Source organism: Panthera tigris, chromosome D1 (genome assembly GCF_018350195.1).
Source record: "Panthera tigris isolate Pti1 chromosome D1, P.tigris_Pti1_mat1.1, whole genome shotgun sequence".
NCBI classification, from domain to species: Eukaryota; Metazoa; Chordata; class Mammalia; order Carnivora; family Felidae; genus Panthera; species Panthera tigris.
Window position 1 is genome coordinate 3,322,518 of NC_056669.1, and position 288,358 is coordinate 3,610,875.

Consider the following 288,358-nt stretch of genomic DNA (forward strand, 5'->3'; position numbering starts at 1 on the left):
CGTCTATTGTTGCCTGAGTTGTTAAGATTAGCCATTCTGACAGGTGTGAGGTGGTATCTCCTTGTGGTTTTGATTTGTATTTCCCTGATGAGTGATGTTGAGCATTTTTTCATATGTCAGTTGGCCATCTGGATGTCTTCTTTGGAGAAGTGTCTATTCATGTCTTTTGCCCATTTCTTCACGGGATTATTTGTTTCTTGGGTGTTGAGTTTGGTAAGTTTTTTATAGATTTTGGATACTAACCCTTTATCTGATACGTCGTTTGCAAATATCTTCTCCCATTCTGTCGGTTGCCTTTCAGTTTTGGTGATTGTTTCCTTCACTGTGCAGAAGCTTTTTATTTTGATAAGGTCCCAGTAGTTCATTTTTGCTTTTGTTTCCCTTGTCTCCAGAGATGTGTTGAGTAAGAAGTTGCTGCAGCCAAGACCAGAGAGGTTTTTGCCTGCTTTCTCCTCGAGAATTTTGATGGTCTCCTGTCTTACATTGAGGTCTTTCATCCATTTTGAGTTTATTTTTGTGTATAGTGTAAGAAAATGGTCCAGGTTCATTCTTCTGCATGTCACTGTCCAGTTTTCCCAGCACCACTTGCTGAAGAGACTGTCTTTGTTCCATTGGATATTCTTTCCTGCTTTGTCAAAGATTAGTTGGCCATACATTAGTGCGTCCATTTCTGGGTTCTCTATTCTGTTCTATTGATCTGAGTGTCTGTTTTTGTGCCAGTACCATATTGTCTTGATGATTACAGCTTTGTAATACAGCTTGAAGTCCGTAAAGCTACGTATGATTCTAATGAAAATTTGTAATGTGAATGAGTCTTGTTTGGAAGCACTTTATATCATCACAGCTTCCATAAATGCTGAAAATCATCTTTCTCTAACAGCTATGGCAAGACAAAGTGTATATATTAATCAAAGCATTCTTTGTTTTTCCATACCGCAGAATGAGAACACAATATTATATTCTAATATTAAGTTCTGTGTATTGGTCCCTAACCATATTAATGCTGTTATCCAATCTTTATTTAAAGCACACTGTGGGCAAGACCTGTTCTAAAGAGAGAGTAGGCACACCTCTGACATTCAAGTTTCAAACATCCAGAGCCATTCAAGAATACAGTACTTCCATTTAGTACAATATGGCTTTTGCAAACCTGTTTAGAATTTTACATTTGCCTCGTTTTTTTTCAACTTTATTTTGGCTTTTCCACCACGCACCATATTCTCTCTGTATGTAACCAGGGAGCTGGGAATTTGCACACCCGAGTTATCACATCCTTATCTGGTGCACAACACAATGGCTTCTCTGTGTTTGTGACAGATTAAAGTATGCTAAAGAGTAGCTAGTATACAGTAGGCGCTCGATAAAGTTTTGTAGAACTTGGTAAAGATCTGTATGTCAACTTCACACTAAGGATTAAAATGCATTAATTTATGACCTTCTCAGTTCCTTATGGGATTCTTCAGACCACGTGGAAGAGAATCGCAGGATGATTCCGCCCGAGCATATTTCCTTTGTATGTCATTTCTCTTCATTCGACAGTTTGAAGAGAAGCAGAAACCAATTCCATATTTTCTTAATTAAGATTTTCCTGAGAAATCAGGACACGCTCCTAGGCCTCTCTCACATAAGGACACTCATAGGGAACTGGTTGCCAGATCCAAAGAATTGGGTAATATTCCCTGTTAGCTATATACTTGCTGACCCAGCCTAATTAGTAGTGGACTGGAAGGTAGTCCTACACAAAAAACGTATGTCCACATCCTAATCCCTGGAAACTGTGAATGGGACCCTACTTGTAACAAAGGGTCTTTGTAAATAAGTTCAATGATTTTGAGGTGAAATTATCCTAGATTATCCTCATGGGTCCTAAATCCACTAGCAAATGCCCTTACAAGAGACAGGAGAGAAGGTATGGGACAGAGGAGAAGGTCATGAGAAGATGGAAACATAGACTGGAATTTTTCAGTCACAAGCTCAGGGACACCAGGAGACCCTGGAAGCCGGGAGACGCAAGAGATCCTTCCCTAGAGTCTTGAGAGGGAGCGTGGCCCTGCCAACACCTTGATTTTCTACTTGTGGTTTTCGGAGCTGTGATAGAATACATTTATCTTCAGTCATCAAGTTAGTGGTCGTTAAAGCAGCTGTAGGAAACTGATATGTTGTTCTGCCTCAGTAGTGATGACTTAACAACAAGCAAGGTTCTATGGAAGCTGTCATATGCTCGTGCTAATACTTCTCTTTTACTTCCTGCCCACATTCCCATCAAAGGGATTCCCTGTTTCTGGAGATTTTACACCCAACACACACACACATGCACACACACACGCACACGCACACACACACACACACACACACACACACACAAAAGCACCACGCATGCATGCATGCTCACACCAGAAGTAAAGTCCCACAGCAATAGAAGAGGTTGAGAAGGCATCTGTAGTCTAAAATGTGGATGTGACTGCATCATGTCTGATCCATTTGATATGGACCGCTTATGGCAACTTATGGAAGACACCTTGTGCTCTGTTAAATCTGAACGCTCACCTATGAATGAAACACGGATTCTTGGTACCCTAAAGTAAGCCGCTTCATGCATTTCTACTTGGAAAGGAAGTACAGCATCATTACTGCCATACAAAACCACATGATGATAAATAACACTCGAAACTATAAAAGGTGGGAAGGAGAATGTGTTCCCGTATTTTCTCTGGTTCATCAGCTACTTTCAAGATGGTTGAGAGGGTTGCTGTGAGGTTTTGTGTGAGCCTGATAAAATATATTTTGGCACCCAGATTATATTCTTAAATTGGATACAATTGGATCTCTTATTTTTCCTTTTAATGCTGTGTGAAGGTTCATCCAGAATCAGCTTGGCTACAGCTGGAAGCAATTAGAATATGCAGGAAGAATTAAAACCCTAGGAAATTGTTTTTATCTCTAATAGATTGCAGCAGAGCCAAATTATGAATTGGTCACAAGAGAAAACGTGTCATGGTGGCTCATAAATTACTGACTGAAACTGCTTTAGTTTGGGAAATAGACCTCATTAGTTTTAGATTTTACCTTGTGATTTTCCCAAGGAGCCAAATATATTATTTCTACTAAAGCGAAGCTCTTGATATGGTTTCGTTCAGTAAAAATATGATATTATTCTTATATTATTTTATATGATTTCGGTCATAACTCAAAACGGAAGATAAAAGGAAAGCAAAGTGTCCCACAGTATGCCTTCTTATCATGGAGTCATGGTTACAGTCACGTTCATAGAAAATGGGAAATCAGGGGCGCCTGGGTGGCTTGGTCGGTTAAGCGTCCAACTTTGGCTCAGGTCATGATCTCACCATCTGTGGGTTCGAGCCCCGCGTCGGGCTCTGTGCTGACAGCTCAGAGCCTGGAGCCTGTTTCAGATTCTGTGTCTCCCTCTCTCTCTGACCCTCCCCCGTTCATGCTCTGTCTCTCTCTGTCTCAAAAATAAATAAACGTTAAAAAAAAAAAAAAAAGAAAATGGGAAATCAGTCAGTTGCTCAGCCTGGCTCTCCACTTCTGTCTCCCAGGACCGGATGCCTGTATTTTAGCTCTTTAGGAAAAAGAGCTACTGATATCCAGTCAGCCTATTAGCTTATAAGTTTCTAGAAGACTTTTTTTTCCCAAATAGCAGCTAACAAACCCTTAGAACTTCTCAGAACTTTGATGCTTGTCTAGTACAATTTCTTCATCCAAAAAAAAAAATGAAGAAACGAGAGAGCTGGAGGGCTGAATTAATATCTTCAAATTCAAGTTCCAACATAGAATCTACCTTATTGAAATCAGTGTTAAGCTCTAACTTTGTCATGAGTTGGAGTATAGTAGCCTTTCCCACAGCTGTGAATACAGGTAAATTTTCAAAAGGAAATTCTCTTTGTGAAACATATGTGAGAGCAAAATATTTGAAAGAAGAGCAGAAGTCAACAAGCAAAATAATGCTAAGTTGTAGAAAAATGTCTTGGTAAATCAACAGACCTTTATTTATTTTTTTATTTATTTTGCCATCTATTTTCCTGGTACCACATGACTTTCTGAGGCTCTCCAAATAATAAGACTGTTCCTGTCTTTCAAAAACATAAAACATCAAACCAAACAATATATACTGATGAACAAACTGTTTTATAAACAGGCAGATAGAAGATGTTATGACTGAAAAATGAAATATCGGTCATTCCATCCCAGGGAGAATCAGGAAGGGGGTTTAGAGTTTGGAAGCTATATCTAGTCCAGAAGAATAGGAGTTAGTTAGCTAAAGAAAAATAGAAGAACATTCTTGGCAAATATATAAAAAACAAATCCACTGAAGTATGAAACAGTATCAGGTTTGCAGAAAACCACAAATAAGTTTGTATCCACTGGAGTGAAATCAGGGAAGAATGATAGAAGATGCCTCTACAGAGATAGTTGCCGTAAGCATGGTTCTTGCATGCTATTCTAGGAAGTGTGGTCTTTGGACTATAGGTGATGGATGGCACTGAATGTCTACAGTAAGGTAGCAACGCTGTCAGTTTTAAATTTTAAATAGTTCATTCTAACAGTAGTAATCAAGATGAACTCAAAGGAAGAGAAGGAGTGTCACATAAACCTAAACCCTGGGTCCAAAGAAAGGGGCTTAAATCAAGGAGACAAAAAATCAGAAATAAGTCACGTATTAAGTTGCAAACGATTTAGTGGGCATGATAGCAAGAGAGAAAGGGGGAAATCTTGATTAACTGCCTTTTTCTGATGCAAATCCAAGTATTTTTATTCGGAAAAAAAGTTATTCCATAGCATGCTTTTTGTTTTGTTTATTGAAGCATATAGTTGACACAGTGTTACATTAGTTGCTCGTGTACAACTTACTGATTCAACACATCTATATGGCATGCTGTGCTCACCACAGGGGTAGCGACCACCGTCCCTCCCCATGCAGCACTGTTGCCGTGTCACTGACTGTGTTCCTCATGCTGTGCCTTTTATTCTCGTGGCTTATGCGTTCCCTAAGTGGAAGCGCATGTCTCCCAGTGCTCTTCATCCATTTTGTCCATTCTCCTACCCTCCTCCGCCCTGGCAGCTATCAGTATGTTCTCTGCATTTACAGGTCTGTTTCTGCTTTTTGTTTGATTATTTATTTATAAGTGAAATTATGTGATATTTGGCTTTCTTTGCCTGGCTTATTTCATGTAGCATAATTCCCTCTAGCTCCGTCCATGTTGTCGCAAATGGCAAGATGTCATTCGTTTTTATGGCTGAGTAATATTTCATTTTGTATGTGTACATAGGTGTGTGTGTGTGTGTGTGTGTGTGTGTGTGTGTGTGTGTGTGTTACATCTTCTTTATCTATTGATGGATACTTAAGATGCTTGTATCTTGGCTATTGTAAGTAACATTGCAATACACATAGGGGTGCATGTATCTTTTGGAATTAGTGTTTTCATTTTCTTTTGAGAAAATACCTAGTAGTAGAATTATTGGATCATGTGGTATTTCTTTTTTTATTTTAACTTTTTGAGGACTCTCTACACTGTTTCCCACAGTGGCTGCACCAGTTTACATTCCCACCACCAGTGCACACGCTTTCCTTTTTCTGCACATCCTCACCAACACTTGCAACTTCTTGTCCTCTTAGCTATTCTGACAGGTGCAAGGTGATATCTCTTTGTGGTTTGGGTTTGTATTTCCCTACTGATGAGTGACGTGGAGCATTGTTTCTTGTGTCTCTTGGCCATCTGGATGTCTTCCTTGGAAACATGTCTATTCAGTTTCTCTGTCCATTTTAATCAGATTATTTGGGGGTTTTGGTGTTCTGTGGTATGAGTTCTTTATGTATTTTGGATGTTTAGCTCTTTACCTGATACATCATTTGCGAATATTTTCTCCCATGCAGTGGGCTGTCTTTTCATCTTGTTGATGGCATCATTCACTCTATAAATCTTTTTATTTTGATGAAGTCCCAATAGTTCATTTTTGCTGTTGTTTCTCTTGCCTGAGGAGGCATTTCAAGAAGCATGTTGCTAAGGGAGACCTTCAAGAGATAGTGCCTGTTTTTCTTCTGGGAGTTTTATGATTTCAGGTCTCAGAGTTAGTTCTTCAATCCATTTACAGTTTATTTTTATGTGTGGTGTAAGAAAGTGGCCCAGTTTCATCCTTCTGTATGTCACTGTCCAGTTTTTCCAACACCATTTGTTGAAGAGACTGTCTTTTCCTCCACTGAATATCCTTGCCTCCTTTGTTATACGTTAATTGGCCCTATAAGTGTGGGTTTATTTCTGGGCTCTTTATTTTCTTCCACTGGCCTATGTGTCTGTTTCTCTGCCAGTACCTTACTGTTCCGAGTACTGCAGCTTTGTAGTATATCTTGAAATCTGGGATTGTGATACCTCCAGCCTTGTTCTTTCTCAAGACAAGATTGCTTTGGCTATTTCGGTTTTTTTGTGGTTCCACAGAGATTTTAGTATTACTGGTTCTACTTTTGTGAGAATGCTATTGCCGTCTTTTTTTTTTTTTTCTACCTTAAATGCTCAGTGCTGCCTTCAGCCGAACTCTAGTACTCATGAGAGGGTATGTGCACGACATAGGAGATGGTGAGCTCATTATTAGACATATTGGATTTGAGCCGTTCATGTGATATCCATACTGAGATGGTTGGCAGGACTGAAGTGTCTATCACATGGTGGAGGGACGTACATCCAAAGGTTAGGAATTCAGTCAGGGATGGAGATTCAGACTTGGTGGTCACCAGCATGCAAGTAGCAGTAAAAATAATTAGAGAAATGGGATGACTTAAGAGGTAGAACGAGATGAGGACTGAATACAGTCAGAATTTCGGTGAATGCCAAAGACTGGTGGGAAGACAGAGAAACCAGGATACAGGCAGGAGGCAGAGAAAAACACTGAGAATAAGAAAGCGTTGGAGAATGAGAGGTGTTTAAAGAGAGAGAAGGGTCACAAAAATCAATGGAGGCACATTTCTGGAAAGGGGCGTGTGTCACCAAGGCAACGTCACCATGTAGAACCCACTGGATCTGACAAAAGAAGGTTATTGTTGACTTCTGAAGAGAACGTTCATTGCAATAAAACCTACAGAAAACATATTGTTGGAAAATAAGTGAGGACTTTTCATTTACAAATGAAGGACCATGGATTTCTGGGCCTGCTGGAAACCCAAATGAAAAAGGCATTAAGTAATTTTTTTTTTTTAATGTAAGACCAAGAAGGCAAAGGAAAAGCGAGATGATACAGTACACTACACTGTTGACTTCCGAGTATGGAGATCACGTACAGGAATAGTAACTGACTGTATGTGAAAAAGCCAGAACATGACAGCCTAAAGGATGCCAGTAAAAAAAAACATGCTCATTTGTGCTGAAGAACCGTGCAACGTTTCAAGAATTGGAGGTGCCAGTAACCTCTGAGTGTGCAAGTAACGCAGAATATGTGGGGGTGCTGAAAGCGAAACTTTTGTTAAAAGTTTGTCTTCACTAGCAGGTAGCTTCCCAGGTGTTTTCCCTCAGCCCTAGCAAACAGGCAGCTGTCCTACCCTGAGGTCTGCAGTAGAAAATGGGTGATTCTCTGGAGGTGTTATGTCCCGGAGACTCTGATTGGAGACCCTTGGAACAACTGATGTCAAAGATGAGGCACCCGTGGGAGCCCCGGGGTAAGGCGATTGCTGGTGCACTGAGTGCTGACAGTCGTGCCTTAACACTGCCAGCCTCCCACAACCTTGGCCCCTCTGCTCTTACTCTGTGGGCAAGTGTTTGGGGGGTTACTTTCTGGGGAAACTGCCCTGAAGAAGTCTAGAAAACCACTGATGTTATTTAAAAGAATTGGTATACCACCCCAAATAAACAGTTGTGAGGCTCATGATTCAAGAAGCCATTTGGATAGATAGGTGGGTGGGTGGGTAGATGGGTGGATGGATGGATGGATGGATGGATGGACGGATGGATGAATAGTTGGTAGATGAATAGATAGGCTTCACATCACAATTTTAAGGCCTACTTCTTAATTTGAACTTTAATTTGATTGGCTTTCTCTGTACTAATATGGATACAATGGATAGAGCTCACGCAGCCTTCTTAATCTACTTTGGGGAAGCCACATGCCAATACAAGTTAGAGGAATGTAGTCATGGACTTCTTTTATGGGAAAGAAAAGCTTCTGTCTTGGTTAAGCCCATGTCATTTTTTTTTTTGCTACTCATAAAAAAGCCTCATTCTGATATATATTTCCCCCAAATAATCTCACAAAAGTAATATTTTTAATACTTAGTTCAAATAAGATTAAATATAGTCAGATTCGCTAGTGCTGTACCTTCTTTAGTACGTTATTTTCAGTCTCATGGAGATAGTCATTTTCCACTATAAAAGAAAGTGTTAACAAAGCTGCAGCATTCATTGAGAACATAGACCGGTCTTTTATGCAGATGAACTGGTTTTTCCACTTATAAACAATATGTAGCATAAAGATGTAGGCATAAATCAATGATGACTTAAAACTAGGTTTCTCCCCCCCAAAAAAACAACTCATATTCTGTTTGTGTGTGCGTACACACATGTATTTGTGTAAAGTGACCCCTAATCACAGCATAAAATGAAAAGAGTCACAATTTTTTTATATGTGAGACTAATCATCCGTTTTTTGTTTGTTTTTAAGAAATCACCAACATCATACACGGGACAGCTACATTAATGATTGAACCTGGCTCCCAGTTGTGCAAATCACGTAACAAATAAACATCACACGAAAGGACTCATCATGGTGACTGGACTAAGTAAGAGGAGCCCGATCGCACAGCGGTTTAGACACTGGGGTCTTATGTCAAGTAGTCTGGCTTCAAGTCTCAGCAATGCCATTTAGCTCTGACCTACTCCTGTCTTAACCTCTGAAGCCCATTTTCAAATGTGTGAAATGGGGATAATACTAGTAATCACCACGAGCTTGGTTGTCTGGATTACAAGAGGTGATTCACGTAACTAGGTTAGCACAGCGCCTGGAGTAGGACGGACAGCTAATCTCTGTTGTGGTGGTGGTGGTATGCCCGGCAGACGTTTGCGTGGACGCTTCGTAGTCTGGATTAGAAAGATCGGCACTGGGGGCTAATACTTTCAGAAGTACGTAGCTAAAGCCCGTGAACGTTAGTGTCTGAGCTGCTGAGCCTCACACAATCCCAGGAACTTACATGACATGTTCCTAACACAGTCTGTCATCTTCTCAAGGGTGAATTGCAAGAAGAAAAAGCCTCTTAAGGGCCAGTGGATGTAGGCAGGGGAGGGGCAGTAAAAATACAATGTGAAGACTACTGTTTGGAGCTGTTCTCCTCTCAAGGATGAGGGAGGGCGGCCTGGGGCCGTGACTCAGTCTCAGGTGCGTTGCCCAATGGAGGAGCTCAAGGAGGGCCTTCGTAGGAGTTTCTGAGAGAGGCTGAAGAGCTCAGCTTGAATCAGTCTGTCAACGAACACCTTCCTAGCACTGGCCTCTACGAGATGCGGATGCAGTTTGGGGAACAGATCTGCACGGCGGTGGTTCCAGGACATGAATAGCAAGGCACCGGTCAGCTGTGCGTGAGCAGTGCAGGGCACCGCCAGCCACTGTCCACTGCTGTGGATGGCCTTCCTCTTCTTCCCTTTCTGCTTTATAATTTTTTTTTTAATTTTTAATGTCTGTCTTTTAGTGTTTATTTATTTTTGAGAGAGAGAGAGAGATAAGGACAGAACACAAGTGGGGAAGGGGCAGACAGAGCAGGAGACACAGCATCCGAAGCAGGCTCCAGGTTCAGAGCCATCAGCACAGAGCCCGATGCAGGGCTCGAACTCACGAACCATGAAATCATGACCTGATCCGAAGTCGGATGCTCAACCCACTGAGCCACCCAGACGCCTCTCCTGCCTTATAAATGTAAGCACAGCATCATTTACCACTGAAAACACGTGGTAAATGCATTAGGGGAATATCTCAAAATGAACAAAGGATGAGTCTTAACATGAGCGTTGTGAGTGACCCTTATGAATTTGCTAATCATTTTCCCTTCTGTAGATATTAGCAATGTCTTTTATGTACATTTGCATTGACATATGCTTACACGGAACTCATTTGTGTTGTCTGCATTTATAAACAACTACCTCCTGACACACCACCTAAATAATTGAGCAGTCTCACTCCAGAGAATGCAAAGCAACCTATTTACACGTGCTCTCGCATGCCACCGACATACACCTGAGAAAGAAAAACAGACCAGCGCAAAATTGTGACTCAGGAATCTAATTGTCAGTCTATTTCTGCTGCTGTAAATTGAGATTTGTCTGGGCACCTTGCCATATTTTTATTCAGTCTTCTGTCTCTGTATTCAGTTCTAGTTTTCCACTTCTTCCATGCGATGATCTTGATTTGGTTATAACTCTGAACACACTTGCATATGTTTCATTGTTTCAGGAAATAATATGCTGTTTTTCTCTGGGGAGTGCTTATAAGAAGCAATAATTTAAATAGTGGTTTGTTCTAATAATAACTGGGCGCCAGGAATGCTGACCATGCTGACCAAAAACTTACAGAAAACAAAAGCACTTCAATATTTTCTTTTGATAGAATCATGAATAAGGCCTCCCTGATTATTTATGTAATAGATATTTATTAAGAATTCAATAAATTGTTAGGCTCTGGAGATTCTGCTGTGAGCAAGAGAGTGTTTATAATCTTATGCCAGGGTCCAAGGGTTCCTGATGAAGAGTATATTCAACAAAAATGTTTCATTTCCCACTAAAGGACAGCATACAGTTGTGTCTGATCCTGCTGTGGTACAAAGTGACTGAAAGCACATGGGGGAGGCATTAAGCCGAGTAAGACGTCAAAGATGTTTTTGTGGAGGAGGAGACGGCTGAGATGTGTTCCAAAGCTGACTAAGAAATGCAGAAGAGGAGGTGGACGGCCCCAGGGGAGAGCCAGAGCTGAGGTGGGGCACGATCCCCACCACGGCTGGTACAAGAAGGTGAGGGCCATACTGCAGAGAGGATGTGTGGGCGAAAGAAGGTTGGTCAACTCCTTCTTAAGTGGACCCACCTGCGTGGCACCCATGGCCACAGTCAAGCTGAGAATCTCATTCCAACTTCCACGTGGGCCTGTATCCTTGTGTAAGTATCAACAGCAGAATCTTTCCCTGCTGGAAGACCTATCAAGGAAGGTGGTCAGTCAAACTTAGAAGCTTGTTTAGGGAGGGCCACCTGGGTGGCTCAGTCGGTTAAGCATCCGACTTCAGCTCGGGTCATGATCTCACGGTTCATGAGTTCAAGCCCCGCATCATACTCTGTGCTGACAGCTCGGAGCTTGGAGCCTGCTTTGGATTCTGTCTCTTCCTCTCTCTCTGCTCTTCCCCCACTCATGCTCTCTCTCAAAAATAAATAAAGCTTAAAAAAATTAAGAAAAAAAAGAGAAGCTTGTTTGGGGATAAGCGAGAATCAGAGTCAAGAGATGTAGAATGGATTCACATATTGGGGGTATGATCGTAATATGACTTGATCCATTACTCTTACAATGCGTAATCCATTACTCTTACAATGCCAGTGCGGTGGGGGGGCGGCAGTGATCACATTTCATAAGCTAATGCTTTTTTGTTTGTTTGTTTTCCCCTTGTGAGTTTTTGGGAAGGCTTGAGTATTTTACTATCCAATTTTACTCATAAATGGCAGCGCACAAAGTATTTTGTATACCGTCTCCCACCATACAATATTACAGGCAGTATGTGGCTGGGCTAAGATTTGATGTTTTCAAGAGCTGTGTCACTTGTGTGCTTCAGTGATCAACACATTTTCGTCCATCAACAGCACATCCTTTATTTCAATAAAGGTAGAATTTGACTTGAGTTTGAACCTGATTCTGTGTGGGGCCTTCTATAAAGGACTTTAGCTCTTTGAACCCCAAATTCCTGTCCAGCAAAAAGACAGAGAAGTTTATCAATCAATGGATCTGCCTGTGTAGCTATCTATCTATCCACACACACACACACACACACACACACACATGTTACATGTTTTCATTTTTAGTATGTACTAGAGTACACATCTTAATAACAAGTATCTGTTATATTATGCAATAATAAGTTCAATTACAAATAACTCATTGAAGTTCTTTAAACCCATTCTGTCCCCTTTCAAGTTATTTTGCATCTATCCTCTTTGATCCACTAAGTCTTGCTTTCTGACTATCTCTCAAAGGTGATATCATCCGCTGTTTTCTGAGTCTTTGGGGAAGGCTTCATTGAAAACCCTGGTAGGATGGCATGCTGACAATAGGGGAGTAAACTCTATATGGTCCAATACACGCACCTTTCCAGAGTGCCCAAGGGCATGACAATTTTCTCCCCAGGGAAAAAGGCGGGTGGTGTGTTACTGACTTTTCCTAGAGGATAAAGAGGACTTCTAATTTATTTGAGTACATCTTGTTTTAAAGGGTCTTAAAATTCCCCATAAATATGGCCACAGCGATTCTCAAATCTGCAAAATAAGCTAGTCATTGCCCTCTGGAAAATCCGCCATATTTGCAGATGACTCCCATTATAGCCATTAAGGGGAGTTCAGGATGGGGCAGCACTTCCCAGAAATGGGGCTCAGTTCAGCAAACAAAGGAGTAAGAGAAAATCTGGAAGCGGGCCATCCCCCTGTGAGCCTCGGTAGCCATGTGCAAGCCAGTTCTTCATGGTTATATCCCTATAATCAAGCAATATGTAAGATACCATATCTTTGTTAGAGCACGAGGACCAGTGGTCTCTCCCCAAGCTTAAATAGAAAGCATTTTATGTCATCTTTAGATTGTTTAAGTACTTTATTGAAAAGGAAGTGACTTTCATCTTCAGGTTTATTGCTATAGCACCCACTTTATGGTAGTTACCTTCAGGGAAAACAGTGGAGGGCAGAAAAACTGACTTGCATCTTCTGTATCATCCTATATGATTTGAGAGGTATTTTTTTTCCAAAGTGTGTCCGTACGATGTTTTGATATCCTTGTTAGTTTTCTGAAGTTATTACATTTATTCACTTTTTAGTCATCTGAAAATGAGCCCAGAGATTTGGGAGATGAATTTCTAAGAAAAACATTAAGTTGTTTGAAGTCTGCGAATGAACCCAGCAGTGAGGAATTCACCTGTAAAGGAAGGCCTCTCTGTATGCCTCTGCCTTTGGCCATATACCTAATAGGAAAGATCTGTCCTTCCCATTTATGCGCCCATCTTCCACAAAAGTGGACAAGTTAATTCTATTTATGAGTGCTTGCCCCTGAAGAAGAAAATGTTCTCTTGTATTTATTTTGTGACAGAGTAAAAACATTTTAAGAAGAATATAATTTACTGTGATTTGTCTGAGACATGTGCAATGCTAAATACACATCAACTGGAGGGAAGCCTGAGGGGTCGTGTGGATATCAAGCCTCCATTGGACCTCATCATTACTGGCATTAAATACAATTTTATCATCATGATAAATTTATGTTCCCATGGGTGTATATCACTCCTTTCCTCATTTCTTTGCTCTGTACACACTGCTTAAGAAAAGTTTGACTCATTCTTATTTTGCATTTTTCTTGAAAGATTTCACCTGATGCATTCAGGTAGGCAATTTTAAACATGAAGGTTCTTCTCTCACTTTTCCTTTTCATCAATTGCCATGTTATTTCTTTTTTTTTTTTTAATGTTTATTTATTTTGAGAGAGAGAGAGAGAGAGAAAAAAAAAGAGATAGAGATAATGGGCAGGGGAAGGGCAGAGAGAGAGAGAATCCCAAGCAGGCTGTGTGCTGTAGGCTTGGAGCCCAATGGAGGGCTCACTCTGAGGACCGTGAGATCACGACCTGAGCCAAAATCAAGAGTTGGTTGCTTAACTAACTGAGCCACCCAGCCACTCCGCCATGTTATTTTTTGATTAGTGTGTAAAGTCACTTTACAAACCTTGAACTCTTTAAATTAGCAGGACCTTAATGGTTGTCTTGCCAAATGACCACATTGTTTTGCTTTACACCTGATGAGAACCTAAAGTCCCAGGGATTTAAGTTGTCCCAGGTCACATGGCTAGTCCTTAGATTGAATTATTATTAATAACTAGAGTTTAGAAACAAGGATTTCTGTCCCCAGTTCAGTTATTGCACTCTTTAGGTTCTGTTCCTCTCCCTGAGCAAGCCCAGCAGTGCAAGAGTTTTGTGAAGGTCATGTGCTCAATTCACTGCAAGTTTTTTTAATCTATAATTTAATGGCTGTGTGACCATTAAGTCAGTTAAGAGTCCATCCATTCATTAGAACCTAAACAACTAGAAGAAAACTCTTACCCTAGAAAAGGGTGCCACCCACGTTTTTTCCCATCAATGAGTATATTTCAGTCCACGAATGCACTCTCACGTATAAATTCTTCACCGTGACAATGACTGCTGAGCTCTGGATGTGTGAGCTGCTTCAGGGCAGAGACCATGTCTCCCAGCTTCAGGTCAGACCTGTGCTTTCCCTCAGCACATCTTGGGAGTGCATGAATCACCTAACAACAGAAGCTGGTGCTAGGGACTGCTACAGTTGGACTGTAAAGTGGAGTATTTGCTGTAGAAGAGACTGTAAAGGCCAATTCTTCTTTTTAATGCCCCCCAATATCTTGAGTTAGCCAAGATCACCGCAGAGCTAAGACTTAGAAAAAAGGTCAGCTGTGGTTGTTCTGTGACCAATGCATTTGTTTAAACCCTGACCTTGCTTTGGTCTCTTTCAGAGACGCTACTTGCTGACGTGCTATCGGATAATCTCCCTCCCTTAGAGTCAGTCGTGTTCTTCCTACACCTCATCTCAGAAGGACAAACACCTCACTAGCTGCTGTAGGCTTTTCAGGTGCCGTGGCTGCTGCTGTGGTTTTATTTGAACTTTGTCTTCAGTGAACCTTGAAAGCAGTTCTGTGATGTGCCCTCCTTGCCTTCCTGAGGTCGACACAAGGAAAAGTTCTATCCTTTCACTCTAGATCATTCTGAACTTTACCCACTCTTCCAATCTCCTCTATCCCAAGTAAAATCAATGCCATGAGAGTCCCAACTATGACCAAAGGAAGTCTTCTAACCCATGTTCTGTATTAAACTAATCTGTGCTCCTTGTGTGCCCACATTCTGAAACTGTTCATTTCGTGAAAGCAAAATCTCATCTATGAAGAGGAAAAACCAATCTGTATTTGCTCCAACTACATACACAAGTGACAACTCACAACAGGACTATCACTAACTGCAAAAAAAAAAAAAACCTTCAGTTCTTAGTATTGTGAATAACACAAACCACTTTTATACCTTTTGTGAATGATTCCAGGATGCTGAGGGCAATTATAAGTGTCAATATAGAACAAATGTGGAAAAATGAGGCACCTTTCCCTTTGAAAGAACTGTACAGAATAGTCTTCTTCAACTACACAAACTCTGTGTCCAGTTTCTTTCTTTTTTTTTTTAATCTTTTTTTAAGTTTATTTATTTTTCACAGAGAGAGAGAGAGAGCATGAACGGGGGAGGGTCAGAGAGAGGGAGACACAGAATCCGAAGCAGGCTCCAGGCTCTGGCCCTCAGCACAGAGCCCGACATGGGGCTCGAACTCACAGACTGCGAGATCATGACCTGAGCCGAAGTCAGACACTCAACCAACTGAGCCACCCAGGTGCCCCATGTGTCCAGTTTCTAAGTGGGCTTTAGTGTATTTGGGGTCTCCTTTTCCTTACTGAAGAATTTTCTAAGTTCTCAATGTTAAAACAAAAGGCAAAATTTTGCATAAACTGGGGTTTTGAAGCTATGTCGAAGTAGCAAACACAAGAATTTCAATTAAGTTTAGCACAGTAGAAGTTTTTGTTACTCGGGCTACGGTCACCATGGGGGCAAGAGACTGCCTAAGGGTTCTGTCCTCTGTGCAGTGTCTCAACAGGCCATCAGGCTTTGCACCTACTACCTCCAGTGTAACACGCACTTCCATCATTACCACGTCAGAAGAAGAGATGGTTGAAGGGTTGTACACCAGCCCTTGAATGCTTCAGGCCACAATGACCATAATGACCATGCCATTTCCTCTCACAGCCCCCGTGGTCCAATTCATCACGTCTCTGTCTACCGGCAAGGGGACTAGGAATTGTAATGATTTCACAGTGGGAAGAACTGACTGTAGATTAGCATGATAGATCCTGATTACATCATAAAGTAGTGATTGAAAATGGCTAAGTGGAACTCACAAATTCATAGATTAGCATTTTGTTCTAGCCTTACACTGTGTTCTAAAACCTACATAACCAGTGGTATCTGCCCACAGTTTCTGGCAGACCTTCAGGTTGCTTGTAAACTTCTCCTTTAAATGGAAGATTATCATTATAAATTTCTACACAGAGTATGGTGGGGATTGGGTAAGATAATGACCAACGAATAAGGGTATAAATGCAAATGCTGAGAAGTATTAGTTATAATTGGTATTCCTGATTTCAGTGGCAAATAATTTAATCTCTCTACATCATAGTTTTAAAAATATTTGGTATGTTATTTGTCTCACATTCTAAGTCTTAGGAGTTTATAATCAAGTTCACCAGTCTCTTGAATGTTCATTGACAGCACACCTTTATTACATCTGAAAAATATATTTAATAGTTTAGAATTCAGTGTTCAAGTCCATTGTTTAATATTATTTTTCAAGCTGAGAAGCAAAGCTAGTAAAATTTTGCCACCACAGAGAACCGTTTGGTGCAGAATTGGTGAGAGAGCAAAATATATGTTTTTAATATAGCCCTTATCTGAGACTTATCTATTGTATAGCATCGGGTGTGTTGTGCTTTTGATGATTGCATTAGCAATACCTTGGGAAAATGGGACCATGCATCAAAAATGTCCCTGACTTCCTTTCCAGAGTGCCTATTTAGATATGTCTAGATGAGAGATTGAACACAGTATACTAGATATTTAAAGAACTTATATAAACTTATTATAAATTTGGGAATGCCACTAAATTAATGCAATAAGCTAAAATACCAATGGTGTTTTTATAAAATAAAAATGATAAAATGGTAAAACAAAAAATCTTAATAATGCCTGGGTTTCACATCGCTTTATTGGGGTTTCTTGCCTAGTAACTGGGAAAAAAACTCTTCTAGATTTAGTTTGAGTATAATATTTTTGCAGTAAAATGTATAGGATATACCTGCCACACACATTTTTAATAAAATGTGTGGTTTTTTTAAAGAAATTCCTATTCCCTAAACCATATATTTTTTTTTCTGGTATACTGTTTATGTGAGATAAGTTTTTCTAGCAGTAACATAAGCCTGTATTGCAAAAGTCATGAGGGTGAATTTTGCTTTGAGTCTGTTTCTGTTTCCAATTCCACTATAATACTAAAAAATGTACAGGTAAATCATAGTCATTTTTCTAATGTTCACAGGATGTTTTTCTGTTTTTATACATGGAACATGCATGTCCTGACCACTGTTCAAATGTGCTACCTCTTTAGCCCAGGTTCAATAATGAGAAAGAAATACACTTTTTAAAATTATAATCTTTTAAACATAACATTAAAAAAAAGCATTATAAATAATGTTAATAATCAGACTAAGCCTAAAAGGATGGTATTATCTTGGTAGTACTTGGGACATTGTCTTCATATTTGCCAATGCACAAACATGAGTTTATAAACAGCGCCACCAGACCCCAACTTTACAAGAGACTGATGCATAAATCAGAATGTTGTTTGTTCATTTTACAGTTATGTTGGGGTGATCTAGTGGATATTTCTAGTGTTCCTTTGTGACAACATGAGTGATAGGCAAGATTTAGGGTTTTCCCTTGGTATTTCTTATTTAAACGAGAAAGCAAAATGAATCAACCACAAGATATTTTAAATGTAGCTGCTCTGGAAATTCAAAGTCAGACAGTAGTTTATATAGAATGGAATTAGAACAACTATTTGAAGGAGGTATGTCTAATTGATCTGTTTCTTTTTAACAAGTTGAGATAGAGAGAGTATTCATGCCCAAGATGGAAAAAAATAAATACTGATAAGCAAAGAAGTCACTTGTTTTTTCATCTGTAGATAACCACAGATGCTACTTTGATAATAAATTGTGCACACGTACACATAGAACATATGTACATATATATCCGTGTACTTTCTCTCTCTCTTGTTTTATTTTTTAAGTTTATTTATTTTGAGAGAGAGAGAGAGCAGGGGAGGGGCAGAGAGAGAGAGAGAGAGAGCGAAAGAGAGAGAATCCCAAGCAGGCTCCTCACTGTCAGTGCAGAGCCCAACACGGGTTTCGAAATCATGAACTGTGAGATCATGACCGGAGTTGAAATCAGGAGTCGGACCCTTAGTTGACTGAGCCACCCAGGGCCCCCATATCTCTGGTTTTAAAAATCAAAGAATTATATCATACACATTTATATCTAAATTGCTTTTTACTCTATCCTATTGTCCATAGAAATAATGGACATGTGTTGTATGGGTCTCATTCTGCTGGTGGTGATACCACTGGTTCTAAACGCCTGAGGTACTTGCCAGAGCTCACAGTGCTTGTGACAAGCCGCCACAGGTATTTCCCCCACCAGACCCACTGTTGAGGCTGGACCTGCCCTTGCGGTACTTATGACTGTAGGATGCACCTCAATCACAAGCATCAGGTCATGTTGGAAAATACAGACTTATTACTCATGTGTCTTGGAGGGTCCACCATGCCCAAGGGTCACACAACAAGGCTGCTGCAGGTGGTGGCAGAAAGAGAGACTATGCATACCTGGGGCTTTGCCCTTTAGTGGGGTCTGGAGTGGGATGTTTAGGATCCCCAGGGTTTGCTCTTTATTGGCTAATTAAAAACATAAGAATGGGCTTTAGGGTGCAGGAGAGGAAAACCAGGGTTACCCCAGTGGTCAGTTATCTAGGCTCCTTTACAGTTTCTAGAGGGGGAACTTGGGAACTTACCGGGTGGGAGTGGCCTGATTTCTCATCTAGTTTTGCTGGTACCCATGTCATCTAGGAGGCAGTGTGTTTTTTCCAGATGGTTGTCTTTTATTTTAATGTTTTATTTAATTTTTGAGCGAGAATGTGCATAAGCAGGGGAGGGGCAGAGAGAGGGGGACAGAAGATCCAAAGTGGGGGCTCTGTGCTGACAGGCTGACAGCAGCAAGCCCGAGGTGGGACTCAAACTCATGAACCATGAGATCATGCCCTGAACCAAAGTCCAATGCTCAGCTGAGCCCCCCCCCCCCCCCCCGGTGCTCCCACGTGGATGTCTTTGAAATGGATGTCTCAACAATGAAAAGCTGAATGTCAGGTGCTTGCATGGCATCTATAACAAATTTTACTGAGTGCAGTCCCTTATGTGGATGAAGCACAGTATAATTTAAAATGTTCTATGATGGAATGTTAACAATATTTACTGTGTTTTTACAATTATAAACAACTCTTCATTGAATACATTAATACGCAAGTCCTTTCCTTCTTGTATGATTATTTCCTTAGGATACATTTCTGGAAGGAGCTATCTGTCTAAAAGTCCATTCTTATTTAAGATTCTAGAAGTATTGACCAAGAATTCTCTGGTAAAGCTGTAAAGTGACGCTCCCACCAGTATATAAAATTTTGTTTTACCACACTCTCTTATACACTAATTATTAGTACTGTCACTTTTAATTTAAAAAGTGAAAACCATTTGTATAACTTTCATCTATGTGTCACTTATTTCTAGTAAGGTTGGACGCTCTTTTTTTTTTCTTTTTGTTTTGTTTTTTGAAGTATAAGTAACATACAGTGCTATATTTGTTTTAAGTGTGTAATACAGTGATTCAGTAGTACTGTAAATTACTGAGTGCTCATCACAGTAAGTGACACCGTCTGTCACCAAGCAACCTTATTATCGTCATATTCACTATATTTCCTATGATGTACTTTTTATTCCCATGACTTATTTATCTTGTAACTGGAAGTCACAGCTTTCAGTCCTCTTTACCTATTTCACCCATCCCCACCACGTCCATTCTGGCAACCACTGGTTTGTTCCCTGTATCTAAGGGTCTGTTTTTATGTTTGTATCTTTTTTTCTTTGTTTCTTCATTTGTTTTGTTTCTTAAATTCCTCATATGAGTGAGATCATATGGTGTTTGTCCTTCTCCGTCTGGCTTATTTCACTTAGCATAATACATTCTAGTTCCATCCATGTTGTTGCAAATGGTAAGATCTCATTTTTTTTTGTTTGTTTTTCATGGCTGAGTAAGTTTCCATTGTGTGTATCTGTGCATCTTTGTGTGTGTGTGTGTGTGTGTGTGTTTGTGTATATATATATATCACTTCTTCTTTATCCATTCATCTGTCACTGGACACTCAGGCTCCTTGTATATCTTGGCTGTTGTAAATAATGCTACAGTAAACACCAGGGTGCATATGTCTTCTCAAATTATTGCTTTTGTTTTCTTTGGGTAGATGCCCAATAGTGGAATTACTGTATTATATGATGTTTCTATTTTTAGGTTTTTGAGGAACCTCCATACTGTTCTCCTTAGTGACTATACCTATAAACTTGCATTCCCACCAACAGTACACAACGGTTCCTTTTTGTCCGCATCTTTGCCAACCCTTGTTATTTCTTGTCTTTTTGATCCTGGCCATTCTGACAGGTGTAAGGTGGTATCTCACTTGGTTTTTATTTGTTTCCATGATGACAAATGATGTTGAGTATCTTCTCATGTGTCTGTTGGCCATCTGGATGTCTTCTTTAGGAAAGTGTCCATTCGTGTCCTCAGCCCTTTTTTAATTGGATTAGGTTTGTGTGTGTGTGTGTGTGTGTGTGTGTGTGTGTGTGTGTTGAGTTGTATAAATTCTCTCTATATTTTGGATATTAACCCCTTATTGGATATATAATTTGTAAATAACTTATTCCATTCAGTAGGAATGTTTTGTTTTGTTTTGTTTTGTTTTGTTTTGTTGCCTTTGCTTTGCAAAAGCTTATTACTTTCGTGTAGTCCCAATGGTTTATTTTTGCTTTGGTTTCCCTGGCCTGAGGAGATACATCTAGAAAAATGTTCCTGTAGCCACTGTCAGAGAAGTCACTATCTTTGTTCTCTTCTAGGATTTTTATGCTTTCAGGTCTCATGTTTATGTCTTTAATTCATTTTATTTTAGTTTCATTCTTTTGCATGTTGCTGTCCAGTTTTCCCAACACCTTTTATTGAAGAGATATTCTTTTTACCCTTTGTGTTTCTTTGCATCCTTTGTAATAAATTTAATTGACCTTTTTATTTCTGGGCTCTGTGTTCCATTGATTTATGTGTCTATTTTTGTGCCAGTACCATACTGTTGTGACTACTATAGCTTTGTAGTATATCTTAAAATATGAGATTGTGATACCTCCAGACTTGTTCTTTTCTTTCTGAAGATTGCTTTGGCTATTCAGGGTCATTTGTAGTTCTGTACAAATTTTAGTATTATTTCTGGCTCTGTGAAAAATGCTGCTAGTATTTTTTAATAGGGATTGCTCTAAATGTGTACATTGTTTTGGGTAATATAAACATTTTAACTTTGTTAGTTTTTCCAATTCATGAGCATGGAATATCTTCCCATTTTTTGGTGTCATCTTCATTTTGTTATTTTTGGTTCAATTGTAAATAGGATTATTAATTTCTCTCTCTGCTACTTCATTTTTAGCATATAGAGATGCAAAAGATTGCTCTATATTAATTTTGTATCCTGCGACCTTACTGAACTCACTTGTGAGTTCTAATAGTTTTTTGGCGGAGACTTTAGGGTTTTCTCTATATAGTATCATGTCATCTGCAGATAGTGACGGTTTTACTTCTTCCTTACCAATCTGGATGCCTTTTATTTCTTTGTCTTGTCTGATTGCTGCAGCAGGGACTTCCAGTACTATATTGAATAAAAGTGGTGAGAACAGACATCCTTGTCTTGTTTCTGATCTTAGAGAAGAAGCTCTCAATTTTTCACCATTGAGTATAGTGTTCACTGTGGGTTTTTCATATATGACTTTTATTATGTTGAAATACGTTCCTTCTAAACCCACTCTATTAAGAGTTGTTATCATGAAATGATATTGTACTTCATCAAATACTTTTTCTACATCCACTGAGATGATCACATGTTTTTTATTTTACTCTTTAAAATTGATTGATTTCTAAATATTGAGCCATACTTACATCTGTGGAATAAATCTCACTTGATCATAGTGAATGTTAAAAATGTATTGCTGATTTTGGTTTGCTAACATTTTATTGGGGATTTTTGCATCTATGTTCATCAGAGATATTGGTAGTTTTCTTTTTTGTTGTATTTTGGGGGGGGTTGTTATCAGGTTAATATTGGCCTCATAGAATGAATTTGGAAGCTTTTTTCCTCTTCTATTTTTTTGGAATAGTTTGAGAAGAATACATCTTAACTCCTCTTTAAATGTTGGGAATAATTCATATGTGAAGCCATCTGGTCCTAAACTTTTGTATTGGGAGTTTTTAATTACTGATGCAATTTCATTGCAAGTAATTGGTCTGTTCAAATTTTTTATTCCTTCTTGATTCAATTTTAGAACATTATATGTTTGTAGGAATTTATTCATTTCTTCTAGGTTGTCTAATTTGTTGGCATATAATTTTTCAAAAATTCTCTTATAATCCTTTGTATTTCTGTGGTGTCAGTCATTATTTCTCCTCCTTGGATATGATTTTACTTGTTTGAGTTCTGTCTCTTTCCTTCTTGATGAACCTGGGTAAAGGTTTGCCCATTTTGTTTATCTTTTTAAAGAATCAGCCCTTGGTTTCATTCATCTGTTCTATTGTGTCTCTATTTCATTTTTTTTGTGTGTGTGTGCTAATTGGTATTATTTCCTTCCTTGTGCTGGCTTTGGGCTTTGCTTGTTCTCCTCTTTCTATCTCCTTTAGGTGTAAAGTTAGGTTATTTATTTGATATTTTTGTTTCTTTGTGTCTTAAGGTAGGCCTGTATTGGTGTAGACCCCTCTCCTCGAACAGCTTTTCCTGCATCCCAAAGACTTTGGATTGTTGTGTTTTCATTTCCATTTGTCTCCATGTCCATTTGTTAATGTCCTCTTTAATTTCTTGATTGACCTACTTATTGTTTAGTAACATGTTATTTAACCTCCATATGTTTGCATTCTTTTGCAATTTTTTTCTTGTGGTTAATTTCTATTTTCAGACTGTTATGGTCAGAAAAGATGCATATACAGTTTCAGTCTTTTTAAATTTATTGCAACTTGTTTTGAAGCCTAATGTGTATTTATCCTGGAAAATGTTCTGTGTGCACTTGAAAATGTGTATTCTGCTGTTTTGGTATGGAATGTTCTGAATATATGTTAGGTCCATCTAGTCTAATGTGTCATCCTAAGCCACTGTTTTCTTGTAAATTTTTGTCTGGATTATTTATTCATTGATGTATATGGGGTATTGAAGTCTCCTACCATTATTGTATCAGTGTCAATTTCTCCCTTTATTATGCTTAATAGTTGCTTTATGTGTTTAGGTGCTCTCTTGTTGGGTACATAGATATTTATAATTGCTATATTCTCTTGTTGGATTTTGCTCATTATAGTTATGTAGGTCCTTTTTTGTCTCTTGCAACACTCTGTCTTAAATTCTGTTTTGTCCTATATGAGTATTACTACCCCACCTTTCTTTTTGTTTTGTGTGTTTGCTTGATTTTTCTTTTATTTGAATGTTAAATATTTTCCATCCCTTCACTTTCAGTTTGCAGGTGTCTTTAGGTCTGAAGTGAGTCCCTTGTAGGCAGCATATAGTTGGGTCTTGCTTTTTTATCCATTTAGGCACCCTATGTATTTTAATTAGAGCATTTAGTACATTTACATTTAAATCAATTATTGTTAGGCATGTACTTGTTGCAATTTTGTTACTTCTCTATGGTTGTCTTTGTAGTTCTGCTCTATTCCTTTCTTCTCTTGCCCTTTTCCCTTGTGGATTATTATTATGTTTTTTATTTATGAAGTTTGGATTCCTGTACTATTTATTATGTATGTGTATATATTATAGGTTTTTGATTTGTAGTTACCATTGAGTTTATATATAACATCTTATCATATAGAAGTTTATATTAAGTTGTTGGCTGCTGAAGTTTGAACACATCCTAAAAGCTTTAAATTTTTACTCCCTCCATTTTTTTATGGATCTGATGTCATAATTTACAGTTTTTCATTTTTAAATCTCTTGGTTGACTTGTGTAGGTTTAATTGATTTTACTGCTTTTGGGATTTAAACTGTATACAATTTATAAGTGATTAAGCTACTATTTCTATTCTATGTTTGCATTTACCTGTGAAATTTTTTTCTTTTGTAATTTTCTTACTCCTAGTTATGGCTTTTTTTTCCAATCAAAGAATTCTCTTTAGCATTTCTTGTAAGGCTGGATTAGTAGTGATGAAATCCTGTAACTTTTATTTCTCTGGGAAACACTTTACCTCACTTCTATTCTGAATGAAAACCTTGAATATTCTTGGTTGCAGGTTTTTTTCTTTTCAGTACTTTTAACATATGATGCCTCTCCCTTTTGGCCTGCAAAGTTTCTGCTGAAAAATCACCTGACAGCCTTATGGAATTTCCTTTAAATATAATTGCTTGCTTTTCTCTTGCTGCTTTAAAAATTCTTTCCTTCTCACTACCTTTTTGCCATTTTAATCCTATGTGGTGTGGGCTTCTTTGGGTTGATTTTGTTGGGGATCTCTGTGACTCCTGGATCTGGAAGACTATTTCGTTTTCCAGATTAAGGGAAGATTTAGGATATTACTTCTTCAAATAAATTTTCTCCTCCTTCTCTCTCTCTACTTCTGGGACTCCTATACTGTCAGTATTATTACAGTTGATGATGCCACTAAGTTCCCATAACTGATTCGCATTTCTTATTATGTTTTTTGGTTTTTGCCATTTGGCTTGGTTGCTTTCCATTAGCCTGTGTTCCAGGTCCCTGATCTATTCTGTCTCCTCTGCTTTGCTACTGATTCTCTCTAGTGTATTTTTATTTCAGTTATGGAGTTTTTCATCTCTAACTGGTTTGTTTTTATATTTTCTATCTCTGCTGACTATCTCACTGAGATCCTCTCCTCTTGTCTCCAGTCTAGTGAGTATCTTTTTGACCATTACTGTGAATTCTTTATCAGGCATATTCATTTCATTCAGCTGTAATTTTGTCCTGTTTTTCATTTGGAATATATGCCTCTGTCTCCTCATTTTGTCTGACTCTCTATGTTTATTCCTATGTATTAGGGAAGTCAACTATGTCTCCTGCTCGTGAACGCAGTGGCCCCATGAAGAAGAGTTAGTGCCCTGCAGTGGGGTTTCCCCTGTTCACCAGGAACAGGTACTGCAACATTGCCTCCTGTGTGCATTGCATGTGTCCTGCTGTGGCCAAGCTGTGTTGCCTTTGGTCCAGTTGGCTGCATTGGCCCACTTTGCCTCTTGTGGGTGTAACAGGCAGGCCTTTGTCCCTGTGCTGTTAAGGGGCCTAGCTAACGTCACCAGGAGCTTGTTGTTGGACAGCACCAGCAGTCAGACCGATGCCTGCCCTCAGTCGGTCTGCTGGGGCTGTGTTTCACTAGTAGACAAGGCACTCTCCCTGTGCTGCCTCTGAGAGGCTTCCATTGGTTGGTGGAGCTGGCATCATACCAGATGCCTGTCCTCGGTCCATCAGCCAGGGCTACAGCTGCTCTTATTAGCGGTGTGCTGTCACTGTGTAGCCAGCTATAAGGTTCGGCTCTGGGACTGCAGGCGCCGTGACATGTGTGGTTATCTTTCCCTCTCCCCAGGTCAGGAGTCACTTTGGAGTGGTGCCAGTCCTTGATGGGGTTGCTTGTAGGGTGGCTCAGGGAAGAAACTGCTTTGGAGGGATGCCTGCTGCATGGGGTGGGTTGGATGGGGCAGATTCACAGAGGAACACAGGGGCGGGGTACACAGTGCTAGAATATAGTTGGAGGGTGTTCACACTGGTTCTTGCAAGTGTCTGACCATGCTGCAGCAGGGGAATAGAAATGGTGACTACCAGCACTTTGTTCTTGGAGGATTCTCCCAAAGATCCCTGCCCACCACCCCCCTCAGGGATTTGTAAAGAAATCTCTTTCACATATACCCCAGGTGCTTTTCAAACTACTGTGTCTATACTTTGTCTCTACAGGGTTGCTTATTATGCTGTCTCTTTAAGCAGGGCGATTCAGTTTCCTCTTGCCTTTTGACTCTCCCAGAGCTAAGCCCACTGATCTTTAAAGTTCGCAGAAGTAAGCCTTGCTGATTGTAAAACCTTGTAAAGCTATGCCCCATTGATTTTCAAAGCCAGAAATTATGGGGGATCATCGCACCAGTGCAGGTCCCCCATGTGTGGCATTCCTGGTGTGGGGTCTAATGTCCTCATACCTCCGTGTGGTGTCCCTCCTGTTTGTGGATATTCTAGCACGATATTTGGCTTCCAATCACATCTCCACCCCTCTCACTCTTACTGATGTGGCCTCCTCTCTGTGATTAACTGTGGAAAATCTGTCCTGCAGGGTTTAAGTTGTTTTCAGAGTTTGTTGTAGAGATGTAGCTATTAACTCGATGTGTCTGTGGGACAAGGTGAGCTCACGATCCTTCCACGTTGCCATCTTCCTGACCTCCCTGATTTTTGTTTCCATTTTTAATAGCCCATTTTTATTTTGTTCCATAAAATTATTACCCACAACATATAGTAGATACTTTGTAAACACTGGTTTGCTAACTCTTCTTCAGTTTTTGCGAAGAAATAAAGATGAATTCAATACAATAGCTAACAAAATTCCAGGGAGGTTTTCTGAGGGAACTTTAAAAAGTGATTTTGAACTTTGAACACGAGAACAACATTTTGTAAATACTTGGAACAATTTTAATGACAGTATTTGTATCACAACTACTGATCACTGGGAAAGAATATTTATTTATTAAATGATGTCATGGACACTAAGCAGGATCTAATTCATTCTATATACAATAATAAACTCTAGATGGATTAAAGCCCTAATTGTGAAAGATAAAGCTATTAAGTTAATGAAGAAAATCTAGGATGATATTCTCTTGACCTTGGTAGGAAATTACACATTAATTAAGACCCTAATAGTAAAAACAAAAAAACATTCAAATTGATAAATCTTTCTTTATTAAAATTAAGAAATTCTCTTCAGCAAAAGATACCACAGAGTTATTAGAGAGATACATTCAATGAAAGTATTTTCAACATTTAAACTTCCCTAAAATTGTACTATCTAGATTAAAACTGCTCTACTCCAATGACTTAGAGAGGACCCAACAGAGAAAGAAACAAAACCAGTGTTTAAGAAATTCACAAAAAGAGATTTGGAAATGACCAGAGAGTGCATGATGAGGTTTTCAATCTCATTAACCATTAGAAAAACACAAATTACAACAAATATGTAGCACTCACATTCTATAGAATAGAAAATTTACAAAATCAGTATCAAATGTTGACCAGAATATGGAGTCCTAGGAAACTGCATGTACAGCTGGTAGGAATTTAAAGTTCTAACCACTTTATAAATCAATCATGTAGTAGGTAAGTGAAATAAACATGTGTATAATTTATAATTCAGCCATCATACCTCAGGTTATATCCTAAAGATGCTCTGTCTCAGATTCATATGATAGCATGTACAAGGTGATGCTTTCCAGTATTTGTTCTGATGCTAAGCTATTGGAAGCATTGATAGGAGACCGGATAATGGAATATGCTTGAATTTTGAGAAAAGTTGATGGAGACTTACATCAGGCAATATAGGTATACATTTCAAACATTGGGTGGATTAAGAAAAAGAAAGCAGATGGAGATTTATAGCACGAAATACCACTTGTAGAATCACTTAAGTAGGCATCTGGAGCTAGAATAATCTCACACGTATTTCAGAATAAATTATCTTATTTGGGTAAGGACACATGTAATTATATTAAAATGATGCCTACAGTAAGGAGAGTAAGTAAAGATGCAGGAGAAATGAATCAAAGACTAAAATGAAGAAAGGCTTGGAAAGAATGAGGACCGTGTGAGATGAGGTGTAGTGTAGGATACAAGCCTAAGCACGTATATCACAATAGCAATCAAGAGGGTTGAGACAGAAGATAAGGAAAAATAAAAACAAAAACTTTGTCACTTGAACTTCTTGTACTTTTTGGCTCTGTTGATTAAAATAAGTTAAGGCGTAGGCTTCTCCAGTCTCAGTCATTGATCTACGATGTCTCACTTTCTGTATTAACCATGATTCTTTATTTTCTAATTATAACTGCCAGGAACAAAATGAAATGAGTTAGATTATATCTGTTATTATTTTCTGTATAACACTAGTTTCAAGCTACCAAAGCCTACCATGAGGCTCAGTTCTCACTTTCTCTTCCTCCTTCTGCTAGGAACTACACATGACATAATTGGGGAAAATCTGGCTTAGTTTATGTGTTAGCCCTTCCCTGATCAGTCTTTCTATGAACAAGATAAATCACACCCTGTGTACTGAGCTCAGCCTGTGGTTTGAAAGCTCATCCGGGTGTACCAGGATAGACTGTTTTACCAAAAATACAAGGAGGTGAGGAGAAGTGTACTTTCTCATCCAGAAGTACATCATAGCACACAGCATTAGGCAGGTATAGGGAAGTGTTGAAGGGATGTGGGCAGGGCAAGAATAACATTTGCTAGAAATTACCCATTGAAAAACTCACTTGTACTGCAATTATTTCCGCTCTGCCCTGTAACCAATTTTTTTTCAGACACTGGTCGGTTACAATTTCTAAATAAAATAAAATCACAAGCCTTAAAATAACAAAGCATTACCAATGCCCTGAATCAGAACTTATTTTGCATTAACTTGCTTCCTATCAGGTTTAACACTGGCCATGGCAGTAGCAAGATAGGCTGCTATAAATCCTTGAGATCCAGTCACCTTTTGTCATGTGCCTTGTGATAATCAGTGTATGGGTCAAGGTTCTCAAGAAAAAAAAACAAAAAAAAACAAAATAGGAGATCTTCAGTGAGTAAGCTGTAGCCAAGGAGAGCCAGTGCTGTGGTCTTGGTCCATGTTTGAAGCCCTGAGGACCTGGAGAGCTCATGTGTGAGTTCCAGCCCAAAAGCCAGGAGGCTCAAGACCTTTTAAGACCTAGTGCTTCAGTTCAAGTCCAAACGCAGGTCTCAGAGCTGGAATAGAGCAGCTCTAAGAAGCTGAAGAGATTCTCTTTTATTCAAAGAAAGGTCAATCTTTTTGTTATATTCATGTCTTCAACTGATTAGATGAGACCCACCCACATTAGAAAGGGCATTCTCCCTTACTCAGTCTATGGATTCAAATATAAAGCCCGTCCAAAAGTGTCCTGATAGACATACCCAGAATAATGTTTGACAAAATATCTGGGTAACCTGTGTTTCAGTCAAGTTGGCACATGAAATTAACCATCACACAAGATCAGTTAACCGTATCAGTTTATTAAATGGTTTCCTTGCCTATTAGTTTGAAGAATCTAGAATAAACAGGTGGTAGTCATGGCTTTAGACTTAAGAGGAAGTCTGATTTTGTCTGTCCCCTTAGAGTGTTCTGATCCAAGGGAGCCTGAAATTCTGGGGATAAGCACAAATTTCAGAGTGGGTCACTAAGAATTATGACAAGAAATGGTGCATTTAGTTCCTCCCCTTGGTTTCTTCACCCATGAATGCTAACTATGAGGTAGAAAGCACCATTGTTCACCTCCCTTCCGTGGGACATGATCACCAAGATGCCACTTCAACTGAGCCTCTAAGGGCTTTCCAACGTCTTATCATGTTGGAATCTTCTGGGTAGTGTGGTATATGGTATAGCTAGTGGATTTCATCATTATTTAAATACTGTCACACTTCCTTTGCTGAAACATGTTATGGGAGGTCCTATAATGATAATTCTGATAACTCGCCACAGGTAGATGTCTTAGAAAATGGTACAACATCTGGAGCTTAATGTCAGTTTATGTTCCTAACGTTTGGACATTCAGCCATGACACTAGCTACTTCAGACTTGGTTGGAGGGAGCCGTGATACTGGACCGTGCCCTGCCTCCATCCGTGTCCCCACAACTACCGCGTCTATCAGCCCAGCAGTGAAAATAATGGGGCAAAAGGCAGAGACTGGCTGAACTCCACCAGACCAGTCATCTTATCATCTTATCAAGTAGTTGTTCAATACCTTCTCTGCTCTGGATGTTTTTTGGTAGGCATTATGTGAGAAATAAAGATTAACACACTTTTTTCCACTCCTGTAGATCCAATCATAGGCTTCTTTCCCAGGTGACTTTGTCTTCAGTCTTCTAATCTTGCTCCTTCTTAGACCCTGAATAACTAGTGAAGCCAGTGGATATGCATTTGTCTGTAGAGTATCTTGATCCAGGCCATTGGTCTCTTCCACTGAGTTGATGATTGGGTGTATTGCTCAAAGCTCTGCCACTGAGAGACTTGTCACTGTCCCCCACTGGCCAAGAGTTGCCTCTAGATTCCAACTCTCTGGTGCTTTTGGATTGTCCTGCCTACAAAGATGGTGTCTTCACTGGTCAGAATAAAACCCCTCAGGTGTAGAATCACAGATATTTATTTTCAGTAAATATGATGGGCTTATAGGGGTAACTGCCAGGGTGATATCAGCAGGGTACTGGTAGCCTCTGCTTAAGCAGGAAAAATCATCGTACTTATCTCTGATTTCTTTCCTTAATCTTTCTTACTCTCCAGCCATCTATGAATTTGATGTGAAATATCTGTACCCCCTCAGTCGCTGTCTTCATGATCTGTTCAGTGTAATAATGGCCTCCCTGCATTTAATTGCCCTTCTTTAAAAATGCTAAATATTTGTTTTTCTTCTTTAATGCCACTTAACATATTTAATCTGACTCTGGGTATTTTTCAACTATATTATAACAGCCCCCAGATACTTACATGCATTGCAAGTAAACTCCAAGGTTTTTGAACCCGAAGATAATTTCTTACTCACCCCTGCATCTCATGTATCTGAAAGATATCTAAATGGGTACCTGGTGGAAAGTAGGTACCCATTAAGTAAACATTTGCTGAATTATGTTAAATTGAACATTCCTATATTTGTGTTCCTTCAAGCAACAGTGACAATGTTAAGTGCAGAATAGGTATTCTGAATTATCTGTTGGATTGAGTTGCATTAGTTATTCCAAGTTCTACTTTTCCTTCTTGGACTTTGGGTTAACTTTTGATTCTCTTTTAGATTCTCATATCCACATAAAACAAGTCCAAAAAGTTGTTTATCTTGAAGTTTTACCACTGTTCAATAAAAGCCGATGTAAGAAATATTAAAGTGGGTGGAAAGTTGATGTGCTATTGATTGGTTGTGCAATTGGATAAACACAGTGATATGGAATGTTTAGTGACACAGCAAAAAAGATTCAGAGTGGAGGAGGGGATCCAGCCTCATTCTCTTTTGAAGTTATTACTGTCTGTTACCTTCATGACCCCAAGTCCAACACTGATAGTACATTTTTTAATATGTAGGCTTAAAATCCTTTTTTCAGAGAGTATTTGGAAATTGGATCCTGGATTTTTATTATTTAACAGCCTGCTCCTCTTACAGTCAACAGCCATCCCATCCCAAACCAACCTGCTTTCCAGGTAGCAGAGGTATTTCCTTAGGATGTGAAGCGTGCAGAAGGTTTGGTGACTTATTTGGTTGTCTTCTGTGGAAACCGAGCCCCACGTCAGGCATGCCACTGTCATCCAAAGATGAGAATCTACAGTATCAACTCAGTATTAACTGCCAGTTGGATGCGGAAAACACCCTAAGAATACTCAGCTTTGCATGCGAGATTGTCGCTTGTCAAATAATTACAAGATATGAGGCACTGTCATGAAAATGGGATAACTTGCTGTCCCTGAGTCATACTAGCCCGTGATTATTTGCCTCTGACCTGGTGGGTTACACCATGGGACTTCACCACTTGCGTTCAGTTTGATGCTTCATTTTTTCTTCCCCATGTTTTGTTTCAAGGATTGTTCTATTTTTATCCTTATGTGAGCACTTTCACTGCACATCTTGTTTCTTAGCTTTACCTGCCCCCCACCCCATCTGTTCATCTACCCACGTTCGCGGTGATGTCCCTTTTCTCACATGCAGGGAGAAGCCTGGAGCACTTCACCCCAAAGCTACCCCCACAACTGAAACAATACGTGTGTGATCTTCAAGGCAATTCTGCAGATATGGCAGCTCAATTGTGCCTTTTCTTCCTACATATTTGGAAATAAATTTTTTTATGTTTATTTATTTTAGAGAGAGAGAGAGCAAGCAGGTGAGGGGCAGAGAGAGAGGGAGACACAGAATCTGAAGCAGGCTCCAGGCTCTGAACTGTTAGCACAGAGCCTTGTGTGGGGCTTGAACCCCTGAACCATGAGATTGTGACCTGAGCCAAAGTCGACACTTAACCGACTGAGCCACCCAGGCGCCCCCATATTTGGAAATAGAAGCTTAAGATTAAACAATTTAATGTCGCAAAATATTTTAATAGCACGGTCAGGATCAGGATTCAAGTCTTTCCATTTTTAGCTCTACTTATGGTTGATTTCTGAGTCTCCAGTGCTTTGCTCAATGCCTGGAAAAATAGGTGTTCAATAAAGTATATATTTTATTAACAAATAAAGGTACATAAAAATGAAATAAAGCTCAGAACCCTTCATCAATTGTTTATGTTTTATTTTTTTATTTTGCAAATACTATATTCACCACAGAATGTAATTTAATATACTTAGAGTAAAAGGAGAAATAGCAAAGTAGTTTAGACCAGTCATCTCCAGAGTGAATTGCTTATATATGCGGAGGAGTTCTAGCATACAGTTATGGCACAGGGGAAATACATCAGGGTTTTAGATATGATTTTTGTTAAAACAATGCCCTGTATTGTTTTAAAAGTCAAACAGTTCAAAAAGTTTTAATGAAAATGTCAGTAATCTTCACCTCCTGTCCATCATTCATCTCTGTTGCCAAGTAAGCCGTCTATGTTCTTTTTAGTTATTTTTCTTGCCATTTAATTCCATATTTCTATTTGTATTTGCTTTTTAACTTGTCCTCTTAAATTGCATATTTGTACGTTTTAAAATTGTGCATAAAATGATAGTAGGATAGGACATGTGTATGTAATTTATAAATATCTACATATCGAAGGCACCTACAAAACTGTGGTCTACACTAGAAGCGTGAACCTCTATCTACAGTGATCAGGTAGATGATTGTCCAGGGGCCTGAGCAGAGCGGAAAGACCATTTATGTTTTTGAAATATGCTCTAGAAAAAGGCCACATTTCCTCTGCAAGTATAGTATAAAGGGTCTTGGGAAAATGGTATTAGGGTCTATTGGAATCTTTCACAACATGCCTTGTGACCATCTATAATTGAACAGAAACAAGATAAATGTAGAGTAGACACCAGGGTTTGAAATCAAATCTCTAGGAAGTGCACTTGTCTTTAAGCCAAATGCTTATCACTATCACTTCTCACCCAAAGGCTTTCTTTTGTACCGAATGTAGTCTCCTTCACAAACTCGGGCAGTGTGAGTTAATGTCATGAGTGAGACTTGGCACAAGTCATGAAGCCACAGGGGAACAGGCAATTATTAATGGCATAAATACTCATAAATTTATTTCTTAAACATGGAATGCCTGCAGCCTTGTTTTTTCCCCAGGCCGCTGAACTAGAATCAATTTATCATGTGTAGCTTTCTGGTATACAATATTATTTCAAATGGTTTGCACTGAAAAGAACACCTCCCTTTTTGAAGGCATTTTTATCTCTCTCTTATCTAATTGTCAAAGAATATTCATGTATCATTATATCTCACTTCAAAAAAATCATATGATAATTATTCTTAACAGAAATTTATCTTAAAGCCTTATTCCAGCTTGATCTATAGATTCACTGAAATCCCAATCACAATTCAAGTAAGTTACTTGGTGACTCAGTTTGTGGACAAACTGATTCTACTCTACTTAGAGTAAACTCTTGTGCCGTGTAAGGCAGTGTCACCAGACGCTTGCAGACTTCATGGTGTTGTCTTGTTTGAGACAGGACATCACTGTCACAGTGTGGCATCAGCACATGGCACATGGCACTTATTGACAGAGTAAGAACTCCAGTATCTGGTGACAATCTTGAAGCCATTGGTTACCAGCTGCCTTAAAACATTTCATATCCTCCAAAGATTTGTAATTAAGAGCAAGGAGTCAAATAATCACCAAGAAAATAAAACACAGTATTTTGTCTATTTTTATTTTCTTTCCTAACTATCATTTGTATTTTGGCTATTTTCCAGAGGTGATGTTTCCTGGCAATGAGTATAGCAGAAGCTTGAGAGATACGAGTTGGATTTTCTACTGCTACCTGTGAGTAACTCCTGAACATATTTTCTGCGTTTAGGTATCTGGGTTTCTTATTCATTCAGATGTTACAGAGAAATCTTACTAGGGCCTCCTGAGATGTAGATGGAAACGTAAGTCAGACAGTGTTTGCCCTCAAGAGCTGACGGCATAGTGAGGATGATGAGAAAGGTAAGCACCTGTGAACAAGAGTGTGCACGTGCTGTTCCAAGGCAGGTGAAAAGTGAGATTGGCAGACAGAGTATCTAATTCTCTCGGAGTGACCAGGTCTGGGATTCCAACAGGAGTAGACATTGCTGTTGGGCTGTGAAGGATGAAAACAAGGTTTACAGTCAAAAAAGCAGGTGGGTTTCCAGAAAGAAAGAGTAGCTTGGGATATGTAATAGTGCCTGCCTGCCATTTGTTGAACATCCATTATGTGCCAAGCAAGGACTTTCTACAAACGAATTTTGATCTTATTAAGATCATGATTGTGATTTCCATTTCACTGAACAGTTTCATGAGTCACAGAGGGCATGCCACTTGGCCAAAGTCATGCTTCTAAGAGTGGCTGAGATTAGATTTGAACGGAGGTACATCCAACTGGCTCTGAGCTTACCTGTTTCCAAAATACCACAATGCTTCTCTCTCTACACAAGTGTCAATTTCCCTTCCAGCTGAAGACTCTAACCTTTTAAATTTCCAACATGTGGAAACGTCGGGAAGAGTGACAGTGCACAGGAATGGATTGCTGTGATCATTGTTGAATGCTGTACTCTTTCTGTATTGCAACACTTTATTTATGCCACAGCTGCGGGATTTAAAGCACCATTCTGGAAGTCTGGAGGTTTATGCCATTGGCTGCATTTTAAATAGACACAAAAAAGGTTATATGAGGAGCCTTCTCAGTGAATGTTTTTATGGTTATATGCGTACGTGTATCTATCTCTCTAGTTAATGTAGTATTCGTCTAGCATTCAGAATGAGGGGCATTAAAACTCTTGTATCTTCCGTGAAGTTACCAATTCAAATGAGCCCTTTCATGATTCCCAGCTAGGTGATGAAATGTCTGAGATGTTTACAACTGGCTTTGGTTCTTGTTCTACCCGAGCTGATTACGTCCTCGTTGGGCAGTAATGATACTATTTTGGTAAATGGCATGCCTTCTGGATGTGGAACTACCTGGGTATTAATCCCAGTTCTGCCATTAAAATATGTAACCCAAGACAAGTAAATCAGCCCCAAAAGCCTGATATGTAAAGTGGGGATTTATATTTGTTTCACTGGACTGTTCTGAGAATTAAGTATAAATAGATCCAGTGTGTAAACTCTCAAACATTTAGTGTGTTTTACCATAAAAAAATAGGTATTGCTCACGATTATTATGGGAATAATTGCAGTATGTAAATTAGCCTTCTCCATCAATAGCTGGGTTATTTCCTGTTAACACAAGTTCGGTTATTCAACCAAATATTTACCAGAAAGTCGGCACTGTGTTAAAATTCAAAAAATTTTATCATAAAAATAGTATTTTCATTGGTTGAAGGAACTTGAGATCTAGAGTAAAGCTCCTTGTGTCAGACACCACACAAAGCAAGGAGAGAGCAAGGAAAAAATAAATATGAAAGCTCATCACACTGTTTGGAATATATCTTCATGGGGGTTGAGATTTGGCCAGTAATTCTCCTTTTTTAGTGGGGTCTTTGTCTGGTTTTGGAATCAAGGTAATGCTGGATTCATAGAATGAGTTTGGAAGTTTTCCTTCCATTTCTAGTTTTTTGGAAGTTTGAACAGACTAGGTATCAACTCTTCTTTAAATGTTTGGTAGAATTCCCCTGGGAAGCCATCTGGCCCCGGACTCTAATTTGTTGGGAGATTTTTGATTACCGATTAAATTTCTTTGCTGGTTATGGGTCTGTTCAAATTTTCTATTTCTTCCTCTTTCACTTTTGGTGGTTTGTGAGTCTCTAGGAATTTGTCCACTTCTTCCAGATTGCCCGGTTTGTTGGTATATAATTTTTCACAGTATTCTCTTATAATTATTTGTATATCTGTGGTGTTGGTTGTGATCTCTCCTCTTTCATTTGTGATTTTTGTCTTTTTTTGGGTCCTTTCTATTTTCTTTTGGAGAAGTCTTATTAATCAGTTTTATTAATTCTTTCAAAGAACCAACTTTTAGTTTTGCTGGTGTTTTCTCCTGTTTTTTGTTTGCTTCTATATCATTTATTTCTGCTCTAATCTTTATTATTTCCCTTCTTCTGCTGGCTTTCCTCTTTATTTGCTGTTCCTTTTCTAGCTCCTTTAGGTGTAAGATTAGGTTGTTTATTTGGTACTTTTCTTGCTTCTTGAGATTGGCCTGAACTGTAATGTATGTAACGATCAGGACTGTCTTTGCTATATCCCAAAGGGTTTGGGCTGACATGTTTTTATTTTCATTTGCTTCCATGTATTTTTAATTTCTTCTTTAATTTTCTGGTTAACCCATTTATTCTTTAGAAGGATGTTCTTTAACCTTCATGTATTTTAGGCCTTTACAAATTTTTTCTTGTCATTGATTTCAAGTTTCATAGTGTTGTGATCTGAAAGTATGCATGGTATGCTCTCCATCTTTTTGTAGTCGTTGAGGGCTGATTTGTGACCCAGTATGTGATCTGTTCTGGAGAATGTTCCTTGGATACTCAAAAAGAATGTATATTCTGCTGTTTTAGGATGAAATATTCTGAATATATCTGTTAAGTCCACCCTATCCAGAGTGTCATTGAAAGCCATTGTTTCCTTGTTGATTTTCTGCTTAGATGATCTGTCCATTGTTGTAAGTTGGGTGTTAAAGTTCCCTAGTATCATTGTAGTGCTATCAGTGAGCTTCTATATATTTGTTTTTAATTTATTTATATATTTGGGTGTTCCAGGTTGGGGGCATAAATATTTATAGTTGTTAGATCTTGATAGATAGAGCCCTTAATTATGATGTAATGCCCTTCTTCATCTCTTGTTACAGCCCTTGTTGTAAAATCTGGTTTGTCTAGGGGGCACCTGGGTGGCTCAGTCCTTTAAGCATCTGACTTTGGCTCAGGTCATGATCTTGTGGTTCATGAGATTGAGCCCTACTTTGGGTTCTTGCTGTCAGTGCAGAGCCCAGTTCAGATCCTCTGTCTCCTCCTCTCTCTGCCCCTGCCCCGTCCATGCATTTTCTTTCTCTCTCTCAACAATAAACAAACATTAAAAAAATAAGCGACATTAAAATAAATGAATAAATAAAATCTAGTTTGTTCGATATAAGTATGGCTACTCTGGCTTTCTTTGGACGTCCGTTAGCATGATAGATGGTTCTCCATCCCCTCACTTTGAATCTGCAGATGTCTTTAGGTCTAAAATGAATCTCCTGTAGGCAGCATATACATCAATCTTGTTGTTTTTCTTGATCCATTATGACACCCTCTGTCTTTTGACTGGAGCATTTAGTCCATTTATATTCAGAGTGATTATTGAAAGATATGAATTTAATGCCACTGTGTTACCTATAGAGTTGGTGTTTCTGGTGATGTTCTCTTGTCCTTTCTAGTCTTTGTTGCTTTTAGTCTTTTTTTTTTTCCTCCACTCGAAGTCTCTCCCTTAAAATTGCTTGCAGGGCTGGTTAGTGGTCACAAACTCCTTTAGTTTTTGCTTATCTGGGAAATTCTTTATCTCTCCTTCTATTTTGAATGATAGCCTTGCTGGATAGAATATTTTTGGCTGCGTATTTTTCTGATTCACCACATTGAATCTCTCCTGCTACTCCTTTCTGGCCTGCCACATTTCTGTGGATAGGTCTGCTGTGAACCTTATCTGTCTTCCCTTGTAGGTTAATGACTTTTTTTTTTCCCTTGCCACTTTCATGATTCTTTCCTTGTCTGTGTATTTTGTGAACTTGACTATGATATGTCTTGGTGATGGCTGGCTTCTATTGAATTTAATAGGAGTTCTTTGTGCCTCTTGGATTTTATGTCTGTGTCCTTCCCCAGATTAGGGAAGTTTTCAGCTATAATTTGCTCACATAAACCTTCTGCCCCTTTTTCTCTCTGTTCATCTTCTGGGACTCCTATGACATGAATGTTCTTACACTTTAATAAATCACTGAATTCCCTAAATCTGCCTTTGTGAATACTGACCTTTGTTTCCCTCTTCTTTTCAGCTTTGTTTTCCATAATTTTATGTCTTATATTGCTACTTTTCCCCTCCCCCACTCATGCTCTGTCTGTCTCTCAGAAAAATAAGTAAATGTTAAAAAAATTATAACTTCATTAATTCTTTTATTTTTATGGTCTACAGTGTGTTAAATAATTTTTATAATGTCTGCAGTAGCATACAAAAACAAAGCAGTGACAACCTAATTTAGGGGTAATGTAGCAAGCAAGTAAAATACCAGCTAGAATACAAGGAGCTACCTGCTGTTAGTAGTAGTATGCATATGCTAATACGGGAATGAGAAAACATAGTAATTTTTGGGATTCACAGGGCTGTAACATTTGAGCTAAGTCATGAAAGATGAATAAGAGACAAGTTCTGGCTTCATGGGTGAGTAGCCTGTGCAGTCACACAGATCCTTGTATTCAGTATCACAGACAGTGTTTTCCATTGGAAGCAGGGTTTGCTTTTAATGTGGAAAGAAGGTAAGATACTGCATCACATCCTTTCTTAATCATGTTACTTCCATGTATTAGCTAATTGCTTGTGCTGAAAATGAAAATAAAGAAGGATAGGGAAAGATAGGGCAACCGATAGTTTATTTTCCTTTTGTTTGTCCTTACTCATCGGTAAGCAGAAGGTACAGTGTCAGTAGAATGGGTGTAAGGTAAAAACAGATGAGACAGAGCCAAGGAAATAGCCAACAAAACAAAAAGATGACCTACAAAATAGGGAAAAAAATTGCAAACCTTGTGTCTTTCGCTAAGTCGGAAAACAAAACAAAACAAAACAAATAGTCTAATTGAAAAATGAGCAAAGAAACTAAATAGACATTTTTCCAAAGAAGTTACCCAGATGGCCAACAGCTATGAGGAAAGGTGTCCAATGTCAGTAACCATCAGGGCAACGCAAATCAAAACCACAAGATGATTTCACTTCACACATGTCAAGATGGCTAGTACCAAAAAGACAAGGAACAACAAGTGTTGTTGAGGGTGTGGAGAAAGAGGAAGCTTTGTGCACTGCTGGTGGGAATACAAACTGGTGCAGCCACTGTGGAAAATAGTATGGAGGTTCTTCAAAAAGTTAAAAATAGAACTACTGTATGATCCAGCAATTCCGTTCCTGAAGGAAATAAAAACTCTATGTTGAAGAGATATCTGCACCCCCACGTTCACTGCAACATTACTTACAATAGCCAAGACATGGAAATAACCCGTGTCCATCAGTAGATGAAAGGATAAAGAAAGAAGTTGTGGTATATTTACACACACACACACACACACACACACACACTCACACAGGATATTACTCATCCATTAAAAAAAAAAAGGAAATTCTGCCATTTGTGGCAACATGGATGGACTCTCTGAGAGTGTTATACTAAGCGAAATAAGTCAGATGGAGAAAGACAAAGACTATATGACCTCACTTATACGTGGAATTAAAAAAAACACCCGACCAAACAAAACAAAAACAACAAAACAATCAAACTCAAAGAAAATGAGACAAGATTTTTGGTTACCAGGTATGGGGAAGTGGGGCAGAGTAATTAGATCAAGGGGGTCAAAAGTTGCAAACCACCAGTTATAAGATAAATATCTCTGGGCATGTATTTGTAATGTACAGCATAATGACTATAGTCAATACTGCTGTATGGCATATTTGAAAGTTCCTAAGAGAGTGGACCCTAAAGTTCTCATCACAAAGAAAAAAATACTATTTTTTTTTCCTTTTTTGTATCTATATGAGGTGCTGGATATTAACTAAACTTATATTCATTACATGATATATGTGAGTGGTTATGCAGTGGGACTTTAACTCATATGGTGGTATATGTCAATTGTGTCTCAAAAAAATTGGGGGGAAAAGTCTCAGATGACACAGTTGTGTGCATTCTGTCCACTGTTCTTTCAGGAGTGAAATACAGACGTGTGTTCAAGCTATCGAATACAAATGGTGCAATACCAGTGACCCACATATGAGTTGAATGTTTTCAGACTGGCGTTTCAAAACTGGTGTGTTTGTATTTAAGACTGGGATTGAACAACATAAAGAACAAAATGCATGCTAATTTTACTTTTCTTCAGTTAGGACATTAAATAGCAAATAAAAAATACAAAAACAAATAAACAAACAAACAGCCATGTCAAATCCAGACAGACTATTGAAGAAAAGAGAAAGTTTTATATTTTAATGCCTTGTCACCACACTTTTTTCCCCTGGGGCCTCCTGTTTTCATTTTTCAGTGGGCCCACAATTTATGCAACCAGCTGTGATGAGGATGTACACTGACTAATGTCCCACACCATCAGCTTGTGAAGAGAAGTAGGACGTGGGGCACATAAATGCTCTGCTTCCTGGAACAAACCACGCAGATGGATGAGGCGAGGGTGCAGTTGCCCTGAAGCTCACCGCAAGACTCGCTCTTTTTGCTGGGGATCCTCGAAACTATCTGAAAATTAAACCCCACTGTTGGATGTCAGTGACAGTTTATGATACTCAGTTGAGAAAGATGCATCAATGTTGCAGTGATTCCTTTGGGAGAAAGCATAAGGAATGTTGGCCATATTGTCACAGAATTTTATGTCATCTGTGTTAACACACACACACACACACACACACACACAGAAGAGAATTTCCTGGATGTCACGCTGGTTTTTTATGATAAACAGAAGCAAAGAAGTCAGGACAAATGACAGATGTGACAAGTGGGGACCTGGGAGAAGTGGGACTGCATGTGTTGTGGTTCAGCTTCTAACCCGTTTCCCTGAACCAGGCCACACTTGGATTCCTGCAGAAGTGGTCTTCGTGGTCTATCCAGAGGGCCGCGGTGAGACGGGGAGTCACGCATTTAGAAATCAGTCGTCAATCATAGCCAGTTAATGCTTATTCAACCTTGAGGATTATAAATCAGATCATTTTTAATTAGACAAAATTAACGATGTCAAGACACAAAGGCATTAGTGCATTTTTTAAGACAAATTACGAAGGAGTGTCATACACTGAGACTTTAATTGTCAGCTTAGAAATGCTATTGTTTTCAGATCCTTCCAGGAAAAGGCCATCTATTTTAACCAGTCCCAAAACATTGATGATTAACTTAAAGCTCTCCTTGGGAAGCAGAGCAGAAGACCATCATCACCCAAGTGTATAGAGGGTAGAGAATTTGAAAAGTATTTTTCCAATCAGTCCTTCACAGATGAAAGTAATTTACACTAATATATTTTTTGTAGTTGGTTAATTTTGCTTGAAATATGTTGCTAATGAAAACAAACAAACCAATATTTAGCACTTACTGAGAGCCTCTTATATGTTAAACATTGTGCTAAGTATGTGACATGATTATATTATTTAATACTCATAATCCAACTAAGTTTTAAGATGCTCTTTTTTTGCCCATTTATACAAGAAACACTGCAGGTAAGAGAGATCTCTCCACTCTGCCTTTTGTATGATAGGAGATTTGGCAACTACCCCATTGGATCCCCTCACCTCCTCGTCTACTCGCTATAAATTGTTATACTTCCTACTCCAATTTAAAATGTCTGTGAATATATCATTTATAAGCATAAAGGTGGCCTACTGAGTGTGAGAATTACAATGTATAAATGTGTATGTTTTAGAATTCTGTAAGAGCTCATTTGTATATTCTAAGACATGGAGATAAGAGGAATAAACTAACAATTGAAGCCTATGTTGTGAAGGATGAAGGGAGGGCTATGAGTGCATTCTAGAAAAGAAACTTACCTAAAAATATCAAGTTTTTGGGCACCTGGGTGGCTCAGTAGGTTAAGCATCCCACTCTTGATTTTGGCTCAGGCCATGATCTCATGGTTCAGGGAATTGAGCCCCACATCAGGTTCTGTGTTGACAGCTTGGAGCCTGCTCGGGATTCTCTCTCTACCTCCCTCTCTGCCTCCCCCCTGCTTGTGTTCTCTCTCTCCTTCTCTCTTTCAAAAATAAATAAGCTTAAAAAATAGAGTTTATAACAGCAATACAATGACTTGAGGGACTCCTGAGGACAAAGGGTTAATGGGAAACTCTACAAATCCAAACAGAAGTAAGACCGCCCCTATTCCCGGTGAGGAATCCCAGACTACTGGCTCAGCTAATTTGTTAGCCCCCCCACCCCCCGCCTTGATCAGGCCACCCCCAAGAGCAAAATGTCACAGCTGGCTTCACTACACGATGCCAAGAACACACAAGACCCAGTGTGTTCACTTAGGTGCTCAAACTACCTGCACTTGCCATAGGACCCCGTGTGGGAACATCTGCCATTCAAAGTAGGACTCAAGGGAAACAGCTCAGAACACACTGTCTCTCCCTATCTCTTTAATTCTTCTGTTGATTTCTTGTCAAATGGACATTTACTTAAACATTTTAAAAACTAAGCTGTATTTCTAAACTTGATGTCTTCTGAAGTTTGTTTCCTGTTTTAAAGAGGCATTTTGGCCCTTACAAAATTATTTTTAAAAACGTAAATTGCCCTTATTTTTATCTAGTACTTCTTGGCCTCATTTTTTCATTTAAGTATTTTTTCATCTGGAGTTTATTTTGATCTCGGGACCGAGTAGAGATTTAACAGTATTGTTGCTCTGGGATGGCTAATTATCACAAAATAATTTATTCAATACTCTATCTCCCCCCCCCCCCAATTTAAAGTGTCAGTTTTATCACATGCTCAATCCCTATGTGATTCTGGATCTATTTCTGGACTGTCAATTCAGTTCCATTGATGATAATCTATTCCTGGCTGGTAGCATGCTGCTTTCATTATTGTAGCTTTAGAACTTCTTTAGATATCTGGTTGAATTAGTTCCTCATCTTTGGTCAGGAACATTCTGAAGAAGATTTCTTAACAAGATTTACAAGATTGCTTTTTTGCTTTTGAATTTTATAACCAACTTCCTCAGAGCTGGAAAATCCTGATACATTTCATTAAATGGTGATGTTTATGACATTAAAACTTAAGTTCTTTCTTTTAGACTTTTATTAATGTGTATCCTTCTTGTATAGAAATTATATCTTTTACAGTTTTGTTATTCTCTATTTAAATAAATATCATTACAATTCCCTCTCTTCCATGGAAAAGACACATTGTTTTTTCCCTATAGGATTAAATATATGTGGGCTGGCTGAAGATACAAAGTATATAGAGAGACATGAAACATACTCAAGCAAAAAGAGACTCAGTTTAGAGCATCCCATTTTTTGTTTTATGGTCAACCTGTCTCCCCACTCCTACTCCTGGGCTTTTACTTGGTAAGTTGCAAGTAGCGAGGCTAGTTTCTACCATGAGAATGAAGGTCGATATAAATGGAAGCCTTGAAGTCAACGCATGCGTAATATACATGCCTGCATCAGGGGATTCGAAATCTATGGTAGCTGGCTCAAAGAGTCACAGCCTGAATACTCCCCATCTACCTTTAAAGCTGGACTTGCCCATGAATAAAGGAGTCATAGTGACTTTGATTTTGTCAAGACTCATAAAAATCAGGAGTAATCTAGGAGTGATAAATTAAAAACTAATCCAGAGAGATCATATTGCCTAGGTGTTTGTATTTATTTTTTAAAAATGTTATAATGTTTAAATGAACTTGCGAATACCCATTACTTTTTTATAATTTAATAATGTCGTTTCTTTGCCATGTAAAGATCCAGCTGGATCACCTGCCTAGTTTACAGCCTTTCCTATTTTACTTCTCCTGTTATTCAAAAATAGGATGCAATCCGTCGGACCCTGGTGGGTACACTCATAACCTAAGCTGAGCCAGCCAGAGTCTCTTCCTAGGGACTCTGACCTTAGAAGGAAAAGAAAACCAGTCTCTCTGGGTGATTTTTATATGTGATACGTGATCTCACAAGCTCAGGGCTCCATTTACACCTGCCATGTCAAGCAGTGAGGACAAGGATAGCTCCCAAAGCCCACAGTCCGAGTAACGTTTTGCAGCCTAGCCAAACTGATCTTGCAGTCAGTGAGATGTGTCTGAGTTTTTTTCACTACACCCTCCCCGTCTTCTTTTATTTGGCTTAAATTAGCTATGACTTGCAATTTAAAAAAAAAGAACAAAAGACCTACGTAAACCTAGTCAGTGGCTAGATTAATGGCCTCTCAAACCTGCTACAAATCCCAAACCTGTGATTTGGGCAAGTTGTCTGACTTCTTTCATTCCTTGAGTGTCTTCCACAGTAAACTTGGGATTTAAAACCTACCTTAAAAATTATAAAGAGGATTGCAGACTAATCTTGTGTGCTCAGGCAGGCTCCAACTGACTTTCAAGAGCCAAGTGTTAAATATTCAAATATTATGCCCCTTCATTGTTAATCCTGTTAATAGCTTGAAATTGGCAACGGGGAAAGTAGTTAAACCACGAAGATTGGCAGTACTGTTTAAAAAGCTGGAGGGTTTTTTGTTTTTGTCTTTTGTTTTTGTTTTTGTTTTTTTATGGCTGTTTACCAGCACACCCCTGATTATACTAATGGATATAAAGCGCTTCGTATACTGGCTGGCCTATCACATGTAGTCAGTAAAGTGTTGTTATCGTTATTACTAGAAAATTATACTGCATGTTCCACACCAATGAGCCTAAAGAAGCCCAGCTGTTTGTATTATGAAAACATATACCAGATGTCATTAGCAAATAGGGAAGCCATGATCATCAGAGCTTGTGCTCTGGTGCCAGGAACCGTGTTGGTTCAGGTCTCTTGAGAAGCAGACACCAAGGAGAAATTACACGCGCAAGGACTCCTCATAGGGAAAATGCCTGCACAAGGAAAACAGGAAGAGCGTGGGTTGGGGGGCCAACAGACCGGGAGGCAACTGGACCTGAGTGAAGGAGGAGAGCGGAAAGGGTGGACGCAAGCTGCTGGACTGCCTGATTCTCCCCAGAGAAACACCTGAGGGCCCTTGCTCACCGGCGCCCCCTGCCGTTCAGGTCAGCCAGGCACATTTTCAAAACCGCTTCCAGAAGTAACTAGTTTCCTGTATGCTGGCTTCAAAGATGCTGCAGATGTTGCCAACTTTATTTTTTTTTAAGTTTTTATTTAAATCCCATTTAGTTATCATACAGTGTTCTAGTAATCTCAGGTGGACAATTGGTGATTCAACATCTCCATACATCACCTCGTGTTCATCGCCCGTGTCACCTCCGCTTTAGCGTGCCTAAAAACAACAATCCTTGTGACGTAAACGAGAGCTCCCTGGGTCCCTGACCATGAATTTGGATTTTTATATGCACCTCAGGTAGTTTTTAAGGAGTGGAAGGAATACTATAAAACCGCATTTTCGGAAGATTTTTTTTTTCCTTTAAAATTATGAGGTTATTTTAATCACCTTACCTATGGGGTCACTGTTGTGTGCATCTGTAAAATAATGAGGCTGATTGTTGAGATTCATGCAGGGACACAAGAACAGCAATGAAACCTGGGCTCATTATTTGGAGTCCCTCTGTTCTTAAGGCCTCAGTCTTCCCATCCTTGCCTAAGCACCGTTTTTCTGGTTTTCCTCCTGTGCCAGGACAGCACGCACAGGGAGTTGCCTTCATTTCCGTTCCTTTCACTTCTTTTTTTTTTTTAAGTCTCCTTTTCAGTGATCTTGTTTTTACTATATCTCTTATTCTTTTGATACCATTTTTTTTTCCATATCTCTGGTGCTTCTGTCTTGTATTGGCAAAGCTAACCTCCTAATCCAATAGTTTACAAAAAAAAAAAAAAAAGATTCTTACAATTATCTCGTTAGTGGTTTTAGGATTTTCAGGAATTTTTCAGGAATTTTGTTTCCTCCAGTTCATCTCATACAAGAGCTTTCTTAATATCTAAGCCAGATCACTGAAAATCTACTCCATAATTTTGCCCGTTGAACAAAAAAATTTAACTCTACACTGGCATTCTAGATTTCTTATGTTCTGCTCGGTGTACACAGTTCTTCAGTTCTTACCCTGTGTCCTAGAGGTAACTGTTTATGTGATGAAGGTTATGGTTTATATGGTCATTTGGGAGAATGATGGGTCGAACAAAAGTTAATGGTTTCACTTACTTAAGACCTCAGTTCCTTGAAGGTGCCACAGTGCAAGTGAATTTTTAAGACAGATATGCAATATGACTGTTTTCAAGACTGTTTTCAAAACACTTTTGTGAAAAACAGTCTGATTTTATTATGTCATTCCCGACAGCCACCAAGGCTGTCAAATGCACCTCTTTTTCTACATGAGTTCATCATCACGTCTGTATCTTTGTTAGGATCTTTCCTCATCCTGATTTAAACATATATTCAGATTTTGATGTAAGATGGACCTTCATAGAGGATGAGACTTGAAGTGTTTGACACATGATAGACTTGGACAGACTCTCTCGTCTTTAGATTGCTGCGTTCAGTAATTTTGAGATACCTTTGGAAGATTACCAGCCAACAATGACATCAAATTTATTCTTCATTAACCATTTTATTTTATTTTTTGTATTTTTTATTATTATTATTTTTTATTTATTTTTGAGACAGAGAGAGACAGAGCATGAATGGGGGAGGGGCAGAGAGAGAGGGAGACACAGAATCGGAAGCAGGCTCCAGGCTCTGAGCCATCAGCCCAGAGCCCAACGTGGGGATCCAACTCATGGACCGCGAGATCTTCACCTGAGCTGAAGTTGGACGCTTAACCGACTGAGCCACCCAGGCACCCCCATTAACCATTTTATTGATAGTCTATGAATCTTGCCTCTGACTGTGTTATGTTCAGGACTTTTCTAATTGGTTTGTTTGGTTAATTCCTGTGTCCCCTAGAAGACCATTCATATTTCAAGACCAGGTTCCAAATGTATGTTTTCTGTGGTACTAAGCAGAGATAGTGTGCTATGCATGAGGTGACGTTTGCTGGATTACAAAGTAGTAGTGGGGGCAGGATCTGGGAAGACTCAGGAGTCGGGAACACAAGAATGTGAGGGAGGGAAGTTGAGATAGAAAGCATAGCAATGCTTGCAGGAGAACGGTACTGGTGTGATAAATCTACAGTGTGTGCTGGGACACACGAATGCCTTTCTAATGTTCTCACTTGGCCCTGCATCATGAACTCGTTCACTGTTCACATAAGCCACTAATTGCAGCACTTGGAAAATAGGCTTTTGTCTATAATAGCCCCAAATATTTCAAGGCAGTGGAGCCTCCTAAAGTAGCAGAGATCAATTTCTCTTAGACCGATGGCCTCGGTCTCTGCATATATGCTTCACAAACGCACCGTTTGTGTTTTTAATATATCATACAGAGATATGGCCTCCCTGCGTTTATAGCTGTTGTAAGGTATTATGCCCAGGGGTATACAGGGTCTGGAGGAAGATTGCTAAGATAAACTAAGAGTTTTTAAACTCAGAAGTTACATGTGAAAGGGAAAAGGCTAACACATACTTGACTGAGGGTATTTTTTTTAAATGGAAACTAGAAATTATTACAACTTCAATGTGTTATCCCCGTAATAGCCCAGCTAATAGCACCAGTGTCTATGTGATAAGAGCCTCAAAGAAAGGTGAGGCAAAAGTCACTTAGAATGACTTGTCAATGAGGTCTTCTGTCTAAGTGACAGTTCTAAAAACAGTGAAGGGTCAATTTTGTGCACTTCAGCTGATTTGATTCAAGAAGCTAACTCTTTACTAAGGAGACTAATAGATAACCTTCAAAAGCTTTCCTTTAAAAATAGAGACACATTTGACTTCTGAATCTAGAATTAACTTGCATAAACGCTAAGTAAACTGCCATGGATGGAATGAGGTTAAGAATGCAGGGTTTGACAGGAAACTGAGTTCTAGTTTTTATCTTCTACTTATCACCCATTCTTTAAATAGATCCACAGCTGCCCCCTGGGCACAATCAGTGGTGGAAGAGACAGGTGCCAAGCCAGGGAAGAGACTAGCCACAGCCAATGGAAGCTTCGGTCATCGGGTTGACCTATCAGTTCTGCGACAGTCAGGGTCTAATAAGGGCTGGGCCGAACCATGTGGAGGCTCCTTTTACCTAAATTGGAAATGTGAGAGCCTGTCCTAAAAGTGCATTGGGGGCTCCTGGGCGGCTCAGTTGGTTGAGTGTCCCACTCTTGATTTCAGCTCAGGTCATGATCTCACAGTATATGGGATTGAGCCCCTTGTGGGTCTCTGTGCTGATGGCACAGAGCCTGCTTGGGGTTCTCCCTCTCCATCTCCTCTCTCTGCCCCTTCCCCACTCATGCGCACATGCGCTCTCTCAAATAATAAAAATATTTTTTTAAAAAGTGCATTGAAAGGTCATGCTTCCCTCAGGCCTCCCTTGTCGTAGTGAAGCGAGGATTGTCAGGACCCACTGGTGAGTTGAAGAAGGAATTACTAGTGGTACAGCTTTTATTTTTCAACTCAACCCTATGTGTGCTCTCCCTGGTGAGGCTGTGCTTCTAGAAACTGTGACTACATCTATAACTTTGACCTCCATCAGTGGCAGAGAGAACTCTGGACAGTACTGTGAACTTCTCGCTCTGGGCCCCACCCTATAAATGAAATAAGGGGGGGCACAGGGGAAAAGGGGAACAGTGATCACCTTTTCGATAAAGGATAGCATTACATAAAACTGAAATGTGATTTTATTGAAACTTTTCTTCCGGTCATCCACTTATTTTCTCACAGAATTGTAAACAATTGAAGCCTTAACCAAACTCATTAAATTCGTGTTTCGGCACCATATTTCTGTCCCTAAAACATAGTCATGTACGTGTAGCAAGTTCTAAGACACAGTCTATGGTGTTCTAATGTATGTAAATGTTTTTCTTTATGAAGATAGAAACATACAGAATGACCTCCTATACAGAGAGTAGGCACAGTCCCCACGTAGATGAACTGTAATAACTTTAACAGTATCTTAAACATTATGGCATTTAAATTTTTTTTTAACGTTTATTTATTTTTGAGACAGAGAGAGACAGAGCATGAACGGGGGAGGGGCAGAGAGAGGGAGACACAGAATCTGAAATAGGCTCCAGGCTCTGAGCCGTCAGCACAGAGCCCGACGCGGGGCTCGAACCCACGGACAGTGAGATCGTGACCTGAGCCGAAGTCGGACGCTTAGCCGACTGAGCCAACCAGGCGCCCCTTTAAATTTTTTTTTTAACGTTTATTTATTTTTGAGACAGAGAGAGACAGAGCATGAACAGGGGAGGGTCAGAGAAAGAGGAAGACACAGAATCTGAAACAGGCTCAGGCTCTGAGCTGTCAGCACAGAGCCCAACACGGGTCTCGAACTCATGGACCGTGAGATCATGACCTGAGCCGAAGTCGGACGCTTAACCGTCTAAGCCACCCAGGCGCCCCAAACATTATGGCATTTTTGATAAAATGGAATCTTTGAATAAGTGTCTGACCATGTCAAAGCTCTTTGGTGTTTGGCTGTTTCTAATTTACACAAGTAGAGTGCTGAGTGTTCTGTATGTCATCAGATATGAGCCCAAGGGTCTCCATGATATTATGACCTCAGCAGTGCTGTGTTTGGCTTCAGGGAGGAGGGTAGATGGTTATGCCTTATATGCTCTTATGCTTATATGCAGACCCTGTCTCCTGGTTTTGCTTTGGGCCCTTCCATATGTCTCAGGCTCAAGTTTGTTCAAGAGTCAAAAGAGCTTTAAATGGAGGCTGATTCTGGTCCTTAAATGAAATTGTACTATTTTATCTTATGCGGAAATTGTCCCTCAGATGTCTGGTGCATTGAGAAGCAGGAAAGACTTCAGTTGTTTTCATCTATGCAATAACAACAACAATGATGGTAATAATTAATAATAATAATAATAATAATAATAATATTAGACATTTATGGTTCACATACTGTGTCTAGGTATTCACATATAACAAATCATATAAGCCTCACTGCACAATGTAGTAAATACCATGATAACCATCATGTGCTAGTTGAATAAAGCAGTCAAAGTGCTTACAAAATGTGGGGAAATCAGTTGTACTTACATAAATGGTTAGAAAAAAGATGATGGCAGAAAGCCACCACCACAGGGTGAAAATGCCCGAGGTGAGCTAGTGAGATATTATACTGGGATCACAAGAAACTTGTTCTATCACCTTCAGGAAATTACTTTCCATCTGGCTCCAATGTACCTTGGTCACAAACTCCACTTGAGCCCCAGACCTTTTGCTACTTGTGCACACAAGTTAATGATTACTGTCTGATTGTTTTCTCCACATTCACCATGTGTGTAAGATGTTGTTTTCTTCACACTCACCACGTGGGTAATATCTTGTGAGCTCAATAAATATGGAGAGAAATGCCTACGCGGGGCTCTTGTCTCCTACCAGATGTTAGCCTCTTTCGTATTCAATTCTGCATCTGCTCTCTTGCTGGACAAGAGAGAACTCCAGACTCCTAGTCTGCGACAACAAAAGTTAGTCACGTTCCCATTGCTAGGCAGGGAAAGAGGCAGTGTTTGAACCCACTGTATGTTCCTTTGCTCTTAGACTCTGTCACATACTGCCTCCCAGATGATGCAAACGTGGTAAACCCATGGGCCAGCCATTTTTGGACAGTGTTCATGTCAGGGCACAGCTCAGAAGAAGCCTGTGGGTACAACAGGTATGGAGCACATGGACCTTTGCTCCATTCATGATACATGGGGAGAAGGAATACATGAACTGGTTTTTCAGGGTATTTCTCTTGGAAGAGTGGCAGAGGTGAATTTCAAGAAACAGGTGGAGGTCCTAGTTGGGACCTGTTTATTTCTTGCTGAAGTCTCTGAACTTTATGTCATATATCAAGAGGAATACATAAGTAAAGATTCTGTAGAGAGGTAGGTACAATTTGATGAAGCCAGAAGAGGAATCTCTGTTGGGAAGATCTCTAAGGGCAGGACTGAGGGCGAAAGGGACTAGTGTGAAGGTCGTCAATGTAAATCAGAAACTAAATCATGACAACCTGCACCAAGGGTAGGAGAGAAAAGGAACACAAGTAGTGGGTGTGTCAGCTTTCACGAAGGAAGTATTGGATTATTTTCCACAGGACCATGACCCACATAAACTGTGCCAAACCTTCACACCAGTTAAAGGTCCATTGATTAGGGACACACCTTGTAACTCAACTTTTGGAATATGGTGGTGAAAATCCAGAGGAGTTTACGTTCTCCTTTCCCCTCCATCAGTTCCTGGCTTGAAGCCTGCTAAGTCTCCTAGCTTTGCTAATCTCTCCAAGAATCCCTTTCATAGATCTGTCGTTAAAACATTCTGAAAGGGTTGAGCCAAGTATGATAAAAAGAGGTCATACTGTGTAAATCACTCAAAGACCTGGTTTCATCCCTTACCCCCAGGTGTCTTTTTTATTTAAAGAATGGGAAAAACAATGTGATGGGTATCTTCATATTATTTCCTGCAAGAGTATATTAAAGCATATTAATTTAGCCCTTGACCGTACATGATTCCCAGATGATCAGTCAGAGCTAGTTCATGTCTGTGTTCAACAATCCTGAATATATGCTGGCCTCACTCAACAGCCATCCGTTTCTCCCACAGCTTGGGAGCTACCATTCCTATGCAACTGTTGCCTCCTTACCAGCCCCAGGGTAAAGGATGCCTGCCAAGGGTCATCGTCTTCACTTCCTTTCATCTGCTGTCCTGTTTCCTTTGTGTTGCAAGGCATCTGGAAAGGTCAGCAATTCGGTCCGAATGAATGCTGACCACTATAGTCATTGACGTAAAAACCATCTGGTCTCTCCCACTATCACTTACCTAAATTTATTTTCTTTCCTGTTCCTTGGACTTTCATAAAACCAAGCGCTCTTAGAGGACTGCTAGTTCTTTTCCATCACTGGGTATGGTGGTTGGACATTGGTCCTAATATTGCCAACCTAGCATCTGCTAATAAGTCCCTGTTTCTCTTACATCAAACAGCCTCCTATTTGACATGAGCCAGAAGGGCCTGTTAGGATGCCGCTATTGGCTATCGTACCAGGAGCATCCAGTTGTGATGAAGTTCCAGCAATTCTGACAAGTCCCAGTGGCCTTGCTCACCTGTGGGATTTAGCATAAACTGTTTCCCTATGCACAATCTTTCTCCTTCCATTCCCGCTGGTTCCTTAACTGCTGTGGTCATTGTGTCCTAAGGTAGATGTTGGTACCTCTGAAAAGGTGTTCCTGACTACCAAGAGTTGGATTGCTATGCCTTCTGTACTTTAATAGTAGTCTGTATTTGTAGGCAATATAGACCTTTAAAACGTGGCCTCATTTCACAGACCTGAGTTCAAATGTGAATATTGCTACTCACTAATTATTTATCTCTCTCGGATTCATCTTCTGTAAATTTAGAAGAATAATCCCTTCATAATAGATTTATGGCAAGGGTTAATGGGAACACAGATGTAAAAACCATCACAATTCCTGGAGCTGTGATATTTAAATAGCATTCTGTCTGTTTTTAATGAATACAGACAACTCTAGTGCGGTCTGGCAGGAAGCCCCATCTCTTCCTTCCAAAACCTCTCTGCTAAGTTACAGCTCCTGGGTGCTTCTGAGAGACTTTTAACCAGGAGAAGCAAATTGGGTGATCACTACATTTAAACATCTCTCATTGCCCAAATTCTCATCTCTGAGCTAGGAGACTTTGTTGGCACAGCCCAAACACACTCAGAGAACTAAATGCCATCATTTTTCAGGGTGGCATAAAGACAGTTGCTTATGTGCCTGTATCCACTGCTTAATTTCACATTGAACATTCATATAACTGTCTGTGTGTGTGTGTGTGTGTGTGTGATTCAGTACATGTCGTGTGTTTTTATAAATGTATGCAGATTTATATTCTTACAACTTTTTTTCCCCATAGTGTTATCAGTTTTGGGGGTACAATTTAGTGATTTGTCAATTCTGTACATTACTCAGCGCTCATCATGAGAAGTGTGCTCTTAACCCATTCCCCCCCCCCCCCGCTCTGGTAACCATCAGTGTATTCTCTGTATGTGAGAGTCTAGTTGTTGGTCTCTTATTTTTTATTTGTTTTGTTTTTTAAATTCCACATATGAGTGAAATCATAGGAACTTATTTCACTTTGCATAATGCTGTCTAGCTCCATCCATGTTGTTGCAAATGGCAAGATCGCATCCTTTTTTATGGCTGAGTAGTATTCCATAATATCTAGATACCTAGATATAGAGAAATGGGGAGAGAGAGAGAGAGAGAGAAAGAGAGAGGCAGAGAGATAGAGATAATACAGAGATAGTATAGATGCATTTGATATAGATATATACATTTTTCTTATTCATTCATCTATCAGCAGACAATTGGGTTGTTGTCCTGTCTTGGCTATTGTGAATAATGCTCCAATAAACACAGGGGTGCATCTATGTTTTCAAATAAGTGTTTTTGTTTTCTTTGGGTAGATACCCAGTAGTGGAATTTATTGGATGGTAGGGTAGTTCTATTTTTCAGTTTTCAGAGGAGTGTCTGTACCACTTTCCACAATGGCTGAGTCTGTTTGTATTCCCACCAATGGCGCATGAGAGCTCCTTCTCTCCACATCCTGACCAACATTTGTAATATCGTGGTCTTTTTCATTCTGGCCATTCTGACAGCTGTGAGGTAATATATCTCACTGTGGTTAGCATTTCCCTGATGATAAGTGATATTGAGCATCTTTTCATGTATCTGTTAGTCACTTTTATGTCCTCTTTGGAAAACAAAAAACATCTATTCATGTTCTATGCCCATTTTTAATTGGATTATTTGGGAAATTTTGGGAAATTTTGGATACTAACCCCTTATTAGATATATCATTTAAAAATAACTTCTTCTGGGGCGCCTCGATGGCTTAGTGAGTTAAGTGTCTGACTTCGGCTCAGGTCATGATCTAATGGTTTGTGAGTTCGAGCCCCGTGTCTAACTCTGCTGACAGCTCAGAGCCTGCAGCCTGCTTCAGATTCTATGTGTGTTGGGTGTGTGTGTGTGTGTGTGTGTGTGTGTGTAAGTGCATGTGCATGCATGTGCTTGTGTGTGTGTGTGTGTGTCTGCCCCTCTTCTGCTCACAATCCATGTCTCTCAAAAATAAACATGAAAAAAATTTTTAAAGAAAATAACTTCTTCCATTCAGTAAGTTGTCTTTTTTTATTATTATCTCCTTCACTGTGCAAAAACTCTTTATTTTTGTGTAGTTCTAATGGTTTAATTTTGCTTTGTTTTCCTTGCCTTAGGACATAACTAGAAAAATGTTTCTATAGTTAATGTCCAAGAGACTGCAGCCTATGTTTTCTCCTAGGAGTTTTACAGTTTCGGGCTTATATTCAGGTCTTTAATCCATTTTGAGATTATTTTTATGTATGGCATAAGAACGTGGTGCAGTTTCATTCTTTCACATGTGGCTATCCAGTTCTCCCACCACCATTTGTTGAATAGACTGTCTTTTCCCCATTGTATGTACTTCCCTCCTTTGTTGTACATTAATTAAGCATATAAGCATGGGTTTATTTCTGGCCTCTGTATTCTCTTCCACAGATCCATGTGTCTATTTTTGTGCCAGTTCAATGCTTTTCTGATTACTACAGCTTTATAGTATATCATGAAATCTGGAATTGTGATGTCTCCAGCTTTATTTTTTCTCAAGATGGCTTTGGTTATTTGGGGTCTTCTGCGGGTTCCATACACATTTTACCATTATTTGTTCTAGTTCTGTGAAAAATGCTCTTGGTATTTAGATGGAGATTGCATTTTGTTTTGTCACGTGAGGACCCTCTCATCACCCTCCTCTTCTATAACACAGAGGGCACATGAGCCAATTATTTGTATGTATGACTTATACTCCTTTCCTTGACTCTAGCAATTGAGAAACTGAGCACTTGAGTAGTCCCTGTAGCTTGTATGCTATTGCCCACAGAATAGCATACTTTTTGTCCAAAGACTTCCCTTGACTTTTTGTCCAAAGAAAGAACCACTGAGAGACTGAGTGTTTTCCAAAATGTTATTTCCGGTGGAAAGTGAGCTAAAATACTGCATCACCTTTTAGCAGAAGACTGTTTCCTTCACCTGTTCTAACATTATTAGATAGAGGGCTTTTCCCTGCTTCCTGAAGACCAGAAAAATGATTTCCTGTTGACTTTTCCTGGGAATATTGTAAGCAAGTAATTATCTCTTGTAGCTAACCTTTTAAACTCAATGTTGACATAAATTGGTTAATACTGGTTTTTAAAAATCAGCAGTATATTCAAAATCCCACCAATTTTGTGTGTGTGACTAAGTTTTTTAAGAATGCTTTAAATCTAAGCATATTATTCATTCTGAGGAATCTAAGCAGCAAAGAAACATCCATTGCCTCTGCTTTAGAAATAAAATATTTGTCAGATTTACTGATGCAACTAGCCTAGTCTGAATTTACCTCAAAGAAATATTCATTTCCCTATAGCTCATTCCAAGAAATTTTAGTTCAAGAAAATTTATTAGACCTTATTTCTGTTCTGAGAACTAATACCACGTGATAGGACAGACATGGTGTTAAAAAATTACTTGTAGTTAAATGCTTCTAGCGTTTTTCTTTGTGTCACAGCTTTTTCAGGGGTGTGTTCTGAGGTTTTTTAGCATTCAGCCTGTTCAGCCAGGGATGCAGTATTGTTACTTTTATGATCTGATAATGAGAAATGCCACCAAAATATTGAGGGTATCCTGATAGTACTGGGGAGCAGAGGCCATCCTGGTATCTCCCCCTGTGGCCTCACTGTGTTCTCAGACATGGCTTCATTGCCTGGGCCGTATATACTGGCTGCACTGAGCTTTCAGCTTCTTTGACAGTCTGTGTATTTCCTTAAAGCAACAACAGCAGTGGCCAAACCTTAGCTTGCAATGCGACTAACTGTTACACTGTTCCTTCCTATTGCTACCTACTGCCTGCTACCACTAACTGCTGCTAACAGCTACTGCTGCTATAAAAGAACACAAATTACTAACAAGATAATATATTAACCAGTTCTTCCCCTGCTTTCACAAAGAAGCAAAATTCTGAAGGCCTGACAGAGATAAATTGAATGCAAGGAATGACTTTTCTGATCACATGAGTTGGTTGGTCGACACTGGGTCAGGTGTGAAGGCAGTCGGAGACTTCCCGCAGTCACCAGTATCCTCTTTAAATCGAGACACTTGAAACAGATGGCCACTTCATGTCCTTTGAGACTAAATCTAGTAATTTAGACTACTAAGAAGCGATTCACTACTCCCATTAATTGTTATTTTATCACTCATTCACTAATTCATCAAGTCCTTTATTCAATTGACTTTTATCCAGCACATCCTTTTTGTAAGACTCAATAATAGGTACAGCAAAGTATACGAAGATGTATGTAGTGTGTTGCCATTAATTCTTTAGAACACAGTTTAGCTTTAGTAGGCTTCCTGCCCCCAAATTAGACTTTTTAAAAGCTAAGTGGTCTATGTTACCCCCACCACTTGCTAGCCCATCATGGTGGCTAGAATGGGTTTACGGTGAAAACCATAGTTAATTCAAAGTAGAAGCAAGGAACAGCAAATCAATATTTTCTCTACAGAGAGCCTGCCTTAAGCTAAATTGTAAGAGCATCTCTGTCGCATCTCCATATTTTTTTTTGTAAGAGTACTTTTTTCTTTCTGCTGCCCATTACCAACCATTCAAAAGACTCCATGACCAATATACTCTAGGACATTGATTTTAGCTACTGAAAAGCGAGAGATTCCCGATTTCATTTTCCATGAAACAACACCAACAACACCAACAACAGAAAAGCCTTGTCTTTCTGGACCCTAACTTCTGAGGATGTTGCTCTCAACTAATTTATATAATAACACATTTTTAATAATGATGCCTCACAGGAAAGTTTGCTACAGTCTGGTAGATGAACTGATGCTAATGTCTTTGGAGACCCACATCCCTATGAGAGACATAGCCCCATCCCAGAGGACTGGCTTCCAGAGAGGGGATTATGGTTGTATGTCTCAATGTAGACCTAATTACAGTGCCAGTAACTCCAAATTGAACATTTAATTCTTCACCACCAAACTTAACAGAATCTACTATTCATATATTTGCCCATTTTCTTCTAGTGTGTTATTTGCTTATTTGTTTTTATTGATTTGTGATGGTCTTCCATTGGCTGCTACAGGTGTTTCAAATATCTTGTAGTCTGACCCTTGTTTTTGAACTTTATACTATTGTATAAGATATTTTATTTAGATTTAGCCTAATTTATCATTGTTTTATTTTGCAATGTGTGCTTTTAATATCATGTTTAAAAAATACTTCTTTATACTCTCATCACAAAAAATATGTTTTCTACTAGACTTCTGCTTTTTTAATTTGGAGAGATATTGAAACTTAGTGTCCAATGAATCAAAAAGAAAATTTGCCAGTAACATTTCCAAAAATGTTAAAAGGGCTTTAGATATGTACTACCCCAAATCAGTAAAATATTAAAATGTAACCAAGAAGATACATACCAAAACCATAACTGTGGTTGATTCTGAGTCAACACAATGACACCAGGTACAACACAATGTTTATTTATATTTGTATGATGAATAACATGGCCAGAAGATCTTACGTGATAGTAAAAACTGTAGCGATGGCAACAGTAGCAATAACTATCACCATGTATTAGCATGTCCTATTTCACAGATCTCAAAGATTTTGCATTCATTGTATCACTGAATCCAGTAATGTGAAGTAAATATCATTATTATATATGAAACTTCATTGATTAAAAAAAAAAAAGATCAAAGAGTTCAGTGTCATAAAACTAATGATTCTGTAAGAATTTGAAAATTGGACCAAAAAAGAGGTTGTCTTAAGGTCAGTGTGGACGACAGAAGTTTCTGAAGGTGGCTCCTGAAGATGTTACCCCTAAATCCAGAGAACGGGTGCCTATGATTATGTTGTGTTGTATGGTCCACTTTAATATGGGGAGTCTGGATGGGCCTAACCTAATGGCAGGAGTCTGTGAAAGCAGAAAGTTTCCCCAGCTGGCGACAGAAGGGGCAGGCATCTGGAAGAGACAGAAAACCCAGAAGAACTTAGTGCATTGTCACTAAGTGGGAGGGGGACACAGGAGAAGGAATGAGCGGGGTGGCCTCTAGGAGCAGGAAGTGGCCCCCAAATGACAAGGACCTCAGATGTACTCCCACAAGGAAATGGATTATGCCAAGGACTTGAATGCACTTGGAAACAGATAATTCCTCAGATTTCCCAGAGAAGAACCCAGCCGGACTGCCTTATGATTCTGGCCTTGTGAGGACATAAACAGAGAATGCAGCCAAATCCACCTGGCCTTGTGACCTCCAGAACTGGAAGACATTGATAAGCATGGTTTTAAGCTGCTAAGTTTGTGGAAACTTGTTATAGTAACAAAGGACCATAGATTCTCCTTGTGGCTACCTGACAATGCCCCCTGAATATGTAACTCCCCTAAAGTTTGTCCCATAGTGATCAAATTAAGCTTTGAAAGTTCTGCCTTCCATCATCACTGATAGACATATTGCTATTATCATGAAGCTTTCTATGACTGCCACTACTGCTAAAAATGACAATAATAATGCCCTGTACTGGGTGACCATGTGCCGGGAGATAGCCAGATCCCAATTACAAAGATTCTAATATAATAGGTCTCAATAGGGGTGGGAATCTGCATGTTTTTACAGTTACTAAGATAATACTGTTACACAGTCAAGATTAAGAAATCACTGGGTTATAATAGGCTGCATTTTGCTCAGCCAAAACGTGTGTATCGAAGCCATAACCTCTAGTGCCTCAGAATGTGACTGTATTTGGAGATAAGGTAATTAAGGTTCAATTAGGTCATCCGATTTGGGTCCGATATCAGTATGATGGTGTCCTTGTCACAAGAGGAAATCTGGACATAGAGAGACATTAGGGATGTCCATGCACAAAGAAAAGGCCATGTGGGGACACAGCAAGATGGTGAGCCAAGGAAGAGAGGCCACAGCAGAAACCACACCTGTAAATACCTTGAGTTTGGACGTGGAACTTCCAAAACTGTGAGAAGATAAATTTATGTTGTTTAAACCACCAAGCCTGTTGTATTTTGTTATAGAAGCCCTAGCAAATCAATACAGGTGCCATTCATTTATTTTTTATTGTGGTTTTGGTCCTTATTTGTAATAGTAATTTATGCAGATAAATCAAAATGCCATGCATCACCAGCCTCCAAACATACACAGAAAATAAATTTATATAAATCTTCTGAGGAATCGAATATCTTCTAGAACTCAGAAGTTGTTAAATCAATTCTCAGGTTAACTGCCTATATATATATATATATATATATATATATATATAACCTTTTTATATATAAGGTTTATATATATATATATATATAGGTTTATATATAAGGTTTATAACCTTTATATATATATATATATAGGTTATATAACCTATATAACTGCCTATATATGTGTGTGTGTGTGTATGTGTGTGTGTGTGTATGTGTGTGTGTGTGTGTGTGTATATATATATATATATATATATATATATATATATATATAAAACCTTTTTTTTAAATCTAGGACAAAAATTTAATTATTAAAATTTTAAGATTGAAAAACACAAAAAGGCAATATTTTATACATTAACTAGGGAAAACATAGCAAATTCTCTTGGGTCATTTTAGTTTGGAAATATACTCTAGTCTTGCCTTATATGAAGTAATCAGAATAGGGTTCAAATTTTCTGAATAATAAGAAGAATGATTTTTTTCCATGAAATTGTCTATTAATGTAAAAAATGTAGAGTTGAGTTAGATAATTTGGGAACAAAAATTAAAACAGCTCAAGGAAAATCATGTCTATGAGATGAGAATTCATTTTTTTAAGGAATTATTTGAAAAAGTTTGAAAAGCTTCATGTCTATAATTCCATTTTATTGTCATTATATCCTAGATTTCATTAGAAAAGGTTTCTTTGGGCATAGTACTATTTTCAACTAATGTGCTATTTTTAATTACATTATAAATAATACACTTGCATTGTTAACATTAATGACCAACTTTTTTCATATTACAAGTAAAAATACAAGTTCTTTTTTCAATTAGCTTTTAACATAATAGTTATAGATCATATTCCATTGTTGCAAGCTTCTGCTCAAAGGCTATGATGAGAGCCTCTTTGAAACAAGGAATGATAAATACAGGAAAACCTAAGATCAGAGGTAGGTCAACAGAGCACAAAAGTCAAGACAGAACAGGATTTTAGAAGCAAATTGCTAAAAGGAAAACGCTTTCCAAGTTCATTAACAGACAAATTGAAAAGAGTAAAAATGGACCTGATTTCATGTGAAAAATAGCAAATTTTAGTCCTTGCTAATGCAATTAAATGGTTCATTTAGAAAAAGTCTACTCATTGTAAGGAATGGAGTCTTGCTATTACATGCTATAGAAACATGAGGTATTATTATGAGGCCAATTTTTACAGTGCGTTTACGTAAGACCCTCATGTTCGTTGTAATTTTGCCAGTAAATATAGCTATATTTGATTCTATGTTCTTTGTTTTTTACTTACGATTAAATAATACAGTGACTACAGTGAGGTCAGGATGAACTCAGTACTAATACCTGTGATGTGTCTGTTTGCAAACTGAAGTCATTCCAAACATTAAAAGTGGTGACATTTGAAATAGCCTTCAGAGTACGTGTAACATTCACCTGGAAGAGAAGAAAAAGATGCTGCAAAAACGTTTCCTCAGTTGAAGGCTGCCATAAATTTTGATTTTGGGAGGAAAAAAATGCCTATTTTCTTTCTTCCCACCCTGCCTTCTGTATCCCGTTTTCAGCTTTGCAGAATTGCTTTCTCTAAGAGAAGCCTAAGTATATTTTTGCACCGAATCTCTTCAAGGCTTCACCACACAAAGCCCATCATAAATAAAAGAGGAAATAGTAAAATTATGGGGACCGTATCTGTCAGGATTTACTTGGAGAAGCGGAACACTGAGTATTGTGGGAGTTGGTGGTTTATTCAAGGAAAGGAACAACTGAAAGAGCGAGTCGGAGGGTCGGAGAAAACGTCACTAAGTCACTCGCCCGCAGGTGCTCAAATGGATCACACAGGTAAATGTGAGAGACCTACCAAGTGGAGCCATCAAAGTAGGGCCGTGGGAGGGAGGACGTGGCAAAACCTAGGGGAAGTTGTCTCAGTGCCACGTCTCGGGGTCGAGGACACGTCTGGGGGGCCTTGTGTCCTGTTGGTCACTAGGGCCAGTTTGGGGGCAGACCAGCTGGGGGCAGAAAAACAGTGAAGTAAGTGCGGGTTGGATGGGACAGGCTGCCTCTGGCCATCACTGTATCGGCTGCAGTGGCCTGACATTACTGCCTTTATTGTCACTCACAAGCGTGCAGTGAAGGGTGTTTTGGAAAGTGTAGTTCACAAGCCTTAATCCAGTTGCCAGAACGCAATGTTCCATAGAAAAGAAAAGATGGTGGTCAGATTAGATTTCTTAACATACGGTCGAAAGGAACTGAGGAGTGCCCATAAATTAGCTTAAAAGTGTTTGTGAAACCATAAAACCGTAAAAGATGAGATTAGATATATACATATATGTTATTAATATATGTACATTATGCGTATATTATATGCATATATGCATATGTGTATGTTGTATAGTACATGTATATATGTATCATATGTATATACACGTTGTATACATCTTCATATATAGTATATGAATGCACGTATGTGTGTTATATCCACACATCAATGAATGAATGTGCATTTTTCATGGAAGTTGTTTCAGATCTTTCCTCAGCTTATCCCAGACACCTGAGGTACAAAAAGATTTGAAACCACTTCTTCTAAAACGATCTTTTTTTGGCAAGCATGAAATCTGTCATTTGCCACATCGTGCATAACTGGTGACGAAGCGGTAATTCATGTTTTAAATTTGAGCATTTTATTTTTATTGTGTGCATGCAATGAAAGAAGAACTAGGGTTTTTAAGTGAAAAGGAAATTATTTTCTTGCTGTTGAGAAATAACTAAAGTATGTAGACTAGCAGGGATACTTACATGTAAATTTTCATAATAACAGAAATGTATAAATATGTTTATGCACATACGTGTTTATAATAACCATAGATCAAAGAGGGCTAACATTTAGTGTCTTGGAGCTGTGGAGAACTGCAACAACATGGATGGGTCTTGAGGGCATGATGCTAATTGAAATACATTGGAGAGAGACAAATATTTTAAGATTTTCCTCACACGTGACATCTAAAAAATTAAAGAAGAAACTCAGAAAAAGGACCAGATTTGTGGTTACCAGAGGCTGAGATCCGGGGAGAGGGACGTTGCACGAAGGATGTCCAAGGTACAAACTTCCAGTTAAAAGATAAGTAGGTACTGGGGATACAACGTATGGCATGAAGGTCATGGTTAACGCTGCCATATGGTATATTTGAAAGTTGTCAAGTGAATAGGTCCTAACAGTTCTCATCACAAGGAAAAACACATTATTATTATTTTTCTGCTTTTTATCTATATGAGATGATGGTTGTTAACCAACCATTGCGATAATCATTTCACAATATAAGTGACAAGACATTATGCTGTGCAACTTAAACCTAAAAAGTGCTATATGTCAATTATGTCTTAATGAAACAGAGAAAGAATAAAAATAAAACAAGCTAATTTAGGGGGCCTGAGCTCTGCAGGAGTTTTTTTTTTTTTAAAGAAAAAAAAAGAAAGAAGGGAATTTTGCAATATGTAAAATCATGGGAGCCTTGAGGACATCGTGCTAAGTAAAATAAGGAAACAACAGAAGGACATATATTGCATGATCCCACTTACATGAGGCATCTAAAGTAATCTAATAGAATCAGAGTAGAATGCTTGTTGCCAGGGGCTGCAAGGTGAATAATTTCTAGAAATTTGTTGTACAACATTGTTGCTGTCATTAACAGTAGCATACACTTAAAACTTTCTCAGTGAGGTAGATCTCCTGTTAAGTGTTATTACCATGATAAAATATACTTCTAAAAAAACAGAATAAGCACAGATTTCCTCCATTTTGACAATGGCATTTGAGACAATGAGAATAGTGTACAAAGTGTTTATCAGAGAAAAGCATATTTTTTGTGTGTATATATTTATTTATTTACATTATATACTTATATGTAAGTAATATATAATGTATGTATTATAATTACGTTATTTATAGTTATTAACTATATATGTGTGTGTATAAATTTGGTGCTAGCATAAAATCTAAGGGACAAATGATGTTTAAAACAGAAGTTGAGATGTAGAATAAGAATATCTCTCTCTCTCACAACCTACCCCTCCCCATCACTCTGCCCATTATAGCAACACGCAGTTTAGAATGTTGAAGGTTTAAATTGCACAAGTATGAATTGCATGTATCATTTCCTTTGACAGTCATTCTCATGTTGCAAAATAGCGCAGAGGCAAAATGTCTGGACTCTGGAATCAGACACATGAGGTTTGAATGGTGGCTGTGTGATATAGTAGATAAGAGACATTAGGCAATTTACAACAAAAATAGTTAATTCTGCAGTGTTTTCCAGAATGTTGTTATCTATGTGCTTTGGATGAGTACAGTAGCCTCTTTGGGCCTCAGTTTTCCCATATGTAAAGCCAGGACTATAAAACATTGTTTAGACAAAATATGTGAAACTATTATCGAAATGCATAGCACATGGAATATTGTTCATTGGTTTATGTTTTGATGTTCTAGCTGGAGGGAACAGCATGTGTAAAGAGGTGGAGATGGGAATTTGGGGGTATTGAAGAAACAGAAATGAGGCTAAACTCAGGGGACACTAGCAGGAAAGGGAAAGAATTTATATAATAAGGCAGAGATGTAAGCAGAGTGCAGAACATGTAGAACCTAATAGACCATGGAGTAGTGTTTGGGTTTTTATTCTAGAGATTTTGTTGCAGCCATTGAAGGACCCCCTAAGAGCAGAATGCACATCTTCTCAAGTGCACAGGGACATCCTCTGAGGTCGATCATATGTCAGGCTATAAGACAGCTCTCAACAAATGTGAAAACATTGAAATCATGCAAAGTGTGTTCTCCATCCAGAATAAGATGAAATTATAAATCCATAACAGAAGGAAATTTGACTGAGTCCAAAATATGTGGAAATTAACAACACACTCTTAAATAGCCAATGAGTCACAGAAGAAAGAAAAATTAGAAAGGACTGTGATATGAAAGAGAGAGAGTGAGAGAGAGAGGCAAGCCATAAAACACTCTTAATTATAGAGAACAAGCTGAGGGTTGCCGGAGGGGAGGTGGGTGGTGAAATGGACTAGATGAGTGATGGGAACTAAGGAGGGCACTCGTTGGGATGAGCCCGGGTGTTATATGTAAGTGATGAATCACTCAATTCTGCTCCTAAAACTAATATTATGCTATATGTTAACTAACTAGAATTTAAATAAAAACCTATTTAGCCAAGAAAGAGAAAGCACTCTGATATGAGTGAAAACAAAAACACAACATAACAAAATTGATGGACTGCAATGCTTAGGAGGAAATGCATAGCTGTGAATGCCTGTATTAAAACAGAAAAAAAAAAATCTCAAATCAATAACAGAACATTTGGCCTTAAGAGCTAGAAAAAGAACAGCAAATTAAACCCATACCAAGCAGAAGGAAGAAAATAATAAAGATTAGACCAGAAATAAATGAAACAGACACTAGAAGAATAGGGGAAACGAACAAAACCAAAAGTTTGTTCTATCAAAACATTGGCAACATTGGCCAACTTTTAACAAGATAAGTGGGGATAAAATAAAGACAAATTAGTAAAATGAAAGAGGAGGAAAAACTGTAGGTCTTAAATAAAAAGGGATTGTAAGAAAATACTATGACCAGCTGTATGCCAACAAGTTAGATAACCTAAATGAAATAAATTCCTAAAAAGACACACTCTAATGAATCAGAATCCAGAAGAAAGAGAAAATGTGCATGGATTTACAACAAATAAAGAGACTGGATTAGCAATCATAAAATTGAAACTCCCACAAGGAAAATACCCACATCAGGTGGCTTCACTGGTGAATTCAGCCAAATGTTCAAAGAACTAAGGACAACTTTTCACCAACTCTTTCAAAAACAGAGGAAAATGGATCCCTTCACAACTCATTCTAGGAGGCTAGTATTATTTTAATTCCAAAACCAAGCAAAGACATCCCATGAAAAGAAAACTAAAACAGCATCACAGGATTGGTTCAGTATATGAAAATCAATCAACATTCATCATTAATAAAATAAAATACAAAACCCACATGATCATCTTAATAAGCACAGAAAAGTTAATTGACAAAACCCAGCAAAAGACAAAAGAGTTCTTTTTTCTGAGATCAAGAATAAAACAAGACAGTATTTCTCTTCAACACTGCACTGGAGGGTTTTACTAAGGTACGTAGGCAAAAAAAATTGTCTTTTCTATGTTGAAAAGAGGAAATAAAACCATAAATATTTCCAAATGCCCTTGTCTTGAATTTAAAAACCTTAAGGAATTCACACACACACACACACACACACACACACACACACACCTTGATAGACCTAATGCACGAGTTCAGTTTGGCTGCAGAAAGACAGTTGATCTACAAAACCAGTTATTTTTCTACACACTTGCAATGAATAATCTAAAGAAAAAAAAAAGAAAACAATTCAATTTGCAATAGTATAAAAAACAAAAATAAAATAGTGCAGAATGAATTTTTTTTTTAATTTTTTTTTTCAACGTTTTTTATTTATTTTTGGGACAGAGAGAGACAGAGCATGAATGGGGGAGGGGCAGAGAGAGAGGGAGACACAGAATCGGAAACAGGCTCCAGGCTCCGAGCCATCAGTCCAGAGCCTGACGCGGGGCTCGAACTCACGGACCGCGAGATCGTGACCTGGCTGAAGTCGGACGCTCAACCGACTGCGCCACCCAGGCGCCCCTTTTTTATTTTTATTTTTTTAATTTTTTTTTTCAACGTTTTTTATTTATTTTTGGGACAGAGAGAGACAGAGCATGAATGGGGGAGGGGCAGAGAGAGAGGGAGACACAGAATCGGAAACATAGTGCAGAATGAATTTAATAGAAGGAATGAAAAACCTGTACAATGGAAATGACAGCAACCTTTGAAAGAAATGAGAGAAACGAAAAACCTAGATAAATGGAAAGACATCGTGTGTTCATGGATTAGAAGTCTAAATATTTTTTAAAATAGCCATGATATTCAAATTCATCTACAGTTTAAACCTTATCCCCGTGAAAACTCCCTGCCTTTTTTGCAGAATGGTAATCTGCCCCTGACATTCACACGAGAATACAAAGGATCCAGAACAGTGAAAACATTTTTGAAAAACAACAAAGTTATGGGCTTTACACTTCTTGATTTCAAGCCTTCCTGCCAAACTAAGAGAATCTACAAAACGAAGAGAATTGAAAAACATAGTTCCAGCAAACATGTGCAACCAAACGTCAGAGCAGCATTTTACATATTAGCCAAAAAGTTAGAACAACCCAAATATCCAACTGATGAAAGGATTGTTTTAAATGGGCATATTCCTACAATAGAATATGACTCAGTCATAAAAAGAAGTTCTGATACGTGCTAAAATACCAACGAACCTTGAAAATATGAGAGGAGCCAAACACAGAAGGGCATATGCTGTATTATTCCGGTGATAAAAATGGTCCAGCAAAGGCAAATCCATAGAGACAGAGGACCACACCTACCAACTTTGTGTAGACCACCAGTGCCCACGAGAGCCTGTGGTCCCCTGCTACTCACTGCCTTTAGGACTACCCTACCTACTCTACAGGTTTCTCCTGGGTACTTTATAGAGAAAAAAAGTCCCAGGAAGGCTTTAATTCAAATAATAAGCCATGTACACGAGAATGGTTCCAAGACCAACGCCCTGAAGCATGCAATCATAATCCCAGGGTGCCAGATGGCCATTAGGCATGCACATGCTAAGGTGCCATTGTGGCTATCAGGCACTCTGTCTCCTGACCTCCTGTCTCCCGACTTGGCCACTTCGGCCAAGGATGTGTTGGAAAAGAGGGCCTTCTCAGGGAAGCATGATGATTTGGTGGGAGATGCAGCAGACCAGCAGGTGCGAGAGTGGCATAATCAAGTCTGAGTTGTCCCAAAAGATGCCATGGGAACTGCTCAAGAGAAAACCATTCTGAAACACAGCTGGAACAAGCACCAAGCAACCATAACTGTAGCTGGTCAAAGAGCTAGAACAAGGTCAGGTCCTGGGGGGTTAGGGGGCGGGGGGGGGCTCTTGCAGTCATTAACCCTTTAGGTGCTGGGTTGTGGAAAGTTGGGGAGGTAATTATATAGGAGGCCAGAAGACTGGGTCAAATTGTAGAGGGCAAAAAAAGGGGGTCTTGTTTAGAGCAGTGGGTGTTTATCAACCAATCCAGAAGTAGTACAGTGTTTTCACAAGCAGGGTGGTCATCCCTTTGCATATGAGCTGGATGTTAGCACTTGCTGATGGGCTCTGAAGAGTGAGCAAAGGGAAGAAATGAATCAAGAATAATTCCTAGGTATTAGTCTGAGCAAACGGGTGGATGCACTTAGCTAACTATTATGCCGATTAATGAGAAACAGGGTGGGGAGAGGTAATAAAAAGAGGTTTAGAGCAACTCACATTCATAAAAGCATGCATGTTACATATGAGGCTTATCATTTATCCTGAAATCCTTGGCAGGATTTGGGGCTAGAGATACAGATTTTGGATGGTGCTTGAAAGTCTAGGACTCTGAAATCATCAACTCAGCCTGCATACCTAGCAAAAGGGGACCAGGAATGAGGCCCTGAGCCCTCCAGTACTCAACAGAGAGGAGCGAAGGAGCCCATGGAATCCACAAGACCTCCTTCACTTCTAACATCAACTGCATGTCTAAGTGGTTCCCCAAAACAGGCTGAGTTTTGATAATTCTGTAGAATGACTCACAGAACTCATTGGAAGGTGTTATTTTCTGGAATCTGTGAGTAACAGTATTCACGGAGTATTGCCACCCAGGTCAGCTCACCCGAGCTGTGGTGTCCAAAATTGTTATTGGATCCATGGTTGACTGCACATCTGAGTGACCTTTAGTTTCCAGGCGTTCCAGAAGTAGAGCAGACACAGGAGGCCCCAAAGCCCCCATCATTAACCACATGGTTAGACTGCCAAGTGGCCAAGGCCCCCTGCTGAACAAAGACACTTTTATGAGGCAGGACGTTCCAAGAGTCTAGATACCACATCCAGCAGTGCAGGGAAAGGGCTGGACCTCTCTGTGTAAGGCCAATGTTTACCACACAGAGCCAGTAAACACACCGAGGCGATAAACGCAGAAAGGAAATCTTGGAATGTCACGGTTTCACAATAGCCACAACATGAGGATATTTCAAGAAGGAGAAAGTACTCATTTGTCTCAAATTCTGTTACAGGTTTAATGAAGGTCAGAACATGGATGTGAACAGTGGGCAAAGCAATACCAGTGACAACTGGCAACCTTGATAAGAAGTTTCAGTGGAGTGGGGACACCTGGAGCTGTGGAAAGTGAGACCGTGAGTACCCAGTATAAGTCTTGCTTTAAAGAGAGACAGAGAAATTGGACAGTAGCAGAGACAACGTGAGGTTATGAGGAGCTTTTAAAAGATGGATGGTTTTCGCGTGTGTCTATTCATCACCATAAAATATTGAGTAGATGAGGAGTTGTTGAAATGCAGAAAGAAAGGAGCCAAGCCCAGGAAGCAACCAGGTAGTGAGGTCAAGAGCTGGAGAAGAGTGGACCTTGGTGGGGGCAGGGCTCCTTCAATCCTCCTAGACATGCAGGTCATGGTGATGGATGGTGAGGGAGTGTTTTGTCGTGTCGGTGTCTGTGAGACCAGTGAAGGGTGAGATGATCATCATCACCCAAGAGTGAAATGGAAGACCCTGCTGGTGGGTCGACAAAGGAAACGTAGGTGTAAATAGTTGCCTCTCAAAGTGGAGAAGTAAACTCACCAAAGAAATGGTAGGAGGGTCAGGAAGTGTGGAGTGCCCTTTTGAGTGTGCGATCAAGATTGTAGCTGACACTGTGAGCAAAATGGAAGCCTTGTGTGCTTGTAGCCGTTCCCTGTGACTGCGGTGGAGGTAGGAGGGGAGAGTTAGAGGTCGCACTGAGGAGGTAGTTGGGTTGATGGCCGGTGGAGTCTTTACTGTGTGGGTGGGGATGCCAGAGAAGGGAACTGGGGGCGTAGCCATAGGGGATGAGCATTGACTGGAGGCCTCAGTGAGCCAGTCAATGCCATTTGATGTCTCTGTTGAAAATTGACCCCACACTTTCTGTAGATGCTTGTGCATCGATATCGAAATGAGGTGGTTCACCTAGATATTAGCATAACACACCATCTTGGTTTCTCAGTTCGTAGCCTTTCTGGGTCACACTTACGTGCTCAGCCAACATTCCAAAGTCCAACCGTTGTGCCAAAGTAGCTGGGGGTCCGAGTGGCTTCTAGCCCGTTCGACACCTAGACAAAACTAGGTCTCCTGCCAAGCACGCCCTAGCCATGGCGGGGCTCTCTCTGGGACCCTCAGCTTCCTTTCCTGACCGTCGCAAGACTACCCCGATTACTCCAACATTGTCCAGTTATATGACCTCCAAAATGACAGGTTCAGGTGCTAGATGCAGCATCGCTGCTTCACATTCAGCATCTCCCTCCTTCCCGTACTCGGTGAAATGCCTCTCTCTCACTGGTGTTTCCTGGGTACATACTGCTAAAGGAGTTAATGCATTGATACAAGATAGTGTTAGAACAAGTTGGAAAACAACGAGGGCTTTTAAGAATTGAAAGAGATTTAGGGCTGCCTGGGTGGCTCAGTCGTTTGAGCATCTGACTTTTGTGTTCAGCTCAGGTCATGATCTCATGGTTCTTGAGTTCAAGCCCCACATCAAGTTTCTCTCTCTATATATATGTATATATATATACATATATATATGTATATATATATGTATATACACACACACATATATGTGTATATATATATGTATATACATATATGTGTGTGTGTATATATACATATATATGTGTGTGTGTCTTTATATATAGACATATATATGTATATGTGTATATATATATGTATGTATGTATATATATATACATATATATGTGTGTGTGTATATACATATATATGTGTATATATATATATATATATATACACATATCTATATATCTATATCTATATCTATATCTAAACTTAAGACAGAGTGCCAGCCCTTAGGCACTGACCCTAGATGCTTTCAGCTGGGGAACAGTATAAAAACAAAGCAGTAAGGAAGGTCCTCTTCAAGATTGTCAGAATCAGGTTCCAACAAGAATTACAACGCTTTTACTAGGTCAACTAACAAATCAGTATTAGAGTAATGACTAAAATATCCTTTGATGATTCTTAGGGTCTCATGAAGAATGTTCTGTTAAACTCTCTTTGGTAGAAAGACAAATGATTGTAATATGAATACACATCAAACTTTGCAAATTAAAGAGCAGGCTCTATAGTTAAACGCGTTATTTTTATAAGGAAAAGTGGCGATACTCTACTAATCTATTTATCGTTTATCCATTGATTCATTTATTTTGAATCTTGTATATAACAAAAGACCTCTGGTGGCTAGGGAGTCAATATATGGTTTAAAATAACTTGAGCTGAAAAAAATAAAATAAAATAAAATAACTTGAGCTGGGTGGAAACACCAAAAAGTAAGACTTATTTGTAAGTCTGAACGTTATAGGCCAAATTACAGTTGAACTCCTACTAGAAAGGTACTCCCTTTTTCATTTGACACTAATTGGCAGAGCTGCTGAAAATCATAGCAGTTAAAGAAAGTCCCTATTGGGGACCTGTGTATATAACACGCAAGAGTAAAATAACTTTAGCCTTTCTGCTGATGTGCTAATTTTGCACATGGAAAATTACATTTTCTTGGATTATATGTCTTGCTCCGTACATTTGTGTATAGGATCAGATATGAGAAATATATTTTCCAAGTAATATAACACACACATTTATTGTGATGCTGTTTAAAAAACCAAATGCTCTCTTGTTAAGAAATCTCTAAATGACTGGAAATAATTGAGCTGACTTTCCTAAACCAGAATAGCTGGGCTCAAATTGATTACATTCATGCTCTGAATATTCCAATTTGCTTGGATCCATTTACTGTAACCAAATTGAAGAAACCCTGCTTTCTAGGTCATACATTGTTCGTGACAAAATTACACTGGGAGTTTACACATTTGTTCTGTCTAATACTTTCTGGGAACATAATATATCTCTTGGTGAGCAGAAGTGTCAATTATGGTAATTATGATAATAGACTTGTATTTAGGTTGTTGTATATATTCTAACAGTATTAAGACATTTGAAAAATTATAAATTTAGTAGCTTTAGCTATAGCCTAGATACATACATTGCTCTGCTGTGATAGAGACTCATAGAGCGAAGGGGAAAAAAAACCAAAATTAGTTAATATTTCCACTCTCTTCAGAGGCAAAATTGTTAAGATTTTCCTTCATCTATAGGATTTTGAAATACCACATACAAAATGTTAACCGGTTATGTGAAAATATTTATAAATCAGGACAGATAAACACTAGAGATTACTGTGATAATGATCCCTCTGTTCTGCTTAACATTCTCCCTCAGAAATGCATACTGTCCCCATCACCAAAGCTAGCTGACCGTAGGAACCTCACCTAATGACAAACTAAAATTAGCAGCAACATGTCCTTTGCCTAAAGCAAGCCACAGCTGAAGGATAGACAGAAACAAAGGGAGCCCTATTTCTGACTTGACATTGCATCCAGTACATCGCTAGGTGTATATTCATGATAAGCATGAGTTTTTACATGGGTTTTACAACGGAACCAGGAGGTTCAAATAAACCTTGAAGGTTTAAGAAATCTGAATCTCTGCCTCCGGCTGGAAGTTTAGAAATATTACTGAAAGAAAACTGCGAAGCATTGCCTGTCTCCCTTGAATATAATTTCCTTCTTTGTAAAGCCATAGATGAATCCGTAATCACTGTAGCAAACTTCAAAGGCTCGTGGAAAATGTGTGAGTAAAAGCAGTTGTATTCCTGTAAGATCCTGTGTGGCCACCTAAACGGAAAGCAACAAAGAGGATTGTCTGTGACTCAAATAGGGTAAGAGAAACCAGGAAACTCAACTAAAAGCAAAGTCTCAGGTCTGTCTTATTTGATTTGTTTGCGCGTTGAAGCTTTTATTTTATTTTATTTTATTTTATTTTATTTTATTTTACTTTATTTTTTAATTTACCATCTATAAAAGCAATTTTTAATTGTTTATTAACAGTAAAAATATTTTGGACATGGACCAATTAATTTGTTCTTCTTTCTTTGCTGTTGTTGTTGTTGTTTTTGGCTTATTCTTTTCGGTTCTTCTGTTTTGTCTTCAGACTGGTGTCTAATGATAACATTAATCACAATGAAAGTGTTAAGTGTTAGAGATCATGATTATTATCCTCCCATGATGAGACACACTCTGAGCTAAAATCTTGCTATCACTGGTGTCCAAACTTTGTGACGCTTTAGAATCAACTGGGGAGCTCAGACACATCTCAAAGCCCGGGTTGCACCCGTGACAATGAAATCAGAATGTCCAGGGATGGGAGCCAGACATCAGTATTGTTAGAAACCACTGCTGTGCCTCAGTGCATCCTATGTGGCCTTCTGGAACAGTGCGACTGTGGTAGTGGTCCTGGGAAGTAGAGCATGCCTGCTGTGGTGTTCAGCCCTCTGGCATGGACTGTAGGATACATGGTTCATGAACTCGGTGACACCTAATACTCTCTAACCTAGCTGTGCCTCAGTTTCTTCATTCATAAGATGAGAATAACAATTTATAGCTACCTCGCAGTGTTTATTTAAGCCTCTTGACCTCATGAAAAGTTCCCAATACTAATACACAGAGTTGGGGTGCCCGAATGGCTTAGTCCGTTAAGCGTCTGACTCTTGGTTTCTGCTCATGTCATGTTCTTTTGGTGAGTTCGAGCCCCACGTAGGGCTCTGTGGTGACAGCATGGGGCCTGCTTGGGATTCTCTCTCTCCTTCTCTCTCTGCCCCTCCCCTGATCACTCTTTCTCTCTCTCAAAATAAATAAATGAACTTAAAAAAATAATATACAATATTATTATATAGCAATAAACAGGAGTAATGGGTTTTGGAATAAGGTGTACATGGAGTTTAATCCCATTTTCTGAATTCCCTGGGCATGTCGCCTCACATGAGATCCTTCCCTTCTCAGAGACTGTTTCCTTTGGTAGAGATAACCAAATCTACCCCACAGGTTTGTTTGTTTTAGGGATTTAATAATATTGTGTGATGTATTACTTAGCCCAGCACTGGAACATAAGCCCTCAAAAATTACCTGATTTGTATTGTAATTCAGTGATAAGTGTGGAAATGGAGGTATGATGCAACACAGGTGGGGCCCCCAAAACACAGGTGGATGTGGAGGAAGGCCAGTTTCATGAGAGACACATTACTCACAAATTCAGAGTCTGATACAGACTCTTATGATGTATCTCCAAGCAGCTTGCTGAAGTATACCCTCAATGACAAGTAAACTCACAATTATTTCACCTTCTGTTTATTTTCCTGGGTTTGCACAGTCACTGGGTTAAAAATCAAATCATCTATAAAACTCTTGACCCACTGTGACCTCGTGTGCTGCTTATATAAGCATAGCGAATGGACAAACAGAAATAAAATGGAAACTATTAAAAAGCAACATATGGTACTTACAAATCATACTTAAAGTTGCTTAAGAAATGCCTCCTCCACGTGACCCTCGGAGCCATTTGCTGCATCGTACTGGATGACTTTTTTGTAATCAAGTTCCATATATGTGAGGATTCTGCTAATATTGTTTCTCTAAATCAGGGTTGTTTCAAGCTCTACCTAGAACAGAGAACAAAAGGGAACAGACCTTGTTTAAACTCTTTTAGGGCCATCACAGCAACGTGCCCTAGTAACAACTTCAGTGAGGTTTTCACTTCCTACGTAAATACCCGAGCACACTGTTGGTGTGCCTGCCCGTGAGACCTGTCGTATCTTCACTATTCACTTACTCGTTTGTAGATGTTGAAACTGTTAACTAGTGTCATGTACTCACCGTTCCTGAAGTCACTTTCCTTCCAATCCCATGGAATTTTAGAACTGTATAATGATGGGGACAATGTTGTAAGCATTTGAAAAATCAATCCTATAAGAAGCATCTTTATAGAAATGGCTTGGAAGTTATGGAGAAACTATTGTAAGTCTGCATTTGAAAATTATTCTATGCAGTATACCCACATGGCCCTGTCAGGTAAGTGTCCAACTCTTGATTTTGGCTCAGGTCGTGGTATCACGATTCAGGAGTTCGAGCTCTGTATCTGGCTCAGCGCTGACAGTGCACAGCCTGTTTGGGATTCTCTCTCTCCCTCTCTCTCTGCCCCTCCCCCACTCATGTGCATGTTCTCTCTCTCCTAAAACTAAATAAATAAACTTTAAAAATAAATAAATGAATAAATAGATAAATTTATTCTATGCTATTTTCCCCAGAACATTCAGAAGGTAGAAAACACTGGTTTATTTTAAGTTTTAATTATTTATTTTGACAGAGAGAGAGAGAGAGAGAGCAAGCCCACATGAGAGGGAGAAGGAGGGGCAGAGAGAGAAAGAGAGAGAATCCCAAGTGGGCTCTGTGCTGCCAGTGCAGAGTCTGACACAGGGCTCAATCCCATGAACCATGAGATCATGACTTAAGCCAAAATAAGAGTGAGACACTCAACCAGCTGAGCCACCCAGGCACCCCTGGTGGTTTATTTTAAAAGACAGTCTTATCCAAAACATTTCTCAAGACCTTCTACATCATATTAAACATTTATGGTAAATAGTGCCGAGAAATGAATGGATGGCTTCCACCCCACCCCAGAAAGGAAAGAGAATGAGGACAGCCCGCCTTGGGGGAATAGCTGTCATAAGCAATAGCATTTCATATATAAGATCAATTAATAGCTTTATATTACACGATTCTTCTCTGTTGTCCATTAGGAAGGAGCTGTTTATTTACAAGGTCAAAATTTGACTTCATTTTAGAATTGTTTTTTCCCCAGTGAAAGGGAACTTTGTTGACTATTTATTCCTAGAGTTTTTGAAACTTACATAAGACCTTTGTGAGCAAAATTAGAACAGAGCTGTGAGTGGGAAACCTAGAGGCTGTCCTCTTTGGCACTCAAAGCACTGTCAGCAAGGAAAGAGAATTAAAGGCACACTCCAAATGGAGGCTTCTTTCTCTTTAGCCCATTACTCCCTTTCTGGGATAGAACAATGTCTAGCACATAGTCAGTACTCACCGAATGTTTGCTAGAAGAACAACATAAGTAAAGATTTCACCTAATGCAAAATGTGAAATATGCTCTCAGTGTTGTGGACGATTACTACCAGTATCAGCTTCATAGGGGATGGGCACTAAATTTGTAGTCAGGAGTTTGATACTGTTTAATGACACGTTTGGTGATCTGGTCCTTGTCTACCTCTCCCAAAGTGTCTTGAATCATTCTTCCCTCGCTCAACCAACTCTAGATGAGCTCGTTTCCTTTCTGTTCATTAAAAACCTAGCCTTTTCCCCACTTGAAGGTCTTTGCAATGACTGTCTCATTTGCCCGGAAGGCTCTTTCCCCAGCTTTTAACATGGCCCATCGCTTCTAATTCTTTGTTTTCAGCTCCAAGTTTACCTCCTCAGAGACACATATCCTAATTGCACATACCACATCTCCCCATTCCCAACACTCTTATCATATCACCCTGTTTGCCTTATAACCTGGACCACAATCTGACATGATATTGTTATACTATTTGTTTACTTGTTTATTGTCTGTCACCCGCCACTTTAGAGAGCTTACCTCCTTGAAAGCAGGACATATTTTATCTTATTCTTCATGGTCTCTGTAGCATTTAGAACACCAGAAACCCTATGGTGCATGTTTTTGATCATTTAAAAAAATTTTTTTAAACGTTTATCTATTATTGAGAGACAGAGAGAGACAGAGCATTAGCAGGGGAGGGGCAGAGAAAGGGGGAGACACAGAATCTGAAGCAGGCTCCAGGGTCTGAGCTGTCAGCACAGGGCTTGATGTGGGCCTCAAACTCATAAATCATGAGATCATGACCCGAGCCAAAGTCGGACGCTTAACCGACTGAGCCACTCAGGTGCCCCCGTTTTTGATAATTTAATGTTAATATTTTAGTCATATTTATGTCCGTACTTAATATAGAATTTAACTTTTAACTATGCTAAAAGAATGATTTTTCTTCCTCTTTAAGATTTACATGTGAAAAGCTTAACCCACTGAATCTCTAAATACCTAGTAATACAGATACACGTGAGGAAATATTTGCCTTATGTGGAGATGGTTTTGTGAATCCAGGCTTCCAAGTACCATAAAGGTTTTTACACTGCTATAAATACCATCAGAGTGTTATATTAGGCTTCTGACTATTCAGTACAAACATAGGGGTAAACAGTGAAAAAATTAGGCAAACAGTTGAAAAGTTCTGAAATATACTTGTTTAGAATCCTATAGGAAAAGAAATCTGTATTTCTTTTCAGGACTGAAACTGAAATAGAAGTGTAAGTGATCATATGCATCTTACTCCAAAATCTGCTTTTTGGTTACTGTGCAACTAAGACAAATTTAAAATCATATTTTGGAGCTTCTGTTTCAGCTTGAAACAGTGGCCATAGAGCCTTTTACAGGGTCAAAGAGAGTATCTGTTAATTCAGGATAGAATTAATAGGTAGAGTGAAGTCAAGCCTTACTTGTTTGCTGTGATCTGGGAGTGAAGAGTATTTCAGTCAAATAATAGATACTTCATTTATTTGCATTTGCTAATAGCATCTACTTTGGTTTAATGACACCATTTCCTCTTTCTTTTAGATGCAGGGCAATCTCACAACTAGCATGTATTTGTGCAATATGCATGACAATTATTTTACACATCCCACAAAGACTGGTCCACCCATCACTGCTGGACCCATTGAAAGACCTGTCTTCCTTTTATTTAAGATTGGCCCATATTTGGCACACAGATTGCACCCCCAGAGACGACTATACCAAGATGGTGAAAGAATTAGCACCTGATACTAGAATTTCTTCTGGGAAGTTCTTAGGTAGTCTGTCATTTCTTCAAAGCCTTTGAGCAGAGTGTGATGTGCCTATGTGTGTGTTGGTTCTAACCTGCAACCTATGAGTGGTCAGTGCCCTAATTCAGAGCGCACACTTCAGGTATGGCTAACGGCCCCCCTACTCCAGAGGCAGAGACTGAACATGGTTTGGCTTTATGGCTATATTTTTCTCAGATCAGCAGTACATGGTTTTTTAATGCAGCAGTTAATATTAGAAATATTTGGTTTTTGGTTTTTTTTTTTCTTGGTTGGGGACGGGTGAGATACTGGCATTCAGTCTATGAGGAATAACTACAACTAATATTCTGGAGACAACTCCAACTGCCCTTGCAGTAAGAGGACATCAGGAGCCTAGGACCTCAGTACACTTTTCCTCTCAGAATGGCACCTGAACATTGACTCAGAAACAGTTTTGTGTCTGACTGCTAACCCAACCTGTTCTTTCTGTCTGATAGCCACCAGATTGCTCATAAAACTTCCTTTGGGGAATTGTTGATATGCTTCTGGTGCACTTTTCATGAAAGATGTTATTGGAGTAATAGAAGAACAGGTAACTGGGGCCTCGTGAAAATTATAAAACAGGTCGTGTGACTATCTTTGTGCCTATTGGCTCATAATTGTTTATATGTAAATGTAACGTGCAACTATTATGTTTACGGGTTTATGAGTTTTCTAAGAATCCAGTCCCCCTCCTGTGGTGTTTCTCCTTTACTCTTACACAATGACACTAGATTTGTGGGGGTTCATCCCTTCTGAGCAATTCTCTGATAATGGGTATCCTACAATTTAAGTCAATTTTGACTCTGTCTAGCTGGGGTAGCATCAGATCCCGCAGGGTAAGGTCGCATCCCAGGAGACTGCCCCATGCTACATGCAGGTGCCATTGAAAAGCAGTAGGTCCCCAGGTTACCCACAACTTCCATCCGACGTAGCTACAAATTAGAGGTTTAATTTGCCCAGGTTTAAGTTGCAACTTACAGAACTCACAGAAGTCAAGAAAACACTTACATTCACTTACCAGTTTATTAAAGGATGTGATAAAGGATGTAGATGGACAGCCATATGGAGACATTACATAGGATGAGATCTGGGAGGGTTCCTAATACCGGATCTTCTGGCTCTGGAGTTGAGGTGTGCAATACATCGATGTGTTCAGACCTAGAAGCTCTTTGAACTCTGTACTATGGAGATTTTTATGAAAGCTTCAGGTAAGCATGATTGACCGTTAACTCCATGTTTAGACAACTCCCAGGGAATTGAAATGGGACTGAAAACTACAGGCTTCTAATCATGGCTTGGTCTTTGCTCAGACCAGCCCCCATCCAGAAGCCATTCAAGAGCACACCCAGGGTTGCCTTGTTACAACAAGACACTCCTATCACCGAGGAGGTCACAAGGGTTTCAGGAGCCCTGTGTCAGGAACTGGAGTCAGAGAATGATAGACATATTTTCTGCTATCCAACAGTTTATGAACTTGCTTTCTTTGTAATTTGGTTGCAGAGTGGTAGGAAGGAGATCTAGAACGTCAGAGATGTTACCATATTTACTAAAATAAAAAGTGAACGGTCAAGAAGAACTAATAATTATGTGCAGCATAATTGGTTCAAGTTTCTTCACAAAAGAATAGATGTATGCTTATGTGGGAATAAAATGGATATATTTTTTAATTTTTTTTAAATGTTTTTATTTATTTTTGAGAAACAGAGAGTGAGCAAGGGAGGGGCAGAGAGAGAGAGGGAAACACAGAATCTGAAGCAGGCTCCAGGCTCTGCACTATGGGCACAGAGCCCGACACGGGGCTCGAACTCACAAGCCATGAGATCATGACCTGAGCTGAAGTCGGACACTTAACCGACTGAGCCACCCAGGTGCCCTTTAATTTTTAATTATTGCCTCATAGTCCTTCAGTTCTTCAGTAAAATTGGCATGAGTAATAAATATTCAGATTCTATTGTGAATCTTAAAATTGAGGATTCAGTCCAAGGTTATCTAAATCTCTGACCTGAGAGAATTCTCATGACATCTGAATTAGAGGAATAATGTTAATCTTGTATTTCCTATATGTGTATTTTTTCCCACCTGGAATTTAAAACAAACCAAACTATAAACTAAAATCAGCAAAGCATGTAGATTGCATCACAGTAGAAATAAACTTCTTTTGTGTTGATTAACACAATAAGAAAACCATTCTTCCTTTCACTTCAGGGTTAAAATAATTTCTCAACTCCATTAATTCATATTAACAAATACTACATACTACATATAATCAAATTTTTATTGGAAAATATAGGACAGACACTATCCAAAAGTCACCAAATATATATCAGTTCAATAACTATAGATTGAAATGCTGTGAATCTGTATTATACTGGATATCAGTCTCACATTTTATTGAAATCAGAACATATTAAGGAACTTTTTAAAAAATATGGTCTAAGACTCATCTTTACATTTCTATGCCATTCCTAAAAGAAAAAAAAAATTACTATTACCTAAGGGTCTCTGTGATTAAAATAATACCAGTTATCGACTATGCATTATTTGCTTTTACATTTGTTGAGGGTTTTTTTCTTCTTTTTATAAACAATTAAAAACACTAAAGCTATGTACAGAGAAAAGGAAAGACAACTTGGCATTTTCTAACAAAGTGTTAATAAATAGGACTAATTCAGAGGGAAGGTATTCTGATGTAAATTGCTTATAAAAAGTTGATTTATTCAAATTAAGGTCTCTATTGATGCCCCTATAAACAAGCCATTAATTTACTCATTCAGTCAGCAAAAATTTACTGAGTACCTACTTTATGCTAAACACCAAGGAATAGAGATGAATATGACAAGATTTCTGCCCTCCAGATGTTCATACCCCACAGCGATGATAGATTTGTAAATAAAAAGAGGTACACTATTACATGACAAGTGCGGTAATAGAGTTATAATTGGAATTCAGGGAAACTGGGATACAAAGAGAACAAATAATTGTCTGGGGGGGATGGAAAGTGATATGAGAGCCAAGTAGAAGAGAATGTGTTAAGTGCAAAAGGAAAAAGGGTCAGATGAAGTTAAAGAAATGAAATGGCAAAGCTACAGAGTTTAAAAGAGCGATGACATGTGACAACACCACCATTTATCCAATGGGCAGAAGCACAAACAGTGAAAGGTAGCCTTTGTGGTTGCCATGGCTGTGAAATTCACATGCTGTGCAAACAAACCTAATGCAATAAAGCAAGTCACTCATGGAATTGCACTAATACCATCTCAAAAATAATGCTCATTGGATCATGAATAAAAAATCCTGTTGAATACATATGACAGTTTGTTTATGGAAGTAAAAGAATCAGGCATATAACGGATGTTTTAACATTGTTCCTGCCTTAAGGACATTTGCTTCTCAAATTTAGATACAAGCTGCAATATAGCCCGAGGACTAAAAATGAAAGATTATGAACAATGGCAACTTTCACCATATTGTCTCTAGATAGTTGACGTATGGTCCAATCTGCCCAGCATCTTCATTAGTGAGTTAAAAGAGGGTGTAAATAACACCACACTAATGATATTCACAGATGATAGCAGATTGGAAACTGTCTCACTTACACTAATGTTGACTGTGAAGTAACAACAGGGAGACAGAATAGCTCGGAAGTATTGGTAGACAAATCAAATGACGGAGAACATTTAGCTTCAGATAAGAAAAGGAGCAGTCGAACAATCTGGAGAGGAAGAAATAAAATGTACAGAAACACAGACAGTGACAATGCCGAATCTTAGTAATATGTTAAAACAAAACTCATTTAAACATCTCTACAGTTCCTCTCTCTCTCTCTCCCTTTCTCTCTCTCTCTCTCTCTCTCTCTCTCTCACTCTCACTCTCTCTCTCTGCCTTAGTCTGGAGAAGTGCATCAAGGAATTTATAGAATGAGAGGCACTGACAAATGGAAGGTGATCAAAAGAATTAACTGTCTATGACACGGAGGATAAGAAATATAGCATCTACTTCCCTGAAGAGTTAGGAGGTAAAGGACTCTTTTAATGCTAAAATCAATACAGTAAAATGAATGATGAGCTGACATTTGGAAGGAAAATACCTTCAACAAGAGCATGTTTTAAAGGAGACTGAGAGAACAAACTCCACAACTAAAGGGAGAGAAGAGGCCACATCTAGGAAGGTAGGAAGTGTGGAGATGTGCTTGCTTTAGGGGAGAATGGATTGTGGGTGCTGTAAAGGGAAGGGAGCCATTGTCATGGATCAGGGCAAGAGAGAGAGAAAGGAGAGGAGCACACAGGGAAACACACACACACACACACACACACACACACACACACACGACATTTCCACAAAGCCGTTGGCTTGGAAAACAAGAGGGGCTGAATTTCATGATTTCTTGCAACCAGCAGACTTAAAAAGCCTGGAGCTTTAAAGGTCAGTGGGCTTGGCTGGGATGGAGCCCTGAGGACACTGCCCTACTGGGGAGAAGGCAGGCAAACAACCAGGAGGCAAACAGTGTGGAAACAGTGATATGAAAAAATGCCTGGGGCACACAGGAGAGAATTTGCTCTTCTCAGAATTCTTCCCTGAGAGGCAGCATTCACAGAGACACCTCTCCGGAAACAGGGGAGCTGGCTAGCGCAATATCCCTCCCCACCCCACTCCTTAGCATAAACTCAGAGCCACTAGTGGGAGGCAGAAAAGCACCAACATTGGCTGTCTAATGTGCTTACACCAAGCCCCATGACCCTGTGCTCTGGTGGAACTGCCCTTCTCAGTCACACTTTCCTTAGTCTCAACATGGTGGGCCCCTCCCCTAGACCACCAGCACAAACCCCTGCCCACACCATGTCTCCAGACCAGAGAGTTTTTCAGGCTCTCATTTGTGATGGAGGTGGTGTCAGGACTCATTTCTCAAGCAGACCAGAGCACACCTAGTGTGCCAGAGACCAAAAACTGCCTACAGCAAGTGAGGACAGCCTCTGCAGATGACTGGCCTGGAAGATAGAGGAGACAAAACAGCACAGTGCATGCAGGATGCACAGGAGATATTCCCTGAAGCACCAGGTCCTGGACACTATATGATCTCTTCTTCATAAGGCCATTACTTTCAGGAGTAAGAAACATAATGGGTTTTTCTAACACAGACAGAAAGGCAAAGGCTTATACAAAGTGCCAAGACAGGGGAATTCATCCCAAAAGAAAGAACAAGATAAAGTCACAGCCAGAGAGCTAAGCAAAACAGATATAAGTAATATGCCTAATGGAGACTTTAAAGCAATACTCACAAGGATACTTAATCAGAGGCAAAGAAGACAATAAACAAGATTGGAAACGGGCTAGATGCAATAAACAGCAGGCTGGAAGAAGCAGAGGGACAAATTACTGACCTAGAAGACAAAATAATGGAAAACAAAGAAGCTGAACAAAAGAACAAAGAATTAGGTAACACAAGAATAGACTGATGGAACTCAGTAACTCCATCAAATGTAATAACATTCATATTATAGGAGTCCCAGAAGAAAAACTGAGAGAAAAGGGGGCAGAAAATTTATTTGAGGAAATAATAACAGAAAACTTCCTTCATCTGGGGAAGGAAACAGACATCCAGATCGTGGAGGCACAGAGAACTCACATAAAAATTAACAAAAGGAGGCCAACACTGAGAAATACTATAATTAAATTTACAAAATATAGTGATAAGGAAAATATCTCAAAGACACCAAGACAAAAGAAATCCTTAACTTACAAGGGAAGATGCAGAAGGCAGGCTGGAGATTTCTCAAAAGAAATTTGGCAAGCCCGCATGAAGCAGCAGGATATATTCAACATACTGAATGGGAAAAATTTGCAACCAAGAATACTCTATCCAGCAAGGCTATCATTCAAAATAGAAGGAGAGATAGAGTTTCCCAGAGAAAGAAAAAATAAAAGAGTTTGTGACCACTAAACCTGCCCTGCAAGAAATATTAAAGGGGACTCTTTGAGTGGAATGTGGAGACCAAAAATGACAAAGAAAAAATCAGAGAAAATCTCCAGAAATGGCAAAGAAAGTAATAAAATGTCAATAAATACATATCTGTCAATAGTTACTTTGAATGTAAGTGAACTAAATGCTCCAATCAAAAGACATAAGGTGTCAGAATAGATGAGAAAAACAGGTTCCATCTATATGCTATCTACAAGAGATTCTTTTTAAATCTAAAGACATGTCCAGATTGAAAGAGAGGGGATGGAGAAATATTTATCCAGACAAATGGATATAAAAAGAAAGTTGGAGTAGCAATACTTATATTGAACAAACTAGACTTTAAAGATTATAAAAAGAGACAAAGAAGGACACTATATAATAATAGTAAAGGGGACAATCCAACAAGCAGATAAAATAATTGTAAATATTTATGCACCCAATAGTGAGCACCAAAATATATAAAACAATTATTAACAAACATAAAGGAACTCACTGACAATAATATATAGGGACTTTAAAACTCCACTTACAACAATGGACAGATCATCTAAACAGAAAATAAACAAGGAAAAATGGTTTTGAATAACACACTGGACTTAACAGATATATTCAGAACATTACATCATAAAGTGGCAGAATAAACATTCTTTTCAAGTGTACATGGGTTCAGAATAGATCACATATTTGGTCAGAAAACAGGCCTCAACAAATACAAAAACATTGAAGTCATACCATACACCTTTACTGACCACAATGCTATAAAACTAGAAATCAACCATAAGAAAAAAAATTGGAAAGACCACAAATACATGGAGGTTAAACAACATGCTAGTAAACAATGAATGGGTCACCCAGAAAATCAAAGAAGAAATAAAAAAAAAATACATCGAAACAAATGAAAATGAAAACACAATGGTACAAAATCTTTGCAGCAAAAGCAGTCCTAACAGGGAAGAATATTATAATACAGGAGTACCTCAAAAGCAAGAAAAATCTCAAATAAACAACCTAACCTTTCATCTAAAAGAGCTAGAAAAAGAACAAGAAACAAAGCTTAAAGTCAGCAGAAGGAAAGAAATAATAAAAATTAGAGAAAAAATACATGATGAAGAAACTAAAAAAAAAAATAAATAAAATAAATCAGTGAAACCAGGAGCTGGTTCTCTGAAAAAAAATCAATAAAATTGATAAGCCTCTAGCCAGACTTATTTAAAAGAAAAGAGATAGCCCCAAAATAAATAAAACCACAAATGAAAGAGGAAAAATAACAACAACACAGAAATACAATTATAAGATAATATTATGAAAAACTATATGCCTACCAATAGATACTCTGGAAGAAATAAGTTTCTAGAAACATATAAACTACCAAAAATAAAACAGGAAAGAGTATAAAACTTGAAGAAACTGGTAACCAGCAAAGAATTGAATCAGTAATCAAAAAACTCCCAACAAACAAAAAGTCCAGGGCCAGATGGCTTCACAGGAGAAGTCTACCAGACCTTTAAAGAGGAGTTAATACCTATTCCTCTCAAAGTATTCCAAAAAATAGACAAGGAAGGAAAACTTCGAAATTCATTCTTTAAGGTCAACATTACCCTGATACCAAAACCAGAAAAAGACTCCACTAAAAAAGAGGCCTGCACTCCAGTATCTCTGATGAACGTGGATGTAAAGTGTCTCAGTCAAATATTAGCAATCCTAATACAATAATACCTTAAAAGAATCATTCACCACAACCAAGTGGGATTTATTCCTGGGTTTCAAGGTGGCTCAGTATTCATAAATCAATCACTGTGATATACCACATTAATAAAAGAAAAGATAAGAACCATAGGAGCATTTCAGTAGATACAGAAAAATCACTTGATGAAGTACAACATCTTTTCATGATAAAAACTCTCAACAAAGCAGTAAAGGGAGAATACCTCAATATAATAAAAGCCATCTTTGAAAATTCCGTAGCTAACAACATCGTCAATGGGGACAAGCTGAGAACTTTACCTCTATAGTCGGGAACAAGACAAGATATCCATTCTTACCACGATTATTTACCATGTACTGGAAGTCCTAGCCACAGCAATCAGACAACAAAGAAATGATCCAAATTGGCAATAAAGAAGTAAAATTTTAACTATTTGCAGATGACATGATACTGTATGTAGAAAACCCAAAAGACTCCACCAAACATCTGGTAAAATTGATACATGAATCAGTAAAGTCACAGGATACAAAATCAATGTAGAGAAATCTGTTGCATTTCCATACACCAATAATGAAGCAGCAGAAAGACAAATTAAGGAATCAATGCCATTTATACTGCACCAAAAACAATAAGATTCCTAGGAGGGAACCTAACCAAAGAGGTGAAGGACCTGTACTCTGAAAACTATATAATACTGATGAAAGAAATTGAGGAAGACACAAAGAATTGGAGAGACATTCCATGCTCATGGACTGGAAGAACAAATATTGTTACCATGTCTATACAACACATTTAATGCCATCCCTATAAAAATACCAACAGCATTTTTCACAGAGCTAGAATAAACAATCCAAAAATTTGTATGGAACCATAGCCAAAGCAACCTTAGGAAAAAAAAAAGGAAAAAAAAGGTAGAGGCATCACAGTTCCACACTTCAATTTATATTACAAAACTCTAGTGATTAAAACAGTTTGGTACTTGCACAAAAATAGACATATGGATCAATGGAAAGACTAGAAAACCCAGAAATGAGCCCACAACTATATGGTCAATTAATCTTTGACAAAGCAGGAAAGAATATCCAATGGCAAATGTCTCTTCAACAAATGGTGTCGAGAAAAGGGGATAGCAACATACAGAAGAACAAAACTGGACCACTTTCTTTAAATTGTCTTTTTAAAAAATGTTATTTATGTATTTATTTATTTTGAGACAGAAAGAGAGGAAGAGAGAGGGAGGGTAGGGGAGAGGCAGAAAAGGGAGGGAGGGAGGGAGGGAGGGAGGGAGGGAGAGAGAGAGAGAGAGAGAGAGAGAGAGAGAGAGAGAGAGAGAATCCTAAGCTGGCTCGATACTTACAATGTGGAGTGCCTCCGACATGGTGCTTGAAGCCATGAATTATGAGCTCATGACCTTGTGAGCTGAAGTCTGATGCTTAAAACTGAGTCACTGAGGCGCCCTTGAAACTGGGCCACTTTCTTATACCATGAACAAAAATGAATCCAAAATGGGTGAAAGACCTAAATTGAAATAGCAAGTCATCGAAATCCTAGAGGAGAACACAGGCAGTAACTTCTTTCACATTGACCATAGCAATTTCTTTCTAGATATGTCTTCTGAGTCAAGGAAAACAAAGAAAAAAATGAACTTTTGGGACTTCGTCAAAATAAAAAGCTTCTGTACAGCAAAGGAAATAATTGACAAAACTAAAAGGCAGCCTACAGAATGGGAGAAGATATTTGTAAATGATATACCCTGTAAAGGGTTAGTATCCAAAATATATAAAGAAACTTATAAAAAGCAACCCCACCAAAATGAATAATCTCATTAAAAATGGGCAGGCAGCATAGACAGTTTTTCCAAAGAAGACATCTAGATGGCCAACAGACACATGAAAAGATGCTGAACATCCACTCATCATGAGGAAAATACAGATGAAAACTACAGTGAGATATCACCTCACACCTGTCAGAATGGCTAAAATCAACAACATAAGAAACAACAGGTGTCGGTGAGGATGTGGACAAAAAAGAACCCTCATAAACTATTGGTGGGAATGCAAACTGGTGCAGCCATTGTGGAAAACAGTATGGAGGTTCCTCAAAAAGTTAAAAATAGAACTACTCTACAATCTAGCAGCCACACTACTAGGTATTTATCCAAAGGATACAAAAATACTAATTCAAAGGGGCACATGCCCTCCTGTCTGGTGTTTATAGCATCATTATCTACAATAGCCAAATTATGGAAACAGCCCACATGTCCATTGACTAATGAATGGATAAAGAAGTGGTGTGTGTATATATGTGTGTATATATATATATATATATATATATATATATATGTATATATATATATGTATATGTATGTATATGTATATATCTATCTATCTATATATATGTATATATATATATACACATACACACACACACACGTATACACACATGCATACATACATACATACATACATACTGTGGAATATAACTCAGCCGTCAAAAAGAATGATATCTTGCCATTTGCAACGACATGGATAGAGCTAGAAGTATTATGCTAAGGAAAATAAGTGAGCCAGAGAAAGACCCATATGATTTCATTCATATGTGGAATTTAAGAAACAAAACCAATGGGCAAAAGGAAAAAAGAGAGAGAGAGGCAAACAAAGAAACAGACTCTTAGCTACAGAGAACAAGCTGGTGGTTACTAGAGGGGAGGTAGGTGGGCAGAAGGAGGAAGTAGGAGAAGGGGATTAAGGAGTGCACTTCTTGTGATGAACATTGGGTGATGTATGGAATTGTTGAATCATTATATTGTACTCCTGAAGCCAATATAACACTGTATTTTAACTAACTGGAATTTAAATATAAACTTAAAAAAATAAAGGAGAATGTGGTAAATGTGTCCCAGTACACCTGGAAGATCTTTAGAGTATACATTGAAAAAAATCCACGCTATTATTAGCGTTCTGTCTTGGAGGAATTTATATGCTAATTGGGTGGGGGATAATTTAGAAATATTAAAAGTGGGATGAAGAGAGCGAGCAGAAATGGAGAGCAAGGGAGGAAGGAGCATGTGAGTGGGGACTCAGCAAATCCTCTAAGGCCAGGCATTGAGATGAACGTAACAGAAGGGTTTTTTACAGCCAGCTTTGGGAGGGTGGAGGGCATTGTTACTGATTCAATGACTTATTTTTTCAGTATTTGCTATTCTTTTTCTTTTTCTTTTTTAATTCTGGAGTAACCTAAAGGAAGATACATAAACTCTCATGGAAATTAATATATTGTGATCCCCTGAGAATGCAAAATGCCATGTAAGAAACATACAGTGTGATGCCATAAATTTCCACGTGTAGTAAAAAAATATGTATCTGCAGGCAGTCCTTCTCTAGTCAGTAATTCACAACATTCCCCCAATTGTAGTCTGTTTTCTGCATAACACAATGACAATCCATACAGTGGAATCAAAGAAATCTCTTTTGAGCTCACATTTGTGCTCTTAAGAGGTTATCTGTGTCTTCCTCTTGGGTTATTTGCATCTTATGATCCTCTGTCCATAAACATGGATGTGGCCTTTCTCAGAGGTCCTGTCCCCTGAGTGGTACCAGGAAACGTGCAGGGAACACGCCAACCCTGAGAAAAGCAAAGAATTTCAAGGCAAAGTCAGTACAAGGTGCTGGGACAATGCTCTGCAGCATGTGAGTGGGGCTGGATCCCCTGGCAGAGCGGCTGGACCCCAGAGCCCTCCATCCCCCTCAGTGTCACAGTGTCTTTTGTAGGCCACAGTGTCTTTTGTAGAACCAAGCCACAAGGCATTTTGAGAAAAGGAGAGAGGGTGGGAAAAGGCAGGATTTGTGGATGGGTGAACCACACCTGCAGGGAAGCGTGGCCCCACGAGGTAGGCTACATAAAGGAGATCAGCAGAAGGGTGGACAGTGAGGGGTGGGGGATTGTGCCCTTTTGTCAGTGGCATCAGAGGTTAGGTTGAGGACTTAATTTTCTGAGCTAGGGAAAGAACTGAATGTTTCTGAGAAGTGAAGCTATAGAAAAGGAAAAAAGGATTCTAGGAATTTTGATCTGGTAGGAAGGTATAGGGTTTTTCAGGGAAAAGGTGGGGGGGGGAGGGGAGATGGGTTTGATATTTGTGTCAGCTCAGCTTCAACCTCCCAAGACGAAGCCTTGAACTACCGATGACCTGGGAGGCTGGATGTCACCCCGACACTGTGGGCACTGAAGCATGTCCAAATGAGGGGTCTTATTCAAGAAACAATACAAAACCTTAAATGAAAAATTATGCAACTAAAAGACCCTAAAGCTTCTGCTTCTGCTTCTGATAACAGCATTAGAAAATCCAGACTCTGGGCGCCTGGGCGGCTCAGTCAGTTAAGCATCAAATTTTGGCTCAGGTCATTATCTCACAGTTGGTGAGTTCGAGCCCCACGTCAGGCTCTGTGCTGACAGCTCGGAGCCTGGAGCCTACTTCAGATTCTGTCTCTCTCTCTCTCTGTCCCTCCCCTGCTCATGCTGTCTGTCTGTCTGTCTCTCTCTCTCAAAAATAAATAAATCATAAAATATTTTTTAAGAAAAGGAAATCAAAACTTTGGGAAACTACCTTTTTTTTTTTTAAAGAGCAGGAAGATTTTTAATTGTTTTAGATTTTCTGTTTCAAATTCTTATCTTACAGTTTCTTAGACACAGCCCATGAAATAAGCATAGGAGAATGCTTTTCAGTTAACTTGAAAAAAAAATAGGCATATATTTTTCTCTCAAACACTCTGGACAGAAATAAAGAAAGGAAATCTGAATTATTAAATCATGCCTTCTTTCATTCAACATATTTATAGAGGTCTTTTTGATACCCAGACAATGAAAATAGATTAACAAGATCAGGTGTGTCGATGACTATAAGGAAAAAATAAGAAAATTAACAGAAAAGAAATTGAAGATAAATGAATCCAGTGGGAAGAGTTCTACATCAGGTCTGGCAGAACAGAAGCATCACTTCTAAAGAAACAACAGAAAGACAGGATTAGTGATTCAGGATCACAACTGGAGTTTTCAGTGAATGAATAGATGATCACAACTGGAGTTATTACTGAATGAATAGATGATCAACAACATAAGGACAGAAAATGAGAATAAAAAGGCATATATTGAATTAGGTGAATGTGTGATGGAGAGGACAACTCGTTTAACCACTCTTGATACAAAATGCACTGTGTACTGTTTTGAATTTGTTAAACCTGGGAAAAGAATGAGAAAGAAACAAGTTTTATAGCTGTATTTTTTTCTGGTTTTTGTATAGTGAACAAAATCAAATCATCACCAGCTCTCAACACACAAGAAGGCCAAAAAAGGAATTCCTGTCCCAGAAAGTACTTGCAGTATCTCAGACTAATCTTTTATTATAATATTCAAGTGCTTTTCTTTCCTTTTTATTTTTTATTTTATGTTTTCTTATTTTAGAGAGAGAGCATGAGGGGGAGGGACAGAGAGAGAGAGGGAGAGAGAGAATTCCAATCAGGCTCCATGCTCAGCACAGAGGACAATGTGAGGCTTGATCCCATGACCTTGGGATCATGACTTGAGCCAAAATCAAGAGGCAGGCACTCAACCAACTAAGCCACCCTCGAGTACATTTCTCTCTAATCAAGTTGCAGATATAGTCCATGTTACTTATGATAGATTTCTTACAGTGTCAATAAACCAGTGAAATATTAGTAATGACTCAAATATCACAAAGAGTTTAATCAGTGTTTGTCACACTTTTTATTTGTTTCTCTCTCTCCTAAAGAGATTTTTAAAATATTTTCCCAATAATTGCTACCCCCAAATGCTATTTTAATTCCAGACCCACTGGGCATCTCTTTATGGACGGTAGCCCTTTGAGAATGCATGAGTTACTCTAGATCATGTTTTTAGGTCATTTCCAGACTTATGAAAGGAGTCATTTGTGCATTTAGCTACAAATTATCCCTACCATACACTCTCAGAAATAGATTTAGAAACCTCTTTTCTTTACTTTCTTTTTTCTTCATCTGCTTTTTCTTTTTTCTTTTTTCTTTCTTTTTTTTTTTTTTTTTTTTTTTTTTTTTTTTTTTTTTTTTTTTTTTTTTTTTTTTGCTTATGCTTTAAGCTGGCCTGTAAAAGTCCTTTAAATCCGGGATGACGTCTTGTTCACAGTTGTATCTGTAGCACCTATCTCAGTGTCTGTCACATAGACGAACCCTGATAGAGATTTGCCGAATGCATGATTTATAGCGATGGCCCGTCTGTATTTTCCACAGAGCATTTCCAGAAAGGGCTGTGTCACATCTGGGATGTGCTATGGCACATCTGGATCTAGCTTCATGACTAATTTGCCACTTAAAGTGAAAAAGGCATTTCTGGATTTACTTTTCAAAATGATTATTGTAGAAGTAAAATCTATGTCCTGAACTTCCCATTCTTCGAGATGGTGCATCTAAATATGGAACAGTGATGTTAATCAGAAAGACCTGAGTCTTGGATCCATCTGTTTCTACTGTTCTATTTGATCTTAAGCAAATGATTATTTTTTTTATTCTTCTGCATTTGTTTTCTCACCTCTAAAATATGGTAGTGAAATAGCCTCTGTCCATTGCTTGAGTTTTCTTTCAACACATTTGAGTAGTTGATAGGGATGGAGGGAACAGTGAGAAATGTGGGGTCACCTGCCGTGGTTATCTGCAGTAGTAACTACAAGGAGAGAGAGGTATCTGAATGGGGGTGGGGAGGGGAGAGACAGATCCAAAATGTCAGGAACCAGGTAAGTCTAGAAACAAAATAGGAGGTGAGAAGGCAGAGTCAGAGCAAACCAATCCCCTGGAAGAAAGGAGACAAAGCAAAAAAAGCAAGGAAGAAAGGAGGGAAGGAGAGAGGGAAAGAGGAGGAAAATAGCTATTGTCTGTCAACCGGACTCAGGACCCCAAGTTCACTATTACAGACTGCTTGCCCATCACGTCCAGGGGACTGGCCTAGTTAAAGGCACAATGAGAGGCAGATACTTCATCTGTGAAAGATAAGTGTAAATTGTCCCTAGAAAGTTAATCTTAAATATTAATGAAGACCTATGTACTCATTTTTTTTTCCTTTTAATTCTTAAATCTTTATAGGGTAGAAAATAAATGGACGCTCTACTCGGATATTATAGAATTAATTTCCCTCTAGTTAGGGTGAGTCAGAAAGGTACATAAGGATGAATTAATGATTGTAATTCCCAGTGAAACTAGTCTTTTAGGGAAACTGTGGTAAACACCAGGAATAAAGAAAACTAGTAGAGAGCACAGGCAGAATCACAAAAGAGCTTGCATGAAGGAAACCACAAGAATGAGCCAGGCAAGAATATGGTAGAAGGTTAACCAAATAGAGCCAAACATTCATTATCTCCTCCTGCTACTGAGAAGGAACTACCTTATCAGTAATGGGTAGTGGCCTTATAATGGGGCAAGGCATTAGGAAAAAGAAAAACATTTTTCAATTTTAAGGAAACTCTAACTACATGTAAGTGGGGTAAATAGCAGTGAAAAGTCCAGTGAGTGGCCGCATACAAGTCCAGATGGCTTGACCTTGGAGGGTGGTCTTGGCAAGTGTGTGGGAGGAACCATATTTCAGAAAGTATTATTATAAGGGAGATGAATGCCACTTAGAGGCAAAATAGCTTCTCATTTTAACTGACCTGTTTTTTCCAGTCTCTGTCAAGTCAGGGTGATGTTAGATCATGTATCCAAATGCGTATATCCACATTTTCTCTTCCATTCTGCTTATCAGGCAGAGGACCAGAAGGAATCATGCACTGGGAAAATGTGGAAGCCCATTCACCAGATGAGCCTGGGTCATGAAGAAGCTGGGAGGCACATCCACTGCTTAGATGCTCCCTCAGCTCTTAAACTTGCTCTGGCCGAGCTCACCAGGAGCGGACCAGATCAGAGGCTTAGCAGAAGAGACATAAGCATCCCTGAGATTTTCAGTTACAGTCTGTATCAGAGGTCTCTGGAGAAACAGGAACAATACGATGGGCAGATATATATATATATAATCTATATATATATATATATAGATATATTATCTATATATTATATATAGATAGATAGATAGATAGATAGATATATAAGGAGATTTACTTGAGTCCAAAATCTGATGGGATGGGTGAGCATTCCGAAGACACAGGGAAGAATGGCAGTTTGAGTCTAAAGGTTCTCTTCCGGTCGAGGTCTCCCTTGATCAGGCAGGTGCGGAGTGGGGGCGGGGCGGCTTGTTTTTTGCTCGGTCCATTCACTGGGTGAAGTACATCATGTTATAGAGAGCACGCTGGTGTACTCACAGTCCACTAATTGAAATGTTTATCTCATCCGAAAAACACTTTGACAGAAATAAACAGAATAATGTTTGACCAAATACCTGGGTACTGTGCCCCAGGCAAGCTGATACGTAAAAATAGCCATCATGTTGCCTATAGGAACGAAGGGTGTTTTCAGTAGAATGAGGTAGAAAGAGATATAAAACTAGTTTAAGGGTTATCACCTGGACGATTTACTGTATGTATGGAGAAATCAATAAAACTCAACTAGATTTTAGATTGCTAAATAAACTCTATGGATATATGAGTATATATTTGAGTATATACCCTTGTCCGTACCTATGGACTCATTGGGATCCATTCAGATCTTTAAAGTATTTTTTAAAAATGTATTTTATAGAACACTAGCATCACTTCTTAAATGCTTTAGTTATAGAAATCCTAATACACTTAGAGCTACTGGTAAAATACCACAAATAATTTAAGCCTTGTTTTTGTCACCCCTTTCCCGAGGAATTTCAAGCAGGATTTTATTTTGGGTTTAGTAAAATGCTTATCAGTTATTTTGATATTAGTTTTACCAGTGGGAATTTTTAAAGCTCCAGTTATTTTTTTCTCTTTTTCTTCACAAAGAATTCTGAGATTCCCATAGGTAGGGGCACTATTTTTCTTTGCAGAGTTTCCCAGGCATTTAGAAAGTATTCAGTAACTATCCATTTGTTGCACACATATTCTTTGCAGCCATTTTCTTTGGCAGCATATCTATTTTATGCACATCAATATGTGTTATTAGTAGCACAAATGAAAACTGCAACATCCTGTTATAAGCCTAATAAAAGCAAAATGAAATTATCTATCTTGACTTTTACCATGCCTTGAAAACAAGGTAGGTGTTAGGCTTTCAGATTCCGTCAGAAAGGAGAGTTTGTAAATGAAAGCTTTTGTCATAAACACAGTTTGCCCCTTCGTTAAAATTTAGAGCAGGACACATTGGCTCGAGGAGCAGGTGATGCACCGTCAGCTCTGGGTGACCACGACAGCTGGAGAGAAAGGTCTGCTCTGGCTGAGTCCGGTGTGACCCAGTGGTGTGGACGAGCCAGCTGGTGTTATAAGGTCATTGGCACTGTGTGTCTCTGCCTATTTAAAGTATCCCTGTTCTCTTATGTAAGTACCATTTTGACCACGTCCATGAAGCTTTCCATGCCTTAAGGGGAGCCCTTTTTATGATAAAGGAAATCTAGTGTTCTGGTGATTCTGTGGTTTGCTCACAAGCAAGGAGCCAAGGAGGCAGGGCTGACTCCGGTTTTCTGACTGTGAGTCTGCTGTTCTCTCTACTGGTGTCTGTTGTAGACTCCCGAGCTTAGGTAAGAGCTGTTTCAAATCATTGTAGACACTGAGTGCTCCTCGTATGTGAAAAACAAAATACTTAGGAGAAATGATGAAGACTTTAGAAATTCAAAAGCTTTGAGAAAAGCTAAACAAGACCATGGAAAGCGGTATGTGTGTATCCTAAAGGGTTAAATGCATACACAGTGCATCCGTCCAACATCCAGCATTTTCCAGGACACCTGGAGAGGTGACTGAAGCTGTCATGTCTCAACTCCAGTCTCTCATGAGGGGTTTCCACATAAGAGCCTATCCCTAGTGAATATGCGTTATTTATATTAACCAGTCCAGGCCTGGCCTGATCGAACCCAGGACTCCTTCGTAGGTCTGGCCTTCTTTACAATTATAAACTTCACTTTCCTGATTTGCAAAATGGGGAAACTATATTGCAGGGTTTTTGTGACAAAAAGATAGCCTCTATGAAGAGCGTACAGAAAACACACTGCCAGTGTTCACTACTCCTTAACCCTTCTTACGGTCCTTGTACTGAAATGTTCTGCTGTTTCTCTTGGCAATATAAATTGTAGAGCTGGCCTCAGAGTCTTCCCAAATGTCGTTAGTGTTCGAGTCTGTTTCCTAAACTGCAAAGATTTATGCACTTATTTCCCCTTAAGTTTGTTTCTTCCATCGGCTTTTCGCCTCTTACCCATCTTGCAAGTTTATCCCTTGCTCCTGGAGACAAGACTCTTCTGTTCCCTTCTGTCGTCAGCGTGTGTTGTAAACTTGAGCGGTTTCTTTTCATGTGCTTCATCTCACTCCTGTGTTGCAAGAAGCGTTTTATTGGTCTCTCTCTTGTTATGGTCAGCCCCTCGCGCCCCACTCCACAGAAGATGATGGTATTTGTATGCTGCCTCTAAGTCCTGGCACAGAATAACTCCTCCTCGTACGTAGTAACCTCCTGACTCCAGGCAACAGCTTCTCAGGGAGGGTTCTGCAGGATGCGTGTGAGTGGGAACTCTGGCATCTGCTTGTTTCTGCTTTGCACGGGGTCAGAGAGATGCATCCTGCCTCTGTGATTCACAGAAGGAAGAGTTTTATGTCAAAGCTGGCCAGAAATTAGTTTCCAAGTAAGAAACAAAATATGAGTTTCTCTTTGGTGTTTCATGGTTCCCTTTCAGAATGGTTACCTGTCTCCCACACTGGTGGGTCAAGAGATGATATGATTCCACTGAATGAGCAAAAGCCCCTATTTAGATCTCTATTGTCAAAATAGAAACATCCTTTTTAAAATATAAAAAAATGAACCCCGTCTTGTCTGTGCATATATAGCTCCATTTTTTTTAAGGTGGAGATGGAAATGTGTCACAGAACACTTTTTCCCTGGGTGTGGTAGGTAGGCTTTGGGTCTTCTGGTTGGTAGAGATACAATTAATTATATTCATGGAGCTTTGCTCACTACTCACTCTGAATGCCATCTGCAGTGCTGTGCCTAGGAACTTGAAAATCCCTTGGTTCAGGAATTTAGGAACACCTCCACATATTGGCAACATACAAGTGAAAAACCCACAAAGCATAAGCCATCCTTGTCAATAACTAAGACAATACAACTGGTTCCTCCACCCCACTCCCACCCCCTGGGTAACAGGTGCGTGCTTTTCTGGAACTAGCGAGGAAACACATGAAACAGACAGAGAAAGTGAATGCAGTGTCCTTCTCCCCAGACTTCAGATCATTGGGATCCTAGACTCATGTCACAACGGAATCTAGAGAAAGGGGAAAAAAGAAACCACTGTTTCTGCGGTGGCAGAAAGGGTCTGTTTTCACGATAGTGTTTGAAGTAGGCCAGAGTCTACTTTTTCTATTCTCAGAAGAGGTGTACTAGAATTACATGGTTTGCTTCCAAAATGCACCTGCCCGCCCATCAGGCCTGGAAGCTCTGTTCCATTTTTTTTAAATTTTTTTATGTTTATTTATTTTTGAGAGAGACAGAAAGAGACAGAGCATGAGCAGGGGAGGGGTGGAGAGAGAGGGAGACACAGAATCTGAAGCAGGCTTCAGGTTCCAAGCTGTCAGCACAGAGCCTGTCGCGGGGCTCGAACCCACGAACCGTGAGACCATGACCTGAGCCCAAGTTGGACACTCAACCCACAGGGGCCCCTCTGTTCCTTTGATTCAGGTGGTACAGGATGTGCATGTTGATAAGGTCCCTCAGGTCACTCTCAGAACCCCATCCCCCTCTTACTCCTCTCTCCCAGACCTAGCCTTCAAATCGCTGTCCTGGAATAATATCAAACCTCTCTTCCTGCTTCAGCATGGAGCTGAGCAGTTCCCTAAAGGTTGACACTTACTCACAGTCTTTATTAACTAATTTTTTTGATACTATGTAAACACAAATACTTGCTGTTTTCTCGTTCCGCGTCAGGGATTTCATTAGGCAAGTCTTTTCAGACATGAACAAATCCTCAATACTTTCTTTCAGAGAGTTTCAAAACTCGTGGGCTCTTAACAAGTAACATCCCTATATAGCTTCTATTTCTGATAGACTTTTCTAGAAAAGAAGCATCACCTTTATCATTTTTTTTACAAAATTGATAATAAAAATGAAATGTGTTATACAACATTTTCCTGAGTACCTTAAAATGTTATATATCCAACGAAGCCAACTGAGATAGACTTATGTCTACCTAAGGGGTATACTTGTGTTTATCTAAAGGGATACCCGGGTGGTCACATTCTCTTTCCAGCCCTTTTTGTTTCTAGATTCCCCCTTTTCCACACACATCTCCCCACCCCTTCATTGTAAGGAGTTTTTATAAAGTCATGAAATTCCAGCATCTCTTTTCCCCGGAATTGTCCCCACCTTGGACATTTTACTGCACTGAAGAGTTGTGATGTTTTAGTTATATATTTTAGAGGAGTCCTTAGCACTAAAATATTTACATTAAATATTTATGAGTGAAATAGCATAACGTCTAGAACTTGCTTCAAAATAAACCATTGGATAGAGAAGAGAGTCAGTTGGCATTATGCAATCAGATTATCTATGAGTTGGTAACTGTTGAGACCAGCAGACAGGTTTGTATTACATTATTTTATTGTTATGTTTCAAATTTCCCATAACCAAAGGGTGAGAAAGTATCTTGGTTTATGGGCGTTTTTCCCTCATGTTTACTCCTTCGTTTACATTTTGTTAGCTAGTATGATAGTTTGTTTTATGTGTCAACACGGCTAGACCACAGTACCCAGGAGTCAATTTAATGCATACCTAGGTGTTGCTGTGAAGGCATCAATTTTAGCTTGAGAGAGTTTTCAGCTTGCCAGACTGACCTACAAATCTCTGACTTGCCATTCTTCACAAGGTGAGCCAATTCCTTGAGATAAATTGCCATACACATGTACATAAACCTATGTATATACTTGAAGAATGAGTCTCTAATGGTAGGAACCCAAGGACAACGGTAGGTTTTCAGATAAGGCACGTGGTAAGAGATGAGCTCCTCACATTACTTGCCAAAGACCTACGTCTCTGCTACATGGGAAAGCTTATTCTGATATTGCTAAACTATGCATTTAAATTATAGGAAAGCCGATTTCGTATGTTAAACCCTTACACTGCCTTCCACCCCCTCCACCCCCCTGCCTAATTGTTATATAAACTAGCTTTCTTGTGATCTAGATATGATGTAACATGATAGTTGAAACAGCCAATTGTATCTTTCTTGGTATCTTCAAGACTCATCTAATACAAAAATCACAGAATTAAACAAGAATATTCCATTTGCCAGAAAACTTTTCCAGGACACCGCGAGAACTTTAGCATGCTGGACGACTTAAGATTGGAAGTCAAGTAACAGCATTACAAGATATTATCTACAGATGATGGCATTAATATTCAGAGAGGTTAAGTGTTTGCCTGCATTGCACAGCATAAGTGTTGTATTACTGTGATGTTTCTTAAATTGTTGTAAACATTAACATCAACCTGGAGAGCGTCTTCAAAATATGCAATCCTAGCTCGCCCTAGCCAAACGAACTGAATCAAACATCAATCCAGGCTTATATGCAGTGAAAAAATTTTTGGCCATGTTTTGGATATGCTAGTTAAGGACTACTACATTACCTACAGATATTCCAAACCACTGGTCAGTCTTGTTCTCTATAGTCTCTTTCCATTTATAGATGGATGTCCTTGGAGAAGCATTCACAGTCAGCAGGCCAAATGGCTCAGAAGAGGGATTTCTCATTGTTCTTATTGATCATTATGGAACCCCAGTGTCTGCCACTGTGCATTCAATGATCTTGATGCAGGCCAGGCTGTTAAGATATTTGCCCCGGGGGCGAAGTTATGTTCTGCCATATTTGTTCTTTATTATGTGATTGTCCTTTACCTCAAGGAAAACTTTGCATCGTTTTTATATCACACTCATGCACGTATGTAACGTACATACATGTTTTGGGGCTGTCTCAGACGCACCTGCAGGAAGCAGCTACAACAGGGACAGCCACACGCGTGTGTGGACACTGACCCCTCTCCTGCCTGGCCAAACCAAGGTTTCTGTGCTGAACTCAGACAGAGCGTTTAAACGGGCCTTCGTTTCCACTGCTCTTTCTCACCCTTCCATCGTGTGGCTCCTGACTTACACGACAACAGACAACAAGATTAGTAAAGCACAGTCTTTTTAATGAAATCAGGTTTGGTACCAAAGCCCTTAACTTTCTCATCTGTTTTCAGCAGCTCTAAGTGCCATGTAACCACTTCTCGCATCTCCCCACAGAGCCCAGAGAGACATTCCTTCTATAGTTGATCTGTTTCTTGTCACTGGAAATCATCTGCAAAAACGCTCCACCAGAATTTCTTTCTACTAGTGCCATTATGGTTCTGAGAAGTAAAGTCCTTTAGATCCTTTGTTTAACATCAGACTGTACTTTGTATACTCCATCCTCATCATTTAAGCAGCATCTGATGGTACAAAGACCTGGCGAGGTATAAATAAACAAAGGAAATCCCAGGGCTGGTGTCTAAGATGGATGGCACTACCGTGGATAAACAGGGACAAAAGAACTTAGTCTCTGAGGTGGTAATGAGAAAGGTGTCGCCTCACACATAGTTTAGGCTCCTTCGAAGGACAGGTAAACTCAGCAGGTTGAATTGCCCTGTAGAAGAGGAAGCCGCTTTGCATTTATATCCCTGCCAAGTCACCATGATGGAAGCCTAGGATTGCTCTATATACTCCCACCATGTATGTCTCTAGACGTGGGAGGTCTCACTGATTTTATTCATCTCTTCTCTCCCTTCATCCAAAAGCACCTGCATCCTCAAGGACCACCAGTGCAATGGTTTCTTAAGCATGGTCCGGCCTCTCTTATTATTGCGGGCTCACCACTGTGAAACTCAACACGGCTCCCGATAATCTCATTGGAACCATAATCTCATCAGGTGCAAGTTAGAACATAAGTTTACTGTGGGCATGAGGTCGGCACTGTGCACAGTCAAGCTGTATACCACAGCCAGAATGAACTGCTGACTCACTGGGCATTTTCCTGCTGCTCCAACACTATGCTCAAAACTGCTGAGGGTTCGAAGAATATATCAGACACAGTATCTGCCCTCAAGGAGCTTAGAACATAATAAGGATACACCAAAGAACTCAGTAGCAAAGGCCCACTTTGATTTAAAAATCAATGTTCTAGGGGCACCTGGGTGGCTCAGTCGGTTAAGCAACCAACTTTGCCTCAAGTCATGATCTCACAGTTCGTGGTTCAAGCCCCGCGTTGGGTTCTGTACGAACAGCTCAGAGCCTGGAGACTGCTTCAGATTCTGTGTCTCCCCCTCTCTGTGCCCCTCCCCTGCTCATGCTCTGTCTCTCTCTGTCTCAAAAATAAATAAAAACATTAAAAAAATTTGTTTTTTAAAAATAAAATAAAATCAATGTTCTAAGAAGTCATAAGACAGAGAAAACTCTTAACGTGAGCAAAGGACAAGAAGAGAGAAAGAGCACATCCTATGTTGTATTTCAGGGCTGTTTACACATAACAGTACTTTTTAAATCTCTTCTAATAGTAGATACACATTTCCACACTTTACAAGAAAGGCAGCAAGGATCAGAAATGTTGCATCACTTAATCAAGCCATAGTTGGGATTGAAATCCAGGTCTGTTGAATTTTTCTTATTACATTAGATTTTCTGAAGACTTCATGAAGAAATTGGCATTTGAGGAGGCTTAAGAAGACAAGCGCTTGCACCAGCAGAAAATAGTAAGGAAAATTGTAGCCAGTGAAAAGTGTTCAGCAAGAATAAGAGATTAAAATGCATATGCGGTTTTAAAGGAAATAGCAAATAAACCACCCTTTTCAAACAGGGCTCTCTTTCTCATGCCAACAGTACAATAAAAGCATTCACCATTATTTGCATTGAGTTTCAACATTTACAGAGGAGTTGTACATGTAGTATCTTGTCTGAGGTTCATGGTGACCGTGTGAGTTAAGTAGGAGGGCTGTTTTCATTAACATCCTCTATTTCATGGCTGAGAAATCTGAGGCACAGGTTGAGCTGTGGAACTAAGATCTTAAAATTAGTCCTGAGCTGGGACGAAAACTCGACCTACGTGTTTTGGGTGTAAAGTGCATACATTTTTCAGGTTACTTGTGAAATATCCATGTACTTCAGGGTTGAAAATAGATGTGAACCTGAACCAAGGAAGTCACAGAGGTAGTTTTGTTTTAGTGTAAGTGGTCGAATAACATGATCTTGGACCCTTCTAAGATCTTGTTGTTCCTACGTACACTTCGTTGTAAACATACCAGTTTCTCACTGTTTTAGGAAGGCTGGTTATGTTTTCAAACCCACTTAACAACTTAGCTGACACTTTCCTCCTTTTTTGTGTATCTTTCCCCACCAAGTACGTACCCACCTACAGTGCCTACCACCTGAAAGTTGTATGGTAAAGAATAATGACACGGTCAGGGTGCCTGGGTGGCTCAGTCGGTTAAGCGTCTGACTTCGGCTCAGGTCAGGATCTAGCAGTTCGTGAGTTCAAGCCCCACGTCGGGCTCCGTGCTGACAGCTCAGAGCCTAGAGCCTGCTTACGCTTCTGTGTCTCCCTCTCTCTCTGCCCCTCCTCTGCTCACATTTTCTCTCTCTGTCTCTCTCTCTCTCAAAAATAAACATTTAAAAAAATTTAAAAAATACTGACACTATCTAACCACAAAAATCGAATGGAGGTACCATAATCATGGCCACTCAATGTTTGAGACTTACACAACTTGAGTGTTGTGCTCCATCCTGGATCTGGTGAGTGATAGACCGATTTGGATGCAGATTTGAATGAATCTGACTCCAAACCTTAGCCTTTTATTATAATTATTATTAAGTTTTTCTTTTAATTCCAGTATAGTTCATGTGCAACATTCTCTTAGTTTCAGGTGTACAATATAATGATTTAGCATTTCCATATATCACCCGCTGCTCATCAAAAGTGCACTCCTTAATCCCTATTACCTCTTTTCCCCTCCCCCCATCTGCCTCCCCTCTAATAATCATGAATGTTTTCTCTATAGTTAAGAGTCTGTTTCTTGGTTTGCCTCTCTTTCTCTCTCTTTTTTTCTTTTGTTCGTTTGTTTTGTTTCTTAAATTCCACATATGAGTAAGTCATATGATATTTGTATTTCTCTCACTGACTTACTTAGCATAATACAGTCTAGTTCCATCCACATCATTGCAAATGGCAAGATTTCATTCTTTTTGATGGCTGTGTAATATTCCATAGTGTGTGTGTGTGTGTGTGTGTGTGTGTGTGTGTGTGTGTGTATACACCACACCTTTATCTGTTCATCAATCAATGGACACTTATACACCTTCCATAAATTGGCCATTGAAAATAAAGCTGCAATAAACATAAGGGTGCATCTATCGCTTTGCATTAGTGGTTTTGCATTCTTTGGGTAAATACCCAGTAATGCAATTACTGGATAATAGGGTAGTTCTATTTTCAACTTTTTGACAAGCCTCAGCTTTTATTCTTAATGGAATTAATATAACAATAAGTGAGCCAGTGCCGGATAATGGGCTCATACATGAAGACTTGAAGACCGTAGATTTATCCTGTAGCCAATACTGGAAATCACCTAATGTCTCTTCAGTCTACAGTTTCTGTTGGAGTGGTGAATGTCCTTGCTCTTGGGTGGGGCTCTTGAAATCATGCTCTCTGTAGAGAGAGAGAGATGTTCCTTACCTACTCTAAGGGTCTAATGTGGCTGGCCCACTTCCCAGCCCAGGACTTTGCAGACCTTTGAGGCACAATGAATCCATTGCCTGAGAGTTAGGCTGAGCCAAGCTGGCCTTCTGTCTGGAGTAACAGATTAGTAGAAGTCAAATGCTTAGCTCTGTCAGACCCAGTCAGAGGCACCCGCTGTGTCAGCTGCCCCAGGAGCAGTTTTGGCATTGGCCATTTACAGACCTAGAGTCTATGTATGTTTTCTCTTCAGGGATCCACAACACCATGAATTACATACGGGTTTCATTTTTTTTCTGTTTTGTCTCTCAAAGATGAAAAAGTCTTAATTGTACCCATCTTGTCTGTGAATGGTGGTGAGGCAGTGGCCATTCACCTACCCCTTAGCTGTGATGATTTCATCTGCATTTCACCTGCCCTGCCCCGCCCCCTCCCCAGCCTTCCATGGAGAGTTCCCTTTGGTGGCCTTAGGGATGAAGTCTGAGAACTAAATATCAGCTTAGTAAATTGCCCACTGGACTTCAGAGTGGGAACACTAAAATTTGGGGTGGGAACTGAGGGTGTAACTAATGGTTTATCTGGGGCATCCACATCCACTCTCCCCCAAGATGTTTATTACTGTCTTCCTGTTACTTTGTCTGCAGACCATTGGGGAAATGGGCAGTCTTCAAGGCAGATATACCAGAATTTCTGCCAGGACTGGATTCTCCAGATAAATAACTTCTGTATATTGACATGGAATACTGCTGGACATGTGTTGCTTTCCTAGGAATCTTCAAAGGCAGTGCAATCAGGCCAGCATTCTGAGCACATTTCAGACAATTTTTTCATGATAGTAGCTCTTCACAGAGGCTCTGTGAACTCTATGAACACATACCACATGGGCTCACGTTTTAAAAAATGGGTTGAAAGAAATATTGGAAGGTTCTGAAGGGCAGAGGCCAAGCTATATTAATCATTGTATCAACAATGCCTAACCCAGATTCTACTACACAGCTTACCTAAAACAGGTGTTTGCCAAATAAATGTTACTTAACAATACATATATAGCTATTTAGTACAAACCAAGAGAAATAATTATTCTATTCTGAACTGAAGATTGAGTTCTGAAGCATTTTAAAGGACACAATTGATCCACTCCTAAATGTAATCCCATTGTTTGCAGTGTAAATTTGTACCTTCGTGTCCAACAGGACATTATCTGAAATATGACTAGAGTTTTATACAAAGGGGTCTCTATTTTTAAATAAATGCTCAAGTTTAAAATCTCTAAAATATGGAAGTAAAGGACAACTGTAAGGTGTAAAACAACTTAGATTCATGTGAAATTTAATGACACTTCAGTTAAAGAGTCTTTTGGGCTATGAATATTGGTAACTTAAAATGACCTCTTCACAAGCCCAAATAATCGTATTATGTACAGGACTTCAGTCCCTCAGAAATATATAGGCTTTTGAAGCAGAACGGCTATTAAGAAAGCTATTTGGTGTAAAAATAATATTAAAAGTACCATCTGGTTCTTACATATTAAATTACACTTTGAGAGCCCATGTAATATTTCCTGGGTGACCTTGAGGAGGTAACCTGTCTGTGTCTCAGATTTGTAACCTATGAAATGAAGATCAAAGGCAACCATAGGACACATCTAAGAAGTATATCATACTACATGCTTGGTCCACGCCTGACGCATAGTAAACTTCCCATAAATTATAGAGTATTCTGCTTTTACACTTAGGATTTCAAAAACTCCAAGTAACATTAAACTTCTGGAACTTCATTTTGGTTCATTATATCAGTAAATTCCCTATGTACTTTTCTTTTCCCCTACCTCCCCAGTATTCAAGAAGAATTTCATTAACCATTAGTCAAGGTTATTATATTTTTTCCAGGAGGCAAATGCCAATGAGTTCACCTCCAGAGGAAAGGGGAAGAAATTGTAGACGGTAAGAAGCATCACCAGGTACTCCTTGGGAAAACACACACACACACACACACACACACACACACACACATTAGGAATTAATATAACTTTGCGGGCTGACAGAAGTTTCTAGGCCCATTAGGTTTGAGAATTACTTGCAGAAATCATCTGGTTCATTTCCAGCTCTTTAAAAAATATGTAAATTTTAAATCTATGCTTTCATTATCACAGTGCTATCTACTTGCCCTCAAATAGTCTTCCCAAAGTAGTTAATATAGAGGACAGTCGAGGCCCCGTAAAAAGTAAACCATGTTGAACAATTCATCAGCATTTATATTTTTCCACCCACTTCCTAATTCGTGTGTGTGTGGCAGGGGTGTAATGAGAATGGACATATTAGGGAATGATGGGATGATGCTGGCACAGTAGTGACAAATCCAGTGTTTTCCTAGTTTGCCTGGGCAGCTGTATTCTGTAGTCAGCACAGAAATCAGTGGCAGGTTTCAAAGGGAATAATAGGTGGTATTGCTCTGGAAAAAAAGAAAAAAAAACCTGAAAGTTGAGAAATTAAAAAAAAAAATGATAGCAGAGCCGACAAAATCTTAATTTACTGATAATGTGAGTACAGGAAATATCACCTGCTACCATTTTACGGTGTATTAAGCCACCAGATCTTTAATTTTTTTTAACGTTTATTTATTTTTGAGAGAGAGACAGAGAGACAGACAGTAAGCTCACAAGTGGGGGAGGGGCAGAGAGAGGGAGACACCGAATCTGAAGCAGGTTCCAAGCTCTGAGCTGTCAGCACAGAGCCCGATGTGGGGCTTGAACCCACAAACCGTGAGATCACGATCTGAGCTGAAGTCAGTCGCTTAACTGACTGAGCCACCCAGGCACCCCCCCTTTTTTTTATTTTTTAATGTTTATATTTTTTTTTACTACAAAATTTTTATATGAAATTTATTGTCAAATTGGTTTCCATACAACACCCAGTGCTCATCCCAACAGGTGCCCTCCTCGATGCCCATCACCCACTCTCCCCTCTCCCCCACCCCTCATCGATCCTCGGTTTATTCTCAGTTTTTAAGAGTCTCTTACGGTTTGCCTCCTTCCCTCTCTGTAACTTTTTTCCCCCTTCCCCTCCCCCATGGCCTTCTGTTAAGTTTCTCAGGATCCACATAAGAGTGAAAACATACGGTATTTGTCTTTCTCTGTATGACTTACTTCGCTTAGCATAACACTCCCCAGTTCCATCCACATGCTACAAAAGGCCATAGTTCATTCTTTCTCATTGCCAAGTAGTATTCCATTGTCTATATAAACCACATCTTCTTTATCCATTCATCAGTTGATGTACATTTAGGCTCTTTCCATAATTTTGCTATTGTTGAAACTGCTGCTATAAACATTGGGGTACAAGTGCCCCTATGCATCAGCACTCCTGTATCCCTTGGGTAAATTCCTAGCAGTACTATTGCTGGGTGATAGGGTAGATCTGTTTTTAATTTTGCACCAGCATTCTTCTCGAATCACAGGAGGCATCACAGTCCCAGACTTTAGCCTCTACTACAAAGCTGCAATCATCAAGACAGCATGGTATTGGCACAAAAACAGACACATAGACCAATGGAATAGAATAGAGACTCCAGAATTGGACCCACAAAAGTATGGCCAACTAATCTTTGACAAAGCAGGAAAGAATATCCGGTAGAAAAAAGACAGTGTCTTTAACAAATGGTGCTGGGAGAACTGGACAGCAACATGCAGAAGGATGAAACTAGACCACTTTCTCACACCATTCACAAAAATAAACTCAAAATGGATGAAGGAATGTGAGACAGTAAACCATCCGAACCCTAGAGGAGAAAGCAGGAAAAAACCTCTCTGACCTCAGCCACAGCCATTTCTTACTTGACACGTTTCCAAAGGCAAGGGAATTAAAAGCAAAAATGAACTCTTGGGGCCTTATCAAGATTAAAAGTGTCTGCATTGCAGAGAAAACAATCAGCAAAACTAAAAGGCGACCGACGAAATGGGAAAAGATGTTTGCAAATGACATATCGGACAAAGGGCTAGTATCCAAAATCTATAAAGAGCTCACCAAACTCCACACCTGAAAAACAAATAACCCAGTGAAGAAATGGGCAGAAAACATGAATAGACACTTCTCTAAAGAAGACATCCAGATGGCCAACAGGCACGTGAAAAGATGCTCAACATCACTTCTCATCAGGGAAATACAAATCAAAACCACACTCAGATATCACCTCACGCCAGTCAGAGTGGCCAAAACGAACAAATCAGGAGACTATAGATGCTGGAGAGGATGTGGAGAAACGGGAACCCTCTTGCACTGTTGGTGGGAATGCAAACTGGTGCAGCCGCTCTGGAAAACAGTGTGGAGGTTCCTCAAAAAAAATTTTTTTTAATGTTTATATCTTTTTGAGAGAGACAGAGCATGAACAGCAAAGGAGCAGAGAGAGAGAGAAGCCGGCATAGAATCCGAAGCAGACCCCAAACCTTGAGATTGTAAATTTTTTGTTGTTGTTTATTAAATTTCTTTTAATGTTTATTTATTTTTGACTCACTAGCTGAGATTATGACCTGAGCAGAAGTCAAACACTTAAACGACTGAGCCACCCAGGTGCCCCTAAACCACCAGATCTTTTAAAAAGGCTTCCCCCAAAGTGTATGCCATGATAACAAACATAAACATGAACTGTTGAGTCCTCTTAAAATGAGTTTCCATAAATCAAGATAGTCCAAAGGGAGAATTATAAATAACAATCCTTGCTGGAAAAACAAACTATATACTAAATATAGGAATTTACAAATAATTGCCTTCAAATACCTAATCTTATCTCACAACATTCTTACCCTGTGTTAATCTTTTGTTTTTCCTATTTTTTCTTCAAATCAATGAGCCATTTCAAGCCTTTTGACCGATGGTTAACATTCTATGTATGCATATCTTTGTGGTACACACACGTTGTCCGCTATATTGTTGCATTATAATTACACAGGATAGCAACTCTTTAGTCTTTGGTTCCTTAATTTCATTATATGAATTATTTTATATGTATATAGTATAAATGTACTAAAATAGATTGATAGAGAAGTGAATATTGGTCTTTAATATACTGACAGCTTTTCCTCACACATTACACACATTATCTTATGATTTAGTAAACACTTTTCAGGAAAGAATATCCGTAGTAACTACACAATAAATGGAGTTGTTAGAATTTTGAGGTATTGTTTATAGTGAAACAGTCTGAGAGAGAATGGATTAACTACAAGTGATAACAAAGAGAAGCTTGAGATTCACAGACATGCAACCATCACTCAATCCTCAACATCTTTACCCCGGGGAAAATAATTAGATTACTTCTCTTCTTCACATGTTATGGTATGACTTTATAATTCCAATTCTCTCTCAAGGTTTCAACAATGCACATTTTGCTTCACTTCACTTGAAAATAAATGGCATATGGATATAGAGTTGGAAGGGGGTATATCTAAGTGTGTTTTGGTTTCGGGTTTGCTATGGACTAAATATTTGTGTCCTCCTCACATTCTTATGTTGAGACCTAATCCCAAGCGTGATGGTGTTTGTAGGTGAGGCCTTTGGGAGGCCATCAGGTCATGAGAGTGGAGCCATCAGGAATGGGATCAGTGCCCTTATAAGCGAGGCCCCAGAGATCTCCCTCACCCCTTCTACCAGGTGAGCCAGGAAATGGGTCCTCATTGGATACAGAATCTACCAGTGCCACGATCTTGAACTTCTCAACCCTTATAAACCAAGAAATAACTGCTGTTTTTCAGCTACTCAGTTTTTGGTATTTTTACTTTAGCAGCCAAACAGACAAAGACAGGTCTTCGATGATGGTTGGGTAATCCTAAACAGACATCTTTCAATGGTGCCTATTGAAAACACGGCATGGGGACAGTGCTGGCGAGTATAGTTAGTACCTGAATGTTATGGAAACCAAGCCACTCTATCCAAATTCTTTTATTCTCTTAGTTTGGTAAATTCTTTATGTTTCTCATTTTTCCATCTTTTTAGCAAATATTTATGAGGTATGTGTATGTCTATAGAGGTATCCTATCCCTAACATATGTGTGTATGTGATATATACATGCACCCATACACTACATGTATACACACACACATACAAACATTCTCCTATACATTAAAGGCATAAATATAAATTTAATTTTAGATGTACAATTTTATTTTTTTTAATGTTTTATTTTTTTTAATTTTTTTTTAACGTTTTATTTATTTTTGAGACAGAGAGAGACAGAGCATGAACGGGGGAGGGGCAGAGAGAGAGGGAGACACAGAATCAGAAGCAGGCTCCAGGCTCTGAGCCATCAGCCCAGAGCCCGACGCGGGGCTCGAACTCACAGACCGCGAGATCGTGACCTGAGCTGAAGTCGGACGCTTAACCGACTGAGCCACCCAGGCGCCCCTGTTTTATTTATTTTTAAGACGAGAGAGACAGAGCATGAGTGGAGATGGGGCAGAGAGAGAGAGAGAGACACAGAATCTGAAGCAGGCTCCAGGCTCTGAGCTGTCAGCACAGAGCCCGACACGGGGCTCGAACTCACGAGCTGTGAGATCATGACCTGAGCCGAAGTCAGACGCTCAACCGACTAAGCCACCCAGGCGCCCCTAGTTGAAAAATTTTAAGTGCCTCTCAAAAGAACACCACAGGTATTTCAAAATCAGGGTTAGAATTACTTTTATGAAAACAAAAATGTAAGGCAAAGATACCAGTAAAAGTTTCCGTGTTCAATATTCAGCATATGAATTTACTATGTGAACAGTATTGCAATGACTACTCACTGCATTTTAAAGTCTCTATATATTGTGCCCTTAAAAATGTATGATTATTCATGTTTTAAGATGTACGTTTTCAAATATAAGTCATACGCCTCTGATCCATCAAAGCTTTATATGTCAAGAGAAAAGACAATCCAAGAAATCAACCTTTAAGTTTGATCTGCTGATCTCAAAATCCCTTTTTCTCTATTTCCTTATATATTTTCAATTAGAGATTTTGTCAAAACTCTTTCACTTTGAAAATCTTCATGTTTAACATTGTATTTATGAAAGCAAATGATACAATTCTAAGTGCTAATAATGTCATTTTTTAAAAGTGATTGTTTTAAACAAATAAGTCCCGTAAACTTTCATGTGTAGGCTTGTGTAGAAATTTCTGCCTGATTGTGGAGCAAACAAAAGAAAGCCTCCAAGGAATCTCAGGAAGTTCTGATGAAGTAGAAACCCTACATAATTCAGAAAAAGAATATAGCAGAGAGGTGTCTGTTGAACCACATCAACAACTACATAAAATGGGCCATACTTTCTGAAATCTTGTGTTTTCCTTCCCGGAAGAGGTACAATGTTTGTCAGGTACTGAAATAATTAATTAATTTATTAGATGATAGGAAATACCAAATAGTATATTATTTTGAGTATAATTATGTGGTTGGCTTAGTTTGGAACATTTCAGGTTTGGCTGTAGCCTCTGGCATTTATAGATAAGATTTTATTTATTAGTGTCTGTTCTCTTCTTTGATTCCTTTGTTCATTTGCAGATAATGGGCTGATTAACTTTTTCTTTGCTATTGAGATCCATCTGTCTCTGTTGTTACATTACAACTGCGTAAGATATGTTGGAAAACAGACATTGTAAAGATTAAAGGGGACTCTGAAAATAGTGAAACTGGTTTTGTGAATTTTGAAACGTAAAAACTGAGATTTAGACCCTGCTTTATAGACCAGGTTTTCAAATAGAAGCACATTACATTGTTTCTGTGTAAATTCACACTCAACTTTCTGGGGTCTCTCCCATTTGGAGAGACCCATTCTCTTCTATTTAATAAATACATAAAACTTGTGATTATTCCAGGCCATCATAAGTAATTTTTAGTGAGCTGTTTTGTAAATAGATGTTTGATGTTTCCAAGGTGTTCTTGTATTTTTAAACAACCAAAAAGGATTATTTGTGACTATTAGAAAAGACCAGCGATCATTATTAATTCCTTATTTATGATGAAATTAAGACATCCTTTTGTTTACGTTTTTGTTTTACAAAATTATTGATTGCTTAACTGCAGTAACAAGTGGTATCCTTAATTAAAATAATCTCATTCCATTTGCTACTTACTCTATGTGCTGGTCTTTTAAATGAGCTTAGTGTACTATATGGAAACTTCTCATCTGCAGGGCACCATGGAGATTCTGAAAGGGGTCAGCCTGGGTTCAGGAGAAACCAGCAGAGGGTCAAACACTACCTTTACATTTGGTAACACAATCTTCTGATCTGATAAAAAGTGATTGTCACCATCGTCTCTACACATGTAGCATAGGTTCCACAGCCCTTAGAGTGATGCTGAGTTGAAAAGGCAGTTCTACTAGCTGAAATATCTACAGTCTTATTTTAAGATAGATGTACACTATATATATATATATATATATATATATATATATATATATATATATTCCTTCTCATTATGAAGCCTTCTTTCTTGTTGCTTTTGCTCGAAGTTGGCAGGAAGGCCAGACCCCTGGGGTAGGACCAGGGTGCTTCCTTTGATTCCCCTGTATGTAGACGCAGAATCGGTAGGTTCTTGGACCTAACTGGCAGGTTATTGGACCTCTGTGGTGCTTCTTTCCAGCTTACCATGTTTTAGTCAACTTACATAAGCAAAGCAAAAAATAAAGAACAATTTAAAAAAGGCTAAGGTGACAGTGCTAAGTGCTGTTTCATTTGTTGTGATGATTTCCATTTTACACTTTAGGGACATTCTGCTATTATGGGTCCAGGTCAAGAAAAAAATGCCAGCTGACTGAACCTTGCCAGATTATGAAACACTGTTCACAAAAAAATCTCATTTCATTCTCCAGATGGTCTGATGACTTTTTTTTCTATTTCTTTTAAATTCACGCTCTTTGGCAAGACTTTTATTAAAGTTCTTCAAAAATCGAGATAAAATATTGACTAGTTCTTTCAATAATCTGATGGCAGTGACATAATTAGTCATTGTTATAGTGGAGACTGAGAAGCGAGTAAGGAAGAAATTTGTGGTTATTTAACAAATGTGTGCAATTTTCTAGATACCTCATTTTGACAAAGATTGAAATTTGTATTTAGGATATCTGCATTCAGTCCTTGGAGAAGGAAGCACCCCTCTCAATGACAAACCATATGCAATTATAATTGAAAGTTCTATTTCTAAGCGTGTGAATTTCAGTGAAATTCTTTTCTGTTTTTCTCAAGAGCTGACACAGTTTTCTTCAAATACAGGATCTATATCATCATTTAAGAGCGAATGGATATTCTGACTTATGCTCTAGCCAAGATGGAATAACACGGACTGCATTTATTCTCCGTTCTAGAACTACCCCTGAAAAGATCTACAAAACATATGAAACAATGGTATTTGAGACCCTGTGGAAGGTCAGTGATGGGCAGTGACCTTGAGAGATGAGAAACAAATGAGGTAAGCCACGCGGTTGCCTCAGTTTACTGTCCTGAAAGAGTTTCCAATCCACAGTGCAGGGAGAAAGTGCCAGGTGGAGCCAGGCCAGCTGTCCGAGTTGAAGGGTGGAGCTGACCCATTGGCTTACAAAGGACAGAGCCCTGGAGAAGAGATATGCACGGAAACAGAACTCAAGACCTGAGTAAGTTCGTCCTTGAGTATTCAGCTGAGTAGTACTCCACATTTGCATGGAAAGAAACTACAAGGTGCCAGAAGCAAATCACTGGAGAGGATGACAAGGTACGGTTTCCATTTCTCACAAAGGGTGTAAAACTCATCTGTACCCATCAGCCTTCCTGGACAACCTTATCATCTGCGGGACATGGGATCCAGTATGCAGAGAGGTTTTGCTTCAGTAATGTGGAAGGATTAGCCCTACAGGAAATTCTGATCTGATCCCACCTAATAGAACATAAAAGTAAGACCTGAAAAATCAAACTGCTTTTAATTCACTTAACTGGGACCCAGGAAAAAAAACTCAAGAATATTTGTAAGAGAATAAAAATACCCAGCACCCAACAAACTAAATTCACAGTGTTTGGCATCCAATGAAGTATTTCTAGTAATACAAAAAAGCTGGCAGCCATGACCTCTAGAGTAGAAAACTCAATTGATCCAAATTATCCTACAGATATTAGAATTAGCAAAGATATTAAAATGGTGTTATGACTGTATTCCACACAGAGATTAATGGAACTAAATATAGAATTCATAAATAGACTTACACAATGTACTACTTTTGATCAAAGATGCAAAAGCAATTCAGTATAGAAATAATAATTTTTTAAACAAATGGTCATGAGGCAGTTGCATATCCCTTGGCAAATAAATGAACCTTGACCTAAACCTCACACTTGGTACAAAAATTATCTCAATATGGTTCATAGATCTAAAGGTGAAATATTAAGCTATAAAACTTAGAGTAAAAAATAGGAGAAAATATTCATGATCTGGGACTATCCAAATAGTTCTTAGATTTGACATCAATATATGATTTGTAAAAGGAAAAAATGATAAATTTGATTTTATCAAAATTAATTTTTTCCCCTCCTCTGGAAAGGTCACTGCTAGAGAACTAAAAAACAAAGCAAAACAAAAAAATAAACAAAAACCAACAGCAGCACACTGGGTGAATGGCAAAATATATTTGCAAAACACATTCAGGGTAGGACTCCCTTCTAAAGCTATAAAGAATTACCAAAACTCAACAAGAAGAAACAATCCAATGGGAAAGATACTTTACCAGAGAGAACACATGGATGGCAAATAAATACATGACAATATATTCAGCTTCAATAACCAAGAATTTCCAAATTGAAATTCTGATTTGATACCACTGAATATCTATGGACCCTTTTTAGCAAATTGATCCAACAATATATTAAGAGGATAATACATTATGACCTATTGGGATATATCAACTGGAGATGGCTTAAACATTGAAAACCAATCACTGGGATTAACCACATTAACAAAATAAAAAGAAACATTATCTCAAAAAATACAGAAAAAAATACAAAATCCAATATCATTTCTTGTAAAAATTCTTACAAAATAGGAATGGAAGTGAATCACTTCCAACCTGTTGACAGACATTATACTTAATGTCAGTAGACTGAATGTTTACTAGCTAAGACTGGGAAAGGACAAGGATGTCGTTTCTCATCACTCTTATTTATACTTTATTAGATGTTTTAGTCAGGGAAATGTAGCAAGGCAGGTTAGAGGGGAGTGGCTGGGAATCCAGATTGGAAAGTAATAAATAAACCACAGTAGTTTGCCTGTATCATGATTATTTATGTAGAAAATCCAATGGAATCTTCAAGAAAACAACTGGAACTAATAGATACAACTAATAACTGATAAGACCCTACAGGGGTCTCAGCACATAGTAAGATCAATACAAAAACAAAATCAGTTGTATTTCCATACACTAGCAATGAACAATCAGAAAGTAAAATTACTAAAGCAACACCTTTTCCAGTAGCATTGAAATGTATAAAATATTTAGGGATGAACTTGACACAATTGTGAAGGACCTGTACACTGAAATATGTACAAACTTGATGAGAAAAAATAAAGAAGTCTTAAATTAATGGAGATATGTACCATGTTGATAGGTTAAAAGGCTTAAATGTTGTTAGGATGTCAATTCTCTCCAAATTTATCTATATAATCAAGATAATCCCATGTAAAATCACAGCAGGATTTTTTTTTTTTGATAGGAATTGGCACTCTGATTTAAAGTTCATGGAAAAATACAAAGGACTTAAAACAGCCAAAACCCATTTGAAAAAAGAACAGTGTTGGAAGATTAATATTACATTTTATCAAGAATTAGTAGAAGGTGTGGTTTTCAAAACAGTGTGGCAATGTCATCCAGATAGATAAATGTATCAGTGGAACAGGAAAGAGAGCCAAGAAATAGATTCTCACCTGGCAGAAGATAGTATTTTGAACAGATAGTGCTTGAGTCATTCGATATCTATGTCTGTGCCTGTATCTCTTTATCTCTGTGTCTCTTTCTTAACTCTCTCTCTCTCTCTCTCTCTCTCTCTCTCTCTCTCTCTGGAATTTTATACCTCACTTCTCTTAATTACCCAAATTTGACCATACACATAAATCATAAAACCTAAACTATAAAATCATGGAAGACCACATAGGCAAAGATTTCTGACAACACCAAAAGCATGGCCCATAAAAAATTTTTTAAATGATAAATGGAGTTTGCTAAATGTTAAAACTCCTGCTCTTTGAAAGTCACTGGCAAGGGAATGAAAAGATAAGCCATAGACTAGAAGAAAATATTTTTGCAGATAACATAGCTGATAAAGGATAAATCTCTGGCAGAGATGTAGAGAAGCTGAAACTCTCATACACTGTTGGTGGAAATGTAAAATAGCATAATCAATTTGGAAAACAAATTCTTTCAAAGAGGCAGTTTCCTAAAAAGCTAATTATATACCTACCATACGATTTGGCCATTCCACTTTTTTGGATTAGGCAAAGAGAAGAAAAACATGTGCACACAATGACTTGCATACAAATGTTTACAGAAGCTTTATCTGCATCCCCGGCAAGGTGAGACCGCTCCCCTGTGTGAACAGGGAGCGTGTTGTGATGTATCCTCACAATGGAATATGACACAGCAGTAAAAAGTAATGAACTGCCGATATATGCAGCAACACGGGGGGAATCTCACAATACAGAGGCAAAGCGGAAGAAGCAAGGCAAAAAAAGCACAAACTGTGAGATTTTTAACATAAAATTCTGGAAAACGTAACCAGTCTGTAGTGACACAAAGTAAACTAGTATTTGCCCAGTGATAAAAGGAGATGGACGGATAGGGAGGAACTAGGGAGAAGATTACAAAGAGGCATGAGATAACTTTGGGGAAGACCGCCAGGGAGATGGTGATTGTGAGATAATTTCCTGGGAGCACACATAACTCCAAATGACCAAATTATACATCTTAAATACATGCAGTTAATTATATGTTGATTATATATCAATAAGCACATTAAGTTAAACAATAAGTAAAAGTATAATGAGACGTAGTGAAAGCGTATGGAAATTCAAAGCTGATTGATAAACACTTTGTAGAGAATAATAATGTACTTGTCCTCTTACTGTTGTGTTCTAACCCTTGCCACATCATTACTTTTTAAACTTAATTTAATATGGTTCCACTCTATCTTTTTAAATTCAGGAGAGAAATACAAGGTTTGTGTTTGAAAATCCCACACTCCTTGAATGTTCTGCCCCACCACGGTTGGAGGTGTTCAAAAATAATTTGTTGTAAGAATAAATAACATCACTAGGCTGAAAATCAAGAGATCCCATTTTAGACACCAACTCTATCACTGGCTAGTTATGCCAATTCAGGGAAGGTACATAAATCCTTAATGGCTGTCTTCGGTCTTTTAAAAATAAGAGAATTCTACAGAAACAGCATTATTCAAGCTATAGGTTCCAATTTATGAGTAGGTTGTGAAACCGACTTATAGGCCACAAATGGGGGACAAGTATAACAGAGTAGGATAAATAGTGCATTGCTTATAAAAAAAAAAAAGGATATCTATTGTTTCATGAAGCTTTAATCTCAGTTTTGAATATGAATACATTTGTATACTGGGATGCAATGTAAAATATATTTCTTTTTTTCTCTTAATTTTTTAGTCTTCATTTATTTTTGAGAGAGAGACAGAGAATCCTAAGCAGGTGGCCCAGACTTAGCTCAGTGGGGAGGATTCGGGGCCCAGACAGAGGGTTTGCAGCTGACCTCACCTCCCCCCAGCTGCAAGAGCAAGTCCAGGGGAGCTCTTAGTCTGCCTGGTGGTGTGGTGTCCCCGAGGGAAGGTGAGATGGAGCATTCATGCCAGTGGCAGCTGGATTAGCCGCTGGGAGGCCCCCTGAGCTGCCACGTTTCAGGCCGCAGGATTCCCGCCCCGGTGAGGACGGACGAGGCCCGGATGCAGGTGTTCCCCGGGGAGACTCCCAGGATTGCACATCATGCTGAGCCTGCCCCCCTGCCCAGTGGGAGAGGCCTCCGGGGCTTTGATGGAGAGGGTGGCTGGGCCTGGAGACATCACTTCACTCTGAAGTACTTGTCCCCCTGCTCCGGCTTTCACAGAGGAGGCCTGGCCCTGGGGAGATGCTATAATTCGTCCTGTGGGATCTTCAACTGTACCTAGACGCAAGACACGTGCACAGAAAAAGTAAAAGCGCCCGATCTCACAGGCTGTGTGGACAGGATCCTCTCTCCCCTGGAATGCTGCATGGTCACAGATGCACACCAGAAATCCAGGACTCTGGGAGCCGCTGGGGAAATCACCAGTGTTGGTTGGAACAGTCGTCTGTGATACTGTTGGTTAATTTTATGATCATACACTTACATGGAATACACTTATATGAAATATGGAATATACTTATGTGAAATAATGATTAAGCAAACAGGCTTTGGAGCCAGACAGCTCGAGTTTCCCGTTCTGTTTTTTTCACTTAACTCTGTAATCTTTATGATGCTGTTTAATTTTGCATAAAAATGGCAAAATACCTGGCAATGCTGCTTCAAGGATTTAATGGAATAATGCCTGTAACAATAGTTTACATGAAATATTTACGGGCTGGCTGAACTGAAACTTGGACTACATTATGAGTGCCAGAATCTTATCATTGCTAAAACATTAAATAATCTGATTTCATCACTTTTAAAATGACCTTCCAATAATGCCACAGATGTTGCCATTCAGATACAGCCTAAACATGAATTTGGGTTAGCCTTCAAGAGGTTACTGAATGCAATCTCCAAAAGTGTGGAGTCCTTGCTCATTTACCCAGAGATGCATGCTTTATTTTTAATTTTTAAAAATTTTTTCAACGTTTATTTATTTTTGAGAGACAGAGCTCGAGTAGGGGAGGGGCAGAGAGAGAGGGAGACATAGAATCCAAAGCAGGCTCCAGGTTCTGAGCTGTTGGCACAGAGCCCGATGTGGGGCTCGAAACCACGAGCCGTGAGATCATGACCTAAGCTGAAGTCGGATGCTTAACTGACTGAGCCACCCAGGAGCCCCTATTTTTAATTTTTAAAATTTATTTATTTTTAGTGGTTTGAGATCTTGAGTGTAGCAGGAAGAGGACACTGATCATATAAGCACAGGCAATAACAGTCATCAAGTACCTTGAGTTACCATATTTTCCTTGTTCAACTTAAATAAGAATATGATGGGGCCATTTGAAAAAATTATAAACCCCAAGAGAAGTGTCTCATTGAAGGTAGAATAATCACAATTTTGTGGGTTAAAAATACATTGCAATCCATAAGACCATCTTGATAGTGTTGTACATTCTTTTCACTTTTTTACCACTGTGTTAGTCCAGGTTACACAACATGATTTCGATACTTGTATGGATTGTGGAATGATCCCCACAGTAAGTTTAGCTACTAGCCATCACCTCACATAGGTAACAGTTCTTTTCCCTGTGATGAGAACTTCTAATATCTACTCTCGGCAACTTGCAGATACACAATACGGTATCATTAAGTATAGTCACCTCGCCATGCGTTCCGGACTACAAGTCATTCATGTGATAACCGGCATCTGCACCCTTTTCCCACCCCCGCAGCATCGTGCGTTGTGATGTTGCAAAGATATAATACTGCATCTAGAGTCACAGATGTTTCTCAAAACTCAGCAGGGCCTTAAGATGAGCTCCAAGCTGTCCTTCACTTTGGATTCTTATGATTCCCAAAGCGTGAGATCACCCAGGGGAGAGGAACCAAGAGTGAGGCTTCTGAGTACATGGTCAACGGTGGGCCACATTTCTGTTTAGACTCTTAGCATTGAGGTCAAGAGATGCCTAATGAAGGGAAAAGGTGGGCAGAAGTTTAATGTAACTCTACAAAATCAGGTTTAAAGCTGGCTACAGGGCTCACCCTCCTGGGTGGAAAAGCGCAGAATTAGCCTCAGGGATGGCTAATCCCCACTTTGAAGGTGGAGACCCATGGGTGAGTGCAGGCTCTGTCCTCTGCTATCTATCTGTCTATGTGTCTGTCTATCTATTTTTTACGTCTATTTATTTTTGAGAGAGAGAGAGTGCAAGAGCAGGGGAGGGGCAGAGAGAGAGGATCCCAAGCAGACTCCACATTGTCAGCACAGAGGCTGATGTGGAGCTCAATCTCATGAACTGTGAGATCATGACCTGAGCCAAAATCAAGAGTCAGAATCTTAACTGAGTCACCCAGGCACCCCTAACCTCTGCTATTTATGCCATGCTGCTTAATTCCAATGAGTCTTGATTTTTTCCATTAGGAATCTAAGGATACTATATGTTTGATCAACTCAAAAGATTTACATGATTTATACTGATCACATTATGTTAGCACCATCCAACCAGGATGTATAAATTCTTCTGGGATGGAAATAAAATGCTGGCAACACCAGAGGAATTGCTATTAAATTATAGTGTCCTTGAAGAAGAAGCAAGCTGTGAAGCAACCTAATACTGCGTTAATACAGTCACAAAGGAAGTAAACCTACTTTACCTGGAAAGTGAAGACAGCCTCTTAAAAAAAAATGAGGAAAGGCCACCTAAGGAAATAGGTTGAGTTTAGGTTTGCAATGTAATGATTTCAAGACCGTGTAAACACTGAGACCGTGTTTGGCGGGATCATGCAGTCAGATTCTTGAGTGCCTACCATGTTATCAAGGGGGTGGCTCTCTCAGCATAGAACAGTGAATCCAAAGGGTACAGAAGAGGGCCTCCATGTCCTGGCAGAAAGCCCACTGGGAGTACATGGCCAGTCTGCTTTTTACAACAGGCATCTCCCCGCCCCCGCCGCGGCCAGCTGAATCTTGCACCTGTAACTGTATAATAGCTACAACAAATTGACTGTTCATTCGTTGAGGAGGAGAAATTTTTACCTGTCCTTCCAGGTTCTCTGGCTGTTCTAAGAATTAAATTATTATTTTTTTTATTTTTATTAATTTTATTAATATCAAATTTATTGTCAAATTGGTTTCTATACAACACCCAGTGCTCATCCCAACAGGTGCCCTCCTCAATGCCCATCACCCACTTTCCCCTCCCTCCCACCCCCCCCATCAATCCTCAGTTTATTCTCAGCTTTTAAGAGTCTCTTATGGTTTGGCTCCCTCCCCCTCTAACTATTTTTTTCCCCTTCCCCTCCCCGATGGTTTTCTGTTAAGTTTCTCAGGATCCACATAAGAGTGAAAACATATGGTGTCTGTCTTTCTCTGTATGACTTATTTCACTTAGCATAACTGTCCAATTCCATCCACTTTGCTACAAAAGGCCATAGTTCATTCTTTCTCATTGCCAAGTAGTATTCCATTATATATATAAACCACAATTTCTTTATCCATTCATCAGTTGATGGACATTTAGGTTCTTTCCATAATTTGGCTATTGTTGAAAATGCTGCTATAAACATTGGGGTACAAGTGCCCCTATGCATCAGTACTCCTGTATCCCTTGGGTAAATTCCTAGCAGTGCTACTGCTGGGTCATAGGGTAGATCTATTTTTAATTTTTTGAGGAACCTCCACACTGTTTTCCAGAGCCGCTGCACCAGTTTGCATTCCCACCAACAGTGCAAGAGGGTTCCCATTTCACCACATCCTCTCCAGCATCTACAGTCTCCTGATGTGTTCATTTTGGCCACTCTGACTGGTGTGAGGTGAATCTGAGTGTGGTTTTGATTTGTATTTCCCTGATGAGGAGTGATGTTGAGCATCTTTTCATGTGCCTGTTGGCCATCTGGATGTCTTCTTTAGAGAGGTGTCTATTCATGTCTTCTGCCCATTTCTTCATTGGATTATTTGTTTTTTGGGTGTGGAGTTTGGTGAGCTCTTTATAGATTTTGGACACTAGCCCTTTGTCCGATATGTCATTTGCAACTATCTTTTCCCATTCCATTGGTTGCCTTTTAGTTTTATTGATTGTTTCCTTTACTGTGCAGCTTTTTATCTTCATGAGGTCCCAATAGTTCATTTTTGCTTTTAATTCCCTTGCCTTTGGAAACGTGTCAAGTAAGAAATTGCTATGGCTGAGGTCAGAGAGGTCTTTTCCTGCTTTCTCCCCTAGGGTTTTGATGGTCTCCTGTCTCACATTCAGGTCCTTTATCCATTTTGAGTTTATTTTTTGTGAATGGTGTGAGAAAGTGGTCTAGTTTCAATCTTCTGCATGTTGCTGTCCAGTTCTCCCAGCACCCTTTGTTAAAGAGACTGTCTTTTTTCCATTGGATATTCTTTCCTGCTTTGTCAAAGATTAGTTGGCCATATGTTTGTGGGTCTAGTTCTGGGGTTTCTATTCTATTCCTTTGGTCTATGTGTCTATTTTGTGCCAATATCATGCTGTCTTGATGATTATAGCTTTGTAGTAGAGGCTAAAGTCTGGGATTGTGATGCCTCCTGCTTTGGTCTTCTTCTTCAAAATTACTTTGGCTATTCGGGGCCTTTTGTGGTTCCATATGAATTTTAGGATTGCTTGTTCTAGCTTTGAGAAGAATGCTGGTGCAATTTTGATTGAGATTGCATTGAATGTGTAGATTGCTTTGGGTAGTATTGACATTTTGACAATATTTATTCTTCCAACCCATGAGCATGGAATGTTTTTCCATTTCTTTGTATCTCCTTCAATTTCCTTCATAAGCTTTCTATAGTTTTCAGCATACAGGTCTTTTACATCTTTGGTTAGGTTTATTTAGGTATTTTATGCTTCTTGGTGCAATTGTGAATGGGATCAGTTTCTTTATTTGTCTTTCTGTTGCTTCATTATTAGTGTATAAGAATGCAACTGATTTCTGTACATTAATTTTGTATCCTGCAACTTTGCTGAATTCATGTATCAGTTCTAGCAGACTTTTGGTGGAGTCTATCGGGTTTTCCATGTATAATATCATGTCATCTGCAAAAAGTGAAAGCTTGGCTTCATCTTTGCCAATTTTGATGCCTTTGATTTCCTTTTGTTGTCTGATTGCTGATGCTAGCACTTCCAACACTATGTTAAACAACAGCAGTGAGAGTGGGCATCCGTGTCATGTTTCTGATCTCAGGGGGAAAGCTCTCAATTTCTCCCCGTTGAGGATGATATTAGCTGTGGGATTTTCATAAATGGAAAAGAAAGGATCTTTTCAAAAGAAAGGATGCTGAATTTTGTCAAATGCTTTTCTGCATCAATTGACAGGATCATATGGTTCTTATCTTTTCTTTTATTAATGTGATGTATCACGTTGATTGATTTGCGAATGTTGAACCAGCCCTGCATCCCAGGAATGAATCCCACTTGATCATGGTGAATAATTCTTTTTATATGCTGTTGAATTCGATTTGCTAATATCTTGTTGAGAATTTTTACATCCATATTCATCAGGGATATTGGCCTGTAGTTCTCTTTGTTTGCTGGGCCTCTGTCTGGTTTGGGAATCAAAGTAATACTGGCTTCATAGAATGAGTCTGGAAGTTTTCCTTCCCTTTCTATTTTTTGGAACAGCTTGAGAAATATACATATTATCTCTGCTTTAAATGTCTGGTAGAATTCCCTGTGGCAGCCATCTGGTCCTGAACTCTTATTTGTTGGGGGATTATTGATAACTGATTCAATTTCTTCGCTGGTTATGGGTCTGTTCAAGCTTTCTATTTCCTCCAGCTTGAGTTTTGGAAATGTGTGGGTGCTTAGGAATTTGTCCATTTCTTCCAGGTTGTCCAGTTAACTTGTTGGCATATAATTTTTCATAGTATTTCCTGAAAATTGCTTGTATTTCTGAGGGATTGGTTGTAATAATTACATTTTCATTCATGATTTTATCTATTTGGGTCCTCTCCCTTTTCTTTTTGAGAGGCCTGGCTAGAGGTTTATCAATTTTGTTTAGTTTCAAAAAGCAATTCTTGGTTTCATTGATCTGCTCTACAATTTTTTTAGATTCTATATTGTCTATTTCTGCTCTGATCTTTATTATTTCTCTTCTTCTGCTGGTTTTTGGGTGTGTTTGCTGTTCTGCTTTTGTTGCCTTTAGGTGTGCTGTTAGATTTTGTAATTTGGGATTTTTCTTGTTTCTTGAGATAGGCCTGGATTGCAATGTATTTTCCTCTCAGGATTGCCTTCGCTGCATCCCAAAGCATTTGGATTGTTGTATTTTCATTTTCACTTGTTTCCATATATTTTTTACTTTCTTCTCTAATTGCCTGACTGACCCATTCATTCTTTAGTAGGGTGTTCTTTAACCTCCGTGCTTTTGGAGGTTTTCCAGACTTTTTCCTGTGGTTGATTTCAAGCTCCATAGCATTGTGGTCTGAAAATGTGCATAGTATGATCCCAATTCTTTTATACTTATGAAGGCCTGTTTTGTGACCCAGTATGTGATCTATCTTGGAGAATGTTTCATGTGCACTCGAGAAGAAAGTATATTCTGTTGCTTTGGGATGCAGAGTTCTAAATATATCTGTCAAATCCATCTGATCCAATGTATAATTCAGGACCTTGTTTCTTTATTGATCCTGTGTCTAGATGATCTATCCATTGTTGTACATGGAGTATTAAAGTCCGCTCCAATTGTCACATTCTTATCAATAAGGTTGCTTATGTTTGTGATTAATTGTTTTGTATATTTGGGGGCTCCCATATTCAGCACATAGACATTTATAATTGTTAGCTCTTCCAGATGGATAGACCCTGTAATGATTATATAATGCCCTTCTTCATCTCTTGTTACAGCCTTTAATTTAAAGTCTAGTTTGTCTGATATAATATGGCTACTCCAGCTTTCTTTTGAGTTCCAGTAGCATGATAGATAGTTCTCCATCCCCTCACTTTCAACCTGAAGGTGTCCTCCTGTCTAAAGTGAGTCTCTTGTAGACAGCAAATAGATGGGTCTTGTTTCTTTATCCATTCTGATACCCTATGTCCTATGGTTGGAGCATTTAGTCCATTTACATTCAGTGTTATTATTTAAAAGTATGGGTTTAGAGTTATTGTGATGTGTGTAGGTTTCATGCTTGTAGTGATGTCTCTTGTACTTTGTGGTCCTTGCAACATTTCACTCACAGAGTCCCCCTTAGGATCTCTTGTAGGGCTGGTTTAGTGGTGATGAATTCCTTCAGTTGATGTTTTTTGGGAAAACCTTTATCTCTCCTATTCTGAATGACAGACTTTCTGGATAAAGAATTCTTGGCTGCATATTTTTTCTGTTCATCACATTGAAGATTTCTTGCCATTCCTTTCTCGCCTGCCAAGTTTCAGTAGATAGGTCTGCCACTAGTCTTATGGGTCTCCCTTTATAAGTTAGAGCATGTTTATCCCTAGCTGCTTTCAGAATTCTCTCTTTATCCTTGTATTTTGTCAGTTTCACTATGATATGTCATGCAGAAGATCGATTCAAGTTACGTCTGAAGGGAGTTCTCTGTGCCTCTTGGATTTCAGTGCCTGTTTCCTTCCCCAGATCAGGGAAGTTCTCAGATATGATGTGTTCAAATACACCTTCAGCCCTTTTCTCTCTCTCTTCCTCTTCTGGAATTCCTGTTATACGGATATTGTTGCGTTTGATTGCATCACGTAGTTCTCTAACTCTCCCCCACACACTCCTGAATTTTTTTTATCTTTTTCTCAGCTTCCTCTTTTTCCATAATTTTATCTTCTAGTTTACCTCTAATAATTAAATTGACATGGGTCAGAATAACAGGAGAAAATCAAATTTAACTACATATGCATACGGAATTCACATAAACATGAGAGCTTCCAAAAACAGGCAAAAAGAGGTATATGTGTCTTTCTGGACTGAGGAGAAGAACATAGGTATCTGGGGCTTTAAGGGAAGGAAGGCAATTCACAGGAAAAACAAAGAATAAATGGTAAACGTTTGCTGGGGCCACTCAAAAACGATGGGACAAACAGAACGTTGATGCAAAAGGTCTTTCTAGATGCCTCCCTGTCCATCATCCCCAATTGTATCATATTGTAGTTCTCTCTGCTGACAGCTCTCTTCCTGGAACAGGTCCTCTGTATAAACTCTTTTAGGCAGTCGTGGAGGAGGCAAGGAAGAAAAACTTCTTGAGTTTCCCATTTTATAAAAAACAAATAGCCCAAAATAATCCACATACCAGTGGGGCACATTTTAGGATGGCGAATTTTGCTCCCCTACAATGGCATCATGATTCTTGCCACCTCCCTTAGTTTTTAGCTGAAATTTTAATTTATTCTTTTGTGGTAAAATATGCATACTGTACATTGTACCAGTGTAGCTGTTTGAAAATGTGTACTTCAGTGACATTTAGTGCATACTCATTTTTGTACTCCCCTCCCCGCTACCTAATTCCAGAATGCTATTCCCGCCCCAAAAGTAAACCCCTACCCATCAATCCCTGTCCTTTATCTCCCCTCAGCCCCTGGTAACTGCTAATCTGTTTTCTGGCTCTGTGGAACTGTATATTCTGGATAGTTCATGTAAATGAAATTGTACCGTCTGTGGTCTTCTCTGTCTGGCTTCTTTCACTTAGCCTAATGTTCTAATTCTTCACGGATAAGTCACGTGTGTTCATTCACTAATCAATTGAGGGCTATTTGTGTTATTTCTACCTTTTGGCTGTTGTGACTGATGCTGCTGCAAACACTCATCTACAGATTTTTATTTAATAAAAATTAAGACTGTGTCAACTTTAATGTCCCTCCTCACCTTCTACACTAATACCAAGCTCCCCTGTCAGTGTGGTGTCTGGAGTTTCTAGGCCCTGCTTGTCTCTCCACACTTTTCTCTCACCACTCCCTGCTTTATGCAAAGTTTTCCTCCCCACTCTCACGCACACCCCACGACCAAGTCACCCCTGTGACTTTGCTCACACTTTGCCACTGTCCCTAATGCCCCCATCAGCCTATTGAACCCCTATTCACTCTCCGGATTTTTCAGGAAGCTCTTTAGGCACCACCTCCTACCAGAAGCCTTTCCAGATCTCCTTCTTTGCTCACTCCTGCTCATCTAATCCATGCAAACACTCATCAATAGGCTAATGACATTCTCTTATACCCATTTATGTGGGTTTAGGTGTCTGTGCTACCCCATGAACTCCAGGCAGGCATGGGCTATGTCTGATTCATCTGTGGACATGAGCGGAGGGTTTGGCCATGGTAGTAGATGCTCTATAAAAGTTTTTGAAATAAATATACTAAACGTGTACAATCTGAATTCTCTGCACCAAGAGGAGACATGAGTTCTTTACAGCTGTTCAGTCCTGTCTGAAGCGGTATTGGCTGTCATGTCCCCCGTGCCTCCCACTTCGACCAATTAATCTTTCATGCTCACCTTCTAGAAGATCCCTATAGAAAAAGATCAAGACCTAATGAAGAACAGTGGCTGTGGTCAGGAAAGATAAGGACTGCTTATGGCGTTTTCATCCTTATCTCTGTGGATCCATAGCAATTCACTTTGCTTGCTGATCGCCTAATAGAGACCAAAATAGACTCAGATACAGTATGGAAAGACTCTGCTTGGGTGCCACTCCATCTCCGAGACGCTGGGCGGCCGAGTGGTCTACAGCTACATATTTATTTTGACTCAGTAATTTGAAGTAGGCAGTGCAGTGGGTTATAAAGAGGTTTGTTTTTTTCTTTCCCACATGGATTAAAATATATTCAAAATGCATTCAATCCATCATCAGCCCTTAATTGGCTATGCTAATAAGGGACAAAACTGTATATTTTGTTTCAAGTGGAAAACGCTGCCCATGTCCTCATCCAACCAAATGATATGTTTTAGACAGGACAGAGTGCAAGCACCACGTTTTCTCAGAAGTGTTTCCAGCCAACCCAGTCTAATTTTAATGCCTGTTTCTTTGCCCTCAGTGTGCTTTTCGGTTTTCTCTCCCCTAGAACCTGCCACTGTCCCATAAGCACGGATACATTTGTCTCTATCCTCATATGTGTCACAAGTTCTCCAATGGCAGAAGCCAGGTTTTATCTACAGCGATCAGCACACTGTCTTATGCAGAAATGGTGCTCAATAAATGTTTGTTGAATGAATGTCTTACGCATTTCATCAAATTTGATAAAGATCTGATGTTACTAGACAATAGCGAACCAAGTCAAGTAGATAGTAACAAGTACTAAACTTAATGCACTTTGCAGAATAGTAACTCAGGAGGCCAGAAAGACATTTTGCCATTAAAGTATGTCACGGAATAAGGTTTTGATCACCATTAGCATAGCTTATGGGATTTGAGAAGGGCTGACTTGTCAAGATACGATGTAGAATCCCATGGAAAGGAATCTTGACCACTTTCCACGTTTTTGGAAATCATTCTTGTCCTAAAATCATTTCTCATAGTTAAATAACAATTTTAACTTGTAATTAACAGATAGTGTCTTTCTCTCTTTTACCTTTTTGCAGTACTTTGTAATTAAAACAGTACTGTCATCAAAACTGACAGGATCAAAACCAAATATTTTTCAAAACCTTCTCCCTACTCAGAAGACCCCCTAGAATTAGTAAAGAAGAGTAACCATTGCATAATTGGAATGACCTCTACCATGTACCTCTTGTATTACAGAAACCGAAAGTGTGTCTGCATGATGGATGATGATTAACAATGTATTGGATTTCTATAGGATTTTTCTTGTCCATAAAGTTCAGGGTAATTTTGCATGTTGTCATCTATTTCAAGTGTCTCTGAGTAATTGCAACAGCAAAGTGTTATTCTCCCCATCCTAAACTCCCTTTGCAACCTGTGCCATTTTAATCACTGCACTGCACTTTCCATGTTATGATAAAACTATCTGTTTATATATCAGTTCCCTTCACTAGACCAAAATATCCCCCCGGATGGGCATGGTGTATATCCATCTCTCTCTATCCCAGTACCTTGGACATTAACCTGCATATATTTTGACAAAGCATTCAGGCAAAGCAGTGGCAGCGGGGCCGAAGTTAGAATCCACTAAGTTGAATGGTCTTCACAGATATTCAGAACAACTATACATAATCTAGAATGCTCTCCGTAGGGATCCTTTCTGCTGTATTAGAGGGTAGGTTTTGATGGGCTTTCAACTTGTCTCTTTTCCAAGTGGAAAATCATCTTTCAGTGATTACTGCTGAAATGACATAGGAAGATTTGTCAAATTCATTTTCTTTGGAAGACATGATGTAAGAAGGTTGCTCCAAAGACGCTTAACTATTAATCTCTCAGTGGAACCAGTAGTATATATAAATAAAGGGAGTAAATAAATAGTATGTGTAAATAGTTGTATTTGAGTTGCACACCTTCAAAAGACATATTTTACCAAATATCCTCCCACTTTGATATACCACGTTCTTGAAGCTATCATACTATGTCATTTATTGGGTTATTTCCTGCTGTTTATCAGTCATTTATTGGGTTATTTCCTGCTGAAAATGAGACACGGGTACGTTTTGATAGGGGCTTCAGGGATGCAGAGAGAGGGGTGACCACGGATTAATCACTGGTGTGGGGAGCATGAGGAGGGGGAGGCCTCGAATGGCTGGCACACTGAAAATGAGAAGCGTTCAGAAGTTTCCACCAAGAGTTTCAAAAAGTCTGAGGCAACTGGTAATGGATTTCAAAGGGATAAGAGGTTGCATTAATATTGGTTAAGATCCAGCAGTTTCTGTATTGTTAAGTGGCTAAATTAAATGGCAGTATTATTTTGGGAGGGAAAGATCATTATGTCTAATTTGATAGAATCTTCTGATTGGTCATAAATTTTGAATTTGCATCATGACCCTTTTCATAATATACTTATAAATCTACAAAACAAACCAAGAAGATATCATAAACTCAGAAATTACAGGGACTGCACAAGTTGCCAGTAAACATAATGCAAAAATTATTGAATAGAAACTTTATAAACCTGCTGTGGTCATAAGATGCCTGCTTATTTAGAGCTGAAGGAACATTCTTGTTTCAAGATTCTTAGGTACAGGAGCAAAATATGAGAAGTTATTTTCAAATTGTCTCCAGTGACTTGGCTGTCAGTGGAACTAAGAATTATGAAATAGCTGGAATAATGTGTTGGGGGAAAAATGCACTTCTGTAATTATTCGGTAATGATATTTTCATCGTATACTTAAATTTGAGGGCTTTTTTTTCCCTTTGGTCATCTTAACTGTCAAAATATTTGGCATAGAAACAAAAGGATCCAAGAAGTTTAATTTCTATTGTTTCCCCTTCCATGAAAAGTGTCTGTAACCATAATCTGCTGTCAGTATTAAAACTCAGTTTTGTGAACACAACCTTCTAAGTTTGGCCCAGGTTACTCATTTATGTCTTTGCTCTTTTGAGAGTTATTCCTATAGAAAGGAAGATGCAAAATTCTGTTTCTCAGCTTTGCAGTGTGAATTTGGTTTTACCGAAGCACATCGTATTTATTTACACATGAACTTCACATTTATGATGTGAAACTGTTTGCTAATTCTCACGTACCAATAACAATATATCCTTTGCTTTGTTCTTAAATATAATATGTTACATTTACATAGCATTTCAGTGTCATTTATTCCACTTACTTCTGCTTCTGGCATTCAGAACTGTGAACGAAGCCAGCCACTGATTCCACATAAATCATCTTTGGTTTCTAGGAAAAGTATGACCGTTAATTGTATCCAGTCCTCCCATCGCAAGAGGGAGGACACAATTCAAAATTCACATTTAATTTCAGAGAGTATCGACTCATCCTCCCTGTGTGATGGTCTTCAGGAGCTACGGTTTTGCACTTGTGAACATTTTGGGCAGTAGCACGTGGTGATGTGTGCACAGTAGTCAGAGAAAGGAGAGGTTGGCATAGGCGTGAGTGGGCATAAATGTTCCAAGGAGCAGGATAGTCATCATCAAGGCCTGGAAGGACACATAGAGTTTCAGGAAGCAAAATGAGGAGAAATAAAGGTTACGGTTTTTAAAGTCGACAAGGTTCTGTGTAGGAGAACAAGGAGTACCTTGTAGGTACTTTGTAGGAGTTACCAATATATCAAGAAAATGCTACAGGTTTAAAAATATTTACCCACCTTTATAAGTTTTACAGAGAGTTTTCATCCAAATCTACAAATACTTTTGGATCTTAAGTTAGTATTAAGATGAATTGGAAAATAATTCTATAGTTTGAAATAGTTTACATTTATTTAAATAAAATGGTTTATTTAGTTTGTTTAAATTAGTTTATTGCCCAAATCCTAGATCTGGCAGCTCCTTGAGAGAAATATTAATTTTTCCTATTTAGAGTGAAAGTGACTACTCAGAGATATGGTCTATCTCACCTTCTAAACCTTGGATTTATCTCAAATGAGGCTTTTTTGAGAAGCCACAGCAAAACCTAATCAGCCCTCCAATTTCTTCTTCATTTACGCTCTCTCTCATTAAAACCATATCACCTCCGACTCTGGCTTATGATGGCATTACCATTTTTGACTTTGCTTCTTTAATGCAGAGTGTCTTTGTTATTAAGACAATGGCCATTGAAACTTGATTAAGATGAAAACTTTGAAATATAAAACAAATAGGACTTACAAAATGAGCCATAATGTAGTGTGTGTATATATATATATATATATATAAATATATATATATATATATATATATATATAAAATATATATATATATATATTACATAATGTAGTATACTATACTAATGTAGTGTATATATATATATACATATATATATGTATATATATACATACACTACATTTATATATATATATATATATATATATATAATGACAAATCACAAATGATGTAGTTCTGATTTTACATTATTATTTTATATTCTTCATCCAGATTGATATATGGCTAAGGGAAAATTCTTCCACATATGGGGCAGTATTCATATAGTGCTCATTGCCTGCTAGTCTTTTACTTAATTCAGGTAAAGCGCCCAAGTAAAGTGTGGAAATGGAAAGGTTTAGAAATCAACAAGGAGAAAATATGATTTATTAAAAATGTATACAAAACATTACTTTTAAAGTATTGCAATGCCACATATATATCTAAAACTTAACTAGGCTTGAAAATACTTGGAGATCTTAGCAGGCTCCATGAATTAAGTACAGATTATAAAATCTCTTACTGCTTCCTGAGCAGTATATTTTCTTTTTTCTTTTTTATTCTGTATATAGAGAAGAATTTTTGTTTTTCTATTCCAGGTTTGAAATTCAAGGGAGTGCATGTTCAATAAGAATTCAATATCTACTCATGTGACACAGTTTTAATTGCTAGATGCTAAGCTAGGCAAGCTCTCCAGGTCAAATATACTTTAATAGCACCTCTGTTCTTGAAATTACAACCCTGCTAACCACTAGATATATTCCCAAGTTCCAAAGTTTATACATTGATCCTGTTAATGCAAACATTTCTTTAGGCTAACACTCACTAAACTAAAACTGAAGAGATCCAGGAAATGATAAGAAAAGAGAAAGATATATATGTTTTAATTATTAAAAGATCCAATGACAGAATTTGTCAAAGGTCCAACCGCGTACCCTTGTTTATGCAGCATGCTTAAAGCTGCCATTTTCTTTTTTTAAAAAAAAAAATTTTTAACGTTTATTTATTTTTGAGACAGAGAGAGACAGAGCATGAACGGGGGAGGGGCAGAGAGAGAGGGAGACACAGAATGGGAAGCAGGCCCCAGGCTCTGAGCCATCAGCCCAGAGCTCGACACGGGTCTCGAACTCACAGACCGCGAGATCGTGACCTGAGTTGAAGTCAGACGTTTAACCGACTGAGCAACGCAGGTGCCCCTAAAGCTGCCATTTTCAAACCTAACTGAAATTGTGCAAGCTGTAAATTATTGGCCTCCTTCCTAAGGCTGGGGTTGTTTCTTCTATTATTGTGGGCTTCTATATGGGCAAGACATGGAGCTATAGTCCCTGCTTCATTGTTGGGACCTTGGTGTACCTGTGCATTGGTTCCATTCAGACCAGAAAGAAAGTCTCCAATCCACATGTTCCCTCTGAGTCAAGTAAAAGGTGGCCTTTGTTCTCATTTAGCAAGAGTGGGTTGCACCAATCCTAAAAATGTCTGATATAACAAAGAAGGGTAAAGATTGATTTCCAAGATCCAAAAGGACAATCTGACAGGGAGCTGCATTTTCAAGAAATATATTTTAGCTATACAATTCTGTTGATCAGTAAAAATACCTCCGTTTTAAAAGTAGAAGCATCAGAGGACAAAAATGAAAACAATAATTCTAGGCCACATAAAATATATAGAAATTACAATGAAAAATTAAAGATCTCTATAAAAATTTAAATTAATTTAAACCAGGACGGAGGAAAATAAGAGAAAACTTGAATAAAGTCTAGGATAGGAAGACTATTTTTAAATGACAGTTCTCCCCAGTGTAAGTTAGAGGTTAAACACAAGTTTGTAAATTATTTCAGGGTTTCTTTCTTCTTTTTCTTATTTTTAATAGAAAAATCTTAGAATATCCAGAAAGATTGTTTCCAAATAATGAGTAAGAATTTCTTGCCTTTCCAGATACTAAACCATATTGTAAAGTTACAATAATAACAATCATCATATCAAATGGTGAAATTTTCAAAAAAAAATTATAACTTTAAATATATGAATGACTTTCTGACCTCTCAGTTTACAAGAACTGTTTTAAGTACACAACAATCGAAGCTAAAATAGTCACAAGTGGAAAATAAAAAAAAACTCCATGAAATATTGACCAGCTTAGCAACATATGTTTTCTTAAATATCTTTAAAAGTAACCATAAATAAAATGAAAATGCCAGAGAAATATGGTAACGTATGTGTAAGTTAGTATGTGTGTTGGTTAATGTGCAGGATATGTTGCAGACAACGGCAAAGACTCCTTTCGAATCATTAAGAACTTATGAATACTCAAAAGAAGAATTGCCAGTGTGCATCAGTAGTTAATCCATGGAAAAAATGCAAATAGCCAATTAAGTTATAAAACATTCAGCCTCGCCAGGAATCAAAGCAACTTTTTCATAGTCATAATGAGGTTTCATTTTTGTCCATCAAACTGGCAAAGATTACAAATGTAATTCAGCTTTTGCAAGAAATAGAGAAAATGAGCCCTCTGTATATGTCTGATAAGAATATAAATTTGGTGGACAATGTAGAGTAATATATTTCCATTTCGATCCATTTCCATTTGTGAATAGTTATTTGGGGGGTAGGGTCTTAAAAGTGCTCATAGTCTATGACCCAATATTTCTACTTTTTGCAGTTAAGCTGTAGAAAATAACCAGAGATGTAAACAAAGAATTATGGAAAACAGATCTCATCACAATATTATTAATTTACTGAAAATTGAAATCAACATAAGTGTTCAATACTGGCTCAGAACACATTTCTACACAATGAAATACTTTGTAAAACAATTTCAGGGCCGCCTGGTTGGCTTAGTCGGTTAAGCTTCTGAGTCTTGATTTCAGCTTAGGTCATGATCTCACAGTCATGGGATAGAGCCCCATGTTGGCATGGAGCCTGTTTAAGAAACTCTGTGCCTCTCTCTGCTGCTCGCTCACTCACGAACATGTGCACATATGCACTCTCTCTCCCACTAAAAATAAAATAATAATAATAAAAGGTAATAATTCTACACATGATAAATTGTTCATGATGTTATATAACAAAGTTAAGCTACTGTATTTTATATGTATTAGGATAATTTTATAAGCATTATAGAATAAAAATAACAAGAACCTATACCCACTCATTAATAATAATTATTGTTGCAAAGTTTGTGTGATTTTCATTTTCCTGTTTATACTTTAATGCAATTAAAAAGCAGAGATTTTCATATTGGATAAAAGATTTTTTAGAAGAAACTCAAAGATCACATTACCTGGTCTCAACACTTATTTAAAGGTACTGCAATCAAGAGAGTGTGGTATTAACATAAGAATAAACATCTAGGTCAATGGAAGAGAGAAACCACAAAATAGATCGACATATGCATGGTTAATTGATTTTCAGTAATAACTGTACAGTAATTCAATGAGACAGGGATTGTATTTTTCAATAAATAGTGCCACAACAATTTGACATTCATGTGCCAAAAAATAACAACAACGTCACTCATACCTCCCACCAAATACAAAATTGAATTTGAAATGGATCATATCCTTAAATGTGAGAAAGGAAGTCTCTAAAGTTGCAGCACTAAAAAACATGAGAGAAAGTCTTGTCACTTAGTTTAAGGAGAGATGGGTTTGTTTATTTATTTATTTTTGGACAAAAATGTATGATCTATGAAATGAAATTGATAAATTATACTCCCAACAACATTCAAAACTCTCGTTCTTGGAATAATACATTAAGAAAATGAGACAAACTGGAGACTTGGGGAAACGTTTGCAAAGCATCTAAATTTTGAAAGTCTGTATCCAGAAATGTTTTATATAAAAAATTCCTCAAACTCAATACCAGGGAGACAAAGATTGTTGAAAAAGGAGGATGTTTTTTCCTCTTTTAAAAATATTTATTTATTTATCTATTTATTTATTTATTTATTTATTTATTTATTTATTTAATTTTGGCAGAGAGAGAAAGAGAGAGCGAGAGAATAGGGGAGGGGGAGAAAGAGAGGGAGAGCGGGAGAATTCAAGCAGGTTTCACACTGTCAGCACATAGGCTGATGCAGGCCTTGAATTCACGAACTGTGAGATCATGACCTGAGCCGAAATCAAGAGTCGGACGCTCAACCGACTGAGCCACCCAGGTGACCCAGGAATTTTTTTCCACATCCTTCACACACAAGGATAAGACATTAATGCATGAAAGATGTTCTGCATTCTAAGTTGAAAATATATAGAGTCACAATGAGATAACTCTACACATATACTATATTGGCTAAATTAAAAAGACTGACAATATCAAATGCTGATTAAGAGGTACAGCAACTAAGGATGATCAGACCTTGCTGATTGGAATGCGCTTTGGAAAATTTTGCCAGTATCTTATGAAGTTAAACATACACTTGCCATAGGACTTAGGAACTCCCCACTTAAATACACTTAAATGTACCTACACTTAAATATTCATAGCAGCTTTATGCATAAAAGCCAAAATCTGGGGAAAAAAGCCGAAATTTCCATCAGTTGGTGAATGCATAAACAAATGCAGTATATCCATACCATGAAATACTACTCAGCATTAATATATATACATATATATACACATATATATGTGCGTGTGTGTGTATATAATGTATATATATATGATGTGTATATGATGTGTATATATATGATGTATATATGATGTATGATATATGATGTATGATATATGTATATGATGTGTGTGTATGTGTATATATATATATACGTATATGTATATGATGTCAGAAGAACTATTCCTACTTCCAGCTCTGTGAATAACTAGCTAAGTAACTCACTACTTCTGATAGTTTCTCTTCTGTTTTGCTGTTCTCATGAAGTAAGGGATCATCTCTGACGTGTATTCTAATTCCAAAGTGTGGTCATCCCCTCTATACTTGATGGTTATAAAATCTAACATTCTCTAAGACATAGTTTTAATTTATTTGGCTTCTTGTTGTTGTTGTTGTTTGGTTTGTTTTGTTTTTTTTTGTAGCTTACAAAATCTTTCTAGAATTCCCAGTTACCTAACATATAAAACCCAATCATGTACTCTTTGTTGGCTTTCTACATTCTGGTTCCGTCTCTCCCCAGGTCTCTAACACACTATTGCTAAATCGTTTTTTATACCAGTCTCTTGAAGCTGTCATCTGTCTATTTCAGTGAGTCTCCTTTGCCCCCAGATCAAATAGCACCTTCTGAATGTTACCTTCAAAATGCTGGAGCTATACCTGCCTTCCCTCCCTTACCTCGTCTCCTCATAACCTCATTCCTTGCCTGCTTCTCTTGCGAATCCCCACTCCTGTCGAGCGGCCTTGTGCCTGCGTTGCCCAGCTCACCCCTTTTTCGTCTTTCTGTTCCATGAAGTAGGAGTTCAATGCCAACTCCTTCAAACACCTGTCCTCAATTAACCTTGTTTCTCCTCTCATCTCGCTGAGCTCCCAAGGTACCTTTTCAAGCCAGTGCACCGTGTAATGAATAACCTGGCTAATCCTCATAGTATCTCAAGTTCATCACCACAGAATACAGTGGTTTGAAGAAGAAAATTTGGTTAGACTAAAATATGAAATGCATTAGGAAACACCCTGGTCCTGGTCTCAGAATTCCCCCACATGTGTTGGTGCTGTTCCTCGAATCCTCCTTGAGGAGACCCAGTGGCTTATCCTGAGGGACACAGCACCAGGCCCACCCATCCAGTTAGCTCTCCCAAGATGCTAGCAGGTGGAAACTTTCTGGTCCATGAGCTGTCTAATTGAAGTTCGAATTGGACTTGGATGATCTCTATTTCCTAATCAAAATATGTACAAATTCCAGTTCTCTAATACTTTCATAGGAACCTAAAAAAAAAATCAGCAAGGGCGCCTGGGTGGCTCAGTCAGTTAAGTGTCTGACTTTGGCTCAGGTCATGATCTCGCAGTTGGTGAGTTCAAGCCCCGCATGGGGCTCTGTGCTGACAGCTCAGGGCCTGGAGCCTGCTTCGGATTCTGTGTCTCCCTCTCTCTGCTCCTCGCCTACTCGCACTCTGTCTCTCTGTCTCTCTGTCTCTGTCTCTCTCTCTCTTTCTCTCTCTCTCTCTCTCTCTCAAAAAATAAACATTAAAAAAAATTTTTTAAATCAACAAATATAAGCTCTTCCGTAATTTGGTCCCAGTATCATCACAGCATGTTACCAGTTGAAAAGGACTTTATACACTGTGCAGTTTAAACTCAATACTTTAAAGATGAAAAAATTGAGACCCTCTAAACATGAGAACATTTACTGAAGGACCGACTGCTTTTAGGTGTGCAGCCAATGTTAGGGCGTCATTCTCCTAACTCCAAATGCCACCTCCTTCTTTTCTTTCCATCCTTTAATATACTCTTGGACATATGAGTAGTCATATCACACAACTGTTCTGAAGCTACATCTAAATATAGCCCTTCACTATTTTTTTTTTAAAAACTTAATGTTTATTTATTTATTTTGAGAGAGAGAGAGAGAGAGAGAGCGAGCTGGAGAGGGGCAGAGACAGAGGGAGACAGAGGATCCAAAGCAGGCTCGGTGCTGACAGCAGAGAGCCCCATGTGGGGCTCCAACTCATGAGCCCCAAGATCATGATCTGAGCCAAAGTTGGACGCTTAACCAACTGAGCCACCTAGGCGCCCCATAAATATAGTCCTTCACTATTCGATGTTGACTTGTACTTGTTAACTGGAAAAAAGTTTTATACCATAGTATAGTATTGTATAGAATATTTATGGTTACATTATAACTAGGTAATAGTTGTCCCAAAGTACAAGGAACACTTCAACATATTCATATTTGTACAGCAGGATAGGATTTGTATTAACAAATTATTCTCAATATTTTTCAGCTTTGCCTGTTACCAGTTCACTGTTAAGGTTACAAGGTAACAGCTTCCTTGTAAACAGGTAAACTTTGAGCTTTAACTTTTAAGATCCATATTAAATAACTAGACTCTTCTTAGGGAAATTGTTGAGAGGTAGTTAAGGTTCATTAGCAACAGATAAGTTTTGAGTTATAATTATTCCTCATAGCTATTTCTGTAGAGACATAGTCTTATTGAGCATTAATTAAATAATGCAGTGCAGGAGTTTGAGGACATACTCCTAATACAGTTGTTAATTATGTAGATAAAGTGCATACCATAAATAATTGCTTTTCTATTTTACAGCTGCAGGGGCACCTGGGTGGCTCAGACTGTAAAGTGTCCAACTTAGGCTCAGGTCATGATCTCATGGTTCGAGGGTTTGACCCCCACGTCAGGCTCTGTGCTGACAGCTCAGAGCCTGGAGCCTGCTTCCGATGCTGTGTCTGCCTCTCTCTCTGCCCCTCCCCTGCTCATGCTTTGTCTCTCTCTTTCTCTCAAAAATAAATAAATGTTAAAAAAAAATTACATTTTACAGCTGCATATACTAGTGTTAAAATTTACTGTATCTTTTTCTAGTATGTCATCTTTAAAAAGTATATCCACAAGGGGTGCCTGAGTGGCTCAGTCGGTTGAGCGTCCGACTTCAGCTCAGGTCATGATCTCACAGTTCATGGGTTCGCGCCCCATGTCGGGCTCTGTGCTGACAGCTCAGAGCCTGGAGCCTGCTTCAGATTCTGTGTTTCCCTCTCTGTCTGCCCCTCCCAGGCTTGCGCTCGCTCTCTCGCTCTCTCTCTGTCAAAAATAAACAAACATTTTAAAAAAAAATACCCACTTAGTTCTTCCTGATTTTAATCCCTGGTATTTATAAAATGAAAAAAGCAGAAACTTGGGAATTCATTGCATTTTTAACTGAATTTATACTTTTGACTTACAATCGTGGCTACTCTTCATTGACTACCAGGCACTTACCAGTTCATGTTGAGATATTTAACCCTTGAAATAATCTAAATCTTCATTTTGTAGATTAAGAAATTACTCTAATAATTAGTATGCAACAGCTAGTAATATACTGGCTAGTAAATACTCAAACTGTTAGTATTTTTGTTCGATGACCCATTTGTTGTTGGCTCCAAAACCTGCGTTCTGGGAAATAAGAGTCACGTTAACTTACGTGCCTGACACCAGTGCTGGCTGGAAGGAGTGCAGACGTGAACTGCTTGGTTTTGGTCTCCAGAGAGGAGCATTTTTCTGAAGAACCTGTTAAGTTTTAAAACTGTGAAAGTGGGCGTCTGGGTGACTCAGTCGGTTGAGCATGCAACTCTTGATCTTGGCTAAGGTCATGAGCTCGTGGTTCAGGGGATTGAGCCCCACATCAGGCTCCTTGCTGAGTGCGGAGCCTGCTTAACATTCTCTCTCTCTCTCTCTCTCTCTCTCTCTCTCTCTCTCTCCTTCTCTCTCCCTCTGCCCCCTCCCCAGCTTATGCTCTCTCTCCCTCTAAAACTATAAAAATAAAAAAAAAAAAAATGTGAAGAGACATTATAATATATAATGGGACAATATAATTGGGAATTCTTATCATTCTCAAGAAATAATCAGACTTAGCCAATAACATTTATGTACAAAAATGTTTCATTTAGCATTATTCAAAATGGTAAAAGATTTTAAATAAAAATAAGGAAAACAATATGTGTCCATAAGTATAAAACAGCATTCCACCATTAAAGGACATTATAAAATAATTTTTTTATTAAGGGCATAGTTTTTTAATTCTCAAAAATATGTCTTATTGTGCTTGGTACATGTATTGTGCTTGGCACAATTCAGGGTACTGAGTTACAAACCATAAGCAAAATAAACAAGCTCGGGCCCTTGTAAAGTTTACATTTTCATGGTGGGAACATGTAACAAAGATAAGCAAATATAGTGGGAAGTATCGGGTAAGCAACAAACAAGGTAAGGGGACAGAGAACAGCAGGGATGCTGCTATTTCAGGATGTTTGGTGAAGATACAGTCAGACATGTGACTATCATAACATTTCAGACACAGGAAATAGTACCTTGCAGGGATCAGAATTGACACTGACTGAGGTTGGCATTCAAAATGAGTGGATGAATAAATTAACGACACGATTCACTCATGCTCTGATGTTTAGACTTGCTGAATTTTATCCATCATCTGTACAGAGACGTGTATTACAAATTATAGCTGGCCCCAGGCTTAAATTAATTAGCTGAGTGCCTGTCATATGCCATACTTTTCCTGAATTCTTTTAAATTCTTCTCACAAATCTACAAATTAGGTATTACTCAATTCCTTTTATTGGCAAGGGAATTAAGGAGTAGAAAACTTAGATTCTACCAGCAGAGGTACAAATCCTAAATTAAAAGTTAGGTCACATGTGTTTCTGATATAAAACTCACTCTGCCTCAGTCTTTCATGATTAATGCAGCTATGGACATTTGCATGTTTTAATTAAATAAAAAGTAAGATTTATCCCAGGTATGGATTTGTCAAGAGAGCTCAGACATGATCATTTGCTACAGAAACAAAATAATTTATTAGAAATTTGATATATGCAATTTATCACAGAGAACACTCCCAAAGATGCTAGCTGTCAAATATGCCATTTCTAACATAGATATCTAAAAATACATTGTGTTCCCTAAGGGACTTCAACAACTAGGGTTACTGCTTACTTTTGTATTCTTGTATAGCAGATCAGTTTACAAAACAGTCTAAAAGAATATTGAAATTTGAGACTTTATAAAGACAGGTAACAGCTTTTTAAAAAAAATTGGCAAATTCACATTTAATTGTAAATTATATAACGTATTTAATATATGGAGGCTCCTGGGTGGCTCAGCCAGTTAAGCATCCAACTCCTGATTTCGGCTCAGGTCATGATCTTGTGGATTTGTGGGATCGAGTCCCGTGTCAGACTCTGCTCTGGCAGCGTGGAGCCTGCTTGGGATTGTCTCTCCCCTTCTCTCTGCTCCTCCCCTACTCCAGCTGTCTCAGTCTCTCTCAGAATAAATAAATAAATAAATAAATAAATAAATAAATAAATAAATTTTATAGGTATTAATATGTGTGTGTGTAGAGGTATAAAGAAGACCTGAGACTTCTGCTTTCATTGTATCAAATTTTATGTCACCCAAATATTGTGTGACAAGCAAACCAGAAAAGTTGAATAAAACATCAAACCTGCTTGACAGTATTTTTGGTGATGGCATGGAAGTAAGGACATAGAGGGGTGAAATCCTGAGGGAAAGAGGAAGGCAGAGATGAGAGTAACATTCAACTCCACTTTTCCCAACGAGGCAATGGAGAAGTCACATAGCCAAGCAGACCTTGGGCAGTTTTGAGCTGCTCATGGAAAAGCTGGAATCTGGGACCACCTTGAGCACTTCTCGTTCCGTTAAGTAAACACATATTTTCATCCACGATCACTTCTGTTCAGATGACTTTTTAAAAACATTTCTTGGGGCACCTGGATGGCTCAGTCAGTTGAGTGTCCGTCCGGCTCTTGCCTTTGGCCCAGGTCATGATCGTGTGGTTCATGGGTTCAAGCCCTGCGTTAGGCTCCACACTGACAGTGAGGTCCTGCTTGGTACTCTCTCTCTCTCCCTCTGCCTCTACCCCCCCCCATGCTCTCTGTCTCTCAAAATTAATAAATAGGGGCGCCTGGGTGGCTCAGTCGGTTAGGGGTCCGGCTTCGGCTCAGGTCATGATCTTGTGGTCGCGAGTTCGAGCCCCGTGTCAGGCTCTTTGCTGACTGCTCAGAGCCTGGAGCCTGTTTCAGATTCTGTGTCTCCCTCTCTCTGACCCTCCCCCTCTTCATGCTCTGTTTCTCTCTGTCTGAAAAATAAATAAACATAAAAAACACTTTAAAAAATTAATAAATAAACTTTAAAAATGTACAAAATACAAATTTCTTACAGTGTAGCTGTGTTGGTGATGAATTCCATCAAATTTTTTACATCTGAAAACATTTTTATTTCACCTGTGTTTTTGAAAGGTCCCCTCACAGAAGTCTAATAGGACAGTATTTTCCCTGTCACTCTAAGGTGAACTGTCACTATCTTCTCTTCTGCATGACTTCCTGCTGGAGATCGCCTCCTGTCACCATTTTTGTTGTCCTATCCGTAATACGTTCTTTTTTCTTCTGGATGCTTTTAAGAAAGATTTCTTCTTTGTCACTGGTTTTGAACAATTCGATTAGGGTGTACCTTGATGTCATTTTATGTATATTCTTTGTGCTTGAGTGTCATTGAATTTCTTGGATCTGTGGAGCCATATATATATATATATATATAGAGAGAGAGAGAGAGAGAGAGAGCATATATATATATATATATATATTTTTTTTTAATCAAATATGGAATACTTGTGATCTTTATTTGTTCCAGTATTTTTTCTACCCTCTCCTCTCTCTTTTGGGGACTGTAGCTACACATATATCAGGTTGCTCAGAGTTGTCCCAAACTTCTCTGATGCTGTTTATTATTCTTAGTTGTTTTGTTTGATTTTCTTTACGGTTCATGTTAGATAGGCTCCAATGCTGTGCCTTCGAGTTTACTAATCTTTTCTTATGTAGCGTCTCATCTATACCATCATCTCATTCTCTGGATTTTCCAGCTCAGACATTACAGTTCCATCTATAAATACCCACCTTGGCCTTTTTTTTTTTTTTTTTCTGTATCTTCCATGTCTCTATGTAAGTTTTTGAACATACAGAATACAGTCCTGAGAACTGTTTTAATATGTGTTTCTTCTCATGTAACATCTGTGTCAGTTCAGGCTTGGTTTTAACGGAGACATTTTTCTCCTCTTTATGGGTCACATGATCCTACTTCTTTGCAAGTCAGGTAATTTTTTTTATTGTTGCTGGACATTGTGGATTTTACTTAGTTTGGTACTGGGTACTTTTGTATTAAATATTTGGAATTAAAGTATTTTGTATTTCATAGAATATATATACACATATTATATATGTACAATAAGTATATATATATTGTTTGTATATATTCATAAGTATACATATATTCTATGTGCACATATTTGTAAGAATATATATATTCTATATGTAGAATAAGTAGAACATATTCTGTATGTATATATTCTACTGTAGTGTACATGTTCTTGACCTTTGTTAAATAATGCAGTTAAGTTACTTAGAGATAATTTGATCCGATTGGGTCTTTTTTTTTTTTTTTTTTTTTTAGAGAGAGAAAGCTGAGAGAGTTAGTGGGGGAGAGGAGCCGATGGGGGTGGGGAGAGAGAGAGAGAAAGAAAGAGAGAAAGAGAATCCCAAGCAGGCTCCACAGTGTCAGCACAGAGCCTGACACGGTGCTTAAACCCAAGAATCACGAGCTCGTAACCTGAGCTGAAATCACTAGTTTGTGGCTCAACGGACTGAGCCAGCCAGGTGTCCCAGGCGGGTCGTACATTTAAGGTTTAGGAAGTATGAGCAGTGCTCAGTCAAGGCTAGTAATTCCCCAGTGCTTAGTAAAGATCCTGTGTTTACCCTGTGTCATGCCCTGTGAGTCATGAGGTTTCCAGTATGCGGGGGATTAGGCAGCACCCCAGGCCTTCTGTGGGTGCTGGGACTCACCTCTCTGGTCCTTTCAGGCGCTGTATTTATTTTCCCAGCCCCAGGCAGTTTCCCCAAACACCTCTCATATCACTGGGACACCTGATCATTCCATTGCCTGAACAGCAGAGGGGGATCCTCTTTGGGTCCCCGGAGCTCTTTCTGTGTGAAGCGCTCTCCTCTCTGACACCTTCTGACAAATTCTAGCACCTCAGTGGGCCTGGACTTGACATCTTCCATTCAGGAAGGTCACTACGATGTGCCTTGGACCCACCTCCAGGCACCGCTGCCTGGAAGCTTCTTTAGTGCAGTAAGTTGAGGCAAAGAGCTAACCTCTGTTGTTTCCAATATCATTTTCCTCATCACCCGAAGCCCAGTGTTTTGCAAACCATCATGTTATATACTCTACATGTTTTTTATTGTTTTTGGGGCGTGGGTATTCCACGTCGGCCAGAAGTATAAGTCTCGAGGTAGGAATTCAGGGCAAGATTTAATTGCATCAGCCAAGATCCACTGTTCTCCAAATCTGATCCTGATTCCTACAAAATACGTTTCTTCAAGGAGACTCTTCACTGTATATTCAGAAGCACCTTTGTGTGTTTCCTGGTGTCATTCAGATGAAGCTTTAGTGTGGTTCCCTGCACCTTGGAATGTGTTGCGTTCACACCCATCCAGTCTTACTGACTTTTCTTTTTCTCCTGTTAAGTGGTTATAATTTTAACCACCAACCAGGACATGCAGATTGCCTTGCCTCTCTCAACTTGTCACAGGAGAATATCTCCTCCACATGAGAAAAAAAAAAAAAAAAGTTTCTTTTTTGCTCCTGAAACTGGCAATTCTTTCACGGGCACTCTGAGTTTCTAGGCTTTTTTCAGTGGTCTGATGTCCTCTTCCTTACCTTGCTTGTTTGAGTACACTAACCTCTGCCTGTGCACGCCCATGGGTGCGTGTGTGTGTGTGTGTGTGTGTGTGTGTGTGTGAAGGTTAAAAGTGTTAAGTCACTCATTTTCAAAACTGTTTTTTCTGTGTAATCACTCACTCTCACTAAATCCTTTTTTTTTTTTTTTTTGCTTTTGCCTGACATTGCTAGGCTTTTTATAGTAGGAAGGTGTTTGCAATTAATTTAATTTGGTTCTGAAAATAAGAAGCCCCTTCTTTATATTTTCACATATGGATAGCTTAATTTTCTGCTGACTATGAAGCATCCATACACACCAGTCCTGAATGATAGGAAGTATTCCCACAACAGCAAAATTTTAAGACATTCTGAAATAATAGTGACCCAAAGTCTCTTGCCTAAGTAGTTTATAAGCAGGGAAGTGTGCCTCTTTGGTTTATGTGTATGTTTATGTATGTGTATGTGCAAGTGTGTGGTCTATAAAATGATGCTTTCTTTTGAAATTATAATTAAGAAGAATAGGGAAAATACAAAATTCAGTGAGAAGTCATAGGTGTAAGTTAAGAAAGAAAAAGAATAAACTCATTTTAATGATCTGGCCAAGGTTTAATTTTTAGCCTCAGCTTAGCAAAAGGCCAAAAAATACAATTAACTAATGATGTTTAATATATTAATAAAATGATGTGCATCATTTCTAAATAGAAGCTGGAGAAATAGGAACTAAAGCTAAGAAGTGAAAAGGATTCTAACCTTAGAAAAATATAATCTAGTGAATAGTAGAAGAAATATGATTTGAACTAGATATGAAATATAGTAAGACTGGAGAAAAAGCATCTTTGGTGGTAATAGACCACCAGAAAAAAAATTTGGAGGAAAGATATTTGATAAATTGCATCTAGTGATTTAAAAAGACATAACATGAGACATTTCTAAAAGTCAGTAATAAACCATTCAATATCTTACAGTTGGGCAATACAGTTTTGATAAATAAAAGAATTTCAAACTGATCACATTTTTATTAAGGGTGTAGATACTATTGTAGCATCTGTAACTAGAAAGATAACACTGGAACTTCAGGTTTAAAAACATATTTGAAATTGATACGTTCATTTCTTCTACATGTAATATTCCTTTAAATATTTGTATATAACAGTAATCTATGCAGGGTTCTGAGCTATTTTGTTTCCTCTAAAAAACTCATTGAGAAAAAGTTTTCCATAAAATTGAGATTACTATGTATATATCATCACCTGTGAGTGTTGGCTTTTTTATGGCTCCCCTAGAAGTGGGTACAAAGTCATTCTGACACAAGACTTAATACCTCAGATGACATTTGCTTTACCATTTCCAATGGAATTTGATATAAAACAAGTACCAGTAACATTTCTAGACAATATGAAGCAGATGCACAAATTCATTAAAAGTTAATGAAATGAGTAAAAAAAAAATGATGTAAAAAGGAAAGGGAAATAGTACCTTCCTCAATAACGACATGGAAAATAAAAATGTATATATTGAATGTAAAAATGTAAGGTTAATTTTGAGTTAAAACTTATGGCTGTGACACAAGCCTGCTTTAATATCTGCCTGAGTCTTCCTAGTTCACATTTTGGCCAAGCAAGTTCACTTCCAAGAAGGGGCTTTAAGAAATTAAGCAACAATGGGGGCGCCTGGGTGGCTCAGTCAGTTAAGCGTCCGACTTCAGCTCAGGTCACGATCTCGCGGTCTGTGAGTTCGAGCCCTGCGTCGGGCTCTGGGCTGATGGCTCAGAGCCTGGAGCCTGCTTCTGATTCTGTGTCTCCCTCTCTCTCTGCCCCTCCCCTGTTCATGCTCTGTCTCTCTCTGTCTCAAAAATAAATAAACGTTAAAAAAAATTTTTTAAGAAATTAAGCAACAATGATTGCGAGATCTGTGTAAGATGATACTCCGTTTCATACACTAATATTTATAACAGCAATTTTGAAAATAATCTCAATATTAGAAATTTCAAATGATTAAAGATGATGGAGGCAGAAGGGCAATTCAGAGGCAATGGGAAGGCACACAGGTAAGATGTCATGGCAGGAAGCACAGCCCCTTAGAGGCCAGCCCCGGGCCAGGAGGGCATCTGGGCAGGCAGTGGCTTCGAGCAGCCAGGAGTTAGGCTACACAGAATGTCCTAGACCGGAACATGCATCTCAGGGGCCTTTGGAGTGTTGTCCTTTGCAGTGCCATCTAGACGGGAAGCTCCAAGCCTAGCGTGGCCCCATGCAGGCCCGTCCTTTTTGTCCCCTCAGGGATATTCTCTAGCCTTCTGGTCCTCCACAATCCCGCATGAGATAGACCAGATGCCCCAAGGACCCAGACTCATGCCTGTGGGCTTTTTCCTGGACCGTACAGCTTCTCCATGGTTTCAGGAGAGCAGTAGGCAAGAGGATTGCTTCTATAGGCCCATACTTCTTTCATGGAATGGGGACAATTCATGTGTGCAAGAGATGCTGACCTGCAGAGACCTACGTTTAGAACCAAGCAGGGTTCAGGGCTCTGGGCAACTGGCAGTTCGCTGGCTTCAGCCAAATGTGTGGCCAGTGTACTGGCTCCTGCCGCTTTGCCTTCTGATGTCTGTGCTGCCCCTGTGCTGCATGTGAGGGCTTCAGAGAGTCCATCACCCCTGGTATCACTTTGCAGGGTCTTCATCACATGTCAGGGACTCCTCCGCGAAAGTCTCAGTCTGTGTTCTCCACAAGCATTCATGACCGCCCAGTCTTTCCAATCCGTGTGCTCTCTTACCATTAAATGATGAGATGTCGTGCTTTTCCTGGTGGGTCTTAAGACATACAAGGTGAGAGACAGACATTCCTTGTCCAAATGGGACCATTCTTCTTGCTCTGTCCAGGACCCCTCATCTACCCTCCCTATGGTGATATTGTGTGGAAGGCAGGAAGGCAAGGAATATGGTAACATTGAGAGGGATTTTATTCTAGAAGTGCAGTGACTACAGCCTACAGAGTTCAAAAGAAGGATATGCTGTTCTATATTTTTACTAGAAAATTCTGTATGGCCATATGGCCATAAAATGAATCATCGTTTCTATTTTTTCTGCACCCTCTGAGGAAGACTAGCATTTATGGGTACTTTCAATGAAACACAGTAACAAACTTGGAGAGAGTCATTGGAAACCAATATTCATGAGGGGCAGGATGGATGGTACAGTGTCATGAGAAATTATGGAGTCAGCAATAAATAACTTATTAAGCACTGCAGAGACAAGATCATGTATATTGCTTTAATATAAACAGGTTCAGGGGGCGCCTGGGTGGCTCAGTCGGTTAAGCGTCCGACTTCGGCTCAGGTCATGATCTCGCGGTCCGTGATTTCGAGCCCCGCATCGGGCTCTGTGCTGACTGCTCAGAGCCTGGAGCCTGTTTCAGATTCTGTGTCTCCCTCTCTCTCTGCCCCTCCCCTGTTCATGCTCTGTCTCTCTGTCTCAAAAATAAATAAACGTTAAAAAAAATTTAAAAAAAATATATAAACAGGTTCAGAAGTTCCTGTTATGAGTAATAATAACATTGTTCCTTTCTCCCGAGAGATAGGAAACTAACCAAGAATGGTGCATTTGATAATAAACAACAGGAAAAGCTGGTTCTTGGATGTGAATGGGATGGACAGTTTGAAGAATATCTACATGCATTGATTTGACAATAAACAGATACATATGTGCCTCTACCCATTTTTCTAAGTCTTCATTGATATGTCTGTATACCTTATGTGAACCCATGAATTTTCTACATAATTTAAATCATATTATTTATATATGCAGAGCCCCCACATGAATATTTTTCTGGGACCCCACAAAACCTATTGGTGTCCTTGTGGCTACACACAGGGGGCTAAGCAAATAAGAAACGATATTGAGTGTAATGGAATCCAGGCTTCTTACTCTTGGAAAAGAGTGTTCAAAATATGGAAAGAGGCAAATCTAGAATGACCTCTGTAGTATTGCATTAGAATTGGTGGTTCTGTATAATCTCATGGATTTCAATGTATAAAGAGAACTATGAATTGGGTGGAGAGGTAGATGTTTATAATAGATGTAAATGTGTGTGTATTATAGTTCTGTACAATGTGAAGGCCTCTGAAAAATGACATATTTTAGCAATGAACATGCCTAGAGCATAGGTCTTGGTTGCTAATTATGTTCTGCAGTTAAATAATCTAGAGCTTCCTGAAAAAAAAACAAATGATTGATTCAGACCTGGGGAAGAGAACATTCCAGATGAACATAGAGCATGTGATTGTGCCCAAAGTAAGAAAAAAAGCCCTCAAAAATGATGAGGACATGACAGACACCAGAGTTAGATTAAAGGTGCTCATAATAGCCAAATGGAAAACAATTTGAGCAGGAAATACATAAGAACAATAATGGGTTATAACACATTGAATAAATTAGGTATGTAAATAAGTGAATAGCTAGAAGAGACCGCTGTTTCTTACAGTAAGATGCCAAAACTGTAGAAAGATTGTTGGAATCACACAATCACTATGTGGTGGTCATTATAGTAAAATGTTAGGCAAGATAAAACCGTCAGTGGAGTCTAAAATATTGGAGAGTGTGGGATGAGGAACAGCATTTTATGTAGCCTCAGAATATTTCCTCACAAAATATTTATTGTTTACAGAGGGAAAACATGTAACTTTACACTAGAGATACTGAGAGATTCTTTCTTCCCTGAGTGACTCCAGTAAGGGTATCAGTAATGGGACGAATGACCCCTGTTGCCACAGTGGAGGGAAGCACTAAAAGTATGTTCATCAGTCCTGTGATATTCTAGACAAAAGTGCATGATGTGTGTCCAGTCATGAGGAAACATTGAACAAAACCACTTGGTTGACAGGAACCTAATGGGAGATTGTTCTTGAAGTCAGATTGCAAGTTATGTGAAGTTACACTCTCCATAAAGAAAAACAGAAAAAAGGGATGATAGTCCATGTTGTGACTTTTGCTGTCAACTTTGTTTTTTATGCTTTGACTCTTTTGGACATGGAGAGTCTATTAATCTTAGAGCTAAGCCCTTTTGTTAATATAGTCATCTTTTCTCTTTTTCAAATCTATTGTTACTATGTTGTAGTATCCTGTTACGAGTTGGTAGGTAGTCTCCTATCCAACTGAGCCATGTCTGCAGTGATCATTCGTCAGTTTTGATCTGACTGGGAGGTATCTGATGGAAACATTTGGCAGGTCCAAGTCAGGTCCTACTAAGTCAGGATGGGAGTTCAAGATCCCATCTCCTACTGAAGAGTGGGCAGGACAGTCTGCTGAGTGAACATCACATAGAGGACCAGAGATCTTTCCAGGAAGTAACAAAGACCAAGAAAGTTACCCACGTTAGGAGGAACAAAATAGGATAGACAAGATAATTCTACGGCATTGTTTCTCTAATTTACCATGGCAAAGATTCATCATCAAAGAGTGTGATAACAGTGTGGCTTCACTGGACCCCACCTCCACAAATGTGGATCCTATAAGTCTTGTCTGGTACTCAGAAAAGCGTCATTATTATCAAGCTCTTAGGTGACGTTTGTTCCCACATTAAGTTATAGAACCAATGTCCTAATATCTTGTAAAGCCCATCCAGCCATTGTTAATATTGCCATCTTTCCTTGTCTTTGTGATTTCTGGGAAGAATCTCCGGGAGGAGCCTCTGCATGGTTTCCACTCAACTAAATACTTCCTCACCAGTAAGAGAAAGGGCTGTGTGTGCAGGTAATGGACCACACTTTAAAAAGCTATTCGTTGGGCCCAGTTTAAAGTAGGTGTTATGAGCAATAAATATATGAGATCGAAAGCAAACTTCTCTGTGTGGTTCCCCATATCATCCCAGCAAAACCATTTCTGACAAAGTCCCTGCTTCCCAAGGCTCCATACCCGCCCGCCCTTGGATGTTTCATGACCCTTTTCAGCTAGTTTCTAGCACATCAGATTTTACTCATGTGTTTCACAAAATTGTAAGTCTTCATCTCTCCGACAAGCAGGACCTATGACAGTGCCTGATGCACACCAGATGCCGTCAAATTATGTGTTAAACTCTAAGAAACATTCATGTGCGCTTGTATTTGGTTTATCTCATTGCATAACCAATCACACAAAGTTAGCCTAAAATAAAACACAGTTTTCATGGGAATTTTGCATAATTTAGTGAGTCCTCTGCTCAGGGTCTCATAAGGCTAAAGTCATGATGTTGCCTGAGCGCGTCCTTATCTGGAAACTCAGCTTGGGAAAAATGCACTACCAAGCTCCCTTCAGTAGGTGGGAAATTCATTTTCTTGGAGTTGTAGGACTGAGGTCCTAGTACTGCTTGTCTTGCTATCTGTTGGTCAAGGTCTGCACTCAGTTGTGAGAGGCCAGTCTCTGTCCTTGCCACACAGCCCCTTCCATCAGCCTTTCTCATATGCAGGTATACCCCAGAGATAATGCAGGTTCTGTTCAAGATCACCGCAATAAAGCAAGTAGCTCAATAATGTGAGTCAAACGAAGGTTTTGATTTTCTGGTACATGTAAGAGTTATGTTTACATTACACTGCAGTCGATCAAGTGTTCAATAGCATTATGTTTTATTTTTTTAATTAAAAAATGTTTTTAACATGTATTCATTTTTTGAGAGACAGTGCATGAGTCAGGGTGGGGGGGGCGGGCACAGAGAGAAAGGGAAACACAGGAACTGAAGCAGGGTCTAGGCTCTGAGTTGTCAGCACAGAGCCCGACGCGGGGCTCGAACTCACGGACCGCAAGATCATGACCTGAGCTGAAGTCGGATGCTTAACCGACTGAGCCACCCAGGCACCCACAATAGCATTATTTTTTTTTTAAGTGTACCTTCATTAAAAAATACTTCACTACCAAAAAATGCTAACCATCATCTGAGCTTTCAGCAAGTCAATTACTGATCACAGATCATCGAAAAATATAATAATTAAGAGGGGCACCTGGGTGGCTCAGCCAGTTGGATGTTCAACTTTTGATTTCAGCTCAAGTCATGATCTCATGGTTCATGGGATCCAGCCCCATGTCAGGCTCTGAGCTGATAGTACCGAGCCTGCTTGGGATTCTCTGTCTCCCCTTCTCTTTTCCCCTCCCTTACTCTATCAAAATAAATAAAGAAGCCTAAAAAAATTTTTTTAAAGAAATATAATAATGAAAAAATTTGAAATATTGGGAGAATTGCTAAAACATAACTGACACCCAACGTTTTCCCTTCCCTCTACTTGTATAGATAATAATCATATGACTTAGAGTGAGTGCTTGCTTTGACCAGGCACTGTCCTACTGTATATGTGACCCCATCTTAAATAAATCACATAAACCTTACTGTTACTGTCCCTACCATACCAGTTATGAAATCTAAGCTAAGAGAGGTAGGTATAGGATATGTATTTTGATTCCTTTCCACTACCTATCTATTCTTTAAAAAATATATGTATATATCTGACTCATTTTGAATTTAGTTTCTATCCATATATCTGTTCTTTATTACCTTTCTTGATCTTTCCAGAACTCACATTTGAGGTTGTGTATTAAAGAGATTGAAATAAAGATTATTTTCTTACTGTGTTTGCCCATAAATCCATGTTTTAAAACAGACTATTTTGTCAACTCTGGCAGTATACAATTGAAGGTGAACTTTGTAAAAGAATAAAGACATCATTTTGTTTCTAAGACACAGTAAGGTATTCACTATGACAAAAAGAATTCATATTCACTGACCACCTTTAAATTCTCAGAGAAATGTTTAAAGCCCAGATTAACTGGACAATTAATAATGTTTCCTTAAATTGAAACACTAAATTTTGAGTGTATATAATTAACTATACATAATTAGTTTTCAAGAGTAAGCAATTGAATTCTGCTTTTATAGGTGTGCTTCTTAGGACAAATATAGAAAAATTGTTTTTAATGAATATAAATATGCACACAAAAGTAATTTTCATTAGGTTGTATATTAGGATAAATAGGCATATAAGTGAATGATATTTTATTCTACATGTAATAAATTTTAAAGTACACAATATTACTGGGCAAAATATATATCTATGGGAAATTTAGTGAGAAATACTTTGCACTTAATGTGCATATAAAAAACTTTACATGAGCTAGTTCCCACAGCTAAATAAAAGTAGATCAATATATGAATTGGGACCCCATTACCCTTCCTGTTATAAACTTAAGTTTATAACTTAATCATTTACAAACTTATGTAAGATTTCTATTTCCACATTGCTAATATCAGTAGAAGAGAGAATACAAATGTTTTGGCTAAACCTTTATTCCTTTAATGAGTACAACATAAATGGAAACAGAATCTAAATTCCAGGAACTTCAGTAAAAGTTTACTGAAACAAATTTGTGAACTGAAATAACAAAAGATGAGTTACATGTGTACAAAGCATAAACTCTAGTGTTTAATTTAAAGCTGATTAATTTTGGATACCCAGATCATGACATTTTCTTCCTCCTGAAACAGTAATAAACAAATTCTGATTTGTTTTGTTTTGTTTACCATGGCATATATGTTATTTTTGTTAAGTATGATAAAAAGTAGGCCAGTTTTTGCTGATGTCTGCTCCTTTAGCAGCGCTTGACCACTTCTAATAACTCCAAAACGTAGTTCTCTGATTAAATGAGCAAGTTTCAGTTGCCCTGAGACATATTTTGGGGGCCTATGGATGTGAACTAAATGTGGCATATTGTCTAATCCTCTGTGTAATGCTTAGTCTACATTTTCTATTTGTTTATTCAACAAATGTGGACACGTTTCAACAAAGGTGTCACGTTATGGAAAGTGCTAGAACCATAAAAAACAGCTTGCTTCTTGTCTCCAAGACTTTAGGTTTTGATGGTCTCCAGGTCTCTATTACAAACATCATTACACCAGGTGACACAGTGATTCCCCTGAAGTGAAAGTCGACTGCCACCGGCCACTTTAGGCTTCTCATGACACTGATTAAACAGGCCAGGCAGGGATCTAGGGTAATCAACCTGATCAAACTGAAACTGAGTTGGCTACGTGATTGGGGTGAGAAGGAATCAGGAGCCTGTACTTTATCCATCCCATATCTTGTAGTTCAAGTAGATAGAAAGCTAAATAACACTAACCTAAACACATCTAAGCAATTCAGGCAGGACAGCTGGTGGCCCAGAATCTTCAGGGATGAAGGGTTGGTTCACCTCACCAGGCAAAGAACCACAACCACAACCCTAGCTACTCACTAAGGGCTAAAGGAACATGGAGTGGCTTGTTGAAAAGAGTAGTGATAAAAACAGCTACAATTATGTGACTGGTTACAGAAATGAGAACTATAATAATTATGATGATCTCCTCTTTATTTTGATATGATTATGTTTATATATATGAATTATTTTTGTGTATTGTCACTCTTCTTTTTATCATCTGATGTAATAGTACATGTATATATATGTATATATTTAAGTGAGAGGATATCACAGGGGGAATATGAATCAGTAAGATCACCCAAAGACAAAAGAGAGATTTCTTTATACTTTTATTGTTAGGACGTTTTGCCATTCTACACTGGAATTAATTAGTTTCTATCTTTCCTGTTATCAAATTCCTCATCTTTCTTGAGCTCTATCAGAGCAGTCTTTATAATCTGCCTTAGAATTTCTCACGCACACATCTGTCTTCTCAATATCTCTCGTGCCCTGGGATTACAGGAACTAGGTCTTACTTATCTTTGTTTTCCTCACAGTGGTTGGCATAATTTCATCTAAAGTAAATCTTCAGTTAATGTTTGTTATATGGAAACATTTAGCGTTTAAACTGTCAGCATGTACATACATCATTAATTTAAATTAATCTAATCTGTGACTTTTGTATTCCAGGATTTTTTTTTTTTTTACTGTTTAATTGCATGATGTCATCACCGTTATTAAATGATGATCAGATTCTAGAATGTGAACATTAGGATACATATAAAGCTTCTATATCATAAGAATTAATTTATGAACAAATGCCGAGTTTTGTCATTATTTTAAATTAATTTTTCTGCTTACATGACAGGAATATGGTTGAAGATATTAAACTCAAGTGATTATTTTCATTGACTGATAGCACTTGATGGGGATTTAAAATAAATCCTCAAAAGATAGACTTACTGATCATTGAGGAATTCTTCTGGAATATGATTAGTAAGCTAGCGATTCACTCTACACATAATTGTTTTGAGCAAGAGGGGAGGGATAGGACACTTGGCAGGCACTGTGAGCCACTGGTCTTCACTAAACCCTTATTTGGTCTCATCCCTGTTTGGAGATATCTGATATCCTGGAAGGTTTTATCACCAGGACTCATGGCCAAATAAAACGAATTTCTTGAAAATAAGCATCAGTGGATACATTAATTAAGTGATTTGTATTAATAACTTCAGTCAGTACACCCCTCATTCACAATTTCTTCTCTGCAAATGGGAAAAACCCCTTACCCAACCAAGAGACCCAAGATCCTTGAGCGCCAAAATCATGTTGCCTTATCCACTCAAATGTAATGGGCGTTGCCTTAGATAAGATTTCCTAGATGTGGGGTCTGAGCAGGGTTTTAGGTACATGAGATTTACTGGAGGAGTAGGCTCAGGAAAAAGGGAATGAAAGAAGCATGATAAAGCAAGGGAAACAGGTAAACGAAGACATGGGCTCAGCTGGAGTCTAGAGTGTAAATGGAGCCTTTTAATGTTGGGGGGTCACCATCCATGTGCCCCTCCCATCTGGTGTTCACTGACTGCAGACTGTCCAAGGCCTGGGGGTAGGTGGCTGTTAAATGGGCTAAAAAGCTGGGTTGGCTCATATCCTCTAGGAATCAGACATCAAGATGGGATCGGCCATGCAAGATAAATACTGGGGAAAAAATCCGTGAGGGGAAAATGGGGAGTCCTGACCTTTGTGAAAACAGGACAGGAAGGGAGATTGGGAGACATGACAACTAAACACAGTGTTCACTGAGACAGAGAAAGACCATTAGGTTAAAAACTTAAGTGTAGGGGTGCCTGGGTGGCTCAGTCAGTTAAGCGTCCGACTTTGGCTCAGGTCATGATCTCGTGGTCCATGAGTTCCAGCCCCGTGTCGGGCTCTGTGCTGACCGCTCAGAACCTGGAGCCTGTTTCAGATTCTGTGTCTCCCTCTGTCTCTGACCCTCACCCATTCATGTTCTGTCTCTCTCTGTCTCAAAAATAAATAAACATTAAAAAAAATTTAAAAAACCTTAAGTGTAATTAGCTCTCTATGGATGCTATAACAAATGACTGTAAACTTGGTGGCTTAAAGTAGCACACATTTATTTTTCTTACACTTTTGTAGTTCAGATGTCCAAAGTGAGCCTCACTGAACTCAAATCAAGGTGTTGGCATGAGAATACACTCATTAACCCTTCTGAGGTTTCAGAGATTGCTCCCAAAGCCAGAGAGGGAGGATTGGGTGCTCCCAAAGCAGAGAAGGTGGATTGGGTGCTCCCAAAGCAGAGGGTGGATTGGGTGCTCCCAAAGCCAGAGAGGGTGCTCCCAAAAGCAGAGGGGTAGATTGGGTATTTACAAAGCAGAGAGGGTGGATTGGGTCCTTCCAAAGCCAGAGAAGGTGGGTTGGATGCTCCCAAAGCAGAGAAGATGGATTCGGTGCTCCCAAAGCAGAGAGGGTGTATTGGGTGCTCCCAGAGCCAGAGAGGGCATATTGGGTGCTTCCAAAGCCAAGAGGGTGGATTGGGTCCTCCCAAAGCCAGAGAGGGTTAGGGTTAGGGTTAGGGTTAGGTGGATTGGGTCCTCCCAAAGCCAGAGAGGGTGGGTTGGATGCTCCCAAAGCCAGAGAGGCTGGATTGGGTCCTCACATTGCATCTGATTGCTTCTGCTGCTGTCACCTTCCACATTTAAGGGTCCCGTAACTACCCTGATCTCACCAGGAGAATCCAGAAGAGCTCTATTCTAAGGTCAGCTAGTTAGCAATCTCAATTTCTTCTGCAACCTGAATTCTTCTTTGCCATATAACCCAATATATACACAATTTCTTGGGGTTGGGGTGTGTACTTCCCTGGGGGACATTAGTCTGCCTACAACAGTAATAGATCTAAAACAGTTATAGAATTCAGTTAATAATAATGTGTCAGTATTGATTGATTAGTTGTGACAAACATACCCTACAAATTTAAGACGTTAATAATAGAGGAGGCTAGGTGCTGGATAATAAGAATTCTCTGTACATTTCACAATTTTTCTGTATTATCTAAAATTATTCTAAAATAAAATCTTCATTGTTTAAAAGGAGTAGATTAAAAATATATTTTTAGGGGCGCCTGGGTGGCCCAGTCGGTTGAGCGTCCGACTTCAGGTCAGGTCATGATCTCATAGTTCGTGAGTTTGAGCCCCGCGTTGGGCTCTGTGCTGACAGCTCAGAGCCTGGAGCCTGCTTCGGATTCTGTGTCTCCCTCTCTCTTTGCCCCATCCCCACTCATGCTCTGTCTCCCTCTGTCTTAAAAATAAATAAAACATTAAAAAAAAATTAAAATATATATATTTTTTTATTTTTTAAACTTTTAGTTTTTATTTTACAAAATTAGGTGATATTTTTTGTTTCATTTGTATTGTCAAAGCACAATAAAGTTTAAGAAGAGTGTTTACAAATCAGGATTATTAAAAGAAATACCAAGGTGGTGAAGGTGTAGAAATGGTGCCCTATAAGGACTCATGAAGCAATTGATATAAGTGGATATTTTTAGGCTGGAAAGAAAGGAAAACAAAATATGATAATCATTAGAGTTGACATATAATCTGTATGGACCACTTTTTACAACACTAAATTCCATTTGTAAGAATATTTAGATAGGACATTCCTACATTACATGGACATTTGAACATACTGCCTTCTGTGGTCAAACTTAATATTATTTTTATTTTTTAAAATATGATAGGAAAAGAGAAATTATATGTCACTAATTTTAAGGGGGGGGGGAACAAGTTCTTTAGAAATACATTTGCAAGCCTATATAATACCCAATTACAGAGTGACAGAAAAATGGATTTTGGACCTCACCACAATGTGTCACTCTCAATTACATCCAAGTAAACAGAAACATCTGCCTGTGATGTAAACAGTCTGTTATGAGAGGATTCATCTTGCACCATCAGAGCGTAATAGTTAATATTCATTAGGGACATGCAGATTTTAAGGTTTTGCTTTCTTCCTATTCTCAGAGGTACTAATTATATAGTAAAAGTTGAATGATTCTAGTTTCCAGTTTCTCAAATTAGAAGCTGCCACATGTGTTCTTCTTAAGAATTTGTTTGAAATCTAGTAAACCAATGGTACCATCCCACCTTCTACTTGAATAATAACGGGGATTGCAACACATGTGTACACACACACACACACACACACACACACAACGTATTAGATGATAATAGAGTATAACCCCAGAGCATGTTAATCGAAGGTCTTTTCTTAGATGAAAACAAGCAGAAGGGTTCGATTCCAAAATCTGAGGGTGAAGCTGGGTTGAGCCTGTTAAGAAAGGTGGGAAAGGTACTGGAGAGCCTGAATCCAGTCCATGGAGCAAAGACAGTATATTCTGTTCAACAGAATTCAGAATGCAATCAGAAAGACACCCAATTGTTATGAAGGTCTAGGACAGGGTCAAATTAGATTGGAGGACCATTCTGCTCAGAACCATTGCACATGGAGGCATATGGTGCAGGGATCTAACTAGAAAGAGTCACCAAGGAAACCAAGTGTGCATATCAATGAAGCAATAAATCATAACAAGACCCATACACCATGATCTGCCTTCAGCAGCACAATGATCACGTAGTTGAATTTGAATGTGGATGCATGGGGAAAAGGCAAGAGGGCTTTGGATGAAGACTTTCGGGTATAGACCACCATGCCTAGAAAATATGAAACATCAAAGACATGGGCAGAGAAATGCCTGGATCAAACTGGTTTAGTACTACTCTAAGCCATGTACAAGACTATATTCCTTATATTTATTCTGTTCGTGGGGAAAACAGGCTTCTTCAGAAGTGCCCTCACTCTCATAAAGATCTTCCTGTCCTCCTCTGGAAGAGAACCTGAAACATTTATTTTTACCAAGGTTTGAATGACCAAAAAGCATGGTTAAAAGGACATTTACCATGAAGCAATTTGTGTTTTATTAGGTCAAATCAAAAATATTGATGATTTTTTTTAAATAAGGAAGTATGCAAAAAAACTTCTGTTGAGCAGTCAGCTCTTCCTTGTACCACTACAGTAGTTTACTGTCTTTGTTCAGTTAAATGAGGTCTTGAAATTATACTGTTATTTTCTTTATACCTAAATACATGTAAATGCTCACTAAATTCTTAAATTAGACAACGATTAAAAAATTGCGTTTGTATAAACCAGGATTAATTAATGCTATATGATTCTTGTACCTTCACTTTCGAGAACTCCTCTAGTTGCCCAGTTCACAAGAATATGCATCCCCTGACCCTGCTTACTACCAGCCCACGCCACAGCCTTGGCATGCTTAATAAGGAGTCATATAAGCTCTCTACATCCATGGAGCTATTAGGAACCAAATCCTCAAGGCTGTCCTCCCTAATGTCCTAAACAGGTCTTCCTCTGCTCCCCTCATGACTAACAGACCCACTGAGCCAATGCTCCAGATCTAAGCTGTCAGAGAGTACCGTGTGGCTAATATCCTACAGTAGGCTTTTCACTTAACTGGCTTGAATCCACACTCCCAAGTGCTCATCAATCATATCTGATATCTTCTCTTATGCCCACTAACATCTCAAACTCTTATATTGCTCAAAATTTTCATCATCCTGGGTTTCCTACCTTAGCTGTTGAATAACAACTTTTAACAAATTGGCTAAGTCAGAAACCTCAGTTCCATGACACTGTTCTTTCTCGCTAAATTCCTCCAGTTAGCACAGATTTAAGGAGAAAAATCAATGGCATTTGGTGACAACATTAGAAGCCTGAGAAGCACTCAATAAATGTTTAAGTCCTAGGATCATAAATGGATGCTTGTAAGATATGTACAGTAGTTATCATCAGGGAAAGCAGTCTAAAACGTGAAGAGAACAAGGGTGCTGAGGGAGGTCAAGTGACGTCTCTAAGTGACTGCTTTTAATGGCACTGTTAAACTTCACCTGTCCTTTAGTCCAGATTTTCACTTTAGGAATGCACACCATTGACAGCATCTCTGACAGGTAATCGCTGATGCTTAAAATCTCTCATTGTGGGGGCAGCTGTTGTTTCAAGGCAGCTTATTTTATAATTTTGATATTATCCACTCTCTTTTAATTCATTTTCTGGTTTATGTTTCATTTTGGAATTAAAAGCCAGGTATGGGCTTTGAACTTTCTTTAAGTGATATACGGGAGGGTGGGAATTACATTCTCATCAGAAGAGGAAGAGCCCTGAATATGATTGAGAATACCATTCTGCAAGCTTTTTTAATATTAATGACTAACTCACAGAAACACACAAAAACAGCAAACAAGCTTATATTTCAAATTTCACAGTACGTAGAGAAAGGGTCGTCCCTTCCTACAGACCACGGACGGCATTTGCCGCCTCCTACATCATGCTTCATTATAGCCTCTGGTCATCATGGTGATGGCAGTTTACCACACATAGTGTACTTACTTGTCTCACTTCTTTTTTAGCATCTCATTCACTTTGGATGCAAACCATTGTGATGTTTTACAGACATTCGTGCATGCCATGCTATAAGCTGACCCAATGTTTGTTTGCAGAATCCTATGCCTGTTGGGAAAAAATCCACAGGCAGGAGACGTTCAGCTTACATTCTTATGCATTTCCTCCGTGACTTTTTGTTGATGGGGAATTAGAAAGAGTGCTCATGCTTGGACTTGTTGTTATTGACAAATATTATCAAATGCATGAACAGAAACTATTAGACAGCTGTTGGGTGTCCTGCAGAGAATCGATGAAAATATTTCTTTTACTTGACATAATTCCTTGCATCTTCTCTTGCAAGCAATAGCATTGCATTTAATTATTCTTCACTGTATTCACAGTGCCATGTTCATGTATTCTTTTTGTAATGGAAAGAGCTTTTTTTCCCTTTATAATGAGAAAGGAGATGAGATCTGCCTTCATTTTTTCCCTAAAATATAAAAAGAACAAAACATGTCCATTTCCCTATTTTCTCTCTTGACATTCTCCTTACTTCTAGATATTTTTGCTTGAAAGACCAGCTAAAATACTTGTTTTCGATGCACAAAAATACTGATTCATACTATATTACTGCATGTGTTGGGAGGCATGGAGATTACAGAGGGCAACAGGAATCCTTCATACAAAAACTATGTCTGATGTGCTTATAATGTTTGTCTCTGCTTCACTTTACCCTGAACTCAGGCCAGAAGAGGTGAGCATTGTTTGAAAACACTTCACACCAAACTAACCGACCATAGACTCTTGGGGCTAAAGGTGACGGTTGGAATATACAATAGAACCCCCGAAACATGCAATAAAATGTTGGAGAGAGTTTCTCTGAGTAATTTGGACTTTTAGAAACACCCAGGTATATTGGAGAATTTGAAAGGGCAGTGTGACTACTAAGAAACACACTGAGAAGATTCTTATCTTTCGCCTGGGGCTGACCCCTACATTCAGGGCCTGGGTGAGCATTGAATGAACTTCCTGACAGTGAGCCAGTCTGCATAGACTGGCAGAGGTGTCTGTTTCTTCCTCTGTAACTTACGTTTTTAGTCTTTGAAATTCAAGGGGATGTCTAAAAATACTAGCTGAACACAAGCTATGGGACAGAGACTTCAATAACCACTTAAAAGAAAGCAAAAAAAAAATTAGTTTTTGAAAGTCACTAAACCAATAGAAAATTATAGGTATCGATAATTAGGGGAAAAAAAGTAAACCCTAGGAAATGGGAAGAATCCTATTTCTATAGTTTCTACACTATAGTATTCAATATAAAAAAAAATCCAAAGCCTGCAATAACCAAGAAAGCATGACCCTTCAAAGGAAAAAAAAAAAAAAAAAACCTGACAGAAACCATCCCTGATGAAGTCACATTTACTAGACAAAAACTTTGAAACAACCCTCTTAAATATAATGAAGGAGCTAAAGGAAAACATGAAAAAAAATATCCCAAAGGAAATCAGGGAAACAATGTATGAAAATGTGAATGTCAACAGAGATCGAAATTATTTTAAAGGGCCAAATGAAATTTGTGTAGCTGAAGCAATTTATGTGAAAAAAATTCACTAGAGGGGCTTGGCAGCAGATAGAAGCAGGCAGAAGAAAGAATCAGCAAACTTGAAGAGAGGAAGATTGAAATTATTGAATCTGAAGAGCAGCGGAGTGGGGGAAGACTGAAGAAAAGTGAATATAGCCTAATGGACCTGCAAAACACCAAAAAATGGACTAGCATACAAATTGTGGGAGTCCCAGGAGGAAAAAAGAGGGGAAAAAGAAAGAATATTGGAAGAAATAATAGCTGACAATATATCAATCTTGTTTCAGAACAGAATCTCCGAATCCAAAAAACTCAAAAAACTGCAGTAAAATAAACTCTATTAGCCCTGAATGTAGCAAAAGAGACACAACTTATCAAGTACAAGGGATCTGCAACATGATGAACAGCCAGTTTCTCCTCAGGAACCATGCATGTCAGAAGGCAATGAGATGACATATTTTAAGTGCTACAAGAAAAAAAAAAAACTATCAAGAATTCTGCAGGGGGTAAACATGTTCTTCAAAAAGGAGGGAGAAATTAAGACATCCCCAGGTAAATCAAGGTTGATGGAGTTTATTAGTATTAGACCTGCCCTGTAAGATTTGCTGAAAGAGGTCCTTTAGCTTAAAACAAGAGGACAATTGTGATTCAAAGCTGTATTAGTAAAGATATGTGGCAATAATAAATACCTAACCAAATAGAAAATTCAATGTAATGATATTTTCAGTTTCTAATTTCACTTTTTATTCCCTACAGGACAAATTTGTGAAAAAATATTATACATTTATATCATTGGGCAATACATAAAGATGTAATATGTGATAATATAAGGAAGGGAGAGCCAAAGCTGTAAAGGAGCAGAGATCTTATAGTCAATTGAACTTAAGTCACTATCAATTTGAACCATAATTTTAGGATGCTTAATATCATCCCAATAGGAGCCATAAAGAAAATGTCTATAAAAACACATAAAAGGAATCGAGAAGGGAATAGAAACCTCTCACTGGGAAAAATTAACTAAACACAAAGTACCATAGTAAGGGAGAAAATGATGGGGAAAAATTGTTAGGTATGTAAAAAATAAATACAAACTTGGCAGAAGTCATCACTTTTATGTAACTACTTTAAATGTAAATGGATTAAACTTTCCGATCAGAAGCCAGAGACTAGAAGAATGGATAAAACAAAAACAACACAACAACCTAATCCAACCATACACTGCCTACATGATGCTTACTTTAGATCCAGAGACACAAATAGTTTAAAAGCAAATGGATGAGAAAAGATTGCAGACATTTGGTAACCAAAAGGGAACTGGGGTGACTATACTAATATCAGAGAAAATAGATTTTCAGTCAAAAACTGTTACAAAAGATAAAAAAGAGTATTATTGATAAAAGGGTCAAATTATGACAAAATTATAACAATATATACCGCAAAGAATGGAACACCAAAATATCTGAACCAATCATTGGTAGAATTCAAGGGAGAAACAGCTCTACAGTAATATTTGAGAACAATGCATCATTGTCTGTAACGAACAAAACTTCAGTACAGAAAATCAACCTATGACTTGAATGCTGTAAATCAACTATATATATGTAAACATAAGTAGACATGGAGAACTAATATGTTCACATATATAAATGTATGTAGAACTAATAAACATATAAAATACTTCACTCACAATAGAATGATATGAATTCTTTTCAAAGGCACATAGAACATTCTCCAAGATAGAATGTAGGTTATTCCACAAACAAATCTCAGTACATTTTAAAAGATAGAAAGCATACAAATTTTCCTCTTTGACAACAGTGGAATGTAGCCAGAAGTCAATGAAGAAAACTGGCAAATTTACAAATAAGAGAATCAAAAGACACACTTTGAAGCATCCCATAAGTTAAAGATATCACAAGGGAAATTAGAAAATACTTAGAGATGAATTAAAACAAGAACATAACGTATCAAAAAGTGATGGGATTTAGCAAAGGCAGTGCTCAGAGGGAAATTTATAGCTGCAAATGCCTTTGTTAAAAAAGAAGAAAGATCTAGAATCAGTAACCCAAAGTTACACCTTGAGGAATCAGATAAAAAGCAAACTAAATCCGAAGCTAGCAGAAGGGAGGAAATAATATGATTAGAACAGAGAAAAATAAGGAATAGAAAAGCAATCAGAGAGCAAATAGCATCAATGAAACCAAAAGCTGGCTTCAAGAAAAAAGATAAAACTTTAGCAGACTGATGACAGAAAGAATGAAAGAAAGAAAGAAAGAAAGAAAGAAAGAAAGAAAGAGAAAGAAAGAAGAAAGGAAGGAAGGAAGGAAGAAAGGAAGAAAGACACATAACTAAAACAAATTCAAATAAAAGCATTACTAGTTTTCTTATATATAATAAAAACATAAGAGCATGAACAAATGTATGACAACAAATTATTTAACCTAGACAAAAGGTACAAATTCCTAGAAACACACAAATTACCCAAACTGGCTGTGATGACTATTTTTATGTGTCAACTCTGCTAGATTATTGTGACCATTTGTTTTGTGGAACACTTGTCTAGATTAGTTGGTGTTAAAATATTTTTTGGATGTGATTAACCTCTTAAATCCATTGGTCTTAAGTAAAGCCGATTAACCTCCACAGTGTGTATTGGCCGTATCCAATCAGTCCAAGGATTGAAGATTGAAGAATATGGTCTCCAAAGAAAGAATTTGCCTTCAGACTGCAACACAGAAATTCTTCCAGTTTCCTGCTTTCGAATCAAGCCTACCAAATCTCCTCCTCCCTGAATTGCCAGGTCTCCAGGCTGCAGCTTACCCTACAAATTTCAAATTTTCCAGACCCCCCCTCCGCCACAAATCACCAAATTGCATACCCAATGCCTTGAAAGGACTCTCACTTCCTTGCACATTCTTTCTCCATCTTTATCTAGACACACACACACACACACACACACACACACACTTATATATATATATATATATATATATATAACACACAGACACTATTGGTTCTGTTTCTCTGGAAAACTGATTAATACAGATTTTGGTCCTGAGAGTGGTTCCGTAGGAATAGAATCTTAAGATGAGTTTTATGAATGTGTTCTGAGGTGTCTGGATTTGTTTCTATAATATGATTAGTTTTAACTACAGGAATGACTCTACTTCCGGTCATAAAGAGAGCATTGATAGTCCTTGATATGTTGTGGCAAAGGAGATACATAAAATAATACCACTGGATAATTGTAATTAAGTACTTATAAGAAGCCAGGTTTGGATGACCGTGTATTTGCTACCTTAGAATATCAGAGAACCAGGTATAGTGAGATCGACTACTTCAAATTGCACTGGACCAAGTGGGAAAAGAAAGGGATTAATTCATCGATGCTCCAGCACTGCATGAGTGCTCTGAAAGTTTCTATGTCTTTCTTAAAAGAAACCTTTATCTCCTGTAGCTACAGAGCTGAGATACCTGAAAACCAAACCCAGAGTCTCATTCTGCAAGTGGCTGAATTACACCACAAATTGAATTCCCAACCTTGCCCTCTGTTAAAGTGAGAGTATTGATTGGGAAGGAATGGGGCCCTGAAAACCGTAATACAGACTCGCTGAAGCTGCCTCATTGAACCCTCAAATTTGGCTCCATGTTCCCCCGGGGAGATTAAACCTGCTTTGCCTGGAGGAGAAAAAAACCTCAAAACTGTAATGGAAATCCCTGAGGTAGTTGCTTGATTCTTTTCCGGACCGACCCTCATCTTTTTTCTTCTACACATGAATTTCTGAGATGAACCACAGAACTCACTGAGTTCTGTGGTCACTTTATCGGTAGCCAGAGGGCGGGGGTGGTGGCAGTAACCAGGTGGCAGCATGGCAAGGAGGCCTTGATGACCCTAAGGGACAGCAGTCAAAGCAGTAAGGGACAGTCTGACTTGCAGAAACCTAAGGCATTGGCTAGTTGATCGTGGCATTCCTAAAAGTGACATACGTGGGAATTGTGCTAAATTCTTCCTTATCTGTGCAAGAAGAATCTACATCAAGGAAGCAGAAGCCTGACGTGAATCATGAAAAGAGTCATGACCGTAGAATCAATTTCCAGACTTGAGCCAGTTTACAGACCCAGGACTTCTGAATGAGACTATGCATTGTAGAAAAGGATATAATCAGATTTTTTTTTAACGTTTATTTTTATTTTTGAGACAGAGAGAGACAGAGCATGAATGGGGGAGGGTCAGAGAGAGGGAGACACAGAATCCGAAACAGGCCCCAGGCTCTGAGCTGTCAGCACAGAGCCCGACGCGGGGCTCGAACTCACGGACCGTGAGATCATGACCTGAGCCGAAGTCGGACACTTAACTGACTGAGCCACCCAGGCGCCCCTATAATCAGATTTTTAAAGAATTACTGGACACTGACTCAGAGTTGACACTAATTCCAGAAGACTCACATTATCACTGGGATCCACCAGTTGGAGTACAGCTTACAGAGGTTATAATGGTAATCGATGGAGTCATTTTAGCTCAGGTTTGTCTCAGATGTTGTAATTTTCCCTCTATGTATTTGAAATCCTATGTTTATGCTATGTTTATGAATGTTTATTTGGACATACTTTTATTTTTTTCTGTTGGCACTTTAAAGACACCTTTTATATGACTTTTTTGTTTTATAATTCAGAAAAAAATTCAGTCACTTTTTAAAGACTCTGTTTCTGTCATGATTCCAAATATTTTTGTTTTATTTCTGTAAAATCATATGTTGACATTTGTATCTTCTGTTCAATGTTTTTTTGGCATCTTTTTCAACATATCAACCTCCATGTTTGCAAGTACAGAATTAGGAGTGAATTTCAGGACTATCTTGAAATAATTATTCTTCCTTCATGGAAAGTCTATAATTTATCTCATCTTAATTTTCTCTTGATGATATTGTTTTTCATTTCTATTATTTATAAGTGGTTATTTTGATCTCCAGCTATTTTTTATCATTGTTTTCTTTTTCCATTTGTAATGTTTTATTCATTTCTCTGGATATCATTCTTCCCTTTATCTCTGTAACACTGTTATATATGCTTTCTAAAGCTGTCTTTCCTCAACAGTAAATTTCTACATTATTTGAAGATCTAAAGTGGCAAGTTTCTCTCTTTGTTGAGTGATTTTTCTTAAGTTAATTTTCTTTGTTGCACTTTGACTTTATAATTTTGGGGAGGTTCTTCTTTTTTTTTTTTTTTCCTAAATCTTTCCTTTCTCATTTCTCCCTGATGGGTAGCTTTTGATTGCTTCCCCAAGACCCATGTAACCACCTGGTTCAGAACCAGGTCCTTTATGTAATAGCTATGTTGATTGGTTGACTTTCATTGACCTTGTCCTACTGGGCAAGAACTCAATACCAGCCACAGTCCTATCAGTTTTCATGGGTTATGTTCTGATTGGCCTACATTTTATAAAAATGATTAGGTTCCTTTCTTCCTTTATAGTTTGAATTCCTGGATGTCTCTCCTACTTTCTTCCCTAGAGACTAGCATCTCATTGACTTCAGTGCCACCTTTATCTGAGCTATCTGTTCCATTTATGGTCAGCAAATATGTCTAACTTGTTTTTGGGTGGTTCAAGTCTTTTCAAGCCATTTTTGATAATTTCTATGTTTAGGGGTGAATAAAGGTGACCACATATGTGAACTCATGTTTCCATTGTAGATCTGATGTTTATTGCTGTTTCTAAAAACCAGACAATGGTTTGAATGGTTAAAACTGAGTTCTCTTCAGAAAACTCACTGTCAAATTGTAAGGTCTAATTCAATAATGTTGGAAATTCAATGTTTAATTTATTTTTGTACATGATATTTAAAGTGACAGCAACTTCAGAATATAGGTTATATTTCAGTTTCCTCTCAAGTTGATTCTTAACCTGGGGCCATCGGTGCGATCATTCTGAGTTTGTGTCTAAGAGATAGGACACATTTGTGAATGTCTATTCTAATTATACAATGAGTGAAAACACAAATGGTTTCTAACATGTCAAGCTGAGAAAAAACATCATCTGGATTTTTTTCCAGGAAGGAAGAAAGGAACCAGTCATTCTCCAACTGGCTAGATTCAACAATATTAACTTTAACAGGAATAAATAAAAATAACAGATTTTGTTTCATAAAGTTATACATATATAGGAAAGGGTGATCTGCTTTAACACAAACACAAATTTAAATGCAGAAAGTCATCAGGAATTCCACTTAGGCACTTTAAATGAAAGAAGAACTTTCATTTGTGTTGAATACTAAAAATTCTGGTGACTCCCTCCTTGGCATATAGACCCCTGCCTTCTCTTTGTGTACGTGCTCTCCTGGGGTCTCCTCCTCTTCTACTACAGACATCTGTTGGATTAGGACCACACCATTATGACCTCATTTAATCTTAAGTACCTCTCTAGAGGCCCTATCTTCAGATAAAATCATGAGCATTACGGCTTCAATTTACGAATTTTGGTGGACATCATTTAGTCCATAACAAACATAATGCCACTCTAAAAAAGATGAAGAAGAATTATCTTTTCCATATAGTTCAGTAAAGCAGTTTTAAGACCACTGTTTAAAAGCTGTAGAGAAAGAAAATTTGCTTTTCTAAAAAGAATTTTCTATCAATATCCAACAGTGGTATTTTTTTTTGTATTCCACATTATTTTCCATAGAAAATCTGATACCTTATTACTGGAATCCTTCAAGTAGAGGTTGCTAATCAAGAATCCGTGCTTCTGTGGTGGGAATTCTTGTACACAACATGGGTCTATGAATAACTTCAAATCTTTCTTCTCACATTTTACCTCGCAGTTATATCCCAAAACAAACTTCTTATAGGAGCTATGTTATTAATAATGGCTAGGCTCTGCTTGTTTTACACAGGTTAGAAAACAAAACAAAAACAAAAAGGGCAAAGCAAGCATGGGATTCTGAATCAGAAGAGCTTTAATTCTGTTATCCATAGGTGAATGAGTTCCGGCAGCTCATTTCGAAAGTAAAACGCTAATGAGGTCCATATCAAATAACTTAAGAGCCTGTGTGGATCAATAAGATAGCTCAACTATCTTACAAGGGTTACACACAGAAGAGTATGGAAGAAAATCTTATAGGGTGTATTAGGTAGAGAAGTGTTGGGAGAATATTTTAAATGTTTACAAAACTACCAAAAGTCAACTTCCTGTAATGACAGGAGAATGACACGCTGCTGAAAACCTCTACAGGTATCTACAAAATGCTGGATTAAAAAAATCAAGATGTAAAGAAAATGAGAAAAGCATCCACAAGTAGACAGTAATTGGAAATATTAATTTTGAAAAATCTGGAACAGGTAACACTTGAGAGTTTGGGGCCTCCGGACCCCACCACTCTGCTCAATCCCCGTGGCTCAATCCGTGAAAAGCCCCACTCTATGGCTAGCCGTGCTAGAGATCAGAATTCAGGGGAAATCTTGGCAGCATGACAACCTCAGACAAAGACCAAAATCAGAACATAAATTGCTCAAATCTCTGGCTGACTGCTGAGATACTTAACACATCATGGAAGCACCAGGTGTCCAATTTATAAAGACAGTGAACGTCAAAGAGAAATGTCCTGAAAGAAAGAATCTGAAGGAGGCATGTGACTTTGAAACATCTGTGTGCAGTTCAGATGGTGGAAATCTGAGACTAGACAGGCTTGATGCGTTATCCAGTATAGGTCAGAGCCTGAAGGGTAGCTGGGATGCAAGGAGTTAAATGCCTGGTTTCATTGCTGTGTGGAGAGACCCTTCAGACCTGGGTTCTAACTAGTGTCTCAGAGAGAGGATCCAGTGAGCCTCTGTTACCTGCTAACTAGTTAGCTTCTTTCTTTTGGCCCCTTCTCTTCCCTTCCCTTCCCTTCCCTCCCCTTCTCTTCCCTTCCCTTCCCTTCCCTCCCCTTCTCTTCCCTTCCCTCCCTTCCCCTTCCCTCCCCTTCCCTCCCCTCCCCTCCCCTCCTCTCCTGTTTCCTCTCTCCTCTCCTCTTTTTTTTCTTTTCTTTTCCTTTCTATTTTAAGTTTATTTATTTATTTTGAGAGACACAGAGAGCAAGCGGGGGAGAGGGAGAGAGAGAATCCCAAGCAGGCTCCTCAGTGTCAGCACAGAGCCCAAGGCAGGGCTCAAATTCACAAAACCGTGAGATCATGACTTGAGCCAAGATCAAGAGTCACACACAACCGACTGAGCCACCCAGGTGCCCCTTTTGGCTCCTTTTCTTACCCACTTTCTCATAAGGCTTCCAGGGTTCAGCTTACAAAGCAAATATTTGCATTCTAATGCTTTCTTTTACCTCTGATGTTGGAGGAGAAACCAAACAGGTAAAAATTGCACAAATCACAATTATTAATGAACATAAAGCATATGGTAAATTATACACATTTTCCTAGCCTCCATTTAAGCATAATTATGAAGTGTGTTTGTTACAATAAACATATTCACATAATTTACTTTTAATTGACAGTTATGCTGAATTAGAGGATATTTCTTGAATCATTGTAATTCTTAAATAGTTTTCGATTTTTGATTTGAGAAACTATGCTGGGCAGTAGCAACTGGAATTTTCAGTTTTAAATAAATGTCTAGATTCATCAATTTTAAATTTATGAACTATAATTAAGTTTAAATAATTACCAAACACTATATTCAAATAATATAAAAATCTTAAATATTGTTATGAGGGTGGAGTGATAAATTAGCATTAAAACAACTGCTTTACCAGCACGTAATGGACATTCCCATATTCCATTGTGGGGTTGTTTTAAAATGTTCTGGCAGATATAGAAAATATCATATGTAGCGTTTTGGTTGGTCCAAGAAATATCACTTCTCCCACACTGCTGAGGACATTCCAGAAGCACATTCAGACTATGCCCCATGCTTCTGGATATCTGGCCAAAGCATCGTGTAAATCTTTTCCTGTATCAATCAAGTATGCATCAATAATTCAACTTGACCTTGACTGAATTTTAAAGCATTGCCTAAGTTTGAAAAACATTATTTTTTCAGTTCTTCACTGAAGTCCAAATCTCTACTTCTTATCACAAATCATTGAGATATTCATGAATTTCAACTTGGGCTGTTCCCTTGTTCAGGGACTCGGCTGGACCATTTTAACGAAGTCTGTGTCCCCTTCAGTGTGAGGCCATCGATGTCCCTCTGAGCGTGCAGTGGTAGGCAGTGCACGGTCACCCTGGAATGACAAGTTTCAGCAGGTTGGGACTGAACAATCTCATTCCCTGATCTCTGTCAAGCTGCCTGCCCGTGCTGGTATCACTCCCGGCTTTTAGCCTCCATCAATTGCAGGCTGATCACTGTGTCAGTTTCAAGGATTCCTTGAGTTACAAGTTGCTTCTACAGCCTGATCGGACTCTGCTCCAATTCTGAGCTAGTTTTTGAGGCAAGTCTTAGAGGTGTATTGACCATACGACAGGTCTTTTTAGCCGACTCTCTACATGGTCCTCTGCTAATGTTCCTGGACTAAATTTTAGCATATTTCTACTACTAACTAACTACTAACTACCGAAATCACTACTACTAACTACCTAGTTCCTACTACTAACTACCAAAATCACTTTGGTTTCTGAGCAACTTTCACCTTTGAGATGAAGTCGGTTTCTTTAGTGAGAGCTTTGAAGCTTTCCGTCTTTAGCATTGCCTCTGTCAGGGCAAGACATGCGAGCCTCTGCTCTGGATCTAGGGATGGGGAGAGTGGGCTGATCCTGTCACAGTGACAGTCCTGGTTCATGGACAGGGATGGCAGCCCCTGGTCTACGTGGCTTGCCTCTCCGCAGTGCAGTCACATCCTGGGAGTGGGCTGCAGGAAGGGTGATCGTCTCCTCCATATCTTTGGCCTGGCGTGCCTGAGGTGCCTGGGCTGGAGCCTTCATCCTGTTAGTGGGGCGTTGAGAAGAGGAAAAGACACCTCAACTTCTCAGTTTCAAATGGTAGGAATTTAGCCCCTGTAACTTACAGCTGTTCTCAGTGAGAAATGCCAGCCTCCTGCTCTTCCTGGTGAGGCAGCTTATCCCAGTGCAAGGAGTGGAAACTCTATTTCCTCGGCATCACCCTCCCTGGATGAGAGATTCTGTAAAAACACTGAGGCGAGTAGAGGGGAAGGACTCAAGTGCCAGAGATTCTGGCTGTTGGTATCACAAGTACAAGATGTTTAGAAAGGTTTCCTTGTTTGCTATATGCCCTGGGACAATTTCCAGAGACTTACATATTTTTTACTGTTTTTTAAAAGTTTATTTATTTATTTTGCGGGAGACAGAGACAGTGCAAGTGGGGGAGGGGCAGAGAGAGAGGGAAAGAGAATCCCAAGCAGGCTTCACACTGTCAGCACAGAGCCTGATGCAGGGCTCGAACTCACAAAGCTGTGAGATCATGACCTGAGCCAAAACCAAGAGTCAGATGCTTAACTGACTGAGCCGCCCAGGTGCTCTGAGTCTTTATTTTTTATTTTTTTTAAATAATTTCACCACTTACAGTTGTTTTCCAGGGAGTGGTTTTATAGCACGCATCATGCTATCCTTCCAGAAGTCATGCCTTCCCATGGGGCACTTGGGTGGCTCAGTCGGTTAAACCTCCACCTTTGGCTCAGGTCATGATCTCACAGTTTGTGACTTCAAGCCTCACTTCAGGTTCTGTGCTGACAGCTCAGAGCTTGGAGCCTGCTTCGGATTCTGTGCTTCCCTCTCTCTCTGCCCCTCCCCTGCTCACACACTCTTTCTCTCTGTCTCTCAAAAAATAAACAAACTTAAAAAAACTTTTAAAAAGGAAGTCATGCCTTTCCTAATTATTTTATGTTCAATGTTATTTGTTCTCTAAATCCATAATGTCAGGCTAAATTCTTTAGGGATCATTTCTGTCGCTTAATTATTTTTATCCTTCCTACTGTGCAAAACTGACAGGACTGAAGGCTTTTTACAATAGAGCCAGACCAGCCACTGCAGGGAAATGGTCTTTGTTTGAACTGGAACATGACCTTTGGACTGGACAGAACTGCAATTGTTTTAGGCAATTGCTGGAGAAGTCAGCAGGAAAATGGACAGCCCGATCACAAGACTGACGGCTGTGGACTTTCTGAAGATAGAATCAGTATTCTGAACATACAATCAACGAATGACCAAGCGTAACTCTAGCCTATTTTTTTTTTCCTTCTCTTCTTAACTGATGTTGTTGTCTCCTCTCCTTTTTTTTTTTTAATAAAAATTCCTTGCTTTTACCATATAAGCAGGCCGCTATTTGGACTTCTAGATGAATCTGTATTCCCCAAATTGCAACTCTTTGATTCCCAGAATAAATGCTAACTGTCCCCTCTTTGTGGCTCTTATTTTCAGATTACAATATATATTTGTCCACTCTAACATCACGTTTTATAATCACGTCTAATAAACCCAGATTTCTCATTTTTTACAGTATACATTCTGCTTTTAGGACCTCAGAATGTACACTATTCTGTGTGGCTGCATGTGGGATTCAAGATATGGGGTTTTTTTTGGTTTTTTTTTTAAAGGCTATCATGCTAGTGTTCTGGTTTCTAACACATTTGTCTCTTGAAATCTGTCATTTCTTGTGTTGCTAGCTTTGTTCTTCAGTTCTGTAATTAGATATGTACTCTTTTGTGTCCAAGTGCATTTTGTGATCTTTGGAGAACCTGAGTGTTTTGAATCATAGAGAACTTAATGAGGCAAGCTGATAACGAAGCCAGCTTTTTCCAAAACATGTAACAGTTGAAGCAAAATATGGTGTATTTTAAGTTAGTATTTAAAATCTAGCTACTACATTTTCTGTCTCCATTTTAAAAATGGTGTAAAATAAAATACTGCAGTTCCTGCCAAGTTCCTCCATTGCTTTTTCCTATAATTAATTGGAATCAGAATACGTGTTGATAGAAGCCTTCTCACAGTCCCAGAGGGATGTGATGGATGTCATCCAGGATTATCACATCTTTTGCTAGTTTTCTGAATACAATATTCTTCTTAATGGATGGGTCAGAGTTGCATTTTATTGCTTCTGAGATGTGAATTTGATGGGAATAATTGTCTTTTTTTATTTTGACTATATTGATCATAATTAAATGTTCTTTTAGGAAAGACTATATAAAATTCCTGGAATTTTATCTGACCTATTCAAGTTCTGGACTTAATGAGAATAATTTTATTGCAGTCTATATGTTTTATCGTATATTTTTGGTGTGTCTGTAGCAGGCAGACACTGCAAAGTCCTGAATTTAAGGCAGCGTCCCACCCACCCAGGTCTGAGGACAGTGAAATGTGTTATGTGTGACATTTAAATTCTAAAGGTATTCTTTTTTTTTTTAAACACTTATTTATTTTTGAGACAGAGAGAGACAAAGCACGAATGGGGGAGGGTCAGAGAGAGAGGGAGACACAGAATCTGAAACAAGCTCCAGGCCCTGAGCTGTCAGCACAGAGCCCTATGCAGGGTTCAAACTCAGAGACCGTGAGATCATGACCTGAGCCAACGTCGGACACTTAACTGACTGAGCCACCCAGGCGCCCCAAGGTATTCTTTTATTTTAATTTTTTTTTTAATGTTTATTTGTGTGTGAGAGAGAGAGGGAGACAGAGCATGAGTGAGGGAGGGACAGAGAGAGAGGGAGACACAGAATCCAAAGCAGGCTTCAGGCTCTGAGATGTCAGCACAGAGCCCAATGCGGGGCTCAAACTCACTAACCGAGAGATCATGACCTGAGCTGAAGTCAGACTCTTAACCAACTGAGCCACCCAGGCACCCCTAAAGATATTCTTTATTTATTTATTTCAGTCATTTTGAGGAAAGGAGAGCATCCATAAGGAAGATTGCAAGGGCTGCCTTCCTGAAATACTTAAAACGGTAACTTTGTGGCTCTTGTCTTTTATTTTTACCCCTGCAAGTTTCTCCACGTTTCACTAACACCCCAAAAATAATTGACAACGAGCAGAGAGGCGTCTGCTTCACAGGCGTCAGGGACAGATTTCTAGAAGCTTGCTTCTGGAGTTTCTGCTAAGAGTCAGGTTTAACTAAGAGGATGAATGGCAACATGAAAAAAACCTCACGTTGTCCTCGATTTAAACAACCAGAAAATCCGCGCAAGTTCGTGCAAGGGCTGGAGTGAGCAAGTCCTGGAGCCCCCAGCAGAGGTGTCCTCTGAACTATGTTTCGGTAGCAGCAGCTGGTGTTCAGCACTCGAAGCGAGTCAAGCACCTCATCTAGAAAAGGGAGATCAGGACAAGGATCCAAAGCTAGACCTCATATTTGTGAATAACAGGTCTTTGCACAAATGAACCACATGGAGTTCAGTTTTCACTAAGATGGCTGAAGGATGTCAGTGCTAAGCGCATACCCTCTGTTCCATTCTCCTGGGTCCTTGAGAACATGCACAAATATACCCAACAGGGAACAGACCAGGTGTTCAGTTCAATAGACGGTGGCCAAGATTGAAAAGAAAATCGTGGTGGACTAACCTGGAGCCCACCCAGCTCTGGAATGCCATCTGAAAATCGCCAGGTGTTGGGAGATAGGCCAGCACCGGAAAAGTAGGGACGTGGGTACAGAGAACGCCCGAGGCATTGGGAGAACACCCCAGGGTGGCATCCTCGACTAGGACATGGGGAGAGTATGGAGAATACTGCATGCCCCCCTGGGAGGTGGGACCTCGCAGGCACGGCACATTTCCATTTATATAAATGACGTGACAGAGCACTAAATCTCACTGTGAGTGAATATGCTTGATTTGTTAGAAGGAGCCCTAGTGGAAAGATCACAAGACCTCGTGGGGCTTTCACAGTGTAGGTGGATGTGAGTTTGCAAGAATGTCACTCACTAAATGATGTCTTTACTCAAAAAACGCTCTTGAAAGTTCCCCATAAAGTCTCCCAGTGATCTCTGTGGCGTTTGACGCTTCCTTGAAATACTTTCCAGTCTTCTCTTCGTTTACAAGTCATGTGTTGGTCTTTCTCCCATGTCAAAAGCTTCTTCTGCTCAGATTTACTTGTCTTCTTCCAAGTCACTTACCAGGTATTTGCACTCAGTCTTTTTTATGTCTTTTAATTCTCAAATCTTCAATTTATATTCTTTAGCCTCTGACTTATATTATTATGAGTATTTGTATATGATGTCTATATCTGCCTCTATGTTTTAGGTTTGTTTGTTTGTTTGTTTGTTGATACAACAATAACAAACTCTGCCTGAATTAAGCATGAAAAAATTTATGAAATAAATTTTGGGAGTGCTATACAGCTTGGCTTAGAAAGTAAACAACCAGGAGCAAATAAACCTACTCAGGTGCCCCAGAAATGGTCTCATGAAAACACCACCAGGCACAGACACTATGCCATAAGGTGACGGGAGGCCTCAAACATAGGGTGGTCAAATGCAGAAAAGCAACTGTTTCATTCCTAAATTTTCTTTCCTTTTTTCCTTAAGATTTTATTTTTAAGTAATCTCTACACCCAATGTAGGGCTCGAACCCACAACCCTGAGACCCAAGAGCCTCATGTTGTACTGACTGAGCCAGCCAGGTGCCCCTCCTTCCTAAATTTTCTAAAAAGATCTACTTGAATTCCAAACAGTTGGTTGGCTATCTTAAGGTTTATCCCAGTAAGAACACACCATACTAAACATCTCTAAATAAGGCATTACCCGATGGCCTTCAAACTAAGCAGTCATGATTTTCTCTTTACTCAGCCCCTTCTGCCTCACAATTAGCTTACATACTTTGCATTTGATCCATCAGATATCTGCAAGGCTAACTCTTCACTGTCTTTGTGCGGCTACTTGGATCTTACCAGCCTCTGCGAAACTCTGATTTGTTTACTTTAGCGTGTCCACTGTTTGTTACATGTTACTCTTTGCAATAATATAAACTCCATGAGAACAAGGATCTTCACTGTTTTGTTGAAATCATGTACAGTTGACCCTTGAACAATACAGGTTTGAGCTATCTGGGTCCACTCATAAACAGATTTTTTTTTTTTTTTTTTTTTTGGTAAATGTACAGAACCGTGTGTATTTTCTCTTCCTCATAATTTTTCCTAATAAGTTTCTTTTCCCTAGCTTACTTTCAGAATACAGTACAAGAGTGCCTGGGTGGCTCAGTCATTTAAGTGTCCAACTCTCAGTTTTGGCTCAGGTCGTGATTTCACAGTTCATGAGATCGAGCCCTGCATTGGGCTCTGTGCTGACAGTGTGGAGCCTGCTCGGGATTCTCTCTCTCCCTCTCTTTCTGCTCCTCCCCCACTCACACTCTGTCTCTCTCAAAATAAATTTAAAAATTTAAAAACGAAAAAGAATACGGTACATAATACCTACAACATACCAAGTATGTGTTCGTTGACTGTGTTATTAGTAAGGCTTCCTGGTCAACAGTAGGCTGTTAGTAGTTAAGTTTTGGGGGAGTCAAGAGTGGATTTTTAACTCTGTCGGGGATTGGCACCTCTAACCCCTGCATTGTTCAAGGGTCAATGCACTTGAGGGGACAAGAGCCCCTGCCATAAAGGAGATGCTTAGGATGTATTTGTTGAGTAAATGTGTCATTGAACCATCTCAGAAAAGAAAATGGTAGAAATTAAAGTGGCACATGGGAGTCTTCATTTGGATCTGCCAAAAAACTTTTTTTCTGATGCAGGGCAACACAGGATCAAGTGGGAATAAAGGATGAGTATGTAGAGACAGTTTCAGAGAGATAGATATTAATATATATGCATAGTAATATATGCATATATTAATTTCTCTATATATGCATAGCCTCAGACCAAAAACCGAAAAGTCTAAAGAAAAAAACAGATGGAGGACTTGAGTTCTATGGTAGAAGAGACCAGTGGCATTTGAGATTAAGTTCAAGAGCCTGTTGCCAGGGGCAACAACCAGTAAAACGGATAGAAACTTTCTGTAACACCTACATATATCCGATTACAAATATCCATTTTTAAACATTTTTTTAATTCCAGTGTAATTAACAGATAGTGTTATGTTTCAGGCATACAATATAGTGATGGGACAGTTCTGCTTGTTACTAAGCGCTCATTACGATAAGTGTGTTCTTAATCCCCTTCACCTGTTTCCCCCACCCCCCACCCACCTCCCCTCTGGTGACCATCAGTTTGTTCTCCATAGTTAAGAATCTGTTTTTTGGTTTGTCTCTTTTTTTCTTGTTTGTTTGGCTTCTTAAATTCCACTTATGAGTGAAATCATATGGTATTTGTCTTGCTCTGACTGACCTGTTTTGCTTATCATTATACTCTCTAGCTCCATCCACGTCATTGCCAATGGCTAGATTTCATTATTATGGCTGAGTAATAATATTCCATTGCACATATACACCACATCTTCTTTATCCATTCATCAGTTGATGGACACTTGGGCTACTTCCGTAGTTTGGCTATTGTAAATAATGCTGCAATAAACATAGGGGTGCATGTATCTTTTCTAATTGGTGTTTTCATATTATTTGGGTAAATACCCAGTAGTGGAGTTACTGGAACAAATGGTAAGTCCACTTTTTATTTTTTGAGGGACCTCTATGCTCTACTCTTCTCCACAGTAGCTGCACCAGTTTCCCAATAGCAATGGGGCTCCCTTTTCTCCACGTCCTCACCAACACTTGTTGCTTCTGCGTCTTTGACTTTAGTCATTCTGACAGGTGTGAGATGACATTGCACTGTAGTTTTGATTTGCATTTCCCTGATGATGAGTAATGTTGATCATCTTTTCATGTGTCTCTTCAATATCTGCATGTCTTCTTTGAAAAATGTCTGTTCATGTCTTCTGCCGATTTTTGAACTGGATTATGTGTGGGGTTTGGGCATTGAGTTGTAGAAGTTATTTCTCTATTTGGATACTAATCCTTTATCAGATTTTTCATTTACAAATCCCTTTTTCCATTCAGTGGGTTGTCTTTTAGTTTTGTTGATGGTTTCCTTCACTGTGTAAAGGCTTTTTATTTTGGTGTAGTCCCAATAGTTCATTTTTGCTTTTGTTTCTCTTGCTTCAGGAGACATATCTAGAAAAATGTTGCTATGGCCAATGTCAAGAAATTACTGCCTATGCTCTCTTTTAGAAATTTTATGGTTTCAGTTCTCACAGTTAGGTCCTTAATTCATTTCAGTTCATTTTTGATTATGGTAAAGGAAACTGGTCCAGCATCATTCTTTTGCATTTAGCTATCCAGTCTTCCCGACACCCTGTGTTGAAGACACCATTTGTGCATGTTCTTGCCTCTTGTGTTGAAGATTAATTGACTGATCTATCATGGGTTTATATTGGGACTCTGTATTCACTTTCATTGATCTATGTGTCTGTTCGGGATGGGCGGGGGCCAGTACCATACTGTTTTGATTACTATAGCTTTGTATATACCTTGAAATCGGGGATTGTGATGTCTCCAGTTTTGTTCTTCCTTTTCACATTACTTTGGCTATTTGGGGTCTTTTGTGGTTCCATACATATTTTCCTATTTGTTTAATATTTGTTCTCATTTTGAAAAAAATGCTGTTGGTGTTTTGACAGAGATTGCATTAAATCTGTAGATTGCTTTGAGTAGTATGGACTTTTTTTTGTTTTTAGTGTTATGGATATTTTAATGGTATTTGTGTTCCCAGCCCATGAGCATTGAATATCTTTCCATTTGTTTGTGTCATCTTCAATTTCTTTCATCAGGGTTTTATTGTTTTCAGAGTACAGGTCTTTTACCTCCTTGGTTAAGTCATTCCTAGCTATTTTATTATTTGGGACAAAATTATAAATGGGATTCTTTTCCAAATTTCTCTTTCTGCCACTTCATTATTAGTGCATAGGAATACAACAAATTTATGTATGTTGATTTTGTATCCTGCAACCTTACTGAACTCATGTATTAGTTTTATTTGAGATTTTTCTTTCTTGTTGAAGTAGGGCTCTATTGCTATAAACTTTCCCTTGCTTAGAATTCCTTTTGCTTCATTCCAAAGATTTTGGACTATTGTGTTTTCATTTTCATTTGTCTCCATCTATTTTTTTTATTTCCTCTTTAATTTTTCTATTGGCTCACTCATTGTTTAGTGGATGTTATTTAACCTCTATATATTTGTGTTCTTTCCAGGTTTTTTTTTTCCAGTGGTTGATTTCTTGTTCATAGCATTGTGGTCAGCAAAGGTGTATATGACTTCAGTCTTTTTGAATTTATTAAGACTTGTTTTGTGGCTTAACATGTGGTCTATTCTGGAGAATGTTCCATATGCACTTGAAGAGAATGTGCATTGTGCTATTTCTGGATGAAATGTTCTTTTTTGTTTGTTTGTTTGGATAAAATGTTCTAAATATATTTGTTACATTCATCTGGCCCATCTGTTTTCGTGTTCATTTTCTGCTTGGATGATCTGTCCACTGATGTAAGTGGGGTGTTAAAGTCCCCTACTAGTATTGTATTACTACTGAGTACTTCCTTTCTGTTGTTACTAGCTGCTTTATGTATTTGGGTGCTTTTATGTTGGGTGCATAAATATTAACAATTATTATATCTTCTTTTTGGATTGTTTCCTTGATGATTATATAATACCCTTCTTCGTCTCTTGTTCCAACCTTTCTTTTAAAGTCTATTTTGTGCAATATAACTATTTATATCCTGAATTTCTTTTTACTTCCATTTATATGATAAATGCTTATCCATCCCTTGACTTTCAATGTTCCTTTGTCTTTAGGTCTGAATTGAGTCCCTTGTAGGCAGCAGATAGATGAATCTTGCTTTTTTATCCATGCTTTCACCCTATGTTTCCTGATTGGAGCATTTAGTCCATTTATATTCAAACTAATTATTGATAGGTATGTGCTTATTGCCATTTTGTAACTTGTTTTATGGTTGTTTTTGTAGCTCTTTTGTTTTCTTCCTTTCTTGTTCTCTTCTCTCATAGTTTTCCAGCTTTCTTTATTGATATACTTGGATTTCTTTCTCTTTATTTTTACGTGTCTATGACCAGTTTTTGATTTGTGGTTACCACTATATATATAGTGGTATAGTTTCCATATATGTTTGTATATAACTTCTTATGCCTCAGAAGTCTGTATTAAGTTTGTGGTTGCTTCAGTATGATCCCATTCTAAAAACATTACATTTTTACTCCTCTCCTCCCCATGTTTTAGGTATATGGTGTCATATTTGCATCCAGTTATTTTGTAAGTCCCTTGACTGATTTTCAGAGATATACTCAATTTTACTGCTTTTTGTCTTCTTACTTTTCTTACTCCTGCTTATGGTCTTTCCTTTCCACTCAAAGAGGTCTTGTAGGGCTGACTTAGTGGCAATGAATTCCTTTAACTTTTGTTTGTCTGCAAAACTCTTTATCTCTCCTTCTATTCTGAATGATAGCCTTGCTGGGCAGAGTATTCTTGGCTGCAGATTTTTGTTTTGTTTTGTTTTTTCTTTCTGCACTTTGAATATATCTTGTCATTCCCCTCTGGCCTGCAAGTTACTGCTGAAAAATCAGCTGATAGACTTATGTGGTTTCTATTGTATGTAAATGTTTTCTTTTCTCTTGCTGCTTTTAAAATTCTCTCTTTGGGGTGCCTGGGTGGCTCCGTCAGTTAAGCGTCTGACTTTGGCTCAGGTCATGATCTCACAGTCTGTGAGTTCGAGCCCCGCATCGGGCTCTGTGCTGACAGCTGGGAGCCTGGAGCCTGCTTCCAATTGTTTTTTTTTTTTTTTTTAATTTTTTTTTAACATTTATTTATTTTTGAGACAGAGAGAGACAGAGCATGAATGGGGGTCAGAGAGAGGGAAACACAGAATCTGAAACAGGCTCCAGGCTCTGAGCTGTCAGCACAGAGCCCAACGCGGGGCTCGAACCCACGGACCGCGAGATCATGACCTGAGCCGAAGTCGGCCGCTCAACGAACTGAGCCACCCAGCCGCCCCATCCCTGCTTCCGATTCTGTTCTGTTGTGCACGCGAAATGCATCTGTCTACTGCATAGTGCTTCAAGCAGTGACTAATATATTTTTCTCACTTCAATATAATGTACTTACTCTCCAGACTGGCTTTTCAAGCCCACTTATTTTCTTTTGTATCCTATATTTAAAGCTATAGATTGAGAATTCAAGCCTTAGTGGTTGTCCGGTTTTAATCGGCAATTTCAGGCCAGTCATCACTGATCCACAGCATCACTGTCTATCAATCAGCTGTGAGAAGACACAAGTCCCTGCACCAAGTGGTCTTTTCACAGAGCTCAACAGCTCAGTGGAGAGTAGAGAGTATAAGAATTCAGAGAAAGTATACGGCATCCTGGCCAGGAGTTTTTCTGGTCGCTGTTGTTGTTTTTGTTGTAGATAAGCTACTCTATAGATGGGCCCAAAATGACCAATCTAAGACTGCACGGATGACTTGGCTCTAAAATAAAAATGACTTAACTGAGAAAATTCTTGGAAAACTGGAATTTAGTGAGCATAGCGCAGTAGAAATTTACAGCTGTGCACTGAGGACAGTTATACACAGTGTGTGGCATATTTGTCCCAGAGATTCAATCCAAGTAAAGTCATCAGTGAAAACTTACGAGAAATGAAAGGCACCAGTTCTTGAAGTACTCACTTAAATCAACTTTTATCAACTATAATTCAAGGGAGCATATTAAGTAAGAAAGAAATGGTAGAATAAATCTCATATGCCTCAACCAATAAATAATATGTCTTTTGGTCAGAAAATAAAAAATGTGCTTTGAATATCTTTATGCTTTGGGTCATAAGAAATATAAAAGCAGAGCGAAGAAAAGCCTTGGATATAGTTCCCTTTCTGCCAAGACATATTTAAAATATAGTACACAGCATGATTAAGCAGTTAAGTTTAATAGAGTGTAAGTTTCTGCCCCCATAAAATAATTTTTCTTTGCTTGTATTGATTCACTAACACCTTATTGAGTGGAATGCATGTTTTGTGGGGTGTTTTTTGTAGGCTTATTGATTCACTGAAAGTTGAGAGGAGAGGAAGCATAGAAATGGCTTTGATACCATTTTTTCATTAAAAAGTCAGTTGTGATCCAACTTAAAACTCAAAGGTAATCTCAGTTTATAAACTACGCCCCTTTAAAATGGTTTCCCTATGAGGCCAAAAGAAGCTAATTAGAGATCAAACTTCGTTAATGGAATGGAAGAAAGGTAATAGTCTCTTTCTGTTCTGAACTGGTGAGATCAAAGCTACAGAAGTGTGTTCAAATCTAGGTGATAAACTTCAAGGAAAACTAGAGATAAATCGGTGTGACCAAAATACTGAGGAGACTCAATGTCAGGTAAATGAGTCTATGTATGTGTTTGTTGTTGTTGTTGTTGTTTTGTTTTGTTTTTGTATGATTAGTGTCTTTATGCATTTGGAAGACTGCCATGAACAAGAGGGATTCTACTTCAACAAGTCTGAGCGTAACGTATTCAGGAAACTGATTCTGAACCAACAGAAGAAAGTATATTGCCAGCACTTAGAAAGATAGGCTGAACACACAGAGATGCAGACCATTTTCATGAGATGTGCTAAAGCTGGAAGTGTAGCTAGGAAGACTCTAGCAGAAATGAGCATCAGATCAGAATCTAAATTGTGTGAACTTTTAGTTTCACCTAAGCCAGAGAATCTATAATGTCATTAAAGGTTATATATGTTTATGGTAAGTATGCCTGAAAAGACATGAACAACTCTTATTTTAAAATTAATTACTTTATGTTTTCATAAGAAAGAATTATTCCATTATTGAAAACTTCTAGATAAAATGATAAAAACAGAGAAGAGCAAAAATTATTCTAATCTCTTTACTTGCACAATGTTAGTATGCTCATGCGTTAGTGCATTCCTCCATTTTATGATTTTCTACTTTTTAATACTTCTTTATTTACTTTTTAATTCCAGTAGAGCTGACACACAGTGTAATAGTAGTTTCGGGTGTACAGTGTAGTGATTCCACAGTTCCGTGCATCACCCCCTAGTCAGCACAGCAAGTGCATCCTTAATCCCCATCACCTATTTCCCCCATCCCTCCACCCACCTCCTCTTTGTCAACTACCAGTTCTGTTCTCTATGGCTATGAGGTTTTTTGTTTTGGGCACTTGGGTGACTCAGTTTCTTAAGCATCAGACTCTGGATTTTGGCTCAGGTCATGATCTCACGGTTCCTGAGATCCAGCTCTGTGAGGTTGAGCCCGCGTTGAGTTCCGTGCTGACAGAGCACAGCCTTCTTGGGATTCTCTCTCTCTCTCTCTCTGTCTCTCTGCCCTGGTCCCCTCCTCCTCAAAAATAACTAGATAAACTTTTTTTTTAAAAGAGGGTTTTTTTTGTTTGTATGACTCTTTATTTCTTTTATGTTAGTATAATCATTTTGTAATTATAGCATTTTGAATTTAATATAAAACTTTTTCTATTATACTACATAGTTTAATGATTTAAAATATGTTACAAATGATATATAATAATTTATCACTAATTCCCTTATTCCTGTATATTTAGTGTAAATTGGAAGCTTAATGTCCTAAATAATACTGAGATCAAAAATATCAATGTATACAGATCTCCCTTATATTGGATTACTTTGCAAAAATATTTTTTATAATAAATGAAGATGAAAATATGCCCATTATGATTTTTCTTTAGGGAAATATAAATTAAAGCCATAATGAGACGCCACCACACATTACAAGACAGGCTAAAATTCAAAATATACAACACATGTAAGTGTTGAAAAGGAAGAACTAGGACTTCTATACCCTACTGATGAAAATATAAAATGGGGGCACCAGGGTTGCTCAGTTGGTTAAGCATCCAGCTCTTAATCACATCTCAGGTCTTGATTGAAGGGTCATGAGTTCAAGCCCTGAGTTGGGCTCCATGCTGGGCATGGAGCCTACATTAAACACACACACACACACACACACACACACAGAAAGAAGAAAAGAAAATGTAAAATTGTACAATTTTGCAAGAGTTCAACAGTGTCTGAAATACCCAATATACTACCATATCAGAAATCAGATCATTGAACAGAAATCAACCTCAAGATCACATGGGTGTTGCATTTAGCAGATGACACCTTTAAAGCAACTAACAAAGAACCAAAGGAAAACATTCCAAATAATAGAGTAAAGTATTATCGTGGTCAGTAACCAGGATGTATCAACATTTTAAAAGTGTTTAAAGTGTCCAAATTAAAAGGAAAATTCCCCTAAATTAACTCAATAGTAGTTCGAAGATGTTAGAAAATTAATGTCAGTGAAATAGAAGACAGAAAAATAGAAATTATCCAACCTGAGGAATAGATATTAAAGACTAAGATCTGGGGCACCTGGGTGGCTCAGTCAGTTGAGCGTCCAACTTTGTTTGGCTCATGTCATGATCTCGCAGTTCATGAATTCGAGCCCCATGTCGGGCTCTGTGCTGACAGGTCAGAGCCTGGAGCCTGCTTCGGATTCAGTGTCTTTTTCTTTCTCAGCCCCTCCCCCACTTGCACTCTGTCTCGCTCTCTGTCTCAAAAATAAACATTAAAAAAAATTTAAAGAATGATATCAGAGAACAACGACTCTCAGGAACCTGTGGAAATGATTAAAAGAATTAATGTAATTAAGATACTCAGGAGAAAATAATAAGGACGAAGCCAAAAATAAAATTATGGCTAAATAAAGCATGGTAGTCCCAAAGTTGGTTTAAAAAATTCAACTTAACTCCTTCAACAAACTTATGAAACACAAGTAGGTTGAAGAAAAACAAAACTTCATATAGACACGTAGTTGTGAAACTTCTGAGACATTTAGAGAAAATAATGAAAATGCCAATATATTATTTCTAACATAATATATCCTTTAAATAAGATGTGGATATAGAAACATTTTCAGATTCATGGGAGCTGAAGGAATATGCTGCCAATAAACGTGCACCACAGGAAGTACTGGGAGGTATTCTTCAGGCTGAAGGAAGAAGATACCAAACAAAAGCTTGCGTCTATTAGAAGGAGTAAAGAGCTTCAGATAATTAAAAATTGCGTTTTTCTTTTTGTCATTTCTTTATAAGTAATAACTGTTTCAGAAAAAATAATGGGGGAAGCTTGGTGGCTCAGTTGGTTGAGTGTCCAACTTCGGTTCAGGTCACGATCTCACAGTTTGCGAGTTCAAGCCCCGCGTTGGGCTCTGTGCTGAGAGCTCAGAGCCTGGAGCCTGCTTCAGATTCTGTGCCTCCCTGTCTCTCTCTGCCCCTCCCCTGCTCGCAATCTGCCTCTCTCAAACATAAACATTAAAAAAAAATTAAGGATAAAAAGAGAGGCCCTGAATTATAGGGTGAAAATGCAAAGTAAAAAAAGGCATTGAGTAATTGTTCCTAGGTTAACAGTTAAGGCCTATTAAATGGCTAGTCAAATATTTACTCAATCAATCATGTGCAAATACATAAAGAAGAAAAAATGAAAAGAAGTACATAAAAATGTTTTAAAAGTTATTTTGGAGGAATGGGCTCTCTCTCTCTCTCTCTCTCTCTCTCTCTCAAAAACAGATAAACATTTAAAAAAAAAGAATGTTAAAATAAAGAAAAAGAAAAAATAACTATGCTAGGTGGAGATTACTATGATGGAAGGTATATGAAAAAAAAAGTACAAAGGAGGAGGTTGGGTAAATGGAATCAAGCTGTTGCAATGTTGTATTTCTTTTTTTTAACAATTTTTTAAAACAACTGTTTATTTGTTTATTTTGGAAACAGAGAGCATGAGTGGAGGAGGGGCAATGAGAGAGGTAGAGAGAAAATCCCAAGCAGCTCCATACTGTCACGCAGAGCCTGATGTGGGGCTTGATCTCACCAATCGTGAGATCATGACTTGAGCTGTAATTAAGAGTCAGCTGTTCAACCAACGGAGCCACCCAGGTGCCCCTGTAATGCTATATTTCTGAAAAAGCAAGGAAAAAGTGTAAAAGGTAAAATATGCCTTTAGCAATGTTAAAAATAAACTTTTCAAGAAAAATACCATGAAGGGACGTGAAAAAGGGAAGCCATAAACTGGTAAAAGCGTTCAATACAGATCTCTGCAAGGACTTGAAAGCAGAATGTAAAAGTAGCTTGATTATAAGAAACAATCCAATAGAAGAAACTCAAAGAATGCTGGTGCAATTTTGATTGGGACTGCATTGAATGTGTAGATTGCCTTGGGTAGTATGGACATTTTAACAATATTTGTTTTTCCAATCCATGAGCATGGAATGATTTTTCATTTCTTTGTGTCTTCTTCAATTTCTTTCATAAGCTTTCTATAATTTTCAGCATACAGATTCTTTACCTCTTTGGTTAGGTTTTTACCTACGTACTTTATGGTTCTTGTTGCAATTGTAAATCAGATCGATTTCTTGATTTCTCTTTCTTTTGCTTCATTATTGGTGTATAGAAATGCAACTGATTTCCATACATTGATTTTATATCCTGCAACTTTGCTGAAGTCATGTATCAGTTCTAGCAGTTTTTTGGTGGAGTCTTTCAGATTTTCCATATAAGGTATCATGTTGTGTGTGAAGAGTGAAAGTTTGGCGTCTTCCTTGCCAGTTTTGATGCCTTTTATTTCAGTTTGTTGTTTGCTGATGCTAGGACTTCCGACATTATGATAAACAACAGTGGTGAGAGTGGACACCCCTGTCGTGTTCCTGATCTCAGAGGGAAAGCTCTCAGTTTTTCCCCATTGAGGATGGTATTAGTTGTGGGCTTTTCATATATGGCTTTTATGATGTTTAAGGTATGTTCCTTCTATCCCGACTTTCTTGAGGGTTTTTATTAAGAAAGGATATGGTATTTTTTCAAATGCTTTTTCTGCATCTATTGATAGGATCCTATGGTTCTTATCCTTTCTTCTGTTAATGTAATGTATCACATTGATTGATTTGTGAATATTGAACCAGCCTTGCAGCCCAGGAAGAATCCCTCTTGATCATGGTGGATAATTCTTTTTATGTGTTGTTGAATTCGATTTGCTAGTATCTTGTTGAGAATTTTTGCATCCATGTTCATCAGGGATATTGGTCTGTAATTCTCCTTTTTTGTGGGGTCTTTGTCTGGTTTTGGAATCAAGGTAATTCTGGCTTCGTAGAATGAGTCTGGAGGCTTTCCTTCCACTTCTATTTTTTGGAACAGGTTGAGAAGGATAGGTATTAACTGTGCTTTAAACGTCTGGTAGAATTGCCCTGGGAAGCCATCTGGCCTAGGATTCTTATTTGTTGGGAGATTTTTGATAACTGATTCAATATCGTTTCTGGTTATGAGTCTGTTCAAATTTTCAATTTCTTCCTGTTTGAGTTTTGGTAGTGTGTGGGTGTCTAGGAATTTGTCCATTTCTTCCAGATTTTCCAGTTTGTTGGCATATAATTTTTCATAGTATTCTCTAATAATTGTTTGTATTTCTGTGGTATTTGTTGTGATCTCTCCTCTTTCATTCATGATTTTGTCTGTTTGGGTCCTTTCTCTTTTCTTTTTGAGAAGTCTGGCTAGGAATTTGTCAATTTTGTTTATTCTTTCAAAAAACCAGCTCTTAGATTCATTGATCTGTTCTATGAAAAGGTTTGTTTTCATTCTTTATTGTTTATTTCTGCTCTAATCTTTACTTTTTCACTTTTACTGCTGGATTTGGGCTTTCTTTGTTCCTGAATTTGTGGTTCCTTTAGATGTGAGGTTAGGTTGTATATTTGGGACATTTCTTGCTTCTTGAGATAGGCCTGAATCCCAATCAAAAATAACACCAGCATTCTTCACAGAACTAGAAAAAACAATCCTAAAATTTGTGTGGAACCACAAAAGACCCCAAATAGCCAAAGTAATGTTGAAAAAGAAATCAAAGTTGGAGGCATCACAATCCCAGACTTTAGCCTGTATTACAAAATTGTACTCATCAAGACAGTATGGTATTGGCACAAAAAAAGACACATAGAACAATTGAATAGAATAGAGGACCTAGAAATGGAACCACAAATATATGGCCAACTAATCTTTGACAAAGCAGGAAAGAGTATCCAATGGAAAAAAGACAGTCTCTTTAGCAAATCATACCAGGAGAACTGGACAGCAACATGAAGAAGAATGAAAGTGGACCACTTTCTTACACCATATACAAAAAATAAATTCAAAATGGATGAAAGGCCTAAATTTGAGACAGGAAACCATCAGAATCCTAGAGGAGAAAACAGGCAGCCACCTCTTTGATCTCAGCTGCAGCAACTTTTTACTAGACATATCTCCAAAGACAAGGGAAATAAAAGCAAAAGTGAACCTTTAGGACCCCATCAAGATAAAAAGCTTCTGCACTGCAAAGGAAACAATTAACAAAACTAAAAGGCAATCGACAGAATGGGAAAAGATATTTGCAAATGACATATCCAATAAAGGGTTAGTATCCAAAATCTATAAAGAACTTACCAAACCCGACACCCGAAAAACAAGTAATCCAGTGAAGAAATGGGCAGAAGACATGAATAGACACTTTTCCAAAGAAGACATCCAGATGGCCAACAGACACATGAAAAGATGATCAAATCACTCATCATCAGGGAAATACAAATCAAAACCAAATTGAGGTACCAGTTCACACAGGTCAGGGTGGCTAAAATTAACTCAGGAAACAACAGATGTTGGCGAGGATGTGGAGAAAGGGGAACCCTCTTGCACTGTTGGTGGGAATGTCAACTGGTGCAGCTGCTCTAGAAAACAGTGTGGAGACTCCTCAAAAAATTAAAAGTAGAATTACCCTATGATCAGCAATAGCTCTACTAGGAATTTATGCAAAGGATACAGGAGTGCTGATTCATACGGGCATATGCACCCCAATCTTTATACCAGCACTATCAACAATAGACAAGGTATGGAAAGAGCCCAAGTGTCCATCGATGGATGAATGGATAAAGAAGATGTGGTATATATATATATATGTGTGTGTGTGTGTGTGTGTGTATAATGGAATACTAATTCACAATGAAAAAGAATGAAATCTTGCCATTCGCAACAATGTGGTTGGAACTGGAGGGTATTATGCTAAGTGAAATAAGTCAATCACAGAAAGACAGATATATGATTTCACTCATATGTGGAATTTGAGAAACTTAACAGAAGAGCATAGGGGAAGGGAAGGAAAATAAGATAGCAAACAGAGAGGGAGGCAAACTATAAAAGACTCTTAAATACAGAGAATAAACTGAGGGTTGATAGGGGTGGGGTTGGGGGGGTGGGGAAAATGGGTGATGGACATTAAGGAGGGCACTTGTTGGGATGAGCACTGGGTTTGTATGTAGTTGATGAATCATGGAAATCTACCCCTGAAGCCAAGACTACACCATAGGTTAGCTAACTTGACAATTAATAAATTTAAAAAAATAAGAAGAAACTCAAAGACGCTTCATAAAAGAAGATTCATAAATGATCAACAAGCAGGAAAAGATGCTCAGTATCATTAATTATCAGGAAAATCCAAACTGAAGTCCCAGATTAGATACCACTGCACCCCTAATAGAATTTCTAAATTAAAAAAAAAAAACAATTCCAAGTGCAGGTGAGGATACAGACTAATTGGAATCCTGGTACGAATGCAGGGGTGTGTAGACACTTCAGAGTTAAATATCCACTTCCCATATGACCCGTCATCAATCCTGCATATTCACCCAAGGAAATGAATATATGTCTACAAAAGACTTACACAAAGATGGCCACAGCATCTTTATTCCTAAAAATTAAGATTTGGGGGCCAGGGGGCTGTCCACCAACAGGTGAACTGGCAAATTTACACAAAGGAATATTAATGAGCAAAAAAAAAAAAAAAAGAACCAACCACAGATACAGGCAACAACATGGCTGGATCTGAGAAACATGATGGTGAGCAAAAGAGCCAGATGAAAATTATTATGTAGTGCATAATTATTTTATATAAAGTTCAGAAGTGATACACATATACTAAAATTTGCCAGGATCAACCCTAATTCTTAAGGCCACGTTTCATATGTACTCACAGCTCCCTCATGTTTTTTTATGCAAGTGCAACTTTCAACACTCAGGGGAACTTTTAACTAAGGTGAGTGAATATGTGTGAGCAGAAAAGCTGAGATTTAAGTATCACCCCGATAAGCTGGGAAGGAAATATGGCAATGCTAATATGGTGTAAGAGTTCAGACAGCATGCTGAGTGCCTTTGCTTTCTGAGTGTCTGTCGACAGGCATACAGAACACGGATCATGCACTACAAGTGGATGTTGGGCTCAACAACACAGAAGAGTGAATCAGGAGTGTGCTTTGTATATCCTGTCTGAAAACAAAACTGCCTGTAAGAAGTCATTCTGGAATTATTTACCAAGGTTTGGCTCCTACTTTTCCCCCAGACACCATATACAGAGGGTAAATTTCATTCAAACTTAATGCAATCACAAGGCTGTTATACCTACTAATGGGAAACTAGGTTTACTGTCATTGATGTCGTCCATATGGTCTTTCTGATGACTTTGTTACAGAGTGAGTTTCATCAGATTTGGAGAGAGAAACTACTCTCCTTTTACATCCAACCTTACAGCATGGCAACCGTTCCATCTAATCTGTTGTGTTGTTTTTTTTTTTTCCAACCATTGCTTTTTAGACAAAGTGCATTGGAATTTTATTGTATATTAATGTGGAGAATATAAGAGTTTGTCTTTGGAGGCTGCTATATCGAAAAAAAGAAGCGTATGAATCACATCATGATGTTATTTATTTGGAGATGAGAGGTGGGTGAGGGGAGGACCAGCAAAGCAGGCTGTGCTGAAGTAACCCCTCACTAGTTTCATACAAGGGACAACACTGGACACCGTATCACAGACGGCCGGGAAGATGACCTGATTTTCAAACCCGTGAGACAAGGAGGAAAAATAATTGTGTCCTCAAATTCATGAGGCAAATATCAAGTTGCTGTCCACTAAATACCTAGCATAAAATAATTTCAAAGTCAAACCTATGATGCTACTGTAATAAGGCCAATCACATGATTATAGGCATAGAATTATATTGAATATTAAAAGTCATACTTCTAATCCAGCAACATATTTTCCTCATTTTTTCCTAATCTGGATATAATATCATGTACCATTACGAAAGCCTTTATGTGCTCATAACAGTGTTAGGTTACAGAATAAGTATTTTCAGGTAAAGAAAAACGGAGAAGTAAATGCAATTAAATGTTAGCACTTTAATATCATCTATTGTGTATTCCCCATTCTAGATTCTAGTTTTGAAGAAATAAAAGCCCAGAGAAATTGATAGAGTGGAGATTGCCACAATTTCCCGATGAAATCTCTTCCAAATACATCAGTAGACAAGGAGGGAGGAGTGAGGTCTTAGAAAAGGTGAGCTCCAAGCATTTTCCTCATCTCATACAATTAGTATAACAAGAGACGTCACGAACTGATAAAATCATACATTTTCATGTACTGTGAAATCAGTCATTAATTAAAGCGTGTCCACATTTAAACCATCTCAGAAGGATTCTGGTTGCCGTGCATTAGAGTTGTTGGGTACTTGCTCCAACTCCTGGCTAGAAGTGAACTTCAAACTGATGGGTTCAATCAGATATCCAGATTTTTTACAGAATCAGGTTTTTGTTCTTATATGACTGCATCATCATCGTAAAAGAGGGATCACAGAGTCTGCCACCTTTTATTCATGGAGATGGTATGGTGCTGAGCCCATTTGGATGCTTAGAGATGGCAATGGCTAGCTAGAGAGGAAATCAAGTACATTGGCTACTGAAAAAAAAGAAATGGAACTTTTTTTTTAAAGTGTATTTATTTAGTTTTGAGAGAGAACGAGCAGAGGAGGGACAGAGAGAAAAACAGAGAGAATCCCAAGCAGGCTCCGCACTGTCAGCACAGAACCCAACACGGGGCTCGATCTCATGAACCGTGAGATCATGACCTGAGCCCAAATCAAGAATGTGAAGTTTAATGGACTGAGCCACCCAGGCACCCCCAAAAATAGATGGAACTTTTAAATTACTTTAGAAAATATTGTTTAATATGTTTGAATTCCACTTCAGGAAAAAATATTCTAATGAAATTCTCGGCAGATAATTGGGAAAGCACTGTGTATAATATTCTATAGTTATCTCCCTCTACGTTTTTAGCTCAAGTGTGTTTATTTTGTTTCATTTGCCCCTTGGAGAGTCCTTCAATGTCTATGCAAATTGTGTCCACATTACCCTGTGGGAATTCACCTGCAAATCCCAGGGCTTTCTGGGAAAGAACTCATACGCAAAAATTAGTTCTGCTTCAGTATGTGAAGGGATATTCTTCTGTTATTCATGGTTTCCATTAACTACAACAACTCACAGGGCTGCAGGGCAATGAACATTAGCTTTTCGCTTGTTTTGCACAGAGGAAACATTCTTCGATTGCCTAGATTAAACACTCTGCTTTTCATTTGTATGTCCAAATTCTTCATCTCTGATGTAAACGTGTACATCAAATCCTGAGGCTTTCCTTTACATTAAAATCTCAGTAATACATATTTTCTCCTTCAGTCATTGCCATCAACCCTCAGAACTCTCTAAACTCAAATTTACTGAGGGTTGATGGGGGGTGGGAGGGAGGGGAGGGTGGGTGATGGGTATTGAAGAGGGCATCTTTTGGGATGAGCACTGGGTGTTGTATGGAAACCAATTTGACAATCAATTTCATATATTAAAAAAAATAAACTCAAATTTAAATTACAGCCAACTAAAAATTTCACACTGTTTCCTTTAGAAGTAGGCATTTTATGTGTCAAATGAAAATATGGGCTATCATTCTAAAATAGTTGTTTTAGCAAATCTAGACAACCATCAGAAACTCTCCCACAGAGGAGGAAATGAGACAAATTAAACCTTCATCGAGATGAAATCCTGGAGACTTAGGCTGTCTACAAAGGTCACATAGAAGCATAAGAGATTTATGAGGAAATCTGTTGTATTAATACTAGTGAAATGCATTGGGGTCTCCCTTGTTGATCTGGTTCTTAATCATTCCAGATTTATACCAGTATTTTTTTTCTACCAATGTAACAAAATTATGTCCCTATAAAATCATAATTCAGGAAAAAGTAAGTCTTGATATTCCTGTTTTTCAAGCACTGGGGTGTTGTGAGGAATTAAAATATTAAGCACTTACAAAGGTTCGAAGATCTGTTACACTCTGTGCTCACTGGATGCATTGTTTTTCTTAGCATGGGAAGAAACTAGTCACTATACGTATGCCTTATGTTGTGAACCTTTCTCTACTGTCCTGTACAAGGTGTTATATATTTTTGACAGTGTTTTACTTTTGTCCTTTTAAAAAAATTTGTTTAATATTTATTTATTTTTTTGAGAGAGAGACAGAGTACAAGCAGAGGAGGGGCAGACAGAGAGGGAGACACAGAATCTGAAGCAGGCTCCAGGCTCCCAGCTGTCAGCATAGATCCCGAGGCAGGACTCGAATCCACGAAGAGGTCATGACCTGAGCCAAAGTCGGACATTTAACCGACAGAACCACCCAGGTACCCCTCCTTTTGCCCTTGAATCCATTGTTATGCCCCTGTATAACGATTGATTTGGTCAAGATCGGAGCTAAAGGGAATACTCATAATAGTAATCCTAATTCAGGACTATCTTAGGAGAAAAGAAGAAGCAAGGAAATATCCCTAAGGTCATGTTCGAGAAATTCTAAGAAGCTAGTTTTGCTAGAAGTAGGAATGGATTGAAATGCCATTAAAGTGTTACATAATGGTGGGAGTTTTGTACAGAGAACCAAGAGTATTTAAATTCTGCCCAGATTCCACCAGCTCTTCTACTTGGCCAGGTTTTCAGAAGAAATATTTATGTGTAAGAAATAATGGAAAACAGAATAAAGTAAACCTGTACCTTAAATAGTGATTTGGCCACAAAACCCACTATAGAACTTTTGGACACTGTATTTTTTTCCTTTATAAACCCTCAAATCAGAGTCAGTAAAAATACTGACTCTGAGAGTCAGTAAAAATGCTTTGTGCTTCCTTAATGTGCTGGTGAAAACCTCACAGCTCATCATTCTGGTGAGTGAAGAGTCGATCCAACAAAAGTCAATGTACACAAATAGGCACATGTGTGAGTGCACCCACAGCGCATATGAACACATCCACATGCACATGCACACACACACTCAAAAAAGAAAGAAAGAGAGTACCTTTTCTTAATGTCTATTGTAGGCCTGTCCAAGCCCCAGAGTCCACTTTGTCAGACTGAAACAAACAAAAAGCCTGGGTTTAGACATTGTATGATCTATGGCAGAAGGAAATTCAAAGCAGGAAGGCAGGTGTCTGGCTCCCTAATCTTTTGCGACATCCTTACCCATACTTACCCACCTTTGTTGCAACAAGAGATAGCAGTATTGATTTGAATTGAGCTCTGAAGTCCTTCCTCTGTACAATTTGTATCCTAGTCATTGCCTAGTTCAGCTCAAGCGGGTTTGGCCCTGTGAAAACTAATATCCCAACAGATAAATGTGGAATTTGCTTTAAGGTTTTATCTGGGTGAACAGAGTACACAGAATATCAAATGTTCTCTCAGGGACACTGGGATGGATCTAGTGGCAAGGCCATTGTCAATGAGCTGGCATCTTCGGGCTGACTGAAGGTCTGTCAGAGTAAGTGTTGAGAGATGGAATAAGGGTATTAGGACATGTGGGCCAGTTTGACAAGAGAGAGGACAGTGCTCTTTCTCTGACTTCCACCTCCCCTCCTTTCTCTGTGGGGGCCATCCTACCCTCTCTCACAGAAAGGGAAAGGATGTCTTAAGGACCCCATGCTAAATGCTTCCTTCCTAATCAATAACTTTCAAAGTATTGCAATGTCCATGGTCGTGAAATCATATGAAACTGATGTGAAACGTTTGCAAAGGAATAATTCTACAGTCAGAAATGAACTTAATCAGTTCTCAGAGCTTCTGCAGACAAGTAATAGATGGGCCTTTTTTTTATGTGTGTTCATTCCTCTACTAAATATTTATTGGGCACCTACTTAGGGTCTGACACATTTAATGATGCCTTCCTCTCTAGTATAACTGAAATAATCAATACAATGGAAATTACAAGATTCCAAGAGTCAGGGATGAGTCCATTACAATGCTAGGGCAGGAAATTCCCTTGCTGCCCTTGACGAATAATTTATTTAATCTTCTCTCTCTCACACACACACCACCCATAAACTTGGTTCTATTATTTACTCCACTTTCTAGAGCCAGAAATTGGGGTCCATAAATTACTTGCCCAATGTCACCCAGCTAGTCATGGTGAAGCTGTGAGTTGAACATCCTGCCTCCAGTGTCCGGGCACTTAATCCTCATGTGCACCATTGATATTCATGCATCAATATAAATAAGGATTTTTACTTACATGGAAGAAGTTAATAATGTAATACTGAGTATGAGAAAAATATGCAAGTAACCAAGTTAGACAGGGGGCAGGTGGAGAGACAGGGAGAAGGGGAAAAACAGAGAGAGAACTCCAAATACTTAAGTCACTGTTTAGATGGCTTTCCCTGCTGTGCCTGGCCCACCTGGGTAGGTATCCTATACCTCTGCACTCATGTAGAACCAAAAACCCAGTCAGGTTTAGATTTGGAAGTTTAGTCAGGCCTCACATCTTTTCATTCTCAGTGTTTTAACATTAAATTCCTTTGAAATGGAAACAGTGTCGATATTAGGTCCACAGAAGATAAGAACAATCCTGTGGAGAGAATTTAAGTGAAAAAAAAAATCTTTGGAGATAGCTATTTCTTGACTGTGAAACCATCATATCTCATTCAGCCTAACTTGATAACATCTTTCAATGATGACACAGTAACTGTTTATCCTCGCTCCGAAATCTGCCCTGAATTTTCTGTCTAGGGGCGCCGGTTCGGGAACGTTCATTTCCTCTTGTAAAAAACAAAAACAAAAACCCAAAAAAGCAAACAGAGAACTTTGTTTCTACCTTCTCAATTCTTATCAAGACTTATCTTTTTGACTCAGCCTGTCCTAAGAAGCAGCCCAAGACAATTTCCCAAACCTTATTCTTTATTAAATTGTGAATTTTAGGTTTTATTGGTGTAATTTTCAAATCCCCACATTAAATCTCTTTAGATTTGAAGTTGTGAAAAGCATTTTAAATAAAAATCAACTTACGGAGATTTTCTATTGTAATTTTTAAATGATCTATTACAATTCAGAAGAGAGTATCCTCTGTTATGATTAGAGATGTATTTGGTGATTCTCAAAAGATTTTGCCTTCTGGAGTAGCAGCTAATGAAAATAATTCAATTAAAACAGAATCTGAGGAAGTGAAATTCTTGAGCCATCAATGACACTTAGAATACTACACAAATAGTTGATTTCCCCCCCAAAAAAACTTTATTAAATGATATTTTATTATGTTTTTTTAATTTAGTTAGTGCACGCGCTGCTGAATTTGAGCTGCTATGTATTCAAGCAATATTTTAGAGAGCAACACATTAACTGTACACATTATTAACTTTTAATTTTTATGTACCCCAGACTTCCATTTAAAATCAAATGCTATCCTGCTGACTACTCGTAAGTCCTCTTTTCTAACACATCATAAAATTTTGTATCTCTTTACTTCTGTTCCGCTGTTCCATAACTGAGATTATTGCAATACACACATGTGGTACCCCACCCAGATCTCCATTACCCGCTGGTATAGCCACCTCCCACTTTTGCTAGACCTGAAACTCATGGCTTACATCTGGGCCTTCTCCAGAGAGTCACCTTGGCTATCAAGACATGCCTGGAGCCTTTACACTCCAGAGCTCCCCATGGATGAGCCAAGACGAGTCTTCACTGGAGACCACATTCCTGGTGGGCTCCTTCCCCTTCCCTATTCTCCTCCCCTCACTGTCTTACAGGATTTTCCAGAGAAGGACTCCTTTAACAAGTCACATGTACCTCAATACTTGCCTTACGCTTGGCTTTCAGGGAACTTGACCTGTGAAATTACCATTCCCACTCTTTTCTACCATATAAATTACTCGTATTCCTCAGGATCCAGCTCAAATGCATTTCTTCTGAAATCTTTGAGTATATTCCCTCTACCTTGATATCCTTGCAAAATTAATGTGTTTTTTCTGTATTGTGAAGGAATACAGTGCATTTATATTAATTTTAATTTATTATCTATGTATTCATCCAAAAACCATTTGTTGAATACTTGCTACACGCCCAACACTATTTTGGGCATTAACAATACAGACATGGGTAAAACACACAAGTTCCTGCTCTCATGAAGCTTATATTCTAGTGAAGGGAAATGTGATCAATACAAGAAGACAAATTACTATATAAATTTAGACCGAAATAAATATGATAATGAAAGCCGAGTAGTGAAATGAAAATAAAAATTTCTTTAGACTGGGTGTTCAGGGAAATGTTATCTGAAGAGCTAATCTATGTAGTATTCTTCTATTAAGCTAAGAATTTATCAACAGTGTAGACCATGCATGTTTTGCACAGTGTCATGCATAGCACATAAAAAAAGAAGACTGTCATGAATTAGAATAGTCTACTGGTAATTGAATAGAATTCCTGAAAATAGTGTTCAGACTCGTTTTCTTTGAAACATTATTCTTTAGTTCTATGACCCTCAATGGTAATTTGAGAGTTCCTATTTCAAATGGTGTCTAATTAAAAAGACCTAAATTATCCTTACTTAATTTTCTTTGAAATATCCATTAAGACTGAGCAAGAAAAAAAAACTTGGCAAGTCGGGTCTTCCAGGCACAAAATTAGCAACGTCTCATTTAAATCTCATAAAAATAGTCCATGGAACTGGATAAGAAATATTTGGGGGACACAGGCATATTCTAGCTCACAAAGTAGAGCACTCCTACCCAGTCAATAGGGAGACTTCTGGTTAGTACTCCTGGTTGCCCCTGGCTCAGAGATCTAAGATTTTCACCAATGAGAAGTGGGAGTTGCCGTCCTACCAATAGGCAGGTTTGTTTCTTGAAGAGTCAATTACCTAGCTTTCATCCACTGACATCAAACTTACTCACTTCTCAGACTTACTCATATACCGGAGAAAAGTGTACATATAAAAAATAAAAATTTTAAATGTAACTTTCTTAAAGCCAACAATAACCAGTTAAAAAGACAGTATAAGAAAAAATTGCATTCACAGCAGTAGCATAAACAGAAAAATAGATAAGAAATTTTAGAAGTATATATCTTTAAAAATCTAAAAAGTGTACTATTAGAGTAAATATATATACCCTGAGTTTCTAGGCTGGAAAATGGAATGCTTCAAAGATGTCTCTTTTTCTAAATTTATTTACATTCTAAAGTAATGTCACTCTCTTCCAAAAAGGAAACTAAGATGTTTTCAGATAAGCAAAAGCTCAAAGTATTCATCATCAACAAACTTGCACTTAAAAAAGTATTAAAGTTCCTCAGGAAAAAGAAAAATGATAGTAGAAGGGAATTTAATAGAAGTAGAAGTATAAATAGAAGAAGATATGAGAAGTGCTGGAAACTGGAAATGTGAAAGTGCACATTTAAAAAATTTGTTATTAGAGGCACCTGGGTGGTTCAGTTGGTTAAGCATCCAAAGCTTGATCTCAGCTCAGGTATTGATCTCAGGGTGGTAAGTTCAAGCTCCATGTTGGGCTCCACACTCGGGTGAAGCCTACTAAAAAGAAAATTTTTTTTGTTGCTCTTTTAAATCTTTTTAAATAGTCTTGAGTATTTAGTACAAATATAACAGTAGTTTGTTTTGGAATTTATAACATAAGCAGAAGAAAGAAAATGTATGACCACAGTGGCATGAAGAATGGTGAGGGAAATTGAAATACCCTGTGGTAAAGTTTTTGTATTATATATGAAGTGTTACATTATTTGAAAGTAGATTGTGATAAGCTAAAGATGCATATTGTAAACACCTAAAGCAACCAGAGATACAATTCTTTTTTTTTTTAAAGAGGTATAGTTCTTAAAGCAATGGAGAAGATGAAATGTAATCATAAAAAATGCACAGTCCATAAGATCATAGAAAAAATATTTTAAAAGGGGCAGCTGGCAACAAATGGAAACAAATTTAAAGAAGGTAGGCTTAAATCCATCCTATCAATAATTACATTAAATATAAGTTATCTAAACACTCCAACTAAAAGACACAGATTATCAGATTGGATAAAAAAGCAAGACTCTACTATATGCTGCCTTAAGAAATCCGCTGTAAAGATAAAGACATGGAGAAGTTAAAAGTAAAAGGATTTTTAAAAAAGATATACCGTGAAAATAAAATTCAAAAGAGTTACTATATTAATATCAGAAAAAGTAGATCACAGAACAGGAGATATTCCCAAGGACAAAGAAGGGAATTTCACTAAGAGAAAAGGGTCAGTTCATCAAGAGGACATAATAATTCCAAATATGTATGGACTGAATAACAGAAATTCAAAATACATGAAGCAAAATTTCATGAGAACAAGACAAATCTATAATTATCACTGGAGATTCCCACACTTTTCTCTCAGTTCTTGTTAAAGAATTGGCCAGAAAATCAGAAAGGATACTTAAGACTGAAAAAATACTATCAATCAGCTTGCATGTACATAGAATACTCCACCGCCCCCCCAAAAAAACATACTAAATGTGCTTTCTTTTCAAGTTAAAGAGAACATTCATGAGGCTGGAATACACTCTGAAGAACAAGCCAAATCTCAATAAATTTAAATGGACAGAACTTGTGTGAAATGTGTTTTTGACCAAGTGAAATTATACAAAAAATAAAAAACATGAGATCTGAAAAACCTCCACATATTTGGAAATTAATACAACATGGGTTACATATGATTCATGAATTGAAGAAGAAAGTATAAATAAAACTAAAAAAAATACTCTAAATCAAATGAAAACCAAAACACACGATATCAATATTTATGGGATCCAGCTAGGCAGTTCTTAAAAGGAAAATAAATTATCATCTTAAATGCTTCTATTGGAAAAGATGAAGGGTCTCCTGTCAACAATATCATCTTCTACCTTAAGAAACTAGGGGGTAAAGTCAAACACAAAGTACGCAGTAAGAAAGAAATGATGATTTCAAAACAAAACACAACAAAAGAATGGAATCAAAGCAGAAACAACAAAAAAGAAAGCCAATAAAGCCATAAGGTGGTTTTTTGCAAAGATGATTAAAATTAATAAAGTCTTTTAAGTTTTATTGACCAGGACAGAAAACAGACACAAATTACAAATACTACAAACATCACTACAGATCCTACAAGCATCAAAAGATAAACATAGAACACTATCAACAACCGTACACCAATAAATCAACAATGAAATGTACAAATCACTTATAAGACACAAACTGCCAAAGCTTATATAAGGAGAAAAAAATATAACCTGGATAACCTTTTATCTATTAGATAATTGAATCTATCTTTAAAAATTATCCCCAATGAAAATTCTGGGCTGAGATGAATCCACTCTGGATTATTCTGCCAAACATTTGCAAAAGAAATCATATTGATTTTACATAAATTCTTCAGAAAACAGTCTCCACATCTTATTTTATGAGGTCAGCAATGTCCTGATACAAAAATCAAGAAAAATCTCATTACAAGAAAAGAGAACTAGACATCAAAATCCTTCATTAACTTAGATGCAGATATCTTTAACAAAACTTTGGAAAATCAAATCCTGAAATATATATAAAAAATGAGGATCATTACCAGGTGTGGTTTATCTCAGGATACATGGCTAGCTTAACATTTGAAATATGAACAATGTAATCCACTATATATTTTCCTTTGCGGTTTATTAATATAGTGGAGTACATGAATGGGTATGAATTTTGCCAAATTATCTTTTACATCTATTGATATATATATATATATATATATATATATATATATATCTCAAAATTCATACCCATTTATGGTTAAAAAGATAGAAAAACTAACAGAAAGCTAGAAATAAGGGAAGTCCCTCACCCTAATCAAAAGTATGTATGAAAATCCTACAGCTAACATCATAATTAATCATTAAACCTGAATGCTATCCCCCAAGACTGAAACATTACAGGATGTCTGCTCATATCATTTTTATTCCACTTTGAAATAGAGGGCTTATAGTTAATGCAATAATCAAGTAAAAGAAATAAAAGGCATACAGACTGGAGAGGAGGAGATAAACTGTTTAATCACAGATGACATGTTTGTTTATGAAGGAAATTCTAATAGATATATGAGAAAGCAGCTAGAATTAACAAGTTTAGCAATGTTACAGCATGTGAGTTCAATATACAAAATTCAACACTGTTTCTGTATCTGAACAGTGAAGAATGAAAATTGGAATTGAAAAAGAAATGCTATTTACAATTGCAAATGAAAATAGGAAACATTTAAGAATGAATTTAACAATGTATTAAGATCTATACAATGAAAACCACAAAACACTACAAATAAATAAAGATGAAATATAGAGATTATATATACCATGTTCATTAATCTGGAAACTGAGCATTGTTAAGGTAGAAACTCGTAAACTATAGATTCAGTGTAATCCCTGTCAAAGTCCTGGCAGGCTTATTTTTGTAGAAATTTAAAAGCCCTGTTTTTAAAATTTATATGCAAACAAAAGAAACTAGCATAGCCACAATAATTTTGTAAAAGCAGAGCAAAGTTGAGGCCCTTGCATATCTCATTTCAAGAGATATTATAAATTTAGGGCAACCATGAGTGTGCTATTTGTATAAGGAAAGACATACAAATCAATGGAAAAAGAATACAGAGTTTAGAAATAGAGACAGACATTTGGTCAATTGATTTTCTTTCTTTTTAAAAAAATTTTTTTTAATCTTTATTTTTGAGAGAGAGAGAGACAGAGCGTGAGCAGGGGAGGAACAGAGAGAGAAGGAAACCCAGAATCCAAAGTAGGCTCCAGGCTCTGAGCAGTCAGCACAGAGCCCAATGCAGGGCTCGAACCCATGAACCACAAGATCATGACCTGAGCCAAAGTCAGACACTTAACCAACTAAGCCACCCAGGCACAGATGGTCAACTGATTTTCAACAAAGGAGTCAAAGAAATTCAATGGGAAAGGACAGTTTTTCAACAAATGGTTCTGGTACAATTGGATATCCATATGCAAAAGAAAATAAACATTTATGCATCTTTCATACCATATATAAAAACTAATTTGTAAGAGACAGTAGACCTAGCTATAGTAAAGAGAAGAGTACAACTTCATGTAGAAAACAAACAAAAGTACCTGTGACCATGAGTTTAGCGAGGGGTTTTCTTACATGAAGATCACAGACCATAAAGAAAAGAATGGAAAATTGTATTTCATCAAAATCAAAAATGTTTCTTGCTCAAAAGACACCCTTATGAAAATGAAAAGCCATGCCATGCAGTAGGAGAAGTGCTTGTAGAATATGTATCTGATGAAGGGCACATATCCAGAATAAATAACTCTGATGACTCAACAATAGAAAGAAAGAAGGAAAGGAAGGAAGGAAAGGAAGGAAGGAAAGGAAGGAAGGAAAGGAAGGAAGGAAGGGAGAAAGGAAGAAAGAAGAAAGAAAGGAAAGAGAAAGAAAGGAAGAAAAAGAGAAGGAAAGAAAGGGAGAAGAAAGAAAGAAAGAAAGAAAGAAAGAAAGAAAGAAAGAAAGAAAGAAAGAAAGAAAGAAAGAGAAAGAAAGAAAGAAGGAAAGAAAAAGAAAAAAAGAAAGAGAAAGAAAGAGTGGAAGATTTGAATAGGAACTTCTAGAGTGAAGATCCATGCTGAAACATGGCTGGAGCTCAAAGACACTATGCTAAATGAAAGAAGCTAGTCAAAAAACCCCACATATTCCATGATGTCATTTATATGAGATGTACAGAATAGGTGAATCTGTAGAGACAGAAAAAGAATTAGTGGTTGCACACTTCGGGGGATGATAAAAAATATTCCAAAATTAGATTATAGCAACATTTGCATAACTCTGTAAATACAGTGAAATCCATTGAATTGTATACTCCCAATCGGGTGGCTTTTAAGAAATCTCACTCCTGGTCATTTATCAAATAGAAAAAAACAAAAACACCTATGCACATGCAAAGACTTGTATTTGAAGGTTCAAAGCAGCTTTATTTACAATAGTCAAATACTGGCTATACATACCCAGATGTCTCTCCAATTGTGAGTGGATAGATAAATTAACTGAAGTATGCTTTTATGATGGACTACTACTCAGCAATAAAAAGAAATACCTGACACATATAGCGACAGAGATAAATAGCCACAGCATTATGGTAATGGAAGGAAGTCAGACATAAAGAACTATATACACTGTGTAATTCCATTTATATGAAAGTCTGTATCTAGAGACCTAGCATATTAGTGGTTGCCAGAGGTGAGAAGTTAAGAAAGGTGATATATAAAGGCACCTGAGTTTTTCAGGTAGTAAAACTATTCTATGTATGCTATATGGCTATATGTATTTTTTTTAATTATTTTAATGTTTATTTATTTTTGAGAGAGAGACAGAGTGTGAGCAGGGGAGGGGCAGAGAGAGAGGGAGACACAGAATCCAAAGCAGGCTCCAGGCTCTGAGCTGTCAGCACAGTATCCGATGCAGGGCCTGAACCCATGAACCAGCAAGATCATGATCTGAGCTGAAGTCAGATGCTTATTGGACTGAGCCACCCAGGTGCCGCAGATGTATTTTTAATATGTACTTTTCATTACTCACTGAATCACACATTTTAAATTAGTAAATATAGTATTTATAAATTCTGCCTCAAGAAAGTTTATTTTTTAAATACCATTTAATTTTTTTTAATTTTTTTTTTTGAAAGGGAGAGATGGCATGAGCAGGGGAGGGACAGAGAGAGGGGGACACAGAATCCAAAGCAGGATCCAGGCTCTGAGCTGTCAGCACAGAGAGAGCCATATGCAGGGCTCGAACTCACTACCATGAGATCATGAACTGAGCCAAAGCTGGACACTTAACCAAATGAGCCACCGGGGCTCCCCTAAATATCATTTCAATAATTGCCATCACTTTTGCTTGTAACATAGCCTATTACTAATGTCATTATCAAAGCCAAATGACACTGTAATGCTATTAAAGAATATTTTTAATTTTGTCCTTCTGGCCCTCTGAGTAACATAGCTGTTTTTCCTACTTTGGCATTTTTGAATTAGAAAAAGGATGGATGTCTTTCTCCACCACAGTGATGATAGCTTTTCATATTCCATCATCTTCAAAGAGTCAATTTTGTGATTAAATCTGTTTACACATGTGAATTATTAGGTATTTTTGCGTGGTGCTTTTGTGTCCCAGCTCTGAGTCAGAATGTCTCTGTTAAAATAGTCCGTTTACTGTCTGCCTGGTCTGAACAACACTTCGAGTCTCTCCCTTGGTTAAATGAAGAAAAGAACAATATTTATTTCATTATCATGGAGATGAAATGAGTTAGAACAATGCCTGGTGTATAATAAGTACCTAATAAATGCTAGCTTATTTAAATGTTAACATGGCTAATATTAACTAAATGTAGTTTCTCTTCCCTGAGAACTCCTGTGCTTTGCGCAGACTTGCACTCTGTTCTCGAGACACCTGACATACAGGTTATCTCATATTCAAGCAGCTATATTTCTTGTGGCAATGAATCGGACTCTTCATTTTCAATTGCAGAAAAACACAGGTGTTCTTTGAACATGTTGAGCTAAACAGATAACTGCAATTTCTGGACTGTGGTAATATATAAAGATTCTAAAAGGCAAAGAGAAATTCTTGATTCCATAAGGTAGGCATGCCCTCATTTCTAACGTTTACTGATCTCTCCAAGTAATGAAATATGAAGAGAAGATCCAAGATTATGTCCTTGCTATTTTAACAACAGTGCAAGAGAGCATTTAATTTTAGTAGGAAAAGCTTATCCTTGCTTCTTGTAGGGAATATTCATGTACGTACCTTCCAATTACCTATTACAAATAATTAATCAAATGAGTACTATACTAATATAGTCTCATTTTTCTCATCCTTATAAGTTAATGAAAAATACACAAATGAAAACACCTCTGTTAGCATAACAGATTCACTGAGAAATAAAAGCTTTCAAATCCACACATGCACACAAAAAATCAGGAAAAACATAGTGGGTCACAGGTAGAGTCAATGCTTGTAAAGTAAACACAGGATTTATATTTCAGAGTTTAAGAGGAAAAAAATTAGTCAATATATTCACATGTCAAATCCATTTTTGTTTAAACAGACCAGGAATGAGATGACACTTAGAAGTGAAGTCTACATTTACGAAGAACCAAATGGGGTCCCAGCACACTAAAGGTGATTTAGGCCATTTCCTGCCCAGCTTTGTTGGCTGAGCAGGAAACATGCGAATGAATGCTTATTACACCTTTCTTGTAGAAAGCTCAGTATTTGGGAGGGTTGACCTCCACCTTTGTCACTGTTCCTCCTAGTGAGCTTAGAACACGATATGTTAGTAATAATAATGGCCCAAACTTATAGAGTTATTATTATTGGCACACGTCAGCCAATAACCACCCTCAATTCTGAGGAAACTGAGGCACAGAGATATTAAGAGGCATGCCCAAGACCACATGGTTTTAAGTAGCTAGAAATGAACTAATAATAAGTGAAAAACCAGTCTGACTCTGATAAGTAACTATTTTGCAATTTGACATCCTCAGTCATGAGGAGGACTTTAATTAATGACTCCCTTTTATACTGCCCCAAGTCTCTTCTCACTTCAACCATGGCAGTTGATAAGTGATCCATGACTCATTGGAGTAATTCTACTCATTGTGGTCAGACCATTTTTATTAAACACAGCTTCATAATGCCAAATTTCAGGTTAAAATTTTTCTATGGCTCCCCATCTCACAATCCATGATAAAATTGTATAACTACTAGAATCTAGGCATTTCACAGAAATACCCCCACTTTCTCACATTTCTGACTTAGCTCATATTGTTTCCTCTGCCTGTGATGGAAATCCAAGTAAAGATGACCGTAAGCTAACATTCCACAATTTCCTCCCTCCCAACTTCTTATTAAAATATTTACAGAAATGTAGGAAAAGTCAAAGGGTATATAACAACCATCAAACCTAATAAAAACAAGAGGATATTAATAAAGTTTTGGAAGCAATTTCCAATAATATCAAGACAGATTGAGAAATTAAATCCTAAAGTAAGATCTCCTGTCAGTGATAATGGAAGAATACAGCAGCCAGTCCCCTGAGTCGTTTTCTGTGATTTCAGTTACCTGAGGTCAATTGCATTTGAAAGCAGATGATCTTCCCTCTGACATATCATCTGTAGGTCAATAGTGGTCTAATGTCACATCACAATGTCCACGTTATTCACCTTACTTAATCTCTTCACATAGGCATTTTATCATATCATATCATGTCATACATATATCATATATCAATCATATCATGTCATGTCATACATATATCATATCATATCAATCATATCATCACAAGAAGAAGACGGATGAGTACAGTACAATAAGATATTTTGGGGGGAGAGAAAGAGACCACATTCACACAACTTTTATTGTAGTATATTGTTAATTGTTCGATCTTATTATTAGTTATTGCTGTTAATCTCTTACCATGCCTAATTTATAAATTAAACTTTATCATAGGTATGTGTGTAGAGGGAAACCATAGCATGTATAAGGTTTGGGACTATCCATGGTCTCAGGCATACCCTGGGGATGTTGGAGATAAGGGGAGATTCCTACCACTGACAAAGAGGCATCTAGGGGACTGTCAGCCTCTCCCCAACTCTATATATATCCTTTGGTTGAAGAACAGAAATCTACATCTTTCAGAAACCCTGCAGAATATATCAGACACAACTGTCAGACTTTCTTCCTCAACATACCACGTCAATGTCTTTCTAAATCCATTGAAAGGCTACCATTTCAATGAAAAGTCATGACAGGAAAAAGGTTTACTTCTGCATGTTATATGCAGGACTTGTGATTTTCATGCATAGGACATAATTCATTTAATGGAGAAAGACCACAGATGGCCTTGTACTGTTCTACCGTCCATGACCAGAGAACTTGTGAGAAGCAAAGGACAAGGGACCCAAGAGGCATTCAGCTGTGCAAGAAGCAACTAGATAAATGCCAGCTATGAATTTGAGGCAGGGCTAGGAACTGGACCCATTATCCTACTCTCCAGTTGCATATGTGAAGAAGTGCCTAAATGGAGTGGTTGAAAATCAATTCCAACACAGTCTTTCTTGATAGAGATAGTTGTGATAAAGAAATAACCAGAGCTCAAAAGAAAGGAAATACTGCATAAAGCCTGAGACAAAGAACAGACTTAAAGAAATGAAGAAAAAGAAGAAAATATTAGAAAATGTCTACTTATTTTCAAAGTTGTAAGAAAGTAGCAGTTCTAGGGAACAGTACACTAAATTTTGGGGTTACTCTAGAAATAGGTTATTATGGTATGGCCTCAAATAATTGGAGTGTCTGTGTAAGGAAACATAAAGAAAGATCCAGATATATACTAATCTGTTATATAAAAAAAATTATTCAGTGTCTACTACATACAAAAGCAATGTCTTGAAGCCAAAGAGAAAAAAGCTTGAGCATGTAGTTTGAGTATGTTTATCTTATCAGGCAACATACTAAATGAAGATAATTAATATATTATGGAAGCAAACAAATTAAAGAAGCACAGAAGCACATAAGTACGAAAAAAAGTATGCGAGCCTCAGATGTAGGTATATTTTTATTCACGCAAGAGCTAAGAAATCACACTATTGATATACCATTAATAAAAGATAACTTAGGGACACATTTAAATCAAAATGTAAAATGTAATCTTGAGGTTGTAATGACGTGAAAGTTTAAGGTACAAAGAACATTGAAATATCTCAAATACAGAGCTAAGTTAAAATAATTGCTACAAATTTCTTCTAAAATCAATTGCAAGTGGAAATATTGCTACAAGGATATAAAGTAAAAGGTAAATTAGAAAACTTTATGTAAAGTACAGAGTTCATTTACATAAATAGATGGATAAGTAGATGGATAGAGAGAGATGATATCGATTAAATAGAATGTAGGTGATTTTATTTCATTTCTCTCAATTTTCTCCATTTTATTCAATGTTATTTAATATGTTTGTAGCCAGGAAATCATATTAAACTAATTGTAATATAATATAATAAAATCTATAAAGCAATCCTCCGAACACAGGGCTTTGGACTCAAATCTTTTATAGATAACCTTTTCAAATGCACACATTTCTGACTTTTCTGACATAAAAAAAGAAATAAGTTTCCAAAGTAAAGGAATAGGCAAAAAGCTAAATAATTCATGCTCTGATATGCTATAATGTTGATATCAAAATCTCAAATAATAGCCATAAAATAAATATTTTCACTTATGGCATAGATGAAAAGCTTATAAATGAGAGATTCAGAGAGATGAAATTAACATAATAATTTATAATTACTGAATTTGATTTTTCTTAGAAATGAATAGATATTTTAATATTATGAAATATACTAATATTGAATATCACCACAAAGGAGTCATGAGAAAAAATATGTTAAATATTTTTAATGCAGTGAGTTCAGTTATAACCCATCATCTCATATAGTTTACAAAAATTTTTTTCTTATGATGAGAACTTCTAGGATCTACTTTTGTACAACTTTTAAATACACTATACAGCAGTGTTAACTACAGTCATCACGTAACTCCTAGTAGAAAACATATGTAAAAAGCCTCTATACATGGATCTTGGCAATGATTTTTTTAGATATGACACATAAAACACAAGCAACAAAACAAAAGGTAAACAAGCGGGACTATTAAAAACTATCAAACTAGAGCTTGAGCACAGCAGGGAGATCATCAACTAAATGAAAAAGCAACCTACTCAATGGGACAAAATATTTGCAAGTCTTATATCGGTAAGTGGTTAATATCTGAAATATGTAAAGAACTTATACAACTCAACAGAAAAACAAATAGCCCAATTAGAAAATGAGCAAAGGATCTGAATAGACATTTTTCCAAAGAAGATATTCAAACAGCCAATAGGCACATGAAAACATGTTCAATATCGCTGATCATCAGGTAAAGGCAAACCCAAAGCACAATGAGATATCACATCATGGTTTCTAGACTGTCTCCTATTAAACATACAAGAGATAATGAATGCTGGAGAAGAAGTAGAGAAAAGGGAACCCTGTGCGCTGTTACTGGGAGTGTCAACTGGTGAGGCCACTATGGAAAACAGTATGGAGTTTCCTCAAAAAATTGAAAGTAGAACCACCCTATGATCGCAACTCCACTTCTGGGTGTATATCTAAAGGAAACAAAATTAGTATGTTGAAGACATATTGCACTTCCATGTTTATTGCAGTATTATTTACCCTAGCCAAGACATAAAAACAACATAAGTGCCCATCAACAGATGATGGATAAAGAAAATATATGTGAGTATGTGTATGTACACAATAACGTACTATTCAAAGGGCGCCTGGGTGGCTGAGTCGGTTGAGCATCCAACTTCAGCTCAGGTCATGAGCTCTTGGTTTGTGCGTTCAAGCCCCGCATCAGGCTCTGTGCTGACAGCTCAGAGCCTGGAGCCTGCTTCAGCTTCTGTGTCTCCCTCTCTATCTCTCTGCCCCCCCCTTACTCGTACTCTGTCTCTCTGTCTCTCTCTCTCAAAAATAAATAAACATTAAAAAATATTTTTAAAAATTCTATTCAACTATAAAAAGAAGGAAATCCTAGCATATGTGATCACGTGAATATACCTTGAGGGCTCTGTGCTAAGTGAAATGAGTCAGACAAAGAAAGATAAATATTGTATGATCTCATATGTGGAATTTTCTTAAAAAAGAAAAAAGTTAAACACATAGAAAAAGAGATCAGGTTGGTGGTCCAGATATGGGGGAGGGGAGTGAAGGTGGTCAAAAGGTACCAATTTCAAGCTACAACATAAATACTCATAGTAATGTTCGACTACTTAGTTGAAACCAACAACCAACAGCATTCTTACCAATGAAATCCCAGTGGCTTTCTCATTAAAATCATAAAAAAAGAAGACTTCCTGTTATGATTTTTCAAAGGCTATTCAGGAATTACTGGTCAATGCAATAAAGCAATGACAAAAAGAAGAAGAAGCCATTTTTGGAAGGAAAAAACATTATGCATCTTAAAAACTAAGATAATTAGTTCAACCAATTAGAGTCACTAAGTTTATGAACTAAAGAATAAATCTGCAACATTCAGAAACTTTCCTTCATACCATCAGTAGTTATTTGGAGGAGATATACTGAGTAAATATTTCAATTACAGTACCATCAAAATATGTGAGACACTAATGTATTTGTAATGACCAGGGGAAATGAAAAGAAACCAAAATCCCACTGAGATATTTAAACAAAGACTAAAGCTAATATAGGTGTTTTTATGATGAACTTGGATGGAGAGCCTCAACAAATTATAAAGCCCAAACAATGAAATAAAGTTTGGTTTGGGCATGTAGCTGACAAAAATATAAATGGAACAGAACGGGCAGGCCAGTAGACCTGAGTATATGTGTCCTAAAGGAGAAATCACAAAGTAAAAGGGACAAGGGAGTTATTCAATAAATGGTGCTTAATAATTTATGCATTGTTCTTTAATAAAGCAGAAAGATCAATAGTTTAAGAAATTATCTCAAAAATAAAATGAACTGTGTATTTTGTATTTGATTGTTGGATGTTGAAGGATTTGACAGCTTCAGGGAAATGGATGAAACTAAACACCAAAGGGCTGGTCGAGTTGATTTATTCCATTTTAAATAATCTGATAGCCATAAACAGTACGATCAGAAACATATTTCAAGGAAATGTTACGAAGGATTACTATTTTTATCTATAATGAAATCATAGGATAAGAAATTAGACTCCAGTGTATAGATATCAACCTCAATAGAAGTGTATTAAACAGAAGATCTAAAAGGGGAAATCCAGATAGCTGACAAATTATTAGTAAAGTGCTTAATCTTTCAAATTGACGAAATTCATAGTTTTAAAATACAAAGTAATTTTTTCTCATTCCAAGCATGAAATATTCATCACCAAAGTAAAAATATCAAAGTAAGACTACATCGAAGCAGGCACTCTCACAAGCAAATAGTATTACATAGTGTTCACAATCTATTCAGAAAGCTATTTCACGGTGTTTATCAGAAGCTTTCAAATCGTTTGTCTTTTACACAGTACAATGACTGATAGCAATCTATTGTAAGATACTGATTTGACAAGCCATCAGGGCATTATTTACAATAAAGAAATTTAGAAACATCAAAATGTGATAATAATAAGGGATTATGTTGCAATGTGTAGGTAAAATATAAATTTTCTATATGAAAGAGTATTGTGTGAACAGAAAATATTGCTCTCTCTGACTTGGGGAAATGCTTCAGACTTAATAGTAAGTAGTAAAATTAAGTTAGGTAGCATAAATATGGTAAAATCCATCTTTAAAAAGCAATATGAAAGAAAGGACGGGAAGAGTGGTTGCCACGGTTATTTCACTCTTGTGACATGATGAACTGTTTTCATTCTTCTCTCATTCTCTTTATGATTTGAGCTTTATAAGGCTAGGAAATCAAACAATAAACAATATTTACTTTTGAATAGTGTTAACCGCGGTTCACTGTAGAACTCAAATTCTCCTACTCTTAAAGACTTTCTTGGGTGGAATAAATGATCTCTTTGGCCACAGGCATTTCTCAGTCCTCTAAAACCCTAAGACTGTTTTGCTTATAAATTTTGTATTCTACTACTTGCATTTTTTTTGTATTGCATTATATAGGGGTGAATTTGTTCTTTTCATTAAAAATATTAACAATCCAAAGACACACCTGTTATGGTTTATCAGTTCATTTTCTCCACCAGAGTTAGTAATTGAATATAGACACTTAAATCTTGAGATACACCATATCATATCATATCTGGGGTCACGTACAGTGGATGATCTCCCGTGGCTGGAGCATCTGAGGTCAGAACATGGGGTAAACTGTGCATTTTACCTGTTGCTTGCAGGGAGGAGGAGGCAGAAAAGACATCATGCTTCCGTTCTTGCGATCCCTAAGTAGTGACATAAGCCTGACTGTTTCTGTACTGTAAGTCCACATTTCCAACATGACCTTGGAGGTCCATCAGTAGTTCTCCTCACACCTTAATACACCGAAATCTACACAATCGTGTTCTCAGTCTTATCACTTCCATCTACTCAAACTCCAAATTTCAGAGTCACATAGCACTGTACTAATTTCATCCCCCCCTTTATTCACAAGCGTCTACATCTATTCATTTACTCATGGCAAAGTTTCTGCCTAATCTTGTTGCCTTTACTTAAGATCAGGCCCCCATGACTTCACTTTTGTGAGTTTTCATTATCTTCCTGACTGCAAAGTTCCCCATCCCGAATTTACTCTTCATGTTGACCCCAGACAAATCCTCCAAAGTGTACCTCTGATGATGAGCTGCCTGTTCTCCAACAGCATTTAATTGTTCCAAGAATTAGCCACATTTAGTCTTCTCAAATAGCTTTCTAGCCCCTCTACTCTTTCACATCAATTATCATCTTATCATTCTCTGTGGTAAAAGTGTGCAAGGATGCCTTTCTTAAAGGTTAACTGTTCTCTTAACTATACACGGGATTTATTTTCCTAGGGAACCAGGACATATCATATTTCACTGAAATACACGGTTTCACATTTTCACATCGTTGAAATCATGATGTATCTTGCGATTAATGGCACCTAACATTTTTTTCCTTTTAAATCACATATAAAATAATGTTGCATCTTAAAAGAGACAGCATCATAAATTTGTTGAAATACGGTATCTTTTTTGGTCTTCACCGTATATAACCATGATTTTCAAATAGGAAATGTTCAAATATTGCTTGATATACAAATATATGTTAAGAAACAAGTCTCATGTTGAAACTCAAGGAATTAGCCCGGGATATTGGTTAGTTTTGCTGCACCCATTCCGGCAGTAATTTCAAATGCAACAGCTACAAACATCAGAATGAGATGGGAAATAAAAACAAATATACACACTTAACAAGTTGATTGAACCTGCTAGTGTGGACAGACAGAGTAGAAAACTGCACAGAGCACAATAAATACTAAATCCAAGTGATAACTTTATGATCAGCTATTCGTTCCTGTATTGGATATTTTAGAAAATATCTCATTTTTCTAAACTGACATTCTCTCTGACATTTATCTTACCCAGGTCTTCACACTCATTTCAAAGTGTGCTATTTTTACACAGAAAAAAAAAAAAGTATCTACTTAATTACCTGATGCCAACAAGAACTATTGTCTTTCATAACATGAACTGTGCTTCCAAAACCTGGGTGTCTGAGCAACTGGGTAAAGAAGTTAATTCTTCGTAAGACATTTGCTTGGTGCCTTTAAAATCTGAATAAGCTAAAGACTGCATCACTTACTGCACCAGCAAAGTGAGACCATCCTTTGTTCTGGATTATAAGCAACAATCACATTCAAGTTCACCACACTGGATGTATAAGGTTCTATTTAAACTGTCTGATGAAGCATATGAAACCTCTGAACAATTTATCAATTTTCCAAATATTCTTGCTTCAGACTATGTAAATCAAAGGCAAGGCATTCCTTCATACACAGTTGAGCAGGTGTGTTTTAAGTAATGGAGCACCTAGGTGGCTCAGTCAGTTAAGCATCTGACTTCACCTCAAGTTACGATCTCACGGTATGTGGGTTCGCGGGTTCGAACCCGTGTCGGACTCTTTGCTGACAGCTCAGAACCTGGAGCCTGCTTCAGATTCTGTGTCTCCCTCTCTCTCTGTCCCTCCCCCACTCATGCTCTGTCTCTCTCTCTCTCAAAAATAAACATTAAAAAAATTAAGTAGCATGGACATTGTTTTGATTTATCAAAGAGAGCATCTAATCTATTCTTATTGTACAATACATGCTCATCGTAGATTAAAAGTCTATAACATCACTTGACCTCATTGCTAATATTCATTCTATCATTTAATCATGGATCTCACCTTATAGTCCCTTTCAGAATTCAAAGCTTCTTGGGAGGGAGAGCATTCTTTACACACTACCTTGGCGTGAATCTGGTGTGACGAGGCTTTCAGAGATGTCCAGAACAACAGGAAAGATGGTACTTGTGGGGTGAGCTGCAGAGAGGTCACAGCGCTGGGGTGATGGTGCAGACCTGTGTGGCCCTGTCCAGGCCTAAAGAGCCTGGGAAGCCATAGTCTATAGACTATGTGGGTTTCCAAGTCGGTTTGTAGTTGTGACTTTGTCTTCTAGAAGCTCTGTGACACTGAGCGAGGGTATAATTTCTCTTGGCCTCAGCTTCCTCATCTATACGGGGCTGATACTACTTTTGACCTCATACATCTGTACGAGGGGATGTATATACATTACTTACCCTAGTGAATTGTATTTATATGGCAACTATTTTCACTTTTCCTATGAGTATTAGGTGTTGAAGAAACTGCAATTATTCTGAAAATAGCACTACTACTTTTCTTAAAAGCAAAGCAGACAGATTAATGAGACTATGCTTTGCACAATGTCACTGTATGCTCAAAATACACTATTCTACCTTCATCCCTCTTTTCATGTTTCTTTCTCTTTTGTTGTTCATCTTCATTTTTGATCTTTTTTTTTTTTTTTTAGCACTGAGGCTGCAGGAACTTAGGGTCTTGTAGAAAGAAGGAAAATGTGCACATGATAAGAGCAGAGGTAGAAAGTCTGTTTAAGCAGAGGTAGAAATATGCTATTTTGGCCACTCGGAGGAAAAAGATATCACAAAGTGCTTAAGGGAAGGCATCAAGGGTGGCAGAGAGATAAGAGAAAGTTTTGTGGACAAAGAGATGCTGGGACTGTAGGATCCAAATGTGAAATGAAAGGAGAAGGGTTGTGGTTGGGAGGGGTTGCCAGAAGGATCCACATACACAAAAGGTCAGTGGTGTGAAAAATACAGGCACAGCCCTGTTTTGCTTTGGCAAGAATGGAGAATGTAAGGAGTAGAGAGTCAGAACACGGATGCTGCAAAGCTAAGTGTGTGACTCATCTCCCTGTAAGTATGTGGACACAGGTACAGCGTCCATCCCCTTGGTAAAACAGAGCAGCAGGTGTATGAGGATTACATAGGTTATTTAAACCGCTAACACGTCTTCAGCTCACAGGACCTAGTGTTTCTCCTTTCTTCAATAGGCGATGTGGGGCCACTGAAGTGTCTGAGGAGGAGAGTGAGCAGGCCAGAGCTGTGACTCCAGACAAATACCTGGGGAGCCGCGTTCTCCATAGCATCGTGGGACAGAGACGGAATAAGACAAAAGGTGTGTATGTGTGTTTAATACAGTGTGATTCACTCCAATCTTAGGACCTGCCTGAAACTATGCTAAGCCAGGCTTTCAGTCCATTTATTTCTCTGCACACATTCTCAGCATGTTACATAAGACTAACAAGTACAAGGTTCCCACGGAGAATCTTTAAAAAGAACCTGTGACCTGGTGTAGACTGGAACACTTACTTAGTATTTTAACACATAATGGAAAAATTTAGGGACGACGGAAGTGTAAGGGTCGCGGCTGAAACTGAAAACATTCATTTAGACAGATTGAAAGCATTTAGCAGACTGCCTGAGCCCTGCGAGGAGACAGCAGTGGCCGACAGGCCAGCTTCGTTCCTGGCAGGCAGTGATGGGGTTGCTCTTTTGGAACAGGGATTCAAAACAGAGAGAATATAAGGCAGGTCTAGATTGCTAAAAGAAATCTGAAAATAGTGTGTTCTGCAATAATTCTGATGCCATGGTATTTCTGTGTAGTTGGGAACACGTGTGGGCAATACTCGGGGGAAAAAGGAGACAAAAGTAATCATGTGGAGTATCATTTGATTAATTCTCAGCTAGCAAATTGTATAGACTTAGTTTCACCTGCAGGGCAGAGTGTCCTGGCTCCTTTCTGTGTGGTCCTAGTTTGGCCCTTGGTTTCCTTTACTGTTTCTTTTCTAATGCTTAGACAGACCCCCTACCCATAGAGCCCAGAAAATCTCTCTGCAAAACAGTTGGGTGGTTTTATCAGGCAATTGAGCCACAATACTAGCCATTAGCTGCACATTCATCTCTGGTTTCCTGCTGCCCTTCATTGAGCCTAACTGTACTTTTAATCACCTGCTAAAGAGGATTCTGCACTCTAGGAAAACTACCCTCACCAGATTTGGATCAGACCTTCCCTTTTTCAAAGATATGCTGGTAATTTTATTCAACATAGGGGAAAAAAAGCAGAGTGACATATTGGAAGAATCTTCTTGTCTAATAGAAATGTAGCAATAGATTCCCTGATGAACTGATCAGATTTAGATGTGGACACACCTGTAGCTACAAATCTTCCTGGTCTTGATATCCCTTTTAAAGTCACTGGAATGGGGGCGCCTGGACAGCTCAGTCGGTTAAGTGTCCTACTTCAGCTCAGATCATGATCTCATGGTCCATGGGTTTGAGCCCCACATCTGGCTCTGTGCTGGCAGCTCAGAGCCTGGAGCGTGCTTCAGATTCTGTGTCTCCCTCTCTCTCTGTCCCTACCCCACTTGTGTTCTGTCTCTCTCTCTAAAATAAACGCTAAAAAAAATTAAAAAGACAGCCAAACTTCCAGAGCTAATTGAAAATGTTTGCTCTGCTTGCCATTTCCTTCATCTCCTTCAGACATATTTTTCTCTCTTCATTCTCTCTTCAGACAAATTGAAGACTGTAAGTGGGGACAATGTATCTGTTTGGAGTTCAAGAACGCATCAAAGCCACGTGACTTTGAATAAACTTTCTAAACGTCAATTCTTTTATCTGTAAAACTGAGATGGTATTATTAACCCTAAATGGCTTTCCCAGGAACAAGTGAAATAAGCCCCAGTTGTTATTTTTCCCCCGTTGATGAGAAATTAAATTTTGCGACGTCTTCTTAGATACTTTATAAGCTCAAGAAATGAAGCACACTGCTCTTCTTCTCGGATTTATTACATCTGCTGAGAAAGTCTTCACTGGCCTCCTTCTGGAACAGAGATGCAGTGGAACCAAGGCTCAAGTAGTTAAAGAAGCCTTAGATGACGTCCCTCCACAGAGAGAGGGACACGAAGATTCAGAAATGATAACCCCAGAGGTGATGAGTCAACTCACAGGTGAGTCCTTCTCAATCTTACTTATCAGGTCGACACATAAACAAAGTTATGTTTCTTCTTAAAAGCTTCTCTCCTTGTTCCCTCTTTGGTCTGAACTCCCACTGTTAATACTATTCAAGGTGAAATAGGTCAAAACATGCCACAAGAAAGCTTTTTAATACTGTCCCTGATCATTACTTAAATCACATATCACTGTTTACTCAGCTATGTTTATATATGTACCACCTCCCTGCCAGACACGTTTTACATCCTTTGGGGATGAACACTCATGTTGATTAACTGGTTTTTCAATAAATTAATAGAGAAGGGTAGGCTAGTGCTTAAGAACACAAATTGGGTTCAAATTTCAGCTCAACGTATTGTCCAAATGACCCGATCGTGTTTCTAAACCTCTCCACGATTTAATTTCTTTATTTGCAAAAGTGGCCACCTTAGAGGACTGACAGAGTCTTAAATTCCTGGTACAAATTAATCCCTCAATAAGTTGTTGCCATTATAATGGTAACTGTTTGTATCCCTACTTTGAGTAAGACGCAGGTTGGGTGTTATATATGCATTATATCCAATTCTTAAAGTTCTATTATTGTTGTCAACTTACAGATAAGAACATGAAGGCATAGAGGGTAAGGCTTATACCAGCCGACTCAGCGTGCAGTAGCTCAGTTGAGAATTGAAACTCTGTGTTTCTGGCATAAAATCCTCTCCCAGTTAGTCTGCTGAACCATAGATGTCCTTTTTAGTGCTTTTGTGAACATTTACTGATCACTTAATACGTGCCCAACATTGTTTGAAATGTTATGTTTTGTCTTTTAAAATTCTCACACAGGGGCGCCTGGGTGGCTTGGCCGGTTGAGCGTCCGACTTCGGCTCAGGTCATGATCTCACGGTCCGTGAGTTCGAGCCCCACGTCGGGCTCTGTGCTGACAGCTCAGAGCCTGAAGCCTGTTTCAGATTCTGTGTCTCCCTCTCTCTCTGCCCCTCCCCTGTTCATGCTCTGTCTCTCTCTGTCTCAAAAAATAAATAAACGTTAAAAAAAAATTTTTTTTAAATAAAATAAAATAAAATTCTCACACAAACCATGAGATAGGTCCAGTTAATCTCAGTTAAAAACAAAACAACAACAAAACAAAACAAAACACCTGAGGCACAAAAGTCATTACTGTGCCCAAGGTCTCAAAGGTGGTAAATGGGAAGGCCAGGACCTCAGAGCTCTCCTCGCATCCCTTAACACATCAGTGATGGACGCACCCCTATTATGGAGCATGTACTGCATCCCAGACTGGGATCTGGAAGCAAGAGATATAGCCGTTACCAAACAGATAAGACCCTGACTGTCCTGGAGCTTCATGCGAGTGGGAGGAGACAGACACACAAGTGTACATGTAATATGTCACATGATGTTCAGCCCTTTGGAGACACTTCAAGTCAAGTAAAAGTGATTGTAAGGGTTGAGGAACAGCTTAGGGCTTTCCATACAGTCACCAAGGATGGCTCATGGATTCAGTGATATTCAGAAAAGACTGAAGCTGAGCCCTCATGGAATCAGGGGAACAGCATGCCAGATTAGGGAAGAGCAGTGTAAAACCTGGACGAAGGACTACGCTTGGCATGGTTAAAGAACCACAGGTGGGCCCACGTGTCTGCAGTAGAGTGAGGGGAATAGAGTGGGGGCAGGTGACATCAGGGTGAAGGGTGATGAGGGTCCTCTGGGCAGTGGTAAAAATATTGTATATGAATGAAATGGACAATTAGCAGACTGTTGAGGGGTACAATCATTCGTACCACAGGATACATACCAGCACACAGAAGATCCCAGCAGATATGAAGTCTAGTTAGATTACTGCAGTTTGTGCAAACGAAGGGACTGCCTACTTGTATTAAAGGGGAAATGGCAACAAATACACAAACAGGAAACAGCCACATATCCATAGATGGAAGGATAGGATATTTTGAAGTTTCCAGGACCTGCCATCAATTGAGCCAGGACTGTGACTTAAGAGACAAGTCAGGGTCCCATCGACACAAGGAATGAAGTCACCATTTAGGGGGATCAAGAAAACTGAGGGAGGAAAAGCTTTGGAGGGAAACCATGAGAGACTTATTGGAGACACATAAAATATCAACACACAGGAGTTTAACAAAGAGCAAGTATGTGAGTTCTAGGGAAAAAGGAGCTTGTACCAGACAAAACACTTACTTATGCAGACATTAAGTGACCCAAATCTCAGTAAACACATTTTTATTCCTCACTCGTACTACATGGCCACCTTGGGGCTGCTGAGGCTCTGCTCCAAGTTGCCTTGATCCTGAGACCCAGGCTGCCAGAGCAGACGGGTTAACACTTTGCCAGTCTCATGGCAGAAGGCAAAGGCGCGATGAATCATGCACTCGCTCATAAAGCTTTTCCTTAGAGGTGACCAACGTAATTTCCATTCTCATTCCATTGGCCAGAGCAAGTCACATGGTCAGGTCTGACATTTTTGTAGTGGAGATATGTAATTGTCGTCTAGAGGAGACGGGAATACTAACTCAATCTACCTCAGGGATAAAGGATATAAAATATGGGCAATGTCTGCATGAAGAAACTAGCTGAAGCTGTAAGTCTGGATATCACCAAGAAGGTAATTGTAAGAAAGCATAGAAGTCTGATGTGTGGGGTGCTCCAGGTTTCTGAGGTCCAGATAAATCAGAAAAACAGTCTGTGGTGAAGTTGTCAATAATGTAGGAGAAGAGAGATGGGTGTCCCGGATGCCAAGTGAAATAAATGCTTCAATAATAAAAGATTGATCAACAGTGTGCCGATCAAATACACTGAGGACAGAGAATTGACTGTTGTATTTATAAATGTTCAAGTTATCTGTCACTTGGAAATAAGAATCTCTCTAGAACGTTGGGGATGAAACTCTGGTTCAAGTGGGTTCAAGAGTAAATGGGAGGGGAGGAAATGGAGCATAGACCGCTCGCTCAAGGAGTTTTACTGTATGTAACACAGTACTGTGTCATCAATAAAATGCCCTGCCCCGTCAATGGCAGGAAAAGGGCTGCAATCAAATCAGCAACCCAGACCAATAGAAGCCTCTAGTTCTTAAAAAAAAGAACAGGTGTCATAAAAACATCAGCAGGTATTCATTTTGTGAACTCACGGAAGACAGAAGAAATAACAGGAGTAACACTTGGGAAAGAACACTTCTTTTCTTAAAAAGGAAAAGCGTTATCTATGTTTTCATTTCAATTCATTCATATTGACACCAGATGGTGTTATAATAAATCATTCCTTTACTTCCCTGAACAACAATCTTCTTTCTTCTATGTTCCTTCCTGAGACTTCATTTTTCCTTCAGAAAGAGTATGAATTGTTGCCAGTTCAATTGTACATAAGCCCTAGACTACAGGGAATTGAAGAACTGACTCTTTGTCACTGCAGTACATTTACTATCCCATGTCCCATATGAAATATTTGCCTCTGATGCTAAGTGAACACATTAAACCAACTCATCTTTCAAGCCCTGTGTACATTTCTTGTCTCCATTCCTCTTTCTATAGAATCGGTGACCATATTCTGGATTTTGGTTGTCACAAGTATGATGACTTTTTCCACAGCTGGACAGCTTATACCTCACACCAGGGGTCAGGCTTGGTGACATCAGCACCTGTACGTTATCGTGCAGTCATCAAATATTTAGGTGCTTAAGAGATAATGTGTTAGCCATCATTTACTTACCAGGAGACCTCTCTCATTTTTGTTCTCATATTTTCTTCTTCTCTCTAAATGATGATGATGATGATGATGATGATGATATGAGAAAGTATTTCCTCAGTTATCTGAAAAATAGTTTTCCTATACATATGAGATAATTATTATTGTGAAGGCAGTTGACTCCTGATTATCAGGCATATGAGACAATCATAGTATCTATGCACTGGCCATCAAAATCACAGGTAAAGTGTAATCTGCGATTGTTGTTCCCAAACATGCAAAGGTTTACCAGAAATCAGAGAAAAAGTAGCCATATGTGTTTATTAATTATTTCAGAAATGACTCTGCAGATCATAAAACTAGAGCGATCAAAATGAGTAGAATTTGATATTATAGAAATGATTTGATAATTAAAATCACTTAGTTTGGATTAATGATACAGCAATTTGATCATGTTTCGGCAGGCAGAGGTTGAAGACCAAAAGAATGAAGTAATTAGACTTCAATAAATTCAGTCATGGTATAAACCATTACGAGGATGTGCCAAACACAAATGTTTTTGTTATTGTGAGGGGCACCTGGGTGGCTCAGTCAGCTGAGCATCCGACTTCAGCTCAGGTCATGATCTCAAGGTTCATGAGTTCGGGCCCCATGTTGGGCTCCGTGCTGACAGCTCAGAGCCTGGAACCTGCTTCGGATTCTGTGTCTCCCTCTCTCTCTGCCCTTCCCCCACTCTCTCTCTTTCTCTCTCTTTCTCAAAAATAAACATTAAAAAAATAATAATAAATGGCTTGTTATTGTAAACATAAACCTGAGTTTTCCATGTAATCTATTTAATAGCGATGAAACATCTACAAAAATTTGAAACTGTAAAACCGTTTATTACGGTCGTGTCTTTCTAGATATAGAATGTAAGGTTGTGTTTTCGTGCGTATACTGCTTAACTCTTCACAAGTCAATATTATATCTCTCTTGAGACTTCAGTATTTGGGCCCGAGAACTGTGGACTGCTACATCCGTTAAGTACCAAGTGATGCACACTTGTCACTAAATGGCTTCCGGCTTCCACATTCTCCAACCACTCTTCTGAACGAGAACGGATCAGCGGTAAGCCAGTCCTGCTTTTCTTTTCAACACTTAGGCTGAATGCTAGGAAAACTTGTCTGCCTCTCAAGGGAGGTTAGACTCAAGCCCTTACGCTACCAAGGTGGGTTCCAAGTAGCTGCTGTCAGTGTTTAAATGTTTCCCTTACGGGAACAGAAAGCAAGACCCCAACTCCACGCCCTTCAGAGAAACAGATTCATCAGCATAAACCCTTGGTGTTGCCAGTACTGGATTTCAGTGCATTAAATGGACATCTCAGAGGCTTCTCACAGGGAAATATACAGGGCACTACGAAAAAGTGAGCATTTGGTACAACCCATGAACGTTTGTGAAATCCGTGATTCGTATGAAATAAATAGCAACGACAACATAAAATGTAGTCCGTGCGGGGTTAAAGTGTGCATGCATATGTAGGGGGGTAGTAGCAATAATTATTAAATACGTTTTTCTGAATATTTATTTTTCTGACATTGAACATATATATGTATTTACTTTCTCTCAATTGTGACAGAGCTACATAGATATTGTATAGTCTTCATTTTTCCAGGAACTTAAAATCTACATGGAAGAAAATCTTCTCTTCGTACAAAGTTTTACCATGAACTGGACAAATGCTTTGACCAAATCCTGTAAGTGAAAAGAGCAGCTTCAAATAACAGGGATATTAGAAATTAGATTTTTACAAATGTTTGTTGTTGAAGTATAGAGGAAATGTAGTTTCAGGTGTACCACATAGTGATTCGACAAGTGCGCACATTATGCAGTGACTGTCACCACCTGTCACCGTACAAGACATTGTTACAGTATTGTGGACTATCTTCCTTACGCTGTACTTTTCATTCCTGCGACTTATGTTTTTACTTAAATTTTTTTATGTTTATTTATTTTTGAGAGAGAGGAAGACAGAATGCTAGCAGGGGAGTGACAGAGAGAGAGGGAGACACAGAATCGGAAGCAGGCTCCAGGCTCTGTGTTGTCAGGGCCTGACGCAGGGTTTGAACCTACAGACTGTGACATCATGACCTGAGCCAAAGTTGAACGCTTAACCAACTGGACCACCCCGGTGCCCCGCATTCCTGTGACTTACTTACTTTACCACTGGAAGTTTGCACCTCTTCACCGGCCCGTCCCCCCCAACCTCCTCTCTGGCAACCACCACTTTGTTCCCGGTATTTATGAGCCTGTTTCTGTCTTGTTGTTGTTGTTGTTGTTTTTCAGAAGCCACATATAAGTGAAATCATATGTATCATATGTATTTCTCTGTCAGACTTAAGAAATCAGATTTTTATTGAATTGAAACCCACAGCCAAACACAAGTTCCATAAACTCAAAATAGAGCCACCGCCTAGAGAGTTCCCAAGACCACCCCTAGGAAGACCCGGACTCGCCTGGTCCACCAGGTCTGCACCTGTTTGTAGGGCGGCTCGTCCTGAAGGAGGACTGAGGGCTGACTCAGCAGCAGCACAGAGCGGGGGCGAGACAGAGTAGACCCCCTATGGAAGGGAAGGCCAGCCCCACACCAGGAGCTGCCCCTGCAGGGGTGGGACTGAGGCTCCCGGTGCAGGTTCGCCGGCCCTGGGGCAGAGAGAAAGCTGTGGTTTAAAGCAGCAACTAGAAGCTAAAGGAATCAGCCCGGAAGGAACGCTGCCGGAGGGAGCTGCCGGAAGTCTTCCGGGCCTGAGGGGCTGCAGTGGGCAATGCTCACACACCTGCCCCTGGTCAGCGCTGCTCACGCACACCTGCCCCTGGTCAGCGCTGCTCACGCACACCTGCCCCTGGTCAGCGCTGCTCACGCACACCTGCCCCTGGTCAGCGCTGCTCACGCACACCTGCCCCTGGTCAGCGCTGCTCACACACACCTGCACCAGGCGAGAGCCGACTCAACAGGTCCGGGCGTCCTGGTCCTGCAGCCTCAGCGAGCCTGGGCCCCTCGCACACACCCTCCTAGTGAGCCCCCCTGGCGGCCCCAGGGCAGCACACAGAGGGACCCCCCAGGGCAGCGCTCGCTCCAGCTCCAGTCCTCTCACCAAGGTGACACGGGTGCACAGCACCCCGGAACGTTCCAGGCCCGCACCACCTCGGCTCCAGACCCCCTCCCCCACTCGCCCGACCCCAGGGGAGGGCTTTCCCTGCACAGAATGCTCCAGAACCTCTTGGCTCCTGCCTACCTTAGCTCCAGGGGAACCGTGCCCTCTCCTTCTTCATTGAGACGTGTTCTGGACAGAACTGGAGAGAGAATTTTCAAGAGCAAGAGAGCCTGATTTGGGAGTGAATCATGAAGGAACATTTGATCAGATTTCCAGCTTGGGGTGTCAGACTTTTTCAAGCAACTCTGGGCATGAGGAAAAAGGGATGAAAGAGTCCCCTGACGGCAGCGCACCGGCCGACACTGAGGTGACCAGCGACATATGTGCAAGACCAATGTACGGCCAAGTGTAAGGTTACTCAGACCGTAGACTGCACAAGAAGACTCTCTCACAATCCTTTTTCTTTTTCATTTTATACCTTGCCTGGGGCAAGGGTCTTAGCTTCTCTGAGCCCCACTTTTTAAATAATGAAACCTCCCTCACAAGGCTGTCGTGAGTAATAACTGGTCTGATTGCAGATCCCAAGGGCAAGTCCTAAAAACAACTTCTGAATAAAGAAGGGAAGTGGCTTCTCAGCAAGGCAATGGGAAACACTCACACGTATGTTCCTCGCCTGCCTTGGAGCTGCCCAGACTGTGGCCTTGACCTGAGCATTGGCCACTTTACTCTTGCAAACCATCAAAGATGGAGATAAGATCTTCAGTAGAAAACCCATCTGTGCAAGTGAACAGAAGAATGAGATCATCCCCTCTCTCCGGTTAAAGGTAAGAGGATCCCATTCCATAGCAAGTCTCAATTACACACACGGATAAGGAGCAGACAAGGGTACTAATCCTCTCTGTCTGGGACTTTACCGTGCATGACCAAAATGCATCCTAAATACAGACATGGATAGATGTAGATAGAAAACATACATAAGAGAATCGATCCTTTTTCTACAACTGTATTGAAAATGTCCCTTAAGAAATACAGAAGAGCTAAGATGTTATTTCAGACTTATAACTATACCTTATCAGATTTTAAGAAGAGCAAGTATGACAGAAATTCAAAATATAAATTGATGTTTTTTAATTACTTATGAGAAGATAGAGGTGTATAAAGACATTATTCTAAGCCTGGAAATTTCTAATATTCATTTGCAAACCTGCACTTATATATGCCTAAATTTAAGATAATAGATACACCGTAAGCATTACTGTAATTATGATGTTCTTCAGGGAAGCATTAAAACTCAGTCTAACACGTTATAGTGCACAGCATTTTCTAAGAGTTTGAAAAGGCACTCATAAATGCAAATTCAGAAGTTCTGGGTTGTTCTGTACTTATGTTTTATCTTTACAACTAGATGAGTTTAAAAGTAAGGAGTAGCGAGTGAATGCAGTTTTCCCACAGAAACGCCTTGGCTGTTACAGGGTCCTTTATACTAAAAGCTTTGGAAAGGTAGTATTTTAGCTTTTTATGTTTCTCACATTAATTGCTACTTCTATGCACTGTAACACTCTTAACTAGGTTTGTGATTTGTTTTTAAAGAAGAATTTATTTTGAAATTATGATCTGAAAAGTCCTTGGGTTAAGGATTTTTATAGTGTTGACTTAAACGGCAATGACAGATCTGGACCATGTGTAAAACACAGCTCAGGGCTAAAAGGTGTAATCACAGGGATGCTAGAATGAAAGATGCTAGAAATAAGAAGATAGGCCATAAGGTCAATTGCAGTATCTCATCAAAGTTTGCATTACAATAAAATTATTTTGCTCCTGTTTTTAAATTAAATATAAGGAGCAACACAGGACCCTATTTTTACTAACCGAGAATTGCACTTTTGAAGTCAACATAAAACCTGTTTCCCTGGCTTGGATGAGGGTAAGTTTCCATACTCTTTACCCTGCCTTTGTGTGAGAGAATAAAGTTGAGCAATGAGTTGTCCCGAATCCTTTATTGCAGGAGCAGACGGGGATGTGGTACAGCTGTGAAAAAAATAAACACAAATTATCCAGAGGCATGTACCAAACCACAAACTCTGGCAAAAGGAAATGACAGAGCTCTACTTGTTAAAAGGGGTATAGTTGGGGAGTGCCTGTCTGGCTCAGTTGGAAAAACGTGAGAGTCTTAATCTCAGAGTTATGAGTTCAAGTCCCACTTTGGGTGTAGAGACTACTTTAAAAAACAAAACAAACAAACAAAAACCTTGCCCCCCTCCCAAAAAAAGGTGCAGGTAAAGATTGTTTGCAAATTGTTTGGTTTTTCAAGTCAATTTCAAATATACTTCAGAGTCTGATGTTTTAAAGGAACCTCCTTTCTACTCCTGGACACTGCAACACTAAAGCATGGTACTGATTTTATTTCCTGGGATTATGGTGCTGGTGGTAATTGATTAGATCTTGACTTTCCCTGAATGCACTTCACTTCACAGCCCCAAGGTCCCCTTCTGTGCTGAATGCCTAGTGGGAGAACCCCAATCTTATCCCCTCACATAACCAGACAATTTTGAAGACCTTTACCTGAAATTCTCACAGTAAATTAAAATGTGCAGAAATGAATTTACTGTCTTTGTCCCGCCTATAAAACTTACATGATTAAAGGTCACCAGTACCCATCAGATAACCTTACATGAATCACTCTCTTTATTACGAAAGGAAATCTACTCAACTGACCCACCTGCTCCAACTACTCTGAAAGTAGCTCTTATTCCTCTCTTGAGTCACAGCGCCCCCTGGGGGGGGGGTGTCAGGGCTAGGTACCTGACCTAAGCACTGCACCTCCTCCTCCAACCGCCCCGCCCCCCGCCCTCTCTCCAGCTGTAAGTGCGCCTGTCTATGGAAGTGAGGGATAAGGGTGGAGGGTAAGAGGGCTGGAAGTCCCAAACACCCTTGAGGTTTTCCTGGAGGGTTTGGGAAACTGAAACTTTGTCTTCTGAAATGGGCATGTAAGCCTGGAATGGCTGAGCACTAACGGACCTGGAGCCACGGGGAAGTTAGTGAGGACACAGCCTCCTAATGATACATTTCAGTCTCCTAGATCTCCACTTACAAGGAGCTAGATATGTCCCTGGAATTCAGTCCATTGCATGAGCCCTTCTGTAACATAAGCTATTCTCAATTGTTTTGTCACTTGCAGTGAAGGAAGACCAGCCCATACGCACCCCATACCGCAGTTGTTGTTGTTTTTTGCTTTCTCCCCTTCACTTTCCTGAGAACGTGGACTTCAGGTGACCAGTGGGTGGGTCTTAGCATCTTTGTATTTACAGTACTTAGCCAACTCTGTCCCTCGAAGGAGCTCAAGGTTTGCTGATGGAGAGAGTGAATGAACACATTTTTAAAAAGAATTAAGTTCACAGAAATGAAATGAAACAAGACCATTTCCTCATGGTTAATTAATGCTAGAGAATAATTTTATTCTTGAGTCTCATGCTATATATTACGAATGTATGAAAATTCATGTTTCACCTCTGAATAATAAAGGTATGAGTTTGAACTGAGAGAAAGTAGTGCATGGCAACATGACATCGCATCTCATAAAATAGGATTCTGACCAGACATTCCATTTAAAATCCCATTCAATGAAAGTCATCACTGGTGTGGGGGCACCTGGGTGGCTGAGTCGGTTGAGAATCCTACTCAATTTCAGCTCAGGTCATGATCCCCGGACCGTAGCATCCACACTGGGCACACAGCCTGCTTGAGATTCTCCCTCTCCCCCTCCCCTGCTCGTTGTCTCTCTCTCTCTTTCTCTCTCTCTCTCTCTCTCTCTCTCTCTCCCTCTCTCCCTCTGTCAAATAAATAAATAAATGACTAAACAAACAAACAAAACAAAACAAAACAAAACAAAACAAAACAAAATTGGTATGAAGATCTTGGGAAATAGACCTGTTGGTCCTGTCAGAACCAGAAGTAAATTAGGAAAGACAAGGCTGTTAGTTACTTCTGGTTTGTTGCTATAGATACAATTATAACTGTAAAACTTCACTCCTCGGGGGCTCTGGAAATTGGGGTTATAAACCGTGTCATGAAATTCCCATCTCTCAATGCTCTTTATGCTTCAGTCACCTTACCCATGTTTAGAAATTCTAAAGGATGGGACTGTTCTAAGGTCTTGAGCTGGACTCTTACAATCTCCATGTTCTGTCATCTCTAGTTCTCCTGTTCTAAAACCATCTTATTCCAGCTCTTCTGAGTATTAATTTTATTACTAAATCCTAAACTGCTTATTTGAAAGACAAATTGTAAGCCTGTGTTTGTCTAGAAGTCCCAAATTTTTGTAGAGTAGACAATGTAGTCTTTTTCGTTCTTGTGTAAGAAATGCTTTGTCTATCCTAGTAATATCAATGTCTGTTTGGGTGTTCTTGTAAAAGTTTTAAAGATATACTTTGACATATTTAGGTTTTATCGTATAATTTATCATCTAAACCTGGATATCTCTGTTAGTGAAAGGCGGTAATAATTATTTTAGAGTTGCAGGTGTAAACTGGGACTTATCTGAGAAAAGCAAAATATATGGTCATCCTTTTTTAATTCATCAGGACTTGATATTTTGGAAAAGAGGGATCAAAATAAAATTCACCAACATAGGCAATTCTCCCATATGATCTTTTGAATATTCTTTTTTCAGTGATCTCAATGATACTACATCATAAATGAAGTCCTATGTATGTGGAACTTTCCTTATGCTTTATTCTTTTGTTTATCCATTTTCTTAATTATTGTACCTTTGTAAGGATTCTGTATGTAGTAGGAGAAGCTCTTGACTTTATTATCTTTATTCAAAAAAATTCTTGGCTAATCTTAACTCTTCTCTCTTCCATGTAAAGTTTAGATCTAGCTGGCCAAATTGCACATACAAGGAAAAAAATTCTATTGGGATTTGTTTGGAATTGCATAAATGTGTAAAAAAACACATTTATGAGAAGAAATAAATCACACAAACTTTTCCTATCTGTGAATATGGTGCATCTCTCTATTTAGGTCTTATTGGATGATTTTCAGTATTTTTATACATTTCTTCATAATGAGCATGCATATTTTTTGCTACACATTTAGAGCTAGGTACTGAAGTAAGCTTGTTGATTTATTTTTTGTGATTTCTCTTACTAAGTTGTGTGCCTTATAAGTTAATTTTCACAATGTTGGTTTCTAATATTTAGGGATAAAATTGAATTTGGCAAATTAGTCATATATACGAACATCAGCTGAATTCTTATAAAAACTTTGTCTCATGTGAGTTGTTAGTATTCTTTATATATTCTGTGTACAGGTCCTCTAGCAGATATATGTTTCACAGATATTTTCTCCCAGTCTGTGGCTTGACTTTGTTTCTGAACATTATTTTTTAAAGACTGGAATTTTTATTTTTGACAAAATTGCAAACTTTTTAAATTTTATGGGTCATGATTTTTGTGTTTAATCTAACCAAAGTTTTACCTTTTTTTTTTTTTTTTTTTTTTGTCTAGGAACATACATCATTATAGTTTTGGCTCTTATATTTAAGTCTGTGAACCATTAAGAGTTAACTTTTTTTTTTAACTCAAGTCATATCATTGAACACATATCATTGTTTACATACCAACTCTTCCATTTATTAATTATATGGTTTTGGGAAATTGAGGATGACAATGCAAACCTCAGGTGGTTGTTAATAATGATATCATGAGATAATGCTTTGGAAACTCAGTCCATCACTAGGCAGACAATAAGTGCTCATTAACCAGTTGCTATTTGGTTACTTGTAGATGAATTTGCAGAACATACATTGAACATACTGAAGCTAAATGTATGTCACTTCATCTTATATGAAACTTAATCAATGTAGTTAATCACTTCCATGATTTATATATTCTGTAACTTAATACTATTTTTCAGTAAACTATAGTCTTTTTTTTTAATTTTTTTAATGTTTATTTATTTTTGACAGAGAGAGACAGAGCATGAGTGGGGGAAGGGCAGAGAGAGAGGGAGACACAGAATCCAAATAGGCTCCAGGCTCTGAGCTGTCAGCACAGAGCCCAACACGGGGCTCAAACTCACAGACCTCGAGATCATGACCTGAGCCAAAGTCAGACACTCAACTGACTGGGCCACCCAGGCGCCCCTCAGTAAACTATAGTCTTAAAAGAAGCATCTCTTCACCGACATCTATCTTTTAATGACATAATGTATAAAAATCACTTTTCTGAGTATTTTAATGAAAATGCTATTTTGCTATACCCAGTGATATAGTATCAAGTAAGTACAAAAAATGGTAAGTTTGGTGGGAAAGCAAGTCTAAAGAGAAATGCAGTTTCTTTCTTATGTTTTTGTCATAAAAGCTGTTAAAAAGACAACATTTGCATCCATGGTACTTGGAGGCCTTTAAGAACTGGGTATTGGGGCACCTGGATGGCTCATTTGGTCAAACGTCCAACTCTTGATTTTGGTTCAGGACATGATCTCAGGGTTCATGAGTTTGAGCCCTCCATTGACCTCTGCCTGACAGCGTGGAGCCTTCTTAAGATTCTCTCTCTCTCTCTCTCTCTCTCTCTCTCTAAATAATTAAATAAACCTAAAAAAATAATTGGGTATTAGGAATCACTAAACAGTTAAAAATATATCATAATAGTATAGTACTTACATTCTCCTTTTTGTGCTCATATGATAGACACTTGAGCTATTTGGAACCCATGGGGGAGATAACAAAGGAATTTAAAAATTTGAAACACACAGTACTTAAATCAACATTTTACTCTATTTGCCAAATATTTATTATAAAAAGTGAAAACCCAAAAAGAAACTACAGACCATAGTATTTATCACAGATTCTACTGTTAGTCTGGAAGGTGATCAGCTTTTCCATGGGTTGGTTCCACTGGTAGGAATTAGGACTTGTGCAATGCAATCCAGCCCCAAGCAGAAAGCACCCATATGTGGCTTTCCTAAGACTCTCTTAATACTACTTACTATATCCACATTGATTGAGGTCAATTTTGGGCACTAATCTCTGGCAAAGAGTTATCATCCTAACACCTGAGAGTATCTCTGTGAACAAGGGTGGCCTTTGCCAAGGAGGCACAGTCTAAAGTCACTGACAACACGATGACCAAAGGTTCCCAGGACCTCCACTAGTTCCTTTGTGTGGGCAAAAGTCCTGTGACACCTGTTCCCTCTACATTTCCTACAATTTAGTTCCCTCTGAAAATGCATGATTCTCATTATGGCGGAGATCCAGGAACAGGTGGGAGTGGAAGACTGAATTAAATAGATGATACAGACGCTTGGTTCAAACTGTGTTCTGACATGTAAACTTAGGTGAGCTATTTAAATTCTGTCTCTGTGTTTTTAAGTGCAGAATCGGAAAGTTTTCACCTCCTCAAGTGATTCCAGAGGTGAAATGAGGTCAAGTATGTAAGGTGGGCTGCATTTCATGGGTGCTCATTTGCCTAACACACTTAGGAAACAGCTTGCGTCTTCTGTGGTCTGTCAGTGATACCTAACCTCCTCGTCCTTATGTTCTGCTGCCTCAGACTTCTCAGGAAATAAGTTGATGTTCAGGGTTCTGTATTTATAGAGGTTATGGTTGGACACCGAATCTCTCGTTTTTGTTTTGTAATGTACAAAAGCATGATGAAACGTCTCTAAATATAATAACTGAATTGATTAAAAAGTGTTCTGAAATTTATCTTGGAATAGCACAAGGTACTTGGATGTATGTATTTTAAAATTGAACTTGGAGAAGGTGTTTATCATTTTGTAGAGACAAATGGATAAAGAGGAATATCGAGCTTTTGTTGACAACTCATCCCTTTGAAATATTGACACAATTACTTCCAAACTACCCCCACATCCCCCTGACAAAAAAAAATGTACATTCTTCTGTACTTCTGCACATTAAGGTCTGGCCCTGAGCAATTTAAAGAAGCTTTCATAGGAATTCAAGAGTGAACTATAGCTTGAAATGATAGAAAGCCTCTTATTCTTCCAACTCCCTAAATTTGTAAAGAAAGACACCCCAAACTAGCAACACAGATACAAATTTAAGAGTGGTTTCTGCTACTAGAACAGAGTGATATTCATTTTCTCTTTGGATTGTGCTTGTAGTATTTGTAAGCAATATATTTGGACTCTTTCTCTCCATACCATTGTTCAAGAGCAAGGTTGTCTTTCCACAAAAACTGCTTTTGCTATGTCAAATATGTGCCTGTGGCCAATTAACAAAAATTTCCTAGAGCCTAATGAGATAACAGTCATCAGCATCAGTATATGCAAATACATGGGTGAAACGTTTTTGAAGGATACAGACAAATGGAAAGCTTTATGTGGCATTAATGTATCTCTCATTTTCCTTGATTCCCTGTTAAATTTTAAATCTTAAAATTTGGGGGCACCCAAGTCACTCAGTTGGTTAAGTGACCTACGTTACCTCAGGTCATGATCTTGCAGTCTGTGAGTTCAAGCCCCACACTGGGCTCTGTGCTGACAATTCAGAGCCTGGAGCCTGCTTTGCATTCTATGTCTCTCTCTCCCTCTCCCTCCCTCTCCCTCCCTCTCCCTCCCTCTCCCTCCCTCTCCCTCCCTCTCCCTCCCTCTCCCTCCCTCTCCCTCCCTCTCCCTCCCTCTCTCTCTCTCTCCCTCCCTCTCCCTCTCCCTCTCCCTCTCCCTCTCTCCCTCCCTCCCTCCCTCCCTCCCTCCCTCGCTCTCTCCCCACCCCTGCTCACACTCTGTCTCTCAAAAATGAATAAATGTTTAAAACTTTTTTAAAATAAATCTTAAATTTTGGCAGCAGACTACTTAAAAGGAGAGAAGTTCGTAAGATCTAAAAAATAAAAATTATGGAGGCGCCTGGGTGGCTCAGTCGGTTAAGTCTGATTTTGGCTCAGTTCGTGATCTAATGGTTTATGAGTTTGAGGCCTGCGTCAGGCTGTCTGCTGTCAGCACAGAGCCTGATTGGGATTCTCTCTCTCCCCCTCTCTCTCTCTTCCCCTTACCCACTCACGCTTTCTCTGTCTCAAAAATAAACATTTAAAAAATAAAAATAAATAAAACTTATGTATGAAGCAACTTGACTTCCGGTTCTCTGCAGAGAAAGTTATTATAATGATGTCCATACTCATTACTTGTTTCCAACCACAGAAGTTGAGATGATATATCCTATCTGGTCAAGGTCAGCCCCTTCACCAGTGCCTTTGATTTCATCTGCCCTCTTCCAGGATGTATTTGCAGTGGAAAAACCCAGTCCTTTCTTTCAATGTTAATATTTCCCTCTGTATTGACTCCTTTCTCTAAGACCATGGACGTGACCAATTCTGTGTAATTCTTAAAAATAATTCTCACGGTATGGGCACCTAGGTGGATCAGTTGGTTAAGCATCTGACTTCGTCTCAGGTCATGATCTCGTGGTTCCTGGGTTTGAGCCCCATGTCGGGTTCTGTGTTGACAGCTCAGAGCCTGGAGCCTGCTAAGGATTCTGTGTCTCCCTCTCTCTCTGCCCCTCCCTCACTCACACTCTGTCTCTCTCTCAAAAATAAACACTTAAAAAATTTAAAATTAGAAAAAAATAATAGTTCTGATGGTTAAAGTTCCAGTTGTTTCCTTTCTCTCCTTACCATCTAACAAAACTTCTTTAAAAAAGGACTTATGTCATCTTCTTGCGTTCCTCATTTCTCTTTTATATCTTGGTGCAAAGCGGTCAGGTTCGGGACCCTACCATCCTCTCTCCGCCTGCTTCCCAGGGGATCCTGAGTGGTCTCAGTGTAGCCACACTCCATGTGTTGGCCATGGGAAAACCTCATGTCACTGCTCTGTCTGCTGCATCCAATTTGGTCACCATCCCCCATACCTGTCAATCTTAATCACGTCCTGTGTGCTGATGACCCACACGTCCATGCATCTCAGTGGACATTTGAGCTCGGAAGACATTTTCATAATGTGGACACATTCACAATCATCTTGAAATACATATTGTCAATTCCTAACTGATCATCTTTCCTCTTAAACCTGTCCTCCTGTCTTCCACAGCTCAGTGAAGAAATGACCATCACCCACCTCGCAAACATCAAGTCAGAAACCTAAGAGAAATCTGGAGTCTTTTATGACACTCCTCAACGAAGTGAGGACCAAATCCTGCTCCTTCGATTCTGTAAAATTTTCTGAATCCTACCACCGTTTATTCCCTTTTGTGTTATTATTCAGGTCTTCATTAGTATTTTTAATTCTAACTGTGTTTCTCCCTGACAACCTTAACTGCAGCATTCTTTGCTCTGCTGTCAGAGGCACCTACATCGACTGTTACACGCAAAGTTCCTTCACTGGGTCTGGATGAGATTGATATTCCTTGGAATTACACCCAAGGACTTCCAAGGCAAGTAGTGTGTGCAGTGATAGCTCAGATACAAATATTATCTCACTTCTAGTATCGATTTTTCTCCAAACCCCATGAGGCATTTAAAAAGCGTGTTTTCTAATTTCTAGACATTTAGCATTTCTTTTCTTTTTCAGTTGTGTGTGTGGATTTTAACTTAATTACATCTTAGAAAATGTAGCTTGCAATGAATTTGCTAATTAATTAGCAAAAGACAGAAAATGTAGCCTGCATGATTTCAATCCTTTCAAAGTTTTGAGGCTAATTTAAGGGCCAGACTGTGGCCTGTTTTTCAACCTAGGTTAGTCTAAAAATAATAGGTATCTTCCAATTACTAGGTTTCATATTCTAGACATGTCCAGTGTGTAGGGACTCATCAGTTGTTTAAATGTTCTCTATTCTGATTAATAGATTGTGCAATTTCTCTGTCAGTTGTTTAGGTAGTGAAAGTACTTCTTCATAATGACAGTTTTTTTGTCAAGATTTACTAGTGGCTCTGTCAAATTTTATTTTATATATCTTGAAGCTATATAATTATAATTAGGAGAATATACTTTATTTTTTAATTTTTATATACATCTGTTTGATTTAACTTTTTATCATTTTATGGAACCCTGCTTTATTTCTGGTACTGCTTTTGCCATATTGCCCAATTTTGTCTAATAGTAATGCATTCCTGCCATCTTCCTGTAAGTTGCTTTTTGCTTGTGTATTTTTTCTACCCTTTGACTTTCATTCTTTCTCTTTCTTTATATCTTTATTATATTGCATTAAACGCCAAATAGCTGAATTTTCCAAACATTCATAGGGTGGCAATCTGTCTTTTGTATTTTGAGACTTTAGTCTGTCTACATTAATTATGGTTACTGATATATTTGGATTTACTCTTATTATGTATCTCCTATTTGTCCTTCTTTTTCAATTTCGTTTTCCTTTTTTTTTTTTTTTTTTTTTGTCTTCTTTGGCAAGTAGTTTGTAGTTTGATTTCCTTCTAATTTTCCCTCTACTTGTTGAGGAGTTTTATATTCTATACTTCTTGTTGTTGATACGTAATTTATATACGTTGAATAGTTCAGGTCTTCCTTGTACAGTTTGATCGTTTTGAAAATGTACCTGTATAGGGGCGCCTGGGTGGCTCAGTCGGTTATGCGTCCGACGTCAGCTCAGGTCACGATCTCATGGTCTGTGAGTTCGAGCCCCGCGTCCGGCTCTGGGCTGATGGCTCGGAGCCTGGAGCCTGCTTCCGATTCTGTGTCTCCCTCTCTCTCTGCCCTTCCCCCGTTCATGCTCTGTCTCTCTCTGTCTCAAAAATAAATAAACGTTAAAAAAAAAAAAAGAAAATGTACCTGTATAATCTATATCCCATCAATGTATAGAACACTTCCATCACTCTGGAAAGCTAGTTCCCACCCCCACCCTCCTGAAATAACCAAACAACTGACTTCTGTCGTGGCATGGATTCGTTTTCTGTATTATAGAACTTTGTACAAATTAAATCATATGGTATACTCTATTTTGTATTGGACTTTTTTTCACTCGGCATGTTTTTGGAATCCACGCATCTCACGTCTATCAGTTTTATGTTACTTTCGAGTTGATGAGAAGTATTCCATTGTATGAATGCACTAATTTTGCATTTTTTGTTCTGTTTTATTAAAATAAATTCTCTGATCCATGGCTTTCTCTGCGACTTCTAGTTTTTGGCTTTTGTAAATAAAATCGCTATGACTATATTCAAGCCTTTTTGGGGCGTGAGGGGTGAATGTTTCCATTTCTTTGGAAAAATAACGAATAGTGGAATCACTTGGCCATGGGGTAGATCCATGTTTAACTTTTTAAGAAACTGACAATAGTTTTCCAACGCTTTCAACTATATTCATCCTTCTCCCTACTCACATGCTTTATGGTTTAGTATTTAATTTTTATTCTTTTTCTCCTTAAATTTATCAGTCTTGTCATTGCTCCACACAAAATTTGCTTAAATGTATGCACACATTTGCCAATACCTTTGTTCAGTATTTATCCTGACATCACTTGCATAGCTTTCATGCAAGATTATTTCATTTCTTCCTCAATTCCTGACTTAGCCTGTTATTCTCCGAGTGTGGCTAACAATAATATCTCCCACATTTTGTCCTTATGGTGTCAGTATTTTCTCCTCATTCTTGAGAGATTGTTTCTCTCAGGATTTAATTATTGATTGCTTGTGATTTTCTCTCAGAATCTGGAGGCTTCTCTTCCATTGGTGCTGTTAAAGAGGAGTCACTGAAGGAATGAAGATAGTTTTGAAGGTGATTTGCATTTGCTTCTGGCTACTTTTAAGACAAACTCTTTTCCTTCCTGCTGAACAGTGTCAGTATCACAGGATTTCCAATTATTGTCTCACATCTTCAAGTGTTGCTTTTCCCCATTCTTCCTCTTGTCTCATCCTGAGACTCTGAAAAGACTTATGTTGTATCTTCTTCATCTCCCCTGACTTTTAAACACTGTGTCATATCTTCATTTCTCTGCATTCTGGGTAATTTTTAAGACATATTTCCCTGTCTCCAAATTCTCTATCAAACTTCTATTTAATCCATTCATTGAGTTTTAAAATTCAATTAGCTGTATAATACATTGTGCATATAGATACACACTCACACTATTTCTATGAGTCTTATTTTGTTGTATTTAACTTTATTTATTTGTAGATTTTTTGGTCCTTTTATTTTTATTATGCATTTCATTTCCTTAAATGCATTTAATGTAATTACATTATTTGCCTGATAATTCCAGTATCTGAAATCTATGTGTGACTCATTACATTTTCTGGTATTTCTTGAGTCTCATTCCAGAGGTGGTGTTTCAATACATACTGTGTGACATTTTCTTGTAAGCAGTCTCTTCTCATTGGAATTGCATCAATGGGAAATTTTTAGGCTTTGGTTAATGTTATCTTTTGATTTGAGGGACTTTTATCTAGTGGCTATTTTAAATTATCTGCTTGGTTATTTTTCAGACCAAACGAGTACTATAAATTCACACATAAACTGGGAGTTTACTGGCTTGCAAAAAATTCTCTGGATAGATTATTTCCTCCTACCCACCTAGTATCAATCTCAGGTCAAATTTGTTTACTGTTCCCTCTGAACAGGAATTTATTTAGTATTTATTCATTTCACTTTTACAATGATACTGGCCCTTGAGGTCCCAACTTTCTAGAAGGGTCTTTTCTAAGACTTCCCATCTTTCACTGAGGGTAAGCTCTTCACCGGCTGTTCCCTGAAGCTCAGGGTCTCCACAGTATAACAAAACACCTCACTGGAAAAGATGGCTTTGATATACACTAATAGTATTTCAGCTTTTACTTTATAAGCAACACAGAATTCTTCCTTTTAGTGTCAGATCATGAATTCATCTAAAAAGATGTTTTTAGGGCACCTGGATGGTGCAGTCAGTTGAGCGTCCCAACTATTAGTTTCGGCTCAGGTCGTGATCTCACAGTTCGTGAGTTCGAGTCCCACATTGGGCTCTGTGCTGATGGCGCAGACCCTTCTTGGGATTCTCTCTCTCCTTCTCTCTGCCCCTCCACTGCTTGCGCTCTCTCTCTATCAAAAATAAGCTTAAAAATATGTTTTTAATATCTTATCAAACAATTTAGTTGTTTCATTGGAAGAGCATTAGGTAGTCTGCCATATTGCTAGAGATGAAAGATGTTCGTTTCCCTTACAAGCCAACTATTTCTCATATTTCAAGACTCAGTTCAGACATCAAGTCTCCTTCCAGGAATCCTTCCTCTGCATCCAGATTAAGAACAGTCCTCTGTTCCAAATGTACCTTAAAGATTGCCATTTTATATTTAAATTATCTGTGTAACCTCTCCCCCCATTAGACTGTTGACCCTCTTGGGAAGGAACTATGACATATATTTGTACCTTCAAGAGCATGAGAGATTATGGTAGGGGCTCATTAATGTTGTTAAATTAACTATGTGACTATCCCCCTCACACACAGATCTAAACAGTTCCGACTGTTTTCTGGCTACCTAGTTTCCCTTTGAAGCTTGTAAGTACCCCTTCTTGCATAGATGTTGGATACCACATTCTAGTGCCTTTAGGCCCCCTCCCAGGTTGTCATCTTACATAGTTACCATTAGTGTATGTGTGTGTGTCTGTGCATGTTTATACACATATGTATGTTGGTCAGAACACTTAAGTTCTATTCTCACAGCAAATTTCAAGTATGCACCAAATTTCTAATATACCACATTGCACATTAGATTCCAGAATTTATTCATCGTATAACTGACAGGTTTTTCCCTTTGACCAACATCTCCCCATTTCTCCCCTCTCTCTGTAGCCCCTGAAAACCACCACTCTATCTGTCTTAGTTCACCTGGCATAATACCCTCTAGCTTCATCTCTATTGTCACAATTGGAAGAATTTCCTTCTTTGAATAATATTCCATACACCAAATTTTCTTCATCTTTTCTTTTTTTAAGTTTATTTGTTTTGAGGGAGGGAGGGAGAGAGAGAGAGAGAGAGAGAACGAGAACACAAGCAGGGAAGGGGCAGAGACAGAGAGGGAGAGAGAGAGAAAGGATCACTGCCAGTGCAGAGCCTGATGTGGGGCTTGAACTCACTAATTGTGAGATGACCTGAGCTGAAACCAAGAGTCAGATGCTTAACTAACTGAACCAGCTGGGGGCCCCTCTTCATCTTTTCATCTGTCCACAAAGATTTGGTTGTTTCCATATCTTGGCTATTGTTAATCATGCTGCAGTGAATATGAGACTACAGATATCTCTTAACAATACCAATTTTATTTCCTTTGGATATATACTCAGAAATGGGATTGTTGGATCATTTGATAGTTCTATTTTTTATTTTTCAAGTAAGCCCTATCCTGTTTTCCCTAGTGCCCATGCCAGTGTTTGCTCCCACCAACACAGAATGAGAGAATATATTTGCAAACCATATGTCTGACAAGAGGTTAATATCCAAAATATGTAAGGAACTCCTATAACTCAGTAGCAGGAAATCAATCAGTAACCCAATTAAAAAAAACATGGGGTGGCTTAGTCGGTTAAGCGTCCAGCTTCGGCTCAGGTCACGATCTCATGGTTCATGGGTTTGAGCCCCACGTGGGGCTCTGTGCTGATGGCTCAGAGCCTGGAGCCTGGTACACATTCTGTGCCTCCCTCTCTCTGCCCCTCCCCATTTTGCACTTTGTCTCTCTCTCAAAAATCAATAAACATTGAAAAATTAAAACACACACACACGTAAAGAACTTAAATAGGTCTTTTGCCAAAGAAGATATGTAAATGGCCAGAAGTTATATGAAAAGGTGTTCAATGTCACTAATTATGAGAGAAAAATCAAAACTGCAGTGAGATACCACCTCACACCTGTTAGGATAACCGTCCTAAGAAGGACAAGAAATAACAAATGCTGGGGAGGATATGGAGGAAAGGGACCCTTATGCTCTGGTGTTGGAAAGTAAATCAATGTCTTTAGCTTTTCATCTGAAATACTTGTTTGTGACTCTTTTGACCTGAAATCACAGCAGCCTGTTTTGGAAACATCTGGACGCAACTTTCATACTTAATCTAGGCTTAACCCTGGTCTTGATTCCAGGCTTATTTTTAGTCAAGGTCTGTATTGCCATTCATCACTTCCTATTGTTTTTATTCTCTCGAAGTCTCAAACCTAATTTGGAAGTGGTACTTGTGGCACTGACCCATTAGTGTTTGGGAACTCACACTTTCAGGAACATCTGCCTGGTTGCCAGTCGTAGGGTTTGGGGTAGGATTAGAATGGATAAAACAAGAAAAGCACATACTAGAATCCCTGGCATATAACACACATGCAATACAGAAGAAAGCTATTCTTATTATTGTTATTACTAGGGCTATATGAAATTTAAAAAGGATCATTAGTGCAACTATTACTATATTATTAGGGAAACATCAGGACCAGGCTTTCAAGGGAGATTTTTTTCCCCCTTAGGAAACTTGATATTGGAAGATTTGATACTATCTTGTTGACACGAATGAAATCATCTTAAAAACTTCCAGTCAGGAACAAAGCAAAACAAAAATGTAATGTGGGGGAAAAAAATTGTTTTCATGCCCCTGACTCCTTTCTTCTCTCTCGCCAAACACAGAAGTACATCTTCCCTTCACAGATCCCCTGTGCTTCCTCATGGTATCTAGCCGATGCTTTCTGAGTGGAAAATAAATGAGGCATTTACTTAAAACACAGACGTGTGGAATTTTGATATTACCCCATGCCTTAGAGTTTTCTTCATCACAAAAGAACCAAAGGTAAGGACACTCCTTAACCCAGTGGAGTAAGTCCACATTTTCCATATTTTAAGCACCAGCCTTGGCCCAAGGGCATTTCTAACTAGAGCCACAATTCTTCTTATGACTGAGAGTGACCTTGGGCAAGTTTCTTAATCTCTAAGCTTCAGAGGGGACATCTGTGAATTGGGGAGATAATGCCTACCCCAGAGGGTTGCTGAGATAATTTAAATGGACAAAATGAGAGGCACCTGGCTGGCTCAGTCAGCAGAGTGAGTGATTATTCATCTCAGGGTCATGAGTTCAACCCCCACATTGGGCCTGAAGGCTACTTAAAAAAAAGGGAAAAGAAATTTTTGGGGGGTGCCTGGGTGGTGCAGTAGGTTAAGCATCCAACTTGTGATTCAGCTCAGGTCGTGATCTCAGGGTTTGTGAGTTCAAGCCCTGGGTTAGACTCTTTGCTGACAGTGCAGAGCCTGCTTGGGATTCTGTCTCTACTCCTCTCTGCCCCTCCCTCCTCCCCTTCTCTCAAAATAAATAAATAAACTTAAAAAACAAAGTGGACAAAATGAGCAAATCACATAGAAAATCCCTAGCATATACTAAATGCTCACCAGAAAATAGGGGCTGTTGCTATCATAATTACTATGGACATAGTTAATAAATGACTATTGTTCCAGCTATGATTTCATTTTAGGGAAAATCTCAGGACTGGCTCTCCAGCCAGGCTACAGGCTTACACAACCCAGACATTGGACTCACCCGGTGCTCTCCTTCCTGGGATCATCCCAGGATAAGTTGCCATCAGAGTGGTTATGGGTCAGACCCGTCCATGTCACAGACATAACTCCATTTTCCAGGATTTATTAAAGACAGAGAACTTAGCAAAAAATAAAAGCACCTAAGGGGTGCTAGAGCTAGAGGAAACTTGATTTAATAAAGAGAACTGATTTGTAATGGAATGACTCTTGCAGCCAAAACCCAGGGCGTGTGTGTGTGTGGGAGGGAAGAGATGGACCGGAATGAGAGCATCGTGAAGGCACAGGTTGCTCAGCTAGTCAATGGCACCTCGGGAAAAGGCGAGGCTCAGAAGATTCTGTAGCATAATTGTGTGGTGCTGCCATCACAACTCACTCCCTCAGCAGGTGAGGCAGGAACAACTCCTTCCTCAGCTTTTCCTTGAGCCTTTGGGACTGGCGTCCAGCCATTTCTCTGCTTTCTCTAGCCTTCTTTGATTCAATGCTTGCCTCCCTCTGGTTGCTTCTCTTCCTTGGCTGCCTCATGAAAGCCACTCAGTACCTCGGACCCATCCATGTCCATTTGCCTCTGTGTCCATTGCTTTTCCTTCAGTTACAGGACATAAGCTCTGGGAGTCTTCAGCGGAATTGTGTCTTCTTTCTATGTTTCTCTTACAGACACTGCTAAAACCAACTTCTTTGTTTGGCCCCACCTCCCAGGGAGACTCCATTTACCCACAGCCTCCATGCACACAATGGCCAAACCCGCTTCCCCACCTCTATTCTTTGGCTCTGACTTCGGTTAGTCTGCTCCACTCATGCACTGGTTTCATGTCAAAACCAATATTACCTTTCAAACCTGATGTTATCGTATTTAACTCCAGGTCCATTTCCCTCCAAAACACTATTTCAGGATGCAGTGTGAGAGTTATTATGGCACATACTGGAAAAAAAAAAGGCACTGACATTTATCAACCTTGTCACTGGATAAGGTCTGATTTACTGTAATTAATGTTGGACTGTATTGAAAATGTATTTTTTAAATATAGGGGATCTACTTAACTCCACTATTAATCCCAAATATCCAGAGCGCTGCAGCACAGTCATCGATGTGAATTTAGGTGTTTTAAGCTACTGTGAATATAAAACTGGAAAAGATTTATAGGCAATAAAAGGAAATGTGCTCATAATTCACAACTGGCCTGTGAGACCCAGGCTTTGCTTTGGAGCCACCAAGACAGTTCATTAGTTTCACTACACAGCCCTGGAATTGAAACAGAATGGTCAGGCATCACTAATGTGATTAAGGTTCTGGATTTCATGGTTTAAAAAAAAATAGATGAGTTAACCCAGCTGTGATTTCAGAGTTTTTCCTGTGTGTATATGAGGGGTCAATAACCAGTTGTTGACAAGAGATAGGATAACCTTAAAATGTTCGCCAGTGACTAAGGTTAGCACTCCACAGGAGGTTTTGAGTGCTTATTTTTCTTCAACACTGGAAATAAAAATCCCACTGGCACATTCAAAACAGTTGTCTGAAATGATGAAACAACTCTTCGTTTGGTAAAGGCGACTCATGTTCGTTTTCATACAGTGAATCACCGTCTACTGTCGCTGTCGTTTGAGTGTTTGATGAAGCATCCAAATGCAATTTAATGAACTTGCCGAAGTTAAATTTTCTACCATGGTTTGCAACACTAAAACATGTTTAACACATGAAAAACAATCAGAATTTTTTTACTGGAAATCTTTGTTTTTTAAAAATAAGCACAATAATTCATTTCTATAAATTTCTGCTTATCTCTTTTCCGTTAATTTTCAGTCACCAGAACTATAGGAGTCATGGTTGCAACATGTTCATGCTTGGTATTTACTAATCAGCCACTTTTTAGGACATAAGTTAAGACTAGACTTATATAGGTTACTCAAAATTATGGCCAATAATGTGGTGTAGGGCTAGTTCATGCTTTCCTTCTCTCCACCAGAATCTGTATTGGAGAGGAAATATGAACAACTTTGACCTCCTAGAATTTGAATAGCGATGTGTAAACCACTTGTAGGCTGTACAGGATGTTACAATAAGATCTCACATAGAAAGGGTTTCTTCTGAAACCCCAGGGAAAGACTACAACTATTTTAATTTGTTAATGGATGCATTTTCTACAATGCGAATGTAAATGACAAAAATCATTCAATTGGCTTTAATTTCCTGGAAGAAGCATACATGATCTTATGTAAGGGCACAGAGTTATCTGAGGGGCAAGTCAGGGTAAGCCCTGGTGGCTCATATCACTCTTGGTGGCAGATGTGGGGCTGGAACTGGCTATGAGTCCAGTCAGTTTTCACCACAGCTCCCAGATCCTTTTTCCTCCCCTATAATCTTTTTTAGTGGACCTTTGCCATTCATATGTTCCATATTAGCTTTTTTGATTCTTTGAAAGCAACGTGATATGCGGCAATTGTTTTGCTTTCTGTTTGAGTACGAATTTGAGTTGGCCACGGGTGATGTTGCCTTAAATGAGGGAGCCACAGGCTAGTAGACACTGGCTAGCACACGGGCTTGGGAAAACTCCAGTACCAGCCTCTCCGTATAGTTTTTGGGCTCTCCTACCAATCATTTCTCATTTAACCACTTTCAGAAGACAGCTTGGTTCCAATTCTTATCACTAGATTCTGAAAGAAACACAAAACGATAATGCTAATGAAGTGAGAACGATGCAAAGGGAAGAAAATTCTGTAAACCACAAATATAAAGTTGGAATTGATTAAGAATTTAATGTGAATCAATTATACATTGCTGATGGAAATGTGCAGTGAAACAGTGACTTTGGAAACCTCTCGGCTCTTATAAAACTCAACCTGCAGCTCCCACATCACCTTACAATTACACTCTGGGGTATTTATCCTGGAGACACAAAACCTTGTGTTCAAACAGAAACCCATCCACAAATGTCCATAGCAGTTTTATTCATAATAGTCCAAAACTAAAAGTGCCAGATACCCTTCAACAGAAGCATGGCACATGCAGACCACAGAATATTACTCAGCTATAAAAAGGAATGAATTATTGATACACACAGTATTGTAATTGCATCTCCAGAGAATGGTGCTCAGTGAAAATATCCACTTTCAAAAGGTTACATTCCGTAAGACTCCATCTAGATTGCATTTTTGAAATGATGAAATTTTAGAAATGGAGAATACAGTTGTTGCTGGTGTTAGCAGGGGGTGTGAGAGAGGCAGACAGAAGTGAGGTGGGTGTGGCTACAGGAGGGCTACCCAGGGGCTCTTTGCAATCAGGGAGCTGTGAGTATTGTGACTGGGTGGTGGGTACATGCACCTACCATATGATAAAAATTATGTAGAACAAATATGCACATGTATGTGCATTCAAATTAATATAAGAAAACTGGGCAAATGTGCATGAGATCAGTGGACTGTATCACTGTCAAAACATAGGTAGGTCATGGGGTGCCTGGGTGTCTCAGTTGGTTAAGCATCCAACTCGTGGTTTCGGCTCAGGTCATGATCTCACAGTTTGTGAGCTCGAGCCCTGAGTCAGGCCCTGAGCTGACAGTCCAGATTCTGTATGGGATTCTCTCTCTCTCTGTCTGTCCCTCCCTGCCTGTTTCTCTCTCTCTCTCTCTCTCTCTCTCTCTCTCTCTCTCTCTCTCTCTCTCTCTCTCAAAATAAATTAACCTAAAAAATTTTTTTAAAAAACCTAGGTAGGTTGTGATATTGCATTATAATTTTGAAAAATTACACCATTGGGGGAAATTGAATAAACTATACATTGGATCCATTTGTATTATTTCTTACGACTGCATGAGAATCCACACTAATCTCAATAAAACCACTGTGTGTTTTTAAAATTTAAATTATTTTCTTTCATGTAAAACAGTTTTAAATGGAAATGTTGATTTTGTTGAAATCATTAGTGACTCATGTATAAACAATGTATACAAAATGCTATATAAGTAAATAATAAAAAGGCCATCTCTCAAATTGTTTTAATGAGAACTCTATGTAGGACAAAAATTACTTAGCAAGTAAGAGCTAAAATGTTAATTATATTTAAAAGTCAGTATGGTCTTGAGGATGTGCATAATGAACTTGATTTTCTTGCCTACCAGTGCTTATTTTGAGAGAAAGGCAGAAAACTGTACAAATAATACCAAATTTGAGAGTAAGAATTGGTGATCATTTCAGGGAGCATTCCTCACAAATACTTAACAACTACAGTTCAGATCCTGATATTTCAAAATGGTAGAATATTCAGTTTTCATTGAAAATAATTACTTTTTCTTTCTTTCTGCTTACTCTGGGCTTACTTTTCTCTTATTTAATAGTTATGTGAATTAGCAACATAGATTATTGATTTGAGAACTTTCCTTTTTCCTAACGTAAGCTTTTAAGTGCTAGGCGTTTCTAAGCACTGTGTTCATGGGAACCCACTTATCAATACATCATTTCTGTCTTCCAGTTCTGTGTATTTTTTATTTACTCAAGTTTCCCTCTTTTATGCATGGACTATTTGGAAATGTAGTGTTTAATTTCCACATGTATAGAGATTTTCTTGTTTCCTTATTTAATTAAATTCTTGTTTGATTTGATTATGGTCAGGGAATATGTTCTGAGTTATGTCAATTCTTCCAAATGTTTCCATGTTTCTCTCATGGCTAAAGATATGTATGGTCTCCCTTGGTGAATGTTTCATGGGCATTTGAAAAAAATGTTCATTTTCCTAATGTTGGGTGGCATGTTTATTTATGCCAGTTAGATTGTGTTGGTGGTTTGGGTTCAGAATATCTACATCCTTGCTGATTTTCCATCTGGTAGTTCTGTTGGTTCTGAGAGGGAGGTTCTGAAGTTTCCAACCACAACTACCGAGTGTATATTTCTCCTTTTGGATCTATCAGTTTTTGCTTCATATATTTTAAGACTCTCTGGTTTATACACATTTAGAATTGTTATGTTTTCTGGCCTTGATTAATGTATTTCTTCTTTATCCCTAGTAACTGTTTTGTGCTCAGAAATCTATGTTATCACATATTAATATAACCACTCCTAATTTAAGTTTTATTTATTTATTTTGAGAGAGAGAGCACTCACAAGAAATGGGGCGAGGGGCAGAGATAGAGAGGGAGACAGAGAATCCCAAAATCCAGGCTGTCATTGCAGAGCCCAACATAGGGCTCAGTCCCACGAACCACAAGAACATAACCTGAGCCGAAATCAAGAGTTGGTTGCTTAACCAACTGAGCCACCTAGGTGCCCCATCTACCCCTAACTTTTTAAAGTTAATGTCTGCATGGTACATTGATTTATTTACTCTAAGCCTGTCTGTGTCATCAAATTTAAATCAGGTTTGTTGAAAGAAGAATATAGTTGCATCATGTCTGTATCTTCTCCAATCTGTACCTTTTATGTGGTGTATTTAGACCATTTGCAATCAAAGCAGTTATTGATAAATGTGTCTATTTCTCCTTTATTCCATTCACTCCAATAGAGGTATTGACAGGCAGTACTTTGTCATCACTTGGAAAATGCCATGCCATTTCCCTGTAGGACTTCCAGGGGGTTAGATAAGAAATCTGCTGTCATTTGAATTGGCGTTCCCCTTGCTGTGATGAGTCATTTCTCTCTGGCTGCTTTCAAGGCTTTTTTCATTGGATTTAGGATTCAGACATGTAATTATGATGTGTCTTGGGGTGGATTCTTTGGGGAGGGAGTGGTGAGCATATTTGGATTTTCTCAGCTTCTTAAATCTCTGGGTTTATGTCTGTTGCCAAATGTGGAAATTTTCAGCTATTTTTTCAAATCCCATTCATCTCACACTTTTTGTGTTTTCCTTGTAGGATCCCATGATATGAATGTGGCATCTTTTGTTAATATCTGGGACCTGTTCATTTATTTTTGGGTTCAAACTGGGTAAATTTATTGACCTGTCCTCCAGTTCACTTGTTCTCTCCTCTGTCACTTAACTATTGAGCTAGCTCATCTAGCAAATTTTTATTAATTTATGTTATATATTTTTTTACTTCTATAATTTCTGTTTGGTTCTTATTATAGTTTCTATATATTTACTGAGATTTCCCATTTTTTAAATTTGTTTAATAAGAATTTTTAACTATTTGGATTATTTTTTATGTCAGTTATTTCAAAATTCTTTTCACATACTTTCTACAACGCAATGTTTGCATCAGTTAATTGTCTTTTCTCATTTAAGTTGGGATTCCAATGGTCCTTGGTAAGATGGGTAATTTGCAGGGCGGGGGGGGGGAGGCATTTTGGCTATTATATTAGTAAACCCTGAGTTCTAATTTGTTGTTGTTGTTATTTTAGCAGGCAATCACCCTGTTTACCTATAACACAGGTCTTTGCTTGATTATATGGGCTGTGTTTCCTATGATAATCTACTTTTCAGAGCCTTTGTGCTGTTATGTTGCTATTCTTGATTTATCTCATGCTAGTGAGGCTCCCCTTAGTTCCTTCTTATATTGCTTGAGGGGTAAAAAGAGTTTCCCAGGCTGAGCAGCTGATGCGTCTAGATGGGGAAATGGAATCAAGCCCATGAACATGAAGTGTTTCTCAGGAAGGTGTGTAGCAGGCCACCAGTATTTGGGTGGAGTAGGGTGGCCTCAGGCCCGCAGAAATAAAGAGGTTTTCCAGGCTGAGTGCTTTTTTTTTTTATCAAAACCTCCCCTTCTTGCTTTTCTCCCCTAGTTGTATGGTGATTTGAGTTGGGGAAGGAAATCTCAAGTCCAGCAGGAAAGGATAGCACTTCCGGGCTGTGGCCCCTCACTTCCTGTCTATCTAGCCACGTGGTATGTTTGAGTCAGGCAAGCAAATTGTCTTCAGTTTTGCAATAATCACTAGCAATGATCTGTTTCTTAACATAGAATACATTTATAATTTTCATATAACACAAGATAGTTCTAGTAAAATCTCTAAGTACTTGTTGCTGAAACTTTTAAATGGAGAATACATTTTGTCTTCTATAGCAATAATCTACAGTATTTCTCTTATGCCCAAGAGAGTCAAATAATTCTCATTTCATAATTAAATCTATTCAACACATTTTCCATTTGTAGCTGGGATGTGGACGTTCATAGAATTCCTTACTGGGCCTCCAAAACATACATTCAAGTTCTTACTGGCATTGTTTAGGGAAAGCTAAAATTCATGGTATGCTTTAAAAATAGCTACTGCAGCTGGTGCTTTCTGTGTATGTTAGATAATTTATGTTTGACAAACTTCTCTGCCTTTTGAAAGTTAAAGCAGACTGGTTTTTTCTGTCACGCTTAGGGTATACCAATGCCAAAAAGAGCTGATCATGTGGAACCAGTATTCTAGACAGCTCAGTAGCAAAAGGATGTACTCACAGGGACAAAAAAATTATAGCCCACTTCTTGTAGATACTACTATATATTGTGATAGAGCCCATTGATTGAAGACTTTGTCATAAAACCTATACAGTTGAAGTCTAATTATTGGTTTTTTTAGCATCATGATATTAAAACAAAAATCAGGACTTTCTTTTTGATACAGGATATTTCCCATAACTTGACGCAGGAGTCATATTTTGCTGATGGCATATTATATTTTGCTACCAAAATAGGATAAGAGTAGTGTATGAACAAGCTAATTGTTATTCTCAAACATATATGAAAAATAAAAAACGATATATGAAAAGTACTTCTCGGATGAAAAGAAAAATGTAATATACATGCACAATGGCAGCCCAAATTTTAAAACAAGAAAGAAGTGTCATTTCCTAATACTTTAGTCAATCTTACAGTCACAAACATAGTGATATCTTCAATTTGGTAAAATAAGACATAGCATAATATATCTCAAATTTTGAATGCCATTTCCAAACATTGCTAAAATTTTCATAAATGAACAGTGGAAGCATCTGTTTCAAGAGATGCTGATTGCTTACTGATGAATATAAAAATGTTTCAAGACCGTATTTCCAAATATTATTACTTCCGTTTCTGTAAAAGTGCATCAAGTACCCAATGTGACCCACACTGAACATATTGTCCTTTACTGGATGTGGTTTTGATTTGTATTTCTCTGATGAGGAGCGGCGTTGAGCATCTTTTCATGTGCCTGTTGGCCATCCGGATGTCTTCTTTAGAGAAGTGTCTATTCATGTTTTCTGCCCATTTCTTCACTGGGTTATTTGTTTTTCGGGTGTGGAGTTTGGTGAGCTCCTTATATATTTTGGATACTAACCCTTTGTCCGATATGTCATTTGCAGATATCTTTTCCCATTCTGTTGGTTGCCTTTTAGTTTTGTTGGTTGTTTCCTTTGCTGTGCAGAAGCTTTTTATCTTCATAAGGTCCCAGTAGTTCATTTTTGCTTTTAATTCCCTTGCCTCTGGGGATGTGTCAAGTAAGAAATTGCTGCGGCTGAGGTCAGAGAGGTCTTTTCCTGCTTTCTCCTCTAGGGTTTGGATGGCTTCCTGTCTCACATTCAGGTCCTTTATCCATTTTGAGTTTATTTTTGTGAATGGTGTGAGAAAGTGGTCTAGTTTCAACCTTCTGCATGTTGCTGTCCAGTTCTCCCAGCACCATTTGTTAAAGAGACTGTCTTTTTTCCATTGGATGTTCTTTCCTGCTTTGCCAAAGATTAGTTGGCCATACGTTTGTGGGTCTAGTTCTGGGTTTCTGTTCTATTCCATTGGTCTATGTGTCTGTTTTTGTGCCAATACCATGCTGTCTTGATGATGACAGCTTTGTAGTAGAGGCTAAAGTCTGGGATTGTGATGCCTCCTGCTTTGGTCTTCTTCAAAATTACTTTGGCTATTTGGGGCCTTTTGTGGTTCCATATGAATTTTAGGATTGTTTGTTGTAGCTTCGAGAAGAATGCTGGTGCAATTTTGATTGGGATTGCATTGAATGTGTAGATTGCTTTGGGTAGTTTTGACATTTTAACAATATTTATTCTTCCAATCCATGAGCATGGAATGTTTTTCCATTTCTTTATATCTTCTTCAATTTCCTTCATAAGCTTTCTATAGTTTTCAGCATACAGGTCTTTTACATCTTTGGTTAGGTTTATTTAGGTATTTTATGCTTCTTGGTGCAATTGTGAATGGGATCAGTTTATTTGTCTTTCTGTTGCTTCATTATTATTGTATAAGAATGCAACTGATTTCTGTACATTGATTTTGTATCCTGCAACTTTGCTGAATTCATGTATCAGTTCTAGCAGACTTTTGGTGGAGTCTATCAGATTTCCCATGGATAATATCATGTCATCTGCAAAAAGTGAAAGCTTGACTTCATCTTTGCCAATTTTGATGCCTTCAATTTCCTTTTGTTGTCTGATTGCTGATGCTAGCACTTCCAACACTATGTTAAACAATAGCTGTGAGAGTGGACATCCCTGTCGTGTTCCTGATCTCAGGGGGAAAGCTCTCAGTTTTTCCCCATTGAGGATGATGTTATCTGTGGGCTTCTCATAAATGGCTTTTATGATCTTTAAGTAGGTTCCTCCTATCCCGACTTTCTCGAGGGTTTTTATTAAGAAATGTTGCTGAATTTTGTCAAAGGCCTTTTCTGCATCAATTGACAGGATCATATGGTTCTTTTTTCTTTTATTAATGTGATGTATCACGTTGATTGATTTGCAAATGTTGAACCAGCCCTGCATCCCAGGAATGAATCCCACTTAATCATGGTGAATAATTCTTTTTATATGCTGTTGAATTCAATTTGCTAGTATCTTTTTGAGAATTTTTTCATCCATATTCATCAGGGATATTGGCCTGTAGTTCTCTTTTTTTATTGGGTCTCTGTCTGGTTTAGGAATCAAAGTAATATTGGCTTCATAGAATGAGTCTGGAAGTTTTCCTTCCCTTTCTATTTTTTGGAATAGCTTGAGAAAGATAGATATTATCTCTGCTTTAAACGTCTGGTAGAACTCCCCTGGGAAGCCATCTGGTCCTGGACTCTTATTTGTTGGGAGATGTTTGATAACTGATTCAATTTCTTCTCTGGTTATGGGTCTGTTCAAGCTTTCTATTTCCTCCTGATTGAGTTTTGGAAGCGTGTGGATGTTTAGGAATTTGTCCATTTCTTCCAGTTGTCCAGTTTGTTGGCATATAATTTTTCATAGTATTCCCTGATAATTGCTTGTATGTCTGAGGGATTGGTTGTAATAATTCCATTTTCATTCATGATTTTATCTATTTGGGTCCTCTGCCTTTTCTTTTTGAGAAGCCTGGCTAGAGGTTTATCAATTTTGTTTATTTTTTCAAAAAACCAATCTTGGTTTCATTGATCTGCTCTACAGTTTTTTTTAGATTCTATATTGTTTATTTCTGCTCTGATCTTTATGATTTCTCTTCTTCTGCTGGGTTTGGAGTGTCTTTGCTGTTCTGCTTCTATTTCCTTTAGGTGTGCTGTTAGATTTTGGTTTTGGGATTTTTTTCTTGTTTCTTGAGATAGGCCTGGATTGCAATGTATTTTCCTGTCAGGACTGCCTTCGCTGCATCCCAAAGTGTTTGGATTGTTGTGTTTTCATTTTCGTTTGTTTCCATATATTTTTAAATTTCTTCTCTAATTCCCTGGTTGACCCATTCATTCTTTAGTAGGGTGTTCTTTAACCTCCATGCTTTTGGAGGTTTTCCAGACTTTTTCCTGTGGTTGATTTCAAGCTTCATAGCATTGTGGTCTGAAAGTATGCATGGTATGATCTCAATTCTTGTATACTTATGAAGGGTTGTTTTGTGACCCAATATGTGATCTATCATGGAGAATGTTCCATGTGCACTCGAGAAGAAAGTATATTCTGTTGCTTTGGGATGCAGAATTCTAAATATATCTGTCAAGTCCATCTGATCCAATGTATCATTCAGGGCCCTTGTATCTTTATTGATCCTGTGTCTAGATGATTTATCCATTTCTGTAAGTGGAGTGTTAAAGTCCCCTTCAATTACCACATTCTTATCAATAAGGTTGCTTATGTTTATGAGTAATTGTTTTATATATTTGGGGGCTCCCGTATTTGGCACGTAGACATTTATAATTGTTAGTTCTTCCTGATGGATAGACCCTGTAATGATTATATAATGCCCTTCTTCATCTCTTGTTACAGCCTTTAATTTAAAGTCTAGTTTGTCTGATATAAGTATGGCTACTCCAGCTTTCTTTTGACTTCCAGTGGCATGATAAATAGTTCTCCATCCCCTCACTCTCAATCTGAAGGTGTCCTCGAGTGTAAAATAAGTCTCTTGTGGAAAGCAAATAGATGGGTATTGTTTTCTTATACATTCTGATACCCTATGTCTTTTGGTTGGCGCATTTAGTCCATTTACATTCAATGTTATTATAGAAAGATATGGGTTTAGAGTAATTGTGATTTCCACACGTTTCATGCTTGTTGTGATGTCTCTGGTACTTTGTCTCATAGGATCTCCCTTAGGATCTCTTGTAGGGCTGGTTTAGTAACGAATTCCTTCAGTTTTTGTTTGTTTGGGAAGACCTTTATCTCTCCTTCTATTCTAAATGACAGACTTGCTGGATAAAGGATTCTCGGCTGCATATTTTTTCTGTTCATCACATTGAAGATCTCCTGCCATTCCTTTCTGGCCTGCCAAGTTTCAGTAGAGAGATCGGTCACGAGTCTTATAGGTCTCCCTTTATATGTTAGAGCACGTTTATTCCTAGCTGCTTTCAGAATGTTCTCTTTATCCTTATATTTTGCCAGTTTCACTATGATATGTCGTGCAGAAGATCGATTCAAGTTACGTCTGAAGGGAGTTCTCTGTGCCTCTTGGATTTCAATGCCTTTTTCCTTCCCCAGTTCAGGGAAGTTCTCAGCTATTATTTCTTCAAGTACACCTTCAGCACCTTTCCCTCTCTCTTCCTCCTCTGGAATACCAATTATGCGTAGATTATTTCTCTTTAGTGCATCACTCAGTTCTCTAATTTTCCCCTCATACTCCTGGATTTTTTAATCTCTCTTTTTCTCAGCTTCTTATTTTTCCATAATTTTATCTTCTAGGTCACCTATTCTCTCCTCTGCCTCTTCAATCTGACCCGTGGTTGTCTCAATTTTATTTTGCAGCTCATTGATAACATTTTTTAGCTCCTCCTGGGTGTTCCTTAGTCCCTTGATCTCTGTAGCAAGAGATTCTCTGCTGTCCTTTATACTGTTTTCAAGCCCAGCGATTAATTTTAAGACTATTATTCTAAATTCACTTTCTGTTATATTCTTTAAATCATTTTTGATCAATTCGTTAGCTGTTGTTATTTCCTAGATGTTTTTTTGAGGGGAATTCTTCCATTTTGTCATTTTGGATAGTCCCTGGAGTGGTGCGGGACTGTGGGGCACTTCCCCTGTGCTGTCTTGAAGAATTTGCATTTGTGGGCGGGGCCGCAGTCAGACCTGATGTCTGCTCCCAGCCCAATGCTGGGGCCACAGTCAGACTGGTGCGTGCCTTCTCTTCCCCTCTCCTAGTGGTGGGATTCACTGTGGGGTGGCTGGCCCATCTGGGCTACTTGCACACTGCCAGGCTTGTCGTGCTGGGGATCTGGTGTATTAGCTGTGGTGGATTGGCAAGGTGCACAGCGGGCGGGAGGGGCAGGCTCAGCTCGCTTTTCCTTCAGAGATCCGCTTTGGGAGGGGCCCTGCAGCACTGGGAGGGAGTCAGACCCACTGGAGGGATGGATCCGCAGAAGCACAGCATTGGGTGTTTGCGCGGTGCAAGCAAGTTCCCTGGCAGGAACTGGTTCCCTTTGGGATTTTGGCTGGGGGATGGGCGAAGGAGATGGCGCTGGTGAGCACCTTTGTTCCCCACCAAGCTGAGCTCTGTCCTCTGGGACTCAACAACTCTCCCTTCCATTGTCCTCTAGCCCTCCTGTTCTCTGAGCAGAGCTGTTAGCTTATAACCTTCCAGATGTCAAGTCCCACTCACTGTCCGAACACACTCTGTCCAGCCCCTCTGCTTTTGACAGCCAGACTCCGGGGCTCTGCTTGGCCTTAGGGCCGCCCCTCTGCCCTGGCTCCCTCCCGCCAGTCCGTGTAGCGCGCACCGCCTCTCCACCCTTCCTACCCTCTTCCGTGGACCTCTCATCTGCACTTGGCTCCGGAGACTCCATTTTGCTAGTCTTCTGGCAGTTTTCTGGGTTATTTAGGCAGGTATAGGTGGAATCTAAGTGATCAGCAGGACGTGCGGTGAGCCCAGCATCCTCCTATGCAGCCATCTTCCTGAAATTTGGTGAATGATATTTTTAATGTGTTGTTGCATTCAGGTTGCTAGTATTTTGTTGAGGATTTGTGCATCTGTGTTCATCAGAGAGACTGGCCTGTAGTTCTCTTTGTTAGTGGTGTCTTTATCTGGTTTTGGTATTGGGGTAATGCTGGCCTCATAAAATGAATTTGGAAGTTTTCCTTCCTCTTCTGTTTTTGGAATAGTTTGAGACAAATAGGTATTAACTCTCTTTTAAATGTTAGGTACAATTCCCCCATGAAGCCATCTCGTCCTAGACTTTTGTTCATTGGGAATTTTTTGATTGCTGATTTAATTTCTTTCTTGGCAATCAGTCTGTTCAATTTTTCCATTTTTTCTTGTTTTAGTTTCAATCATTTATATGTTTCTAGAAATTTATCTGTGTCTTCTGTGTTGTCCAATTTGTTGGAATGTAGTATTTCATAGTATTCTCTTGCAATTGTTTGTCTTTCTGTAGTGTTGGTTGTTAGTTCTCCTCTCTCACTTGTGATTTTATTTATTTGTATCTTTTTTCTTTTTTCTTGATGTCAAGAAGTTTATCAATTCTATTAGTTGTTTTTTTTTTTTCAAAGAACCAGCCAGTGATTTCATTAATCTGCTCTTGTTGTTTTCTTGGTTTCTATACCATTTATTTGTGCTGTAATCTTTATTATTTCCTTCCATCTGTTGGTTTGGGGTTTTGTTTGTTGTTCTTTTCCTAGCTCCTTTAGGTGTAAGGTTGGGTTGTTTATTTGATATTTTTCTTGCTTCTTGAATTAGGCCTATATTACTGTAAATTTCCTCTTAGAACTACTTTTGCTTGATCTCAAAAGTTTTGGATGATTGTGTTTTCATTTTCATTTGTTTCCATGTAGCTTTTTTATTTATTATTTTATTTCCTTGTTGATCCATTCATTGCTGAATAGCATGTTGTTTAACCTCCATGTGTTTATGGTGTTATCAGATTTTTTTCTTGTGATTGACTTCTAGTTTTATACTGTTGGGTTCAGAAAGGATGCATGGTATGACTTTGATCTTCTTAAATTTGTTGCAACTTGTTTTGTGCCCTAATATGTGTGCTATTCTGGAGAATGTTTAATATGCATTTGAAAAGAATGTGTATTCTGGTATTTTAAGACAGAATGTTCTGAGTATATTGCTAAATCTGTCCCAGTCTGTCATTCAAAGCCATTGTTTCCCTGTTTATTTTCTGTTTAGATGATCTGTCCTTTGATATATGTGGGATGATAAAGTCCCCTACTATCATTATATTATTATTGATTATTTCCTTTGTATTTGTTATTAACTGTTTTATGTATTTGGGTGTCTCTGTGTTGGGTGCATAAATATTGCCAATTGTTATATCTTCTCGTTGGATTGTACCTTTCGTTATTATGTAGTGACCTTCTTTGTCTCTTGTTGCAGTCTTTGCTTTAAAGTCTATTTTGTCTGATAGAAGTATTGCTACTCTGTTTTGTTTTGTTTTGCCATCCATTTGCATGATAAGATGTTCTTCATCCCCTCACTTTTAATCTGCAGGTGTCTTTAGGTCTAAAATGAGTCTCCAACATACAGCATATACATGAGTCTTGTTTTTTACACAATATGTAATTCTCTGTCTTTTGATTGGAACATTTATTCCATTTACATTCAAAGTAATTATTGATAGATATGTATTGTAATTTTATTATTTGTTTTGTGATTGTTTCTGAAGATTTTCTCTGATCCTTATCTTTCTCTCTTTCATGGTTTGTTGATTTTCATTAGTAATATATTTGGATTTCTTTTTCTTTATCCCTTACATATTTATTAGTGATTTTTGTTATGTGGTTACTATTAGGCTTGTATATAATGTCTTCTGCCTATACAGTCTATATTAAGTTGACTCCTCTCCACATTTTAGGTATATGTTGTTATATTTAAGTCATGTTGTTTTGTGATTTCCTTGACTAATTTTTACAGAAATAGTCTTTTTTACTGCTTTTATGTTTCCTACCTTTATACTGTCACTTTTGGTCTCTCCTTTCCACTCAAAGAGTCCCCTTTAATATTTCTTTCTTTTTTTTTTTAAATTTTTTTTTTTTAACGTTTATTTATTTTTGGGACAGAGAGAGACAGAGCATGAACGGGGGAGGGGCAGAGAGAGAGGGAGACACAGAATCGGAAGCAGGCTCCAGGCTCTGAGCCATCAGCCCAGAGCCCGATGCAGGGCTTGAACTCATGAACCATGAGATCGTGACCTGAGCCGAAGTCAGACGCTCAACCGACTGAGCCACCCAGGCGCCCCCCCCCTTTAATATTTCTTGCAGGGCTGGTGTAGTGAACATGAACTCCTTTAGGTTTTATTTGTCTGGGAGTCTCTTTATCTCTTTCCATTCTGAGTGATAGCCTTGCAGATAGAGCATTCTTGGCTGCAGATTTTTCCCATTGAGTACATTGAATATATTATGACATTGACTTGTGTCTTACAAAGTTTCTGCTGAAAAATTTCCTGCTAGACTTATGGATTTTCCTTTGTAAGTTACTGTCATTTTGTCTTACTACTGAAAAAAATCTTTTCTTTATCACTGTATTTTTGCCAGTTTAATTACAATATGTCTTCTTGTGAATCTGCTTTTGCTGATTTTGATTGGAAATCTCTGTGCCTCCTGGATCTGGATATCTGTTTCTTTCCTTAGATTAGGGAAGTTTTCAGCTATTATTTTTTCAAATATATTTTCTGCCTCCTTTCTTCTTCTCCTGGGACACCTATAATATGAATGTTATTACATTTGATGGTGTCACTGAGTTCCCAAGTTTATTCTCGTTTTTCATAATCTGATCTATCTCTTTGTTCAGCTTTATTACTTTCCATTCTGTCTTCTAGATCATTAATTCACTTCTCTGCCTCTTTCATCGTACTGTTCATTTCATCAAGCATGTTTTTTATTTCATTTATTGAGCACTTTATCTCTGTTATGTGTTCCTTATCTTTGTGTTAAGGGTCTCACTCATGTCTTCCACTCTTTTCTCAAGTTCAGTCAGCATCCTTATGATCATTACTTTAAATTCTCTATCACACATGTTACTTACATCTGTTTCACTTAAATCTCTGGCTATGGCCTTGCCTTGCTCTTTCATTTAGGATAAATTTCTCTGTCTCCTCATTGTATCTCATATTCTTGAGGGTAATGGCCTTATGAAGAAGAGGTCCTGTAGTAACCTGCCCTATGGCGTCCCCTGTTCCCCAGGGCCTGGTGCTTCCAGGAGTGTCTCCAATGTGTGCTGCACATGCTCCGCTGTTTTTTTTTTTCCTGGCCACTGTATCCTTCAGGTCGGTCATTTGCAGAAGCTCTCTTTGCCTGTTGTCGATAGTGTTTGGTCTCTGGCCTGAATGTGAAACATTTCAACTAGGTGTGCTCTGGTCTGTTTGTGAAATGAGACCTGTTGCCACTGCCACAGGAACTGAGGCTCCACAAACTCCCACATCAGGAGATGTAGCATGAACAGGGATTTGGACTAATCTTCTGGGAGAGGATGCCAGCCATGCTGGGACTGAGGCAAAAATTACTGAGAGTAGCAGTTATTTCTCTTTTGATATCAGCTCTTCATCTCCAAAATAGCATCAGTTGGGAAAGGGATTAATTGTGAATTTAACTTTAAAGCAAACACTCTTTCATTTTGTGTACAACATTTAAAGCATGATCACTACACAAGATATTTTTGTCTTTATTCTCATGGATTAATTAAGAAAAACTATCCACATGATATATTTATACATTTATGAATACATATCAGCATCCATTTTCTTGCAAGAATTTATTGAGTGCCAGCTATCTCCAAAGAACCTTATTTGGCAAGATTTATCCATTCATGTTTTTCTGCAATTAGTAAAAGTTCTGCTTTTAAGGATACTTTTAAAAGTTGTTTATATATATACATATATATATGTATATATATGTACACACACACACACACACACACACACCACGCTTTGCTGGTAATTCATGCAGGCTTCTATAAGCTTCCACTTCTAGAACATGGCTAAAGTAATAAGCCTAAATAGCTAAGGCTCTTATGAAGAATGAAGAGTAGTGAAGATTAAAGTGAAAAGGGAAAAGATGCTCCAAAGTAGTACATGCCTTAACAGAAGTAAAAATGAAGAAAATTGCCTTAGTCCCTTTTCTGTAAGAATGAGCTAGAAGCAACAGCAACTTCAGTGTCTTCCCATCATAGTTACACATGATCTATGATCGTCATAAGAAATTTAAATTTTAGAGTTAATGATAGTTATAAAAGTAATCAAAAAATGCATTTGCCTTTTCAAATATAAAACACAAATGCATCTAAATCACCCTTGAATCCTTTTCTTCTACCCCAGTTCCCCTTTCCTTGGGCCCCAGATCCCTGGATGTAACTCCCACTCTCAAGTTAGCTATGTGTCCCTCTAGACTTTTTTCTCTTAAAAAATATATGTATTTGCCCAAAGAAAATGATTAATATTGTTTTATTAATTTTTGTAAAAATTTTTCTACACTTGCTTTTTTTTGGGGGGGGGGGTGGGGTGGCAATAATATATAGTTACTTGGATTTAAAGAAACTTAAAATATTGACTCTAAAAGGAAATTAATCTCATTAACTTATAATTGTATGTCATATATGACAATACATAAAATAATGATGATTTGATTTATAAATATTCACTTGGGGTAGAAAAAATTTAAGCACCATGATGTATGTTATCTGTAGAAGCTCTATTATCTCCCTGCCCCATCTGACAGTGAAACTGAGTCTGGTTATGGTAATCACTGATGTTAAAACAGTATCATCTAAAAAAGAATTCAGTTGTGTAGTTTCATTATTATAAATGAGATATTTTAGTTGAAAATTTTATAATAAATGTCTTACTTGATTCTTTTACTTAATTACTAATCAATGAGGCATCCTTGGAAAGTATTTTATTTTTATTTTTTATTATTTAAAAAAAATTTTTTTAATTTATATCCAAATTAGTTAGCATGTAGTGCAACAATGATTTCAGGAGTAGATTCCTTAATGCCCCTTACCCATTTAGCCAATACCCCCTCCCACAACCCCTCCAGTAACCCTCTGTTGGTTCTCCATTCCTTGGAAAGTATTTTGACTATTGTATGTAAACAGAGAATTTGGTCATTAGAGGCTTCCTGCATTCATTTAAAAATACTGCCTTACCCCTACTTTGTCAGTTGTTATAAATAAACAGTAACACATATACCATACTTGACAATGTTTTAAAGCTCTGTGAAGACATTTACTTTTTCGTAAGTCTTATTTCTGGTCAAAGGATCTGGTGGGGCATAATGGCAGTAATTGAAAAGCCAGTTTTTTTTTTCAATGCGTTTCATAGATGACCTATTTAAAACAATATGCTAACCAAAACCATGTCACTGGAACTGTGTTTCTTAAAAATGTCCTAAATTTAATTAGCACCAGTAATCATAGGATAGTTTTTTACTGTGGAAATCTTATCCCATAGTGTATTTAATTTCTAAGAAAATCCCAAGATAAGGAGTAAATAATCTGGAAAAGGAAGATAAAGACAGTGATCATTATTCTATTTTTTTCCTCCAGATAGTTTAGCTGCACTGTTTGAGAAGCAGGTCTATGAGAACCTAGAGACATCAGTATTAATGAGTGTCAAAAGACCCCAGTTTAATGGTGATGATGACACTAACTTAAATGAATTGCACACGTTTTACTTTGTGTAATTCTCACCACCATCTCATGAAGTAAATGACTTCTTTGAAATTGGGAATGCCTCTTAGATGTTAAGTAATTTACTGTTGTCAGAAGCTATAATTCAAGCCTATATGTGTCTCATCTTAAAGCCAAATGTTTTTTTTTTTCACTTCTGTGCCCTTGTTCCCATGCTACCTAGCTGTATCATTTAATCTCTCAGAGACTCCTTTACCCCATCTGTCAAAAGGCTCCAGTAATCTCTGCTTTCCCCAGAGTTTTTGTGAAAATGGAGAGAGCAATATCTTTTGCTACCCCATGGGAAGTACTATTAGGTTTTGCAGTGTAAACATAATAGGAAACATTGCAAGGAGGAAGCATCCCAGATTCTGGATACTCCTTTTGTTCCTGGATCCTGCCCATTTTACAAGGCAGAGTTTGGTAGAAAGCTTGATAGAAAGCCTATGGACAGTCTGCAAAGGATTGGCCAGTCAGTAATAAAATAAAATGCAATTTGGCAGTTGTTTCCAAATGCATTATGGAAAATCACAAAGCCAAAGCGAATCACTGCTTCCTGGGCTCACACATGGTGACAGGATCACATAGACCTGAGAGAGAATCTGGAAGAAATATGAGAAGCTCCATATAAATTACCAGAGCCTATGAACACCAGCATTATATGCCATGGCAGTTGGGATTGGTAAAAACATAAACTACTACTAGCAGCTATTTCTATTTAATTTCTCTACCTTGATAAAATGGCATTTTGACCCTGAGATCATACAACATACTGATACATTCTGTACTGAGTCAATATTAAATTAACTGTGGCTGTTAGGCGAATTGAATTAAACTATTTTTTTGAAAATTAAAAATGCACATAATCTCAGTATATTTGAGACAGATTGTTCAAAGGATTTAATGCACACTTTTAAAGTATAAATAACAATTCATTTTTAGAGTATGTCACAGCTTACTATATACAGATAATCAAAGGATTGATTATATCCTAATTGGTTATAATATCCTGATTGATTATATCTATTCAAAGGAGGCTTTCCTTGAATACTGAAATGCTATATAGGTCATCAGATTGGAGACAGGATGTTAAGCAAATGACAGAGAGGACAAATGGGCAAAATAATTAGAGCATAAGTTATTATTATTAAATTATAAAAGTGCTTAAGTAGATAATTATTGTGATAATTAGATCAGCTCTATTTATCAAACACTTGCTCCTTCTGACAACATTTATTTTTGTGATATAACTTTCCCGTGGTTTTCCTCCTACTTTTCCGGCCACAGCTTCTCTGTTTTGTTGTGTGTGGCAATCCCTCAAATGCTGTGTGTCTTTAAGATTTCCTCTTCTCTTTTCACCTTCCATGCACTTCCTCGTGGTGTCCTTTACTCCGATGGCTTCAGGTAGCACCTCTTTGCTTTCTCTTCTCCAACTTCCTTCCCTAAGCAGGTGATGCTGAATCTCTGCGTGGATACCTCACATGGGCAGAATTGAAATTAATGCAAGTAAACAATGGAACAACCACCTCTCATAAGTCTGTCTGAGCCAGCTCCTGCCCCCTCTGCTATCACCTGCCCCCTGGATCACTCACAACTGTCTCTGGTCTTACCCATTTCTCATATATTCTCCAAGAAGCACTAAAAATGACGCTGTAGCCTACAAATATAATATCATTTTTCTGCTTAAAATCTTTAAGGTTTTGCTCCACCATTATAAAACAATCCAAACCCCTTAACTTGTCTCAACTATATGTCCCCTGCAGCCTTACTTCTCCCAGTGTTCCGTCACTCCCGATGGACACCAGCGTGTACCATGCATCCAGTTCCTTGGGTGCACCATGCTTGTTTCTGTGAGAAGCCCACCATGCATCTCACCCCCCATGCCCTGGACAGTTTCCGGTGGTTTCTTCCACTATTCTAATTCTCTTCTCCCTCTACAGATCACCATTTCCTCTCAGACGCTCTCGTCCACATGCACTCACTCCTTTCCCACCTTTGCCTGCTCTGCACTCTTTTCACATCCTTGTAGGAAAACCTCTGTTGCTATAGAACTTGTGAGAATTTAATTTTGAATGTAATTGTACTATTTTTGTGTATTATGAACAGTCATTATATAGGCATTGTATCTGTTTTTCACTTCATCGTATATTCAGTGCCCCAACACGCTGTCTGACAAATAACAGGCAACCAATAACATTTGTGGAATAAATTAATAAATACATGAATTATCAGGACACTGAAAAACTGCAAGTTTCTTTTATATACATGTTGAATTAACCTTCGTTATCACCTTGTATCATAAGTATTGTTTGATTCTCAAATATTTCTGGTTTTCTCACATTCTCTTATGTTACTGATTTCTAATGTAATTAATTCCATTTTGGTCAGAGAAGATACTTTGTATGATTTCAGTCTTTCAGAATTTCTTGACAGTCGTTTTATGGCCTAACATATTTATTCTGGAGTGTGTTCCATATGCCCTTGAGAAAAGTAAATTCTGCAGTTGTTGAGTAAAATGTTCTATAAATATAAATAAATTAGGTCAAGTTATTTAATAGATTGGTCAAGCCTTCCATATCCTTGCTTATTTTCTGTCTTGTTGTTGTATCAGTTACTGAGAGTTAGGGTGTTGATGTTTGCAACTACTACTGATGAACTGTGTATTTCTCCTTTCAAATCTGCCAATTTTTGCTTCATTTACTTTGGGACGTTATTGTCCACCCCACATATGTTTATTATATCTTCAAGATTAACTGATCCATTTATTATTATAAAATGTCTCTCTTTGTTTTTAGAAACACATTTTGGTCTTAAAATCTCGGTTTTCTGATGTTAGGGTAGCCTCTTGAGCTGTCTTGTGGTTACTGTTTGCATGGCATGTTTTCTCATTTTTTTACATTTTAAGCTATTTCTTTTCCTTGACTCTAAAGTCACATAGATGGACGTGCTCAACAGCACATAGATGGATTGTTTTTCATCCGGTCTGGTAATCTCAACATTTTGGCTTGAATGTTTAATCATTTTATATTTAACATAATTAGTGAGATGATTAGATTTACATCTCCATCTTCCTATGTATTTTCTCTGTCTCATGTCATTTTTCTTTCCCAGTCCTTCCTCCACTACCTTGTTTTGTATTATATGATATTTCCTACTGTGTCATTTTAATTGCTGTTAAAAATATATATATTTTCTGTTATTTTCTTTGTTATTAACCTCAGGTTCCTCTGATAATTGAAAAATGCAGTGTTAATTCAAAATAATCTACTTCTGGGGTGCCTGGGTGGCTCAGTTGGTTGAGTGTCTGACTTCGACTCAGGTCATGATCTCACAGCTTGTGGGCTCAAGCCCCACGTCTGGCTCTGTCAGCACAGAGCTTGGAGACTGCTTCAGATTCTGTGTCTCCCTCTCTCTGTTCCTCCCCCACTTGCGTTCTGTGTCTCTCTCGAAAATAAATGAACTTTAAAATAATAATAATAATAATAATAATAAATAAAGTAAAAGAATCTATTTCTGGTTAATACTAACTTAATTCAAATAGTATATAAAAATTTTGCTCCCTTGTCTGCCTTTCCTTTGTGTTATCATTGTGATACAAATTATAATTTTACATGCTTCACACCCAACAGTACATTGTTACAACATTTTGTGCATTTGGATTTTGAATCAGTTAAGATAGGAGTAAATGTATATATACACACACTCTATCTTTTATGTTTATCTTTGTAATTATCGTTATCAGTACTTTATTTCTTTGTGTTGATTGGAGCTACTTTTTATCAGCCTGATGAACTTCCTTCAGTTTATTTTGTAAGACAAGTCTTCAAGCAACCAATTTTCCTAATCACTGTCTATTTAGGAATATCTTTATTTTGGTAGGTAGGAACACCCCACCCCCCCCACCCCCACCCCTGTGGCCAGCACTTTAAATACATCATCAGAGTGGTTCTGGTGCCCATTGTGTCTGAGGACAAGGCAGGCATCCATCAGTCTTTTTGAGGTTCACCTGTATGTGATGGTCATTTTTTTTCCTGCTTCATTCAAGATTTCTTATTCTTTGTCTTTTCAGTTTGACTATGTTGGGTTTAGTTGTAGACCTCTTAGAGTTTATCCTCCTTGCATTTTGTTGAGCTTCTTAGATATGTATGTTTTTCTTCAAATTTCAGATGATTTTGGTCATTATTTTTTTCTAATACATATATATGTATATACTTGTATATATCTTTGTGTGTGTGTATACACACACACACACACATATATATATTTACATATATATGTATATATATTTGCTACTTTCTCTCCTGCCTTTTTAGAATCCCTGTTATGTATATATTGGCATAATAATGCTATCACACAGGTCTGTCAGGATTTGTTCATTTTCTTCCATTCATTGTTTATTGTGTTCTTCAGACTGGATCATCTCTCTTGACTTATCTTTACATTCGACGATTCTTTTTTCTGCTGACTCAAATATGCAGTCAAGGACTTTTAGTGAACTTTTCATTTTTAGTTACTATTCTTTTTAACCTCAGAATTTTTTTTATAATTTATTTATTCATATGCTCTACTTGGTGAGTGTTTAGTCTCATAAGTTTCTTTGTTTAAATTTATTTTCCTTTTTTTCCTTAGAATATTTTTGTAATAGTTGACTTAAAGTTGGAGGCAATTTCTGCTGATTGCTTTCTTTCTCTCTGTGCTCCAGTTTCCTCTTTCTCAGTGTGTCTAATAATTTTAAGTGAAGACTAGACATTTTAGGTAAATTATTGTAGCACATCTAGATGATGATGTTCCCCAGTTGTTGTTTGTTTGTTTGTTGGTGACTTGACTGGACTAATTCTGTGAAAACTGTCTTTCCTACAGTATTCGAACACTAAAATCTCTGAATATTGTTTAACATTTGTGTTTACAATTACTTTTAAGTCCAGTCACCCAAGCAGAGCATAAGGGTCACCTAGTGATTGGACAAAAACAAATTTGTTTTTCCCCACATCAGTCTTCCGCCATTTGCTGAGGAAATCTGTGCATGCGCTGTGGCACACGTTCAAAGTTCAGGTGATTTACATGTTTGCTCGGACTTTGACTTTCTTTTCATAAAGGGTCCTATGGTCTGCTAGATATGAGTGACTAATGAGTCATCGCAATTATTTCCTGAGCGTGCACGCAGCCTGCACCTGCCCACAGCATGTAGATTCCCAGGGATAGGTGAGGCTTTTCAAAGCCCACTTAGATCTCCCTTTTGAGATTTGGGCCAGCCTCTTGCCTGCCGCAGCCAGCATCACAGCATCAGTCAGCTGAAATATTGGCTTTCCCTATTTGCCAGTAGTCGCTGTTGTTTTTGAAAGTGGCCCTGGGTGTGAGTCTTGACAGAGCCTCAGACCAGATGAACTCTAACGAAACTGTGTAGGCACAAGTAAGAGCACCACACACTCTACTGTCATTCCTAAGACGCAGTAGTTTTTCTTAAATATGGTGTGTGTGTGTGTGTGTGTGTGTGTATAAATATATATAAGTATATATAATATATATAAATATGTAATATAAATATATATAATATATTAAATATATATAATATAAATATGCATAAAATCCACTCTATGCCTTTGGTTAATTTCCAGAGCTCTGAAATGGCTCTTTCTGTTAATTGGGGGTGGTATTGTTGCTTTTTAGGGAGGATACCAAGGTCCTCATTCCACCATCTCAGAAGGCCCATAGTTGCACTGAATTTTAAAGCATGGGTGACAGGTTTGTTGGCAACTATTAAGAGAAAAATCATCCCAGACGGTGAGAAAAAGTAAATACATGCGTGAAATTGTACAGTGGGGTTTAGGTAGCTACAAACCATTGACTAACAGCAGGGAATAGGGAAAGAAAAGGTTGAGCACGTACACAGGATGCTATGTATCGTGGTAAGGAAGTAAAATGTCATTCCGTAGGCATTAGAATGTGAATAGGGAATTCTGAGCAAGAGAATAAAAGTTATTTAGAAAAGTCACTCCATTCAGGTATATTCCAAAATGATAAGGCTGAAGAAAGGGGGACTGTATTCATATTCTGGATGAGGAAGGATGAAGTTTTGAACTAGGACTGGGGCATGTGGATGTGGATAAACATGAAAAAAATTGAAATGTTTACAAGATAGTATTCATAGAATTATCAGCAAGTAGAAGTTAAGCTCTAGCAGTAAAACAAACCTAGGATTCTAAAATACATTTCAAGTTCCCAGCATGAAAAAACTGGATGATACTTTCATTCTCTTATATAATATTAATAAACATTTTAGAAAAATAAAATGCACGTGGTAGTCTCTTAATTGGTACACAGTTTTGTATAAGTACGTGTTTTCACTGAGCACACGTTCATTTTGCTCATGAATATCCCACCTCTTCCTAATTACTTTATATAAATGTGTTGTTAAAAAATCACCAGAGGTGAAATATAATAATTTTAAACCTGACTGTAAAAATCATGTCAGTTGGTAATGGATTCGTTCATTCAGTCAGCCAACAAGCATTTGAATATAGATTAAATATGGATAAATTAATGAATGAATGTATCTGTATTATGTTCTTGAATATATAATTTTAATATAAAGCAGATGAAGGTATGCCCGAGAAGTCATCAAAATTTGTTTAAATATCCTGTTGTATGAAAAAGGAGGGAAAGAGATTGAGGAGATAAATTCCTAAGAACAAAGGAATATAAGTCTAATTTTTTTAATGCTAGAAATATGCTCTATCCTAGTATGTACAGTCTCAATAAGTAATAAATCTTTAATACTAAAATTTAAAAGAATCACATGTCTTAAACACCGAGTTTAAGAAATTTACTCTCAGAATAGTCAAGAAATAGGTAACCCCGGCTGAAAATCAAGTAGACAGATTCCATCAAGTTGTGTGAAGCCTATTTCCAAGCAACATAAGTATAATTAAATTATGAAAATCAGTAAATGTCTGGTTGTGGAGAATAAATACTAGATTATGCAAAATCCTGAAGTATCTATTTTATAGGAACATGCACACACTAACAAAGAGAAAAAAATTTGAATTAAGTGTTGTTTTTGTGTTTTTTATCTGTGTGAAAATCTCTTGCTAGTGAACCAGGCCTAATTCTTAAATATTAAGCACTTAGCAATTTGTGATAACAAAGACAATAGAAATTTTGTTTTAACATATGTGAAACAATATTTATCACTACAAGTAAGTCCAAAATACACTGTTGTCAACTAAATAAATTCCAGATAGGCCTGTTCTTTCAACTGAAGAGCAAGACACAAGATTTCTCTTTTCCCAACTAATGGTGCTAATTCCAAGTTCATTTATACCATGTTTCTGCATCCCTAAAGATTTAGTTGATATCAGCAGTTAATGGCTGGTTTGCTCTTTAGGCCTGTGATGACGCTCAGAGCAAATGAATACTTTAAAAGGCTGCATGCTGGTTATGTTAATAAGTGATTTGAAAGGATTGATACCAATGAAAATTGTGAATATATTTTTAATGACTAAAATACTCGTTTCAATTACACTTCAGTTTCCATGAAGTGTGTGTAAGGGGAGTGAGGGGACAGAACTGAATGGTTTTCGTTATATTTATTGTAGACCTACCACTCTATGAATCTCGGTCAGTTTTCCCATCCCGTTTCTAAAAAATACTGGCAATTGTTCCATAATACAGCTCTGAAACAGTCCAGATGTCTTAAAGTCCAGAGAAGCAATAGACCTATATGCATACAGTCTGATAACTGTTAAAAGAAACCCATTCATTCTGTATCATTCTCAAGACACTTCAAGACAGCATTTGCATATTGTAGGGCTCAGTCCAGAATGTTATAATCAAAGAATAAGTTAGTCTCTTTTCTTTGATAGATTTACCAAAGAGTATTTTATTGCACAGGAGAAAAAATGCAAACATAATTTCAAAGAAGTGCTTCACATATAATGATAGATTTGGAAATATAGCATCATGAAATATAGACTAAACTATTTAGCATGTAAAAAGCAAACTGGCCAGACTTCACACTTCACTGGATTTTGAAGGGACATTTTGCCATTTCTGTTTTGTAAATGGTGTTATAAAGGAGGAATATAAATGATCCAAATTTCAATCCCATTTCCTGGATCTCGGTTTGCAAATAAATCATGGGTGAGGCCCAAGTATGAATTCTCAATCTCTAGTCTGTGTTTTCCCACTGACTTGCTAGGTATTTCTGAAATTGTCTCTTTATTAGTACAGTTACCTTCTGTACAAAAACAATTCTAAATTTACCTCCTTCTCTTGGTCTACTGTTCCCTGAAAAAACCCAGGCGCATCACTCTGCCATCTCAACTTTTATTGAAAACTGAAAATCTCAAAAGTCTAAAAGTGATCATACTTTCCAATAATATGTATTATGTTTATCCCCTATTTCTTCCCAATGTTCAAAAAAAGGAAGGTTATTTATATACCTTAGGGTGATATCTAGTGTATAAATGCCTAATTTCATATGACATGTGCTAGCTCAAGGTAGCTCAAATCCCAGTTACAACTTAATGGATGTAATAGCTTGCTTAGGCAAATTATATCTCCTCCTTGAACCTGAAAAGTTGGGTTTTATGAGAGATAACTGTATTGCTTAATAGTTACCTTTTTCAATTTAATATTCAAAGAAATAGGTCATTTTGAGCTATATCAAAATAATCTGGATTTATTTTCAAATAAAATAATTTCTTGTGTTCAAAAATTGCTCTTTAATTGTAAGAATACACATAAAGAATTATAAATCAAAAAGAGAAACAGCCAAATGCTTACATCACAAATTCACTGTAATCTTAAGACTGTTGTATATGTGGTGATGGGGACATGGTGAAAGATGTGTTTACAGAGACAAATGAACAGCTACAGAGCGTTCAGACAAATATTGGTCTCCATGGTTCCTACTGTTGAGTAAGATTAAGTTCAAAAATGACTGAATCTGACCTTGTTTCAACCACCCATCCGTTCACTTCTCATTGAATGGAGAAAACATACAGAATAACGCCTATATTAAAAAGTTTCTTGAAAATATTCATTTTGAAAAAGGTACCTTAAAATAGAAGAAGGGTTGGGGTGCAGTTGAGAGAGTCAGAACTGTGTCCTTGTTTGCATCCGGCCCCAGCAGGTGCATGGCCAGCACTGATTCAGCAGGGGAGCTTGCCTGGGAGATTCAGGACTGGGGTGCCGCTCCCCAAATGCTCCCTGGTTAGCCTAGTGACAGCTTCTGCTTCATGTGTCCAACAGCTATGTGTTCCTGCACCTTCTTATGAGCCAGGCATCGTTCAACGTAACAGTGATGCAGTTCTAACCTCAGAACTTCTCATATCAAGAAATGCTGATAAGAATTCTAATGCCAATATTTTTATTTATTTTTTTAGTGACCTCTCCATCCTTTTTTAAAATCTATGTAGAAATGTTTGGCATGTTTCCTTTATCCTTGGTTTTCATATAGTTTACTATAAAACATTTAAATGCGTGTGTGTGTGTGTGTGTGTGTGTGTGTGTGTGTGTGTATTCTTCCTGTTCCGGCTGTGGGCTGTTCAGTGAACCCTTTCAAGGTTGGAATTTCTCCTTTATGAATTCACTGATTGTTTTCTCCTTTCCATTTTTCTGTTTTGTATTATTGGAATTTCTACTATTAGCTGAATGGGGCCCCTCCTGTATTTGATCCTCTCTATCAGATATCAGCAAACATTTTCTGTTACGGGATGGATAAGAAATATTTTACACTTGGGGGAAATGTCACAAATTTCTGTTCATCCTTCCTGACCTCCTCATTCTCATTATTTTTTGCCAATCCTTTAAAAATATATTTTTTTAAATTCTTATCTCAAGGGCCATCCAAAAAATAAAGCATGGGCAATGTTTTGCAGACTCCTGCTCTAGTTCTTAGCTTATTTTTTCTTATATTCTGCATTTGTTTATTTTGCTGGAATATTTTAATTGTTCTTCTTTTTGGAGACTTTATACTTAGTTAACCACCAAGTTGGGAAGTCATTTAATTTCTCTATGTCTCATTGTCTCATCTGTCACTGAGGACAATAATAATTGTTGAGGGTTAAATGAGATGATCTATGTCATGCTTTTAGCACAGAGTGTGGCCAACAAAGTATACACAAAGTGAATATTACCAATTGCTCTCATGGATGTAATATATCTTCACAAGCACTCCAAGGGCACTAAAAATAATTTTTTTTATGTTTGTTTATTTATTTAGAGAATTCCAAGCAGGTTCCACACTGTCAGTACAGAGCCTGATGCGGGGCTCGAACTCTCAAACAGTGAGATCGTGACCTGAGCAGAAATCAAGAGTTGCGTGCTTACTGACTGAGCCACCCAGGCTCCCCTAAAAATAATTTTTAAAGTACTTCTCTGTAAATTGTATCCTCTAGCATAAATTGTTGTATGTTTTAATAGTAGAACTTCTCACTGTGTGGCCAAATTGTCCCAAATATCTCATAAGCTTGGTTGTCCATTTATTTTTGCATGAGGATGAAAGTGGACTGACATTGGTAGGTATCATAGATTTTCTTCACTCACCCATATTTCTCTTTCCCTTATAGGTGCCTGCCTTGAATGAGGTGGCTGGCCAACAGCTCGGGGCCCCTAGGCTAAGCATGTGAGTGGGTGGGCTTTATTTGTATGTGTGAATGAGGAGTATGCCAGATTCTAGGAGGGGCCAACTCTGGGATATCAGTCTCCATTCTAGGGGACCCTAGATGATCCCAAGTAGATTGTTCAATTTCTTGGACATTATGTTCTTGATTTCATCCTACAGGCAATTACATTGCATCTCGGGAATGTGAGGAGAAAAAAGGGAGCCTTACTCATGCTGTCCATGAACAGATAGGCTTTCAGTCAAATCCTCCACCCCAGCTGACGGCCTGTACTTACTTATTTAGATCCTAGAAGCTTCCTAATACCCCATTCCTAACTGTTCCTAGGGAGGAATGATACCTTCTTTTTTTTTTTTTTTTTTTTTTTTTGAGTTTAAGATGCGGAGCTTTGTTTTGTTTTGCTTTAATTTACATCCAAATTAGTTAGCATATAGTGCAACAATGATTTCAGGAGTAGATTCCCTAATGCCCCTTACCCATTTAGCCCACCCCCGTCCCACAACCCCTCCAGTAACCCTCTGTTTGTTCTCCATATCTAAGAGTCTTTTATGTCTTGTCCCCCTCCCTGTTTTTATATTATTTTTATTTCCCTTCCCTTATGTTCATCTGTTTTGTCTCTTAAAATTCTCATATGAGTGAAGTCATACAATATTTGTCTTTTTCTGACTAATTTCGCTTAACATAATACCCTCTAGTTCCATCCACGTAGTTGTAAATGGCAAGATTTCATTCTTTTTGGTTGCCGAGTAATACTCCATTGTATATACAGACCACATCTTCTTTATCCATTCATCGATTAATGGACATTTGGGGTCTTTCCATACTTTGGTTATTGTTGATAGTGCTGCTAGAAACATTGGGATGCATGTGCCCCTTCAAAACAGCATACCTGTATCCCTTGGATAAATACCTAGTAGTGCAATTGCTGAGTCATAGGGTAGTTTTATTTTTAATTTTTTGAGAAGCCTCCATACTATTTTCCAGAGTGGCTGCACCAGTTTGCATTCCCACCAGCGGTACAAAAGAGATCCTCTTTTTCCACATCCTTGCCAACATCTGTTGTTGCCTGAGTAGTTAAGGTTAGCCATTCTGACAGGTGTGAGGTGGCATCTCATTGCGGTTTCAATTTATATTTTCCTGATGATAAGTGATACAGAGCATTTTTTTCATGTGTTGGTTGGCCATCTGGGTGTCTTCTTTGGGGAAGTGTCTATTCATGTCCTTTGCCCATTTCTTCACTGGATTATTTGGTTTTTGGATGTTGAGTTTGATAAGTTCTTTATAGATTTTGGATATTAACCCTTTATCTGATATGTCGTTTGTAAATATCTTCTCCCATTCCATCGGTTGCCTTTTAGTTTTGCTGATTGTTTCCTTCGCTGTGCAGAAGCTTTTTATTTTGATGAGGTCCCTATAGTTCATTATTGCTTTTGTTTCCCTTGCCTCTGGAGACATATTGAGTAAGAAGTTGCTGTGCCCAAGTTCGAAGAGGTTTTTGCTGGCTTTCTCCTCTAGAATTTCTCCTCTAGGATTTTCTCCTCTAGATGGCTTCCTGTCTTATGTTTAGGTGTTTCATCCATTTTGAGTTTATTTTTGTGTAGTGTAAGAAAGTGGTCCAGGTTCATTTTCTGCATGTTGCTGTGCAGTTTTCCCAGCACCACTTGCTGAAGAGATTGTCTTCATTGCATTGGATATTCTTTCCTGCTTTGTCAAAGATTAGTTGGCCCCATGTTTGTGGGCCCATTTCTGGGTTCTCTATTCTGTTCCATTTATCTGAGTGTTTGTTCTTGTGCCAGTACCATACTGTCTTAATGATTACAGCTTTGTAGTATAGCTTGAAGTCTGGGATTGTGATGCCTCCTGCTTTGGTTTTCTTTTTCAAGATTGCTTTGGCTATTCGGTGCCTTTTCTGATGGCATACAAATTGTAGGATTGTTTGTTCTAGCTCTGTGAAGAATGCTTGTGTTATTTTGATAGATATTGCATTGAATATGTAGATTGCTTTGGGTACTATTGACATTTTAACAATATTTGCTCTCCCTATCCAGGAGCATGGAATATTTTTCCTTTTTGTGTGTGTGTGTCTTCTTCAATTTCTTTCATAAGCTTTCTATAGTTTTCAGTATATAGATTTTTCACCTCTTTGGTTAGATTTATTCCTAGGTATTTTATGGGTTTTTGTGCAACTGTAAATGGGATTGATTCCTTGATTTCTCTTTCTATCGCTTCATTGTTGGTGTATAGGAATGCAACTGATTATTGTGCATTGATTTTATATCCTGCCACTTTGCTGAATTCATGAATCAATTCTACCAGTTTTTTGGTCGAATCTTTTGGGTTTTCCATATAGAGTATCATGCTATCTGCGAAGAGTGAAAGTTTGACCTCCTCCTGGCTGATTTGGATGCCTTTTATTTCTTTGTGTTGTCTGATTGCTGAGGTTAAGACTTCCAATACTATGTCGAATAACAGTGGTGAGAGTGGACATCCCTGTCTTGTTCCTGACCTTAGGGGAAAGCTCTCAGTTTCTCCCCATTGAGGATGATATTAGTGTTGGGTCGTTCATATGTGGCTTTTATGATCTCAAGGTATGCTCCTTCTATCCCTACTTTCTTGAGGGTTTTTATCAAGAAAGGATGCTGTATTTTGTCACATGCTTTCTCTGCTATGGAGAGGATCGTGTGGTTCTGGTTCTTTCTTTTATTGATGTGATCAGTCACATTGATTGTTTTGCGGATGTTGAACCAGCCCTGCATTCCAGGTATAAATCCTGCTTGGTCGTGGTGAATAATTTTTTTAATGTATTGTTGGGTCAGGAATGATACCTTCCACACCACATCTTTTCTGTGCATGCTGTACACCCCACCAGGTTTTAAGCATCCATATAATTTCATCACCTTCCATATTGCAGAAGTGTATGCCAATCTGTGGCACACCATTAGCCAACTGTGACCCCCACTTCATTCCACCAGTTCTAGTCCTTCTGTAAATATATTCTTTTTAATATTTCTTTACTGTTATTTCAGTGAGATTTGCTAATTCCAGCAGCCTAGTGTAGGTTTACCATGATATTTTATAATGCTTACATTTTCACCTCTAAGTGAAGTAACCTAGCCACCATGAAACATAGATCCCAAATTATGTTTACAATAGAGTTTTGAAATTGGTGAATGAAAGCCATAGTTAATTGCATGGTAAGTATTTGGTTTGTATGAATCTCTTAGAATAAATAATTCTGATCCACTTATTATCCATCTTTTCTCTATGGATGTTAATTCTTAGCTTCTCTCTATTAAGCCTTGTATTTTGTAGCATACTGCAGTGGTAAAGAGTTAAAAATCTAGGGGCACCTGGGTGGCCCAGTCGGTTAAGCATCTGACTTCGCCTCAGATTATGATCTCATGGTTTGTGGGTTAGAGCCCTATGTAGGGCTCTGTGCTGACAGCACGGAACCTGCTTTGGATCCTCTGTCTCCCTCTCTCTCTGCCCATCCCCTGCTTGTGCACACTCTCACTCTCTCTTTCTCAAAAATTAATAAACATTTTTAAAAACAGAGAAAAAATTTATTTTAAAAAAAGAGTTTATAATATAGAGTCATAGAGACCTAGATTCAAATCTTCCTCTTTCACTAACTTTTTGAACTTGAAAAAGTTATTGAACTTTTCAGGGCATTTTTGTGTCATGTGAACTATTTATTTATTCTTTCCACAAACATTTGCTAAGTACTTTAGTAGCTTTCTGTAAAAATTAATAGAAGAATAGAAGTAAAGTGATTACCTTAATACACCGTTGATACACATTTGCTGTTATTGGGATTATTTTCAACTCTCTCCTTTATTTCAAAGCAAAGAAAGAATCGAACACAAGACAATATTGTATTGTCAGTCTTTCTTCATTGTGCTATGTATCACTGCTAGAAGACAGACTATAAATGCATAACATAATTTCAAGGTTCTGACATTGATATTAGTCAGAAAAGAGATTCCTATTAGAGCAGTTATCAACCAAGGATAGACGTGAAAACATGCTGGATACCTGCACGAACCCTTCCACGTCCTTTAAAAACCCTTTGAAAGCAGATATTTAAATTGAGTCCCAAAAACAAATACTTGGAATGATTTCATGTCCAAACAAAATCTTCCATTTTATCTCTCAAGGTCACCTTTCTGAGATGAACACAAAGGAACTGTGCATAGCTTCCTCTGTGAACCAAAGAAAAGGACGAGATCATGCAATTTGGCTTCTTGTTTATAGCTGGAAACTCAGCATCCCCTGAGAGGGAACCCCGGGCTGCCTTTGGCCTTCTGACTGCCAGTCTGTGTGCCTGTCTTCCCTGGGGTGGGGGGAGTGGGGGGGCTGTCATCTCCTTTCCTGGGGGATTACCATCAGCCCTGACTTGGCAGTGAGGGGGATCTTTGTTTTCCTCAAGGAAAGAGAAACAGTTTGGTTGAAGAGCTGAGGAAAAGGTAGAGGATTACTTTCTTTTCTAAATGGTCTCTCCTGTCACACAGAATGAGGACTCTCAAAGAGGGTGTCCCATGACCCTTCACAGTTCAAACACCCACAAAGGGGGTATCCTGAAGACACCAGCCTCACCCTCATTACCGGGCCTCTTGGTTTGCTGGGGCTGCCCTAAAGAAGTGTCACAGGCCTGCAGAGGCTTACTTCCGCACATTTCTGGGGGCTGGAAGTCCAAGATGAAAATATGAGCGGGGTTCAGGCCTTTCGTGTCACTGTCCTTGCCTGGAAGGCAGCCGTCTGCATGCTGGTGACCTTAGGGCCCCCTTCAGTGACCTCACTTAACTGTAGTTACTGCTTTAAAGTCCCTATTTCCAAATATAGTCACGTTCTTTATTACTAGAGGGTCAGGACTTCAACATGTGAGTTTGGGAAAGGGGTGAGACACAGATGAGCACATAACACCTCATGACTCATTCCCTAATTTAAAAAGAACGTCCCCACCCCACATGCATCTAACCACTTTGCAAATTTTTCTCAAAAACTGCCTGAGACAGGCCTCCTAGATGGGAGCTGATACTTTTTTTAACCATTAACATTTTAGTAAAAAAAAAAATGTGGGGCGCCTGGGTGGTTCAGTCATTTAAGCAACCGACTTCAGCTCAGGTCATGATCTCAGTGCTCATGAGTTCAAGCCCCGTGTCGGGCTTTGTGCTAACAGCTCAAAGCCTGGAGACTGCTTCAGATTCTGTCTCCATCTCTCTGCCCCTCCCCAACTCGTACCTGTTTTCCTCTGTGAAGTTTAAAAAAAAAAATCTAAATTACCACTTGGTAAAGGATCACCAAGTGTTTATAGCAAAGGAAATAAATGTTGTGGGATGGGAAAGGCAATAACAATCAAAAGATTGACTTCTCAGGAACCACTACTGAAGAAGGCTGGCTCAGATCCCCCCACAATGAAGCAGCGATGATAGAATGGATGTTTCAGCCTACTTTGAATAAGCAACACCATCAGAGGAAAGACTGGTGGCAACAGGAACAGCGCTGACAGTTTTGAGAGAAGGAGGGTATCCTAAACAGAATGCTTTCCCTTTGTCCTGAAAAGAGCCTGGACAGGAAGCACGACTTAAAAAGCAGGGACTAAGAGAGCATTAGAACAAATAGCTTTTCCCCTAAGAATGGCTTGGTCACAGGACTCCATCTGTAAACAGAATCATGTTTCCAGCCCTCTCTCGTCATGTTGAAAGTCAGTTAAACCTCAAGAGACACTTTTCACTGTTCTGAATTGCAGGATTTTAAACATCTTTTCTGTGTTGTACAGCATCACTTAGAATTTTAGCTAAACGTGGTTGGTTCAGGGCTGCTTCAGACAAAAAAAAAAAGTCCTTAGTGAGGACAGTGCCTCAGGTTGGTTCCAAATATTTTTTCTGGTACCATTTCTCAAAAAGCGTACATAGTTTTACACAGGTGGTGTCAATGCTGCTTAAAATCATGAAGACTGAACTTAGCCTGTTAGTGGCGGAAAGAAGAAATTAGGTGTCAAGGACACTTTAGCCCCCAACCCTGCTAAGAATTGGATAAGAGAAGACGGTCAGGAGTTTAGGTCTTGGTTTCGGGAGCAGTCTACACCTCATAACATGATCTCCTCATAACTAATTTCCTCATAAATAAGAAAGGGTCTAGTAAAAAATATCTGGTCCATCTTAAAATACCACACTATTATTATTAGCCATCCCATTATTATTAGCCTATTTCCAAGTCATTATTACCTTTCTACCTGACATTACAGATGAACTTCCTTTTCCCAGATCCTGGCTCTTAAGAAATCATTGATTTCAAATAAGTCTTCATAGTTTCTGTACATATACTTCATCTTTCTCTACATATTTTTCATCTGAAAATGGGAGACAGATATTTTATACCATCAACTGATCTGGATCACATGAGATAATGCTGATAGAGAGCTAAACAGTTTGGCACATACACGCACTCAAATATTGCAACTGATTTGCACCATTTTACTTTGGGATCGATGTTGCATATTTCACGCAGCGCATTTTGTCTCAGGTCATAGACATGTAACAGAGAACTCACTGTGGCAGCTTCTGCGGATTGGGCAACATGTGACTGGGGGAAAGAAGGCAGACACTGGGCACTGTCTCTCTACTACCCTGCGTACCACTCAGCAGGTGCTGGGGAGACATTGAGAACCTACACATGCAAAGCAGCCCAGTGGACTAAGAGTCACTGACCAAGACTTCCCTTCTAAACTGTGGTAACTTGTCACTCCTGGGTAGACAGAGAGCGGTGCTAGTGGTTTGGCCATCATCTGGGAGACTTGTCCCTAAGGTCTCAGACACTAGGAATGAACAAGCCATCTGGTACCGGGAAGGAAATTGCAAGAGCAGATCAGGGATACGGGAATGAATGAAAGTCTGTTTCTGGAAATGGGGGTGTATGGCATTGGGACAGTAAGCGTTCTGTAGCCAAATTATGGAAAGAGCCTAAATGTCCATCAACTGACGAATGGATAAAGAAGATGTGGTTTACATACACAATGGAATACTATTGGGCAGTGAGAAAGAATGAAATCTGGCCATTTGTAGCAACATGGATGGAACTGGAGAGAATATATTATGCTAAGTGAAATAAGTCAGGCAGAGAAAGACAGATACCATATGTTTTCACTCATATGTGGATCCTGAGAAACTCAACAGAAGACCAGGGAGGAGGGGAAGGAGGGGGAAAAAGTTACAGAGAGGGAAGGAGACAAGCCATAAAAGACTCTTAAAAACTGAGAATAAACTGAGGGTTGATGGGGGGTGGGGGAGAGGGGAAAGTGGGTGATGGGCACTGAGGAGGGCACCTGTTGGGATGAGCACTGGGTGTTGTATGGAAACCAATTTGACAATAAATTATATATTGAAAACAAAACAAATCAAATAAAAAGTAAAAAAGTAAAATAAATAAAAAAATAAAAGTAGGCAATAACCGAATGGTCAGCTCTAGGCCAGTCACAGAGAGGATCTGGAGAGCCAATTTAATATTGAACTTACATGGGGCGCCTGCGTGGCTCAGTCGGTTAAACCTCCAGCTTTGGCTCAGGGCATGATCTCGCAGTTCATGGGTTCGAGCCCCATATGGAACTCTGTGCTGACAGCTCAGAGCCTGGAGCCAGCTTCAGATTCTGTGTCTCTGTCTTTCTCTGTCCCTCCCCTGCTCATGCTCTGTCTCTCTCTCTCTCTCTCAAATTAAATAAATGTTTTAAAAAAATGTTAATAGTATACTTTCATGCTTGGCACTTAAAATTCCTGCCCCGTAAGGATTATTTTAAGAATAGGGTGGAACCAAGTTTAGTGGAGATGAAGGGAGTGAGCACCCAACAGTGAGTTTCTGGAAAAGCGTCAGATGTATGGCTAGCACTTCCTAATTATAAAATCTTCCCTTTTCTCTTGACACTCATCATCAATCCCAAAAGTCACATTCCTAAACTGTTTTCGAGTATCCTTGTCCTGTAACAAGAAAGTATCCCAGGAACATTTCCATCTTTACTCTACAAGCTGTGGCTGGCCAAAACACTTTGTAGAGTAGTGGAAAGAGTATTAGAAATCTGAGTTCTGGGGCACCTGGGGGGCTCAGTCAATTAAGTGTCTGACTCTTGATTTCAGTTCAGGTCATGATCTCAATGGCTCATGGGAGTCCACGTTGGGTTCTGTGCTTACAGCACAGAGCCTGTTTGGGCTTCTCTCTCCGTCTCTCTCCACGCCTCCTTCCCTCATTAAAAGAAAGAAGAAGAAATCTGAGCTCTGCTCTTTGGCTTACCATCGATTGTCTCCATGATGTTGGGAAAGTAGTAGAGACCTCTGGTCCATTTTCTGACTTGCATCATGAGATTGGACCTTCTTTGTTTTTCTTTTTTTCTAGTTTTAAGATACAACTAACATATAACATTGTGTAAGTTTGAGGTGTACAACATGATGATTTGATTTACATATATATTGCAAAATGATTGCCACAATAAGGCTAGTTAGCACACCCATCACCTCACATAGTTTTTTTTTTTCCTTGTCATGAGAACAGTTAAGATCAACTCTCTGAGCAACTCTCAGGTCTGTAATACAGTACTGTTAACCACAGCCACCATGCTGTGCATGAGGTCCCCAGACTTATTCCTCTTACAAGTGGAGGTGACTATCACTCTGAGTACTTTCTGTTGCTCTGAGTTAGGCTTTTTTAGATTTCACCTAAGTGAGACCATCTAGTATCTGTCTTTTCTTTGTCTGACTTCCACTTAGCAGAATGCCCTCGAGTTTCATTTATGTTTCCACATGTTGGCTATTGTGAATAATGTCACAGTGAACATGGGGGTGCAGATACCTCTTCAAGAAATCCTATTTTTAATTTAAAAAAAAAAAGCTCCATAGTGGCTGTACCAATTTACACTGCCACCGACAGTGAGCCGAAGTTCACTTTTCTCCACATCCTCAGCGCCCTTGTTAGCAGGCATTCTAACGGGTGTGAGGTGATAGCTCACTGTGGTTTCCATCTACGCTTTGGACCTTGTTACTGGACCGGTTTTTGTTCCACTTCTTTATCACACTTGTGTTAATTATATCTTTTATATCATCAGGGTGATCATTGAAAAAGCACTTACTCTAGACATCTTGCTGAGCCTTAAGGGTATTTATTCATTCAATAAATATTAATCGTTGCCTGTCATGTGCCAGGCACTGTTCTAAGCCATGAAAGGTATAACAGTAAATGAGAAGGGTGGAATCAGTATTTGCATGGCATTTTATATTCCGGTGGGCATAATAAAAATAATATGACAAATAATATAAAAAATGTATTTGTATGTGTATCTTCTTTGGTGGAGATGAGCTCTGAAGAGAAATAAATCAAGAATGAAATTGGTGTTGGGCTAGGGTGGGGAGGGTGTATTGGATATGGTGGTGAGAGAAGCCATCTGTGCAGGTGACACTTAGGCAAAACCTTGAATCAACTGGGGGATGAGGCACGCGATCTCACAAAAGAACCATCCACAGAAGAGAGAAATAAGAGAATACTCCCTGAGAAGAAACACATTTGGCAGGTTTTTAAAACCTAAGATCTGTTATGGCTAGAGGAGAATAGGCATGAAAATAATTGTAGGATATGTAAGATCTGAAAGGTAGCCAGGACTAGATGATGCAGAACCATCATATAAGGTGATAGGCCAGCCACTGGGGATTCAGGGCAGGGTCATGACGTGGCCTAGGTTCCATTTCAACAGTATAATTCCTGGGCGCCTGGGTGGCTCAGTCGATTAAGCGTCCAACTCTTAGTTTCAGCTCATGTCATTATCTCTTGATTCATGAGTTCAAGCCCCACATCAGGCTCTTAGAGCCTGCTTTGGATTCTCTCTTTCTTCCTCTCTGTCTGCCTCTCCCCTGCTCATGCTCTCTTTCTCTCTCAAAACAAATAAAAATAAATAAATTAAGTAAATGAATGAATGATTCCTCCTTCTTGGTGGAGAGACCTGGGAAGCAGTAGATAGGGAGGAAGAATCATAGACACCAATTAGGAACCTCAAAGTGGTTTCTTTGGCAAAATAGAAAGGTAGTTTGGATTAGTGTCATAACATTGAATGCAATGATAAATGGCTGAAAATATGGTACACTTTTTTGGAGGTAGATTCCTGATGTGTCAGTGGCTGGGAGAAGAAAGAGGTTAGGAACCACTGGGTAAATAATCTATGAAGCTAATTGAGAATTAATGATCTGTGACCTCACCTCTGGTGCCGGCTTAGAATAAGAAAAGATTTTACCTGAATCAGTTGCCTTTGTTAACCATTGTGCAGCCTGGGCCATTCCATGGGTCACTTCATCAACTTCACACTATAAATGGGACAAGTAAGACATCTCAGGATTTCTCATGTAGAGGTACCATGGTGGTGTAGAAGCTCATATGGGCCCATATAATCCTGGCTCTAACTACTTATGAGCTGTGACCCTGGACAATTTCCATAATATCTCCCAACTTGGGATGCTAGAAAGTTAAAAATATCTTCCTCTTGTGGTTGATGAGAGGTTAAGTAAAATCTCTCCTTCCATAACTCTGTCTTACTATCTACTTAATGATGGACTGAAACATTGGCATCAAGGTGTTGAATGAGGAAGACCCAGTTCTGCTCCTCAAAATATTTTTTTCTTTTGCTTCAGAATGCCAAGCATGGGGCCTCACCTATAGCAGAAACACATTGGGAACTAGTTTTCTTTCTTCCAAATCCAAAACTACATGCTTATGCAAGAGCATAGGGTACACACTGAAAACACAACATCCTTCTGGAACCCATATTCTAATCCAAATGAATGGCTCTGCAGTGTAACTTCAGAGTCATTAGCAGGTTAATAAAGGAGGTCATTATGAAAAAGCAGACATTTTGCCCTCCCACAGATAAACATTTTCCTGCACATTCACTCATTTTTTTCTAAAGTACTGAATTGCATTTAAAATTGTAGAGAATGCCCAGATGAACAACTTCCGGTGCCATAGTTATTTTTCTTTGTCAGTGAAATGATCCCACCCTGAGAATTTTGAATCCATTCACAAAGGTATTTTTTATTACCTATAAATTTATTTTTTAACGTGGCAGAAAATGAACAGCCAGTTCACCTGGTGACAGGCACTGCAATATTTTTAATAGCATTTTATAGGAATGTCATATTCAATTAGTAATTTCACCATGCCACCTCAACAATTAGTGAACTAATACAGGAAGTGCCAATAAAAATCACATCAGGTGATAGTTTCCTTAGCCATTTGCAAGTTCTTAATATGCTGTCAGGTCTAGAACCCAAGCTGAATTCAAATCAGAGTCCCCGGTTTTCACACTTGCTTGGTGATACTGTGGACCAGTGACATGGAGGTGACAGTTTCCACTTTCTTATTCCTTTTTCTCTAGCTCATAATCTCCCCATTTCCCTGTTGGTCTCTTCGGCCCTTCCTACAATTGAAAGTCGTGTTCACACTGAACTAAATCTCCTAATCAAGTCAGCTGCCCGTTTCTCTTTTCCAGTTAGGAGATGATGGGTTAGTCTGAACTGTCAAAGATAGAATATGCCATTAACATTGATTTTTTAAAAATCTGTAATAGAGTATCATGTTGGCATCCCTTCATTGAAATTCTCAGTATGCAGATGAATCACAAAAGCACATTCTTCAGAAATACCGAAATTACAATATTCATATGTTTTTGTATATCACAACTGCATTTGTGCTGTGTTCTCTCTTTTCCCCCTTTTTCCTCTTGTAATATACTAAATTTCAAGAGGCAGTTTCTAATTGTTGTTTTTCATAAATTTCAGGATAAAATAAAGATCTGATTTTTCTAGGACACTGTTTCAGAACACTTGCGTGGTTTTAGATATGTCCCCGCCACCAGGCCATAAATTAAGCTGTTTATTAACCAAACAATATTTTTCAATGTCTACTTTAAGAACACCTGAGGGGAATATGAAAAGATGCCAACATTTTGTCCTCAAAGAGCTTATAACTTAGTTTAGAATAAAATGCTCAGTCAAATGAAAAATCAATTAATAATGACTTAAATTGGAATGCAGTACTGGTTCAAAGGGTGTCATTATACATTATCTGTTAAGTGAATGGTGCAGATAATATTTCTGTGGTTCAGTGAAGCTTCAAAGCACTTTAGCTAGGCCTTGAAAGACAGCCTTAAAATGTGGAGAATTTCGTAAAGAATCCAGTCCTCTGCTTCAGTATCAGCACATAAGAAAACTTGATTCTCTCTTGGGACCATTTCACTTCATCTTGCCCTTAACTCACCATTCCAGTCCTTGAACACCTCTATGGAAGACAGATAATCCCCAATCCTGCTATACCCAAGATGAGCTGTTGTGTTGAATCACTGACCTACTTTTGCCTGTGATAGTTCAATTTCAATTAGGCAACGGCTATCTGTCAAAATTTGTGGTGGGTGCCTCAGGGAATATAAAAATGAGTATAATATGGTTGTTATTTATATTCTCATGCCTTGTGGGAGAGAGATATATAGGTAAAAACATTCCAAACCAAATAGAGTATGATGATAGCTGAAACGGAGGTAGAAATCAAGCTGTACGTGAACCAGACTTTAATCCAATCTAGTAAACTTAGTTCGATATAAAAATATAGACAGTCTTCCAAAATAAACAGTCAGATCCTTTAAGAAAGGTGATTAGTCTCTCAAATTTCTCCTCCCTCCTCCTGCTCCTTTCTAAAATAGCATTTGACTCTATGGTAGAGAACGGATTGATTTTGCAGATTTACAGGAAGAGGGTTCTGATAGCCACAAGGATCTTCAGGAAACAAACAGGTTATGGCATTCAAGTAGTTTATCTTGTCTGAAACCTGAACAATTGACTGATGGGCTGCATCTGCTTCTACCTGGCTGTTTTAGGAGCTTACATGTGACATGTGTGTCCACTGCTGAAGTCTGTGGCCGTGGTCATTAATTCCTGGTCTTGAAGTTCAAACCTTCAGGAGCTACTCATCCTGCTCCAGGTTTCTGCCCTTTGTGTCTGGGCCCTCAAGGCAGGCCAGAGTTTGTGGGGTCCCTGAAGACTGCATAACTGCTAGGGGCACCCAAAAACCCCTCTCTGGATGCCTGCTGTCAATGAGTCTGTACTATCTTAGAAGTGTGGCTTTTGGGGATTTCTTCAGAAGCTTATAGACCCTTACTTGCACCCCAACGGAAGCAGGACACAAGCTCTTTTGTCCTGAGCTAACCATGCCTCACTGAATACTTCCAAAGCATCAGTCGGTTTCTAAGTAGCAGAACATTTCAGGTTTAGGCATGAAGAGGCCCACTTAACTCTCTTTCTTCCTCTACCATATATTCTTCCTACCCTCCAAAAGCAAGCAAGCTTAATGACTATCATGGAGAGGAGGGATATCTTCCTTACACCTGCAGAAGAAATTCTGTCATTGAAGTCTTTACACTTGATTATTATTTTCAAGGAATTTGGAAAATTATTTTATTTGTTGTCCATATCTAATGTTAAAGCCTGGGGCTTTTTGGTCCAGAATCTTTTTTTAATTGTCAGATGTTTACTATTATTTCTGTTTGTATTACTTTTGAAATTATCCCAATTAATATCCATTTACTCACTCATGCAGATAGCTCAAGGTGGTTACATATAAAGTAAAATATGCAGAAACATGAAAATAAAAGCTATGTTTCAAGAAATATATTTCTCCAATTAGATTCTGGTAAAAAGAGATAAGGTCTGTATCAATCAGAGTTCTGCCAGAAAAGGAGAACCAGTAGGATTTGCATGATTAGAATGATTATGGGGGCGTCTGGGTGGCTCAGTCGGTCAAGTGTCCAACTCTGAGCATTTCAGCTCAGGTCATGATCTCTAGGTTCATGAGTTTGAGCCCCCACATTGGGATTCACCCTGACAGTGTGGAGCAGAGCCGGCTTGAGACTTTCTCTCTCCATTCTCTCTGCCCCTCCCCCCGCCTCTCTCTCAAACCTCAAAAAATGAATAAATATGTATTTATATATAAATACATATATTTATATAAATATAAATACAGAGAGATAGACTCAGACAGACAGACAATGAGAGATAAGTATTTGGCAAACTAGAAACTCAAGTAGGAGCTGCTACTATATCAGCAGAATTTCTTTTTATTCAGGGAAACCTGTTTTTCTTGTCAAGACCTTTCAACTGATTAGAAAACCTCATTTACTTAATGTCAGATGATTATGGATATAAATTACATAATATGTATACAGCAGTGCCTAGATCAGTGTTTGAGTAAACGGCTACTGTAGCTTAGCCTAGTTAAACAATCAAACTATCACGGCCAAAATTGATGGGAATTTAAAGGATTGACTATGAAGGAATAAGCAACTAAATAGACAAAACAAACAAAGGCAATAGATCATTTAAGGGTAACTTGAATGGTTTTACTTTGGGTATGTGAGAAGGTGGTATACCTGTAACGAAACCATACGGAGCTGATTTTAAGAAGCTAATTCATCCAGTTTTAGATGTTGATGGATATGAGTTAAATGGCCATTTATTGGAAGTGATTTGCTCAACCAAGGTATTTTAACTGATACCAAAAGCATGGCTATATACTTTGACTTCCCTGCCCTGGACACAGCTGAATGGACCAGTAGTGCACTCTTGACCCAATCCCCAGACTAAAGTTGTTCACATTTAAATACCATACACACAAGCTAGTCATATGGCCATGGATCCTACAACCAACTATGGAGTTCTAGAGCTGGCAGCCATGGAGTTGCAAGTGTGCTTCATAGCCCAGTCCAAATAGAAAAGAACCATAGAAAAGCATAGATGAGTGAGATTAGGCAGCCCTTCAAGACAAGATAATGTGACTTTAGTTCCTCTCTTTGTAAGCACTTTTCTGTGATCCCTGGCTTTAGTTCATTCATTGTTTTCTAAGTCTTATTACTATTACAATCCTTGTTGTATAAATACATTTGAGTTAGATTGACTGGGTTTCTGTTCTTGTATCCAGGAAAAAAAGTCAAGTACTATGAGTAAATCTAGTTGGAGATATCAGCATTATCTATTTTAAATATTCTGCTACCTCAACAGTTAATTGATATGCTTGATAGTGGTAAGAAGGACAAAGAGAGAATTTTAAAACTGGGACAAATATGAGTCTTAATGTAATTGAACTGGAAAATAATGGACTCCAAGATCAGTTGTACTTGGTTCAACATGGTACTTGCAGGATCAAAACCAAACATTTGTAAAGAAATGCCTTTTACTGTCTTGAATGCAGCAACTATTCACCCATCCCTGGAGTTATAATCCACCGACTCCACCATATTCATTGCATTGCTCATGGGCTCACCTCCCACATCGTCCACCTTAAATCCTCCATCCATAACCATCACTGTTCTGACATATTCCCTAATTCCCATCCATTTTTTTTTTTTTGCTTTGCTACTCTAATATGATAAATTCCCAACCACAGATAGTCTCAGTTCTACCTACTCCGTACATCCCACATCCAGAGCATCATTGGAAAAATATACCCAGTTGTGTGTCTAAATTGAAATTGATGACCGCTAACTACAAATGGGCTATTCATGATAACCAACAACCATACTACATTTATCAATTCACTCATACCTGTTTTTCTGGAAAATGATTTTATACTATCTCCTACTATCATTAAAACCCCAATGCTTCTTTCTTCCCCCTTTATTCTTATGATGATAATCATGCTTTCTAATTTACTGAGAATATAGAGCCAATCAACTACATAAACCCATTGCCTCCTTTCCTTGCCTACCAGTTAGATTGTATCACTTCCCCAGAAATTCTTCTTTGTCACTTCTGCAGATCAATATTTCCTCTTCTGCTTGATTTCTATCAGCAATGACAACTCTCATTCACTGACAGTGTGAGTATAAAATAATACCAATTTAGAAATCTATTTGGCAGTTTATTATAAATTTCAATATTGCCTCCCTAAGACTCAATAATTCCATTTCCTATTTTTCATATAAGAGAAATGAAAACATATGTTAACAAAAAGACTAGGACAAGAATGTTCAGAGCCCCAAACTGTAAACATTTCAAATGTCTATCAATAGAAGAGTAATTTTAAAATATTTTGGTATGTTTCCACAATGTAATACTAATCAGCAATTAAAATTAATTAACAACTGACATATACAGCAAAGTGAATGAAATAAAAAATTACATAAAAAGAAGCCATACACAAAAGAGTGTATTCACATGATTTGATTTGTATAAATATCAAGAAAAGGCAAAGCAAACCTGTGACAATAAAAATTAAAACACAGGATGCCTCTTGGTGCAAAGACTAGAAAGGGATATAAGAAACTAGTTAGAGGAAAATTTCTAAATCTTGATTGTGGTATTTTGCAAGTTTATATATTTGTCAAATAAACTATAGAGAAAAATCTGTGCATTTCTCAGTATGTAAATTATAACTCTTAAAAACAAAAATAGACTGAAAGTTAACATGCCTCAATAGGTTTACTTACCAGGTGGCAGTCAGAGGAAGCTGTCATTAGATGCTAGAAAGATAGGGATGCATATTGTTGCAATAGCTAAACATGTTCTGGATGGTGCAGAGGAAGAAGTCTAAATAGAATATGAGTAATGTGTGTTCTTTATAAAGTGATGCTTATAACAAGGTGTAACAAAAAAGAGATGAGCTCTGGGAAGAATTGGCTCCTTTGAGAGAAGGGGTGAATTCAGACTAGGAGAATTAAAAAATCTGGATCTTGCAGGATTGGAAAAGCCAACTCTTCTCGATCCCAAACTAGAAAAGGCACCCAAAGATCTTTTAGTTGAACAAGATTTAAGTCTTGGCATGGGCGGATTGAAGAGTGGTGACAATGACTCACAGGGTTCAGATCACATAGTCTCCACATAAATGTCAATGTTGGAGGGAGAGAGGGGAAG

General features: G+C 38.4%; 1 long non-coding RNA gene across 1 annotated transcript; it reads left to right on the forward strand.

Moving 5' to 3' along the window:
* Nucleotides 1–215,698: 215,698 nt before the first annotated feature.
* On the forward strand, nt 215,699–217,293 carry LOC122231242. Its single transcript, XR_006208435.1, has 2 exons — nt 215,699–215,803; nt 217,199–217,293. It is a non-coding gene; the product is annotated as an uncharacterized LOC122231242 (long non-coding RNA).
* Nucleotides 217,294–288,358: the final 71,065 nt, after the last annotated feature.